Source organism: Lagenorhynchus albirostris, chromosome 4, assembly GCF_949774975.1.
Source record: "Lagenorhynchus albirostris chromosome 4, mLagAlb1.1, whole genome shotgun sequence".
NCBI lineage: Eukaryota > Metazoa > Chordata > Mammalia > Artiodactyla > Delphinidae > Lagenorhynchus > Lagenorhynchus albirostris.
Genome location: NC_083098.1, coordinates 35567131 through 35855488, shown reverse-complemented (window position 1 = coordinate 35855488; position 288358 = coordinate 35567131). Strand labels below are relative to the sequence as shown.

Genomic DNA, 288358 nt, shown 5'->3' with positions numbered 1-288358 from the left:
GCTACCTTAATAATCAAGGAAAAAGTCTCACAAGGATTGGTGAAATTTAAAGTTTTACATTCTTCTGTCCCTAATATGGGCAGGGCACAAGATAAAGATAAAACAAATAGCACTGGACCAAAAAGAAAGTCAAAGAAAAAATACCTACTTTAAAACAACTGAGAAATAAATTGTGGTTTTGATACCAAATAAAAGGAATTGAGGAAATGGGCATGGGGGAGTGGGGTGGACAGCTGAGGTGCTGGGACAGGAGGAAGAGGAGATGGAAGGGGGTGATGGGGTATAGTGGCTGTTTCTCAGAAATTTAAAAGGTAGGCATGAGCTCTTGCGAGAACAGTCAATAATCAAGAGGAAAGAATTATACCTGTGATAAAATTTGTTTAGTTAATATAGAGTATTCACATTTAAACATAGAACCACATTTATTACCAACTTAGTTGAATTTTCCGTTGTAAGTGGAAATATGAAGACTTTAATCAGAAAAAGAAAAAGCCTGTGTTCACCTTATGAAAACATGAATTTCTTCATTAGTGTGGCTCCAAGCACATCCATTGTCAACAAACATGTTGAGGATCTAATGAACTTGGTGCAATGCTAGCTGCTTCTGACAGTGGCACCAAGAAAAGTGTGTCATTACGTTTCCTGATCACTTCCAAACACTAATTTTCCATGAAACGCTCCATGAATCTGTCAATTAAAGATTTATCTAAAAATCTTTAAAGCTTTTCTTAAAATATAATCTATTAGGGTGACAGTCTTAAAAAACTTAGCATGTCAGATACCTCTTTGTCTTTTCTTTCTTTGAAGCTTTAATAGCTATACCATAAAACTGTTTGCCAAGGTTTGTCAGTAGCTAGATTCGTAACTCCATGATTTCAGAGAATTTGAATGTACTACCCCCACCCCCCGGCAGCCTTTGTCTCTCCAATTTGAAACATCTTGTTTTGTTTTGTTTAGGCTTATAAAAATGTTCCTGGCTTGTTCAGATTATTGTACAAAAAAGAGAGGTCAGAAGTCTTAGAAATCCTGCCAAGGGAACCACCAGGTGTGAGCAGAGTTCAAGGTTATATCCATGAAAATGCATTGTAAAGCAACTCTGCTGCTTGCTTTGCTTGGCTCTACACCTTCTTGACTGAAAGCAGTGATGACTGGGGTTGAGGTGAATGGTGTGTATACTTTCAGTTCCCCTCCCATCCCTTATGGACTCTGGCATATGATTCCTGGTTTTTATTATCATCCCTTATAGACAGCATGAGGACCCATGTATTTATAATGTCAGCTATTGATGAGTTATGAGACAGGGTAGCATAATATTACATAGTGATGTAATGGGTTAGCCCAGCGGTCCCCAACCTTTTTGGCACCAGGGACCGGTTTCGTGGAAGAAAATTTTTCCACAGAATGGTGGTGGTGGTCGGGGGATGGTTTCAGGATGATTGAAGCTCATTACATTTATTGTGCACTTTATTTCTATTATTATTACATTGTAAATATATAATGAAATAATTATACAACTTAAAATAATGCAGAATCAGTGGGAGCCCTGAGCTTGTTTTCACTTGCCACTCACTGATAAGGTTTTGATATGAGTCTGCAAGCAATTGATTTATTATGGTCTCTGTGCAGTCAAACCTCTCTGCTAATGATAATCTGTATTTGCAGCTGCTCCCCAGTGCTGGCATCACTGCCTCAGCTCCACCTCAGATCATCAGGCATTGGATTCTCGTAGGGAGCACACAACCTAGATCCCTTGCATGCACAGTTCACAGTAGGGTTCGCGCTTCTATGACAATCTGATGCCAATGCTGATCTGACAGGAGGAGGAGCTCAGGAGGTAATGTGAGCGATGGGGAGTGGCTGTAAATACAGATGAAGATTTGTACGCTGGCTGCTGGGCTGCTCACCTCCTGCTGTGCAGCCCGGTTCCTAACAGGCCACGGACCAGTACTGGCCCGGGGGTTGGGGACCCCTGGATTAGCCTGCCTCTTGTTCCAGTTTGGTCTTGAGCAAATTGTGTCCTACTGGCTTTTACGGCCGCCGTGTCTCATTTTGGAGAGGAGGCTACATGGGAAAGTTGAATCACACTTTGAATCAAGTTTCTTTAACCCTGGCTTCACGACTCTAAGGAAAAAAGCAGTGTGTGATGTATTGCAGAGCCCATGGTCATAGGAATCAGATGGCTCTCAGTTTGCATGCCCCTCTGTCAGTTGCTAGCTGTCACCACTTTAAACACATTTCTTAACCTCTGACATTTTGTCTTCTCTAAAATGGCAACAGTAGTGTCTATGTCACTTACAAGGTTGTTGTGGAGTTTGAAAGAAATGGTGTATATTAGTGGGTTTGACATACAGAAGACCCTCAATAAATTATCCCTACTGTTGCAGCTCTCTGAACCTCCCATTTCTTCATTGTAGGGAAATAAGTGAGTTGAGCTTATTTCTGTAATTTTGGAGCCATCTCTGTATTTCCTTTCAGCTCTGAATCTCCAAGATTTAAAATAATAATTTGACCCCTTCACATACATACATCTGCTCCGATATAAAAAATATATATCGCTACTGTGGTAGGATTTTAAGTCAGATAATAACAAACAGTATTACTGAGCACTTCCTGTATTTCAGATACTGTGCAAAGGGCTTTGCATACATAATCACATTTATTGTCATAACAAACATTATTATAATACCCATTTTACAGAAGTACTAGATAAAATTTTGAGAAATAAGTTATCTAAGAGCACACTGCTAATGAGTGACAACTTGGTAGGTCTGACCCCATAGCGCATGCTCTTAACACTCCTTGACAGAAGGCGGCACGTTTGGGCAAAGGGAAACTTGGGCTGCGGTGCAGTCACACCCACAACCTCTAGGGGGGCGCTTAGAGCTAGGCCGGCCAAAGGAATCCTAAATTGGGGTGAGGGGCTGGGATGCACTCCTGCATCAACCAGTCACTGGACTCAGGCTGCCCCCTGGAAAGGGACTTATGCCATGGGAAAGTGGCTCTTTTTGCCAACATTCAGTAGCTGAAGACCTGCTTTAGTCCTGAAGGGGGGACCTAGGTGGTGCAGCACAGCATCCACCCCAGGACACCATAGACCTCCTAAAGACAGGGCTCTGAACACTCAAGGGACAGATCCCGTTTCTTTTCATTTGATGTGATTTTTCTGTCATGATACTTTACAAAGAACGTGGGTGTCAAACACATGGGACAGTTAGATGAATGGGTAGAGGTCACTGGACCTAACAAGAGACACATCCCTCAAGAAGGGGCTTCCTAAAGCAGATGGTACCTGACCCCTTATTTCAGGCAGGAGAGCCAGTCCGATCACAGCCATGAGAAGCGACATTATCCCGTTTGTACAAAGTTCTGCATAGAAAGTGCCTTCAACTCAACTAGACCGCGTGTTGCCCTTGTGCAAGTTTTAAAAGGCTCTCTTAAGCGAAAGCTTAAATTCGTGGATGACCCCCATCCGTGCACACTCCTGCACCCCTGCAGGGTCGGAAGGCGGTCAAGCCTGGCTGCAAGTGTGAGCCCCATGCGGGTCCGCGGCGGCGGTCACCCCGCGGGCAGGGCCAACTGCCGCGTCCAGTCTCTCCTAAACCTCCCGGACCCTCGGCTTCCCGTCCGCAAACAGGAATGGCGCTGCATTTGAAGTTCCCCATCTCGCACGTAAACGTAAACGTAAACGTAAACGTGGGAGTTATCAAGGGGCGCTGGGGAAGAGAAAGAGGTGGTCTAAACTAGGGGTGCACCAGCGAAAGCTGCGACCTGTGAACCCAGCGCGGCGAAAACACTTCACAGCCCGCAGAATCGCTGCCCCCCGACCGCTCAGGCGCCTGGGAGCGGGTCCGAGGTTGATTCGCGACCCCTCACTGTCTCACCTCCGCCCCACCTACCTGGCTTTGCGCTCCCGCCCCCAGGCTCCGCGGCGCCGCTACTGGTCTGACGCCCAGCTCTCACGATCCTCACTCCATCCGCTCAGCCAATGGCCGCGGCACCAGTGCTCCATTCGCGCGAGTCACACGATGCCGGCAGCTGCGCAGACCAATCACAGCACCTGGAAGGCGGGGCGGGGGCCCTCGCAAGCCAATAACGGCGGGAGGAACCGCCTGAGCGGCTGAGCCTAACGAAGCTCGGGAGGCGACGGAAGCAGGTACAGCGGAGCGCAGGTGAGTGGCCGGGATGGAAGAGGGTACGGCCGCGGCTGGAGGGTACAGGCCGCGGATGGAGGCCTGGTTGGAGGGCGTGGCGGCGGGTACGGATGGAAAAGGGTGAAATCCCTCAGTCAGTGTCGGAACCGGGCACGGCCCTCAGCCGTCCGGGACAGTGGTCACAGCCCAGGGTGCCAGTGTGACCAGAGTTGTACAAAAGGAGGGGGGCAAGATCAGTTTGTGTGCTTGGCGGGGCGTGCGGTTGGGAAGAGCGTCCGAGGAGGGTACTGAAGGATGAATGGGAGTTGGGCAGAGGACGTACCGGCAAGGGACGCTGTTTCGTGGGCAGAGAGGCCCAAGCGGAGGACGGTCAGAGGCCTTCTTGTAGGAATACCGAGGGTGGGGGCGAGAAGGTGAGAGAGGAGGAGAGCAGAGGCCTATGTCTTTATCAGTGGGGAGGCGCTCGCTGGAACTCTAAGGGTCTGGAGAAGGGGTGGTGAAGCTTGTCTGCTGTTTAGATGGATGCTGGCATCGTGTTCTGGAGGGAGGGTTTAAGAAAGGCACGCTTGGAGGCGCGATCCGGGCACGGCGAAGGGCAGGCACTGCTGACAGCACTCCGACAGCTAAACTTGAAGGTTACTAAGGGAATCCACAAATGACTACATTTCTTTTGTCTGAGCCTGTAGCAGGCCTCCGGTCAATCCAGTTGTGCAAGGGTGAAAAAAGGAAAAGAAAATCTACTCTTTATTTCCCTTCCCCTTTCCTCTTTAATTCCTATTTTTTGCTTCAGTTGTCAACAGTGTGTCCATTTCCCTCCCTTGAGTCTGGAGAGTAAACTCCTGAATGTTAATTAAAGCAGTTATCTCTAAATAGGGTAAGTGTGTGAAGACTTAACCCGGGCAGCAGAGATAGAGGTCTGGAACATTCTGTCCCAGATGGCTAAGTAGGTGGTGGCACCAGTTCACTGCGTGGTACAGGAGGTAGGGAGTGTGTGGGTAGGGTTGCAAGAGGCAGTGGCGGAACGCGTTGGACATGTTGACTGTGACGTGCCTCTGAAGTGTCTAAATTGGAGATGGCCAGTAGATTTTTGGATAATCAGAACCTGGGGTTTAGGAGAGAGGCCTAGAGAGAGAGAGAGAGAGATTGTGGATATCAGCATATTCTCGCAACAGGAGCAGATTAGCTCACTCCAGATAATCTAGAATAGTTGGAAGGAGTAAAGAAAGCATCTCTGGGAAACTATTCAGCCTCAATTCTTGAGCCTTCCTTCTCAAAAGCTGTACCACAGACTTAATTAAATCAGAAAGTGCTGTATCCTTTCTCATCTCCTGGTTGAGTCTTTGGAACTGATGTTTCCTCTATTCAAAACTATCCCCCCCCAACCCCATCGCACCCGACTTTACTCTCTTTTAATCTAGTCACTCCCCTCCATGCTCCAGGCTTGAGTTTAGATGCCTCTTTCTCTAGGATGCCTCTTTCCCTGGGCCTCTCTGTTCTATATTTCCAACCCTTTATTGTTCTTGTCACAGATTCTGTGACAATTTGGTTACTTCTTTGTATTCCTCACTAGATTTTATGTTTTGAAGTCAGGGGTGAGGGCAGCAGGGAGCACAGTGACTACACATAGTACCACCCATTAAATCAGAGTGAATACATAAGAATCCCAAGAAAGGCGGGCATTTCAAAGTGAGAAGTATCAAATCTTCCAGACTGGCCAGATAAAATAAACTCAAAAAAATGTTTGTTGGATCTGGAAGCTTGGAGACTTAGTGATTTTACTTAGAGTAAATTCAGTGCATTGATTAGAATAGGAAACAGATTGTAATTGCTGGAGAATGGATGGGAAATGTGAAAATCATTTTCACATATATGTGAAATATTCCAGCCTATGTGGAATGCTCTTTCAAGGGGCTTGGGTAAACTGTGGGAATTATTTCTCTCTTACTATAATATTTATGTGCTTTATTATTTCGGATCACAGTATAGCATAATGAATGTGAGCACAGGCTCCCCCACGTAGCTTTCTTGTAATTTGGGAAAGTTACTTAATCTTTCTAAACCTCAGTTTTTCATTTGTAAAATGGGGATAATAAAAGTGCCTACCTTGAAGGTGTGGTAAAGATTAAAGTCTTTAATATAGAGAAAGCATGTAACACTCTTAGAAGTTAGTGGCCTATAGAAAGTCCTTAATAATTGTTAGCTTCTTGTAGCTACCAGGTGTCAGGTCCTATGTTAAGTACTTCACGTGCATTATTTCTTGGACTCATGAGAAGAACTATATTTATATTCCCTATTTTTTCAGCTTTTTTGAGGTACAGTTGACAAAACTGTAAGATATTTCAAGTGTATGTTGTGGTGATTTGATATACATGTATATCATGAAAAGATTCCCATCATCTAGTTACTATTGTTATTCTTTACATTCTGCAGATAATAAAACTGAGGCTTAGAGAAGTGACTTAACTTGCTCAAGGTTACACAGCTAGTAACTGGTGTTGGTTTAGCATCATTAGATTTGGTAACGACCTCATGAAAAATGAGGATTGGAACAACTTTTATTTTGTAATTTAGAATATTGAAGACATTTTGGTGTGGATGGGGACCTAGACTGCAAGCACAGTGGGCCCTCGAACAACTCGGGAATTGGGGCGCCAAACCCCTGGGCTGTTGAAAATCCACACATAACTTTTGGCTCCTCCAGAACTGAACTACTGATAGCCTACTGTTGACCGAAGCCTTACCAATAACATAAACAGCTGAGAAAAGAAAACGTTAAAAAATTAGGAAGAGAAAATACATTTACAGTACTGTGCTGTATTTATTGATACCGTAAGTTTATGTCTTTTTGCAAGATGAATGGTCTGTCAGCACCTACATCAACATTGTCTTATATGATACAAAACACTGTGGATGTTATGAATATTACTAACACCAGACATCAAAAATGAAAAGATAATGTGAAAAAGAAATTCATATTTATTTACATGTATAAGGATTCATGCATTGATAATGAAGAAGCAGCAATATGATTGCTTTGTGGTCACCTCGTGTAGTCGATAGTATTGCTTTACAGTAGCTCAGCCTATACACTAATAAATGAATCATTATAAAGTTTTATAGCATAGTATTAGTCATATCCATAATACAGTATTGGAAACATTGTTACTTTTTTAAAAAAACACTTCACTGATAATAGGCTGGTTTGCAGTAACACATTAATTTTATATTAAATATCACTTTATGCCTGTGTAAGAATAGTATTTACATATATTTTATGCATTCATGACATACCTAACTTTTTCTTAATTTTTTTTGATATTTCTAGGCTATGTGGTTTATCTGTGAATTTTTTCAAATTGTTGCAAATCTCCCCAAATTTTTCCAATATATTTATTTTAAAAAATCTGAGTCTAAGGGGACCTGCACAGTTCAAACCTGTGTTATTGAAGGGTCAGCTGTAGTTGAGTGAGTTGTGTGTGTGAGAATTAACCAGTCAGAGGCTGTATGTTGATCTCTCCCTTGAGACAGAAGTTGGTTGGTCCAAAGAAAAAGAGAAAGGGAACAGTGGCTTGGGGGAGAGGTGATGGAGGTTAGGAAAACTTTTCTCAAGAAAGGAGGACTTGAGTATGTTGGGTATTTTGGGTTTTTTTTTGTGGTACGTGGGCCTCTCACTGTTGTGGCCTCTCCCATTGCGGAGCACAGGCTCCGGATGCGCAGGCTCAGCGGCCATGGCTCACGGGCCCAGCTGCTCTGCGGCATGTGGGATCCTCCTGGACCAGGGCGCGAACCCGTGTCCCCTGCATCGGCAGGCGGACTCTCAACCACTGCGCCACCAGGGAAGCCCTTGAGTATGTTTTTAAACTTGATGGGATGAACTCAGTGAAGAGGGAAAGATGAGAAAGAGTAAGTGATGGACAAGTTCTTGATGAGGTAGGATAAGAACACAAGACCAGACAGTCTTAGAGGAGAGGGTGAGTGAGCACAGGCTGTGGCACAATAGTCCCCATGCTGTAAGTCACTTGAGAATGAGTAGGACAGAGGAATAGGGATGCAAAGTGAATTCAGAGTCCTGAGGAAGCTGGCTAAGCTTCCCAGGATCCTCTATGATAAGAGGTCTATGGGGGAAGGGGGCATTAAATACTATTAAGAGTTTCCGAGGCTTAATATATTTGTTTTTAGAGTGGGCCATCATAATTCATAAATTAGGGACATCAGTAAACATTTTTAGGAAAGTGACATTCTTCATAAGTTTTTCTGTTTTTTGATTTGGTGACCTATTAAGCTTATTTATTAAATAAGTAAAACATGCTCATGAAAAAAATTAAAATTGTAAGAAGGTATAAAATGGAAAGTAAAATCTTTCTCCTCTTCATAATCCCCCCAACCGTGTATACATACGCATTTTCTGTACATTTTCTATGTTTGTGTGTGTGTCTGTCATATGTACATATGCACGAAACTGCATAAAGTATATAACCTTTTCACAAAAATGTAAGTGGGGTTCTTGCTATACATTCTGCAACTTGCTGTTTCACAACACTGTATCTTAGACATCTTTCTATGTAGAACGTGTAGATCTTCCTCCTTTTATGTGGCTGTGTGTCTTTGGAAGGACCTGATAGAATTTATTTAATTCATTTCTTGTTGATGGACTTAACATTTTGTTTTACTTTTTTCTCTTTCTTTTTGCTATTATTATTTTGCTATTTTTGCAATGCTTCTTTCAGTCTTAGTGTGCTCATCTTGGTACACTTGAGTGAGAAAATTGCTGGGTCAAAAGGTGTATTCATTTTGAGTTGTAATAAATACTGTGAATTTTATAGACTAATCCTCCCATCAACAATGTACAATGGTGCCTATTTCCCCAAATTGTTACTGGGTACTGGGCATTATGAAACTTAGATTTTGTTTTAGGATGCATTTCCTATTTGAGTCAAATTGAACTGCTTATTTGCTTAGTAAGCATTTGTATTTATTTTTCTGTGAACCTTCCATGAATGGTCTTTGTCATTTTTCTGTTGGGTTTTTAGGCTTTTTCTAAAGCACTCATTGTAGCCCTTTGTCATAATTTTTGGAAATATTTTTCCCAGTTTGTCATTTGATCTTTGACTTTATTTATGATTGTCTTTTTATTCACCATTATAAGTATTTAATTTTTATGAAGTCATGTTTGGCAGACTTTTTCTTTATAGATTCTTTTAGTTTTAAGTGACCCAACTATTATTGCTCATTGAAATTACAAGTTTTTCCTGGAGACCACACTGAAAAGTCTCTAAAGATGGCTTGAAATTTCTTATCCACTATTGTTCTTTAGATCCTGCTCTTGAAAGTTAACAGGTGACTTTGAAATCATACACCACATCCTGTAGACTGGGATTTTTAATCATGTTTAGGACCTGAGCGATTGGCACTCCTATAGTAATTTAAAAATTAATCAGAAGCATTTTAAAAACTGTTTTCTTAGAATTTCATTGTTTAGCTTGCTTATTTATATATTTATTTATTTACTTATTTTTGCAGAATTATAAGGCTGTCTGCAGAGATTTGAAAAATGGCAACAAATGAAAGTATCAGCATCTTTAGTTCAGCATCCTTGGCTGTGGAATATGTAGATTCACTTTTACCTGAGAATCCTCTGCAGGAACCATTTAAAAATGCTTGGAACTATATGTTGAATAATTATACAAAGTTCCAGATTGCAACATGGGGATCACTCATAGTTCATGAGGTCCTTTATTTCTTGTTCTGTTTACCTGGATTCTTGTTTCAATTTATACCTTACATGAAAAAGTACAAAATTCAAAAGGTGAGTATGATGGACTTGCAATGGAGTATTGTCATTAGTCTTGTTGAATATTTTTAAGGTAAATATAACTTTATAACTCAAAATAGACTAGATCAGCGCTGTCCAATAGACATACAATGAAGCCACATGTGTAATTTTCTAGTAGAATACATTAAAAAGTAAAAAGAAATAGGGAAAATAATGTTAGCAATATATTTTATTTAATCCAATAAATCTCAACTGTTGCATTTCAGTAAGTAATCAAAATTTAAAAGTTTTAATGGGATATGTTATGTTCTTATTCTTATAATAAGTCTTTGAAATCCAGTGTATATTTTACACTAATTTCAGCCCATCTCAGTTAAGACTAGCTGTATTTAAAATGTTCAATAGCCACATTTCTAGTTGCTACCATATTGGACAGCACAACCCTAGAGCATTTATTGTTAAGGTTTCAAGAATAATTTGTTAAATTGTGCCTTAAGTAGATGTGATGTTTATCTAATTTGGGTTTATAAGTTTTAATTAAAAAAATTTTTTTTACTGAGATATAGTTGATATACAGTATATTAGTTTCAGATGTACAACATTGTGATTCAAAATTTTTATACATTATACTCCATTTAAAGTTATTATAAAATATTGAGTATATTCCCTATGCTATACAATATATCCTTGTTACTTATCTATTGTATACATAGTAGCTTGTACTTCTTAATCCCCTACCTCTCACTCCTTCCCCCTTTCCTCTCCCTGCTGGTAACCACTAATTTGTTCTCTATATCTGTGAGTCTGTTTTGTTATATTTGTTCATTTATTTTGGGGTTTTTTCCCCACATGTAAGTGATAACATACATATTTGTCTTTCTCTGACTTATTTCACTTTGCATAATACCTTCCAGGTCCATCCATGTTGTTGCATATGGCAAAATTTCATTCTTTTCTATGGCCGAGTAGTATTCCATTGTGTATATATGCCACATCTTCTTCATCCATTCATCTGTTAATGGACACTTAGGTTGCTTCCATATCTTGGCCATTGTAAAGAATGGTGCTATGAACGTTGTGGGTGTTTTCAGATTAGTGTTTTTATTTTTTTCAGATATATACCCAGGAGTGGAATTGCTGGATCATATGGTAGTTCTATTTTTAGTTTTTTGAGGAACCTCCATACTGTTTTCCACAGTGGCTGTACCAATTTAGATTTCACCAACTGTGTACTAAGTTTCCCTTTTCTTCACAACCTCGCCAGCATTTGTTATTTGTAGTCTTTTTGATTATAGCCATTCTGACAGGTGTGAGGTGAAATCTCATCGTGGGTTTTTTTGTTTGTTTGTTTTGTTTTTTTGCGGTACGCAGGCCTCTCACTGTTGTGGCCTCTCCCGTTGCGGAGCACAGGCTCCGGACACAAAGGCTCAGCGGCCATGGCTCACAGGCCCAGCCGCTCCGCGGCATGGGGGATCTTCCCGGACTGGGGCACAAACCCGTGTCCCCTGCATCGGCAGGCAGACTCTCAACCACTGCGCCACCAGGGAAGCCCTCGTTGTGGTTTTGATTTACATTTCCTTGATGATTAGTGGTGTTGAGCATCTTTTCATGTGCCTTTTGGCCATCTGTATGTCTTCTTTGGAAAAATGTCTGTTCAGTTCTTATGCCCATTTTTTAATCAGTTTTTTTTTGATGTTGAATTGTATGAGCTGTTTGTATATTTTGGATATTAACCCCTAATCAGTCATATCATGTGCAAATATTTTCTCCCATTCAGCAGATTGTCTGTTTTGTCAAAGGTTTCCTTTGCTGTCCAGAAAAGCTTTTAAGTTTAATGAGGTCCCATTTGTTTATTTTTGCTTTTGTTTCCTTTGCTTTAGGAGGCAGATCCAAACAAATATTGTTACGATTTATGTCAGAGTATTCTGCCTATGTTTTCTTCTAGGAGGTTTATGGTGGTTACATACAAATTTTAAAATTATTTGTCCTAGTTCTGTGAAAAATGCCACTGGTGTTTTGATAGGGATTGCATTGAATCTGTAGATTGCCTTAGGTAGTGTGGTCATTTTAACAATATTGATTCTTCCAGTCCGTGAACACAGTATATCTTTACATCTATTTGTGTTGTTTTCAGTGTCTTTGATCTGTGTCTCACAGTTTTCTGTTCTGTGTATTAATTTTGTATCCAGCAACTTTACCAAATTCATTGATGAGCTCCAGTAGTTTTCTGGTGACATCTTTAGGATTTTCTATGTATAGTGTAGTATCATGTCATCTGCAAACAGTAGCAGTTTTACTTCTTCCTTTCCAATTTGGATTCCTTTTATTTCTTTTTCTTGTCTGATTGCTGTGGCTAGGACTTCCAATACTATATTGAATAAAGTGGCAAAAGTGGTCATCCTTGTCTTGTTCCTATCTTAGAGGAAATGTTTTCAGCTTTTCACCATTGAGTATGTTGTTAGCTGTGGGCTTATCATCTGTGGCCTGTATTATGTTGAGATATGTTCCTTCTGTACCCACTTTATGGAGAGGTTTTATCATACATAAATTTTAATTTTAAAATTAGCTGGAAGGGAAGGTTATGGGGATTCATGAGTATTATTTTGCAGTTCACTCCAGCCCTTGATATCTCAACTCTTAAATGTATGTTAATATGCTGAGACTTTGATCAAGACTGTTAAGGTTTTGTTTTTACCCTAAATATATCATGATAATTCTGCAGCATTCATGTCATCCCCCCCAAAATGATGATGTTCCTAGCTTCTAGGTATTCACTTCAGTGTACTAAATGTTTCTTGAGAGCTTGCTATGCATGACAAAGTGTTGAGATATACGCAGTGCCTCTTCTCAGTTTTAAACATAGGGAAAATAGTGAACTCTAGTAATGTGTAGACTAATGAGTTTGACACAGTTCCCAGGAAGGAATCTGCACCACCTTGTTAGAAAAAGAAATGATTTGTTGACACTTGGTAAACCCACGATAGTTTCTAATGCTTACTGTTAACTTTTTTCAACAAGTCATGCCAAACTCAAACTCAAGGGCACACAGTCTTGGTGGAAAGCAGGCATCTTGGGAGTGTTCACCTAAGGAGTCTGGTTTGTACTCATTGAGTCCATGGCAGGTGGCAGTCAGTGCACACATCCTCTCCGACCAGTCTCTTCTCTTTGTAGCCTCTCCCAGTGAGTCTCACTTTAAGCAAGTACTAACATTGATTCTCTCTGGGGATAGTGCAGAGGGTCAGCTGCCTGTGGACTCCAAGCCAAAGGAGGGAAGAACAAAGGGTAAAAGGAGAAGGAATTAAAAGGGCTGTGGCCTAAAGGAGAGTATCCTGTTACCGTAAATAAAGGGCACAACATTTCCAGAATACTTCTTATAAAAAGGCCTACTTTGAAAGGCAGAATTGAGTTTGGATGTCTAAGTTCTCATGCATGTTTGGAATTCTGGCTGCCACGGGTCACCCATTGGTTTATTTATGGGGCTGATTTGTTGTATGGCTGTCCAGGCCAAAGTATCCCTGTCTGTCTTCTGCCCTCTACAGTTGACTCACTGGTCAGAGGTGGTAACTTTTTCAGAGAGAGAAAGGCCTGTTTCATTCAAGGTTTTATGAAGACTTTAGAATAAAATGTGGCAAAAGAAAGGACGAAGTAATCTAGTTTACAACTAGTTACTGATAAACAGAGATCGAAAGCCTTCAAGTCTGTACTTAGCATGTCTTCCTTGACTTTCACAACCATTAAGATCCCTGCTTTGAGATTTTTTGATACTAAAATTAGTTGTGAAGATAATCAGTACAAGTTTTCACAATATAAGGGGGTTTAAAAACAAGCTTAAAAATCAGTGTACACAGGTTTACACATTTTAAAGGCAGATACCCTGAAACAGTGAGGGTACAAGGAAAAAGTTGCTGGTGGAGCTAACACTGAAAACTCTGCTTTGAAACAGAATAGACAGCTAATGCACATGCTTGCTACTGGGGAGAATATTCACAGGAATGAGAGAGTAATGAAGTAGACCTTGCAGGATTTTTTTAAGTCTTACGTCTTGATAATTCTCTAAGGATTTTCCTCAAGGATTTATACACTAAAAACATTCTGTCTGAAGTCTGTGGGCCTGGTAAACAGTAAAACATGTGATTTTTTAGTTACAGTTGATTCATTTTTGTGTTAATTTCTGCAGCTACATCAGTATTAGAGTCTAGCCAGGGTATCACAAGTCAGTTAAACATAGTTCTATGGGAAAAAGAGTGCCTTTGCCGGCCCAAGCCAGAATCTTCCGTTTATTTTGTCCCCAATCACAGACTGGAAGTTTGGAGGAGCGGGGTCAGATCATGCTCAGAGTAGAAATAGACAATTATAAATTATCTCGCCTAATTTCCTCATTTTATTGTTGAGCAGACTGAGATGTGAGCTTCACAGAGCCCCAGAGGTTAGAGCCAGCTCTCCAGACTGATTACCAGTTGAATGCTGTTTCTTTTTTGTCGGGGAAGGTAACTCTCCCAAAGAATTTCAAGAACAACGCTGGAACCCTAGACTTTAGTTAGTCCAAGTTCCGCTAATAACTGCCTGTGTGATCCTGGGCAGGGAGGTTGACCTCTGGGCCTCTGCTGAGGTCAGTGGTTTCATCCTTGGGATATTATGGTTCAGTTAAAACACTTGCATTGGTAAGTTTCTGAATTTTTAGGTAAGGACATTTAAAACAAAGCAGTAACTATTTATTATCACCATCTTTTTGTAAAACCAAAAGCACTTTTTAACTAATTGCACCCCTTTAAATTGAATAAATTTTAGACTTTTATATATGGCTTGTTAAGCAAGTCAATAATCCTGATGAGGTTTTGTGAACATTTCACTACAGTAATCTCACTTCCTCATTTTGACTTTAATCTGTGAACTTCATCTGTGGGCAGTAGCTCTCCGTTCTTTGGGAACCACTGGACACATTTGTTTTCTAAGTTCTTCCAGCTCAGAGAGTTTCTAATTCTGTCAATGTATAAGAACAAAAATGCACTTATTTCTGGGAATGAAAACCGCTGAATGGCTGGCAGTGTTGATTTACCTGTGTAATAAGGCTTCCAATGCTATGTGTGCAGCTGCCTCAGCAATTGGGAGAACCCAACTGTGATCTTAGCGTAACACGTTTCTTCCTCTGGCATTCCTGATAAAAGAAGTAAATGATCTGTGAGCAGCAAAGACAAGAGTTATTCGTTCTGTAGTGCTCCTTTGGTTTGTAGAGATCATTGGGACCATTATGCCTGGGTTTGTCTATTGACAATTTCTTCACCTATTTAAAGTAGTGATAATATCGATAGTTGTCAAGGTTTTAGCAGTGTGTGTGTGTGTGTGTGTGTGTGTGTGTTGTGGTTCCTGGACCTTAGTTACTGTAACACAGCAATTATAATATAGAATTCACATAACATAGGATTAATTAAATAACATAAACTTAAGTCCCCATATAAACGTTAGAGAAAAAGCTAGGAATTTACTTCTAGTTTTCAGGTGAAACTCCTGATAGCAGAGGCTAATACGAAATATTTTGATTTTTTTCTCCATAGGATAAACCAGAAACGTGGGAAAATCAATGGAAATGTTTTAAAGTACTTCTCTTTAATCACTTTTGTATCCAGCTTCCTTTGATTTGTGGAACCTATTATTTTACAGAGTATTTCAATATTCCTTATGATTGGGAAACAATGCCAAGATGGTATGTAGATGAAGATTTGCTTTTTATACTCAGTCATGGTTTATCATTCAATTAAAATATCCTTAATGTTATTTTCTTTCTACATTGGGTCAATGTTTGTTTCTTCTAAACTTTGGAAATAAATAAAATGTAGAAAAGTAAACCGTAACAGAAACTTAAAATGTCCCCATTTTTATATGTTTCTATATTTTAGTGTAATATTTTTATTGGAAGGTGAGTTTCTTGCATCAGAAGTTTCCATAGCATCCATTGTATGATTGTATACAGATACACATGCTTATGCCAAGAAAAAATATATTGCATTTTAAGTCTAAAATGAAAGGAAAAATGAGAGAATAGTTTGTGAAGTTTATAAAAATTATGTCCATACAGACAGAAACATATATTATCTGAGCATAAATATTTGTGTTCAAATACTATTTGTATTCAACTGTCTGTTCTGACTTAACCTGAATACAGATGTACAGTATATAGATATGTGCTTTTCCTATTACTGTATATTCAACATATAAAAGAATTTCTGTGTATGTGTTCATATGTATATAAAATATATTTTGCCCATTGCACTTATATGCTTCTCTTTGTCAGGAAAAAAACGATGATTTTACTCTTATTAATCTTAATTCAAGTCCTTTATCAATGTTACTCTTTTCCTAGAAATTTTGAGTTTTGTTTCTTAACTCTGACTTTATACCTGTGACTTTTTTTTAAGCGAATTAGAATTGGTATGGTGGTCAGCTTCTTTAACCCTTCTTCAGGTGGTATCATATAGCTAGCTTGCATCTATATGTATTGTTTTGAGAATTTGTTGATCAATAAAACCAGTTAGGTCAAGCTGGTATTTGCTTTTATGCAGTGTCTCCAGCAGTGATCCCAGGTAAAAGTCTAGATTGTTTAAGTAAAAGTTATTTAATCCTCATTACAGTATTTTCATCTTAAAGGTACATGCTTTTGGCAAGATGCTTTGGCTGTGCAGTGATTGAGGATACCTGGCACTATTTCCTGCATAGGCTCTTACACCACAAAAGAATATATAAGCATATTCATAAAATTCATCATGAGTTTCAGGTATGTTAGAACTATATTTAATCCATTTTTTTCTATTAGCGGCAAAAATGTCATTTTAAAAAAAATCTCCTGGACTTTAAAAAAAATTGTCAGTGATGTTTTTATTTCTTTTTCCTTTGGCATGATTGTTAAGAATATAATACACACACACCTAAACACAAAGGGAGTTCTACAGATTTTCTTTAATATCTTAATTTCATGGTAAATTGAGACCTGAAAGAAAAATGTTACATGAAATCGTTCATTTTTGTCTTGGGTCCAGAGCACTATCCTCACACAGTTGGGTCCCTGGCAGTTTGATAGAGGCCTCTAGTGCTGTTAAGGTCATTTAAGTGGGAACCCAAAACAACAAACCTTGAATCGTTAAATTCCTAAAACAATTTCCAAGTTAGTTTTAACACATTTCCACATAATTGCTAACTCCTTCCCACAAAACAGTGATTTTTATCAGAACTGCTTTGATGTTAGCTTTGTCAAATTTGTTATTTTGGTATGTTCTGCATTGATCCTAATTACATGATATGATAAACCAAACATCCCTTTCTTGGCAGAACAAATTCAGGTGCATAAACCAAAATTAGAATTCAAGTCAATTGTTTAATGCCTTTATCTCAAACCATCAAAGACAGCTATTAAAATAGATTGTTTTAAGGACATCCCTAGACCTTTTAATGTTTGGTAAGAACAAAAAAAATTTTATTGAGAATTACTGTTAATGTTTATATATGTATGGCTAGATATATAGTTGATCTTCAGTATCCATGGGTTCTGAATTCATGAATTCAACCAACCGAGGATTGAAAATATTTGGGGAAAAAATTCCAGAAAGTTCCGAAAGGCAAAACTTGAATTTGCCTCGAGTGGACAACTATTTACATAACGTTTAAATTGTATTTACAACAATTACACAGCATTTACATTGTATTAGATATTATAAATAATCTATAGATGACTTAAAGTATATGGGAGGATGTGCATAGGTTATATGCAAATACTGCTCCATTTTATATAAGGGACTTGAGCATCCTTGGAGTTTGGTATCCATGGGGGTCCTGGAACCAATCCCCCTGGGATACCTAGGGATGACTGTACTATCATAACATATAGAAGAGATATAATTTTATAAAACGATATACATAAATAAATTACAATATATATATTAGGGTTCTCCAAAGAAACAAAATCAATAGGAGACACACACACACACACACACACACACACACACACACACAGATTTATTTTAAGGAACTGGTTCATGCACTTGTGGGGGCTGGTGAATCAAATCTGTAGGGCAACTCACAGGTTGGAAACGCAGGTGAGAGTTGATGTTGCAGGCGTGGATCTCAATTCCTTAGGGCAGCAGGCTGGAAACCAGGCAGGGTTTCTGTATTGTAGTCTTGAGAATTCCATCTTTCTTGGGAAGCGTCAGTCTTTGCTTTTAAGGCCTTCATCTGATTGGATGAAGCTCACCTGGGTTATGGAGGGTCCTCTTCTTTACTCATGGTCTACTGACTTAACTGTTAATCACATCTAAAAAAGACCTTCACACCAGCATCTAGACTGGTGTTTGACCAAGCAGCTGGGCACCATGGCCTAGATAAGTTGACACATAAAATTAACCATCACTGAATTCTTACTTATTTTAGGCTCCATTTGGAATGGAAGCTGAATATGCACATCCTCTAGAAACCTTAATTCTTGGAACTGGATTTTTCATTGGAATCATGCTTTTATGTGATCATGTTATTCTTCTTTGGGCCTGGGTAACCATTCGTTTGATAGAAACTGTTGATGTCCATAGGTAAGCTATGGTTTCTATTCAGGTAAAAGTATCATAAAATATCCTTTTTTCATGGTCATGGATTATCTTTATTTCTGTTTTTTTTTTAATTGAAATGTAACTGACATGTAACATTGTGTTTTAGGTGTGCAACATAATGGTTTGATATATGTATATATTGCAAAATGCTCACCACACTGTTCATCTCTACACAGAGTTACAAATTCGAGAACTCTTAAGATCTACTCTCTTAGCAACTTTCAGATTCACAGGATTGTTGATTTCAGCCTCCATGCTGTACATTACATGTCCAAGACTTATTCATCTTATAACTGGAAGTTCATACCTTTTGACCACCTTCACCCATTTCATGCACCGTAATCATTGTCATAGGTTATCTTTTTTCCTAAGTAGAGTAATAGGAGAAGTTAACCTTGTTAATGTTACTATTTTTAATAAACAGGAGAACATAATCATTGGATAAAAGTTCAAATAATAATTTTTGGGTTTTTTTACATTCCTATCTATAGCTGTTGTCATTTTTATGGTGAGAGTATATTCATGTATCATTTGAGAAAATGAAATAAAATTCTGATAAGTGCTGCAGAACTGCCCTCCAAAAGGGCCCCTCTCTACACGCCCAGCAGGAACCTGTAAGAATGCTTTCCCTGCACCCAACACCCTTTGCAAACTGAACATTACAGTCTTGTTAATCTTGGTCAGTAGGAGGGCAGAGAGCCTTCAGGGTTATGCACTGCATTCCCCAGGGGCTGGTGAGGCTGCATGGCTGTCTTTGTTCTGGGTTTTTTCTTTTTTATTCCCAGTCTCCCGATTCATCCCACCACCACCACCTCACCCCGCCCGCTTAGTGTCTACGTTTGTTCTCTACATCTGTGTCTCTATTTCTGCCTTGCAAACCTGGTTCATCTGTACCATTTTTCTAGATTCCACATACATGCGTTAATATACGATGTTTGTTTTTCTCTTTCTGACTTACTTCACTCTGTATGACAGTCTCTAAGTCCATCCACGTATCTGCAAAGGACCCAATTTCATTCCTTTTTATGGCTGAGTAATATTTCATTGTATATATGTACCACATCTTCTTTATCCATTCCTCTGTCGATGGACATTTAGGTTGTTTCCATGTCCTGGCTATTGTAAACAGTGCTGCACTGAACATTGGGGTGCATGTGTCTTTTTGGATTATGGTTTTCTCTGGGTATATGCCCAGTAGTGGGATTGCTGGGTCATATGGTAATTCTATTTTTAGTTTCTTAAGGAACCTCCATACTGTTCTCCTTAGTGGCTATATCAGTTTACATTCCCACCAACAGTGCAAGAGGGTTCCCTTTTTTCCACACCCTCTCCAGCATTTGTTGTTTGTAGATTTTCTGATGATGTCCATTCTAACTGGTGTGAGGTGATACCTCATTGTAGTTTTGATTTGCATTTCTCTAATAATTAATAATGTTGAGCAGCTTTTCATGTGCTTCTTGGCCATCTGTATGTCTTCTTTGGAGAAATGTCTATTTAGGTCTTCTGCCCATTTTTGGATTGGGTTGTTTGTTTTTTTAATAGTGAGCTGCATGAGCTGTTTATATATTTTGGAGATTAATCCTTTGTCTGTTGATTTGTTTGCAAATATTTTCTCCCATTCTGAGGGTTGTCTTTTCATCTTGTTTATAGTTTCCTTTGCTGTGCAAAAGCTTTTAAGTTTCATTAGGCCCCATTTGTTTATTTTTTTAAATTTTCCATTACTCTAGGAGGTGGGTCAAAGAAGATCGTGCTGTGATTTATGTCAAAGAGTGTTCTTCCTATGTTTTCCTCTAAGAGTTTTATAGTGTCCTGTCTTAACATTAGGTCTTTAATCCATATTGAGTTTATTTTTGTGTATTGTTGCTGGGGAGTGTTCTAATTTCATTCTTTTACATGTAGCTGTCCAGTTTTCCCAGCACCACTTATTGAAGAGACTGTCTTTTCTCCATTGTATATCCTTGCCTCCTTTGTCAGAGATTAGTTGACCATAGGTGCGTGGGTTTATCTCTGAGCTTTCTATCCTGTTCCATTGATCTATATTTCTGTTTTTGTGCCAGTACCATATTTTCTTGATTACTGTAGCTTTGTAGTATGGACTGAAGTCAGGGAGTCTGATTCCCCCAGCTCTGTTTTCTCCCTTCAGGATGCTTTGGCAATTCAGGGTCTTTTGTGTCTCCATACAAATTGTAAGATTTTTTGTTCTAGTTCTATAAAAAATGCCATTGGTAATTTGATAAGGATTTCATTGAATCTGTAGATTGCTTTGGGTAGTATAGTCATTTTCTCAATATTGATTCTTCCAATCCAAGAACATGGTGTATCTCTCCATCTGTTTGTGTCATCATTGATTTCTTTCATCAGTGTCTTATAGTTGTCTGAGTACAGGTCTTTTACCTCCTTAGGTAGGTTTATTCCTAGGTATTTTATCCTTTTTGGTGCAATGGTGAATGGGAGATTGTTTCCTTAATTTCTCTTTCTGATCTTTCATTGTTAGTGTATAGGAATGTAAGAGATTTCTGTGCATTAATTTTGTATCCTGGGACTTTACCAAAGTCATTGATTAGCTCTAGTAGTTTTCTGGTGGCATCTTTAGGATTATCTGTGTATAGTATCATGTCATCTGCAAACAGTGACAGTTTTACTTCTATTTTGCAATTTGTATTCCTTTTATTTCTTTTTCATCTCTGATTGCTGTGGCTAAAACTTCCAAAACAATGTTGACTAATAGTGGTGAAAGTGGGCAACCTTGTCTTGTTCCTGATCTTAGTGGAAATGGTTTCAGTTTTTCACCACTGAGGACGATGTTGGCTGTGGGTTTGTCATATATGGCCTTTATTATGTTGAGGTAGGTTCCCTCTGTGCCCACTTTCTTGAGAGTTTTTATCATAAATGGGTGTTGAATTTTGTTAAAAGCTTTTTCTGCATCTCTTGAGATGATCATATGGTATTTATTCTTCAATTTGTTAATATGGTGTATCACATTGATTGATTTGTGTATATTGAAGAATCCTTGCATCCCTGGGCTAAATCCTTTTAGCCCAGGATAAAAGGATTTTATCCTTTGATCTGTCCATTGGTGTAAATGAGGTGTTAAAGTCCCCCACTATTATTGCATTACTGTCGATTTCCTCTTTTATAGCTGTTAACATTTGCCTTATGTATGATCCTTTTACTGTGTTGTTGGATTCTGTTTGCTAGTAATTTGTTGAGGATTTTTGCATCTATATTCATCAGTGATATTGGTCTGTAATTTTCTTTTTTTGTAGTATCTTTGTCTGGTGTTGGTATCACGGTGATGGTGGCCTTATAGCGTGAGTTTGGGAGTGTTCCTTCCTCTGCAGTGTTTTGGAAGAGTTTGAGAAGGATGGGTGTTAGCTCTTCTCTGAAAGTTTGATAGAATTTACCTGTGAAGCTGTCTGGTCCTGGACTTTTGTTTGTTGGAAAATTTTTAATCACAGTTCCAATTTCATTACTTGTGACTGGCCTGTTCATATTTTCTATTTCTTCCTGGTTCATTCTTGGAAGGTTTTACCTTTCAAAGAATTTGTCCATTTCTGGCAGGTTGTCCATTTTATTGGCATAGAGTTGCTTATAATAGTCTCTTATGATGCTTTGTACTTCTGCAGTGTCTGTTGTAACTTCTCCTTTTTCATTTCTAATTTTGGTTTGAGTCCTCTCCCTCTTTTTCTTGATGAGTCTGGCTAAAGGTTTATCAATTTTGTTTATGTTCTCAAAGGACCAGCTTTTAGTTTTATTGATCTTTGCTATTGTTTTCTTTGTTTCTATTACATTTATTTCTGCTGTGATCTTTATGATTTCTTTCCGTCTACTAACTTTGGGTTTTGTTGGTTCCTCTTTCTCTAGTTCCTTTAGGTGTAAGGTTAGATTGTTTATTTGGGATTTTTCTTGTTTCTTGAGGTAGGATTGTATAGCTATAAACTTCCCTCTTAGAACAGCTTTTGCTGCATCCCATAGGTTTTGGGCCGTCATGTTTTTATTGTCACTTGTTTCTAGGTATTTTTTGATTTTCTCTTTGATTTCCTCAGTGATCTCTTGGTTATTTAATAACGTATTGTTTAGCCTCCATGTGTTTGTGTTTTTTACATTTTTTTCCTTTTAATTGATATCTAATCTCATAGCGTTGTTGTCAGAAAACATGCTTGATATGATTTTGGTTTTCTTAAATTTACTGAGGCTTGATTTTTGACCCAAGATATGATCTATCCTGGAGAATGTTCCATGTGCACTTGAAGAAAGTATAATCTGCTCTTTTCAGGTGGAATGTCCTATAAATATCAATTAAATCTATCTGGTCTATTGTGTCATTTAAAGCTTCTGTTTCCTTATTAATTTTCGGTCTGGATGATCTGTCCATTGGTGTAAGTGAGGTGTTAAAGTCCCCCACCATTATTGCGTTACTGTCGATTTCCTCTTTTATAGCTGTTAGTATTTGCCTTATGTATTGAGGTGCTCCTATGTGGGATGCTTATATATTTATAATTGTTATATCTTCTTCTTGGATTGATCCCTTGATATTGTGTAGTGTCCTTCCTTGTCTCTCATAACATTCTTTATTTTAAAGTCTACTTTATCTGATATGAGTATTGCTGCTCCAGCTTTCTTATGATTTCCATTTGCATGGAATATCTTTTTCCATCCCCTCACTTTCAGTCTGTATGTGTCCCTAGGTCTGAATTGGATGTCTTGTAGACAGCATATGTACGGGTTTTGTTTTTGTATCCATTCAGGGAGCCTGTGTCTTTTGGTTGGAGCATTTAATCCATTCACATTTAAGGTAATTCTTGATATTTATGTTCCTATTACGATTTTCTTAATTGTTTGGGCATTGTTTTTGTAGGTCCTTTTCTTCTCTTGTGTTTCCCACTTAGAGAAGTTCCTTTAGTGTTTCCTGTAGAGCTGGTTTGGTGGTGCTGAATTCTCTTAGCTTTTGCTTATCTGTAAAGCTTTTGATTTCTCTGTTGAATCTGAATGAGATCCTTGCCAGGTAGAGTAACCTTGGATGTAGGTTCTTCCCCTTCATCATTTTAACTATATCATGCCACTCCCTTCTGGCTTGTAGAGTTTCTGCAGAGAAATCAGCTGTTAACCTTATGGGGTGACCTTGTATGTTATTTGTCGTTTTTCCCTTGTTGCTTTTTTTTTTTTTTTAATGTTGAGTCTTCTTTTAATTTATTTATTTTTGGCTATGTTGGGTCTACGTTTCGGTGCGAGGGCTTTCTCTAGTTATGGCAAGTGGGGGCCACTCTTCATCGCGGTGCACGGGCCTCTCACTGTCGTGGCCTCTCTTGTTGTGGAGCACAGGCTCCAGATGCGCAGGCTCAGTAGTTGTGGCTCATGGGCCTAGTTGCTCCGCGGCATGTGGGATCTTCCGAGACCAGGGCTCGAACCCATGTCCCCTGCATTAGCAGGCAGATAATCAACCACTGCGCCACCAGGGAAGCCCTCCCTTGTTGCTTTTTTTTTTTTTTTTTTTCGGTACACGGGCCTCTCACTGCTGTGGCCTCTCCCGTTGTGGAGCACAGGCTCCGGACGCGCAGGCTCAGCGGCCATGGCTCATGGGCCCAGCCACTCCGCGGCATGTGGGATCTTCCCAGACCAGGTCACGAACCCATGTCCCCTGCATCGGCAGGCGGACTCTCAACCACTGCGCCACCAGGGAAGCCCCCTTCTTGCTTTTTATAATTTTTCTTTGTCTTTAATTTTTGTCAATTTGATTACTATGTGTCTTGGCATGTTTCTCCTTGGGTTTATCCTGCCTGGGGCTCTCTCTGCGCTTCCTGGACTTGGGTGGCTCTTTCCTTTCCCATGTTAGGGAAGTTTTCGACTGTAATCTGTTCAGATATCTTCTTGGGTCCTTTCTCTCTTCTCCTTCTGGGACCCCTATAATTCAAATGTTGGTGCATTTAAGGTTGTCCCAGAGGTCTCTTAGGCTGTCTTCATTTCTTTCTGGTCTTTATTCTGTTTCGTGGCAATGAATTCCACCATTCTACCTTCCAGATCACTTATCCATTCTTCTGCCTCAGTTATTCTGCTGTTTATTCCTTCTAGTGTATTTTTCATTTCAGTTATTGTATTATTCATCTCTGTTTGTTTGTTCTTTTATTCTTCTAGGTCTTTGTTAAACATTTCTTGTCTCTTCTCGATCTTTGCCTCCATTCTTTTTCCGAGGTCCTGGATCATCTTCACTATCATTATTCTTAATTCTTTTTCTGGAAGGTTGCCTATCTCCACTTCATTTAGTTGTTTTTCTGGGGTTTTATCTTGTTCCCTTCATCTGGTACATAGTCCTCTGCCTTTTCATTTTGTCTGTCTTTCTTTGAATGTGGTTTTCATCCCACAGGCTGCAGGATTGTAGTTCTTCTTGCTTCTGCTGTCTGCCCTCTGGTGGATGAGGCTGTCTAAGAGGCTTGTGCAAGCTTCCTGATGGGAGGGACTGGTGGTGGGTAGAGGTGGGTGTTGCTCTGTGGGCAGAGCTCACTAAAACTTTAATCCATTTGTCTGTTGAAGGGTGGGGCCGAGTTCCCTGCCTGTTGGTTGTTTGGCCTGAGGCAGCACTGGAGCCTAGAGGCTCTTTGGTGGGGCTGATGGCAGACTCTGGGAGGGCTCACACCAAGGAGTGCTTCCTGGAACTTCTGCTGCCAATGTCCTTGTCCCCACAGTGAGCCACAGCCACCCTCCGCCTCTGCAGGAGACCCTCTAACACTAGCAGGTACATCTAGTTCAGTCTCCTATGGGGTCAGTGCTCCTTCCCCTGGGTCCTGATGCACACACTACTTTGTGTGTGTCTTCCACAAGTCGAGTCTCTGTTTCCCACAGTCCAGTCGAAGTCCCACAGTCAAATCTTGCTAGCCTTCAAAGTCTGAATCTGGGACTTCCTCCTCCCATTGCTAGACCCCCAGGTTGGGAAGCCTGATGTGGGGCTCAGAACCTTCACTCCAGTGGGTGGACTTCTGTGGTATAAGTGTTCTCTGGTTTGTGAGTCACCCACCCAGTGGTTATGGGTTTTGATTTTATTGTGATGGTGCCCCTCCTACCATCTCATTACAGCTTCTCCTTTGTCTTTGGATGTGGGGTATCTTGTTTGGTGAGTTCCAGTGTCTTCCTGTCGATGATTGTTCAGCAGTTAGTTGTGATTCCAGTGCTCTCACAAGAGGGAGTGAGAGCATGTCCTTCTGCTCAACCTGTCTTTGTGCTTGTTGACCAACAGTAATTTTTTCTTTGAATAACCATTTTATATCATTTGCCAGTTTTTCTGTTAAGGCTATACGTTTTATAACCTATTGGTTCATGTGTAAGCTTTGTTACCTATGTTGTAAATATTTTCTCTCCATCTGTCATTTGAATTTTAACTCTTGATGGTTCTTTTGCAGTTGTGAAGTTTTAAATTTTTATGTAGTAAAATCTGTCAGTTTTTTTTTTTTTACATCTTTATTGGAGTATAATTGCTTTACAATGGTGTGTTAGTTTGTGCTTTATAACAAAGTGAATCAGTTATACATATACGTATGTTCCCATATCTCTTCCCTCTTGCGTTTTGGATTTCGTGCCTTGCAGAGTCTTCCTGAAACATTGTTCAAATGAAAATATTCTTGTTGTTTTCTTAAAAATTTGGTTAAATACTGTAATTCAGGAGCAGCAATTACTTTATCCTTCTGTAATGAACCTAAACCTAACTCTTACTTGAAAAAAATATTGAAACATCCACCGAATGGATTCACTGAATAAAACATTTGTGTACTCCACTGCCCAGCACTGATGAAAACTGCTTGTGATATGTTCATATTTCACATGCTTCCTTTCTGTTGATTGGAAGGCATTTTTTGGTAAATTATTTCTATTAAATGCCTTTTCAAATTCCTAATATCCTAATTTTTCATCATTTAAAAACTGATTATATATTTATTGCATTTTTATTTGAGAATCTTCATCTGTGAAAGCAGAATATGAAATTCTAGGAATTGTTTCTGAGTCACTAAAGTAGCAAAATTAATGCTTCTAGTCTTAGGCAGAAAAGTGGTAGATGGTGTTTCCTTCAATCTTTCCTTCCATTGCTCTTTTCTCCTTCCTTCCCCCTTCATACTCCTTAAGGGCGGGAAGGATTGGGGTGATTCAGACTGGTATAATTGTAGATATCAGATTTTAGACTTGTAGTTAGAAATAAAGGTGGGTACTCTAAAAGAAGTTGCAAAACAGTAATCCTCAGGTTTAACCTTTGTAATGCTTGGTACTAATTTCATATAACTTTAACTAAAAAAAATATGTAGTATTATGGGTGTTACAAACTATGGTGAGAAAGTCCTCTAAAACAGAAAAAAAAAAGTCATGAAAATCTATGTCTAAAGATTCATTACTATAACCCCTCTTTCATCCCCTGATGTGTAATATTAATGTCTATTAATTGTTGAAGTTTTTTTTTAATTTCTTAAAGTGGTTTCTAGAATATGTACCATTTGCTGTGAGTTTTTGTCTTTTGTAAACATGTCAGAAATAAGTGACTTAGGTAAAGTGGAATGTTATTTGAATGGTTAACAAGCATATTACTATCAATGAAAATGTCGATTAAGGTGTATTTACTTTCTTAATACTCTTTATCATTTTTATTTCAGTGGTTATGACATTCCTCTCAACCCTTTAAATCTCATTCCTTTCTATGCTGGTTCTCGGCATCACGATTTCCACCACATGAACTTCATTGGAAACTATGCTTCGACATTTACATGGTGGGATAGACTTTTTGGAACAGACTCTCAATTTATTGCCTACATTGAGAAAACGAAGAAGGTTGAGAAAAAGACTGAATAAGCATCTCACATAAACCTTCCTGCAGATACACATTTCCTGAATTGAAGCTAGTAGCTAACATTGCTTCTGGGGAGTGGAAATAAACATGTGTCTTGGTTGCTAAGTGATAAAAAGAACATTAACAACTTTTAATTATCTTCCTAGTGGGAACTTTTATATGTTTAAGTACAGTTTCCCTGAGGAAGCTTTAAAGGCCATGTTGCTAACTTTACAAAAAGGATTTAAGTAATGGAAGGAATATTAATGTATGTCTTTTTCCCAAGTTGTACCATAGGCCTGAAGCTGAAATTGGTCTTCAAACCTTTTAAATATATAGTGACCATTTCAAGAACTCTTAGTAGTACTGAACTTTAAATACTATTTTGGAATTTGCTTAAAGATCAGATGCCATGGGTTGAACCACACCAATCTGTATAGTGTGAGTGAGTGCTAACTCTGAAATAGCCAGCACCGGGAATTTCTGCTCGTATCTGGAGCTGACCAGTTTGGGGTGATTCTCTTTCTGAGAAGTCCTTTTTGACTGTAATGTACTACTCTTATCTATAAATTAAGGCATTTCTGAAAGACTATTTTAGTCTAAAGGTTTTCAGGTTACTTGAATTTTTTAAACATTGAGCTTTATTTCTGCTATTTACCCTTTCTTTTTTGTATATCAAGTTTTCATCATACTTAAAGCTGTATCTTGAAACTTTGTGTACTGACTTGCTGTATTTGCACTTGGAGCTATTGAAATAAATGTGATTTTGTTTGATTATTTGGTTTCCAATTTTTAACATCATTTGTCACCTTTTATTCTTATCAGGAAAAGTATAGAAATCACTAAACTATTAAATTTTGTCATAAAAGGAATAGTTTTTATCTTTTTAAGTGCTTCATTTGCTAAACTTTTGGCAGTCTCAACATGTATTTATCAGGCTACCTATTGTGGGAAATTCTATTGACCTAATAAAATGGAGGATATCGAAGCAGGTCTTTTCTCCACTTAGAAAATGTAAAGAAGAATGGAGCTAAACTTATTAGGGCTGGTTTAATTTCAAGTATCTAGAGTCTAATTTAAAGCAAGAGGTGATAATTCTAACTTTGTATACGGTAGTACCAAATTATAATTTTTAAAAAATATGGAGCCATCTTCCGGTAAGTTTCTTTTTTCTTTTTTTTTTTTGTTTTGTTTTTGTTTTTTTTTTTTTTTGCTGTACGCGGGCCTCTCACTGTTGTGGCCTCTCCCGTTGCGGAGCACAGGCTCCGGACGTGCAGGCCCAGCGGCCATGGCCCACGGGCCCAGCCGCTCCGCGGCATGTGGGATCCTCCCGGACCGGGGCACGAACCCGTGTCCCCTGCATCGGCAGGCGGACTCTCAACCACTGCGCCACCAGGGAAGCCCTCTTTTTTTTTTTTTTTAACACTTATACAGTAAAGAGGTTCAAATAAGAGTTGAGAAAGTTACAGCTGAGACTCTTGCTAGACCATGTTTTCTAACTAGTACCTGGTTCTATGGCCTTTTTCATTCTCCTTTTCCAACCCTTACTGCTGTGTGTGTGTGTTGTGTGTGTGTGTGTGTGTGTGTGTGTGTGTGTGTGTGTGTGTGTGTGTGTGTCTATTTAATCAATCTCTTAAATCTCAAACAGCAAGTTGGGGGCTGTACCTAAAACTGTGCTGTTTAGTTGTAAGGTATATAAGGGAATTCTTTTATCATCTGCTTTCATTCCCTAATACTTCTGGAACACACAGGTGTCTGAACTAACAGAAGCAACGCCTTCTAGCACTTAGGAAGAGAGCGACACCTACTGTTGAAAATGGTGCTAAACATTTTTAAACAACTTGGTACATTCTAATTTTCTTTCATACTTAGTTACGTTTTACTGAGCACTGACAGTACACCCTGAATTGTGCATGGTCTCACTTATCGATCTGACGTAGATGCCATTTTTTTCCATTTATATTTGTGGGAATTGTCTGAGAGGTGAAGTTACCTCAGACCCACGGGACCAGACTTGACTTCAGAAGCCATGGTTGTGGCCACTACATTGACCGTTCATGCACTGCAGACTTGCATCTGCGAAAATCTCAGGGGATACTTCCCAAATACCCCCTCATTCTTATGCACAGTCTTTAAGAAGACACTTGAAAAGAAAGAAAGTTCTAAGCCAGTAGCCATCCAGAAAGTAGTAAGACTCATTCACAAGCACTTTAGTACGAATGGATTTTGATATGATTCACTGGCCAGACTTAAAGTTACCTGAATTAAGCGTTCTGTCTTTTAGCACTTGACGGTGAGACAGAAATAAATACGAAGACTAGTGTACAAAAACAATACATAGATCTGAGTCTATTCTAGAAAACAAGAGATTCTTTGTTTCTTGGATTATCTATTTTGGATTTTGCTAATGTAATTTGAAAGCTTAAAGTTAATATTGTAATTAAAATGGATAGGATATGCTTAGAGTTAGTATCTACAAAGTCATAATTAACTAGAATTTTATTTTTTTCTATATAATCTAGCTAAAGACATGTAGACCTTTGGAAAAGCTTGGGTCTGCAATACTTAAATTCTCATCCCAACTTCCGATTCATAAACTCTCGCATAAAGCCTAGGGCTATTAAATTCCCCTAGCTGGAGAAAGACGCTGTTCAAGATCTTCATGCATGAGTGCACAGAGGGCTGTATGTTTGTCTCTGAGGATTTAGCTTCTAATCCATTCTTCGAAAAGATCAGAATCTTTCAGCTAATGTTCAGAAGAGTGACGTGCCCTTCGTCAAATGGTGGCTGTCAAATGTTGACATTCTTCCATAAAATCACCAGAGGACCATGGTAAAATGTCTTTACGACACACTTAGGAGTACTGTTGTGTTTCGAACATTGAAAGGAAGGATGTGAGAGGGTAGAACCCACTATATGAAATACTACCTTCAAACGAGAAAATAAGCAAAAGTCAGGATGGGTGGAGGCTCACTGCATACTCGGAGGCTCGGAGCCCAAGGTACCTTCCCAGGAGACCTGCTCACAGGAGACTGAACCCATCACCAGGCAGGACAAGGAACTGAGCTGCAGCTGCTGGGACAGCAGGCCTTGCCCCTTGGCTCCAGGTAACTGGTCCACTTCCTAGAAAGCCCTTCCCCCTCCTGCTACTCTACACTGATTTCCTCATCCGTGAAATGAGGGTGATAACATTTCATAGGGAGTTTGTGAGGATTAGTAAGACGCTCCATGTGAAGTATGTGTTGCTGTGCACAATAAACGTTAGCTATTGTGTTATAAATTCCTTCCCCTTCTCTAATGAACCAGCTCCAGCCTCCCCACCCCAGCCCCACCTTCCTTACCGAGGTCCTATCCCTGCTTCAGGTGATAGCAACCTCTCGCCACTCTCCCTCACTCCTCGTTCTGCATCACTCACCTCTATCACACCTCAGCACGTGCTGCCTTGTATTGCTACTTCTTTTAATCCAAAGATTTCTATTTTGCACTATGTAATTTCATTCTCCTGTACCTTTGCTCATGCTAATCTCTTAGCCTGAAACAGGCTCAGTGAGGGTTATTAATAAGGTCAAAGTCATGCAGGTCATGAGTGGCTGCACTGACTGCAGAGCTGGGACTTTGCTATTCTCCATCTTTCCTTCCGTATCCTCTGTTCACCTGGCGCGACGCCTTGTACATGGTAGGAGTTCAAGAAATGTCTTACTGATTTTTTTTTTTTTGCGGTACGCGGGCCTCTCACTGTTGTGGTCCCTCCCGTTGCGGAGCACAGGCTCTGGACGCGCAGGCTCTGGACGCGCAGGCCCAGTGGCCATGGCTCACAGGCCCAGCCGCTCCGCGGCATGTGGGATCCTCCCGGACCGGGGCACGAACCCGTGTCCCCTGCATCAGCAGGTGGACTCTCAACCACTGCGCCACCAGGGAAGCCCCTTACTGATTTTTAAAAGGGGAGAATATTGTAACAGCAACTTAATGTAGGATTTGGCAATTACATTGCCATTTAAACAATCAATTCAGAAAGTTTTAAATAATAACAGCATATAGTGGGGGTGCCAGAAGAGAGAGAGAGGGGTGTTTGATGTGCACTCCAAAGCCAGAGCCAGATGTGGGGCTGCCAGGGCCAGTTGAAGTCTGACTGCATGCTGATACTTCGGGATCCTAAGGTTTGACTTAATAAGTGCAGATTCTCATGGGATATGCAGCTTGATGTGTTCTTTTAGGGAACAAATTACAGGTTAGAGGGCGTGTGTGTATTTAACTTGAACAAAGACTGTATCTACCTGATAAGGAAAATGTAAAACTTTGTTTAGTCTTTTGGAAGATTTGAGCCAGACTTCTTGTATTCCATGAAGAGTCTCTGAGGGCTTCCCTTGTGGCACAGTGGTTAAGAATCCACCTGCCAATGCAGGGGACACGGGTTCGATCCCTGGTCCGGGAAGATCCTGCATGCCACGGAGCAACTAAGCCCGTGCGCCACAACTACTGAGCCTGCGCTCTAGAGCCCACGAGCCACAACTACTGAGCCTGCACACCTAGAGCCCATGCTCTGCAACAAGAGAAGCCTGCAATGAGAAGCCCGAGCACCGCAACGAAGAGTAGCCCCCGCTCACTGCAACTAGAAAAAGCCCGCATGCAGCAACAAAGACCCAACGCAGTCAAAAATAAATTAAAAAAAAAAAGAGTCTCTGAGATTTCTTTTGCTAGAAAATAATTCATCTGCTAGTGCTAGAAGAAGGTAAAAAGGAAGCCGTGAGAATAAAGCAGGGGCCACTCCTCAAGGGTAGGTGGCACACCATTAACATGCTAGGGGGCTTCAGAACAACTCAATTCTTGCACTCCTTTATCAAGGGAAAGCCATGTTCAAGGTGGAAAAGGAAGCAAAATAGCCCTGTTGAGAGGGAACTGAATCCCAATATAGCGGAGGAGATATTTCATCAAGCACCTAATAGATTTAAATTAAATTTGAAGTTTCCAGCTTCAAATGAGTTACATTTTTGAGGAGGGAAAGGATTTGAAATGTGATTCTGAAACCATTTTAGACGATCAGGCAGCACTCCATCTTTTCAGACTTTGTGTTTTTCTGTAGGTTGGTTTCAGTTTCTCCAGAGAAGAATTTCCTAATTTGTCTGGGGAAGAATATGCCCAGATGCCATCACTCTGGGGATCAGGTATGGAAAGGGGACCTAGGACCCCAAGTTCAGCAGGTGCCCTTTCACAAAATCCTTCTGTTCTCAGCCTCATGCTCACCTCACACGAGGCCTCCCCAGTATCTAGAGAGTCCTGAGCCTCTCTTGTTCAATTTCTATTCAACTTCTCCAGAGAATAAACCTGCTCCCTAGGAGGGGTGGCCATGCAGAGCTGGGGAAGAGGCCTGTGACCTAAAGCCTTTGTGAACAGAGTTCTGAATAGAGATTGCAATGCTGGATGTCAGTATTTTTCAATACTCTGTTAGAAAGTTTTAATTGAAGTACATCATACAAACAAAAGCCCACAGCTTGATGAATGATCACATCCATGAGTCACTATCCAGATCAAGAACTTGACTACCTCCTTGATCACTTTTGACCAGGAATATAGTTATAGTTATAGTTATAATATAATATAATATAATATAATATAGTTATAATATTCTTACCTGGTTGAACAACTGAATACAAATTATCTTGATTAATGAGAGTTTCTAGTGTTGTGACAGGGGACTTTGCTGTGGCCTTGTCCTGTTAAACACATGTATCTTCCTTGCATAATGCCATTGAAGGTGAGCTTATCAAATTTATGATCAAGGCAAAGGAAAAACAGAAAGCTAACGCTCTGTCCTACATGACAGTGTCAAGAACCAATAAATTTTTGCCTTCATTTAAGGATCAGCTGTTCAAATGGAGGTTGAGAGTTACAGACTTGGATTAATAGCAACACATATCCAAAAAACTTAAGAATTTTAGTAGACTACAGGCACTAACTTACCCCAATGTTAAGACAATCTTAAACTGAATTATTGGCAAGCCCAAACTGCAGAGAAGGTAATCAATCATCTTATTTGACTGCTTGGTTGGCTGCACACGGAAAAGCATATCATGTTTATTGTGGTGCATTTTGATTCAAAACAGTAACTAAGAATGGCTTAAGGCCTAGCAATAACGACACAAAAATAGTGTAAGTGAATGTAGAGACCTAGTCTAGAGCAGTGCTATCGAGTATGGGAGTGACTGGCTACATGTAGCTACTGACACACTTGACAGAGTAGATTATAGAACATTTTCGTCATTACAGAAGGTCTTTTGGAAAGCACTGGTTGGTGACGATAGGACTAAATAGAAATATCAAAGTTGTCTTCAAATATCTGAGATGGTTTTCTGTAAAAGAGGGTGAGGCATTCTTTATTGCCCCAGATGGAAGAACTTTACTAGGAAATAAAGTTATAGAAAATTTTTTTAATAACTCAAACTTTGAAAGAACTTTCTAACCATCAGAGCTTGTTGCCTGCTCCTTCCTTGATGGTTTAGGCAGCAGCTATAGGATCCTTAATCAGTATGTCACAGAGAGATTCTTGAAATGAGGGAGAGTTTGAACAGAGTTGTTTCCAATGATACTTCCAGCTCTGTCCTTTGTTCTAGTGGAGATATTTTACTTTATTGTTATAACAATTTTTCATATGGTTACAAGGTTTTGTCCCAATGGATCCTACTTGCACCGCTCCAGCTGGGTCCATACAGAGCTGCTCAGCCCTGCACACAGCCTTGTTCTCTCCTTCCTCTTGGCATTTTTATTTTCTCCTCCTGATGCCTAGAACAATCTTTCTTCTCTAAGAACTTTTGTCCTCTTCACCTAACTAATTAATTCCCACATGTTCTCCTGTCTCAGATCAGACATTTCTGGCGATCATTTTCTGATCTCTTCTCTCCAAGTCTGACATGGGCACTTCTCTGATGTACTCTCTTAACACTGTTCTTCCCCTATCATGGCTCTCAGCACACTGCATTGCAAAGGCCACTTTACTTGTCTGGGTCCCCCAGTAGACTGGAAAATCCTCAAGGACTGTCGTAGCGGTTATCTCACTCATAGTAGCCTCCCCAGTTCCTACACAGTGTCTGGGGTTACTAGGAAAGCCAAATAAAATGAAAACGTGACTATTTGGGACTGAAACCAGAATGCGTTGACAAAAAAATGCCTAAAAGTTATTTCAGTGTAAATATTAAGTGGGTGAATATTCAATCAATTGTTGACCAAAATCAGAATACCTGGGCTTCCCTGGTGGCGCAGTGGTTGAGAGTCCGCCTGCCGATGCAGGGGACACGGGTTCGTGCCCCGGTCCAGGAGAATCCCACATGCTACGTGCCGGGAGCCATATAGGAAGTGCCTTTGAGTCTCAGCACGGACGAGACCCATAGTGCCAAGCAAAGCTGGTACTGTCAGGTACAAATAAGGAGAAGCAAAGCTCTCCTCTGTGTGGTTCCCTTGTTCTCCTCTACTCTTGCTTAAGGTGATTTTTATGGGATTGCTATTAGTATTGGGATATATTATTTATAATTTTGGTGGAGGGTTTAGGAAAAGACCCTGAATTAGGGTAAAACTAAAAAAGATTGTGATCACCCCGGCTCCCTTAAAGACTACACCTGAAATCCCCATTCCCAGGCTAGGGCATTGGGTTCAGGGAAATATATAGGAACATTTGTGTGGTAAAAGCTTACTTTAGAAGACGAGTTATGGCCCTCCGGGGGAGCTAGAGATATGTTAAAAAACACTTGGGTATGGTGGTGGGAAAGTTTTATGCTATAATGGGGTATAGCAAATTAGATAGAGTAGGCTATTTGGCAACCTTTAATAAGTTTAATTGTTTTTTGTATAGAAATAGATATAAAGCACAGATTATATTTTGTAAGTATTTTACAAAGGAACTTGGTGATCAAAGGTACAACGCCCTCCCTTGAGAGTTGTTAAAAGAATAATGTGCTTGAGTTTGTGCTTTGAATAACTGGCTGATTGAATAGAACATACAGGTACAAGAACATCTAATTTTGAAACCGCAGACTGCGTTCCTGACCTTTTTATGTGACCAAGAGATGTGTGACCAACATGTACCTAACCACAGGGGACGAAAAAGACTATAAGCGATAAAAAGATTACTTAACCTGTTTAACCTGCTGATGTAATCTGCTAATGTAAATTACTTTTGTTTTATGGCTCATGTAAGGGATTTTTTTGGTATGGGAATAAGGTTACTAAGATTGAAAATGAGATTACTTTATAGTATAAGTACTACAGAATCAAGAAAATAAATTTGTCAGATCCTTGCATCCTTTGAGGTGTCTTGTGGTCTGTCCACGCCGACTCCGTCTCCCCTTTGGGTAAAACCTGTCCAGCTGGGGCTGGTCCCCGGCAAGTGGCGCCCGAACAGGGACCTGAAGGGGTAAGTATTATTTTATTTTATTTTATTTTTTTTTCTTTCTCAGACGGATAGGAGTCTCACCGTAGGGTGCTGCAGACCCCCAGTCAAGAATACTGGTTAGGAAGGTGAGTAAGGCGGTGTCAAGATGGGACACGCTGAGTCCAAAGAGAGGCTCTTATTTATTGATATAGTTAAACATATGATAAATGGAAGAGGAATTAAAGTAACTAATAAGCAACTAACTCAATTTTTTCAGTTTGTACAGGAACAATGCCCATGGTTTCCAGAACAGGGAACTGTTAATATAGATACCTGGCAAAAGGTGGGGCAAACTTTGCAAGTATATTACAGTCATTTTGGACCTGAGAAGGTTCCGGTAGATACTTTTACTTTATGGAACCTTATTAGAGAGAGCATTGCTCCCTTGCCTGAAGGTCAAAAGAACCCATATAAATCTCCTGCAGAAGTAATAGATGAATGTACTTCGTTACCTTCCCCAAAAACATCTAAAGAAATTGAGGTTTTGGCTGCAGCCTTAAAAGACTGTAACTTTAATGACAATGACTCAGAGGAGGAAAATGAGTCACCTAATAATGCTAAGTCTAATTTGTTAAAAAACCCTCCTTTTGACGATGAATTGCCTCCTACAGATCAGGATGATATAGATGCTGCTGCATATGACTATGAAAGAAGGAAATATGAACCCCATGGTGCTTTTTCATTACAAGAAACTAAGAAAAAGAGGCCTAATTTACAGGATATGTGCCCTTTGGGTCGTCTGCCGACCGCCCCACCAGCACCTTTAAGTTCTTTACCTTCCCCTTTAAAAAGGTCAGGACATTCAACTTTACATAGGGGCCCACCACCTCCACCACCTTTTAATAAAGGTCAAGGCGAATATAAAAGATATAGGAGAATAAATGGTGATGATGATGATTATGCTTTTGCAGCCTGCTTTCCAGTCATTTTTGAGGATGGTTTTGATGATGATGATGTTGTATATTGGGATCCCTTGCCTCTAAAACTTTTAAAAGAACTTAAAAAGGCTTTGCCTGAATGCTGAAAATGCTGTGAATGCTCAAGGATTGCCTTTGACAACTGCTAATCTTTTTGTGGCTATGCTTAGCTTGCTTTCAGTTCAGGTAAGTGCCAACGGTACGTATTGGGCTTACTTTCCAGATCCTCCTATTCTACATGCATGTACTTGGACAGATTCCATTATTCCAGTAACCTCCTCATTTCCTGAATTGACCGATGGCATTCGAGGAGTACAAGGCTATAAACAATTTGTAATTAATTTTAACTACTCATTTACAGGTCAGACCGACTTTCCTCCAATATGTTTTTTTCTTGGTTCAGGGTTAATAGAAAATAGTCATACAAAGAATGGGTGTTTGTCAGTAGTTGATGCAGGATTCTTGACAGACTCCCCTAAAAAACCAGTAGGAAAAGATAAGACCACAAGATATCTATGGTCATTGTTAGGGAAAGTTGTAGGACAAAATCAAGTTTATGTTAATAAACATCCAGCTAAAAATGTTCATCCTCCTAGATATGATGATTGTGATGAGGCTGCAGGGGAAGCTACAGATAAATGGGTTTGGATAGATATTAAAACTGGATATCCTTCATGGATATATTGTATGTACAATAAAGAGAATAAAATAACCATTCCTGGAACCAAATATTATATTTCAGATTGGAGTATTAATTTTCCTGAGGGAGATTATAGAACATATTTAGGTAAAGGCTTGCTATACCCATGGAATGATTCCTATATTCCCCGTCCATTGAAGGTGAACAGATGGAATAGTCATGGATGGGTGGCTCCTATTTATACCTTTGTTCATGAAAATAAAACTTATTATCAATCTCAGTTATGGAGATTGCCCTTAACCACTCATAAAATAACGTTAGTTAGAGCTACTACCCATGTGGAACAGTACTATGTTCAAACCTGTGTGTCTTCTCCGTATTCCTTATTGCTTTCTAATGATAGTGAAAAATTGCAAATTGTACAAAATAATATGAGGTTTTATATTACCTGCCAGCAATGTATACTGACCACATGCATTGTTCCTGAAATGAATGTGTCAACCATAATAGTGTTAAAAAGACCAGCTTATATTATGCTGCCAGTAGCGCTTAATGAATCTTGGTATACAGATATAGGGGCAGAAATTGTAAGACAGGTTGGAGAGCTCATGCGACCAAAAAGATTTGTGGCTACTTTGATTTTGGGAATTTCTGCCTTGATAGGAATACTGAGTTCTTTTTCTGTTGCAACATATGCTTTAGTAAAAGAAGTACAAACAGCACAATATGCTAATGATTTATCAAAAAATATATCCTTGGCTTTAGCAACTCAGGAAGCAATAGATAGAAAGTTAGAAGCTAAAGTTGATGCCCTTGAAGAAGCAATTTTACATATTGGACAAGAACTTACTGCTTTAAAAATTCGCCTATCTTTAACATGCCATAAAAAATATTCTTGGATATGTGTTACTCCCTTAAAAGTAAATCATTCTGAATACTCCTGGGAAAAAATTCAAATGCACATTTTGAATGTATGGAATTCTAGTGATTTAGGAATTGATTTGGAACATTTACATAAACAAATTCATGATATTGCAGCCTCTCAATATGATATGAATCCCTCTAAGGCTGCTGCAGAATTTTTACAAAACTTACAAAGCTATTTTAAGGGTAATTCCTTTATGCATATTTTAATAAATTATGGGGCTGCCGGAGTGGTTATAATTTTGCTCCTTATTTCTTTTCCAGTCATCATCCGATTAATTCAAGCTGCCCTCCAGAGTGTATATAAAACCAAAGTGGAATTGCATACTGCCTTTTTAAAAAATAAAAAAGGGGGAGATGCCGGGAGCCATATAGGAAGTGCCTTTGAGTCTCAGCACGGACGAGACCCATAGTGCCAAGCAAAGCTGGTACTGTCAGGTACAAATAAGGAGAAGCAAAGCTCTCCTCTGTGTGGTTCCCTTGTTCTCCTCTACTCTTGCTTAAGGTGATTTTTATGGGATTGCTATTAGTATTGGGATATATTATTTATAATTTTGGTGGAGGGTTTAGGAAAAGACCCTGAATTAGGGTAAAACTAAAAAAGATTGTGATCACCCCGGCTCCCTTAAAGACTACACCTGAAATCCCCATTCCCAGGCTAGGGCATTGGGTTCAGGGAAATATATAGGAACATTTGTGTGGTAAAAGCTTACTTTAGAAGACGAGTTATGGCCCTCCGGGGGAGCTAGAGATATGTTAAAAAACACTTGGGTATGGTGGTGGGAAAGTTTTATGCTATAATGGGGTATAGCAAATTAGATAGAGTAGGCTATTTGGCAACCTTTAATAAGTTTAATTGTTTTTTGTATAGAAATAGATATAAAGCACAGATTATATTTTGTAAGTATTTTACAAAGGAACTTGGTGATCAAAGGTACAACGCCCTCCCTTGAGAGTTGTTAAAAGAATAATGTGCTTGAGTTTGTGCTTTGAATAACTGGCTGATTGAATAGAACATACAGGTACAAGAACATCTAATTTTGAAACCGCAGACTGCGTTCCTGACCTTTTTATGTGACCAAGAGATGTGTGACCAACATGTACCTAACCACAGGGGACGAAAAAGACTATAAGCGATAAAAAGATTACTTAACCTGTTTAACCTGCTGATGTAATCTGCTAATGTAAATTACTTTTGTTTTATGGCTCATGTAAGGGATTTTTTTGGTATGGGAATAAGGTTACTAAGATTGAAAATGAGATTACTTTATAGTATAAGTACTACAGAATCAAGAAAATAAATTTGTCAGATCCTTGCATCCTTTGAGGTGTCTTGTGGTCTGTCCACGCCGACTCCGTCTCCCCTTTGGGTAAAACCTGTCCAGCTGGGGCTGGTCCCCGGCAGCTACGGAGCGGCTGGGCCCGTGAGCCGTGGCTGCTGAGCCTGCGCGTCCAGGGCCTGTGCTCCGCGCCGGGAGGGGCCGTGGCAGTGAGAGGCCTGCATACCGCAAAAAAAAAAAAAAAAAAAAAAATCAGAATACCTATAGGTACACACACTTTTCAAGAAAGTGAAAATACTTGGCAGTGACTTGAGAGAGAGAGAGAAAAAAAAAAATAGTAACTGTTTATCATTCAGTTAACACACATTCTATGAGACCAGTATTATGCTGATACCAAAACCAGGCAATAATATCACAAGAAAGGAAAACTACTGACCAATATCCCTTATGACTATAGATGCAAATATCCACAAGAATATACTAGCAAACCAAATCCAGTAACATATAAAAAGGTTTATATACCAACATCAGTGAGATTTATCCCAGAAATGTAAGGTTAGTTTAACATCCCCAAACCAACAAACATCATGTTAGTAGAATAAAAACCATGTGATCATCTCAATGAAAAAAGAGAAAAAAGCATTCAACAAAAATCCAACACTATTGTGATGAAAACACTCAACAAACTAGCACTAGAAGGGAACTACCTCAACCTGATAAAGGGCATCTACCATAAACTCACAGCTAATATATTTAATGGTGAAATACTAATGGCTTTTCCTGTAAGATTAGGAACAGAACAAGGATGTCTGTTCTTGCCACTTCTATTTATCATAGTAATGGAGGTTCTAGGCAGGCTAATTGAGCAAGAAAAAGAAATAAAACATACCCAGATTGGAAAATAAGAAGTAAAATTACCCCATTTGCAGATGGCATAATCTTTTATATTAAAAAATCCTAAAGAATCTACTAAAACTAATTAGAATAACTAAATGGGTTTATCCAGGTTGCAGAATACAAGACCAATATACAAAAATAAATTGTGTTTCTATACATTAATGAAACCAAGCAGGACACTGTGGGAAACTCCCAGGTACAAAAGCCCTTCCATGTCCCCTGTTTCTTGTTTGCAGAAAAAGGCTTTAGTCACTAGGGGCATCCCCTGAGTCACAAAAGCATCGCTCAAGAATTAATGATTGAAAAGATATAGACTTGTATGACAAAAATAGCTGTTAGGCCAAGAGAACTGGTAACAGTTTAAACAGTAAATTGGCCATATAGCAGTCACAGAATCTTTAGTTCCTCCCTGAAGGACATAGATAACACTGTCAGATGCACATTCCTGAGTTGTTTTGCAGATACTAAAACTGCCACCAGAGGGAAAAAGCTAACTGCATGATGACCAGGCTGTAGCCATGACATAAGCTACTCAATCTTGAGTAGTACTAAATCTATGGCTAGGACAATTCCAGGAACTGGCCTCAAGGGAATGGGAAAAAAAACAACCTGGAGCTGAAAATTAGCTGCTTAAAACAATCAAGATGACCTTGACCAGAACATTGCATGACCAATTTTAAGATGATTCTCGGAACTGACTGTGCTGTTCTGCACATAACCCCCACCTGCATGTCCTTGAAGATTTACTTTAAAAGCTCTTGCACTCTGATTGGCAACTTGGAGCTGGTTTGGGGGATGCCAGTCCACCATCTTCCCAGGTTGCCAGCTTCCTGAATCTTTCTTTTCCCACCAACCCTTGTCTCTCAAACATTGACTTTTGAGTGACAAGCAGCCGAACCTGAGTTCAGTTCTGGTTCTGGCCCGTAACACTAAGAATGAACATTCTAAAAAATAAAATTAACAAAAAAATTACATTTCCAATAGCATCAAAAAGAATAAAATACTTGGGTATAAATTTAACAAAAGAAATACAAGACATACACGGAAAACTACAAAACGTTATTGAAAGAAATTAAAGATCAAAATAAAGACATCCTATATTTTCAGGGATCACCAGACGATATTGTTAAGGTACTTCCCCAATTTATCTATAGATTCAGTGCAATCCCTGTCAAAATCCCAGCTGTCTTTTTTGTAGAAGATGGTAAGCAGGATCCTATAATTTATATGCAAATGCAAGAGACCCAGAATAGTCAAAATAATCTTGAAAAAGCACAAAGTTGAAGGACTCGCATTTTCCAATTTCACAACTTACTATGAAGTTACAATAATCAAGACAATGTGGCACTGGCTTAGGAAAGACATAAGTAAAGGGAACAGAATTGAAAATTCAAAAATAAATCCTTAATTGATAATCAATTGATTTTGACAACAGTACCAAGACAATTAAATGGGTATAAAATAGTCTTTTTAACAAATGGTGCTAGAACAGCTGGATATCCACATGCAAAAGAAAGATGTTAGATCCCTACCCAGTCCATACATAAAAAAATAACCCAAAATGGATTCTAGCACTAAACGTAAAAGATTTAAATATAAAATTCTTAAAAGAAAACATAGGAATTGGGTCAATTGTTCCTTAGAAATGACCCTAAAACACAAGCAACAAAAGAAAATAATAGATAAATTGGACTGTATCAAGGTTAAAAACTCTTGTGTGGCACACAATACTACCAAGAAACTAAATCCAATCCAAAGAATGGGAAAAAAACATTTGCATATTCTATATCTTATAAAGGACTTGTATCTTCTATATATAAAGAACTCAAATTTAATAATAATAAATAACTCAATTTAAACTGGGCAGCAGACAATATTTATCTAGCACACTGAGTTAAACAGATGAGGCTGCTTGCCATCAGGGACATCTGTACCTCATTAATAGTACACAGGCTGCAGCACACTGATTGGGAAGCTCTGGGGTAGTAAACGCAGTTTTCCAAAGTGTGGACAAGTAGTTTTTCATAATTACATATTTACCTTAACATATTAGAAAACAACTAGCCAGTACATCCTACACATCATTTCCTGGACATTACTGCTTAAGATAAAATTGAGTTAAAAAAAAATGGGCAGAAGTTTTGAAAAGACACTTCTCCACAGAAGATATACAAATGTCTAATAAGCACAGGAAAAGATGCTCAATATCATTGGTCATTAGGAAAATGTAAACCTAAGCCGCAGTGAGGTATCACTTCACACCCATGGAGATGGCTATATCAAAAAGACAAACAATAGCAAGTGTTGGCAAGAATGTGGAGAAATTGGAAGCTTCACACAATGCTGGTGGGTGCAGGTGCTTTGAAAAGAGTTTGGATTATTGTCACACTGGCCCTGGCGATGGCTGCCTTTAATACATCACAAATACATCTACACGTGGAACAACTCCTACAGAACACCTACTGAACGCTGGCAGAAGACCTCAGACCTCCCAAAAGGCAAGAAACTCCCCACGTACCTGGGTAGGGCAAAAGAAAAAAGAATAAACAGAGACAAAAGAATAGGGACGGGACCTGCCCCAGTGGGAGGGAGCTGTGAAGGATAAAAGGTTTCCACACACTAGAAGCCCCTTTGCGGGTGGAGACTGCGGGGGGTGGAGGGGGGAAGCTTCGGAGGCGCGGAGGAGAGCACAGCAACAGTGGTGCGGAGGGTAAAGCGGTAAGATTCCCGCCCAGAGGATCGGTGCCAACCGTCACTCACCAGCCCGAGAGGCTTGTCTGCTCACCCGCCGGGGCGGGCGGGGCTGGGAGCTGAGGCTTGGGCTTCGGTCGGAGCGCAGGGAGAGGACTGGGGTTGGCGGCGTGAACACAGCCTGAAGGGGGCTAGTGCGCCACGGCTAGCCGGGAGGGAGTCCGGGGAAAAGTCTGGACTTGCCGAAGAGGCAAGAGACTTTTTCTTCCCTCATTGTTTCCTGGTGCACGAGGAGAGGAGATTAAGAGCTCTGCTTAAAGGAGCTCCAGAGACGGGCGCGAGCCACAGCTAACAGCGCGGACCCCAGAGACGGGCATGAGACGCTAAGGCTGCTGCAGCCGCCACCAAGAAGCCTGTGTGTGAGCACAGGTCACTATCCACACCTCCCTTCCGGGGAGCCTGTGAAGCCAGCCACTGCCAGGGTCCCGGGATCCAGGGACAACTTCCCCGGGGGAACACACGGCGCGCCTCAGGCTGGTGCAACGTCACGCGGCCTCTGTTGCCGCAGGCTCACCCCGCATCCACACCCCTCCCTCCCCCCCGCCCGGCCTGAGTGAGCCAGAGTCCCTGAAGCAGCTGCTCCTTTAACCCCGTCCTCTGTGAGCGAAGAACAGATGCCCTCTGGTGATCTACACGCAGAGGCGGGGCCAAATCCAAACCTGAGCCCCGGGAGCTGTGCGAACAAAGAAGAGAAAGGCAAATCTCTCCCAGCAGCCTCAGGAGCAGCGAATTAAAGCTCCACAATCAACTTGATGTACCCCGCATCTATGGAATACATGAATAGACAATGAATCATCCCAAGTTGAAGAGGTGGACTTTGAGAGCAAGATTTATTATTTTTTCCCCTTTTCCTCTTTTTGCGAGTGTTTATGTGTATGCTTCTGTGTGAGATTTTGTCTGTATAGCTTTGCTTTCACCAATTGTCCTAGGGTTCTCTCTGTCCGTTTTTGTTTTTGTTGTTGTTTCTCTTAAAAAAAAGGTTTTTTCCTAATAATTACTTTTTATTTTAATAACGTTATTTTATCTTACCTTACATTATTTTATTTTATCCTTTCTTTCCTTCCTTCCTTCCTTCCTTCCTTCCTTCCTTCCTTCCTTCCTTCTACTTTTACTCCCTTTTATTCTGAGCCGTGTGGATGAAAGGATCTTCGTGCTGCAGCCAGGAGTCAGTGCTGTGCCTCTGAGGTGGGAGAGCCAACTTCAGGACACTGGTCAACAAGAGACCTCCCAGCTCCACAAAATATCAAATGGCGAAAATCTCCCAGAGATCTCCATCTCAACACCAGCACCCAGCTTCATTCAACGACCAGCAAGCTACAGTGCTGGACACCCTATGCCAAACAACTAGCAAAACAGGAACACAACCCCACCCATTAGCATAGAGGCTGCCTAAAATCATAATAAGTCCACAGACACCCCAAAACACACCACCAGACGTGGAGCTGCCCACCAGAAAGACAAGATCCAGCCTCATCCAACAGAACACAAGCACTAGTCCCCTCCACCAGGAAGCCTACACAACCCAATGAACCAACTTTAGCCACTGGGGACAGAAACCAAAAACAACAGGAACTACGAACCTGCAGCCTGCAATAAGGAGACCCCAAACACAGTAAGATAAGCAAAATGAGAAGACAGAAAAACACACAGCAGATGAAGGAGCAAGATAAAAACCCACCAGACCTAACAAATGAAGAGGAAATAGGCAGTCTACCTGAAAAAGAATTCATAATAATGATAGTAAAGATGATCCAGAATCTTGGCGATAGAATAAACAAAATGCAAGAAACATTTAACAAGAACCTAGAAGAACTAAAGATGAAACAAGCAATGATGAACAACACAATAAATGAAATTAAAAATACTCTAGATGGGGTCAATAGCAGAATAACTGAGGCAGAAGAACGGATAAATGATCTGGAAGATAAAATAGTGGAAATAACTACTAGAGCAGAATAAAGAAAAAAGAATGAAAAGAACTGAGGACAGTCTCAGAGACCTCTGGGACAACATTAAACGCACCAACATTCGAATTATAGGGGTTCCAGAAGAAGAAGAGAAAAAGAAAGGGACTGAGAAAATATTTGAAGAGATTATAGTTGAAAACTTCCCTAATATGGGAAAGGAAATAGTTAATCAACTTCAGGAAGCACAGAGAGTATCATACAGGATAAATCCAAGGAGAAACACGCCAAAAAACATATTAATCAAACTGTCAAAAATTAAATACAAAGAAAACATATTAAAAGCAGCAAGGGAAAAACAACAAAGAACACACAAGGGAATCCCCATAAGGTTAACAGCTGATCTTTCAGCAGAAACTCTGCAAGCCAGAAGGGACTGCTGGGACATATTTAAAGTGAAAAGAGAAAAACCTACAACCAAGATTACTCTACCCAGCAAGGATCTCATTCAGACTTGATGGAGAAATTAAAAGCTTTACAGACAAGCAAAAGCTGAGAGAGTTCAGCACCACCAAACCACCTTTACAACAAATGCTAAAGGAACTTCCCTAGGCAAGGAACACAAGAGAAGGGAAAGACCTACAGTAACAAACCCCAAACAATTAAGAAAATGGGAATAGGAACATACATATCGATAATTACCTTAAATGTAAATGGATTAAATGCTCCCACCAAAAGAAACAGACTGGCTGAATGGATACAAAAACAAGACCCATATATATGATGTCTACAAGTGACCCACTTCAGACCTAGAGACACATACAGACTGAAAGTAAGGGGATGGAAAAAGATATTCCATGCAAATGGAAACCAAAAGAAAGCTGGAGTAGCAATTCTCATATCAGACAAAATAGATTTTAAAATAAAGACTATTAGAAGAGACAAAGAAGGACGCTACCTAATGATCAAGGGATCGATCCAAGAAGAAGATATAACAATTGTAAATATTTATGCACCCAACATAGGAGCACCTCAATACATAAGGCAAATACTAACAACCATAACAGAGGAAATCGACAGTAACACATTCATAGTAGGGGACTTTAACACCCCACTTTCACCAATGAACAGAACATCCAAAATGAAAATAAATAAGGAAACACAAGCTTTAAATGATACATTAAACAAGATGGACTTAATGGATATTTATAGGACATTCCATCCAAAAACAACAGAATACACATTTTTTCAAGTGCTTATGGAACATTCTCCAGGATAGATCATATCTTGGCTAACAAATCAAGCCTTGGTAAATTTAAGAAACTTGAAATTGTATCAAGTATCTTTTCCGACCACAATGCTATGAGACTAGGTATCAATTACAGGAAAAGATCTGTAAAAAATACAAACACATGGAGGCTAAACAATACACTACTTAATAATGAAGTGATCACTGAAGAAATCAAAGAGGAAATCAAAAAATACCTAGAAACAAATGACAATGGCAACATGACGACTCAAAACCTATGAGATGCAGCAAAAACAGTTCTAAGAGGGAAGTTTATAGCAATACAATCCTATCTTAAGAAACAGGAAACATCTCGAATAAACAACCTATCCTTGCACCTAAAGTATTTAGAGTAAGAAGAACAAAAAACCTCCCAAAGTTAGCAGAAGGAAAGAAATCATAAAGATGAGATCAGAAATAAATGAAAAAGAAATGAAGGAAATGATAGCAAAAATCAATAAAACTAAAAGCTGGTTCTTCAAGATGATAAACAAAATTGATAAACCATTAGCCAGACTCATCAAGAAAAAAAGGGAGAAGACTCAAATCAATAGAATTAGAAATGAAAAAGGAGAAGTAACAGCTGACACTGCAGAAATACAAAAGATCATGAGAGATTATTACAAGCAACTCTATGCCAATAAAATGGACGACCTGGAAGAAATGGACAAATTCTTAGAAATGCACAGACTGTCAAGACTGAATCAGGAAGACATAGAAAATATGAACAGACCAATCACAAGCACTGAAATTGAAACTGTCTTTAAAAATCTTCCAACAAACAAAAGCCCAGGACCAAATGGCTTCACAGGCGAATTCTATCAAATATTTAGAGAAGAGCTAACACCTATCCTTCTCAAACTCTTCCAAAATATAGTAGAGGGAGGAACACTCCCAAACTCATTCTACGAGGCCACCATCATCCTGATACCAAAACCAGACAAGGATGTCACAAAGAAAGAAAACTACAGGCCAATATCACTGATGAACATAGATGCAAAAATCCTCAACAAAACACTAGCAAACAGAATCCAACAGCACATTAGAAGGATCATACACCATGATTAAGTGGAGTTTATTCCAGAAATGCAAGGATTCTTCAATATACGCAAATCAATCAACGTGATACACCATATTAAAAAACTGAAGGAGAAAATCATACGATCATGTCAATAGATGCAGAGAAAGCTTTCAACAAAATTCAACACCCATTTATGATAAAAACCCTGCAGAAAGTAGGCATAGAGGGAACTTTCCTCAACATAATAAAGGCCATATATGACAAACCCACAGCTGACATCGTCCTATATGGTGAAAACCTGAAAGCATTTCCACTAAGATCAGGAACAAGACAAGGTTGCCCACTCTCACCACTCTTATTCAACATAGTTTTGGAAGTTTAGGCCATAGCAATCAGAGAAGAAAAGGAAATAAAAAGAATCCAAATCAGAAAAGAAGAAGTTACGCTGTCACTGTTTGCAGATGACATGATAGTATACATGGAGAATCCTAAAGATACTACCAGAAAACTACTAGAGCTAATCAATGAATTTGGTAAAGTAGCAGGATACAAAATTAATGCACAGGAATCTCTGGCATTCCTATACACTAATGATGAAACATCAGAAAGTGAAATCAAGAAAACACTCCCATTTACCATTGCAACAAAAAGAATAAAATAGTTAGGAATAAACCTACCTAAGGAGACAAAAGACCTGTATGCAGAAAATTATAAGACACTGATGAAAGAAATTAAAGACGATACAAATAGATGGAGAGATATACCATGTTCTTGGATGGGAAGAATCAACATTGTGAAAATGATTCTACTACCCAAAGCAATCTACAGATTCAATGCAATCCTTATCAAACTACCACTGGCATTTTTCACAGAACTAGAACAAAAACTTTTACAATTTGTATGGAAACACAAAAGACCCCGAATAGCCAAAACAATCTTGAGAACGAAAAAAGGAGCCGGAGGAATCAGGCTCCCTGACTTCAGACTATACTACAAAGCTACAGTAATCAAGACAGTATGGTACTGGCACAAAAACAGAAAGATAGATCAATGGAACAGGATAGAAAGCCCAGAGATAAACCCATGCACATATGGTCACCTTATCTTTGATAAAGGTGGCAGGAATGTACAGTGGAAAAAGGACAGCCTCTTCAATAATTGGTGCTGGGAAAACTGGACAGGTACATGTAAAAGTATGAGATTAGATCACTCCCTAACACCATACAAAAATAAGCTCAAAATGGATTAAAGACCTAAATGTAAGGCCAGAAACTATCAAACTCTTAGAGGAAAACATAGGCAGAACACTCTATGACATAAATCACAGCAAGATCCTTTTTGACCCACTTCCTAGAGAAATGGAAATAAAAACAAAAATATACTAATGGGACCTAATGAAACTTCAAACCTTTTGCACAGCAAAGGAAACCATAAACAAGACCAAAAGACAACGCTCAGAATGGGAGAAAATATTTGCAAGTGAAGCAACTGACAAAGGATTAATCTCCAAAATTTACAAGCAGCTCATGCAGCTCAATAACAAAAAAACAAACAACCCAATCCAAAAATGGGCAGAAGACCTAAATAGACATTTCTCCAAAGAAGATATACACACTGGCAATAAACACATGAAAGAGTGCTCAACATCATTAATCATTAGAGAAATGCAAATCAAAACTACAATGGGGTATCATCTCACACCAGTCAGAATGGCCATCATCAAAAAGTCTAGAAACAATAAATGCTGGAGAGGGTGTGGAGAAAAGGAACACTCTTGCACTGGTAGTGGGAATGTGAATTGGTACAGCCATCATGGAGAACGGTATGGAGGTTCCTTAAAGAACTACAAATAGAACTACCATATGACCCAGCAATCCCACTACTGGGCATATACCCTGAGAAAACCAAAATTCAAAAAGAGTCATGTACCAAACTGTTCATTGCAGCTCTATTTACAATAGCCAGGAGATGGAAGCAAGCTAAGTGTCTATCATCAGATGAATGGATAAAGAAGATGTGGCACATATATACAATGGAATATTACTCAGCCATAAAAAGAAACGAAATTGAGCTATTTGTAATGAGGTGGATGGACCTACAGTCTGTCATACAGAGTGAAGTAAGTCAGAAAGAGAAAGACAAATACCATATGCTAACACATATATATGGAATTTAAGAAAAAAAAATGTCATGAAGAACTTAGGGGTAAGACAGGAATAAAGACACAGACCTACTAGAGAATGGACTTGAGGATATGGGGAAGGGGACGGGGAAGCTGTGACAAAGTGAGACAGTGGCATGGACATATATACACTAGCAAACGTAAAATAGATAGCTAGTGGGAAGCAGCCGCATAGCACAGGGAGATCAGCTCAGTGCTTTGTGACCACCTAGAGGGGTGGGATAGGGAGGGTGGGAGGGAGGGAGATGCAAGAGGGAAGAGATATGGGAACATATGTATATGTATAACTGATTTATTTTGTTATAAAGCAGAAACTAACACACCATTGTAAAGCAATTATACTCCAATAAAGATGTTAAAAAAAAAAAAAACCAATGAAACAACTACTGCAGGGCATGGATATACTCCCCCACCCCAACTCCAAGCAGTTTAGCCTGTGTTTGCTGATTTTTTTCTTTATTTCGCTTTTTGGCACATCAATAAACACTAAGAAATTCAAGAAAAAAAAAAGAGAGAAGAGTTTGCAACATACTGAACATAGTTACCATATGACCCAGCAATTCCCCTCGGTGCATATCAAAGAGAAATGAAAATGTATGTGAGCACAAACACTTGTAAGTGAATGTTTATAGCAGCATGGTTCACAATAGCCAAAAGGTGGAAACAACCCAAATGTTTATCCACCAGTAAATAGGTAAATAAAATATGCAATATCTGTAGCACAGAAACCGTTGTCATAAAAATGAATGAAGTACTGATTCGTACTACAACATGAATTGTTGAACCTTGAAAACGTGCTGAGCAAAGGAAGCCTGTCACAAAAGATCACGTATTGTATGATTCCATTTGTATGAAATGTCCAGAAGAGGCAGTTTATAGAGACAGGAAGTAGAGTACTGGTTGCTTAGGTCTGGAGGTGGGTGAAGGATGGGAGTAGCTGAAGAATGGGAATTGACTGTTAATGGGTATGTAGTTTCTTCCACGGGAAATGAAAATACTCTAAAATTAGACTGGTGATGTGGCACAACCCTGTCAATACACTAAAAGACATTGAATAGTATACTCTCAAAATGGTGAATTGTATGGTATGTGAATTATATCTCAACAAAGCTGTTAAAAACAAACGAACCTTAGTTAACAATGTGTTAGTTTATCATAACAAAAGTACCACAAATTGGGTGGGGGTTAAAGTAGAGAAATTTTTGTCTCACAGTTCTGGAGGCTAGAAGTTGAGATCAAGGTTTTGCCAAGGTTGGTTTCTTCCGTAGCCTATTCCATGAGGAACAGTCTGAGGGAAAGTCCGCTCCATGCCGCTCTCCTAGCTTCTGGTGGACTACTGGCAATCTCTGGTGTTCTGTGGCTTATAGATGCATTCCCCAGACCTATGCTTTCACGTTCACATGATGTTTTGTGTGTGTGTGTGTGTATCTCTGTGTCACATTTCCCCCTTTTTTATAAGGACACCAGCCCTATTGGATTAGGGCCTCACCCTAATGACCTCATCTTAACCTGATCTTCTGCAAAGACCCTATTTCCAAGTAAGTTCACATTCACGAGTCCCGCGGGTTAGAACTCCAAATTCTTTTGGGGGAACACATTTCAACTCGTAAGCAACAGTAAGGACATTATTATTTTCTTTGATTCTAAATAGAAGGCCAGGATGCTAGAATCTTGCTTCCTTCTAAAGAACACATCCCATTCTCTTTTTAAGACTGTAAGACTGTAATACAGAGAGAAGATATTTTTCTACCTCCTGTTAGCTTGAATACTTACCTGGAGGAAGTGGAGCTTTTCCAGAGTTGGTGATGAAATTTCAGAATGTTTCTGTATCCTTCAATGACCTTAAAAGTCATTTAATTTAATCACATACCTAGACTTGAATCTCCTTTCTATAATGGATAGACATGAAACCAGGCTTGGAAACGGGACCACTGGCAAGCAATTCACCATCCAGCAGTAGCTCCCTTGCCGATAGGTGACAGTATCTAGCTTGAAGCCCTGAGGTCTGAGGAAAGGGCACAGGAACTACAATGGACCCTGGTTTGGAGTCAGTTTATTGTGCGGCCTGTCTGTGTGACCTGGGTGGGTTGCTTAACTGAGTCTCTGTTTCTTTGTCTATAAAATGGGACTAGTAATGCTTACCTTGCACAGTTAGCTATAAAAAACTTTTTTATAGCAAAATGCCCAACACAAAATAGAAACAATAGCAACAAAAAGCTGAAAATTAAACAAAGCAACCAAGGTTTGATTTTCTAAATTAATTGACTAATGTTTTTCAAATGCACTGTCAAGGAAATGAAAAATTTTGAACCAATATTGATCGTTTTCATTGGAAAGTCCTATTTTCCCATATGCACGCTAATTGATAATATACAGCCTTTACAAACATTTTTCTGTAAAATGTGGTGGATAGATATACTCAATAAATTAAATTGATATAAGTACCAAATGCACATTTAAACTTATAATAGTTATTAGTTCACAATATTATAACTTAGCATATTTATTAAAAATAACAACTTGAAAAATTTGTCTTCAATTTTTTTGACTTTTTTTGTGGGGGAGGGTGGCATGCTGCGAGGCATGTGGGATCTTAGTTTCCTGACCAGGGATTGAACCCGTGCCCCCTGCAGGGGAAGCATGGATTCCTAACCACTGGACCACTAGGGAATTCCTGATTTGTCTTCAATTTGATTGGAAAGTTTATGCTGGAATGATGTTTATCAGCCATTTTACCAGGTTTTCTTAGTCTAGACAAATCATGTTTTATTTTTCAGCATCTCTTATAACACTTCAAAAATGAAAGTGATTTTCCTGCTGGGAGGAGGACTGTTCTGGACTGAAAGCATAAAATAACTCTGGAACTAGATGGTCCAGGTGGCTATTCCCCCTGACAATTTAGTTGACCAAAGTTAATGGTCTTCTTAAATTGTGTTCATTCTATTCCACTTTATTTTTACATTCCCTTCCCTCCCTTCCTCCCTCTCTCCCTCCTTCCTCCCTCCATCCCTCTCTTCCTTCCTATTTACTTATGCAGTTTTGAATTCAGTTTATTTTAGTTGCAACAAAGCGAGTACTGATCAGTTCACCTACTCAGGACCTCACAGTCACTGGACTATATTCCAGGTTCTGTCTGGCTCCAGGTGTATTTCCACATAAACTGGCTGAAGTAGGCAGTGAGGAGGGGGTCCTTCCTCAAGCTCAGAACGCCACTCCTCTCAGATCTGCATTCATCCATAACTATGAGCTGCTTCCTGTGGTGACGGAAGTGGTTGCAGCTTAGTGAACATAGATTTTAACCAAGTTATTTTTGAATTGTTGAGGCATAACTGGTGGTGTATCAGATGTCAACTGAGAGCAGAGCTTGATGTCTAAGAATTTATATATTCTTTCAGTCAAATTTTTTTTTTTTTTTTTTTTTTTGCAGTATGCGGGCCTCTCGCTGTTGTGGCCTCTCCCATTGCAGAGTACAGGCTCCGGATGCGCAGGCTCAGCTGCCATGGCTCACGGGCCCAGCCGCTCCGCGGCATGGGGGATCTTCCCGGACTGGGGCACGAACCCGTGTCCGCTGCATCGGCCGGCAGATTCTCAACCACTGCGCCACCAGGGAAGCCCTTTTCAGTCAAATATTTACTTAGTTTCAATTATGTATCAAACTCTGCTAGGCACTGGGATACACTAGTAGGCGTGAGAGAGGTGATTCCTGCCTTCACAAAATGTAAAGTATAAGGGAGATAAAAGTTGATTAAACAAGTAATTATGAAAGAGCTCTGAGAAGGGAGAGAGGCACAAGGAACTTTGGGGTCACAGAGCAGCAGGATCTTTCTTGCCTGATGGAGGCTGTTAGAGAAGGTTCACATAGGAAGTCATGTTTATCTGAGACCTGAATGACAGCAAGTTACCCAGGAAGTGGGGGGGGAGGGAGGGCAGAAGGGGATGATTCATCCAAGTCAGGGGACTTCATGCTAAGATCTGGTGATGAGAGAGTATGGAATACAGTGCCATACACTGAAAGAAGGATGGAAACAATAGGGGTGAAGGTGAGAGAAGCTGTGCTTGTGCTTGGAGTTGTTTGGGAGACACTTTAGACAAGAGAGATTGCCCTGCCCTGTGGCCAGCAACTAGAGGCCAGCTGGATGGAAGAATGGCCGAGGGTCATGTGGCTCATTTTCCATCAGAGCACCCGTGACTCTCACTGGCTCACTCTTTCCTCTCCTACGTAATCCCATCAGTTCAAGGTACCATTTCTGTGCTGCTGTTGCTCAGCCCCTGTCAGCTGCCCTGCTGAGCCTGAGTCACTCGTAGACATCCAGGGGTGGATGAGTTAAATGGCTAACGAAATAGCAGAGGTTGGTAGGCAGCCTGAACAAGATAAGGAGATAAAAACTAGCTCCTAGGAAGAGGTGAAACTAGACTAAAGATGGGACAGTAGTTGGGCTATCAGGGTTTCGCAAGTGTAAAATAAAATATAAGCAAAGTCAAGAAGTCAAAAGGTTAATTTCCTGAGGCCAGGAATCAGACAGAAGTAAGACACTGAAGTTTGGAAGAATCTTTCATAAAACAATTTGAGCAATGTGGTGGCTGAACCTAATTTCTTTACCCAGCTAGGAAGACTTAATGACTCAGTGTGTTTGGTGACACTTCCTGCCACAGGTGGGTTACCAAACAGCTAGAGTGTAGTGCATTCTGAATCTGTGAATTAATTACTTGACCAATCTAGTTATTGGATATTTATTGTATATCGCTTTCCAGGTGTTTAAAACACTCAACAAGTCACTTCTTAATAGTATGTGTTTTTCCCAGACTTTAATTCTGCTAAATCCCAATTAAAACAAACTCTCCCATTCACAGTGAACACACTCATCATGGACAAGACTATCTTGGGTTTCCACACTGGAGAGTGAGCTCTGAGCTCCTCTCTGGCAGGAGCTACGTGTTAATCAATTTTGTATTCCTCACTGACCACATTCCACCAAGTAACTACCAAGTACCTGGTTCTAAATAAAAGTTTGTTGGATGAACAGGTGAATTTAAAGCCCTACAGTACTCCATGGAAATAAAGCCGTGTTTCTCTACCATCTTGCTCTCATCACTTCTTATTCATATAAACTTGTACTAATTATTTAACCTCTCTAAACCTTAGTCTTCTTATCTGTAAAATGTGGTAAGTTGCTGGAGGATTAAAGCCAATAATTAGTACAGTGCTTAGTTCAAAGATTTTAGATATTGGGACTATTAGAAATGATACTCTTCTTTTAGAGGTAAATTGGTTATTTCCATGATATCTTTAAAGTTTAAAAGGCACAAAGTTCTTGTGGACTTAAATTAACATGTTAGGACATGTCTCATTTTCCAACAAATATTTATTATCTTTTTTATGGGCTAGACTCTGGTGGTAGGGGCCTACCATTAAGTTGCTCACCTTCTCAAGGGAAAAGAGACAACACAAGTAAAGAAACATTACCTTGTGATGAGTGTGAAGATGGAAATGAGCCTGAAGACTTGACAGGTGGTAACAGGGGTGCCTGGGAGACCTAGGAGCGGAGATGGGAGAGAGGAGATGGGAGAGGGAGGGGGAGGGGAGGGGTGATGGGGGAGAGGAGATGAGGGAGGGATGTGCCATGCACACCTGGGCAATGTTTAGAGTTACCACTGTAGATTCCTGAGCAACTTAACTCACACCATAAATAAAGATCTTATTTATTTACAAGACTGGTTAATTTATAATACTTAAAAATTTGTAAGATGGTCAACATAAACATCATAGCTAAAGAGTGTATTTGTGACGTGGTAGACATAAACTGACAATATAGACAATAATAATGAAGACAGAAATAGGAACTACATTATATAAACTGAGAACATTAGCAAACGACTTGTTACATGCAAGCAACTTGGTAAATATGGTTGATGAGTGCAGAGGGAACTGAACTGGCTGTGTCACACCTAGGAAGGGATCCTGCAGGAGAATGTAAGAGCCCAGGAGTTTGCAGAGTGAGCAAAGCATTAAAAACACAGGCATAAGTCTGAGTGCCAAAGGTAGAAGGTAGATGGTGGCAGTAGTAGTTCATCCACTCATGGCAAGCATATTGAGCCCCAGTGGCCGTGGCTCTCACTGTGCTGGGCTGTGGAGGCAAACACACAAGCAGGCCAGTCTCTCTCTCTCAGTGGGAGGGAGTGGATATAGGACTCAATCTTAGGAGCTACAAAGAGGGCAACAGAGAGGTGATACTTGACACCATGAGAACGGATAAGTTCACCCAGACAGATCACGTGAAGAGAGAGCAGAACAATAGGCTGAGTGTGGGCTTGAGTAAGCCCAGGCAAGGCCAGAGGACATTAAGTCTGGTTGGGTGGGTAGAACCCACAGAGTAGAAGTCGAGTGGGAGGGGAATGAGCTGTGAGAAAGTTGAGGTGTTTGGATGATAACTAATGGGGAAAGGAAACTCAAATGAGAATTTCAGTTTTTTTTTCCAGAGGAGAGAAGAGGGTTGACCAAAGGGAAGTGCAAGGAGAGCAAAGAGGTACAGTTTCAGGAGAGAGGAAGCCTGCCTAGTGGGGACGTGGGGCAGGAGTTGGGTGGGGATTAAGGCTGGCCTGGGGAGGGGGAAGGACGGCACAGCGTAAGGATGGGGTAGGTGTAACTACGTTGTGGCTTGGGGGATGACGGTGCAGGAATTTGAGAGAGAAAGTGTGGTAGTGAAAGAAGCAGGAGGGGGCGCAGGAAGGAAGTGAGCTTTCCTAAGGCTCTCTAAGGAATTCTCCGAGGAAGAGGACCACGGCTTTGGCTTTGATCCCTGAGTGATGGACAGGACAGGATGGTGGATGGCATAATCAAGGTGAATGATGGAGAAGGTGGTTTTGGCAGCAAGATTAGAAACTGAGATTAACTGGTGATGAGAGGAATAATCTCCAGGGGAGGATGTTGCCATAGTCCAGGCAAGAAATAACCAGAGCCTGGACTAAGGCATTAACTGGGAAGATAAAACAGGAGGAATAATTTTAGAAGATAGGAATATAAGAACAGCAATATATCTCAACTGTCCAATACGGCTGTCACCATCCACTTGTGGCCAGTGAGCTCTGGAAATATGGCTAGTCTGAATTGTGCTGATGTGCTGTGATGTGAATTACACAACAGGTTTTGAAGACTTAGTATGAAAAAAGTATTTCATTAATATATTTCTATTGTTTACAAGTTGAAATGATAATAGTTGGAATATACTGGGTTAAAAATTTTACTATTAAAATTAATTTCCCCTCTTCCTTTTTACTTTTTTTTTTTTTAACAACGTGGCTACTAGAAAGTTCCAAATTACATATACGGCTCAAAATATATTTTTGTTGGGCAGTGCTGCTGGGAGGTCAGTAATACTGGGGTGGCCACTGGGATACAGAGGAATTGGTACAAGGCAGAGCTGTAGTGATAAACCATATTTAATTTGAGTTGGTAATTAGGTTTCAGGCTGTGATACCTATACATGGAGTTTTGTCCTGCTGATTCATTCAGGGGGTTCAGAGTACCTTTGGCTGTTACCTGTCTGCTATGGTACATCCACCCTCTCGGCTGATAGAACTGGATATGCAGTGGGTGGTTAATGGAAAAAAATCAACTAAAGGAGAGAATCATAAAAAAAGAAGCACAGGGCTTCCCTGGTGGCACAGCGGTTGAGAGTCCGCCTACCAATGCAGGGGACACGGGTTCGTGCCCCGGTATGGGAAGATCCCACATGCCACGGAGCGGCTGGGCGCGTGAGCCATGGCCGCTGAGCCTGCACATCCGGAGCCTGTGCTCTGCAACGGGAGAGGCCACAACAGTGAGGGGCCCGCATACCGCAAAAATAAAAATAAAAAAAAGAAGCACAAAGCACACTTTAGTTTATTTAAACTTAAAACATGTGTCCACTCATCCATCAGTTGGTTGTTGGTTGTTGGAACGAGGCCTTCTCCCCACAATGTGTTTTCTACTGTTACGGTTTCTTTAAAGTGACAGGTTTTGAACAAATCTAAGAGCAGAATCCTTAAAGATTTTTATCTTTTCCTCAGTCCTTCACTGTTTTTTCATTCATACCTAATTCCATTTTTAAAATTCAAGTGTTTCCTGGACTTTCCTGGTGGTGCAGTGATTAAGAATCTGCCTGCCGATGCAGGGGATACGGGTTTGAGCCCTGGTCCGGGAAGATCCCACAACCCGCAGAGCAACTAAGCCTGTGCGCCACAACTACTGAGCCTGCGCTGTAGAGCCTGCAAGCCACAACTACTGAGCCTGTGTGCCACAACTACTGAAGCCCACGTGCCTAGAGCCCATGCTCCATAACAAGAGAAGCTACCACAATGAGAAGCCCACGCACCGCAACGAAGAGTAGCCCCCGCTCGACGCAACTAGAGAAAGCCCGAGCACAGCAACGAAGGCCCAACGCAGCGAAAAATAAATTTATAAAAAAATTTTAAAAATTCAAGTGTTTCCAAAGCATCCAACTTTTTTCTACTCTTGTATTTATCAGTTTACCCAGTTTTTTAACTTAATTACACAATGACAAGTAAAAGTGGCATGAACATTTTGGTGACACCTGCCTGACGCTTGGTTTGCACACAACCCAGTGATGAAGGAAATGGGAAACGGGAGAAATGAGAGACCGGTGAGACCAGCTGCAGCCCCGGTCAGGTTGGGGACACAGGCTCCCGACAGTGGCTTCATGGTGTGGACGGGAGAAGGTCAAGCAGAGTTTGGTCAGAGAATTTCTTCAGGTCTTCCCAGGAACGCCCGGCACTGGTGCTGGGAGTTCACGGGGGAGGGAGGATTCTGAAGCAGGATGTCTGGATGGGGCTGCAGTGCCAGTGAGACGTACCACGCCTGAAGTCTGTCCCAGCAGGGAGTGAAGGGGCTCAGAAGGCTTTGTTTAGCCAGCACTCCTCTTGTGAGCGCCCGCCTTGCCGGCGTGGGAGGACGGGTATGACGTCGAGCTCAGCCCTGTGGACCAGGGCTCACTGAGTCTCCGCTGGCCCAGAGCCCCTTCTTCGAGGCGCTGTCTGGGCTGGGAGCCAACGAGCTGTACAGGAATGCGGGGACGACCACCTGCCGCCCTCGTGACCCGCGCCCGCCTGCGGGGCATCCATGCGGCCTCTGTGTCAGAAACAGAACAGTGTGGTCGTTGAGCTCTTTTACAGAAAATGAAGTGCGTTTGTATGTAGATAAATTCTTATTTATTCAGCACGTAAGCTGGGGAAAAAAAAAACAAAAAAAGGCCTTAGTTCGTTTTCCATCTTCTTTCCCCGGCCTTCCTTGGCTTGGCGGCTCTTTCCTCCATCTTCCAAGCCAGGAGCATAGCATCTTCTCTCTTTAACTCTGCTTCCCTCTGCTTCCATTATCACGAGTTCATGGGATGCTCATCGTGCCCCTCATTTTGGGGTGAAGTCACTGAGCAGCTTCCAGAAACAAGCAGACCTGGGATTAGAATGCTGTCTGTCAAACCTCAACACCAGTCTCCTGAACCAGTGTCCCTCCAATCCTACTGTGCATCAGAGTCACCCTGAGGGGATGGGGGTGGGGGGAACTTATTCAAGTGCAGACTTCCAAGCCCCACACCCAGCTGAAAATTGGATTTAACCGGTCTGGCATGTGGCCATGCTCACCAGGTGATTCTGATGCAGCAGGTTCATGAACCCTGAAGTTCAACGCTCCAGGCCTCTCCGGGGGGCCAGAGAGGAGGGCCAGCCGGAAAGGGATACTGCTGAGTGAGGAATAGGGCCTGGAGAGGGAAGAAGAGAGATTTGCTGGAGCCGGTCATACCAGCTTGTGTGGAAGGAAAATCAAATGCAGGCGGGACTGCTAAGAGAGCTCTGAAATGAAGCCTCAAGGCCACTGAGGAAGTGATTCCGGATGAAATCTGACCTTTTGACCACTTACTCTCTTAACGCGGGCATGCAGAACACCTGCCCAATGTTCCAGAAACTCGAGACGCTTATTGGACCTTTACCCCAAATATCTGCTTGCACCAGGGTCAATCATGATTCTTGCCAGACAACTTTAACAACCTTGTGGGTTTTGCCTTTATAAGCCCCTGACTCTTTCTCTTTCTTGGAACACTGGGTTTTATCTGAATCTGTGTCTCTGGTATTGTAATTCCTAAGACCCCCCAATAAACTCTTTTCTTATTTGCAGCCTTGTGTATTTCTTGGTTGACACTTGCAAGAGCCAATTGTTAAAATTAAAGGAATCTTATGAGTCACTTGTTAAACACAGCCATTATTTATAAAAAATAAATTATATAAACTTGCAATTAAATAAATTATATGAAGAAAAAGGGAATAAACACTCAAAACCCACCACTTGTTCATTATGCTGCTATATTTTATTATCCTCTGTGCTCTCGAGGTTTTTGTGTCTATTGTATCTGTACAGGAGAGATGCTGTATGTAGTAGTTATCCTCAGCATATGGAGCTTGAAACAACACACATTTATTCTCTAACAGTTTCTGTAGGTTGGGAACCTTTTGCTGCCTAGCTGGTGGTTCTGGCTCAGGGTCTGTAAGGAGGCTAGAGTCAAGCTGTCAGTCAAGCAGCCCTCCCAGACTTGACTGGGGCTGAAGGATCTGCTCCGTGGCTGTTGACAGCCCTCAGTAACTCACAGCTGCTGGGCTACAGACATAGGTCCCTCTCAGGCTTCCACAGAGGCCTTCCCAGTCCTTGCTGTGTGCATCTCCACAACATGGCAGACAACTTGCCCAGGACAAGTGATATGAGAAAGAGGGGGAGAGAGAGTTTTGTCATAACCTAATTTTAGTAGATATATCCCATCAGTTCTGCCATATTATGTTCATTAGAAGCGAGTCACTAAGTCCTGCCTAAACTCAAGTAGAAGGGAATTAAGCTCCCCCTCTTGAAAGGAAGGAGTGTAAAGAATTTGTATAAAAGTGTGCTGTGTGCCTCTCCTCAACGCTGTGCTCAGTGATATCACATCGGCAATTTGGAATCAGCCACGGTGGGAATATTAATACCACAGAAATCAGCAAACACTCTAAATCAGATTTTACCACGTATGGAGAGCTGAGTGTCAAACATTTACCAGCACACCACTAAAAGGATATAAAGCTATGTGTTTACAGAACCTTTGTGGACTAGATGAGTTTTAGACATGGCTTCGGAAGGAGGGAATACAGGGTTTGGGATATAGGAAGAGACGGTTTCTGGGTTTGAAAATAGTGGAGGTGATGCAGGAAGTGAAGGTTTGGGGAGCTTAAATATGCTCATACAGATGTTCAGAAATAACACAAAAAACAGATCTCTTCCTTGCATGCGTGTGCATGCGTGTGCATGATTTAAAGTGTGGGTGCACACTAGATTTAACTATGGGTACACAGGGTCAAACACATTAGACAGTTAGCATGCAAGATTTTCTATGTAGCAATCGGGATGGGTATATAACCTTTTACATAATTGCTTATGAAACCACAAAAGTAATTATGCTCCGGTGAAGCTGTCCTACACATAAAATTGCCCAGAAATTTAAAGACAAAGTTTTAATTCCTTTGAACTGATTCCTTGGTGTATGTGGTGTGTCCCAGAGCTTTGGTGAGCAGGAACTTTTCTCAAAAAGAAAACTTCCAGGATCACAGCATTTGAGATTTGAAAAGACTTCAGAAAACCCATAGAACAAACACTTTGTTGAAGTATGTTTGTCAATCAAACATCAAAATCAGAAATACCTGGTATTCTTGTTAAAACCTGGAACATTGTTAACACCTGAAACCCATCGCAGACTTTCTGCATTGGTGGGGGATTGGGAATCTGCATACTTTACAAATTCTCTAGATGATCCGGCTGCACACAAATGAATCCAAATCTTTCATTTTATAGATAAAGAAAACAAACTTCTAAGATTCACAAAAATCTCACTCAAGTGAGGCCACAGAGCTGGTGGGATTCCATCCATTTTCAAAAAAAGTTTAAAAAGAAATCCATAAAACTGAGATTTGGGAGAAAATAGAAAACACCCTTTGTTCGAAGAGAAGCTTAAGGGCAACAAGATTTCACTGAATCATATGTTGTTTATGTGTGTCATTACCAGTATATGGCCCACCTTGCCTCAAATTAGTGTGGTTACCTTAAATTGCTAACATGAAAATCCTAACCTTCTACTTCTGAAGTTATTGGCTTTGGCTACACTGTTTTCTTTTTCTAGATTTCCAAGATTGCTCTTTTGGGCATGATTTTAGAAATCTAAGTATAACTCTGGTTTCAACTTCTGGACCATGTAATCAAACTCAGACTGGTCATAGAGAAAAATATATGGTTCTTAGCTCTGCCTACATTGACAAGGATCATGGTGGCGTCCAAATTCAACTGAGTGGCATGTCTTTATAGTGGCAGCTTTTCCCAAAAAAATCCAAAAAAGAAGATCCATGCTGCTGTGGAAACGTAGACAGTCAGAGGGTTTTGAAACCAACCTCTCCAGCAGCATTTTTTTTTTTGATCCAATAAAGTCATTTAAATATCTGGATTCTTTTCCAGGAGAAAGTTTTTATTCAGTGCACTGCACTGTTAGACAGGTGGAGAAAGAGTAAGTTAAGAAAAAAATGGCTAACATGAAAAATCACCCACATGATGTCCAGTTTTACTGTTTGGTTGAAATATCCAATGGGTTATTTATTTATTTAGATTTGTGCTATTTTTTAATCCAAATGGCAACCTCTTCAGAATAACCTCTGCTCCAGAGTTGTTCCAGGACTACAAATCCTGTGTAAAGGCTGGGTATTTAAAGCTGTAAATGATTTTATATTTTTGCAACAATTATGGGAATGGAGATCTTATCTTTCACCATCAGAGTTTTCTTTCTATAACAGGATTTGATCTTTTATTTTTTTCTTGGATGAAGACTCTCCAGCCCCATGCAAGCCTTTTAGATGACTGCACTCCTGGCCAACATCTTAGTTTCAACCAGGTAGGAGACCCTGAGCCTGAACCACCCAGATAAGCTGTTCTGGAAAGATTTAACCTTAATATCAAACGAAATCCCTTGTCCAGCACTCCCCAGCGGCACTCTGTTTTCCCCACAGGAGTTAGAGAAGGGGGTAGGCACTGGCAGATGACATTATCTCATTTGTGCGTCCCCCCACCAAGAATCCAGGAATGTGCATAAATACAATTAAAGACAGTATCTACAAATTGATAGAATGCATTTTTAGTCTCTTAAACCTCTGAATCACAGTGCATTGTGTTCTGTTTCCAGCCAGACCTTGCAATCAATGAACATCCAACCCGTGGGTTTGTGTTTGGACTATCAATACAGTTATTAAACACACATCACGGGGAGAAGGCAAGCGGCTGCCAATACTTCTTTTGTGCTTCTTTTTTTCTACAATATTCTCTAGTTTTTGGAGCATCAGGATAGAAACCTGGTCGGCTTGGGATTGATGGCACATTAAAAGGCTGCACTAACAATCCCAGAGTGTTTTTTCCACAGGCAGTAATCACGGGTCTCTCAATGACAGCAACATATCCAGACCCAACCTTAGCTGTCATCCCACATGGGTCGTTCCGGCGCCATTTGGCTCTGACGTAGCTCCGAGCCCGCAAATCGTGCAGCTGCCCCCGGTTATCCGCAAATCCGGCCCGCGGCGCCGCCCCGCCCCGCCCCGCCCGCGCGCCCGCGCGCCCCGCCCGGCTCCGCGCCACCTCGCCTTCGTCCCGCGCTCGGCGGCGGTGCGTCCTGCGGTCCGCTCAGGCTCCGCGCTCGCTGCTTGGGTCTTCCCTCCGCTGCCTGCTCCAGGCCGCCGGGAGGCGAGGCAAGGGGACCCGCGGGCTGTGCGCACCGAGGCGTCGGGCATACAGGAGGCCGCACGGGAGACGCGTGGCGCGATGGCCGGGCGAGGGGGCCGCGCGCTGCTGGCGCTGTGCGGGGCGCTGGCGGCCTGTGCGTGGCTGCTGGGCGCCGAGGCCCGGGGGCCCCGAGGGCCCCCGGCGGGCGCGAGGCGGCGCCGGCGGCCTCAGGAGGACGGCATCCCCTTCGAGTACCACCGCTACCCCGAGCTGCGCGAGGCGTTGGTGTCCGTGTGGCTGCAGTGCGCCGCGGTCAGCAGGATCTACACGGTGGGGCGCAGCTTCGAGGGCCGCGAGCTGCTGGTGCTCGAGCTGTCCGACAGCCCCGGCGTCCACGAGCCGGGTAAGGGCGCCGCGCTGGGTGGGCTGGCGGCGGGGGAGGAGGGAAAGGGGCACCCGGGGTGGAAGATGGGACGTGGAGGGAGGGATGGCGATGGGGATTGCCGTCACCTAGTCTCGGCCAGCCGCCCTCCCCAGCCTCGAGGCCCCCCCTTGGGTGAGCACAGGCCCGAGGGGCTGCGGCGGATGGAGGTAGGAGCGCAGCGAGCAAATCTGCGCGCCTGCAAACCCGCTGTCACCCCCACTTCGCTGTACCGAAGACCGCAGGGAATAACTTCGAGGCCTCTGCAAGGAGGTCGCCCTTCCTTGCAGACAGGAGTAGAACGATAAGGTGCAGAAGGCAGGAGCTTGGAGGAAATGAGGAAAAGTCAATTATCATTTGTTTCCTAATTTCCAGTTTATTGGTGCTGATGACTCTACGTACCCGCCTCTACCTGTATGTGCGCATTAGGTACACGCGCTGCTGGGATACTCAGAGAATGTTAAGGACCTTGGCAACACTGGGTGGTAGAGGGTGAGAAAGTGGCCTCTGGCAGGCATTCGGATCTTGAAACTGCACACAGTTTTTCTAAGGAAAAAGGAATATTCCATTTTCTCTGCTCTAGCCCTTGGAGATGAGTAGTTTGTGACCAGGATTTTATTCCAACAGATGTTTCCATATGGCCATCTTATGCATCTTCCTCCTGAGTGTGTTAGGGCACGTTTTAACTTATGTTAAATGTTATGCATTTGGTATTAATAAAGAGGTATTTTAAAAAATGTTCTTGGTGCTTCTTTTTCATTGCTTTTTGGAAATGATATAACTCTTAAGGCCTGGTCTTATGTCTTATGATCATAAAGGTACTGTTGAAGTTATCTGGGCTAATGACATTAGCATGGGATGCTTGGATTTTTGTTTTTAATGACAAAGAAAGCAAGAAAACAGGTAAAAATTCTCAATGTAGCGCCAGGATAGTTTTATAATGATATTTATAAACTGAGAAGGGATGAAAATAGGTGATCGATGGAGACACTTTGATCCTGAAATGGAAATAGTATGGGTTGATAAATAATAAATCGTCAAATGGGAAATATCTCTTATCTTCAAATAATGTATACAAAAATGTGTGATTTTGCAGTCAAAACCCTAAAATCAGATCCTAGAAAACATTTTCAGTAATGCTCTCTAGCAGGATTCAGCATGTAGAATTGGAAATTTGGAAAATTAGTTTCGTGTTTGTATCTAAAGATAAAGAAAAATTTTAAATGTGACAACTCATTTTCAGTTATTTCAGATAATCAAAGTCAAGACATCCTAGGCTTAGATGAAGATAATCTAAATATTTGTGATTCTCCTGCCTACTTAATTAGAACCTTTGGTTATTCTGTTGTAGATTGCTCCTCACATTTTGTTAATTGTTTCTTCAAAGAGATTATATGAAAGCGAATGTTAACTTTTTGTTGTCTTGCTTCAAGTTTAGAAACAAAATTGTAAAGCGATATTACTGTTAGAATGCGATATGCTTTTGAAAATGAAAACCGTAATTTTTTTGCTTAAATATCCGGAATGTATAGTCTGTCAAGATCTGCAGATCCCTCTCAGACTAGGCTCCATGAGGTAGGGCTGTATCTCCAGCACCCAGGCCGGGTCTGGCACATAGCAGACACTCAGGTCACATTAGGGAAAAAATGAATCAGTCATTTGCTGAATAACACAATGCCTTCAATGTTTTATTCCTTTTAAACACAAAATACACCAATTAAATTCATCTTAAGAAGGTGGACAAAGAAGCGTTTACATGTTAAATGAGGGAAACTAAGTTCATGGTATTACTTAATAAATAGAATACAAAATGTCCACCCATTGTATTTTTAAAGGTTGAAGTAAACTATTATGAGCAAACACTAAAAAACCACAGGGTGATTTCCCCCTCCACCACCTTTTTAGAGGAGATGAGCAGGTTGGAAATCTTCAGGGAACTAGTGTTAAAAAAAAATTCAACTGGGTAAATTTTAAAGATCTTATTGACTTTATTCAGTGATTCATGAATTAAATGTCATTCAGTCTAGCAGATAGAAAGGTGTTCTAAGATCTGTACAAAATGAAAGACTTTTATAGGCAGAAGGGAGCAGGAACAAGGAGGTTACACTAGGCAAAAGATGGGTTGGTTATCACAAGGTTACTTTCTTTTAGGGGTTGGCAGGGGTCCTTGATTACCTCACTTGTGCTGATCACAGGGTTCCTGATTGACTGGTTTAAGATTCCATTTCTGGGAGAACCAAAACTGTAATTAAGTTTCAGTTTGGTGATGTGGGACTTAGCATAAGGGACTCCATTTGGGGCCTATTGTCTGGTTTTTAACATTAGTGAATGCAGAGATCTGATCAGTATATGAGTTTGATAGCACTTGTGGGGATTAACTTTTTAGGAAGTTTTGAATGAAGGAAAGTATTCACCATTCTTAAATGGCCTTCATATTCGTTTTTAGATTAAAATATTTTAAGAAATGAGAAGGGAATTTCCATACTTATTTTGAGATAGAAATGGATGCAATCAGTGTGTTTTGAACCATCCACACACTGTAGATGGGGCAAGTTGTATGGGCTGTGCAGCGATACACAGGATGGTCCTTGCCCTGTCGGGGATTGAGAATTGGGAGGTTGGAGGACAGTGTAAAGGTGGTCAGTGCTGCAAGAAGGGAGTGGGGGGCCCAGAGAAAGGAGACTGCGAACGTTAGGTCAGGGCATTTGGTTATTGAAGAATAGATGACAAGAAGCCAGGAAATGTACAGATTAGTGAAATTTACCAATTCCAGTGTAGCTCATACAGATGTATGTTTTAACAGAGCCCCTGCTTTTGAAAGAGGGCAACTGTCTTCACTGTTTTCACATTATAAGTGTTTTGGGGAAGGTTAAAATAATGTTTCTGATGATACTATTCAGAAATAATATTTAGCTTAACAAATTCATTTACTTGACTAAAACTTTGATCAAGTTGCCCATATTCATTTTATCCTCCAACAAGAGAGAAGTGTCAGGTTTGTTAGTCCTCTTAGTCTAAATTCTTTTTCTGAACTTTAAAAAAATAGAGCTAATGTCTAAGTATTTATCATAATAGAAAAACTCTCCCAAAACAAAACAACATATATACATCAAGTCTTTCCCTGTGGTAGACGTTGATGTGGTTAGATTTGCAGATTATGGACAGAGGGAGTTCCTGGATCCCACCAGCTCCCTTCCTGAGTGGGAAAAAGTGATCATTGGACTTGTTTGGTACCAGGCCATGGGCTGAATTTGAACTGATCTCCTGAAAGTGATCAATTCTCTCAGATATTCCACATTTGAATTCATCAAAAGGGAAAGAAAATTCTATTTGGAATTGGTCAGGGAGGAATATCCATACCTATTCTGTCTGCTTGATTCCTGACCAGCTGGACGTTGGGTCTCAGTTTTCATTTTGATCACTTTGGAGGCCTGCACAAATCTACTGGAGGAGGGTGGTGGGTCTCAGCCATTCTCAGAAGAACTGCGCGTGGTCTTGGCCCCAGTCTCATCTCCTCACACATCATGAATCTGGACGCCAGACGTGGGGCTGGGATGGAGCATTGGCTAAGATTGAGTCTCTGCTCTTGGGTATGTTCCCATGAGGTGTGATAACTGCCAAGCCTGATCATGTTTCCCATTTTTCTTTCTGCTTGCTTATATTTTATACATTTAAAATGTTTCTACACATAGGGACTCATGTTCTCAAACCCAAATATATGCGCTCCTAGGCATGCATAGCAATTATCGCAGTACTCATAAAAGAAGCCTTTCTTAATTTATGACTAAGCAATGGAATCTGTATTCCCAGACCAATCCTCCTAGGGTTAAACGTGAGTTAAGATTAGTTTGTTTAAAACACTAATTCTTTCACGTGTAGCTTAAGATTGCTCTTGGGGAGAAAATCTGATTTATAGCTAAAATGTTATCTTAGAAACATTCTTTAGGGCATAGATTTTCCTCTCTCAAAGGCTGGAATGATTATTTTGGACTTGTTCCTCCCCAAATATGTTCACATTTAAAGTGTATGAATGCCAGTGTGCATTTGCCAAATATCGTGAGCAACATTAAATGCTGGCAAAATTTCTATACAACTCAAAAAAAAAAAGTGGGGTTTTGGTTATTTCGTATGGCCTCTTTTAATACCAGATTAGTGTGAACTAGTGGGCAATGATTACAGCTGAGTAGCACCTTATAACTGGTGAATATTGACATTAGATTGTGGAGAAGGATCTAGATATACCACATGTGGTCAAGAGTTATTTTTAGACCCAAGTGAGTCAATGTAGCTCTTGCCAGAAATAATGTACTTGATTGACTTGTGATTGGCTAAAGGAAGAGAGGAAATTGAGCTGGCCCCTAACATTATATCCTGTACTCAGACAAAGTAAGTGTCTTTCTATGGAAACTGATTTGAGAGGTGGCAAAGGAATCATCTGCCCGCATCTCCCTCATTGTGTAGCACAGAGGATATTCCAATACCCACCTTTACCGTTCTTTGGGAAAGATATTTTTGACAAATACAAAAACAGCTCCAGTAAGAAGCGGTGATACATAAACCAGCTTTCCCCAAAGTGTATTCGATGGAACGTTAGTTCAGCTTGGTTTGAGAAGGATTAAGTAAACAAAGATAAACAGGTTTATATATTGCAAGACTTATCAGAGCCTTTAATATACTAATGTATGTTTCAAACCTCCAACTTAGATGTTTGCTGTACAGTATTTTCCAATCTTTTTCAGCATGGAACTCCCTTTTATCCCCCAAGGAGCTTATTTTGTACCTGGTATTGCACTAGTTAGAGAAGCACAGCACTAGCTCATTATTATTCATTATCATATTTTGAAGGATTGATTTGGTAATTCTGTAGCAGAGACTCAAATAGGGAGTTCCTTAGGGGTGGGGAGCATATGTTTTCCATTTTTTTGCCCATAAACAGCTGACTTATTGATTTATGTAGAGTAAGCTCTTAAGTTATGCTTATTGAATTGAGAGCATGATTTTTGAGGCAACGAGGCATAGGACAGATGCTTTCGATTGGAAAGATTAAAGTGACAAGTGCATTACCATTGTTTTATTGTTACGTAGCTTCATGCTTTTAACTTCTGTGTACCTCCTTTTCTTGTCTATAAAATAGGAATACTTTAAAAACTCAAACCTCACAGGGCTGCTGTGAGGCCAAAGTAGTATAGAAAAGAATTTAATGCAGTTGCTTTCATCTGGTTATTAAGAACATGGGGTAATTTGTTGAAATGTTTCTTCCCAACTGGAAGTTGGTCTGGAGTGTGCTCCATCAGCTTTCATCATTGGGAGGGGGCCTCCTTGGTGTGTCCTCACAGGAGACCTTGGATGCTTCCCTGTTCCAGTGGAAGCCCATCTGCACAAGCCTGGCAGGCAGCCCTGATGGACTTCTACCCTCTCATCGTCAGTGTTTCCTTGTTCACAAACGTTTGTCTTCTATCGATTTTTAAAATGTAGGACATTCCTGCTTTGCTTCAGCTTGACATCTTATTTTGCTTCATTCAATGGAAACAGTGTAAGTGTTCATAGTTATTTGATGAACTATATCTTCAGGTAGCTAAACAAATCTAGGGCAATTCCAGCATTTACTTTGGCAAACTAACTTATTTTTCTGAAGAATTTATAATAAAACTGCTCAGGTCCTGACTACTTTATTCTTTTACTGACTCAGTGTAAGTGAAAGATCTTCGAAACCTCCTTTCTCACCCCTCCCTAATTTTCTTACCCCTATTGGGGTCTTTTCTTTGTGTTTCCACAGTTCTTCGAAGAGAGGTGAGGTAGCATCAAGGTTTACAGTATATGCTTCAATGTCAGGGGACCTGAGTTTAGATCAGGGCTTCCTATTTTAAACTAAATGTTCTTGGGCAAGTCACTTAACTTCTCTCAAAGCCCCAGATTCGTCACCTACAAAATGACAATAATGTGATGATTAAATGAAGTAGTAAATGTAAAGCTCTTAAGTAAGTATGTCAACAATTATTATTATCTCTATTATGGCATTTTCTGTTGTTGGTATACGTGTTCCCCCAGTAAGCTGTGAGATCCTTGTGGTCAGGAGTTGTATTTTGCACATTTCTTTATCCCAAATGTCTAGTTCTATGCTTAGGACATAGCAGCCACTCAGTGAATGTTTGTGGAATAATTGAAATTTCTCAAACAGGCAAGAATGGGCATCACAAAACAAAGCTGTGTTGAAGTTCGGTGTTGAGTTAATACATGTTAGCAAGCCAGAAGCATGATATCAAGAAAGGATAGAAATGGTATTTTCCTTATGTGAACACTTGTATTTTGTTGTGATGCATCCGGTTTTGCATAATGGAGAAATCCATCTACTGCATGTCTTTTCGAGTGTGTTTATTGTAAGTGAAGTAGTTTGAGGCTCGTTTCCTCTTGGCCTCTTTCCTCTTGAGACATTTTATTGATAGAAAGTTAAGCTGCTTTTTAAGCGTTAAATAAAAGTTCTGAAGATAATTAGTAAAAATTCACTTAGTAAAATTTTTGGCTTTTAAGATATCTATTCTGATTCCTTAGTATGGCTGTTTTACACATAGAAGCCATACATCTCCAGGTTTTAACTTTCCTTCCCTCATGAAAATGGCATTCAAATCATGCACTTGAAAATGCTGAAGAGGAGGAGATTTATCTGAAAGTTAGCTGATGGGTCAAATGCGCTCAAATTTGAGACATGTTTAAATTTGCTCTTTCCTTCCCATCTCATTAATTACAGGAATTGCTGCCAGTCCATTGCTCTGCAAATGTTTCTTTTGAAATTCAGGATGTGGTGTTTTGTAGGCCTTCCAGCAGCCAGCTCTTTCTAATACAGTGTGGCCTCAGAGAAGAGACTGTGTTGCCAGTACCTCTTACTATGTTCCAATGCTTTACCTACAACTTTAACTGTCCCTACGTAGTAACTTTTAGGGTGGCTCGTGTAGAGAATTACAAAGTTGATTCTTAAACAAAAATAAATAAGTTAATTATGATAATAAACCCTGAAACAACTTTCTACTACGGGTAAATATTTTGTTATTTTAATAGAAATCTGTTTACTATGAAATCACTCTGAGCATCATAGTTCAATAATAATAATGCCATTCACTTTAAAGCTGTTTGAGTTCAAACAGAAGCTGTTTATTTAAAAAGTGGATACAGATTACTTATTTTTTAAATGGGACCTTTAACTTAAATCCAGGTTCTAAAAAAATCCCTTGCTGTGGTGATTCATGTCAAGGTAATTGGGAAAAGCAACAATTATCTCATGTATTTGCACATGCAGGCAGCTACTCAGATGTTCAGATCCCAAAGTGATGCCACCAGAATGGGCCTACACAATTTCCCTTCCTGCGTAGCCTAAAGTATTCAAAACCAGAAAATCTTCCTTCACTGCCATTCTGTAATTTTTCCCCAAGAAATATCTTGTTTCTAGAGCTCAGTTCAGCAACTTGTACAAATCATAAGCTTTGACCATGAGTTCAGGGTAGGAAAACTTGAATATACAGGTTGGACCATCACATCCCTGACCAATGTCCTCAGTACTGTTATTTTTATTTTCCTAGCCAAGGGGTAATTTTTAAAACAACCTTTTCTCATAACCTTTATAAAAATTGCTGTGTATCATTCTAAGCTAAAATTGACTTTCCAAGAGGAAAAGAAGCTGTAGGCTTTTGTCTATATAGCTAGTACTGTCAATTTAATTTAGGGAATAGTTAATAAATGCCCACTCTGTATATGCTATTTTACTCTATCTGCCGGTCACCCTTTTAAGCAGTTCCTTTGCATATTGAAATATGTATTTGGGTACTGGTCTTGGATTCACTCTTTCGCATGTTGAGCTTAACTGACGTGTTTTATAACCAGTGGACATATCCCTTGATTCTACAAAATATATGCTGCATATAGATGCAAGGGTCAAATAGTTCCCTATACTATTCTTGATGTAGCAGATATAAAGACAGTATCTGTAGGTGAAACTACTGGGAATGTTAGACATTTGCAAAATAAAATGTTTTTTTGCCCTTTTGTGTTTTAGGTGTGCTGTCGGACATCTGATTTTAAAGTACAACAGATCTATTGAAATAGTTCTATTTGTCTTAAGTTGTGACATTGTTCAGCATAATTTTTAAAAATTTTATTGGAGAAAACCAGTGTTATTCATTGTGGGAACTCAGTAAATGTCAGGCCAGATTCTGCACATAATCAGCATCATGGGAATTAAGTTAATGTACTTTTGGAAACAGCACTAACTCTACGTAATCAGCAGAACCTATACAGCAAAATATATAGAGAGAAATTGCTTGTTAAATGTATTTTCTGGAGTCAAATTCAGTTTTTGGAAGATGTTAAAGCAATACAAAATATAGGTAGATATTTCTCATGTGAATATTTTATAGATGTATAGTGACTAATGCTATATTGACACATGGACTGAAATACTGTATAGACATGTAGGTTTTGTCTAAGTCTTGATGACAGCAGGATAATCATGAGTGGAGCCGTCATTTTACAGTATTTTAAATTTCACTTGCATCTATAAAATACCCTTCAATTTAATTGTTTTTACTTCTTTCTATAGCTTTTATCAGGAATTGAAGAATTTTCTCTTTTATAAGTGGCTTATATGGAAAAAATCATTTCTCAAAAGTTTTTTTCTTTCAGAAAGTTTTCTTGGGCTCTTGTTGCCTTCTTTAAGTATGGTCAGATATTCCACCAGGATTTTAAATATTTGGCCAAATTTGCCTTTACTTTCACAAGGATTCTGACTGGGTACCCACTGAGGCGGGTTTGGAGACCCTAACAGATGGATGTGGCCCTGCCTGTTCTGCTCCCCCGTACCCCTCTGCCTCCCCCTCTTCTGTGGGTATTAGAATAAGAAAGGGTCATTGTCTGGGTGTCAGCTGGGAGGCTTTCATCTGATAAATGTGGGTCATGAACCCACTGGGACATGTGTTGGCTCATTTGTCAGCCATTTACTCGATGGTTCCCCATAAACAACCTCGTTTAGTCCTAAATGAACAGCTTTTTCATACCTATCACAGGTGAGGAATTAGATAATATTTACCTTTATGGGGACTTAAAGATGCAGGAAGAGTCTGCCTATTGTTGAAAAGTATTTAAAAGAAAAATTAGAAATGTGGATTTTCTTGTTTTTTAAAGATCTTGTCACAATGATCTTAATTCCCTCTGAAAAGGTACATAAATTGCTGATATTTATGGTGTTATTATGCTGTTATTTATGTTTTGGAAAATCTTGTGAGTCTTAAAATATGCACATTTTGGTTAAGTCTGTGTAGTCATCCCTCATTATCTACAGGGGATTGGTTCATATGTGTGAGTTATACACAATCTTACTGTATCTCTCAAACCCACATTAGTGCCTCATTTGCTCTTCACTGGTACCTGTGGACTGGCCTGGAGAAACTTCGTTGACAGAGTATATTAATTTCACTTCAGTGTCTACATGGGGGGCTGTATGTTGAGGACAATGCTAAGCCTTGCACGAGTGGTAAAAGCCATGAACTATGTGATAAGTGTTTTTAATATTTTTGAGACCTCTTTTCCATTATTTCTAGATTTTTTGGTGTGCTTTTCATAGTTGATTCAAATTCCTGGATAGATGGGAGTTGGGGGCACCTGGTATTCTAATAAACCATTTCCCCTTCTCTTTGGACTCTACTTCAGTTTGCACAAACTGTATTTTAAAAAGTGACATGTAACTTTTAGGAACATCAAGCATTTTTCCTGAATAGTTTTAAAACTTGTATTGTTGCTGTTGTTATTTTAACATTGAAGCTGAATCGCTGGCAGCGGTAATTCTATGACCTGTGTGCACAGGGAGAGGGAATGAATGAGAATGTGTTTCTGAAATGAACGTACAGAGGGTGAGACTGGCTGGTATTTTCCCCAAACTTATAGAATAAAGGTAAAATGTTTTATAGCCTCTGTAAAGACAGTAGCATAAGCAAAACATTCATACACCTACCAGCATTTCCAAGAGGCCAAGAAGGCTCTCCTTTATAGCCCATACCACATTTTCCATGATGTCCTCAGTTCCCAGACCAAGGTAGTAACACTTTATTATTTTTAGACCCTACTAACAACTTGCAGGTATAAATCACCCTAATTGGACAAATCACCAAGAAAACTAAAGTCATTCATTCACTAGACATTTGGAAACACCAGATAGAAATGCTTTTAAATCAGTTCATGTTTAGAAATCAAACTCTTTTGAGTACTGCAGGTCAGAATGAAGTACATCTTTCATTACTGTGTGTGTTATTATATTTGTAGTTCGAATGTACTTCACAAGAGTTGCCAAGTACCTGCTATATTAGTGACATTTTGCAAATTGAAGAGATACTTACAAAAGGAGCAACAAACAACAGTATTTTACAGAGTACTTAAGATGAAGATATTAATTCAATTTCCACAGGAAGTTGAGAGAGATCATCAAAGGAGGGCTTTCAGAAGGAGGCGGGGACTTGAGCAGGTCTTAAAGGATGAACCACATCTGGAAAGTAGAAGAGAGGACTTCATTCTATGCCAGTGTAAGATCATTCACGCTTCTTGAGTCCTTTTCTCCACTATCCCCCATAGCGGTGACATACCAATATTCAGTAAGTATTGTGACAGATAATTACATTCCATTAACATGTGAAATTTCCACCTTGTTAGAGAGAATATAGTTTTTAGGGTGTTGTCCTTTAGGGTTGATTTCCCTCATCATGAGAGTAAAACTATTTGGGATGGAGATTATGATATATATATATATATATAATGATATGGCTATATATAATATAAATATAATGATATGAAGCATATAATATATATTATATTGTAATAGGCAATAATTGATTACAATTCCTTTTCCCCTCTAGGTAGCTGTTATTGAACACTCTCTTGAAGGCATGGAGTAAAAAGATGTCAAGTAATTTTGATTTTATTAGGCCAATTTCCAGCAGTTATATACTGCTCAATTCGTGTTCTGTTTTGATTATGCATTTCAAAAACTGTATTTAACAAAAATAAGAACCACAGTAAGAAAGTGCTATAGTCTGAGTTATTGAAGGAGGATGCAGCCCATAGCTGCATCCATGCCCTGCAGCCACTCCAGAGCATTCATCTTGCTGCTCTTATCTAACACTTATATATGACCATGTAGTTTGTTGGATGCTTTTGGGAGAAAAATTCACTATGTAGAAATGTTTATTATTTAAAATTTCCAACTATACATTTTTGATTAGGGTAAATTTATTTTGCATCACTCCTTGTGTTAAGCCCAGTTTTCATTAATGTTACATAGAACTGTGAACATTGAATTATAGTTTTTTTTCCTAGCTGGAAGGAACACTTTTATAGATGAATAAATTGAGATTCAGAGAGATTTTAAACAACCTGCTTGAGCTTGTGTAGCCTCGGAGGAGGCTAGAACCCATTCCCTGATACAGGAAGTTGGGCATTCTTTTCAGAATATTCCTTTCAGAATGTTCCTCACAGCAATGTATACAGATGGGGGATAAACATAACTTCTGTGGCCCTTGAGGGTCATGAATTATTTACGTGGACTGAAGTCTGTGAGGGAGTGTACAGGAATGTAACTTATCAGTGTGTTTTCAATTTCTTAGAGCAGTTTCCTGACCTATGTGCTGTAATGGGTATGGGTGTTTCCAGGTGGAGGGACCGGGCCTGGGTGGCGGGAGACTATGTTGAGTGGCAAAAAAATCCAGAAAGGATTGAAGTAAATCACTTTAGTATACTGTAAATATATACAGGAAATATTATTTTTCTTGGCAGTAGAATCCTCTCTCAAGGAAGAAACAAGCTTTTGTTGAAAGGCTGTTCTGATGAACTCTTTTGAGGTCTGGGCCTTCAGGGCTCAGGAATGGGCTAAACTTACTCAGTTTAAATACATAAAAATATTGAATAAAAAGAAGAGGCATATTTTCAGAGACTGGGTGGAGAGTCAGAGAGGGAGAAAAAGACTTAATGGCTGGTGGCTTACAAGAACTTTGGGGATAACAGACATGTTGAATGGTGACGTCACAGAATCTTCTATGCTCTGTGATGCTTTGTGTGGTAGATTGCTTTGGGAGATGGGATGAAGTACTTAATCTTGCTTCAAGATTGGCAAAACCAGAGGTTGTCCAAGGAAGGACAGTTACACAGAAGTTATAAAGCAAGAACTTATTAACCTTATTAATAAAGATCAGATATATACTATACTATAGTGCTTTCTAGAAGACATAAAGGCAATTTTTTTGGAATGTCAGCCAGACATCCCCCATCTCACTGACCATTTACAGTGAAATCCCACATTCCTGAGTTGTGTATTCCAAATTGGAATCCTGATCCCAGGAGAATGTAAACACTGGGAGAGAGCCTTTAGGTTATGGTTTGTAAGCCAATTCGAGGTTCGTGTGCGCCAAGCAGAATGAATTATATGTTGGAGATTAGGGGCATGGAGTATAAATAACTTAAATTGGGTGAGGTTTCCTTTCAGGAAAATAGTGCTCATGTTGACCTGTTCATGTGTCTGCATTAAATATTAATGTTAAAAAAGTTATTTGTGCTAAAGAGGATTACGTATTTGTTCCGAATTTTTCCACACCAACGGTCAGCATCCAGTTTCTTAAAGAACTTTCTTTCCATATTTGTGAATCCTTTATAAAACATTACTATGGTATAAGAATTATTGATACATTACATATCTAACAAACAGCCTATATTAAAAGAATAAATATGTATAGGAACTATACCTGGAATAAAGTGCCTCCTTAAATTATTGTTCAGGGGCTTCCCTGGTGGCTCAGTGGTTGAGAATCTGCCTGCCAATGCAGGGGACACGGATTCGAGTCCTGGTCTGGGAAGATCCCACATGCTGCGGAGCTACTAGGCCCGTGAGCCACAACTACTGAGCCTGCGCATCTGGAGCCTGTGCTCTGCAACAAGAGAGGCCGCGATAGTGAGAGGCCCGCACACCGCGATGAAGAGAGGCCCCCGCTCGCCGCAACTAGAGAAAGCCCTCGTACAGAGACGAAGACCCAACACACACACACATACACACACACACACACACACACACACAAAAGTATAAGTAAGGTAGAAAATAAAGTTTAACGATGAAATAGAAAGGCTAAAAACAAGCGTATTTAAATGTTGTGAAAATAAAACGCGTATACTTTTTCTCCCTCATACTTAAATAATGCTTAGTATATGTCAAGTACTGTTTAAAGGTTTAACTCATCTAATCCTCAACCCCTATGGAGTTGATACTATTATTAACCCCATTCTATAAATTAGGAAGCTGAAGCACAGAGAGATAAGTGATTTGTTCCCTTACCTGAGAGATCATGGGCTTATAAGTGGCAAAACCAAGATACGAAAAATATATTTATATATAGCTACATTGTTAAATAAATACAAAAAATCAGTGCATTAGATACCATTTGCTTCATCCCCTTTCCTTCTTCTGAACTGTCTCCTTTCTTCTTGCCTTTCTCCCTTTCCTTTTTGGAGAATTCTTCTTACCATGTGATTTGAGTGGAAGCTGCTCCCATGTTCTAAGATACCCTGTCTCCTTGCTTCCAAAGTAAGCCTCCTTTCCACACACCCCCCATCATATCTTGATTCTACAATATATTTCCAAACATTATTTCAGATACCCTGCATTTTCATGAGGTAAAACAAGGTCATCTCCCTTGGGGAAAATTATCATTTCAACTTAAAAATGAGGCTGTATTAAAAGTAAGATTTAATTGTTACTTTGAACATTCATATTAGGTATCTTAGGTAACAATAGGAATGTCATTCTGGTCTTTCCACATTATTTATTTTTTTGATTATTCTCTTGAATCAGATATAATAACAGACTGATAAGAGTATGTACCGGTGAAAAATTTCTAAGACAGTAACATTTGTCATTATATTTAGAACTGTTAGCCTGCAAGTATATGCACATACACACACCCCTTTAAATGGAGTGTGTTTATCTAGGAAGTCAATAAAGTTAGAAACTGAATGTACATAAATATTTTTAAATGGAAAGGCAAATGGCTTTTCATAGGTAGACCTGATTTGAGATGAGTGAGAAGATCTAGGCAGTTCTTTTAGCTGAAGTATCTGATCATAAGCTTGGAGGATACTGGAGTTTTAAGGCGGGTGGCCCATTTATCTTGAAAATCCAATATTTTTTCTGAACTAGGTGTTGCCATGGTGACAGAAAGGCTTAGCAACTGAAGACTAATTTCATTGGTTGAGTGTCTGCAGACTTGCTTGTTGAGTAGCATTAATATGTTGCCTCCTGCTGTTTTGTTATTGAGGAGACCATCTGGCATTAGCCGTATTTAAAGGTACAGTTCTGTTGGACAAAGAATACCGGGTGACACACACTGAAGTGTTAAAAATAGGTTTTGCTGGCGTTCATTGTTTTAACTAGTCAGTGACTAAGAAGTTCTACTTCAAATCACTGCCTATTATAGCCAATTAGTAATTCATAATTCTAGGCTATGACACTAGGAATTAAAGGGCTTTACTTTTGAGCTTGCTTATGTTATACAAATTTAATTGTTTAAATATACACCTTTACGTGGTCACATTATTTTTGATGTACCTAAAAATGGACCCATTCAATAAAATGTTCTCTCACATTGCATGTCCATAAACTATATCGTTAGAGATATATTTTTCAAAATAATGATTACTAAGGATGCTTAATATGTCAGAGCATGAATAGTCAGTTTTTCTTTTGTATTTGAGGGTGATAAACATAATGGATTTTCAAGTAAGGAATGAAAAGATGTCAGGTGCATCTGTTACACAAATGACAACTATCCATTCTAAATAATAAAGAGCTGTTGTGTATCTATTAAGAGACATACCCTAATTTTAAGGAGCTTCCAATATAGTAGGGAGGATAATGTACATGTTATGTACATGTTATGATAATCAAGACAGAATATGTCTTAAGGACTTGCAGTGCCATAGAAATACAAAGTTGAGTTTGAGATTAAAGAATGGCGTGGGACATTTAGTAAGGATACCAAGAAGTCCCTGTGGAAGAAGTGGGGCCTGATTGGCCAGAATCTTAGCCAGCGTAAGATGAAGGGAGAATTCTAGAAGAAGCAGTAGCATTCATTAAAGTTATAACCCCCACCTCTCTAAGAGTGGGTTCCCACATAATGTGCAGTGAATACTGACAGAACACTTTGTGTCTAGAGCTTACTGCATGTGTAGTAGAAGCAAAATCTTAACAGGTAGGCTCTAACCATACCTTGACTACCGGGCTGAGGGTTTAGATGTCATCTGTGTGGCAATTTGTAGAAAAGAAAACGTACAGATAGCTGGTTTACAAAGAAGGTAATGTGCAGTTTTGACAGGTTTGGTGATGTGTTGTGGACCAACTACTGGAGAGAGATGTATGGTCCTTCATTTGAAATGAGGATCTTCATTTTAGGAGAAAGTTTTGAGGACAGAGGAAAAGATTTCAGACTCATTTGTGTGACTGGTGAAGGTGAAAGTGGTGATAGTGGATGAGACCACGAGGGAGAGAGAATAAACAAAAGAGAGAAGGTGTCTCAGGGCAGAAACTTAAGATATATTGATGATTTTAAGGTTAGGAGAGGTAGATGAGAGCAGAGAGTAGTCAGAGAGATAGGGACAATTGATAAAATTCAGTGCCTCAAAGTCACGGCAAGAGAGAGTTTCAAGGGCTAGCGGCGTAGGACAATGCAGATGCTGTGGAAGTGGCTGAAGCAGAGGACACTTATTCTCTGCCTGAGCTGGTTGGAAATCACTGGTGCCATTTGGGGAAGCAGTTTCAGTAGAGTTGAGAGGAAGGAGCCAGACAAAGGAAGAAGGAGGAAGTGGGGGGTGGATTCCCCTCCAACAGTAACCTTTTTGTTACCCATCAATCAAACCAAAGTTCTTGAAAGACTAGTCTCTCTCTCTCTACCTCTTCATCGCACATTTCATTCTGAACGCACAGCAGTGTGTCTTGCACTGCATCTCTCTATTGAAACTGTTTGTATGAAGGGCACAGGTGACCTCTTTACAGGGTGTCCATGTGTCCTGGTTTGCACGGGACAATTTTCCATGGTCCTGGGATATTTGCTAATAGAGCCCTCTTTCACTTTGAAAACTGTTCAGGTTTGGATGATAAGTTCTGAGTCACCCTAGCTCTTAACCAACAATTCCAGTGAGCGGTTTTCAATCTTGACCTTACTTGACCTTACTTAATTTTTTTTGCTTTGTGGGTTGATCGTGCTCCTTAACTGTGACTTGAAATTCCTTTTCTCTGACTTGTGCTGGGTAAGTCTCCTGGTTCTCCTCACATCTTCTCAGTATTTTCCGAGCTCCCCTTTTGCTCAGAATTCTGTTCCTGTTCTTTCTCTTTTTATTATACTCCCTCTCTGTGGACAAGCTCATTCTTAGAGATAGGTACAGCTAACCATAAGACAATAACTGCAAAATATCACTCTAGTTTCTTTTCTTGAATTTCAGATTTGCATATTCATCTGCCCAGTGGACAGTTTCGCTGTAAGTGAAATTCAACACGTGGGCAAGAATTTGAGTGTTGGAGTAAGACAGACATAGGTTGCCAGCTGTGCCATTTAGTTGCTTAGAAACCTTGAAGAAGATATTTAATCTCTATGTGGCTCAACGTTCATTCTGTAAAATCAGGAAACCTCTCACACACACGTTTATGTAGGGAGAGAATGAGATAGCACATGTAATGAGCTTTATGTCGTTCATGGCACATGATAATCCTTAGTAAATAATGGGGACTGTTATTATTCCCCAAACCTTATTGTCTTACCATATATCCCACCTTGATGAAATGTAGAACACCTACCTATCTGAGTGGAGGAGGGTCCATGGTTGCGGGAACACAAAATATTTTTGAAAAGACTGAGTGTTACCACAGTATGTGAGACCCTGAAAGCTGGACAAAGAAGCTTAGAGACGATGGTGGATAATAGGGGCATCCGTAAGCTTTTAAGTATAGGGGTGGCTCTATGAAAAGTGGTGTTTTACTAAACTTAGTTATTTTATTATCAAGCCAGATGTATTAAAAGTTGGGACAGGGAAGAGGGCCAGGAGGCTGTTGAAATAATAGTGGCATAATTTGATGAGGACTTAGAAGAGGGTGGTGACAGTGGGATAAAGAGGAAAAGATAGGGGAAGGTGATAAATCTGTAGATTACTTTTTTTCATATCAGTTTTTCAGAAGACGATAACTTCATTGATATATTTATTAAATATTTAGTAAAACTTCATTATAGATCAAGATATCATGACTTTTTTGAGCCACTATATGTGTGAGAGAGAAGGAGAATGTGTAATAATGATGGAAAATGTCTTCAGCCGGATTCACCCACTGTTTACTTAGGTGTTAATTTGCCTCTTCATATCTTGCATGACTTTTGTAAATGACTGTTTCCAGTTGTGATGTCTTTATTATTATTACAGTTACAGAGACTTCTCCTGATACATAATTCACTTTTGGAGGCTATTTGTACCTCAAGTGTTTCTGGTCTGTTACATGTTGCCATGTGAGTTAAGATATAGACTTTGAAATATATCACAGAAAGATTTATCTCTACTGAAGAGGAGGAATGATTCAATATGGAAATCTAATAAATTTGGCAAGTTGAAGAATGGAAAGGAGAAAACTACCGATGTCTTTAAAGTACTTGTAAAAGTTTTTCTTTTTCTTTGGAATAATTATTGCTTTGAAATCTGGAATGTAAATTGCCAGACTTCCTCCTCTTTTCAAGATTTGAAACAAATACTGGGAGATAGTCTTGAACTGAAGTGTAGACACACCAAATTTGAGCTCAGATTTAAGAAGTCCAGCACGGGGAAAGAACTAAAAATGAATGGTGATTATGAAGAGTTTTTAGGTTGCTACTTGATTCTTTTGTAGTTCTGTATAACTATCTAGACAAGATATTAAAAGGAAAAAGCTGAAGGGTGAATGATTATGATGTATGTATATCACAAAGAAAACCATCACCACCTACCAAAACAACAAAGGTTCAAATGAGCAAAGCTTGAAAAGAAGACAGTGTGAGAAAATTAAGATAAAAATAAATCTGCATACTTGAGGCCATAAAACACATGTTCCAGAAGACAACTTATTAGACTTGCATTAAGTAAAAACTAATGTTTGCATACTAGAGGGGAAGTAATGTGGAATGGTATGAAAAATGGTAGAGAAGTTTATTTTTGTAGAAACTGGGAGTTGAAATAGACAATCACTAGGGCCCCAGCTCCAAAATCTTGCCATTACTATTAATGTGACAATGGTTTAATTTTTGAACAAGATTTAAATGACAGTATATGCCTTGGGAGATGTATTTTCTGGTTGCTAATGACATAAAAAGATGAAGTCACTAGCCCCTTGTAATTCACATTTTTAATCTCATTTTCATCTTTTAAAAAAATTTCCTTTGACACACTGTAATCAAGAAGAATATAATTGAACTGACGTCACAGTTTTTTCCCTGAGATTTCAGTCATACTGTTATCAAGCTGTATCCTAAACCTTGCTTCTTTTATTTTAATGGCCAAAAAGCCTTGCTGTTTTATTATTATTTTATTACAGTATATTTATTACAATAAATTTTATTTATTGAGATAGATATCACACACCAAACAATTCACACATTAAATGATGAAATTCATTGGTTTCAGTGTATTCACAGTGCTGTGCAGCCATCACCACAGTCAATTTGAGAGCATTTTCATCTCCCTAACGAGGATCCTTGTATCCATTAGCAATCATTCTCCATTTCCCCATTTCTTCCAGCCCTCGGCAATTACTAATCTACTTTTTGTCTCTATAGATTTGCCTGTTCTAGGTATTTCACATACATGGAATCATACAATATGTGGTCTTTTGTTAACTGGCTTCTTTAATTTAGCATAATGTTTTCAAGATTCATCCATGTTGTAGCATGTATCAGTACTTAATTCATTTTTATTGACAAATAATATTTCTTTATATGAATATTCCACAATTTATCCGTTCACCTTGATAGACATTTGGATTGTTTTCCACTTCTTGATGATTATGAACAATGCCACTATGAACATTCATGTACAAGTTTTTGTGTGGACATATGTTTTCATTTCTTTTAGGTATATTCCTAGCAGTGAAATTGCTAGGTCATATTGTGACATTTAGGTTAACATGTTTAGGAAATGCCTGACTGTTTTCCAAAGTGGCTGCACCATTTTACATTCTTACCATCAATATATGAAGGTTCCAATTTTTCCACATCCTATTGACCTTGTTATTTTCTGTCATTTTGATATGGCCATTCTACTAGGTGTGAAGTGGTATCTCATTGTTATTTGATTTGCATTTCTGTAGTGGCTAATGATGTTGAGCATCTTTTCATGTACTTATAGGCCATAGTTATATCTTCTTTGGAGAAATACCTTTTCAAATCTTTTGCCCATTTTTGATTAGGCTATTTGTCTTTTTAGTGTTAAGTAGTAAGAGTTCTTTATATATTTTGGAATCAAGTCTGTTCTCAGACATGTGATTTGGAAACTTTAACTCCTGTGGATTCTCTGTTCTTGATGGTGTTTGAAGCACAAATGTTTTTAATTTTGATGTAGTTCAATTTATCTATTTTATCTTTTGTTCCTTGTATTCTTGGTGTTACATCTAAGAAACTGTTGCCTAATCCAAGGTCACAAAGATTTACACCTATGTTTTCTTCTAAGAATTTTATAGTTTTCACTCTTTTACTTAGGTCTTTGATTCATTTTGAGGTAACTTATATATGGTATAAGATAGGGGTCCAGCTTTCTTCTTCTGCATGTGGATATCCAGTTATCTCAGCACCAGTTACTGAAAATTATTCTCTTAAAATAACCTTCCCCCACAGTATTTTCAGCTGTCATGAATGGGTTTTATTGGTTTCCCCAGATATCAGGGATAATTCTGTGAGGTCAAACTTTTCTAAATCCTGGACTACAATATGGGAGGAAAGTTAGCTATTTCCAACTGAAAGGAGTTATTTAGCAAATAACTGCTATAGTATAAAGTTTATGTGGGTACCATAACTTATTCCCAGTGAGTATTACAGAATTTGGGAGATTGATGGGATATTTATCTCTAACAGAGAATGGAATTCTTATTGTGGCAAAGATATGGCAGGAATTTGAGATTGCAGGAGGGTCATTTTGAGACAAAGCAGTCAAGATTACTGACCTGGCATATTACCTCATTGGTGTTTTATGTGACTTTCCTCCTTATCCATTACCTGTATCTTTCAGTGGTGTTGCTTGCAGGTACACTACCGTTTGGTTCCCAGGGGTTGTGTCTATTCTTCTCATTCCATTCAGTTCATTTCATTCAATTAAGTAAGTAAGTATGGAGGGCAAAGTATTTTCACAGTGTTGACTAGACACCAGTTTTGAAGATACAAAATATAAAGGCAGTAGTATTTACTGAGGTCTTATTAAATGTCAGGCATTGTTTAATATTCTCTCCATTTCACAGATGAGGAGAGGCAACTCAGAGATGTCAAATGACTTGCTTAATGTCGTCATCAGTGGTACAGTAGGAATTAGGTTGTCTGCTTCCAAAACCCAGACTTGTTCAAATATACCAGAGGTTCTCAAACTTGACCCTGCATCAGAAGCACTTAGAGAACTTGTTGAAACATAGGTTGCTGGGCCCTACCTCTAGAGTTTCTGATTCAGTAGGTCTGATTTGGGACATGAAATTTTGCATTTGTAACAAGTATCCAGGGATGCTGATGCTGCTGGTACAGGGACCACACTTTGCGAGCCATTGTAAGACACTGTCATGCTTCCACTATGTATGATTCCTGATACTCAAAGAACTTTCAGTTGGGATGGAAGGAGACTTGAGAGAAAATAATATAAAGTCAATATAGATAAAAGGGGCCTAGAGGGCACAGAGGAGGGAAACATTAATTCTGGTTAGACAGTTGGAAAAAGTTTCTGTAGGAGGCATTATGGGAATGGATTAATTTATGGGTAAACTCAAGAGTGGGGAGAACAGGATCATATGGTAGCTCTATTTTTAGTTTAACGAACCTCTATACTGTTCTCCATAGTGGCTGTACCAATTTACATTCCCATCAAGAGTGTAGAAGAGTTCCTTTTTCTTCACACCCTCTCCAGCACTTATTATTTGTAGACTTTTCAATCATGGCCATTGTGACCAGAGTGAGGTGATACCTCACTGTAGTATTGATTTGCATTTCTCTAATAATTAGTGTTGAGCATCTTTTCATGTGTCTTTTGGCCATCTGTATGTCTTCTTTGGAGAAATGTCTTTTTAGATCTTCTGCCCATTTTTTCGTTGGGTTATTTTTATTTTTTTGATACAGAGCTATATGAGCTGTTTGTATATTTTGGAGATTAATCCCTTGTCAGTCGTATCATTTGCAAATATTTTCTCCCATTCTATAGGTTGTCTTTTTGTTTTGTTTATGGTTTCCTTTGTTGGGCAAAAGCTTTTAAGTTTAATTAGGTCCCATTTGTTTATTTTTGATTTTATTTTCATTACCCTAGGAGACAGATCCAAAAAGATAATTGCTGCGATTTACGTCAGAGTGTTCTGCCTATGTTTTCCTCTAGGAGTTTTATAGTATCCAGTCTTACATTTAGGTCTTTAATCCATTCTGAGTTTATTTTTGTGTATGGTGTTAGAGAATGTTCTAATTTCATTCTTTTACATGTAGCTGTCCAGTTTTCCCAGAACCACTTATTGAAAAGACTGTCTTTCTTCCATTGTATTTTCTTGCCTCCTTGGTCCTGCAATCTCACTCTTAGGCATATATCCAGAGACAACCGTAATTTGAAAATATACATGCACCTCAATGTTCATTGCAGCATTGTTTTCAATAGCCAAGGCATGGAAGCAATCTAAATGTCCACCAACAGATGAATAGATAAAAAGATGTGGTATATATGTACAATGGAATATTACCCAGCCATAGAAAAGAATGAAATAATGTCATTTGCAGCAACATGGATGGACCTAGAGTTCATCATACTAAGTGAGGTAAGCCAAACAAAGACAAATATCATGTGATATCGCTTATATGTGGAATCTAAAAAAAGGATACAAATGAACTTATTTATAAAACAGAAACAGACTCACAGACATAGAAAGCAAAGTTATAGTTACCAAAGGGAAGGGGGGACAGGATAAATTAGGAGTTTGGGATTAAAATATGCACACTACTATATATAAATTAGGTAACCAACAAGGACCTACTGTATAGCATAAGGAACTATACTAAATATCTTGTAATAACCTATAATGGAAGGGAATGTAAAAAAAGAATGCATGTATTTACATATATATGTATAACTGAATCACTTTACACCTGAAACTAACGCAACATTGTCAATCAACTATATTGCAATACAAATTTAAAAAGTTAAAAAAGAAACCACCTCAAGCCTTTGCCTCCAGCTGGTGAAATCACGGAGCAGAACTATCATGTTTGTTTTGTCACAAATATGCCTAGAGCAGCTGAGCTGTTGAGTGCATGGGCAAGCTTATTGTGGAGGGGGTGGTGGTTGGGGAGTGGTTGATGGGAGAAGTACAGAGGGAGCAGCTGGACTGTGAATCTGAATCAGGAAAGTAATGTGAGTGAGGCTGGTTATAATCTTCTATCCCACAGTCGGGTTCAGTGAATTGACGCCATTTGTATGAGAGACTAAAAATAAGTAATGGACTTAATTTGATGATTCTTTTTGGCTTTAAGTCTTTCAAAGTACAAATGAAATCTCGATAAAGAAAATATAAAAATAGCAGTGTATCAGTGCTTTTCTAAGAAGCTATGAAATACTGTGGTGATCTCGCTCATCCTGCAGCAGACATGAATGGGCCAGTCTTTATTGTTTTACACTATAGTTTATTTAGACTTTATGCTCACCTAGTAACCTTCATATTGCTGAGTTCTGTAAATTCATTGCAGAAGCAGTATTAATGGGATTTACAGAATCTCAGGATTGGACTGGTTGCCCCTCTATCAACCATACAAGGCTTTTAAATTAATAAATTAAAAAAAATCAGAGATCTTAATGGATCAGTCTTGAACTGTATGAGCAATCCATTTCAGAAGAACAATTCAATTTATAAGGATCAAAAAATAATCATTGACGCCCAGAGCTATGAACTGATCCCTTTTTGATGCAGCCTGACTATTAATGGTCCTGTTCACAGCTGTGCCCAAAGTAGAACTCACACCCTTGCTGGGTGAGTAAATGAAAGAGACCAGTAACTCTCTCAGCTGCCAAAGACCCAGCTATTAATGGAGATTTATTTTCATTATACATTTGGATGGATTCTTGTCATCCCAGAATGTGCTGAAATAGAATCTCAGTACTACTTGAGTTGAGACAGAGGTTTTATAAGTTTGCCGCTATTAAAAAAAAAAAAAGAAAAGATAACTAAGGGGAGTGGACCAAATTTGTCTTCACTTTTGTTCCTTTCCCCAAATGGAAGGTGGAATAATTTACTAACAGATATTTTAAAGGCTTAACTGAAAGCCTGGGGGATTAGTTTAGATAATGAGAAAATCTTGCTCTAAATTTCTTTTCTTTTCGCTTATGGTGCTACCTTTTGCCCCTTAGGTACATGGTTTCTGTGTGTTTGTTGGGGTTCCCTTTCTGTGGATGCTACCAGATTGAGGCTAAATGACAACAGTTCAGCAGGAAACCTGGTTTGGGGGATGTCAAAGGTGATTGACGGACTACATGGGGAGATGAAACCAGGACCAGAGAGAGTATGAATGGAGGGCATTACTGTCTTTCAGACCTGAAGGAAATAGGGAAGTGATTATTTCAGCATTACCATAGGGGATCTTGACCACACTGTTACTTAAGATAATAATCTAGCTCATTGTTTCTGAGAGTTGGCCTTTTTCTTCTCTGGAGGAAATATTTCTGCCCTTTTTCTCCTCTGTGAAGAGAAATTATTAAAACAAAGAAGTATTATCAGGGAGTTTTTTTAGTCACATAAGAGAGGTGCCATCAGTACTTGTTTATTTAAGAATGGCCTTTCTTTGTCAACTTTTTTCCTCCATCTTTCCCATTTTCTCTTCCTTTTCCTCTTTCTCCCTCCCTTTCCTCCTTTCCCTCTCTCCCCTCCTCCTAACTCCTTCCTGCTCTTTCCCCTCAACTTCCTATAATCCCTTGTTTCATTGAGTTTATCTCATTCTGGGGCTCACAGTCAACCATCTGGTAGAATCCACTTGACATTGAACACAGTTGGTCAGTCAGTGCCATAGAAATTGCTAAATGGCTAACAACAGCCTTGATCACTGAATGTACCTTCCCCTCCTTATTCTCCATTGAATGAAGAGGGAAACCAGGGTTTCCTCTTTTTTAGGTATGGCCGCTTGAATTCTAATTCTTTATGGTACACAGTGGAAACCTTGTGATGTGATTGAAGCTGCTTTCTCATGGGCATCTAGCTGCCTGTCAGGGGGTAGGGGTACATGGCAAACACATTTTGTTTATGATCAAGTGATTAATTCAATTTTATTCAGAGTGAAGACTTTGCTCTTATTACAGTATATGGTGAATTGTTCAGTGGATTCTGGCCCTGCTGGATGAAGCACTACACCTGTTGCTGGTGATTCGAGGAGAAAACCCTTCTTTACCCGAAAGAGTGGGGAGAGGGGTATGTGGAACAGTAGGGTCTTAGTATCTCTAAATTCCTCCACGAGAATGATCCCTCTCTTCAGATATGAAAGCCCTTTCTTTCTATAGCAGAACCATCTTTTTTGTAATCATTCATAACTTTTGGCACAGCAAGTGGCTGCCATCACCCAAGAAACAGCTCTTCTGGTGGAACAGCGTCTGTCCATGTGCAGAGCAGTTTTAGGTGATGTTAGACGGCATTTGGGCCCCAGCCAGCCTGAAACTTACGGTTAACAAATGCATTCAACAGAAGGGGTTTTGTTTGAAAGAATAAAGCACATTATGGAAAAGTTAAGGAAGAAGCAAAGGAGAAGGATGTAAACTTACATTTTATGTTTAAAAGAACAGATGTGCTGTTAACAAAGATTGTGGATTTTTTTAGTACAGTTTGTTGGTGGGGAAAATTGGAGATGTTAAATACATTTTATAGTTATGGTGACTCTTTACAATTACATAATCCTTTATAATTTTCAACTTAATATTAACATTAATAAGCACTTACTACATACCAGGCACAATTCTAGATGCTGGAGATAAGGCAATAAATAAAACAGGCATTATTCCATTAAATCCTGTCAACAAACACAATTTATTAGGTACCAGTACTATCTCTATTTCACATATTAGGAAACCGAGACACAGAAAGGTGACATAACTTGCCCAAAGTTTCATAGAGAAGGCAGAGCAGACAGGATTGGAACCCAGACTTTCTCACTCCCGAGTCTGTGCTCCTACGCACCGTATGGCCCCGTCCAATGCAGTCAGCACCCCGACTGTGTGGTGTCTTAGCCTTAATGATGGCCCATGAAGCAGGCAGGGCAAGTATTTTTCTTCACATTTAAAAAATATGAAAAAATAAAAAATTTAGAAAGTGCCCTATTTGAAGAGGTACATCAGGGAAGTTCTGGAGACTGCTCCTCCATCTGTAGCTTGGTTAATGCCCCAGGCTGCTCACTGGCTTCCCAGCCTCCAATCAGCACATCCCTCCATCCCCATTCACCCCTCTGTAGCAGAGTGGTTTCCCCCAAACACAAATCTATACTGCTTCTCTGCTCAAAACCCTCCAATGATCCGCTTGTACTCAGGTCGAACTCAAACTTCTTAGCATATTCTCTCTCTCTCTCTTTTTAAATTGAAATTTAATTGCCATACAACTTATAATGGAGAGTCTGAGGGACTTCATAATCAGATAGCTCTTAATTGAATTATGGCTTTATCACTTACTACTTTTGAGACTTTAAGCCAGTTACTTAACCTTTCAGAGCTTGTTTTCTCAAATAAAAAAGGGATGACTAAAATGGCTTGGGAACTTTTGTGTGGGAAACTGACTTAACATAATTATGGCGCATGATGCATATTATGGGATAATGCTGTGGGAACACAGAGGATGGCAGCTAGGGCAGCCCAGGGGTCCGGGAAGCCGACATTGAAGCTTGTCTTCGTCCTCCTTAGAGCTTCTGGCATAGACGTGCCCAGAGATACTGAACATTGGCCAGCTGTTTAACTCTCTGGAAAAGTGTAGTCCAGGGTCTTTCTGAGTATTGGGATAGAGCAAGTGATCTTCCATTCATGCATATTTATGATTCTATTCTAGGTTAAATTATTAATAGCACTTGGAGACTACTGTTTTTAATATGGACAAGAAGAGTGTTCAGTTTGAAACATTTTCTGAGCTTTCTTATAGCTTACTGGGAAAAAAAAAGTCTTAGCTTTATTATTTTCTCAAAAGATTTGTTTATTTTTCCTGGAATAGAATAGCAAAATAAAATCCATGAAGGATTTAGAATTTTTAAAGCTATGTAATTCACATTTTAAGTTTTTACTCTTTCATCAGTTTTCCTAAAATAACTTGAGGAATTACTCCTTGAAGAGGCTTCATGTATCAAATTGGTCAGATGAACATATTTTGAAAATAGTTCTGCCTCTTTGGATAAAATTTATTTTATGCCAAAGGAAGCTTTTTCATGACAGATGCAAGCAAAGCTATAAATTTTAAAGAATCTTGTAATGAATAGGATGACCTGCTTTAAAGAAGGGTGAATTTAAATAATGAGTGTATTTGTATACAACTTAAAGCCAGATGTTCTTATTGAAAAACAAAATTTGTTATGCTTCTAAGAATAGTTTTTATGTAAGAAAAATAAAAAGTGATGCAGTCAGGAAGCTAAGAATATTTTTCTTGCATAAATTGTATGTATTAACAGGCTGAACAGTGATCCCTTGAAGGCTGCCTGGCTCCATCGTTATAGTAGTTTGACAAAAATCAACTGGTTTATACTATTTGTCCAAAGAAATGTTTGACAAAAATAACCTGGATGACATATATGTATATATACATATGTGTGTGTGTGTGTGTGTGTGTGTGTGTGTGTGTGTGTGTGTATATCTATGGAGTAAAGTAATTCAGACAAATGCATCCAGAAATAAAATTGAGCTTAAAAAGTACCACCTCACATGACCGCAGTGACAGCTGGTCATTTGCTTAGAATAATATTTGCATTTTGAAGTGAATTTTAGTGACTTTACAAAGTGCCAGATTGGGAGGGCAGGAAGACAGTTTTTTTGTTTGTAGCAAAATTAACACTAAGAATGAGTTTTCCAGTAATTACTTCATTATTATAAATTAATTCCAAATTAATATGTTTGAGGGCTTCTCTGGTGGCGCAGTGGTTGGGGGTCCGCCTGCCGATGCAGGGGACGCGGGTTCGTGCCCCAGTCCGGGAGGATCCCACATGCCGCGGAGCGGCTGGGCCCATGGGCCATGGCCACTGGGCCTGCGCGTCTGGAGCCTGTGCTCCGCGACAGGAGAGGCCACGGCGGTGGGAGGCCCGTGTACCGCAAAAAAATATATATATATATGTGTGTGTGTGTATGTGTGTGTGTGTGTGTGTGTGTTTGAAAGAAACATTGGTCTAGAATCTTTATTTCATCCTTAGCCTTGCTGATCACAAATCTTAAACAGGTAAAATTAGTGAAAATGTTAATAATGCCAAACCTGAAAGTTTCTCTGCATCACTAACCTTCTGGTTGGGAAAACCTTCACAGAAAGGTTTTTACAGGTTTCTGTGGCAGTGAGCTAATCTGCTTCTAAACACACAGGAGTGTGTTTCTTCCCATGTCACTTGTAGAATCAGTTGTTCTCTAGGGAGCGATTGTGTAAGAACAGACTTGGATTTTCTTTTAAAGCTACTACTACCTGGAGGGTAATTTTAATAAATTATTTTACCATTTGGATTAAATACAGCAAAATGAAAGCGTCATTATTTAGGATAGCTGTCACCACAATCTTTAATACTTTAATACTTTCTCAGTATTATTTTCCCTGAAGGTATGTTTTGGGATAATTAACAATGACTAATACTTAAATTTTCACCACAAGTATAGCCTTTTTGGTGATCATTTATATTCTGTGTCTGTCTCTGTTTCCCTAGCATCACCTAATTATTTCATAACTTGAAAGTATATAATCTTGATTATGTAGAAATGTATAGATCAAAATTAATTCAAGTATATCTTTGTCACGCATAAGTCCTTTGTCTGCTTTGTAAGTAATATGGGAGAACTGGACTAAACTTCATTGTCCTATTATATATAGCTCTCAAAAGGAGACAGCCTTTTTGGTTGTTTGTTTAGTTTTTTTTTTTTAGGATCTAGATCCACTAGATTTAAACAGTAAATGTAAAATAGAGAATTCGAACTTGGCTTGGGTTCTCCAGTTCTAGGCATGGCACTTATGCTGTTTTGGAGACTTAGGTGCTGGTCCAGGTGAGGCACGTTCCCACTTGTGCTCCCTGCCAGCTCAGTCACCATCCACACTCCTGTGCCAACTCAACCATAACTTTAACTGAGACCAAATCAGTGCCTTCTGGTTCAGTGCCAGGAGACTCTGGCCTCTTTAGTCAGCCTGATCTTCCATGCTGGGTGATGGAGGGAGAAGATGTTCCCACGGAGGGTGTAACCAAGCCTGGCCCTGACTCTGCCCACTCTCCTCCACTCACCTGCCCCTCTGTGCTCTCAGCAGTTACGCTGTCACCACTGGGCTGGTTCCGAGGGGCTGCTCTCCTAATGCTCTCCCCCACGTGGGGACACAAAATACCGTTTCAAATTTCCAGTAGCACAGCTCATAGCAGGGTGAAGCACTTACACATGGGGGAGGTAGGGTTAACAGATTGGAAACCAGAAAGGGGAGAAAATGCAATAGACGATTTGAGCCCTTCCATGTAACTTGCTTCATTTCCACTGCTCCAAAACACTGTTCCATTCCAGGCTTTGCACATGCTGTTTCTTTTGCCTAGACTACTCTTCCCACCATTGTCTGACTAGCTTCTTCTCATTCTTCAGATTTCACAGTCAGTAAGATGCCCCCAATTCCCAAGGCCTGGCTTAGACTGACCCCATAAGCTCTAGTAAACCCACAGCTGCCTGCTTATCACTCTCTTTTGCAGTCACACATCCCATTAGGCCTTCCATTTGGAGAGGTGGGCACTTTGTCTTTTCCAGCACTGTATCCTCAGCACCCAGAACAGTGCCTGATGCACAGTGGGCATTTAATAAATAGGACGAGAAAAGTCAGAATCATAAATCATTTTCTGTTCAGTATTAGCAAAGTCTGACTTTTTTCCCCCCGTGATTCTGTGTAAGGGGCATTTCACTGAATGTAAATTATGAAGGACTTCAAGGATCAAATTCAAGTGCTACTGTTACACTCACTGTTGGAATGAAATTCTGAGAAGAACTGAGTTTCTTGTCCTCTACACCTTTACTCTAAGATGGAGGATTCCAGGACTTCACTGGTGGTCCAGTGGCTAAGACTCCATTCTCCCAATGCAGGGGACCTAGGTTCGATCCCTGGTCAGGGAACTGGATCCCACATGCCGCAACTAAGGGTTCACATGCTGCAACTAAAAATCCTGCATGCCACAACTAAGCGTCCGAATGCTGCAACTAAAAGACCCTGCATGGATCAACTAAAGATCCCACCTGCCTCAATGAAGATCTTGCACATGACAACAAACATCCTGCATGCCTCAACTAAGACCCAACTCAGCCAAATAAATAAATAAATATAAAAAAGATAACAAGACAGCATACCAATGCAGCAGTCGTTCAGAATAATAGATACAGGAATTTAATAAATGTGTTGGCTTAAAACGCAAGCATCATCAGCTGGCAGCAAGGCAAACACATTTTGTGTGAATGAGAGCTTAGCCCATTGATTGACATTCAAAACCCACTGGAAAAACCAGGAACACATGAGTACGAAGAGCTGAGACTTGATCAGACTGCAGCAGCTCTCCAAAAATACAGAAGGCCAGGAGGTGGTGAGAAAAATGCCAGACAACAGACTGTGCAGGAAAGGAAGCAAGCCAAGAAATGTTCTATTTGGCCTTAAAAGAGGCAGAGGGTGACAGGAAGTATTCAGTGAGCAGTGATTGTGCTAAAAATCACAGACTATAAAATTATCCATCGGTATTTTGAAGTTTTGGGGAAAAGTTAAAACTCTTGGCTAGTATTTATTACAAGAAAGGGTGATAGTACAGAAACAGAATATTAAGTGTGTATTTGTGTCAGGATGCATTATTCCATTAGAAGTTTTGTTTACTTAGAGATTGTGACGAAAATTATTTTAAAAGTTTTGTTTTTCATAAAAGGAAGGACTGATTTGTATTAAATCTGTCCCTTTCACATTTTTGATGTAAGAAACAATTCTCCTAAGAATGGTAATAAGTTGCTAGGATGGCAATAATAATTTTCCAACTGAAAGAATATACAAAATATTTTTTGATTTTTTTTCCCGTAGAAAGGTCTTTGGTGTGGGATATAGAAAAGGAGAAATAAAAATGTTGAGACTTAAGGTACAGAATTTTAATTAGAAAGTTGAGGAAAAAATATAACAGTGGGAACCGATCATTTTGCATTATTGGGAGAATTTGAAAAAAAATTCATTGTCAATATTTTAAGGCAGATGCAGTCAAAAAACATTTAGAATTAGGATTTGTTTTTAAGTAAATTAGGACCTAATTCTCTATGCTTCAATTTTTTATTTATTTATTTATATTTATATTGCTTTATTGTATTTTTGATTTTTCTGTGGACTTTCCCCCTCTTTTCTTGACTTCTTTTTGTTTTGACTTTTATTTATTTTATACAGCAGGTTATTACTTATCTGTTTTCTACATATTAGTGTATAAATGTCAATCCCAATTTCCCAATTCGTCCCCCCCCACTCCATTTCCCCCCCTTGGTGTCCATATGTTTGTTCTCTACATCTGTGTCTCTATTTCTGTCTTGCAAACTGGTTCATCTGTACCATTTTTCTAGATTCCACATACATGCGTTAATATACAATATTTGTTTTTCTCTTTCTGACTTACTTCACTCTGTACGACAGTCTCTAGGTCCATCCACATCTCTGCAAAGGACCCAGTTTCATTCCTTTTTATGGCTGAGTAATATTCCATTGTGTATGTATGCCACATCTTCTTCATCAGTTCATCTGTCGATGGGCATTTAGGTTGCTTCCATGACCTGGCTATTGTAAATAGTGCTGCAGTGAACACTGGGGTGCATGTGTCTTTTTGAATTATGGTTTTCTCAGGGTAATGCCCAGTAGTGGGATTACTGAGCCATATGGTAATTCTGTTTTTAGTTTTTTAAGGAACCTCCATACTGTTCTCCATAGAGGCTGTATCAATTTACATTCCCACCAATAGTGCAAGAGGATTTCCTTTTCTCCACACCCTCTCCAGCATTTGTTGTTTGTAGATTTTCTGATGATGCCCATTCTGACTGGTGTGAGGTGATACCTCATTGTAGTTTTGATTTGCATTTCTCTAATAATTAATGATGTTGAGCAGCTTTTCATGTGCCTGTTACCCATTTTTTAATTGGGTTGTTTGTTTTTTTAACATTGAGCTGCTTGAGCTGTTTATATATTTTGGAGACTAGTCCTTTGTCCGTTGATTTGTTTGCAAATATTTTCTCCCATTCTGAGGGTTGTTTTTTCATCATGTTTATAGATTCCTTTGTTGTGCAAAAGGTTTTAAGTTTCATTTGGTCCCATTTGTTTTGTTTTTATTTCCATTACTCTAGGAGATGAGTCAAAAAGATCTTGCTGTGATTTATGCCAAAGAGTGTTCTGTGTATGTTTTCCTTTAAGAGTTTTATAGTGTCTGGTCTTACATTTAGGTTTTTAATCCATTTTGAGTTTATTTTTGTGTATGGTGTTAGTGAGTGTTTTAATTTCATTCTCTTACATGTAGCTGTCCAGTTTTCCCAACACCACTTATTGAATGGGCTGTCTTTTCTCCATTGTATATCCTTGCCTCCTTTGTCATAGATTATTTGACCATTTGACCATATGTGGGTTTATCTCTGGTCTTTCCATCCTGTTCCATTGATCTATATTTCTGTTTTTGTGCCAGTACCATATTGTCTTGATTACTGTAGCTTTGTAGTATAGTCTGAAGTCAGGGAGTCTTGTTCCTCCACCTCTGTTGTTTTCCCTCTAGGTTGCTTTGGCTATTCGGGGTCTTTTGTGTGTCCATACAAATTGTAAGATTCTTTTGTTCTAGTTCTATAAAAAATGCCATTGGTAATTTGATAAGGATTTCATTGAATGTGTAGATTGCTTTGGGTAGTATAGTCATTTTCACAATATTGATTCTTCCAATCCAAGAATATGGTATATCTCTCCATCTGTTTGTGTCATCTTTGATTTCTTTCTTCAGTGTCTTATAGTTTTCTGAGTACAGGCTTTTTACCTCCTTAGGTAGGTTTATTCCTAGGTATTTTATTCTTTTTGTTGCAATGGTGAATGGGATTGTTTCCTTAATTTCTCTTTCTGATCTTTTGTTGTTAGTGTATAGGAATGCAAGAGATTTCTGGGTATTAATTTTGTATCCTGCAACTTTACCAAATTCACTGATTGGCTCTAGTAGTTTCCTGGTAGCATCTTTAGGATTCTCTATGTATAGTATCATGTCATCTGCAAACAGTGATAGTTTTACTTTTTCTTTTCCAATTTGGATTCCTTTTATTTTTTTTTTCTTCTCTGATTGTGGTGGCTAGAACTTCCAAAACTATGTTGAATAATAGTGGTAAGAGTGGACATCCTTGTCTTGTTCGTGATCTTAGAGGAAATGCTTTCAGTTTTTCACCATTGAGAATGATGTTTGCTGTGAGTTTTTCATATATGGCCTTTATTATGTTGAGGTAGTTACCCTCTGTGCCCACCCTCTGGAGAGTTTTTATCATAAATGGATGTTGAATTTTGTCAAAAGCTTTTTCTGCATCTATTGAGATGATCATATGGTTTTTATTCTTCAATTTGTTAATATGGTATATCACATTGATTTATTTGCATATATTGAAGAATCCTTGCATCCCTGGGATAAATCCCACTTGATCATGGTGTATGATCCTTTTAATGTGTTGTTGGATTCTGTTTGCTAGTATTTTGTTGAGGATTTTTGCATCTATATTCATCAGTGATATTGGTCTGTAATTTTATTTTTTTGGTATCTTTGTCTGGTTTTGCTGTCAGGGTGATGGTGGCCTCGTAGAATGAGTTTGGGAGTGTTCCTTCCTCTGAAATTTTTTGGAAGAGTTTGAGAAGGATTGGTGTTAGCCCTTCTCTAAATGTTTGACAGAATTCACCTGTGAAGCCGTCTGGTCCTGGACTTTTGTTTGTTGGAAGATTTTTAATCTCAGTTTCAGTTTCATTACCTGTGATTGCCCTGTTCGTATTTTCTGTTTCTTCCTGGTTCAGTCTTAGAAGATTATATCTTTCTAAGAATTTGTCCATTTCTTGCAGGTTGTCCATTTTATTGGCATAGAGTTGCTTGTAGTAGTCTCTAATGACGCTTTGTATTTCTGCGGTGTCCATTGTAACTTCTCCTTTTTCATTTCTAATTTTATTGATTTGAGTCCTCTTCCTCTTTTTCTTGATGAGTCTGCCTAAAGATTTATCAATTTTGTTTATGTTCTCAAAGAACCAGCTTTTAGTTTTATTGATCTTTGCTATTGTTTTCTTTGTTTCTATTTCATTTATTTCTGCTCTGATCTTTATGATTTCGTTCCTTCTACTAACTTTGGGTTTTTTTTGTTCTTCTTTCTCTAGTTCCTTTAGGTGTAAGGTTAGATTGTTTATTTGAGTTTTTTCTTGTTTCTTGATGTAGGATTGTATTGATATAAACTTCCCTCTTAGAACTGCTCTTGCTGCATCCCCTAGGTTTTGGATCATTGTGTTTTTGTTGTAAATTGTCTCTAGATATTTTTTGATTTCCTCTTTGATTCCTTCAGTGTTCTCTTGATTATTTAGTAATGTATTGTTTAGCCTCCATGTGTCTGTGTTTTTTTTTCATTTTTTTCCCTGTAATTGATTTCTAATCTCATAACGTTGTGGTTGGAAAACATGCTTGATATGATTTCAATTTTCTTAAATTTACTGAGAGTTGATTTGTGATTCAAGATGTCGTCTATCCTGGAGAATGTTCATGTGCACTTGAGAAGAAAGTGTAATCTGCTGTTTTCGGATGGAATGTCATAAATATCAATTAAATCTATCTGATCTGGTCTATTGTGTCATTTAAATCTTTTGTTTCCTTATAAATTTTCTCTCTGGATGATCTGTCCATTGGTGTAAGTGAGGTATTAAAGTCCCCCACTATTACTGTGTTAACTGTTGATTTCCTCTTTTATAGCTGTTAGCATTTGCCATATGTATTGAGATGTTCCTACGTTGGGTGCATATGTATTTATAATTGTTATGTCTTCTCCTTGGATTGATACCTTGATCATTATGTAGTGTCCTTCCTTGCCTCTCATAACATTATTTTAAAGTCTACTTTATCTGATATCAGTATTGCTACTCCAGCTTTCTTTTGATTTCCATTTGCATGGAATATCTTTTTCCCTCCCCTCACTTTCAGTCTGTATGTGTCCCTAGCTCTGAAGTGGGTCTCTTGTAGACAGCATATATATGGGTCTTGTTTTTGTATCCATTCGGCGAGCTTGTATCTTTTGGTTGGAGCATTTAATCCATTCATGTTTAAGGTAATTATCCATATGTATGTTCCTATGACCATTTTCTTAATTTTTTCGTGTTTGTTTTTGTAGGTCCTTTTCTTCCCTTATGTTTCCCACCTAGAGAAGTTACTTTAGCATTCGCCGTAGAGCTGGTTTGGCAGTGCTGAATTCATTTAGCTTTTGCTTGTCTGTAAAGCTTTTGATTTCTCTGTCAAATCTGAATGAGATCCTTGCCGGGTTGAGTAATCTTGGATGTAGGTTCTTCCCCTTCATCATTTTAACTATATTGTGTCACTCCCTTCTGGCTTGTAGAGTTTCTGCAGAAAAGTCTGCTGTTAACCTTATGGGAGTTTCTTTGTATGTTATTTGTCATTTTTCCCTTGTTGCTTTTAATAATTTTTCTTTGTCTTTAATTTTTGTCAGTTAGATTACTGTGTGTCTTGGCATGTTTCTCCTTGGGTTTATCCTGCTTGGGACTCTCTGTGCTTCCTGGACTTGGGTGGTTATTTCCTTTCCCATGTAAGGGAAGTTTTCGACTATAATCTCTTCAAATATTTTCTTGGGCCCTTTCTCTCTCTCTTCTCCTTCTGGGACCCTTCTAATACGAATGTTGATGCGTTTAATGTTATCCCAGAGGTCTCTTAGGCTGTCTTCTTTTCATTCTTTTTTCTTTATTGTGTTCTGTGGCAGTGAATTCCACCATTCTGTCTTCGAGGTCACTTATCCGTTCTTCTGCCTCAGTTATTCTGCTATTGATTCCTTCTAGTGTAGTTTTCATTTCAGTTATTGTATTGTTCATCTCTATTTGTTTGTTCTTTAATTCTTCTAGGTGTTTGTTCTTTAATTCTTTCCATGTTTGTTAAACATTTCTTGCCTCTTCTCGATCTTTGCTTCCATTCTTTTTCCGAGGTCCTGGATCATCTTCTCTATTGTTATTCTGAATTCTTTTTCTAGAAGGTTGCCTATCTGTACTTCATTTCGTTGTTTTTCTGTGTTTTTCTCTTGTTCCTTCATCTGTTACATAGTCCTCTGCCTTTTCATTTTGTCTTTCTGTGAATGTCGTTTTTATTCTACAGGCTGCAGGATAGTAATTCTTCTTGCTTCTGCTGTCTGCCGTCTGGTGCCTATCTAAGAGGCTTGTGCAAGCTTCCTGATGGGAGGGACTTGTGGTTGGTAGAGCTGGGTGTTGCTCTGGTGGGCAGAGCTCAGTAAAACTTTAATTCACTTGTCTGCTCTTCAGTGGGGTTGAGTTCCCTCCCTGTTGTTTGTTTGGCCTGAGGCAACCCAGCACTGGAGCCTAGAGGCTCTTTGGTGGGGCTAATGGCGGACTCTGGGAGGGCTCACACCAAGGAGTACTTCACAGAACTTCTGTTGCCAGTGTCCTTGTCCCAGTGGTGAGCCACAGCTGCCCCCCACCTCTGCAGGAGACCCTCCAACATTAGCAGGTAGGTCTGGTTCAGTCTCTTACAGGGTCCCTGCTCCTTCCCCTGGGGCCCTCACGATGAGCACACTACTTTGCGTGTGCCCTCCAAGAGTGGAGTCTCTGTTTTCCCCAGTCCTGTTGAAGTCCTGCAGTAAAATCCCACTGGTCTTCAAAGTCTGATTCTCCGGGAATTCCTCCTCCCGTTGCCAGACCGCCATATTGGGAAGCCTGACATGGGGCTCAGAACCTTCAATCCAGTGGGTGGACTTCTGTGGTATAATTTTTCTCCAGTTTGTGAGTCACCCACCCAGTGGTTATGGGATTTGATTTTATTGTGATTGTGCCCTTCCTACTGTCTCATTGTGGGTTCTCTTTTGTCTTTGGATGTGGGGTATCATTTTCGGTGAGTTCCAGTGTCTTTCTTTCAATGGTTATTTGGCAATTAGTTGTGATTCCGGTGCTCTCACCAGAGGGAGTGAATGCACGTCCTTCTACTCCACCCTATGCTTAAATTTTTTAAATTGAAATATTGTTGACATACAGTATTATGTTAGTTTCAGGTATACTACATAATGATTTGACATCTCAGTACCTTATGAAATGATCACCATGATAAGTCTATTTACCACCTGTCCCCATACAACATTATTACAATATTATTGACTATATTCATTATAGTGTATTTTACATCTTAGGATTTATTTATTATATAACTGGAGGTTTATACTCTTAATCCCCTTCACCAGTTTCCTCCACCCATTCCCACTGCCCTCACTTTTGGCAACCACATTTGTTCTCCAGATCTATGAACCTGTTTTCATTTTTTTTGTTTGTTTGTTTTGCTTTTTAGATTTCACATATAAGTGAGATCACGCAGTATTTGTCTTTCTCTGTCTGACTCATTTCCCTTAGCATAATACTCTCTAGATCCATCCATGTTGTTACAAATGGCAAGATTTCATTTTGTATGAGCGATTAATATTCCATTGTATATATACACCATATCTTCTTTATCTATTTATCAATTGATGACCACTTAGGTTGCTTCCATATCTTCGCCAATGTAAATAATACTGCAGTGTACATAGGGGTGCATATATCTTTTTGAATGAATATATTTTTTTTCTTTATATAAATACCTAGAAGTGCAACTGCTGGATTGTGTGGTAGTTCTATTTTTAATTCTTTGAGGAACCTCAATACCGTTTTCCATAGTGGCTGCAGCAGTTTACATTCCCACGAAGAGTGTATCAGGGTTCACTTTTCTTCACATCTTCACTAGCACTTGTTATTTGTTTTCTTTGTTGATAGGTGTCAGGTGACATCCTGATAGGTGTGAGGTGGTATTCCGTGGTTTTGATTTGCATTTCGTTTTTGGTTAGTGATGTTGAGCATCTTTTCATGTGCCTGTTGGCCATCTGTATGTCTTTCCTTGAAAAAATGTCTATTCAGATCCTCTGCCCATTTTAAAATAGGGTTGGTTGTCTGTTTGATGTTGAGTTGTGAGTTCTTTGTGTATTTTGTATATTAACCCTTTATCAGGTATATAGTTTGCAAGTATCTTCTTCCATTCACTAGGCTGACTTTTCATTTTGTGGTAGTTTCCTTTGCTGTGCAGAAACTTTTTAGTTTGTTGTAGTCCCATTGTTTATTTTTGCTTTTGTTTCCCTTGCCTGAGGAGAAAGATCCAAAAAAATATTGGTAAGACTGACATCAAAGGGTGTACTATCTATGTTTCCTTCTAGGATATTTATGGTTTCAGGTCTTACATTTAAGTCTTTAATCTATATTGAGTTTAATTTTGTGTATGGTGTGAGGAAGTAGTCCAGTTTGATTCTTTTACACTTAGCTGTCCAGTTTTCCCAATGCTGTTTATTGAAGAAGGTTTCTTTTCCACATTGTACATTCTTGCTTGCTTTGTTGTAGATTACTTGACCATATACATATGGCTTCATTTCTGGGCTCTCTATTCTGTTCCATTGATCTATGTGTCTGTTTTTGTGCCAGTACCATACTAGCTTGATTAAAGTACCATTGAAGTAGAATTTAAAATCAGAAGTTTGATACCTTCAATGTATTTTTATTTCTCAAGTTTGCTTTGGCTATTCAGGGTCTTTTGTATTTTCATACAAATTTTAGAATTATTTGTTCTAGTTCTGTGAAAAATGACTTTGGTATTTAGATAGGGATTGCATTGAATCTGTAGATTGTATTGGTTAGTATGGTCATTTTAATAGTATTAATTCTTCTAATCTACAAGCACAGTATATCTTTCAATTTGTTTTATTGTCTTCAGTTTCTTTCATCATCTTATAGTTTTCTGAGCACAAGTCTTTTACCTCCTTGGTTAGATTTATTCCTAGGTATTTTATTCTTTTTGATGTAATTGTAAATGAAATTGTTTTCTTGATTTCTCTTTCTGATAGTTTGTTGTTAGTGTGTAAAAATTGAACAGACTTCTGTATACTAATTTTGTATCCTGCAACTTTACTGAACTTATTGATGAGTTCTAAGTTTTTTGGTGATATCTTTAGGACTTCTTATATGTAGTATCAGTTGTGTGCGAACAGTGACAGTTTTACTTCTTTCCAATTTGGATTGCTTTTGTTCCTTTTTCTTGTCTGATTGCTGTGGCTAGGACTTCCAATAATATACTAAATAGAAATGCCAAGAGTGGGCATCCATATCTTGTTTTGTGATCTTAGAGGAGATGCTTTCAGCTTTTTTCCATCGACTATGATATGGCCTTTATTATATTGAAGTATGTTCCTTTAGGTGTAAGCTTAGAATGTTTATTTGAGATTTTTTTTTTTTTGCGGTATGCGGGCCTTTCACTGTTGTGGCCTCTCCAGTTGCAGAGCACAGTCATCCAGACGCGCAGGCTCAGCGGCCATGGCTCACGGGCCCAGCCGCTCCGCGGCACGTGGGATCTTCCCGGACCGGGGCACGAACCCGCGTCCCCTGCATCGGCAGGCGGAATCCCAACCACTGCGCCACCAGGGAAGCCCTATTTGAGATTTTTATTGTTTCGTGAGGTAAGCTTGTATTGCTATAAATTTCCTCTTAGAACTGCTTTTGCTGCATTCCATAGATTTTGTATCATTATGCTTTCATTTTCCTTTGTCTTCAGGCATTTTTTATTTCCTCTTTGATTTCTTCAGTGACCCATTGGTTGTTTAGTAACATATTATTTAGCATCCACATGTTCATGTTTCTAGAATTTTTTTTTGTAGTTAATTTCTATTCTCATTCTGTTTTGGTAAGAAAATATGTTTGATATGATGTCAGTTTTCTTAAATTTGTTGAGCCTTGTTTTGTGTCCTAGCATGTGATCTGTCCTGGAGAATGTTCCATGAAAACTTGAGAAGAATGTGTATTCTGCTGCTTTTGGATGGAATGTTATATATATACTTATTAAGTTTATCTGGTCTAATGTGTCATTTTTTAAAATTTATTTTTATTTATTTATTTTTTTGTGATACGCGGGCCTCTCACTGTTGTGGCCTCTCCCATTGCGGAGCACAGGCTCCGGATGCGCAGGCTCAGCGGCCATGGCTCATGGGCCCAGCCGCTCCGTGGCATGTGGGATCTTCCCGGATCGGTACACGAACCCGTGTCCCCTGCATTGGCAGGTGGACTCTCAACCACTGTGCCACCAGGAAAGCCCTAATGTGTCATTTAAAGCCAGTGTTTCCTTACTGATTTTCTGTCTGAAGTATCTGTCTATTGATGTAAGTGGGGTGTTAAAGTCTCCTAGTGTTCTGGTACTTCTATCAATGTATCCCTTTATGTTTGTTAATATTTGCCTTATGTATTTAGGTGCTCCTATGTTAGGTGCATATAGTTTACAATTTTATATCTTCTTGTTGGATGGATCCCTTTATCATTATATAATGTCCTTCTTTGTCTCTTATTACAGTCTTGTTTTAAAGTCTGTTTTGTCTGACATTAAGTGTTGCTTCCCCAGCTTTCTTTTCATTTCCATTTGCATGGAATACCTTTTTCCATCCTCTTACTCTGTCTGTGCTTGTCTTTAGATATGAACTGTGTCTCTTGTAGGAAGTATAAAAATGGGTCTTGTTTTTTTAATCCATTTACCCACTCTGTCTTTTATTGGAGTCCTGTTACCTTTAAAGTAATTATTGAAGTTATGTACTTATTGCCATTTTGTTAACTGTTTTCTGGTTGTTGTTGTAGTTTTCTATTTCTTTTTCTTCTTTTGTTCCCTTCACATGTGATTTGATGAGTGTCTTTAGTGTTATGTTTGGTTTCCTTTCTCTTTTGTGTGTGTGTGTGTGTCTATTATGGGTTTTTGTTTTGTGATTACCATGAAGTTCATACATGTATGAGATTATTTTAAATTGATCTTCTCTTAAGTTTGAACACATTTTAACAACTGCATTTTTACTCCCTCATTTTCATTTAATATTTTTGATGTTATATTTTACATCTTTGTGTTTTTTGTATTCTTTGACTACTTATGTAGATATAGATGATTTTACTATATTTACTTTTTTACTATATTTACTTTTTACTATATTTACTTTTGTCTTTTTAACCTTCCTACTAGCTTTACATGTGGTTGATTTACTAGCTTTATTATATTTGCCTTTACCAATGAGATTTTTCATTTTGTAATTTTCATGTATCTAGTTATGGTCTCAGAGAAGTCCCTTGAACATTTCTTATAAAGCTGGTTTGGTGGTGCTGCACACTTTTAGCTTTTGCTTGTCTGTAAAACTTTTGATCTGTCCATCAAATCTGAATGAAATCTAAATGAAAGCTTTGCCAGGTAGAGTGTTCTTGGTTGTAGGTTTTGTCCTTTCATCATTTGGAATATATAAAGCCATTCCTTCTGGCCCACAAAATTTCTGCTGAAAGGTCATCTGAAAGCCTTATGGCAGTTCATAAGGTTTTCTCTTGCTACTTTTAAGATTCTCTCTTTATCTTTAATTTTTGCTGTTTTAATTATAATGTGTCTTGTGGTGGACTTCTTTCAGATCCTCTCATTTGTGACTCTCTGTGCTTCCTGGACCTGGATGTCTGTTTCCTTTCCCAGGTTTGGGAAGTTTTCTGCTATTATTATTCAAACAAGTTCTCTGCCCCTTTCTCTCTCTCCTCTCCTCTGGTACCCCTGTAATGGCAAATGTTAGTACACTGATAGTGTCCTAGAGGTCTCTTAAACTATCCTCATTTTTAAAAATTCTCTTTTCTTTTCAGCTTGGGTGATTTCCACTACTTTATCTTCAAGTTCACTGATCCATTCCTATGTATCATCTAATCTACTGTTGATTCCTTCTAGTTTATTTTTTATTTCAGTTATTATATTCTTCAGCTGTTTGGTTATTCTTTATATTTTCTAACTCATTTTAAAATTCTCACTTCCTTTCTTCTCCTGAGTTTATTGAGCATCTTTATGATCATTACTTTGAAATCTTTATTGGGTAGATTGCTTACCTCCACTTGATTTGGTTTTTTTTTCTGAGGTTTTGTCTTGTTCCTTCATTTGAAACATATTCCTCTGTCTCCTCATTTTAATTCTCTGTGTTTATTTTTATGTGTTAGGTAGGTTGGTTATGTTTCCTGATTCTTGGAGTTGTGGCCTTATATAGGAGCCATCCTTTGGAGCCCAGCATCACTCTCCCCTCTGGTCACCAGAGCTGTATGATCTAGGCATGCCCCCTATGTGTGCTGAGTGGACCCTTCTGTTGTGGCAGGGTTAACTACTATGGGCATGCTAGTAAGCAGAGCTGGCCACTGGCATACTTAGCTGCCAGGATCTGGTTCATGCAGTGGCTGCTGGCCCACTGGTGGATGCTGCTGGGTCCAGGGACAGCTGGCTGTGGGGCTGGGTGCCGAGTGGTGGGCAGGGCCAGGTCCTGGGGTGGCTGCCTGCCGGGCTGGGGGTCCCATGCTGGTTTTGGCTCACTGGTGGGTGGGCCCCAGTCTTGGAGTGATTGGATGCATGGGCTTGGGGGTCCATCCTTGCCTCCTTGTGGGTAGGTAAGCCTCCAGTGCTGATAGGCTACAGGGATGATTCTGAAATGGCACTTGCCAGTGCCATTGTCCTCATGGTAGAATGAGATCCTTAAAATGGCTGCTGCCAGCATCTGTATCCCCAGGGAAAGTCCCAGTTGCCTCCCACTTCTGTGAGAGGTTCTCCAAGATCAGCAAGTGGGTCTGACCCTGGCTCCTTTCAAAATGCTACTTCTGCCCCGAGTCTCAGCACATGTGAGATTTTGCACACGCACTTGAAAAGCTGAGTCTCTGTTTCCTACAGCCCTCTGGCTGTCCTGTACGGAAGCCCTGCTGCCCTTCAAAGCCAGACATTCTGGTGTCTCATCTTCCTGGTGCAGGACCTCTGGGATGGGGAGCCTTATGTGGGGCTCAGATGCCTCACTTCTTGGGGAGAAACTCTGCAATTGTGATTATCCTCCTGTCTGTGGGTCACCTACCCAGGGGTGTAGGTCTTGAGTATACCATGTCTCTGCCCTTCTTTTCCTTCTTGTTGAGGTTCCTTCTTTATGTCTCTAATTATGGAAAATCTTTTCTGCTAGTCTTCAGGTCATTTCATAGGTAGTTGCTCTGTAAATAGTTGAAATTTTGCTGTGTCCACGGGAGGAAGTGAGACCAGGTCTTCCTACTCTGCCATCTTGGCCATGCCTCCTTCTATGCTTAAATTTTAATTCAAACCTACTTATTTCATTTTTTTAGGGCAGTATCCAATTTAAGGAATCAAAGAAGTCTGAGTTTTTATATCCTTCTTCTAGACCACCTAAGCATTTCTGCTGTGTGCTTGAACATGTCTTTGATTTCATATGTAAGAAATATTAGATGCTTCACTCTCCTTTTTTAGAAGAAATTATTAATAATTTAATATATTGGATTCTTATCTATTTTTGTTGAGTTGCTCTTGGATTTTTAACCATACTGACCAGTAAGTTTTGTGTTTTAAGTTTAAATGGCTACAGTGAAAGGCTGGGGGGTAGATTGTATAGTGGTGCTTCTGCCTTTTACCTTGAGAACTGAAGGCAAAAAAGCATATATAAAGTTGACCCTTGAACAACATGGATTTGGACTGCATGGATTCACTGATAGGCAGTTATTTTCTCAACAGTAAGTACTACAATACCTCTTGGTCCTCGGTTGAATCTGCAGATACAGAACTGCAGACAAGAGGAACTATGAATATGGAGGAACTTCGCATACGGAGGGCCGACTATAAGTTGTACATGTATTTTTGACTGTGTGGAGGATTAGTGCCCCTAACCCCTGCATGGTTCAAGGGTCAACTGTATCATGAAAATTTATTTTACTTTTTAAATACACGGTTTTCCAGACAGAGAAACAAGCTTGTGTATTGGTATATTTTTAAATGAACCAGAATCATGATATCTAGACACTTTACGTAAGTTATTTAATCCTCAAAATAACATTTTAACAGTTATTATCTTCCCTACTTTATAATTGAGGAAACAAAGGATCATAAAAACCAAGTCAATGTCTTCACCTAATAAGCGAGGGAGTCAGGATTTGAATTCAGTTTTGTTTGTCTCCCAGCTCTTTCCATTGGTAGTGAATCTTAATGGGGGAGGGGTTTTGCAAATAAATCCCATTGTCCCCTAGACTGCTTGTCCTTTACACTTGTCCAGGGTAGAGCCTAAGCATATGTATATGGAAAAAGTTTCAGAGGAGGTTCTGATTCCAGCCTTCAGTTGGGAAATGCTAAAGTTCAAAGTTTCCAAACCAACCAACCGACCAACCGACCCATCCACCCACTAAGTCTTTATTGTATGGTGGTAGGTGCAGACCTAAACATTATTTTCTACAAGTTGCTAGCCAATTGATCCAACCTCCTTTATTGAATACTATCTTTAAACCACAGATTTAGAATGTCTTTTTATCAGGTATTAAGAAATGTACTAGGTTATTTCTGAGAGATATATGTACATATACACATAATTGTTTCTCTCTTGTGCCCATATTTTTTCACTTTTATGGCTTATATGTGTGGGTATCTCATAATATCTTTCAGGACTAGTGCTTTCCTCACCCTCATTCTCAGATCTCATCTCTTTAATTATTTTCTTTGTTTTGTTATTCTCACCATTTCTGTTCTATAAGAGAACTTCAGAATCATTTTATCATGTAACAAAAATATCCTCTTTTATACCGACTGAAAATGCATCAAAGAATGAATCTGGAAAAAATGAAAGTATTTTATACCTTTTGTTTCTCAGAAAATTCTAGCAGTTTATTAATATTGGTAATATACTTTTCATTATAGTCATTCCTATATAAACAATATTTTTATTACTACTGTGGATGAATTGTCTTTCAATTATATTTTAACGTTATTGCTGGAGTATAAGAATTATTGATTTTTTGTATATGTATCTTATTTTGGGCCATTTTGCTGAACTCTCAAGTCTAATAGTAGTCCAGTTGATTCCTTTCAGTTTTCCTGAATATATGATATAATTTGTATACAATGTTTGCATTTTATTTGTCAAAGTTTATATATCTTAATTTCTTCACGTGTGTATATTAAAAGTTAAGAATTTCTAGTGCATTGTTACGTAATAATACCATTAGGTGTCTCTTTCCTCTGGCTTTTGAGACAATCTCTCTTCTGTGTCACTGCATGATGGTCCACATGCCTACACTTCTGTACTTGCAGATTCAATATGTTAAGCCTTTACAATAATTAATTAGTTTTATCAAATGTTGTTTTGACTTGAAATGAGTTTTTATTTAAAACATATTAAAAACTCTGATTGGGGCAGATTGTTTTTCTAATATATTCCATTTAGATTTTTATATCTATTTTCATAAAGGAGATTGGCCTTGTCAATGAAAAAATGTTGCCTGCCATATCAGTAAACAAAGGGTGTTGCAGCCTTCAAGCCATCACATAACAGCCACCCTGACAGTGTGCACTGAGGGGACTCAGGATAGAAACAGGGTGCCCTGCCATCTGACAGTCAGACACTGCAGCCAACCCCCACCTGTGCACCTGAGGGGATTCAGGATGGAGAAAAGCAGGATATGGCCCTAGATAGCTAAGATGTGTATCAAAGGAATGATTTCAATGAGCCCAGACTCTTGAATCTTCCCATACAAAGAAAAGTGCTAAACTCATTAACTTGAGATGTCTGGTTGTCTTTAATTAACAGTAATCTTTTGATGTTCCGACTGCCTGGTCTTTGTTGCAAAAACTCCTGTGTAACCTGGCTCCTCCCTGACCCCTTCAGAGCCATCTTCAGAGCTGCTGAGACCTGTTTCCCCAGCTTAAGTCCTCAGTTTTGTCTGCCAAATAAAACATGATTCTCAACTTTAAGGTTGTGCTTTTTTTTTTTTTTTCAGTTGACAGCCTATACTTTTCTATTTTATATAGTTTTTGTCAGATTTGGAATTAGAGTTGTAATTTATTTTCAGAAAATTATTTAATGGAGATCTACATATTTATTAATGTAATGGGAAATGTACTTAGGTCTGTATCATACAGGAAAATTACATAAGTATTACAGTTCTTAATACTCTGCTTTAATTGCCTAAGACTGGTCAAATTAAGCATGATCTTAAGGCAGACATTTAAGTGCAGTAGTAAAGTAAAAAATATTTTATCATCTAAATCTGTTTTTTTCTACTCTCCCTGTAGTAGGATTTGGAGACTTTTCATTGCTGTGCTCTGTAGGCTGATGGTTTCTTCAGGGCAGAAAACAACAGGTATATTGAAAGATTTACTTTCAGGATGTGCATGCCTGGCTCCTTTTCCTCCAGTGGGCAGAGAAGGGATTGAATCTTAATTTTTATGTCCCTTGTGTGGCTGGTCAGCAAATAACCTCTGCCCCTATTCCATTCCCTGAACTTGGCAGTTTAAAGCTCCCGTCCTGGTGTCTCACTGTCTGAGGTAGGGCTTATTCCCAATGGGCGAATTCCCTTTTCTTCTCCAAGTTTGACCAAAGTACGCCTAACATTTGCCTAACAAATCCCCTATCCTTGCTTTTAAAAGAGGAACACTTGAAGCTTCTTTGTCTCCCTTCAAATAGCCTATCTTTTCACTTGGGAAAGGACAATTTGAACTGTAGTTATAGAATGCTCACTTAAAATTGGATTTAGGCTAAATATTTTGTGCTCACGTTTTCTTCCATCTTATAATCCTAATTAATATCATGTCCTGATTTAAAACAAAAGTTAAAATGAGAAGGCAATGCTTTCTTAGTGTGTTCTCCCATTTTAATTAATGTGTGTGCATAGTACCCCATTTTAACACATTTTCTCTATATATTATTTCCATTTTATTGTTTCTAATCTAATCATTTCTGCTTTTTTCATTAATAGTTTTGCTAGGGGTTTGTCTAGTTCAGCATTTTGCAAGCTATTCTCAGAATACTAAAAAAGAGGGCAAATAAGCTTGGGAAATTGTAGTAAATACCCTTCTTAAGGATTCAAAGTACATATTAACATAAGAAAAGATCTGAGAAGTTTCAAAGTAAAAGGGAAAACTTGTGAAGTCTATTTAATGTTTTAAAGAACTTAAAAATAAAGAACTTATTTGTGTAGAGGAAGACTTTTTCTTGGCACAGTATTGACTTTTTCCTTAACACCAATTTGGCAAGTGTTAGTCTATTTCATCAACATCATTATTTCTTCAAGTAAGGAGTTTTGGAATTTGTTTATTCAAGTCATAGTTTTTCTCTCTATTTTTTTTTTACTTTTAATTATTTTTAAAGGAATTTTTCTGTCTTTTTATAATTTAAAAATAGTTTTGTCCATTTATTTTAATATTTAAATATGAAAAAAATAATGGCCGTGTCTCTGAGTACATATACTTTTGACCAATCCTAAAGGTTTTGATAAAACAAACTCATTATTGCTATTTGATTTTAATTTTTTCTTTAATCTCATTTTTTAGGAAAACGTTTTAAAATTTCTAATTATATGCCTCTTTTCAAACTTTTATTAATTTCCACTTTTATTGTATGGTTATTAGAGAATGTGATCTATAGTCTTATTTATACAATTTTGCCGTTTGAAATTTCTCAAAAATGTCTTTATGACCAATTATGTAATTAGTCATTATGTTTCATTTGTAAGTTAGAAGGTGAATTTCCCATTTCTAGATTATCAAATTGGATATGTTTTGATTAATTTTCATCTTTCTTTTTAAAATCTCCCCATCCTTTTTGTCTGCTTGACCTACTGAAAACCGGTGGAGGACAGTTGGTCTCTTATGTAAGTGTACTTTGACCATTTTCTACTTATATCTCCAAAGGTTTTTGTGTATGTACTTTTCTTGATGCCTTATTCAGAGTTATATGTACTCAGTAGATATTGTAACTTCAAAATATTACTTACTTCTTAGAAAAAGGTAAAGTCAACCTTGCATAATTAGTTCACTTTTTTATTTTTGGGTTTGCTTTATATGCATTATACATATTCTTTTTTAAAAAAAATATTTCCATGTTATTTTATTTTAGGTATATTTACCAGAAGTTGGAGAATTAGGCTTAGGCCTTTATCATTTTGATAGTAAAATATAAAAGATTTATAAAAGTAAAATATAAAAGATTTATATTGATTGCCATAATTATTATGTTTGATTTTATTATTATTATGGTTTTATTTTTCATTACTATTTACTTTCTATTTTGCATTTTACAACAAAGGCCATCATCTATATTTTTAGCTTATATAATGATTTTAAAAGTAGAAGCCTCTTTTTAATTTCACTGTTGCTTACCATAAAGATAATATAGATTTATAATCTTTTTATTCTTATAAAAATATAAATCTTTCAACATTGGTTGGTTCTGTATATTTGTTAGGAGTTTTTACTCTGATTTTTTAGCTTCTATACTTTTATCTTGTTAAAAAACTGCTACAGGTCTTTTTTTACTGCATCTTCTGGTTCTTGAATTAATCTCCTGAGTATAAGGAATTTGTAGAACTCTGCTCAAGAAATATTTTGGATTAATATTCCCTTTATGTGCCTACAGATAGAAGATAGGGTGAAAGCTTTGCCTGATTCTTGCTTAGGAAAATAGAAAATTCAACCTGCCTGTTTCTTAGTTGGATAAAGATGAGCCAGAAACGAAAGATAATCTGTCAGAGTTGCTAAGATATTAATAATGCACTCAAAATCCTACAAAGATTGCTCAAAGTCAGATATGTTTACAAGCAAAATATTCCTCTAAAAACTACTTAATACCAGTAAGTTCAAGTAGATGTTTTAGATTAGTGATTTTCAAGGGGCGATTTTGCTCCCCAGGGAACATTTAACAATGTCTGGAGACATTTTTCATTGTTACAGCTCATGGAGAGGTGTTACTGGCATTTATTGGGTCGAGACCTTAGGTGCTGCTAAACATCCTACAGTGCATAGGACAGCCCCACAGTGAATAATCTGATCCCAAAGGGCAATAATGCCGCAGTTATACCTCCTTTAGCTTAGGTGATACCTTAGATTAAGTGGTTATGTACGGTAGTAGATGTTGTTTTTTTTTATAATGTTGATGTGCATTGTATAACTTTTCTAAGACAGAAGCAAATATCCAAATACCTATCCATGCCTGAATGAATTGCATGAAGACGTCAGCAATAAACTTTTCTGTATTCTCTGTATTTTGGATTTCAGGACTCTTACTGGCTATGATCTAGAGTTTTCAGCTAAGTCAAAATAACTGGTAATTTTACCACACTGAAAAAAATTGTCTTGGAGAATGCCTTTCAAGAGTAGAAATTTAAGGCTCTATTTTAGTGGCTCAACAAAAGCCTATGTAAATCTATAAATACTGTTTCTTCAAGAAGGATGTGAAGCAAACTTCTGTATTTTTAAATTTTTTTTATTTTTTTATTTTTTTGTGGTACGCGGGCCTCTCACTGTTGTGGCCTCTCCCCTTGCGGAGCACAGGCTCCGGACGCGCAGGCTCAGCGGCCATGGCTCACGGGCCCAGCTGCTCCGCGGCATGTGGGATCTTCCCGGACCGGGGCACGAACCCGTGTCCCCCGCATTGGCAGGCGGACTCTCAACCACTGCGCCACCAGGGAAGCCCAAACTTCTGTATTTTAAAAAAGTAAAATTGAAGGCTAGGTTATTGGAAAATTTCTTTTTACTGAGTGAGTTTCCAAGGTTAGCCTTTGTTACGTATGGTGATTCATTCTGTTTAAACAGGTAGGAAAAGTGCTAAATCCCACATCCAGTTATAGCGAGTAAGTCATCTCAGGTGCTCCACGCCACCTGCTCCCTGTTTCTTTCCTTGCTGCCTAAAGTGTGGTGCCCACCCCGCCCCCTCTACCAGCAGCACTGACAACACCTGCCTTAGAAGTGCAGGCTCTCAGGCCTTAGACAGACTCACTGGATCAAAGTCTCCATGTTAACAAGGTCCCAGGTGATTCCTATGCACAGTAAAGTTTGAGACACCTTTTGTTGGTCTTGGTTTTACTTTTCAATTTCAGTGTCTAGTTTATGTAATGTTAAATTATGTAAGCTGCCTCAAATTCTTTTAGAAGTAGGAAGAAGTAAAAATCTCCTGTGTCTATCTGAGGTGAACCATTTCTGGTTTATAAAAGAAAGACATGCACACACATTTGGGAAAATTAAAAATATAAACAACCACAGTAGTGCTTTGGCATTACTCCTTTTTTTGTCCTCTTTCCATGCATATGTGTATGTAGATATTATAGTTTTGTGTATGTAGGTGTTATAGTTTTGTCTTGCCTTTTTAAAGCATTTTATCAGAAACATCTCCTCAACCATTTCTTACAGGGATTTGGAAGACATATTAATGGTTGCATAATACTCCATTTTATGGATGTAGCATAGTTTACTTGTTTTGTGGAGAATACTTTCTGAATTAAAAAGAAAAAATTATATGGACATTGGGTAAGAACCTACAAAATTTTTTGATTCTTTCTTTCTGAATATTAGATCCTCTAAAGGAGACCCTGTCTTCTACAGAATGGACAGAACTCCCTGCTGCTGATGCTTTACATCTCTAAGACTCTGTCAGCAGTATCCATTATCCTTGTTACATGAATACAAGTGGATATAACTCATCTCAGTAGTTTTCATCGAATTTCCTCTAGCAATAGGGGATAGTGATTTAGAATCTCCAACAGTCTCAGAGTGTATTCCTAAGCACTCATACCTTGTACATTTGATATTTATTTTAGGTGTAATTTTCTTCTTGAAAAAAATCATATGAATTTGTATTGCATTCTATAACATAAAAATAATGTGTTTTAAAAAATTTGTTTATTTTTATTTTTGGCAGTGTTGGGTCTTTGTTGCTGTGCATGGCCTTTCTCTAGTTGCAGCGAGCGAGGGCTACTCTTCATTGTGGTGCGCGGGCTTCTCATTGAGGTGGCTTCCCTTGTTGCGGAGCACAGGCTCTAGGCATGCGGGCTTCAGTAGTTGTGGCACGCGGGCTCAGTAGTTGTGGCGCTTAGTTGCTCCGTGGCATGTGGGATCTTCCCGGACCAGGGCTCGAGCCCATGTCCCCTGCATTGGCAGGCAGATTCTTAACTGCTGCACCACCAGGGAAGCCCCCCAAATAATGTTTTTATTACTTATTAGTGAAGTGGACTCTTTCCTTAAGATTATGTACTTTATGCTCTACTTTCTTACTCCTTGGCAAGTTTTAAGTATTCCAAAGTGAAAACACTCAAAGAATGACCTGCTGCTCAAAGAAAAAAGATTTATCTGTAATGGGAGATAATTTTTCCTTTGACGTCATACATAAAGACAGCCTGTCTCCCATATACATGCATTACCCATTGTATTAGTTTCCTGTGGGTTCTGTAGCAAATTACTTGGTGGTTTAAAACAACAGAAATTTATTCTCTACAGTTTTGGAGTCCAGAATTTCAAAATTAGCATCACTGGGCTGAAGTAAAGGTGTTGGCAGGGCCATTGCTCCCTCCAGAGGCTCTAGGGGAGAGCCCCTTCCTTTCCTGTTCCAGGTTGTGGTTGCTGCCAGCATTCCTTGGCTTGTGGCCATCTCACTCCAGTCTCTGCCTTTGTAGTCACACTGCTTTCTCCTCTTCTGTATGTGAAATCTCCTCATAACATATGGAGTCACTTTTGCTGAGCCCCACATCACCAAACCAAGACTTAATTACAGTTTCAGCTCTCCCAGAAGTGGAATCTTAACCCAGTCAATTAGGAATCACCTGATCAGCACTAGTAGCACTAGTAACCTGCCTGATAGACCCCTGTCATCCACTGAAGGAAAGTAACCTTGCAATAAGCAACCTGCTTCTTTTGCCTATTATAACTTCCTCATTTGTGCCCCCTTCTGCCTGTAAAAATTTTCCATTTTGTACAGCTTCTTGGAGCTCCTTTCTATCTGCTAGATTGGATGCTGCCTGACTTGAATCGATTTTTGCTCAAATAAACTCCAAAAAATTTTAATATGCTTCAGTTTATCTTTTAACAACATCAGTCTTTACTGTTTCTCTTAACCAGTGTTGTCACTCTTCTCTCCTGTATTAGTTTGTTATCTATTGCTGCATAACAAACCACCCTCAAAACTCAGTGACTTAAAAACAATCATTTGATTTTTTTCATAAATCTGTAGGTCAGCAGTTTGGGCTGGGCTCAGCTGGGCAGTTCTTCTGGGTTTGCCTGAGTTCGCATAGAAGCTGGTGGGTTCATGGCTGCACTTATATCTGCCTGCGCAGGCTGTGGGTTACCAGCAGGCCAGAGGGGATGGCACAGGATGTGGACTCAGGCAGCTGTGATTCTTTGAGAGCCATTAATTTAACAGTTTCTAACAATTCCCTGCATCTCCCATATTTAATACTTTTGGAAATCCAAGTTTGTACAAAAGCATTACCAGAGTAAGTATATTCGGAAGATTCTTTGTTCTTTTACACACACTTTAAAAATTATTAAGCTTCTGTCATGTTACCAACACTTTAAATTTATAAGAAAGATTAAATATACGTACATATAATGTAAAAACAATAAACCACCATGACAAACCATAAGGGATTACAAATTCTTGTTTATGCTGTGCTTGTGTTCTGGATTATTTTTTATGCTGTATATATGACTAATGGTTAGGTAAAAAAGGTTTTATGCTTCTAATCCCTGGGGAAGTCATAACCTCAACTGGCATGAGTCCAGCCAGGATTGTGTTGGGACTCATTATAAAGCTGAGTGTAAATATCAAAGAAAAATAGAAATAATGTTATTATTGCTACCATACTCTTTACAATGGATTGATTTTAGTCTTTTTATCTTTGTATCAGTTTTTAATAGATATAGAAATCACTTAGCCTAGAGGTAGTTTTCATTTAAAAAATTTAACTTATTTAATATAAGTAACCATATGTGGCCACGTTGATTGCATGTGCTGACTCAACTTTGGGAAGAAGTAATCTTAGTCATACTTGCTACGAGACTTCTTGTTCCTGAAGAAAATGTCACTTTGGGAAGTTTGCACATTTTTTTTTAAAGCAGTGCAAAACAACATGTGACAAATTAACAAAAATATTTTTTGGGGGCCTGATTCCAAACCTAAGTGCTTGTGTGGGATTTCAGAATGATGTTTATAGATATATTCTGCAAGATCTCATTTCAGTGACATTTTGAATGATGTTTATACATATATTCTGCAAGATCCCATTTCAGTGACATTTTGAACAGACTAGAACTGTTGTCGATTAATATTAAGCTTCATCATTTCTAGCACAGATCCCAAAAGGAAGATGATAAGAGCTGTCTGAAATTCACAGTATGATTGATGGTTGAAACTGTGTGCTGGTAAAATGTATAGTTTTCATTCCATGTTGGAGTTTGAAAAAAATATAGATCTGTACGAAAGTGATTTTTATTTATATCTACTATATATGCCTTACAAAAGAAATGTAAACAGAAAGTTATTTAAGGATATATACTTTTCAGGCTTACTAAGGGAGAATGAAATTTAGAGTGAGGAAGTTGTATTTCAGAAAAAGCAAAAGGAACAATCAGAAAATGATTTCAGTTAAATATTTGGATTTAGGTTGAAGGATGCTGACACAGTCCAGAGGAAACTAAGGACTGAATGGGACTCTGGGCAAGTCCAATGCAGCACCTGCATCCTGTTACTGATGCAGCACCTTCCCTACTAGAGGAAACTCTGGCTTTGGTGGTTGCTCCTGACCAGCCCTGCGCTCTGGCCTTTTCCAGTAAACTTGCCTCCAAAGATAGCCCTTCAGCACGTGGCCTCAGCCCCCTGCTGCACCTGCTCACTCTGGAAAGATGGAGCCCCAGCCCCATTTCCTAGTGAGTTTCCCACATGTCCCCTGCCTTTTCCCAGCCTCCTGGCTTTTTCCCCTTAGATCTCCTTATATTGATCTATGAGCCATATTTCCTCTGAGCTCAGGAGCTGTAGTGTTGAGTGACATCCATACCTGTCAGATCCTGCTCTGGTACGACTCCCTCATCCTGAGGGGACACCTCTGTTGCCCACTGTCCATGCCTACATTACGCCACCCAGGTTAGCATCAGCGTTTGTTTTTGCATCTGCTCCCTACCTGTCTGGCTGTGCTTTAGGTGTGTTAAAGCTACAAAATCACCCTTACACAAAGGGTAAAGGGCTAGCAGAACTGATTGTCTTTCTGTATAAGAGAGAGGAGGGGAAGGGAAGAAGATAACTTGGGGGCACTTTCCATATGTAATCTCTGTATTTAATTCCCTCAGCTCTCTATGAAGCCGGTGTTCATAGCCCCATTACGTCAGGACACACAGTTAATAATAGGAGGAATTTTTCTGACAAAAATCATTCTTTTTCCACCACAACATGCTGCTGCCTTACAAGTTTGAAACATTTGAAATGGAAAGTTTCTGCTTTTTCTGTATAACATACAATGGTGATACCTGAAATTAAGTACTTGAAGAACTTGGAATTTGGGGTAGAGACTTGTGAAAGCTGATTAGGCTTCTGTTTGAACATGAAGGCATTAAAATATGGTAAAGGATGATAAAGATCCCAGAGTCATAAGAACAGTTAAATATATGAGAAAAGATCTGAAGGGAAGGGCTTATATTTAGGGCTTCACAGAATAAAGTAGATATTCCCATCCATGGCAGAGGCTAATAGAGAACATAGGTAACAAAGGCAAGAGAGAAGAATGTGGTAGATAGAAACACAGAACAAAACACATCCACAGGGTTTGGTGTCCTAGCCATGGTTTGCTGAGGATCCTGCTTTACACTGTGGCTAGTGATGCTTAAATGCAGAGTGAATGGTGTCAGGCCCCTGCTTAACGCTGTTGTTTAATTGCTTCTCGCAGCTCATGGGAGTAAATTGGAAATGCCCGCATCTTTGTTCTGCTTATGACTCCCTTCCTTCTTGATCATTTTGAGCCAGTCCTTTTGGCCTTATTTCACTGAGGTCCTTGAAAGCTCCAAGTTCCTTCCTGACTTGGGGTCTTTATACAAGTTGTTTTCCTTTCCCTGGAAACCTTCGCTTTCCTAACTCTCACTCAGCTCTCAGCTTACATGTCACTTTCCCAGGGAAATCGTCCCTACCCCCTTCCAGACTAATTTAGTTTCTTTCTGCTATATCCATACCTTTTTTTCATAGTTTTAAACTCAATTTAATTAAATAAATACTTGTGTCATTGTTTTTTTGTTTTTATTTTTTGGTTGCACTGTGTGGTATGTGGGATCTTAGTTCCATGACCAGGGATCGAACCAGCACCCCCTGCATGGGAAGAGCAGAGTCTTAACCACCGGACTGCAAGGAAGTCCCAATTGTGTCATTGTTTGTCTAACATTTACCCCCTTACTAGACAGTAAAGCCTGAGGGTCAGGAAACATGTCTGGAGTTTCACCTATGAATTCTCAACATCAAATCCTGTGCCTTTATAGTAGGCACTTAGCAAATATTTGCTTAGTGAATAAATCTATAATTGCTATCTGTAATGTGAAAATTGTTATTAGAGAAACTGTTTCTAGTTTCTATTATCAAGGTGAAATGGAGATTGTTGTAGTGTTTGGCTAGCAGCTATGGAGTTCATACAGATTTTGCAAGAAAAACTTTTTCTGCAGAGGCTGAACCATATGAAACTGCTTACATTTGACTATCCTTGACCTACAGAAAAGGCAATTTCATGTGCCTCAATCTAATACTAAATATTGTGTGCCCTCTTTCTTATAGCTTCTTACTTCCAGCACCTAAAGGACTCATTGGAACCAACAAACACCAACATAGGGATCACAGTGCCTACCTGGACCATATTGCCTTGAACACTGGGTTTAATGAGCTATTGATGGAGATGAAATCCTGGAAGTAAGAGTGAGGGAAACTGCCTGTGAGCAGGTACAAGAGCTGTAGCAACACCTGGTGATTGATGTGTGATAACAAAAGATCCTTGGAGCTAGTTGGTCAAACCTATAGGAAAAAAGATGGAAAAGTTATAGCCTCAGATACTGTATACAGCCTCCATGAAATGAAAAGAGACCATGATTTTGCACATCATGACTTTCTGGGAGAATTGAAATGCTAATGCTTTTTGGGCTATAGGAGAAAACATACCTTGAAAAATAATTCAGAGATGCAAAGGAAGAAAGGATGAAAGCTTGAGTTTGTGTTTTTATAAAGAGTAGATATATAATTAACTCATTAGTGGAATATGTTATGGGTTGTTTAATTATAGGAAATAATTATAACTATGATGTGAAATATTAACAATTCCTGAAAGTTTTGGAAATATGAGGACTATGACCTCTTGTGTGCCCTCTTAGCTTTATGATTCATAAAAGGTATAGAAAGGGAGCAAAAAATAATATGACATATACATTTGAACATATTTTATATACCATGATTGATACCATGTGTACTGACATTTACTCACTTCATTGGTGTCATGTCCCTCACACATTTTAAATATCAATCTGTGCCATTTTACTGCAAAACCTTTGTGTTGGAATCTTGGCTTTCCTTCCTGTTGAATAAATTCCAGTTAAGCTTTTGCTCCCTCAACCCCAGTGAAAGTTACCATCTCCATCACTGTCAAGACTGTCATTGCCCACGTTGCTGATACGGTAGTAATTGAATTAGCAGTTGACCTTGCTGGTCATTTCTTACTTCTTCAAACAAACACTTTTTAAAAAAAATTAATTAATTAATTTTTGGCTGCATTGGGTCTTCGTTGCTACGTGCGAGCTTTCTCTGGTTGCAGCGAGTGGGAGCTACTCTTCATTGTGCATGGGCTTCTCATTGCGGTGGCTTCTGTTGTTGAAGAGCATGGGCTCTAGGCGCACGGGCTTCAGTAGTTGTGGCATGTGGGCTCAGTAGTTGTGGCTCGTGGGCTCTAGAGCACAGGCTCAGTAGTTGTGGCACACGGGCTTAGTTGTTCTGTGGCATGTGGGATCTTCCCGGGCCAGGGCTCGAACCCATGTCCCCTGTACTGGCCGGCAGATTCTTAACCACTGTGTCACCAGGAAGCCCAAACAAACACTTTTTGACTTGGCTTCCAGGACTTGGTTTCTTAGTTCTCCTCTTTCCTTATTGGCTGATTCTTCTCTATCTGCTTTATAGTTCCCTTCAACTCCCCAGACTCAAATACGTAGGGTATCTGGGACTTTGTTCTTGAGCCTTTTCTCTGTCTGTATACATTTCCTAGTTCAGTGACTTTCAAACTTATTTCGATTCCTAGGTAGTTAAAAAAAATACATTTTATGACATTCCTGAGTACACACACGCACACACACATACACACTGAGTCAAAGTCCTCACAAAACAATGCACTTTGATTTACTCTTTTTTCTATTTCATTAAAAATTCTCTTCACATCCACTAAATTGATTGCACTACCCACTTATGAGTCACAACTAGCGGTTGAAAAAACATTTTTCTGAGTAGGTCTCACACAGTCTCATAGCTTTAGATGCCACTTTTGTGCTGATGATATGTAAATATATAGGCAGTTTTCACTTTGTGTGGCAGTATAGGATCATAAAAATGACTGGTCATGCAGAGCAGTCTTCATGATCAATGGGAAAACTTACAATCATTAAAACTTTTTTGTTAAAACATTAAAAACTCTTACTCCTGAAATATATAGGGAAATGAAAAAATAGTATGCTTGCTATTTTAGCATGAAGACTGGGAAGAGGCAGAGATGCTTGGACTGACTCCAGTGCTAAGACTGACCCCTTTCACACTGAGCAATCTGGCATAAGACACTCCTGTCTAATATGTGTCCTGGTGTTTTAAAGAGTAAGTGTATTTTTCAGAGGTGACTGATTTGCAGTCAGGAAGAGACTTAAACCTTCAGAGAATCTGGCTCATATAATTGACACAGAAAAAAAGGAATAATGAGAAACCCTTCATTTGCCTGGTTTACTAAAGATGTTTTTGGATAAATAGTCCAGCTTCATGTTTGAGAAAAAGCAACCCAACCAACTCAGTTAACAACCACCACCAAACAACCCCACCCCCAAATAGCAAAAACATAAAAACCAGTTGTCTGGTAATTGCCAAAAGTGGCCTTGGGTTAAGCCAACTTTAAAATTTGGCAAGGCAACAAAAAGATCATCTGAAAAGGGAAATAGATAAGGTAGAAGAGGGGGAAAAACATAGAATTAACTGGGGAGGGTTAGGGTTAGGGAGGACAGTAGACCGTGACTTTGTTGTTTATTTTATTTATTTTTTATTTTTTTTTTAAAAATTTATTTATTTGTTTTTGGCTGCATTGGGTCTTTGTTGCTGCGCGTGGGCTTTCTCTAGTTGCGGCGAGCAGGGGCTACTTTTCGTTGCAGTGCGCGGGCTTCTCATTGCGGTGGCTTCCCTTGTTGCGGAGCACAGACTCAAGGCATGCGGGATTCATTAGTTGTGGCACGTGGGCTCAGTAGTTGTGGCACGCGGGCTCAGTAGTTGTGGCTCACAGGTTCTAGAGCACAGGCTCAGTAGTTGTGGCTCATGGGCTTAGTTGCTCCGCGGCATGTGGGATCTTCCCGGACCAGGGCTCGAACCTGTGTCCCCTGCATTGGTAGGCTGATTCTTAACCACTGCGCCACCAGGGAAGCCCTATTTATCATTTTGATTTATAAGTCAAGAGGTGGGTCATAAAGGATCTTGCTGTGATTTATGTCAAGGAGTGTTTTTCCTATGTTTTCCTCTTAAGAGTTTTATAGTGTCTGGTCTTACATTTAGGTCGTTAATCCATTTTGAGTTTATTTTTGTGTATGGTGTTAGGTAGTGTTCTAATTTCATTCTTTTACATGTAGTTGTCCAGTTTTCCCAGCACCATTTATTGAAGAGGCTGTCTTGTCTCCATTGTATCTTCTTGCCTCCTTTGTCATAGATTAGGTAACCATAGATGCGTGGGTTTATCTCTGGGGCTTTCTATCCTGACCCACCTCCTAGAGTAATGAAAATAAAAACAAAAATAAGCGAATGGGACCCAATTAAACTTAAAAGCTTTTGCACAGCAAAGGAAACCATAAACAAGATGAAAAGAGCACCCATAGAATGGGAGAAAATATTTGCAAATGAAGCAATGGACAAAGGATTAATCTCAAAAATATATGAACAGCTCATGCAGCTCAATATCAAAAAAACAAACAACCCAATCAAAAAGTGGTGGAAGACCTAAATAGATGTTTCTCCAAAGAAGACATACAGCTGGCCAAGAGGTACGTGAAAAGATGCTCAACATCACTAATCATTAGATAAATGCAAATCAAAACTACAATGAGCTCTCACCTCACACCAGTCAGAATGGCCATCATCAAAAAATCTACAAACAATAAATGCTGGAGAGGGTACAGAGAAAAGGGAACCTTCTTGCACTGTTGGTGGGAATGTAAGTTGATACAGCCACTGTGGAGAATAGTATGGTGGTTCCTTAAAAAAGTAAAAATAGAACTACCATATGACCCAGCAGTTCCACTACTGCATATACCCTGAGAAAACCATAATTCAAAAAGATACATGTACCCCAGTATTTATTGCAGCACTGCATGGAAACAACCTAAGTGTCCATCGACAGACGAATGGATAAAGAAGATGTGGTACATATATGTAATGGAATATTACTCAGCCATAAAAAGAAATGAAATTGGGTCATTTGTAATGATGTGGATGGACCTAGAGTCTGTCATACAGAGTGAAGTAAGTCATAAAGAGAAAAACAAATATCTTGTATTAACGCATATATGTGGAATCTAGAAAAATGATACACATGAACCTATTTGCAGGGCAGGAATAGAAAGGCAGGTGTAGGGAACGGATGTGTGGACACGGGGAGAAGGGGAGGGTGGGATGAATTGGGAGATTATGTTTGACATAAATACACTACCATGTGTAAAATAGATAGCTAGTGGGAACCTGCTGTTTAGCACAGGGCGTTCAGCTCAGTGCTCTGTGATGACCTAGATGGATGGGATGGGGTGGGGGGAAGTCCAAGAGGGAGGGGATATATGTATACATATGGCTGATTTGCTTCACTGTACAGCAGAAAGTAACACAGCATTGTAAAGCAATTATACTTCAATTAGAAAAAAAAAAAAAGCCTGTGCTGGAAACCCTCACTCCAGAGGAGTGGTTAAGAGCAGAGTTTGGAGCCAGATTGCTTAGGTTTGAACATTGGTGCAGCTCTGACTAGCTGTGTTTCCTTGAGCAAGTCACTTAACCTCTCTGTGTCTACTTCAAAGGGTTGTTATGGAGATTAAATAAAGCATATATGTGAAGCATTCAGAAAAAATAAGGCAAGAGGAATTCATTTTGTAGTTAAATTGTTAGAAGTAAATTATTCATCTGTGTTCTCTATTGCTAATTTACCACATAGGAAAAACAAAGTATTGTGACAGAAGTCTGCTGAAGCAATTTTTTATGTGACTTTGAAGATTCACTTCAGTTTTAAACTTATTTCTCATGTAACAGAAAATTCATGCTGCATTTCCTACTCATAAAAAATTCAGAGAGACTAACAATAAAAGGATACTATTACTAATAATATAAATCTGCAGTTGCTGCTAGAACTTTCCAGAAGATTGGGGCAGCCATCTGGTTAGAAAAGGGGAGCAGATTTCTTAAATTGAGAGAATGTCAGTGTAATAGGTAAAAGAATGTTGAGGTGATGGGGAACTGATGGAGTTATGAGTGAGCTAAACCATTCCCAAGATCAGCTCATTAACCCGATGAATGAACAAAATGCAATTTGCTTGTTTGAAGATTTACTTCTCTGCTTTCTAGAAATTTTTAGATTTTTTTTAGATTTTTTAGATTTTTTAAGATATTTTTTCTAGAAATTTTTAGATACCTTAGCTCAAAGACTATCATTTGCATAATATAATTAGGCTGTTATGTAGCTTCACATAAGACTTCCACATCAGCCTTTCTTGCTTTGTTTAGTTTTTCCTACTAAAAACACTGTGTGTATATGTGTGTTTTCTGTTTTTATTTTCTGTGTATCCTCTCCAAGTTTTCAACATGCTTCTCATGCTGTGATGTCTTTAACCAGAAAGGCTCCTAGTTTTTTTGTCAGTGCTGAATCACTGGGCAGCAGGAATATTGTTGGTTTTAGGGTTAATCTTCACCATCACAGAAAAGAACTTTGTCTCTTTAATTATTCAGAAGTCAGATCAGCTAAGCCCCTCTTATAACATACATGTTGGCAAATGGAAATATTACCAAGGTATTCATTTGCAGCAGAAATGAACAAAACATAAGTTTCAGAATTCCCCCAGCTACTGCCATACCCCTTCCCAAGCTGTGGCTTCTGGAGCAGTGGCATGACTTTCAGGGTTTTGGGAAATGTCACTGATTTTATGATTCATGTAAATACCATGCGAATGAACAAGAGTAAATTTTTATAATAATTTATATACTTTAAGCCTTATCCACTTTACAGGATATCCTCTTCATACCCTCCCAATTGAGCTCCTTTATAGTGTCACTATGACCTATATTCCTTGGTAAATATAAGCATCAATGCTGGGGGAATTCCAAGGAGTGTGCAAGAAAGTATGGCCACCTGTGTCTCTGTATTTCCAATGGGGAAATGCTTGCCTTGAGGGGCTTGCCTCAGGGACCTGTGAATTTTTGATAAGCACTGGCTACTGAATGTCTGACATCCCTCTCTGAGGTAGGGGCTTCTTGGTTCCCAGTGAGACTCCCATGCTCCTTATCGCATGGACAGCATTAGCAAATGTCAGTATGAGGTAAATCTTAGAAGTCCAGCCCCTACAATCTAATCTCATCAGTAAAAGAAGAATGTAAAATGCTGTTACCTTAAAGGAACTGCAGGATGTCACTGGATGGAAAATTTCATCAGTACAAAGGCGACAAAGTGAGGGAGATACAGGTGCTGAAACATCTCCTGACCGCAAACTGAGGCCTTTGCACCAGATGCCCAGCATTGCTAGCATAACCACCTATCCTGGTTTGCTCAGGATGGGCTGGTTTATGACTGTTTCCCTGGAGTAATTAGTCATTGAGAACTCTTGTACTCTCAGGAGTCCCAGTTTGGTTGGTTGTCTGCTGAATGTTGAAGTGTTTTTAATTGCTCAAATGCATAAGTATTGTTTATCCAGAGAACTGAAGCAACTTGGAGAAGAGGTGGCTCGTGTATATCCTGAACTCATAGAGAAGGCTGATCAGCACTTGGTGGATCTCAGCTTTCCTGTGACAGAGGACATCACAGTAACTCAGCTCCATTTTGCGAAAGAATGATGCCATCATTTGAATGTCCTGTCAAGGCCTGCCTCTGGAGTAGGCCACTGTGGTCCTTTGAGTCTTCAGGGCACTCACTTGCAAGCCAGCTCCACACACGCACTAACTCTGTTTTCCAGGTAGCAGTCTAGAACCAATAATAGTAACTTTCAGGGTGGGCATTTTCCATAAGGTCCTGGTTTCAGTTACGCTCAATTATTTAACACATCATATTTGGGCTTTCTTTACAGATCCTTTTTATTTTCCTTTGGCTTCACTCAGAATCTTGGGTTTGACTTTCATCACGAGCTGGAGGGTGTGGGTTATGGTTGAGGACCTATGGATGTTTTGACCACACCAAAATGACCTCTATTGCTTCCATTCTCTCGCTGCTGCCCTAGGTTGTGGATGCAGATGTGTTCAAGGTGACTTTTGTAAATGGTTCTAATCATTGGTCATCTCTGCTGCTAAAAAAAGGGAATAAATTCTTATTATTCAGATAGAATTTCTGGTTTGGCAGAACCTTTTAAAATTTCCCCACTAAGGACAGTTTCTTTCTACAGCAAAACAATGAGTTTTTTATTCCAAAATATAACTGCAGCTTTTGCTTGTTTGTCCACAGTAGTGCTTCTGAGTTTCCTTCCAGTACTCCTCAAACCTTTCTTTTTGTAATGTAAATAAACTCAGCATACAGGGAATTCATACAAAAGTGCCAAATTCGGTTTCCAGATTTTAACAAACAAACAAAAAAGCTGTAAGGAGTTTAGTCTTGTGTTCTTCAGTATGGTAGCCACATCTATTTAAATTAAAATTAAGTATAATTAAAAATCCAGTTCTCAGTTGCACTAGCCACATTTTGGGTGCCCTCGTGTTACTATACTGGACAGCACAGATGTAGAAGATTGTCACCAGTACAGAAAGTTCTCCTGGATGGCGATGACAAAGAGGAATAGGCAGAGCTTGTATAAACAGTCCTTTTATTCTCTGGTGAAAATATAGTTGATCAACCTGCAGTGTGTCTTCAGTTCCGAGTCTGTGCCAGTGAGTCAGAGCTCTAGGAGACGCCCTTGTGTTAGTTTGAGGAAGAGCAATGAAACCTAAAAGTGGTCCCAGAACTCAGAACCCAAGGTCCAGGAGACTTGAAATTTCATGAACGTAAGGTCTACGTCTGCTTTGTTTTCCATTGTAATTCCAGGGCCTGGCTCATAGCAGACACTCAATAAACACTTCTGTGAGTGAATAAATGAAATAACTCAGCAAAGACCAATTAAAGGGTCCTTAAGTACAAAGATGTGAGCATCTCTTGGGGTTTGGATCATTTTGAAGGTTCTCTAGGAATTATGAGAAGGAGCAGGTAAGAGTCATTGGAAGTGTCTTCCATGTAGAAGTCAGAACAAAGAATTTAGCAGACAGTTTTCTGAGTGCTTCCTCCTTTTTCCTCTCTTCCTTCTTCTCCCGTCTATCCTCCCTCCTCTTCGTCATCATCATCATCATTATCAAATAGTTAACCTTTTGGGCATTTATTACATGTGAGCCATTATGCTAAGTGCTTTTAATAGATTTTCTAATTTAATCCTCCCAGTAGCCCTATGAAGTAGTAGTATTGTTATTCCTGCATCCGAGTTGAGGAAACTGAGGTACAGAGGATAAATACCTTGCCCAAAGAGTCTCCCAGCTGGTAAATGATGGAATGCAGATAAAAATCTAGCCTGTATGCCTCCAGAGCTTGCATTTTTAACCCCTTGGAGAGGTACTGCATTTTCTTAAGCTGGCAACCCATTTGGATTTGAAATGTATTAGAAAGAGAAATAACTGTTGATTGAGGTGGAGCTTTGGGGGTGATGATGACCAAGTGGGGAAAACAGGTCACAGGTTAGATGTAGTCCCACTTGTTTATTTATCTTTTGTTGCTTTGGTTTTTTACTACTAATAAAAGTTATTTTAACTTTGTCTACATTTATAGTTCTTTTTCCTTTTGTCTAATAGTATGTAAATTTCTTTTATCTTTTTTTTCATTTCAGACTCAACAGAATTTATATTTTATTAATATTTCCTATCTTAGTGGTTAATTTTTGCTTGTAGCTTTGAAAATTCCCTACCTTCTTTTGTTGATTTTGACATTTTCTTTGCATTTGAAAAAATAAAAGAAACAGCAAAAAAGTTAACAGTTTTTTAAAAATAGTAGCAATAATAAGTTACATATCGTATTGGAAAAATATTCCTTTCACAGTTATATATCCATGAATAGATTTAACAAGAAAGGCGCAACTTCTATGTGAAGAAGGATGTACAGTTTTATTGAGAGGAGTTGAATAAATGGAAACTGAATTCACAGAAATACTTAAAATCATGAAATAGTAATTCTGAAACTAGTAATCATGAATATAGTAATTCTTCCAAAATGAATGTGCATTTTTAATGAAATTCCAGCCAGAGTCTTATGTTCCTTATGAAGGAAATTATTTCCACTTTTACGTAAAAGAATGAATGTATCAGAATTCTAGAGAAAATCTTGGAAAAGGAAAATTATATTGTCTTACCAACTGTTAAAATATACTTTTAAGATTATCTAATCAAAACAGCATGGTGTAAAGTCCAGAAAGAAATAACTAGTAGTATAGAAAGACATCCAGAAATAGACTAAAGTATATATGGAAATCTAATTTGTGATAAATGTATAATTTAAATTCAGGGGGAAAATGATGTTGGTGTAATTGGCCTCCATCTGGAATAAGATAAACACTACCTCACATCATATTCATATATGGAAGTGGAATAAAGATCTAAATGCAAAAATTAAAATGATACAGTAATAGAAGAAAATTTAGGATTACATTTGTTTAATTTTTCTTAAAAGAGAAGAAAAATCTAGATGCCATTTAAGAAAAGAGTTGGATAGTTTTTGACTAGCAAAATTAGGAATTTTTATGTGGGAAAATATATGACAAAAAGTAAAAAATTAAAATTATAGACTGAAAATATTTACAAGACTGCATGATAAACTAGAAACTTGTACTTAATGTACTATGAGCTTCTATAAAAAATAAGAGAAACAGAAACGTGATAGAAAATAGGCAAAGCTTGCAATTAAGCAAGATACATATGATGGAATGCAGATGGCCAATACAAATGAATGAAATATAGGAAAAAGGTTCAACTTCTTTAATAAAAGAAATACAAGTTAAAATGAAATTGAAATTATTATTAAAATTAAAAACAGACAATAAGCTCCATTGCTGGCCATGGTATGGGTAAACAGATACTGTCTTACATTGCTTATGGGCGTGTGAATTGCTATAACCTTTTTGGGAGAAGCTATTGAAATATACTTATCTATCTGTGTAGATAGAACTGTATACATTTTTGTTTGTTTTGATTTCATGCAATTTCATTTGCAATTTTTCTGTTTTTTTTTTTGTTGTTGTTATTTAATTATGTTCCCAGAAAAGAAATTCTTTCTCTTGTTGGGCTTGGGATACAGTTATTTTTCTTTTTCTGAGCTGTTAAGCAATTAGAAAATCTTTTTAAATGGAAAATTTTGATACACATGATGATTTGTATCATTAAACTTGAAAGCAGATAACTTTATTTTGTTCACCAAGAAATGTTTCAGTAAGACTGTTTTTGACAAGATATCTCAAACCATCCAAATACAAAATCTTAAATAGCTTTAAAAGAATTGTGAATAAAAACAATGATAGCAAAAACAATAATAAGGTTCAATATAAAACTTTTTGTTGACATTTTGGGATTCTAGATATGGTTTATTTGTGATCACATGAAATTAAAGATGATTAGTTAATATTTAGGACATTATTTCTTCATTGTCTTTATTTCTTCATTGAAGCCATGTGGCTTATATTTTATTTAGCAGAACATTTCAATATTATTTTTACTTTTGAATGCTTGTAGAACATTTATTTAAATTAACATAAAAGAATCCCTAAGGGAAGGAAAAGTTAAAATACTAATATCGATACAAACTAATATAAAATATTATAAGATCAGAAATCTCTAGTCTTTTGGGGGCCACGTGTATCTGTTTAGTTGTCTACTTGACCTCGTATGAGATTTTGTCCCTTATTTTACCTCTTCTCTTCATTGCAAAAAAACCCCCACAAATTCTCTATAGGGTTTATCTTAGTCTCCGAAGAAATAAAAAGGGTAGCAGAAAATGGGTGAGATGGAGTGGGAGGTAAAATTAGAATAGTTTCAATCAGTGAAAATCTTGAAAGTACTTTAGTGAGAGAACTATAAACAAAATAAAAATATGATAGTGCATAATCCTATATGACTCTAATTACTCAATTTATTCATAACTATAATAAAAATTTAACCCTGTGTATAATTATTTAATGTATATTTAAAGTATAAACATTGATATTAAAATCAAGAAGAGCAGTGTACTTTCCTATGATCTGAATAGTTCCGGAGCACTATAGGGTTATTTCAGTAAGCCCTGTAATAGTCTGCCATCTTCCCACATCTAACATTGGGTTCAGTGTACACCAGCAGATACTTTTTTGGTCATGCAGTTTAGCATTTATTGTGAATCTTAGACCTAAGGCCATGTCATGGCTTCCAGAATTATGTTGTGTCCCTTTGGGGAGGTAGGGACTCAGGTTGGTTGGAGTAACCCAACAATAAGAAGCACTCAAGTTTCTAAAGGGTTTTTTTGTTATTTAAAAGTCAGTCTCTCTTGCTCTTTCTCTCCACTATTCTTGATTTTAGAGGTTTCAAATAGTCTTTCTACACTGAAAGAGTGGTCCATAGACCAGCAGCAGTATCTCTGAGGAGATTATTAGAGCTTCAGCCTCTCAGGTCCCACTGCAGACCTACTGAATCGGAACCTGCATTTTAACAGGATCTCCACGTGATTCACATGCACGTCCAAGCTCGAGGAGCCTGCCATATGGGATAGGTTGACACTAGGCTGAAATTATTATCTACACTCCTGGAAGGACTGGTTAGTTTTCCAAACCCATTTACATTCCATAGCTCTTTGAAAGATCCCAACGCACCTCATATTCCTGTTGGAAGCTTCTAGCTTCTGTATGCCTTGAGTAGAGAAGATTGTTCATATTATAACAGCGTGGGTCATGGGCAATATTATTTCCATTTATTGGTTACCTACTATTTGTTGGGCATGGTGCAGAATGTCTTGTCTATATTTTCTCATTTAATCCTCAACAACTCGACAAAAGAGGTTTTAGTAAGCCAATTTATAGAAGAGAATACTAGGGCTCAGGGAAGGGGTTGCTTGCAGAAGTTTAGATATGTTAGAGCTGAAATTCAAACCCAAGTTGGTCTCACCAAAGTCCATGCTCTGCACCTCCCCAACGTTTTAAAACAGTGCCAAGTTGCTTCTGTGCTGCCATGTTCCACGTGCAGGAAGGAAGTGCATGCAATAGTCTCCTATTTGTCTGGAACAGAAAAGAAACCTGTGTAAGAGATTGATATTTATGGTGGCTATGATTTCCCCTCTTTCTTGACACATAACTGTTTAGTATAATATTCCTTAAGTTTGTAAGATCTTCGCATAATTTTGTGGATTTTTTTTCCTTGCAAATGTGAGGGAAGAGAATTCATAGTTTTGTTTAAATCAACTTCTCAAAAAAAGTCCACGACCCGCAAATTGTTAAGAACGATCACCCTACTCAGGCCGTATCCTGACAGAATTGGCTGTTGGAATTCCCACCTGTCTGCTGGCATTATCGACCTCCTCTCTACCTTTAGACTTTCCCTGCACCTACCTCCTTAACCACTCCTTCTCAATCCTGGAAGGGCATCAGAATCACCTCTAGATCCTTTAAAAAATACATGTGTTCAGGCCCCTTCTCAGACCTTTTGAAGTATGATCTTTGGTAACGGAGCTCAGAAATCTGTATGTATAGGAAGTCCACAAATGATTCTGACCTACAGAGCTGTTAAGTCAGTACACTTTTCTTTAAAATCTTTGAAAAAAGAGGATACTTCATGCATGCCCTGCTATGGAGTAATCTCCTGGAGGGAGACCTGGAGTAGACTCAGTCCTCCCACAGGTGAGTCATCACCAGCTAGGTATTGAGGCAGCACAGAGACCAGACTCCATTTGGCCCTTTACTCATCTTTGAAGATTCTACTATGTTGCCCACTTCTGCTGAGACTGGTATATATTTAGCACTGCAAGTCTTTAGTTATGATATTGCAAAAAATAACATCTTGAAGATGTTTTGACAAATAAATTTGACTTTTCAGTTATTCCTGAGAGAGTTAAAAAGAAAGTTCCAAGGAGTTTCTGGGGAGAGATTGTTCAGCTAAGCTTTTACATTGCTGATTTTGCTTTAGGTAGTTACTTGTGCTACTACTTTATCTGCTTATTAGCAAATTGAAGTTTTTCTTCTTCATTCATCCTTGTCTGCTAGAAATGCTTGTCATATTCCACCCATACAGGTTCTGATGACTTCACTTTACTCATCCTCTCAAATATTCATCTTTGAAGTAAGATGAGCTCTTTATTCATGGGCATAAAGAGAGATGATTGGTAGAAATGGACTCGTGCTTTTCCATTATATTTCATAATCATGTCTTAGTTCACTATGATGATCCACCATTTTCTCTGTTTCAGAGAACTATCAAAATTGTCAACTATCATGTATTGAGGGCTATGATTTGTATAGGACAAGTTTAGAAGCTTGAGTATCAATAGTTTGTCAAAGGTCCTGTTTCAGTGGAATCATAGGATGTTTTAAGAGACCATCCAGTCCAACCTCTATACCGTATCTCTGAGATAGCTTTGTGCCTTCCAGGGGAATTAATGACTTCATTGCAACCATTCTGTCTTCCGAGAGCTCTAGCTGAAAGAAGGCTTGCTCTTCAGCTGTATTAAATGCTCTCTCTCTGAACCTTCTAGTTTCAATTCTAGTTTTGTCCTTGGACTTTTGCAGAGTCAAATCCTTCCCCACATAACAACCTTAGGAAACTTAAACTTCAACCTTCAGAAACTTGACGCTGCACCTAAATTTCTCTTCTCAAGCTACAAAAAGAGTTCCTCATAAGCATTGTTTTCCAGAATAAACATACCAGTCACAACCAAATACGTTAGTGAGAGTTGGCAAAGACCTGAATCATAATCACTTGTCTGAAACTGGGTCCTTTCCTGTTTCCTCTCTTCTAGTGCCAGTTCATTTAATTCTGTTCCTGGCCTCTTAGATAAATTTAACTTTACATTTTATTTTATTTGATAAGAATACTGGTGAAAGACAGCAGAATCTTTTAAGAGAGTTATCTAAAATAACTAGAAATTAATATTTCTGAAGGATGCTTTAAGGTCCAAAAGCCACCTTTAGTAAATGAGTGTACAAAGGCATCCTGCCAAGCATTTGGGGAGATCCATAACTGTTGCAGTGCTTTAAAGCAATTCTGTGATTAGTATTACAGAAAGATAATCTATCATGAAACTACATCATTAAAATAATCTCTGCCATATCTCATTTCTGTATTAAAAGTTCTCTGTGTTCACTTCAAGATGCTCTTAAAGATTTTTCTGAATCTAAAGGCTTTTGTAGGCAGTCTCTCCTCAGTAATTATAAAGTGTTTCATGTTACTAATTTTAATTAAAAAATTTTTTTAAAATTTATTTTATCTATCATTTTTGGCTGCATTGGGTCTTCGTTGCTGTGTGCGGGCTTTCTCTAGTTGCGGCGAGCGGGGGCTACTCTTTGTTGTGGTGCGTGGGCTTCTCACTGCAGTGGCTTGTCTTGTTGTGGAGCATGGGCTCTAGGTGCGTGGGCTGCAGTAGTTGTGGCACATGGGCTCAGCAGTTGTGGCTCGTGGGCTCAGTAGTTGTGGTGCATGAGCTTAGCTGCTCTGCGGCATGTGGGATCTTCCCCAACCAGGGCTCAAACCCGTGTCCCCTGAATTTGCCACAACTGTGCCACGAGGGAAGCCCCATGTTACTAATTTTAAATAACTGATTTCTGTGAGTGGGCACAGAAATTATATTGACTTTTCCACTGTAAAGATAGCCTTATAGGTCAAGACTGTAGGAAGAATAGAGGAACTTTGAAAATGTGAAACTGCTGATAAATATTTTAGAAAAACTATTGACTAGGTTAAATTTTTTTCATTGATTTATTATGGGCAGATTTAGAGCAAAGGGTGATATAATCCAGTGCATTAGTCCCTTCTGGGATAATTAACTCAACCAAAAAAATTCCCCACTTCTCTCTATCTTCCCTTCCTCCTAGAATGAATGGATGATGGTGCAGTGCTTAGGAAAACAGCTCTATATCAATACAAGAAAAAACCCAAACAAACCTCTTTTAATTCTTCCTGTATAAAATTAAACATAAAGAAAGACAGTAGAGTAGAGACTAATCTGATTATATTTCTTATCATGTGTTTGAAAAGTCTTCAAATATCCTAGACTTCAGATTCCCCTTCTGGAGAACTTATGAGGAAACTGGGAGCCATACATCCCAAATAATTGCTGTCCAGTGGTGTGCTAGAGTAGGCTTGTACTGGCTTAGGAGACCTATTTTTACTATTAAGTAAATTTGTGAGCTAATTGACCTCATATAGATAGCTTCAAATTGGCCATGGTAGGAGTATTTACACCATGGAAATTGGCATATGCTACAGATCAGAGCTGGTTGTTAAACATTTACCAGCTTCTCACTGTATCTGACATACTCATGTGAAAACAAACATTTTAATTAAAAAAATTGAACGTATTCATTAATATTAGAACTCTTATATTGTTTTATGGACATGTATGGCTAGAAATATCTTCTGGTCTTTTGTTTACCCTCTTCAAGTAGAATATTACTAGAAACATTCTGGATGTCATATGTAAGAAAACTTTAAAATTATGTATAATGGCTAATACATAATATTTTCAAAAACAATTCTGTAATGCATCTCTACAGAATAATTCTGTAATGTATTCTGTATTGACTGCCCATTAAAAATCAGGTTTCCCTTTCAAGATGTCATTTAATTTAATTATTTAAAAATATTACTCTGATATGCTAACTCACATGTATGGAATATAAAAAAAAATGGTTATGAAGAACCTAGGGGCAGGATAGGAATAAAGATGCAGACCTACTAGAGAATGGACTTGAGGACATGGGGAGGGGGAAGGGTAAGCTGTGACCAAGTGAGAGAGTGGCATGGACATATATACACTACCAAATGTAAAATCGGTAGCTAGTGGGAAGCAGCCGCATAGCACAGGGAGATCAGCTTGGTGCTTTGTGACCACCTAGAGGGGTGGGATAGAGAGGGTGGGAGAGAGGGAGACGCAAGAGGGAAGAGATATGGTGATATATGTATATGTATAGCTGATTTAAAGATGTTAAAATTTTTTTAAAAAAATCAGTTGACCATAGTTGTATAAATTTATTCTGGACTCTCAGTTATGTTCCATTGATTTATATGTCTAGTATCATACTTATTCTAGTATCATACTGTCTTGATTACTGTTGCTTGCAGTAATTTTTAAAACTGGGAAGTGTGAATCCTTTAACTTTGCTATTCTTTTTCAGGATTGTTTTTATTATTCTGGGTCCTTTGCATTTCTATATAAATTATAGGATAAGCTTGCAATTTCTACCAAAAAAAAAAAAAAAAGCCAGCTGGGATTTGATAGGGATTGCAGTGAATATGTAGTTCAGTTTGTGGATTATTGTCATCTTAACCCTATTAAATCTTCTGATCCAGGAAAAAAAAAATATTACTCTGAAGGAGGGAGTGAGGGGAGATAATATAATCTTCTAATTCTGTAATTTCTTCTGCAGCTGTTTTTTATACTTTTGCCTTTCCTTGGTTTCTCTTTCTCCCTTCCTTCTTTATTTGCTCCTCATCTCTTCTGTAGAAGAGGAATCATTTTTTATAAGCGTACCCATCCTCTTCCATTGTTTCTTTGGACCCTGAAGATTTGCATTTCTTTTAGGAATTTGCTCAGCATTTTAGGTTGCTAAGATGTGCTAAAACAGGAACCAGTTTATGACGTATTTGTCCACGAGTTCTAGGAAACTTGCAGGGTTCATTCTGCAAGAATGATTTACAGGCTATAATATGTTAGAATGTCAAACAAGTGGAAACCATTACCAGCACTAATGTCTTAACCCCAGTTTCACAACTGAGGGAGGAACATCATCGATTAAAAGGTCCATCTGTTCCAAAGGTGTGTTTGACTTGCTTGCCCAGTGTTTTGTGAATCAAGTCAGTTCAGTGATTGTGCTGCTTGCGTAACTGCTTATCAGTTTCTCAAAATCATTGGTTATGAGAGCATTTTACCATGATATCTTTGAGAAATGGGGTTTTGTTTTTAGATGCTATAGTTGTTCAGCAAGGTGTTTAGTATATTACATGTGCCAGGAACATATATTTTGAAATTGTCCCTAGCTCTAAGAATTATGTAATCAGTGAGTTAAGTATATACACTTCGAATGAGTTAGTGAACTTATATTTTGGCAATAATTTGATGTTGGAGGATTCATCTCAGTGTGAGTTTCATCTCTATTTACAGGATGAAAGATGAAGGGTTCTGTTACTATGATCAAGTTCTTTCTTAAAATACCCTTAATCTACTTACATTTTCTAAATAATGATGCTATACCTCTTAGATAGAACTTCACAATTTACCACCCACTTTCACATTTATCTCATTTTCCATTAGATATTTTCCCTCTGCAGTTTTCTTCCCATATAAAGTCATTGAATAATTGACTCTGAGATGTGAAAGGGACCTTAAATTTATCTGATCAATTACTCTACCCAATAGTCAGCCTGTCTGTTAGCTATTTCGAGGAGGAGAAAATATTAGAGAGACTAATTGGGTCAAATAAGGAGGTGAAAGTAAATTTTGCTTTTTGTGGGAAAGGCAGACAGTATTATTTTTTTACTTTTGTCCCTTTATTTGATCATTTTTTTCAGGATCAACCTATTGAGTATGGATTCTGCTTCAGAGTCTCTGGTCACTTTGAGACCATTAATTCTCCCATTTGGGGGCTTTGCCAGTCTGCTGTCAGCTGCAGACTTGCCTCAAATGCTGAGCCTAAGGGTGTGGGGTTCTGGGGTGTAAAATACTTATATTTTATTTTTAAAGCAATAGAAATTAATTCCTCCCTCCCTCCCTCCCTCCCTCCCTTCCTTCTTTCCTTCCTTCCTTCCTTCCTCCCTTCCTCCCTCCCTCCCTCCCTCCCTCCCTCCCTCCCTTCTTCCCCTCCCCATCTCCCTCCTTAGTGATTTAGTTATTTCAAATTACATCAATACAAAACGGGCAAATTAAGAGTTACAACAAGTATGGAATTTAAAATTATTTGCTTGCTCCAGGTGGGGATTTATTATTTCTGACTTCAATAAAAGTTTGGATCTTATGTTTAAAAAGTCTTCTAAGTTATTCTTATCTTGTTCTGATGAAGAAAATACAGATCCACTCAGGTACATTGATTGTTCTACGGCACAGATGAGGAAGATAGAAACGCAGCCCAGCTAGGCTGAATGTGGTTTGTGAGTTGATTGTCTTTTAATGCTAGCTTGACTGATGACCGTGTGCCATGTGAAGTGACTGGAAAACTGATAGTTACACAAAACTGTGGAAAAATTGGTGCAATAGGGAAACTGTACTTCCTGAGCCAATGTGATGCAGGCTATGCAAGTGTGATTCCTCAGGAACAGGGTAACTACTTCGTAAAAAGATAGTGAGGAAAGTAAGATGAAGGTAAAAACAACTGTCCCCCAGTGTACTAGGAAGAGTGCCTGCTGCCTTTTCCTCCCGTTGCCAGGAGAGAGATGAGCCAGTGCCTGGGTACATGTGCGTCACCAGTTATAAACACAAGGAATGCCGTCTTGGTTAAACCTGGCATCTGGCCCACGCAGACACTATAAACAGGAATGCATATGTCATGCTGTTGTAAACTCCATCTTTATAGCCACAGAAAAGAAAATTAAGTGCTGAGGAAAAGCTGTCACCCCTTTGTTAAACAAATTGAAAGTAAATTGACAGCGAGAGGCTTATTCCAAAATCTTCCATTTTATCTCTATTTCTAGACTAAACATTATGAAGGCAAAGTCTTTTCAGAACCCTTTGTTTAGACCTTACAACAAAAATAGCCTTAGGGAAGTGTATGCCTGGAGAGCTTTATGGTTCTCTGTGACCATGGAGATTAATCTTTTTGGGAAATCAGCTGTCCACAACACTGCTGCCTTCCTCCCCAAAGAATTTCCATTCCTGTCTGAGAATGCGGGATGGGGCAACAAGCACTGGGACTCGGGGCGCAGCCTCCCTGACACTGCCTCAGGCCCCCTTCAGTTATTCCCTTCACTGTTCCAGAAAGGAACATCTCAAGGGGAAGCTCTACTCTCAGCTATGCTGCTGGGAGCATGGGATTTAGGAAAAGACCATTCCTCTACTCATTTAGTCATGAATTTATTTAACTGATGTATCTGTGCTCTCACTGCATAGATGCCAGGCACAGGTGATACACACATGAGCTGACATAGACACCATCCCACTACATACAGTGTGGGATGGGGATTAAGCACATAATCACACTGATTAATGTACATTTTCCAACTGAGGTATTAAAAATAACAGAGGAACTGGACTTGGATGAAAGATACTCTAAGGAAACCATAGTTATCTGTGATCAGAGGGATGAGAGGGCAAAATATATGTGAGGAGTAGACAGCATCACAGAAGAGCCCTGTGCTGAAGGAGGTGTGGCTGGAAGACTGGAGAGGAGATGGTGCCTCAGGAGATGAGAGGTCCTCAGGCCAGGCCCCTTGGGGGTTAGAGATCCTGTTGTTCTTGTGAAAGTAAGGTTCTTGTCTCCTCACAGAAAGAATTCAGAAAGGAGACAGGGAGGTTAAGAAAGTAAAGTGAGAATTTATATAAGCAAGAATACGCTCTCAGAGGGAGAGTGGGCAGACAGGTAAGGAGCTGCCCTGGGTTTCTTTGGCAAGCCAGTTATGAGGGCCATACAAATGAAGGGGTGGAATTTCACTGGGGAAGGAGAGGTTTGGGGGTCATCTTCCCTGATTTTCATCCCAGCTCCACCTTCCCAAGGGGAGGAGGGATTTCTGTCCTTATTTAGCTTTGATTGGAAGTGTCATAGCTTTGGTGCGTGATGGGAATTTCTTATCTGCAAGGCTAATTTTATTGTAATGAGAGCATAATGAGCAACAGGTTACATTCAGACACTGGAGATTCCTGCCTTTTCCCACCTTTCTTTGTCTGTTTCCAGGACACTTATAACCCCAAAATGTGTGGTTTCCTTTCAGTCTGGAAGTTCCTGCTTTTCTTTATCTGCCCGTGAACCCGCACTGTTTACAAGAGGCGTGGTTTCCTGCCACCTGGCCCCTGCCCCCCTTTCTCTGCTCACACCTAGTTACCTGCCTGCTCTAACACTATGGAGAACTTTGGTGTTTATGGTGAAGGCCAGTGGGAAGTTAACTGATGGATTTTCAGGTAGAGGGAACTATCTTTTGAAAAGATAGCTCTGGCTTTGGGAGGATAAAGGGCCAGAGAGAGGCCAGAGAGGTGGTGGTAACATTTCATTTTGGAGCCTTGAAGCTGGTTGGTTGTGGATCCAAAGTTCCTGCATGGTTGCCTCCCTCATAAACACTGTTCGCATGTCAGCGCCCTCCTCCAGACCCTGTGTTCCCTGAGTTCAGGAATGCTGCTTTACTTGCTTTCGGGGTCCCTGTAGTGTCTGACACTGGGCTTTGCATACATTCAACAAAGGCTGTATTTAAACTGTGGCTCTTCCTCAACTCACAAGACGTGTCAGTCACCTTAAAAGATCACAGCCCTTCTGTATTCTGGTGACAGTATTATCTAGCGATCTAATTTGTTCCTTAAGACAGAGGAAGTGTATAAAAATACACTTTCCTTTTCTTTTGCTAACTCATATATGCCTTGTACTTTATTTCCACACGTTAATATCTTCTATAAAATGACCTTTAGTGTCTATCTTTATGTCAGCCTAAAGCATTGCTAGTGTCATTACTACCTCCTTACAAATATAATAGACATATTGGGGAGATTGGTTCCTGAGACTTCCTATAGAGCAGGAAGCAAAACCACATTGGAAATTTTCTGACTCTGGAAACATAAATAAATAAAGCAGTGATATGGAGTGGTACGGCCTGTGGCAGACTGGAAAAAGCACGCTCTATCCCAAGCATTCAAATTCAAACACAAGATAGTCTCTGATAGCCAAACAAAACACTGGGATGCTAAGTTTAGCTGCGTGACTATGAGTTTGCTATTCCTCCTTCAAGTGATTAAAGAATTTTAGTTTTTCAATCCAGAGGAATAATAGGAAATTTCAATGTGCTCACGTACTCATTATGAGTTGTGGGCCAAGCTCTTTTGAGTGACGAAAGCTCCAAAGTTGTGTTGGGGTAAAGCAGCAGGACCAGAAAGCCTCCAACACTGCAATCTTCTCTAATAACTTTGGGAGGCAGGCTTCTGAGACCCCACTGGCTTCCTGGTCTCTTGCTTTCTTCCATAGTGGACTGGTGCAGTGTCCCCTGTGCCTCAATCCCACTAACACACACACACTGAAGGGGTGAGTTTGACAGAAAGGAGGAAGATTATTATGACTTGAAATCAGAAGCAAAGAAAACATCTCTTCCCACGTGCATACCTTTGGTGTGTGTCTCTGGAGGTGATTTAAGTGAGGCTTTCTTTCCCTCTAAGTGAAAAATGAGGGACATATAAATACAGCCCTGACCCTGCTCCCACCTGATCCTTAGATTAAGATTAGCTTCAGCTCAGGCTGAAGCTGAGGCAGCTCAGCTTCAGCTCACACAGGACATGGTTTCTGCAGCTGGCGGTCACTCAAATCACACACCCAGAAATCTCATGCAAAGAATATTTAGGTAACATATTTCTAAGAGAAGGATAATTCCAACTTCTTTTTTTTAACCAGGGGTGGGCAGTCCTAGTGATTTTGTAAATGGGAGGATCTTGTTCACTGCAGAAATTGGGTCTTTTGGATGGATGAAGCAGAAAGGAGCAGAACAATAGGATTAATTAAGATTATTTTGGATTTTGGGGGCCGGGTGCGGAGGTGATTGCACACTCAGGAGAGCGCGGCGGCAGGGGTGGTGTTGGCAGCGTTCGTGTGCTCGGGTGTGAATCGCCGAGGGAGGAGGCGGTGGAGGAAGAGGTGGCGGCGGTCGTAGTGGTGGCGGAGGAGGCGGGCACGAATCAGCTGCGGGCGGAGACATGGCCAACATCGCGGTGCAGCGAATCAAGCCGGAGTTCAAGGAGGTGCTGAAGAGCGAGGAGACGAGCAAAAATCAAACTAAAGTAGATCTAGTAGATGAGAATTTTACAGAATTAAGAGGAGAAATAGCAGGACCTCCAGACACACCATATGAAGGAGGAAGATATCAACTAGAGATTAAAATACTAGAAACATATTTATTTAATCCCCCTAAGGTCCGGTTTATCACTAAAATATGGCATCCTAATATTAGTTCCATCACAGGGGCTATTTGTTTGGATATCCTGAAAGATCAATGGGCAGCAGCAATGACTCCCCACGGTATTATTGTCATTAGAAGCACTACTGGCAGCTGCAGAACCAGAAGATCCACAAGATGCAGTAGTAGCAAATCAGTACAAACAAAATCCCGAAATGTTCAAACAGACAGCTCGACTTGGGGCACATGTGTATGCTGGAGCACCAGTTTCTAGTCCAAAATACACCAAAAAAATAGAAAACCTATGTGCTATGGGCTTTGATAGGAATGCAGTAATAGTGGCCTTGTCTTCAAAATCTTGGGATGTAGAGACTGCAGCAGAATTGCTTCTGAGTAACTGAGACATAGAGCTGCTGATATAGTCAAGCTTGACCCTTCTTGAGGAGTGTCAACGTCTGCTATTTTTAGGATTCTGCATAGATTTCTTTTAAACTGGCATTCTTGCCTAATGATGTTATCTAGGCACCATTGAAGACAAAATAATCTCTGCTCTGTAAATAAAGCTAATTAAACATCTCTGTAAATTAAAAAAAAAGATTATTTTTCTGCCATGCTCTGCAATTTTATTACTCCTCCTAAAATGCAATGGGATAGGCAGCATGATTTATGTTTGAATTCTGGGGCCTTCAGCAAAATTTATCCTCTTTGGCTGCATTTCTACAATAATGATAATAAAACTATCTGTCTCCTGTATTTTAGTGGGCTGTTATAAAGAGAAAACTAGATTATGTATGGTAAAGCACCTTACAATGACAAGACAATGTGATGTAATAATAATAATATTTTAAACAAAAGCAAACACATAGCACTGTTTTTTGCCAGGCACTGTTCTAAGCACTGACACTCATTATTTAACTTTATAATAACCTTATGAGGTAGAATCTAGGATCTCATTTATAAATGGGGAAACAGAGCCACAGAAAGCTGAAGTAACTACTTGAGGCCAGCCAGTAAGAATTGGTGCCAGGATTTGAAACTACCCAGACTGGCTCTAGAAGTTAATGCTTTTAGTCACTATGGTTTAAAAAAGAATGAAAAAAAAGTAGATTTTTAACTAAATGAGAAGACCAGCGTTTGAATCCTGGGTTCATTGGCTGTGTAACTGAAGTCAGGCCTCTCAAGCAGTCTGAACTTTAGTTTGCTCACCTTAAAATACAGATGGGTAATAATACCTATTTTTAGCTGTTTGGTGGGGACTAAATAAGAAAACATGAAAGTTCACTGTTTAATGGTAGGATGCCCACGATGTACTATTATTAGTTATTGGGGGGGGGGTGTATATTTGTCTGCTTGGGCTGCCATAACAAAATACCACAACAGACACTTATTCTCTCACAGTTCTGGAAGATGGAAGTCCAAGGTCAAGGCACCTGCAGTGTTAGTTTCTGATGAGGCCTCTCTTCCTGACTTGCAGGCAGCTGCCTGCCTGAGGCGTCCTCATATGGCCTTTTATTCATGCATGTGGAGAGAGAGACAGAATCTTTGGTGTCTCTTCCTCTTCTTATAAGGACAACAATCCTTCTGGATTATGACCTCATTTAACCTTAATTACCTCCTTAAAGGTCTTATCTCCAAATACAGTCACATTGGTACTTAGGGCTTCAACCTATGATTTTGGGGGGCATAATTCACTGCATAACAAGTGGGAAGCTGGGGAGAGAGAACTAGAAGGACAGAGGGGCATTTGGAGTATTTTATTTTTAGCGCAGATTTCTTAGGCATCAGCTGTGGCGGGCAAAGAAGTTATCAGCTGTGTGTAATAAATTGGTAACTATACAATACTTTTTACACTATATGTCATTTGCCTTCTCTTTGGTGCGATAGAAAAAGTCTCCATACTATCTATTTTTGCGCTTTTAGGTGAGCCTGAATTTAAATACATTGGGAATATGCATGGCAATGAGGCTGTTGGACGGGAACTGCTGGTTTTCCTGGCCCAGTACCTGTGCAACGAATACCAAAAGGGGAATGAGACAATCGTCCAGCTGATCCACAACACCCGGATCCACATCATGCCCTCCCTCAACCCTGATGGCTTTGAGAAGGCAGCATCTCAGGTGGGTGTGGGCCAGCTCACAACAGGGCATGCTTGCTTTTTTTTTATGGTTTGTACATATATGCTCACATATAAGGAATATATGCTCACATGAAGCTTACAGATAGTGCAGGGGCGGGTATAAGTGATATGGTGTTTAATTTGCTGGTAAGGAAAAAGTGCAGAAGGTAAGGGATGGTGGGCGAGGGTTTCTTCAGCAGAGATTGTGAATGAGAGATTTTGTTAGTCAATATTAAATTAATGTTTTGTTTTCGTTGTTAAATGAATCATATTTATTCATTCATGTGTGTGACTAGGTAAATTTCTTCCTAAAAATCTAGAAGTTTGAAAACTATCTACTGCCATGTATTGAAGAGTGAGGCCATTGCTGTCTCTGAATGAGGCGATATCATAGCGCCCTCTACTGAAATCAAGGAATGAGGATTTTTTGCCAATGTTTCACTGATGTTTAATCCTTATCTATATGTGATGTGTAAAGTAAAAACAAACAAACAAATCAAAACAAAACCCTCCTATCTACAAATCAAAATTAATTTAATACATTTTAACTGTTAGAAAAGCTGGGAAGTAATTATGTTTTCACAGTTAAGTGTGCTCCCTTTTTGTTGAGACAGGGATGGAGGACATTTTATTTTCTACAGTTTGAAATAATTTTCTTATTTTACGGGAACATATTAAAGCATATATTTAGTATGTTAATCTATAGTTAAGAAGTTGTTTTGTACCTTAAAAATAAAAGATCAAGTGACCAGACAGTGAATTTCTGTAAGTATAATATTGATATAATTTCTAAAGTTATGAGAGAAAAATTCTAGTAACATAGAGAATTAAATTATTGACTATTTTAAGGTGATATTCAGAACTGTAAGACAGGATAGACAAAAAACTGTCATTGCTATTTTCTGTCTTATAGGTTTTGATTCCTCACAGTCTAAGGTATCTGAGTTTACATGACTTTAAGAATATGGGCATTATCTCTATATTAGAGATCTAGTAAAATTTAACAGTAAAACAGGAAAATCTACATTATGGAATATAACTGAATATTCTGGAAATTTATTAAATTTCCAGATTATATCATTAGTGAAATGAAAGGTTTCAAATTGAACAAAAAATTTTCAACTTACAAAGTTGAAACAAAAGTTCTAGAGCTCATATATTTTCATGAAGACGGTAAGAGAGAGGTATATTATTAATATGTAAACAATTCATGTTAAACTCATTTTAAGCATCTAACCTTCTTTAGTAATTTATTCTTTTGAATATTTAGAAGTAGTTGCTGTGGTTTTCAGAGGCAGTGAGTATTTTACTTAAACCAAGTACAGAGTGGCATGCTGTGAGATGGCATGCCATCTACTACTAACACACATGGACTTTTTTTGCAGTTTGATGTTGAATATCTTTTAAATAAAATTATTATTGACATTTAAAATATTGTTCGTTGAGAATATTTTCAAAATATCCATAATATATACTTTAAACCTGATACTTTCATGTGTATATCAGTAAGATAGTGAAAATGCCATTGTAGGAGGATTTTGTTGAAATGAATAATCTTAATAAATTATTTTAAAAACCATTAATGAAGACCTTAAATAGATGGTAACAATAATAATAAATAACTGATGATTTTCCTCTGATTTTTTTTTTTTTTAGCCTGGTGAGCTGAAGGACTGGTTCGTGGGTCGAAGCAATGCCCAGGGAATAGATCTGAACCGGAACTTTCCTGACCTGGACAGAATAGTTTATGTTAATGAGAAAGAAGGTGGTCCAAATAATCATCTGTTGAAAAATCTGAAGAAAATTGTGGATCAAAACACAAAGGTAAAGAACATGTATGGTTTTCCTGGGTTCTGTCCTCCAGCCTAAGGAAAGATGTCTGTTATCTTCATCACAATGAAGGACACAGGAGTGTTGTGAAAGCTTGTATGGGATAGTTCACTATGGCTGTGAAAGTCAAGGCTGGGACGCCTGGGGCCTGGAAACTAGTCCTACCCCTAGAAGTGGTCAGGGGTTTAGGGAGTGGGAGGCAGGGACAGGGGTAGGAGGGAGAACCCAGTTGTCTAGAAAGTCTTTTTGGCCTCTTTAGAGGCCCTTTATCAGCACATCTGATTAGCAACTCCTACAGCATTCCACTTTGTTGAACTTTTTCTTATTTTCCAGAACTTTCTCCTCTTCTGCCTTGCACAACTGCACTTCCTCCTACCTCTTCTAGTACCTTTCAAACCACTCCTCAGTTTCTTTCCCTGCTTCTTCTGCCTTGGCCTAAATGCTGGCCTTCAGGGTCCCATCTGCTACCCTCCTGTCTCTCCTTGGGTTTCCATCCTCTCCTGGACCTTCAGTGTTGTCCATTATACAAATTCTCCCAGATCTCTTTTGCCTGCTCACTGAGTCCCTTTATCTGGTGACACCTGGGGCCTCAAGCTCAGCATGACCAGAAATAAATCATTCCCTAAGAAAACACTATTCTCTCATTTACTTGACTGTCAAAGCCTTGATTTTTCCGTCTCTGTCACCACTCACCACACATGTAACCAGATCTTGGCGATTTGGCCTCCTGACACCTTTCAGCCTCTCCTTCCTCTGCCAACTCAGGCCCTGTGGTTTGCTCTGACGAGGAAGGGAGCCCCCATTCCTGTTTGGGGTTCAGCCTCTCCCAGCTCCATTCAGTCTTCTCAAATTCCTCCAGAGTGATCTTCATACACAAATTATTGCTCTATTGCTGAAAAACCCTAACCTTGCCGGGTCTCCACCGCCCAGAGGATAAAGGAAAAGACTCAAAATGTCAGAATAGTTTGATGGTTTAGTGTGGAGGCTCTGGAGGCAGCCACTTTGCTTCAAATTCTGGTTCTGTCCTTGCTGTGTGAGTTTTGCAAAGTTCTGTAACCACTGTGTGCTTCCTCCCCTTCATCCGAAGTGTGGACGTGACAATAGCATCCAGCCCATAGTGAGGTTATGAGGATTGGATGAGCCAGTACATGTGAAGTGCTGGAGGCCAGGACCTGGATTGTTACTGCTGTGTCAGCGTCATTGCTCAGTGCTCTGTTACGGACCACAAGGTCAGATGGATGCACACACCCACTAAACACTGGGTTTGAACACTATTTTCAGTTCCACAGAGGGGAGGCGAGCCCATCACAGAGGAACGGCAAGGACTGCTGGGGGCAGCCCCCACTGCGTCTTGTGTCTTTCTAGGCAATTCAACTCTGGCTTATCAGCTTCTTCTAGTATTTTTCCTAAGTGAGAGCTTGGAAAAGACGGTGTCTCCATTTTATTACAGTTCCAGGGCCATTCAAGTTTCCCTTGGCTGCTGGCAGCTGCCAGCTCAGCCACTCTTTAATCTGGCTTTGATATGCCATGTACTCCGTAAGCATACTGTCTTCTACTAACTTTATGTTCACAGTGCTCTTCCCTTTCCTTCCATGTTACCTCCTCTGTGAAGCCTTCCTCTCCTCCTCCAGACAGATCCTGTTGAGCCTGCCTTTATGTTCTTTATATATATTTCCAGTCTGGTGCTTATAGTTGTATAGAACTTTATAGATGTTATATTATTATTTGTTTACACAGCTGTTTTTCTTTGTGATTCTAGATTTCAGTCCCTTGATTACAGGAATTAGAATTCCTATTTGAGTCTGACTCATAGTAGGCTTGAAGCCTATTATGAACGAGTGCAGTCCAGCCTGGCAAGCAGATCACAACACCAGCTGCTGGAGTTCCAGACACGCACTCAGCACGTGGCTGGGACACTGTGTAGAGGATCCAGGAGAGAGGGAGTCTCAGCTTATTGGTCTAAAATTCTTCAAATTCTCCTGCCTGTATTTAAATAAGTTCATCCCAGAAACCTGGACTGAGCCTATAAGTGGGGACTGGTCTGTGAAAAGGGCTGCCAGGGGCTGAGGATTTTGGCAGAACTTGATAAGTGACTCACTTAAACACTTCTGTTTCTTATTTTTTTTTAATTAATTAATTTATTTATTTATTTTTGGCTGTGTTGGGTCTTCGTTTCTGTGCAAGGGCTTTCTCTAGTTGCGGCGAGCGGGGGCCACTCTTCATCGCAGTGTGCGGGCCTGTCACTGTCATGGCCTCTCTTGTTGCAGAGCACAGGCTCCAGACGCGCAGGCTCAGTAGTTGTGGCTCACAGGCCTAGTTGCTCCACGGCACGTGGGATCTTCCCAGACCAGGGCTCGAATCTGTGTCCCCTGCGTTGGCAGGCAGATTCTCAACCACTGTGCCACCAGGGAAGCCCCAACACTCCTGTTTCTGAGTCACAGATTTGCAGTTTCTCAGCCCCTAAACCATCTTTCCCTGGAGAGGGGAGAGCTGGAAAAGCAAAGGGCAGGGGTAATTAGAGGGGAAAAGAGGGTAGTCTTGTGTGATGACCTGTGAGGCCTAAGACTGAAATGAAAAACTGTTCTGGAAGCCCAGTGTGGGTATCAGCCCAAACTTTCCCCCTTGCCCATGCTGTCTGTTAAAACTAAGAAATGAGAGAAAGAATTCCTGTCACCTATCATAGAAGAATTGTGAAATAAACTCACGTTGACAGGATATGAGATTAGCAGCCTTCATGTAAGTGCCTTCATTTTCAGCCAGCACTGCCTTCCTCTTCCTCAATGGGACTTGTATAATATTTATATTAGATGTTTTCATATTTCTAGTTTAAGTAATACTTTTTAAAAATGATGTTTGTTCAAGGCACTTTAAAAAAATTAGAGCTTTTATTTTAAATAGTCTCAATGTCAATACTTTTTCTGGGTAAAGGTAAAATTAAAAAAATGCATAAAAATTAAATTTTAGTCTCTTTTCTGGAACAGAAGTAAAATTTGTTTACATTTTACTAAATCTTCAGTAAACCTGTTTAAGTCACGGGATGATATTGCCCATGTCTGGCTCATTTCCTTTTTCCATCTTTGTCAATTAGACACAGATAGTGTTTGGACCCAGCCCAGTACAAGATACATAGTAGATATTTCATTAATGTTATTACACATTACCCCTTTCTCACTTCGCCTTCTTGGCCTTGTAGTGGTGTGTGTGTATGTAGGTATGTGTGTGTGTGTGTGTGTGTGTGTGTGTGTGTGTGTGTGTGTGTGTGTGTATGTATTTACTGAGATATAATTTATAGCATTATTTAATTTGAGGTGTACAACGTAATGATTTGATATTTTATATATTGTGAAATGATCACCATAATAAGTCTAGTTAACATCCATCACCATACACAGTTACACATTTTTTTTCTTGTGGGGAGAACTTGTAAGATCTTCTCTCTTAGCAACTTTCAAATATACAGTACGGTATTATTAACTATGTACTCTATGCTGTACATGGCATGCCTAGGACTTATTTATTGTTTAACTGGAAGTCTGTACTTTTGACTCCCTTCATGTATTTCATCCACCCCCAGCCTCCTGCCTCTGGCACCCACCAATCTGTTCCCTGTTTCCTTAGAGTGGTTTTAAAATCTCTATGGTTGTAGGAATCAGGGGTTAAATATACAGATTCCTTATTTACAACAGCCAAGATATGGAAGCAACCTAAGTGTCCATCAATGGAGGAATGAATAAAGAATATGTGGTACATATATACAATGGAATATTACTCAGCCATAAAAGAGAATGAAATTTTGCCATTTGCAACAACATGGATAGACTTGGAGGGCATTAGGCTAAGTGAAATAAGTCAGACAAGAGAAAGATAAATACTGTATGATATCACTTATAGGTGAAATATAAAAAAAGAACAGGCTAGTGAATATTACAAAAAAGAAGCAGACTCACAGATATAGAGAACAAACTGGTGGTTACAGGGAAGGGGGAGGGGCAAGATAAGGGTCGTGGATTAAGAGGTAAACTACTATGTATAAATAAGTAAACTACAAGGATATATTGTACAGCACAGGCAATATAGCCAATATTTTATAATAGCTACAAATGGAGTATAACCTTTAAAAATTGTGAATCACTATGTTGTACACTGAAACTTATATAATATTGCACATCAACTATACGTCAATTTTAAAAACTGTAGATTCCTGTGATTGCTGAATCAAGAAGCCTGGGGTGTATATGCTATGGGAATGAGTGATAGAGAGGAACTTACACTTTACTAAGTCCTCCAGAGGCTCTCCTTGCTCTTCCGAACCTCTCTGAATACAAGGTCTCTCGTGCTCCCCGGAGTTCTTCCTGCTAAGTCATTTCTCATCTCTCAAGCTCTTCAGCCTGGTCACTTCCACTATTATCTGGGCTCGGCACATGAGCCTTGGCTTGGACTGCATGGAAACAGAGTGATTAAATCAAATAATTATATTAAATACTTGTCTTTAATGGCTAGAGTGGTGAAGAAAATGGAATAAATATAGCTTTGATATATTTTAAGAGCCAAAGCCATCTACTTATAGAGCATAACATTTGAGTTATATTTACAGTCTTTATGTAGTTTTTTTTTTTTGCTGTACGCGGGCCTCTCACTGTTGTGGCCTCTCCCGTTGCGGAGCACAGGCTCCGGATGCGCAAGCTCAGCGGCCATGGTTCACGGGCCCAGCCACTCCGCGGCATGTGGGATCTTCTTGGACCGGGGCACGAACCCGTGTCCCCTGCATCGGCAGGCGGACTCTCAACCACTGCGCCACCAGGGAAGCCCATATTTATAGTCTTTAAATGGAAGTTTAAAGATAGGTCATAATTGGCTCTGGATTCTGTTAAGGGCTCCATCTAAGAGGTGCTCCAAAGCCTTCTCTATGGATTAGTTAAATATGTGATTACAATACCCAGGAGATTTCAGCATTTAGTCAGCCTAAAAGACTCTATTAATAGTCAAAGAGAAATGAGTTCAACTTATCAAATTGTGGAGTTTGCTTGCTTGCTTTTGAACATCTAGTAACATGAATGTTAGCAATAGTGTATGTATAGGAACTAACAATAGGCTAAACCTAATAACCACATACGACTTTGTGTTTTCAGGACTGTATCTTTTTTTTTCTTTTTCTCTTTTAAAAAAACAGCTTTGTTGAGATATGATTTACATACCATAGAACCCACCCATGTGAAGTGTACAATTCAGTGGTTTTTAGTACATTCACAGGTAATGAGCAACCAATACCACACAGTTTCGGAATATTTTTATCATCTCAGAAAGAAACCCCATACCCTTTAGCTATCACCCCACTATCCCTCCACCGCCACTCCAGCCTTAAACCACTAATCTGCTTTCTGTTTCTGTGGACTTCCTTGTTCTGGCCACTTCATGTGAGTGGAATCATATAATATGTGGTCTTTTGTGCCTGGCTTGTTTCACTGAGCATGTTTTCAAGGATCATTTATGTTGTGGCATGTGATATTTCAGGACTGTATCTTTAAATTTGCTTCAAAAAACATTTTCTTTAAAAACTTTTTTATTAAAAAATTAATATTTTATTATAAACAAAAAGATAAAGCAAATATAAATAAGCAGAAAAATAACCCATTACCCAGCATTCTTAAATGACCACCATTCACATTTTGGTATGTGTCCTTCAAAATTATTTCTTACACATGAATCAACATATAAATATATGGAAACATGCCATTTTGAACCTTTTCAGGTGAATAATAAATACAAGAATACAGTCTGCCGCAGAATGGTGTTGCCTCCTGAGCTCACATTCAAACCTATCCTTCGCTCCAGGGAGTATTTGCTTGCTTCGCTATCCAAATCTACCTTATTTTTCCCCCGAGACATTGTGAAGTTCCACCTCCTTCCTGAAATCCTTAGTGATTTTCCAAACCACAGAGATTTCTGTCTCGTCTGAACTCAGTGAAATATTTGTCAGAGCCAATCACTGGGTTTTGAATAAATAGGAAAGATGGGGCAGATGTACAAACAAGAGGACTGACAAGAAATTCAGCAGTAAAAGAAAAACTTCTGAACAGAATATTATAGAAGAATGTGTGACAAACCCATATCATATAATATTAATGCCATTCTTGAGCAATTGAGCCTAATAAACAGTAAATTTGTTGCAAAAAAGCATAAACGTTATAGATTTTTTGATTAAATTGTCCTATATTAGTTATTTTAAAGTTGATTTAAATTAAAATTTAAACTGGATTTGATTTAAATTAATTTAAACTTCAGAAACAAATTTAAGTGTATATAAGAATTTAGTTTATGAAAAGGGAGTGTTTCAGATTATTATGGAAAGAATAGATTATTCAATAAATGGAATTGAGACAAATCCATCTCACAAATATTAGCATAGATCAAAATAAAATCTAGATGTATTATGACTTAAATATAAAAAGTATGAACCTAGTAAAAGAAAACTTTGGTAAATTTGTCATTTTTGGAGTGGGATAGAACTTTCTAAATCCCAGTATAGAAAACTGGCATATGGTGGCCGCTTAATAGTTTTTGAATAAAGGAATGAAATATAAACCCAAGGACAAGACCATAAAAAAAGATCAGTAGATTTGACAACATAAATATCTTAATGTTTTATATTTTAATTATTATTATTCTTAAATTTGAAAGGCAAATAAGAAACTTGGAAAATATCTATAATATGTAGTAGATAGAGGGTTAATGTTTTTAATAAATAAACAACTCTTGCAAATTAATAAGAAAATATGCATTTCAATAGAAAAATCAGTTAAACCATGTATAAACATGTCACCAAAGAATAAACCTAAATGGTCACTAAACATATAAAAAACTGCTCTAGTTTTATTAATCAAAGAATGAAAATTAAAGAAATTCTATTTGTCATGTATCAAAGTGACAGACTTGAAAAACACGTATCCCATGTTGGTAAGAGTAATTACAAATGACAGGTTTATTATAGTGTTGCTGGGTATATTGTTGTATCTTTCAGGGGTGCAGTCTGGAATACATTTAAAATTTTTTTTCTAAATGTGCTTAGTTTTTGGTCAATTCTTTCCATTTCTAGGGAAATTTCCCTTAAAAAAATGTGGATCTGCACAAAGAGTGCAGCTACAAGTGTGTTCACAGCATTTTTTTTTCAAAAAACAAGTCAATACCCAGCAATTGGCGATCCACCCCCCACAGCTTTATTGAAGTATAATTGACACATAAAAATTGTATAGATTTAAGATGTATAGTGTGATGATTTGATATACGTATATGCTGTGAAATGGTCACCACAATCAAGCTAATTAACACATCCATCACCTCCCATAGTTATCTTTTTTTTTCTTTTGTGTTGAGAACACTTGTGACCTACTCTCTTAGAAAATTTCAAGTACACAATACAGTATTATTAAGTCATCTGGGGATACATTAGATTCCCAGAGCTAATTCATTCTGTAACTGAAAGTTTGTACCCTTTGACCAACATCTTCCTATTTTCTCCTCCTCTTCCACCAAGTGGAGGTCCCTAGTGCTCGTGTAGTAGCTCTGAGCCATACTGCTGGGTTTGAGTCCAGTCCTACTACTCCCAATGAGGTGGCCTCACGCTATTCCCCGACTTCTCTATGTCTCACTTTACACATCAGTAAAATGGGGGTATGTGCAGTCCCTATCTCATAGGGTGGATGTGAAAATTCAGTGTGTCACACAGAAAGTGTTTAATAAGTATTAGCTGTTATTTTTTCCATGTTTAAGAATATGTCCATACTACTCAGCCATTGAAATAATAATTCAGTGACATGAAAAAGTATTATCTGTTGAGCAAAATAGGTGGCATACAAAATGGTATATAAATGATATTAATTTCCTTTGTGTTTATCTCCTCTACATTTTTTACAATGAACATATTTTTTTATAGTGAGAATAAGATAAACCAAACAAATAATAAAGACAATGTCCTATTCTAAATCACAATCACACTTTTCCACAATTAGAAGTAGCCTACATGAAAAATAGGATAGTTTTGATACATTAAAGCTGACATACTGAAAATAATGTGGGATTTATAGTTTATATACTGGATTTGAATCTTAAATGTCTGAACTTGGACACGTCATTAACACTCCCAACTCTCAGATTCTCCCCTGCAAAATGGGGATGTATATCCCCTATCAAATGGGGATGTTGTGAAGCTCAATAAAATAGTGTATGTGAGAGCTATTCATAAACTGAACAGAGACATACAAATACAAGATCTAATTATAACCATCAAAACCTACTGAAGCTTTTAGTTATTCTGTCCCAAAGAACAATATGAATCACATCTCCAGTAAAAGGCTTTCTATTTTTTTAAATCAGAGAGGTACTTGGTAGTTTGAGAGTCTTCCTAGTTGCTATTAAAAACTCATCACATAAAGTATCAAGCTTTTGGCTCAGTTTAATTCTTTGGTATACATTTTGTTCCTCCTTTGTTTTGCTTCCAAGGTATGAGGGGCTGTGAATCATTCAAAAGACAACATGAATTCCTGAAACTTTTGCCTTTGTTTTAAAATTTAAGATGATCATCCCAAAGTAAACTATTTGATGATGAAATCTGGAAGAGACCCAATTTAATTTTTTTCTTAGGAAAAATGTTTAAAGTAGTTGAAGGGAATTGGAAAAATAGTAAGCAAAAATTGGAAGGAAAATCAACCATGTTTCTTCAGTTGCACCACCACAGAGAAAGAACCCTGTTCTGCGGCTCAGCTATTTTCTTTTCTCCTTGTCTTATCCTTAATTATTATTAACAAAGATCAGATGGAGTTGTGCCCAAATTTGTAAGTGATTTGTATGCTGTTTTTCATGTTACAAAGAAAGAAAAGCTGGCAGCTTTTAAGTAGAACTTTCAAGGAAATCGAAATATTTTTTATAAGTCTGAGAAAGATAGAGATGGGGAATGCTCCTCCTTTCTTTCTACGAAAACAATCACAGAGTTCTTGGAATATGACCAGCTTTCAGTTGTTGTTTTTGGTTTTTGTTGTTGTTTTTACCTTTTCTATGTCTTTTCTGTCAAGTGATCCCACCAATGACTGCCACATTTAGAATCCTTTTAATCTCTAATCTTTAATACAGCTTGCTCCTGAGACCAAGGCTGTCATTCATTGGATTATGGATATTCCTTTTGTGCTTTCGGCCAATCTTCATGGAGGAGACCTTGTGGCTAATTACCCATATGACGAGACACGGAGCGGTAGGTGTCCTTCCTGCTTCTCTAATTGGTTCAAGGTTTACAATTCGTTTACAAGAGTTTATTGGATGATTTCTGTAATATTCTTTTAAGGGACTGGTCATTCAGTGATTTTGCCTGTAGAAATACATCTACTGAACTGGAATATCCCCTATTTCATGTGGTATTGGCATATATATCTGGCAGAAAAAGACTATAAATTAAAAAAAAAGTTTAGGTGAAGAGAAACATGATCTTGACTGAACACTTAGAGAAGGGAGAGGGAGAAAACAGACGTCATGAACTTGGGTCACTCTTGGACTCTGGTAAAATGGAGGAGTAATGGAATTTATGTAGGTTTATGTACAAGATAGCTTAAAAATGGAGGCAGCCTTTTGCCGCTCCATCAGGGCCCATATACATCTCTGCATGTGTCTTTTTGTGCACTCACACTTATGTATTTGTTTTTTTTTTTTTTGCGGTACGTGGTCCTCTCGCTGTTGTGGCCTCTCCCGTTGCGGAGCACAGGCTCCGGTCGCGCAGGCTCAGCGGCCATGGCTCACGGGCCCAGCCGCTCCACGGCATGTGGGATCTTCCCAGACCGGGGCACAAACCCGTGTCCCCTGCATCAGCAGGCGGACTCTCAACCACTGCGCCACCAGGGAAGCCCCCACTTCTGCATTTGGAACTGTTTCTTGATGGTGTCAGGGAGGGGAAGTGATGCTTTTGTTTCCTTTAACTAGTTTTAGTTAAGCTTTAACTAGTTTTAGTTAAGCACAGCAAACTTTAGCCAGATAGATATTATCAGCTTAATTTTTGTTGTTCCAGGAAATTTCCTGCTTTGAATGGATTCTTAGGAGCCTTTGAAAAGTTAGGTCTTTGTAAACACAGGGTAACTGTAGGTATTGGAAACTGAGTTTTGAAGAGTCTTTGGTAAAACATCCTTAAAATTTGGAGATTTTTGTGGTTTGTCAATAGCTGGAAATTTAAAGGACTGGCATAGTTGATAATACAGAATAAGAATACCGTGTACTAAAATATTTATTTATTTCAGTAATACACATAGGAAATTTTTTAAAACTGTAAATTTAGATACTGAAAAATATGTGTGAGAGTGGTTCATAGTGCCTGTGGAGTTAACAATGGAAATCTCCTTGCTGTCTTCCCAAGTCCAATTTACTATGAACTTGTCACCTTTTCTTGTGAAGCTTTCAATTCATAAGCAGAATGTACATTCTACCCAGTTTCTGCTTTGTGGTATTAGGAGTGGACGTTATACAACCTAAAAACAAAGGTGTAATTGTTGAGTACGTAAACCTTCACTCCTTTCCCATAGTGATGTAGCTAAAAAATACGTCAGCAAGAGATCAACACCAAATCACTCTTCAGAAAACACGCAGTGCTCCTCAGACTGTGTCAGTTTCTTTAGTCTTGTGGATTTATTTTCCAGGTAGTGCTCATGAATACAGCTCCTGCCCAGATGATGACATCTTCCAAAGTTTGGCTCGGGCGTACTCGTCCTTCAACCCCCCCATGTCGGACCCGGATCGGCCCCCGTGTCGCAAGAATGATGACGACAGCAGCTTCGTAGAAGGAACGACCAACGGCGCAGCATGGTACAGCGTGCCTGGAGGCGAGTTTCCCTTTTGCTCTTTATGTGATTAGTGGCTTTTAAAAAATAATTACCGTTTACATTTAGGGAAACTTCAATCTTCAATCATTAAGAAATAGACTGAACCTATAGATCATCCATTAAAATTAGTCTACTTTATGCATGGATGATTGCTATTATAGTTTTTTGTTGATTTTTAAGAATCAAGATGCTAATTGAAGAGCTGTAGTAAACGAACTGAAGACATCCGCTGGGAAAATATAGATTGAATATTGTTAATTACCCTACTTTTCAAATTCTGGCCTTAGGGAATAAGATACCATCCCGGTTATATGTTAGTCATGCTTCGATTGTAGGTAAATGTATATTTTAGAGGGCTGGCTTTGGCCTTTAGTATATCTTGGTCCACATACCATTTGTTTTTATTTCAAAAATTTCACTTCATGTGGAATGTTTATTTTGTATTCACTGCTGCAGTAAACACTATTATTATCAGGAAGCACTGCACCTTTTATTGGGTCTGAAAAGGGAAAAGCCCACCTCAGCACAGCTGGAGGAAGCATCTCTAGACACCAAGGCAGCTCATGTGGCAATCTAGCATGGACTTTGAAGAGCTCTCATTTTTTGAAGAGCTCTCATTTTTCGGGCTGGATCACTCATAGTTGTGTAATATTGCCTCTACCAAGGATGAAGAGTGAAATGTAAAGATACTGATTTTTTTTTCCTCTGCCTAAGAACAATTTTCTGTGGCCTACCTGGAAGTGAAAACAGAATTTAGGACAGTAGCAGCAGTGGCTAATTATAGGATTTGGGTTTGTTTAATATGTTTTTATTTTGGTTGAATTATGCCCTGAGAAAAATATTCTTCCAGATTTTTTCTTTCTGATATATGTTTATTCTGTTTTTTTAAAAAATTGAGGTATAGCTGATGTACAATATTATATAAGTTACAGGTGTACAACATAGTGATTCACAATTTTTAAAGGTTGTACTCTATTTATAGTTATTATAAAGTATTGGCTGTATTCCCTGTGCTATACAATATATCCTTGTAGCTTATTTTATATATAGTAATTGTACCTCTTAATCACCTACCCCTATCTTGCCCCCCACTTCCCTCTCCCCACTGGTAACAGCTAGTTTGTTCTCTATGTCTGTGAGTCTGTTTTGTTGTTGTTATAGTCACAGCTTTATTTTTTAGATTCCACATATAAGTGATACCATACAGTATTTACCTTTCTCTGTGTGACTTATTTCACTGGGCATCATACCCTCCAACTCCATCCATGTTGCTGTAAATGGCAAAATTTCATTCTGTTTTATGGCTAAGTAGTATTCCATTGTGTAAATATACCACATCTTCATCCATTGATCTGTTGATGGACACTTAGGTTGCTTCCATATCTTGCCAATTGTAAATAATGATGCTATGAACATTGGGGTGCATGTAACTTTTTGAATTAGTGTTTTTGTTTTTTTCGGATATATACTCAGTAGTGGAATTGCTGGGCTGTATGGTAGTTCTATTTTTGGTTTTTTCAGAAACCTTCAAAATGTTTTTCACACTGGCTGCACCAATTTAAATTCCCAACAACAGTGTTGGAGGGTTCCTTTTTCTCTGCATCGTTGTCAACATTTGTTATTTGTGTTATTTTTGATGATAGCCATTCTGACAGGTGTGAGGTTTTTTTTTTTTTTGCGGTACGCGGCCCTGTCACTGCCGTAGCCTCTCCCATTGTGGAGCACAGGCTCCGGACGTGCAGGCCCAGCAGACATGGCTCATGGGCCCAGCCGCTCCGTAGCATGCGGGATCTTCCCAGACCGGGACACGAATCCATGTCCCCCACATCGTCAGGCGGACTCTCAACCACTGTGCCACCAGGGAAGCCCTCAGTTTGGTTTTGATTTGCAATTCTCTGATGACTAACGATGTTGAGCATCTTTTCACATGCCTTTAGGCCACCTGTGTGTCTTCTTTGGAAAAATGTCTATTCAGGTCTTCTGCCCATTATTTAATCAGGTTGTTTGGGTTTTTTTTGATGTTGAGTTGTATTAAGTTCCTTATGTATTTTGGATATTAACTCCTTATGCAATATATGATTTAAAAATACTTTCTCCCATTCCTTAAGTTGCCTTTTCATTTTGTTGACCATATCGTTTGCTGTGCAGAAGCTTTCAGTTTGATGCAGTCCCACTTATTAATTTTTGTTTTTGTTGCTTGTGCTTTTGGCGTCATACCCAAAAAACTTTACTAAGACCAGTATTGGGAGCCTTGTCTCTGTTTTCTCCTAGGAGCTTTACAGTTCAGGTCTTGCATTTAAGCCTTTAATCCATTTGGAATTAATATTGGTGTATAGCATAAGATAAAAGTCCAATTTCATTCTTTTGCACATGTGTATCCAGTTTTCCCAAAACTTTTTTTTAAAGAGACTGTGTCTTATTCCCATTTAGTATTCTTGGCTCTATTGTCAAGTATTAGTTGAGTGTATATATCAGGGTTTATTTCTGGGCTCTTGATTCTATTACAGTGGTCTGTGTGTCTGTTTTTATACCAGTACCATTACTGTTTTCATTATTTTAGCTTTGTAGTATAGTTTGAAATCAGGAAGTGTGATGCCTCCAGCTTTGTTCTTCTTTTTCAAGATTGCTTTGGCTAGTCATTGTCTTTTGTAGGTCTATATGAATCTTAGGATTGTTTTTTTTCCCCCATCTCTGTGAAAAATTCCATTGGAATTTTGATAGGGATTGTATTGAATCTATAGATAGCTTTGAGTGGTATGGATGTTTTAACAATATTAAATTTATGAACATTGGATATTTTTCCATTATCTTTGTATCTTCTTCAATTTCTTTTATCAATGTCTTATAGTTTTCAGTGTACAGCTCTTTCATCTCCTTGGTTAAATTTATTCCTAAGTATTTTATTGTTTTTGGTGCTATTGTAAATGAGATTGATTTCTTTATATGTTTTTTGGATAGTTTGTTATTAACATATAGAAATGCAACTTATCTTTGTATGATGATTTGGTATCCTGCAACTTTTATGAAATATTTTATTAGTCCCAACAGTTTTTTTTTCTTTGTGTGTGTGTGTTTGTGGAGTCTCTAGGGTTTTCTATACATAAGGTCATATCATTACAGACAGAGATAATTTTACTTCTTCCTTTCCAACTTGGATGTCTTTTATTTATTTTTCTTGCCTCATTTCTCTGGCTAGAACTTCTAGCACTATGTTGAATAGGAATGGTGAGAGTAGGCACCCTTGTCTTGTTCTTGATCTTAGAGAAAAAGCTTTAAATCTTTCACCATTGAGTATGATGTTAGCTGTGGTGTTGTCATATATGGACTTTATTATGTTAAGATATGTTCTTTTTATACCCAATCTATTGAGAGTTTTTATCATGAAAAAATGCTGAATGTTTTCAAATGCTTTTTCTGCATATTTTGAGATGATGATATCATTTTTATCTTTCATTCTATTAATGCAGTATATTACATTTGTTGATTTGTGTATGTTGAACCATCCTTGCATCCTAGGGATAAATTTCACTTGATCATGGTATATGACTTTTTTTTTTATGTACTGTTGAATTCAGTTTGCTAGTGTCTTGTTGAGAAATTTTGCATCTGTATTCATCATGATAATTAGCCTTTAATTTCTTTTTCCGTAGTGTCCTTATCTGGCTTTGGAATCAGCATAATGCTGGACTTGTAAAAAAGAGTTTGGGAGTGTTCCCTCCTCCTCAGTTTTTTGGAAGAGTTTGATAAGGATTGGTGTTAATTCTTCTTTAAGTGTTTGGTAGAATTCACCAGTGAAACCGTCTGACCCTGGGCTTTTCTTTTTAGGAAGTTTTTGATTACTGATCCAATCTCCTTACCAATAATTGGTCTGTTTTGATTTTCTATTTCTTCATGGTTCAGTCTGGGTAGGTTGTATGTTTCTGTGAATTTATCCATTTCTTCTAGGTTATCCAGTTGTTGGCTTATAATTGTTCACAGTAGTCTTTTATGATCCTTTGTATTTCTATGGTATTAGTTGCAATGTCTCCTCTTTATTTTCGGATTTTTTTGAGTCCCCTCTCTTTTTTTTCTTGTTAAGTCTAACTAAAGGTTTGTCTATTTTGTTTATCTTTTCAAAAACCAGCCCTTAGATTTGTTTATCTTTTCTATTGTTTTCCTGGCCTCTATTTCATTTATTTCTGCTTTGATCCTTATTATTTCCTTCCTTCTGCCAATTTTGCCCTGGGTTTGTTCATTTTCTAGTTTTTTGAAGTGTAGGAATAAATTGTTTATTTTACATATTTCTTTTTTCTTTTAAATGTAGGCATTTATCATAATAAACTTCTTTCTTAGGACTGCTTTTGCTGCATCTCATAAGTTTTGGCAGGTTGTGTTTCTGTTTTCATTTGTTCAAGATATTTTGGCTTCCCTTTGACCCACTGCTGTTCAAGAGTGTGTTGTTTACTTTTCTACATGTTTGTGAATTTTTCAGTTTTACTCTTGTTATGATTTCTAGTTTTGTACTACTATGGTTGGAAAAGATACTTGGTATGATTTCAGTCTACTTAAGTCTGCTGAGATTTGTTTTGTGACCTATCATATGATCTACCCTGGAGAATGTTTCATGTATGCTTGAGAAGAATGTTTATTCTGCAGCTGTTGGATGGTATGTTCTGTATGTCTGTTAGGTTCATATGGTATAAACTATAGTTCAAGGCCAGTGTTTCCTTACTGATACTCTGTCTGGATGATCTATTTATCCATTATTGGAAGTGGGGTACTGAAGTCCCCTACTATTATTGTACTATTGTCATTTCTCCCTTCAGACCTGTTAGTATTTGCCTAATATATTTAGATGCTCCAATGTTGAGTGTTTATATATTTTTGATAGTTATATCCTTTGACGAATTGACCACTTTATCAAAATATAATGACCTCCTTTGTCTCTTGTTTCAGTTTTTGGCTTAAACTGTATTTTGTCTGAGATAAGTATCACTACCTCTCCTCTCTTTTGGTTTCCATAAGCATGGAGTATTTTTTTGTCATCCCTTCAGTTTGAGCCTACATGTGTTCTTAAAGCTGAAGTGAGTTTCTTGTAGGTGCCATATAGTTGGGTCTTATTTTTTTATTTATTCAGCTACTCTATGCCTTTTTTTTGTGTGTGTGTGTGGTACTTGGGCCTCTCACTGCTGTGGCCTCTCCTGTTGTGGAGCACAGGCTCCGGATGCGCAGGCTCAGCGGCCATGGCTCACGGGCCCAGCCGCTCCACGACATGTGGGATCTTCCAGGACTGGGGCATGAACCCATGTCCCCTGCATCGGCAGGCAGACTCTCAACTGCTGCGCCACCAGGGAAGCCCCACTCTATGCCTTTTGATTGGAGAATTTAATCTGTTTATATTTAAAATATTGATAAGGACTTCCCATTTTATTGTTTTCTGTTTTGCAGTTCCCTTGTTCCTTTCTTCCCCTCTTGCTGTCTTTCTTTGTGAACTGATGATTTTCTGCAATGGTAGGCTCTGATTCCTTTCTGTTTTGTTCTTTTTGTATCTACCATAGGATTTTGCTTTATGGTTACCATGAGGCTTATATAAAACATCTTATAGCATAACAGTCCATTTTAAGCTGTCAACAACCTAACTTTGATTGCAAACAAAAACTTTACCCTTTTACCTCCTTCCCCCCACATTTTATGTTTTGATGTCACAATTTACATCCTACCATTTTGTGTATCTATGAACAAATTATTGTAGCTATTGTTATTTTTAATATTTTTTAACCTTTATACTAGAGTTAAGTGATTAATACACTACCATATTAAAGTATCAGAATATTCTGAATCTGACTATATACTTACCTTTACCAGTGTGTTGTATATTTTTATATGTTTGCATATCACTAAATTAGGTCTCTTTGGCACTGAGCTGTGCCACCTTAGAGAAGGGGGTGATGCACACTCCCTTCAATGTGTCCAAGCTTGGATTTTTTTTTCTCCAATGATGTGCTTTAACTTTTCCATTAGATTCCTGAACTTCCACAAAGGCACTCTATTCATGGGTAATTGTCAAAATTGGTGTTCTTTGGGGAGGGAAGACAGTAGAAAACTCCTATTTCACCATTTTAATGACGTCACTCTCAGTCTTCAAAGCTGATTCCAGCATTGTGGAATGTGGCTGATACTTGCTTTAGCACTGTAAAACAGCAATGTGTTACACTAAATGACTGCTTAAGAACCTGAGAGAGTTTGTGCTTGTGAGGTGGTAACTATTTCCCAAGTATGTTGTTCCATCGCTTATGGAAGGTGATTTCACTTGCGATTTCCCACAGTCTCCCCAAGATGCACTGGTTGATACATATTTTACTTGGCCCTCAGCAGAGCAGTCTGTGTAGGGTTTTAGTCACCACATGCATATTTTGACTTTTCATTTCTTTTTTTTTGGCAGGAATGCAAGATTTCAATTACCTCAGCAGCAACTGTTTTGAGATTACCGTGGAGCTTAGCTGTGAAAAGTTTCCACCTGAAGAGACTTTGAAGAGCTACTGGGAAGATAACAAAAACTCCCTCATTAGCTACATTCAGCAGGTAAACACAGTCTCTAGCATAAAATGGGAGATTTAAGAACATTTAAACCTGGAGTACAATAGTTTCCTAAGAGGATCCCAGCCTACAGGACTCCATCTCACCCAGAATGAGGATGCTGCGTTTGGAAAATGTGTCAGTAGTGATTCAAATAGGCTTTCATTTGTCATAGGTTTTGTGGTTCATGAATATTCACTGAGAACTGACTAAACTGGAGAGTTGTGGAGAAGTGAGGTGACACCCTACTTTCTTTCATATTGCACTAAGCAAGGGCAATCCTAGGATCCTCCTCCACCCTTATCACCTTGTCTCTCAGGCATCTGAGGCAGGACCAGAACTAGAATGAGGTAAGTGAGGCACCTGGGATGCAAATTTAAGGAGACTTTCACTCTCAGGGTCATGCAGGTATAGGATGTGAGTATCTCCTTAAATTCTGTGCCCCACATGCCTAACTTGTCTCACCCTAGACTCAGCTGGATCCATTATCATCTTCTACTCCCTCATCATCATCATCCCCGAATTAAAAATGAGGAATCAGAGGCACAGAGAAGTTAAACAGCCAGAATGTCTAGTTCCAGAATCACCATGCCATGTTGCCTATCATGACATAAACTTAGATCTTTACCAGAGAGTCACTGTACAGAATTTGGGGGAATCTCACAATGTGTCAGAATAAAATACCTACCTACTCAGACTTAACCCAGGCCAGTGCCCTGATAGCCCTAGCCCTCTGTACCAGGTAGACACTGGCACCAGGGGCAGTGCTGGTGGGAAAGACCTAAGGACTCTTTTCTTTGCCTGCAGTGCCTTGACAATTTCACATTCCATTCTGTATGCGGCCATTTACACCCAAAGTCAGGGAGAGTGATGTTAGTTTCACATGCTGGCAGGTAGTCCAGACTAATGTTTAAGCTAATTTAACATAAACAAATGCTGTTTGCATATATAGGTACATATAAACATATACACATGAACCCAGTGCATTAAAAAATGTAAAATCAGGGCTTCCCTGGTGGCGCAGTGGTTGAGAGTCCGCCTGCCGATGCAGGGGACACGGGTTCGTGCCCCGGTCTGGGAAGAAACCACATGCCACGGAGCGCCTGGGCCCGTGAGCCATGGCCGCTGAGCCTGTGCGTCCGGAGCCTGTGCTCTGCAACAGGAGAGGCCACAACAGTGAGAGGCCCGTGTACCGCAAAAAAAAAAAAAAAAAAGTAAAATTAGCTTAAGAATTCTTTTACACATGTCACGTATACATATAATACCTTACCAAAAGGGATTATCATGGAATAGATCCAATGATGACAGACAGTGATTAAAAAACACATATTACACAGGATTTTTTTAATCAGTGGGATCCTGCTGCATGTTAACATAAAAAGGCATTTTTCAACAACAAAACTAAGGATAATTAGCCATGTTGACCCTGGAACAAATGTAGTGGGTACCCCTGTAGAATGTCCTTTGAGGAGAGCTATATTTGGATGGACCTTTATTTATTTATTTTTTTTGCGGTACACGGGCCTCTCACTGTATTGGCGTCTCCTGGTGGACACTGCGCCACCAGGGAAGCCCTGGATGGGCCTTTTAAGAGCAAAATTTAAACATATAGTTTTAGGCAGAGGAAGTAAGATGGGCCAATTTGGTGTGTTCTTTGCCTAGGTATCAAAGAATGCCTCCTTAATACAATGCTTTTCATTTTATGTACATATTTTTTCAACAAAAATTAAGCTATTGTCATGTCCTAGGTACCCTGTGAGGTACTGGGGAGAGTGCCCTCAAGAAGGCTTTGTATTAGTGAGGTTCAGATATCAATACCTAATTACAAGAGAGGATGATAAATGCTAAAATAAAGAGCAGTGGCAGTACACAGAAGGGTCCCTAACCCAGTCCTGCCAGTTCAGAAAAGGCTTATTGGAGCTATGCTATAGGATTCCCTATAGTCCATGTCAGTAAGATTATTACCCTGTCAACAATTAAAAAACTAATTCAGCTGCTACTTAAGTTCTCTCTTAGTTCTTGAGAAAAAAATGCAATATAAAACAAAACCCAAATGTGTGCCATTGGAAAGAGGAGAATGCTTGTCATATTTATGGTGGCAGGTGTATTAATTCATCTAAAAGCTGTTACAATTTATGTAAGAATAATCTGAAAAGAAGAGGGACCAGGTCATACAGTCCTGTTTTATGCCACTTGGAATGAGAATTTGATCTGTCCACAGATACCTGTGACCCACCCTGGCATGACATCAGTGTTATGGTGCAGACTATATAGAAGCAGTAAGAGTGGTATTTGCAGTGAGCTCAGCTTGCCTCGGAGGACACTCTAGTTTAGGGAATCAAAGGCTGGCGGAAGATCAGTGAAGACTGCCAGAAGTTCTGTGTTGAAATTTTCTTGACAATGGAACAATATGGTGGTGATTAATGATTGAACACCTGGGCCTAAAATCTAAGTGTGGACTAATTTTACAACTCGTGGAAAGTAGGTGATTAGGGGATCCAATTCAGTAATTAGTTGAGAGGAAATCTCTTGCAGAGTTTTAAAGGAATGTTTGCAGGAACTGGAACTGTAAAGTTAATTAGGGTAAATAGTTTGCTAAGAAGAGCTCCCACACAATAGCTTTGGAACCATCTAGTTCTCAAAATTTCCAAAGAATTTTTCAAGAATGGTTCATGAGCACCTGCATCAGAATCATCTAGATTCTTGTTAAAAACGAGTTTCCTGTCCCAACACTGAATCACACTCCTAGCAGGGCAGGACCCCAGAGTCTCCATTTCAGCAAGCTCTCTGGGGGGCATTTAAGTATTCGAGGATTTAAGGACTATTGACATAAACAGTTCTAGTAACAATGAAGAATATTCTGGATTTTTTTTTAAAGCCTTGGTTGATTGAAATGTCCTGGAATCTGGGGAGAGAGAATTATAGGAAGGACAAGTGTAGTAAAATAGGTTCCCCAGGTATGAGTGAAATTTGAATTTCTGGGATTTCTTTTGCAAAAGTCATAAACTGACAGTATTTTCTAGTCTGCATTCCTGTGGAGTCATGACAGCCTATAACACTTCAGTTGAGATTTATTCCTACAGTGGAAAATTTCAGACAGAAATATTGTGCTTCACAATTGGCATAGCAGAGATAGACATTTACTTATTTAACTATTTGTTAATCACATACTGTAATTTAAGTCTTGGGTTGCAAAGGCAGAAAAAAGTAAAGTTATGAATATTAACTGGGTATATTTGTGCCTAATGTAGGTACATTATATGTTTTTGAAATGATTGATTTATTTTCCAAAGATGAGGAAGTTTAGAATTTTCATTTCTTTAAGGTTTATAATATATCAGGATTATAGTGCCTCAAGATGAATAAATTCATCGCCACAATTTTTCTGATCCCAGTGACTTTTACCATGTGAATTTCATTCAGAAAGCTAACTTTTCTTGTTTCCAGTGGCTAAATTTCAGCCTCTTACAATTTTGGTTAGCTAATCCATAGGTAAGTCTTGGGGAAAAGTCTAAGAATGTCTTTTTGTTTTAAAAAAGTGTTTACTCTCTTCTCACTCTACTGGTTGCCATTAAAATATTGTTTATTATTACTGACAACATGTATAGCTTTTTACCATTGGTAAATTGCCTTTAGAGAAAAGAATTGTGTGTTACTTTTATAGAGTTTCAGAGGTTTTGCTTTTTTAAAAAATAGCAAATGGGGGCTTCGTTGGTGGCGCAGTGGTTGAGAGTCCGCCTGCCGATGCCGGGGACACGGGTTCGTGCCCCGGTCCTGGAAGATCCCACATGCCGCAGAGCGGCTGGGCCCGTGAGCCATGGCTGCTGAGCCTGCACATGAGCCTGTGCTCTGCAACGGGAGAGGCCACAACAGTGAGAGGCCCGCGTACCACAAAAAAAAAAATAAAAAGCAAATGAAAAAAGAATTTGCTGATATCCAGGGCTATCTCTTTGATAAAACATTGTACCACTGCCAAATTTATTCTCCAGTGACAAAGGGATACATGAGACTTATTCTACTTTCTGTAGGGAAATATTCAAATATCATCAGTAGCAAAAGAAAATTCATTTTCTGGGGCCAGATGAGTGAGGAGCAACTGGAGCATTGGGGAGGGGGATGTTTTGTTAGGTAATCAAGCTTAATAGATTATCATTTGATATTTCAGAAGCAGTACCTTCTCAGAGACCTTAAGTGGCTCTCCGTCACTTCAAATACATATTGACTTAGTTGAATTATCATTTAAAAATAAAGCTGTTTCTGGGGCTTCCCTGGTGGCACAGTGGTTGGGAGTCCACCTGCCAATGTAGGGGACATGGGTTCGTGCCCCAGTCCGGGAAGATCCCACATGCCGCGGAGCGGCTGCGCCCGTGAGCCATGGCTGCTGAGCCTGCGCGTCCGGAGCCTGTGCTCCGCAATGGGAGAGGCCACAGCAGTGAGAGGCCCGCGTACCGCAAAAAAAAATAATAAAAAGAAAAAGAAAATAAAGCTGTTTCTGTAGTTTGCATTGCAGTAGTTAGTTGATGACAGCAACTTAATTCACGGGCTTGTCTCAATAAAAACTCTTCCATTTTATTTCTAAACCCAGTTTTCAGTTAGTAAGTTCACTGACCTTTCATGCACTGATTATCAACCAAAATGATATTATTAATTGGTTTAATGCAAAAGTATTCACAGTGTATATCCTTTTATCTAGAAGTAAAAAGTATTGAAGGGCTGTAATGTGGTTATCTTTTTAACTGACAGCTGCCATATAAAGTATACGCAAGTGACCAAATTTAAAATAGAGAGAAAACAATGAAATGTGCTAAGACCAGAACTGTTTTACACATTGACAGACCTTTTTGTTTTGTTTTGGTGGTTTGGAAGGTACTTCAAAGTCTTCTTTGACTCAGAACAAGATATCAGTTTTCAGGGGATTACTTCTCATTTGTCTGCTTGCAGAAAAGCAGAGTAAAGAGTACACAGAAAAAAAAAAAAAAAGAGTACACAGAAAATTCAGTGACTTTTTTTTAGCTTGTTTTGATTCTTAAACAGTGGGGATCTGCAGTATTTTGCTAGAAAATAAGATGTTTGATTGAAGCATGTTTTTAGGTCGTTTCTAATACAGATTTTTTGGTTGTTCTTGACCATCACAGATACACCGAGGGGTTAAAGGATTTGTCCGAGACCTTCAGGGTAACCCAATTGCCAATGTAACCATCTCCGTGGAAGGAATAGACCATGATGTCACATCTGGTGGGTGTTCTCTGCCGTGATCGGAGGCTCTAGTATTGCACACAAGAGCATGGTTACTTCTTAGCATAGTTATACTTCTTACACTGTTCTAAGCAAAGCAATTAAATGCGTCATGTCTCTTTACCCCCTCTCTCCCCCCAGCTTTGATCTAGTTAAATTTTTTCTGGGGAACAGGTCAAGCAATTACTTAGGATGGCTGCTGCGCTTAGAAATTGGGGTGCAGCAGGTGGCGCCCTTTCCTCAGCTGTCTCACCCCAGAGCTGTGAGGTGGGGCCATCTTCGGGAGTCTCTGCAGTTGTCGAGGCAAAGGAAGATGAACCAGCTGGAATTAAAATACTGATCTCTTCTAAGAAGAAGTACTAATGAGCTGTTAATTGGTGAACCTCAGGAGGGAGCAGAAGAGTAGGAAGGACGGTAACTGCCAGTGTATTGTGTGTCTAGGATTTCCCATCCATTTCTTCATTTAATCTGTATCATAAATCCAGATGTATTCAAGGCTGAACAGGATGTTACAGGATTGAGGTTGATGTTAGTTATTTCTAAGTTTAAAGCCTCATTTCCATTTTCCTACTTTGGGGAAAATGATGTATTTTCCTGGCAAACCTACCTACTCCTGTTAATAAATATCTATCCAGCTCGTTTTAGTGTAACTCTCATTTGTTGGGATCTTTTCAACAACAACAATATCTTTTTAGCTATAAACTCTACATGTTTGTAGACCTTAGCATTAATTAACCTTTAGTGCCCAAACATCCTATACCATTACCTATTTCTTAACCTCCACATTTATAACGTGTATTTTTAAAATTCTGAATATTTGTTCTCTAAAACTCCATTTATTTATTCATTAAACAATACTTATCAACACCCCATGAAGTGCCAGCCCAGCTTCCAGACCAATATGCCAGAACCTGTGCCAAGTTATTGCTCCCTTCGCCCCCAGGGAGGGGCTCCTGAAGGACCCAGGCCATGTCCCCTGTGGCCACAAGTAACTGCTTCTGTTAACTCTAGCATAACATACAAACATTATTTTCTCTGCATTCCAGCTGTGAAAAATTTAGAAAAATCTGGACGTTGGGAATAATTATAGGTAGAAAGGAATGAAATCTGAGGAGTGGGCTCTGGGACACTGCAGCTTTTCTAGGGCAGGGTGAGGTAGTAGGGAGGGATGAACAACGGGGTCTAAGGTGGAGAGAAAACACAGTGCCTTGTTCAGGAAGGCTGGAATGTTTCAGGAGGGAGAGAGTGTGAAAAGTGTCAGGAATGAGGCAGAGTGGAGAATCTTGTGGATAAGGCAGAGTGGAGAGTCTTGATGAGTCTATTTCAATGGACCAGCAGAGCCCGATTGGGGAGGGTCTAAGGAGAGAGGAGGAGACACATTTGAAATGAAGAGTAGACAAGTCTTTCCAGAGATTTTGCTGTAAAGCAAAGAAGATAAATGAGGCACTAGCTGAAAGGAGATGTAGAGTCCAGAGGTAGAATGGAAAAGATGGTGATGGGGGTTTATTTTTTTCTGATGGTTTCCATATTCACAATGAAATACAATGTGAAGCATCAACAGAGAGTGAGGATGAAGAGGATGCTTTACAGGTGTTAGGAAAAGGGAGACTGTCCACTAGGTCCTTGGTATTCAGAGTATGACCCCTACCAGCAGCTGAATTCAGCATCACCTGGAGCTGGTCAGAAATGCAGAAGCTCAGGTCTCATCCCAGAGCTAGTGAATTAGAATTTGTACTTTACTGTTTCCCAGGTGATTGATGCACACTAATCTAGGAAATGGGAGAGTGAAAGGGCTTGGGAGGAAGACAGGGCAGGACCAGGGCCTGTGGAAGGCTGGTGTTTGTGGACAGGAGACAGCCCAGCTTGGGTATGTGTTTTCCCCAGCCCCTCACAGCCACAGGGGCAGGCAGACAGTAGAGGAGGTGGGTGTTACTCAGCGCTGGTGGTTTGCCAGGCCTATAAGCAGGTGGGGAACAGCACATAGGTTGAAGGATATGTGTATCGTTGACTGGGGTGCCCAGGAACCTAAGCTGCTCACGGAGAAGACGGGGGGGTGTGAGGGGAGGAATGGGAACAGAAGTCCTCTGGAGGGCTGATTGTAAATGCAGTTCCTAGAAGGCAGCCAGACCAACTATTCTGAGTCTTTAGAAATTTGAATTTCTAACAAGTCCCTGAGGGTTTCTGACGAGGTGCCTTCAGCCACACTTTCTGAGACTGACCTAGACTCAGACCTCCCGGTCTTCACAGCCAGATGCTCGGCAAGAATCAAAACATGGTGCCAGATGGTGGGATCCCACTGCTTGGGGACTTGATATAGCTGTTAACCTGTGTTACTCCTGACATGATTATGATGATTCATCATATTAGAAGATTTATTAGATAACTTAACATTAATGTCTGTAAAATTGCTGTAAGTAACGATGCCCTCTAGAGAGTGTCATGCTCTTTTCAATGGAATTTCATTAAATTCAGTAAACATCTACTTTTAAAACAGGGAATCAAAATTGAACTTAGATGGCATAACTATGCATTTCATATATGTGCCTGTGACTTGAAATTTTGTTGCCCTGCAGCAAAGGATGGTGATTACTGGAGATTGCTTGTTCCTGGAAACTATAAAGTTACAGCCTCGGCACCAGGCTATCTGGCAATAACAAAGAAAGTGGCAGTTCCTTATAGCCCCGCTGTCAGGGTAAGTGATCGTGATAATAGCTAAAATGTATTAAGCACTTACCATGGGTCAGGCATGTTTAAGTGATTATATTTAGCTCTCATAATAATTCTGTGAGATAGAAGCCATTATTATCCTGTTATCCATCTGTTAAAAGATGAGAAAACTGAGGCCTAGCAAAGTTAAGTGACTTGCCCAAGGGCTCAGTGATTGATTTAACACCACTCAGTGTGAAGCTCTATTACCATTTCTCAGTTTTTGAAGAGATCCACCAGAAAATCAAATAAAACCTTAAAAAAATAAAGCTTTTATTTGCTGACCTTGATTTCAATCTCAATAATATTCTGTTCAATTTATCTTTTTATCCCTAGCACCTAGTATAATACCTTACTCAATAAGTATTTGGAAAAATAAATTAGGCCTGCAAGGTAAATTTAGGCATTAACTAAACATTTATTAAGCACACACTATGAGCAAGGCCCTCTATGCTAAGAACTATCAAGAATGATACCTATTTAAGTAAATACCATTTATTTTACTAGGAAGGTGGTGGTGATAAGACCAAAACTCCTTTAGAGAAGGATTTTACTATTGTCCTTGTATTACGTTTACTATGGAATGGCCTACAGAGTTTCCAATTAAAAAGCTTGAAAAGAATTTATTGTGTTTTTGTTTATGTCCCCAAAGTTTGGAGTATAAATGCTTGGTTTTGCAAACTAAATATCCTGAGTTTTTAACTGTTGCTTTGGTTTCGATTGTGTGTATGTATATATTAGGCTGGATATGTATTAAAATCAGGAGGTAAATTTGGGCAAATAAAACCTGGGCAAAAGTAGCTCCAGAGCCAGGTTGAAAAGGTTCAACTATTTTGACCCTTAGCCTTTCTAGCCCGTGTGAGTTCAAGGAGGTATTGAGTAGTCACTTTCTTAAATAACCACAGGCTCAAGTGGCCAGATCAAAGAACTCTTAGATCCATGTGTAATGGGGCATGGCTATCTCCTGGGCCCGGGGAGGACTGGGGTTTGGAGCTGCGTATTTTGAACAGTCCTTTGTGCAGAAGTGTATGAATTCTCCATAGACCTGATGAGGATGCCCAGTTCATAGGAGAGTTGAGTTCCTGGACTACTGGCCTTCGTGGTGGTTTGGAGATGTGTGTATTTCCATCAGTTTTTTTAGCAGAATCAAGGTTCTAGAAAGCAGAACCTTGTGGTTTGGAACACCAGGACACTGAACTGCATTCTTCCGTATTTCCCCAGCTTTTAGGAGAAAATTCAGGGCTGGCAGGAGAAGCTCACTGAATAGTCAAAGGCAGAAAACTAATTATAAGTTACAACTTTTTATGGGGGAAAAACTGCCTTTAAACAATCTGCCTCTAAATAATCTGCTTTCCAATAATTCTAGAAAGCTATTAGATCAAAGCACATTTGAAACATAATGGCTTTTGATATTTTTTTCCCTAAAAGTGTCTTGTTGCTTATCATGAGAGGTTTTTTAGGATATACTTTAATTCAGGTGGCTGGATTGAGCTTATTTTAATAAACTCTAAACCTGCTGTTCTTTTCTCAGTTTTTAAAAGTACGTAATCAGTTTGATAACAATATACCCTTATTTTCTCCTTTAGGTTGATTTTGAACTGGAGTCATTTTCTGAAAGGAAAGAAGAAGAGAAGGAAGAATTAATGGAATGGTGGAAGATGATGTCAGAAACTTTAAATTTTTAAAAAGCCTTCTAATTAACTGCTTTTAATCTATATAATGTAGTATGATGTAATATGGCCATTTTCTTTTAGATTTTGTGCAGTTAATATTTAACATTGATTTATTTTTTAATCATTTAAATATTAATAGGCATTACTTAAAATAGACTCAAGTAAAAATATAAGAACTTGGTCTATAATGTTCATTTTCCTACATATAAGACACAGAGGACCATAGAAGAGATTTAAGTGATTTTGCCATTTTAGGTGTAGATGCAATAGTCCATGTATTATTTGCAATACAGAACTTTTTGAGTAATTCTAGATTTTAAAAGTTAGTGAGTCCTTTTAATGTAATTGGTGACAATGTCACATAATGAATGCCATCAGAAAGGTCAACAGCTATAGCTTGAGTTGTGAGCACTCTACTGCAAGACTTAAACCAGACCTGTGTAAATTGTCATTGTCTCTTGTGCTGACTAGCTATATAAGCATGATCTCGTTAATGCATTCTCGATGGGAAGAAAATGTAAATGTTTAGCAAGAGGTTTTATGAAAGGAATGGAAATTGACTTCTTGGTTGTACATATCGGGGCAATACTGTTATATTATTCAGCTGGCTAACACTGCTTCACAGTGTAGGGTTTCTCTTGGTTGTCGATTGTCCCAGAATTGCATTCTGAATGATTAAATATTAAAAAATCCCTATGATATATATTTTAATTCTCTATGATTTTTGGTCTAGAGTTGTGGTCTTGTGATAAAAAACATATGTATTCCCTTGAGAGTGGCCTCTCATTGGTTCATCCTGTATATTTTTAAATTTATTAAGTGACTGTTATATGCCAAGCACAGTGCAAGCTCTGTGTATATTATTTTGGTGGACAAAAGGTTCTGATTCCATGGATCTTATGGACCAGCTGTGGACATAGACTTTAAATAAATATACACACAAATGAATATGTAATTAAGCATTGTGATGAGTAAAGTGACAGGAAGGACTAGTGTGTGGAGAAAGAGAATGTCAGCACAACTTAATTTAGAGTGGATGAGGGGATTCAGGGATGGCCTCCCAATGCGTGTAAGCCCAGACCTAGGCTATGAGTAGGTGTGAGTAATGCAGAGTTACTGAGTGTAGGGGTGCGTGTGTGTGTGCATAGTGGTGGTGGTATGGTTGAGCAATGCTCCAGGTACAGGTTTTTGATTAAATAGTGCTAACCATTGTAATAATAGACTCCCAAATATATACTGGCTTAAACACAATAGAAGTGTATTTCTTACTCAGGTACCTGTACTGGGCAGAAGACAGAAAGATGAGATAGCTTTTCTCCACGCAGTCATTCTGAGTCTCTTTCTGACAGATGATCTTCCATCTTCTACATGTGGCTGCGAGAGTTGCCTGGTGGTCATCTCCATTGCAGCCAATGGGAAAGGGGAAAGAGCACGGAGGAGCATGTAGGGGATGTCTGTATGGGCCAGGCCTGGAAGAGGTATACGTGACTTATGATCACATCATATTGTCTAGAATTGTATCCTCTAGCTATATTGACTGCAAAGGAGTCTGGGAAATATAGTCTAGCAGCACACCTAGGTAGGTGAAGAGAATATGATCTTTGGTGAGCATGTAACAGCCTCTGCCAGATAGAAGGAAGAGTAGGTGAAGATGCATTAGGGTAGGAAAGAACATGGCTTGCTGGAGGACTAGAAAAAGGACAGAATGACTGGAGCAGAGATGTGGGAGGTGGGAAGTAAAGGCCAGGAAAGTTGACAGGTACAAAATCATGCAGGACCTTATGGACCAGAATTGAGGATTCTGTTTTTAGAATCACTGAATGGTCTGAAGCTAGGAAAGGACATGATCTAATTTAAGTTTTAAAGGTCATTCTTGCCACTGTGTCCAGAGTAGAAGCAAGAGTAGAGACTAGTCAGGAAGCTATTGCAGGGCCCAGAATAGTGGCGACTTGGATCAGGTTGTGGCAGTAGAGATGAGAAGATGTGCGTGGTTTGTGATGTATTTCAGAGGTGGAATTGACAGGCCTTGGTGAGACATTGGATGTGGGCGATGAGGAGGCAGGTGTCACAGATGACATCATGTTTCTAACTTGACCAAATGGGTACATGGCATGTGGCATATTGGAGAAGCAGCAGATTGCAAAGGTGAGAAGAAAAAATTTCAGTATAGGAAATGTTAAGCTTGAGATGCCTATGCTTGTGATATATACAAATGGAGGTGTTGCTTGTATGGCTGCATAGTCTATGTGTGAAGCTCTAAAAGAGGCCTGGGATTGGAAATAGAGATTTGACAGTAGTTGACATATAAATAAGGTGCTATATTATTTAATTATCCGAACCAGGGCATATTTGAGAATGAAAGGGGCACAACTAATTTTGCCAGGATGGCAAGTACAATTCAGAGCTGCCAGGGGCAACTTGGGAGTAGGCTTACCTACCTATAGATGGTATTTAAAGTCATGAGAATGTATAAGATCCTCTAGGAAGAGCCCATAGAGTTAGAAGGAAAATAGGATCCGGACTGATCTCTGAGGAACTTAAGAATTCTGCTCCCTGTGTTTCATCTCAGACAGGATAAGCTAGGCTATGCTGCAGTAAGAAGCAAAACCCTAAATCTTAGTGGTTTAACTTAGTAATTTTAATGAAATGCCTATAGGTCCCTGTAACTTTCCAGGAAAGTTGTCCTGCAGCGTGTAGTGACGCACCAGGAATGTTTCAGGCTCTGCTGTGGCTCTGCTGTCTCAACATAAAGTTTCCTTAGTCTCTTGTCTTAGATACAGGGACAGATACCTGGAGTCACTTCCGTCCACAGCTTATTGACAAGACCTCGGCGCTTAGCCTCGTTGAACCAGAGCATTTGGTGAGCAACACTGTCACCACCTTAGTCTTTCCTTCTGGCCACCAACATACCTTTGCTCTTCTTTTTCCAAATATAGATTTCACCTAGCTCCTCCACAGGGGAGGCAGCTTAAAGTCACAGCAAATCAAGGCTTTGAGCTTCAGGTTGGGATTTTTGAGGAGTCCCATGATAGCCTCTGTATGAGGTCTGCATATGGTCACTCTTGCTCCAGAAACTTGTAAACTAAAAAGAGAGGTTCTTTGCATCCCTCACACCCAACATACAGTGACAGAACAGAGTCAACACTCCATTCAGAATGATAAGGAGTAAGAGGTGCCCAGCATTCACTGATCTGCAGCAATTCTGAAATCTTGCTGAACAGATATTTTATAGGCCTCCTCTTCAGGGGATGAAGAATGTACCTGGATTCAGAATTGATTCTACGCTCTGGGAAGCACTTCCTTCCTCATTATTCCCCGTGGCCATGGCCTTGCCTTCTTGAACGTCTCTCTCATTCACTCAAGACTTAGGTTGACAGAGGCCCCAGGTCACTGCAGCAGTGGGTAAGAGAGACCCAAGAACCAAGAACAGACTTGCCTTAGGCTGCAGGTGACACGTCAGCCCTGCTCACAATTCACTGGGCAGGACTAGACACATGGCCTTGCCTAACTGAACAGGATGCAGGAAATACTGGGGGACAAGTAGAATTTTGGCCTCTGCCACAGGGCCATGCAGACAAATCCACCACTCATTTAGCAGTTGGAAGGAAGGTGTTAATTTCACATAGTTCTACCCTTACAGCAATTTGTGATTATGATACAGGGTTTCAAAGGTCCGAACTATCCTGGTCATGGTGTCAACATGCTCAGATTTTATCTGATGAGTCTAGAATTGAGTGTTGTTGAGAAGGACTCTCCTTTCATTTGGTTAACGTTTCTATGTTGAAGGACCCCTACTGGAATGAGACTCTTGGCCTCTAGTCCATCCCTCACTCACTCTTTCCTACAGAGAAGCCAGCCACTCACTTGTTAGGTGATGACTGGTGAGCTAATTGGGTGGAACAAATCTATTAATATAAAAGGACAGTAATCTTCCCTTACCCTCCCTTCCCTGCCCCAGGCAGAGGCAGCTCCAGACTCTTCCCCCAGTCACTGAGGGAGGCTTTGTGTGTGTGGGCCGTGCTGGGATGCAGGAAGGGCTTGTAGGGTACAGTAGTAATAGGCTCTTTTGTCCACAGATCTCTTTCTCCAATCAATTTATCAGTAATAAAGCTGACAGTTTAACCTGTTGGTCTCCTGTGTCTTATTTTTTGGCTGGTTCTGAACTCAGGAATGGAAGAATCCCTAAAACCTTTAAGAGATATAAATAATATGTTAGGTGTAGTGCTTTTTTTTTTTTTTTTCCAAAAGTGAAATGGGACCAGCACCTCTTGCATTCTGAATATTGTACTTCTCTTATCTCTAGGATGATACTTACCTTTTTTGGAGGTTATGTTGCATTGTTGCCTCACATAAATTTGGCATAAATGTAAACTCTGAACTAAGGGTTTTGATTTGGTTTGAAACTACAGGTTAGAGCAGACAAGAACATGGGGGATATGAGAGCTGAGCGTTAAGCAGATCGGACTGTGAACAACAAGACCAGATTTTTTTAGGTAACAAAAATCAGAAAGGGAGAAGACTGGGCAGTTGATTTTAATGAGATAATGAACATATTTGAACTTTTTTTCCCTCATTGACAAAATCAGACATTACTATGGAAGGAATAGCTAATGTCAACTCACATTTTGATTTTCAATTCTTCACATAAACAAAGATAAACTTGTGGAAGGGGAACTATGAACTTCGATATTCATATTTTATTTATACACCCTCTGAAATCTTTCAACAATTTGGTGTTGTGGGAGAGTAAAAACCCATCATTTGTTCCAACATACGACTCAACTTGTCTTTTCAAAATTCTCATGAGGATTGTCTTCTGTGGCGGGATTGGATGGCATTTGGGGTGTCTGCCTCAGGAAAGTCTGACAGAATAATGCTGACTTTCAGGTCTCACTTTATGTCTGCACTACTTCCTGCTTTTGCTGTTCTTAGGTAAATATCATTCTAGGTACTTATGAATGTTCTGATTCTTTATTTCTACTAGACAGCCAACTCAGTTATAACTTGAGTTTGTAGCATAGTGTAGTACATACCTTTAGTTTCATGTGATTAATTTAAATCATTGCAAATTCCCTGAGAATCAGTGTTTTTAAAAACAGAGCAAAACTTAGTTGGGTTAAGGGTCCTCAGTGCAACCCAGGCAGATATTGAAATATTCTGCAATGGCTGAGAAAAGAAAAATCAACTTATGAAGCTTCTAGGAAATGTTTATGATGCCAGGGGCCACAAGGCTGGTTTTGTATTGCTCTACTTTTTTCTGCCTCTTCTAGTTTTTAAACTATCTTAGCTCTTTTTCCCCTTTCCCTTCCTTTTCCTTTTTCCATTCTTCTCTTTTGATGTTTCATTCATCAGTTACCAAATGCTCATCCTATGGTCTCTCCCAGAGAGCCAAATAGCATATCTCCATGGTCCATGGCCATGGCCATGGTCATCATCATTACATCACTAGCATCCTAACCACTACTGAGCATGTATTTGTGCCACACTCTGTGCCAGGCACTTTGAAATGCCATATTTTGAAACCCCACTGCAGCACTGAAAGAAGTGTCGCAGCATTTCTATTTAACAGATGAAGAAACAGATGCAGAACTTAAATTCCTTACCTCATGCAGCTGGTAAATGGCAGACCAACATTAAAACTCCTAATTGCTTGACCCTGAGCCTGTCCTGTTACCTCATTTCTCTAGCATGACCCAGAAAGAGTTGTATTCTTCTTGATTAAACATATTGTTTTACTCTTTTGATTACTTCACATATGCTGATTGCTATGCTTAGGGTTTCTGGGGAGTATTTATTACCTACTCTGAAAGAAACCCTTTAAAGGTAATTTTAAAACATTTTGCAAATAAATACAATAAGGTCCTGTTTTATAGTTTCTTGCTACATGGAATTAGTATGAATCAGTTCATTCCATCAAGTACCCTGTGGACATGGTGATGTTTGGCCCTGACATGAATGCCGTAGAGAGGTGCATTTCAGGATTTACTAGGACATGTCAGTAACTGACAGCAAAGCAGGGCCGGTGAGGAAAGGAGAGCTTGGCACCACTACTGCCCCCTATTGCCCCCTTCCTCTGAGGAGGCAGGGATTCCTGGGCAGCTGACCAACTGCAGGCTCTGGTTGCAGAAGTTGTCTGTCTTGAGGTTGTAGTCAGGACAAGCTACAGCAGAAGTGGATGGGAGGGTATAAAATGAAATGCTAAGGGCCCTAAAATCCAGTAGAAATTGATGTAGACAACACTTCAATAATGGGATGAAGGGATCAAGACCCTTAGTGTTAAGGCTGCTCTCCATGCAGAGAGAGGCTTCTGCTCGTGGACAAAGTTCCCAGTCGGTTTACAATTCTAGGAGGAAAGCTGGCGAAATCGGGGCACCTCCGATGCACATATTAAATGAATTAATGTGTGTAATGCATTTTGAAAACTGCCTGGCATGTAGCAAGTGCTCAAGAATGTAATTATTGCTATTATTATTCAACGATGTGTTATTATTACTCAAAGATATTATTTTTATTACTACTGCTGTTATTGCAAGGTAGGTTATGAGATTTGGTACTGAAAAACTGGGACCATGGAAGAAACCCGGGTAAAAGACCCACAGGTGGGACCAGTGCTTGGAAATGAGGTGAAAACCTAGTTATCAGAACTGCAATGGTGTAATATCAAGATGGAGATAAGACTCTTGGAGCTGTTTAAATATCCCTCTGTTAGATCAGCATCAGTCCAGGCAGCTGAAGTTGACTTGAGTCTGACGGTGGTACCAGTGGGCAGAAAAGGGAAAAAGATGGGGGCCTCATGCAAAAGGGTCTTCTTCCTTTTGTTTTATTTTATTGTAGAGTGTCTAGTTTATTATGAAAGGGTTCTCCCAGTATGTACACAGGAACCCAACTATAAGTTTATCCTGCCCACCCCACCCCCACCGGCATACCAGCAGCAGCAGGGTTCCTTCGTGGTACCTAGAAGAACCGCAGAACTGCTGGGGTGAAAACATCATCGATGTTTTAAAGTACCTGTGAAACAGATGCAATGTTTAAAGTGTTTTTAAAGTACCCTGTGTTGTGTACTTTACACACTCTGAGGCAGTGTGATACGGCTCTCAACACAGCGGCCTATCCAGGTAAGGTCATCCACCAGATGCCTTCTTCCAGGGCTAAGAGAGACTCTCACTACACGCGAGGATACTGAGACCCAAACTCCAAAAGCCAGAGCTAGGGTCCAGGGCACTGGTTCTTCTACAGCACCAGAGAGACACATCAGAATGACTGGGAAGCTTTCAACACTACACCTACAGGGCCCCACTCGGAGTCAGAGGGTTTGGAGACACCGTGACCAGGTGCAGAGGAGTGAATGCTCAGAGTGCAGGGATGCAGGGCGTCATCATTCCTTGCCCTCCTTTTTTCACAGTTGTATATAACCAGATACATACAAAAACATACAGTTCACTTTTATTTATAATCAAATGGGCACTATGCTTTCAAGTGCCTAATTCCCACTTTAAAACTTCATGCTGTGGCACAGGGATATTGGCTCGGTGCTTTGTGACCGCCTGGAGGGGTGGATTAGGGAGGGTGGGAGGGAGGGAGACACAAGAGGGAAGACATATGGGAACATATGTTTATGTATGACTGATTCACTTTGTTATAAAGCAGAAACTAACACACCATTGTAAAGCAATTATACCCCAATAAAGATGTTAAAAAAAAAAAGAGGGAAGAGATATGGGAACATATGTATATGTATAACTGATTCACTTTGTTATAAAGCAGAAACTAACACACCATTGTAAAGCAATTATACCCCAATAAAGATGTTAAAAAAAATAAATAAAATCAACTATATTTCAATAAAAAATAAAAATAAAATTCTAAAAAAAAAAAAACTTCATGCTGGATGCTGGTGGCAAGCCAAGATACTACTTTTTTATGCATTAAATCCCACACTGGGCTTCAGGAGGTAGACTATAAGAGAAAATAATTCACCGTCATCCCCCTTTGCCATGAGACCGGTAGCTCTCTTCTGCCAGGTATTGATAAGAGAAGGCAGCAAATTGGTGGACAGAACTCTTGTGGGAGAGACGCCTGGCTGGCTGAAATGCCAGACCCCACCCCAGAGGGAAACTGGCCCCTCTTAATCTAGAGTTATTCTCGGACCAGCATGGACAGCACCTAACCAACCATCTGCTACAATGAAAAGCATTAACTGACACCCATCCCTAGAAGCAAAATCAGGTGGGGGTGAAAGTTTTCTTTGCAAAACAAACATGGCTGTGTATACAGCTTATCCTCCAGCAAGGCTAAGTTGAGGGGACTTGAGTATCAAGGATAAGGAATTTAAGCCATTGATCAGGGTGCCACTGGGACTAGAGAAAGAGGTGTTACTATAAATTCCCTACAACAAAAAGAGGTCTAGAGCTTGATAAGGTTACGACAAAGGTCTCCTTTTTCTTGACATCTCAGCCAGTTCTTCCCTGATGTGCTGCAGAGAAACCTCATCTCTTTTCAGCTTTGCTCGCTTCAGTGCTTCCTGGTAGATCTCTTCTGCTTGTGCATGTTCTCTGTGCATCAGGATCGCAGTTAGATTCCTGAGCAGCACGTGGAGCTCAGGGTGCCCCACCTGTCTTGCCAGGTCTGATGCCCTCTGCACGTGAACACAGGCCTCATCGGAGCGGCCCTGTGCATCCAGGGTGGTGGCCAGGTCACTCAGCAGCACGATGGTCTGTGGGTGTCTTTCTCCTAGTATTTCTTCAGAAATCTGCAAAGCTTTTTCATTCATCCTTTGTGCCTGTGATGGCTGCTTGGAGAACAGAAGGTAGCGGGCATGGGTGTCTAGGCACGTGCCCAAGGGGAGATGGGTGTTGGCTTTCTCTTCCACTGACAAAGTGTCTTCTGATAATTCCTTTTCTCTTTCAATTTTTTCCTCTAGAGTTGAAATGCAGAATTCATAACCAACAAGAGCCAATTCCTGTCTATTCTGAGCAGCATAAATAGTGGCCAGCTTTAGAGAGATTTCTATTATTGCATTGTCTTCCTGTTCCATGGCCCTTCCAAGCAGGTAACTCATTGTTGGCTTAAAAAGTTTTCCCACCCAATCGTAAGTGTAAGTGATGGCCTTCTTGTTATCACTCTTACAGGCAAGATGAAGAGCATCACGCAAAATTAGCTCTGCCTCTGCTGGGTCATCTTTCATGATGCACAACTGCCAGCAGTGGCAGCAGGCCCGGACCCCGGCCACGCGGCGCCCCTCGGCACGGTAGCACATACACCGTGGGCGCCGGGCCTCCTGCTGGCCCCGGCCCTGCCGCCCCGCCGCAGCCGGTAACAAAAGGGTCTTCTTTAGTAATATTTTTAGTGTCAACTATAGCAGTATTTGAATAACTTAAAATGATCTAAAATAATTATTCGTATTTTTTCTACTCATTTCTGTGTTTAATCAGCAACGATTTAATATTAAGGCCAGAATGATACAATGAAAAAGAGCAATAAAACCATAATGAATTTATACTTCAAGATTTGTGAGGTTAGTGTCCAATCTCCACTGTGAAAACTTGGTGTTTCTGAAATGTCATCAGCTAAACATCCATGTGGCGAGTACAGTGGTGGAAGATGGTGGGACACGGGGTTACTGGGCATGGGTGTCTGTCCTCAGGTATCTGTTGGAAGGATGATGATGTGAGAGAGGAAGGTGCATGATGTCAGGTGAGCAGCCTCCCCTTGAACAAAGGTGTCCCAACATCGACCCACAAATACAATCAGAGCCTGATCAACAACAAGCAATCCATCTGACACATTTAGAAAACTTACGGGGAAGAAAACACTGATGAAATAATAGACACAGGGCTTCCCTGGTGGCGCAGTGGTTGAGAGTCTGCCTGCTGATGCAGGGGACACGGGTTCGTGCTCCGGTCCGGGAAGATCCCACATGCCGCGGAGCGGCGAGGCCCGTGAGCCATGGCCGCTAAGCCTGCACGTCCGGAGGCTGTGCTCCGCAGTGGGAGAGACCACAACAGTGAGAGGCCCGCGTACCGCAAAAAAAAAAAAAAAAAAAAGACACAAATAAACCTGCCCTTTTTACTATATAAACACTTGAAATGTACCTACTGCAATTGCTATAAAACTGGAAGAAATACAGTCTTTTTCTCATATTTCTTTCCTATATGATTTTTCAGAATTAAACTGTAACTGGCTCTGTGTCTTAATATTGATCTGGCTGAAAACCTATTCATGGACTTAAAAAAACTGACTAGTGAATAATGAATTTCTAAGAAATCACTAATTGATTACAATAAAGCAAAGCATAACACATGTACAAAATATGTAAACAATGATACAATGACTTTTTGAATAGCTTAATCAGTGGATGAGTTAGTCAAATTTCATGAGTTTGAACATCCTAAAAATGCATTCTCTTTGTCTTGATTAGATGACTTATGATTTTCCAGTGAATGAACATTCTGGCTAAAACTGCTGTTTCTTCTCACATTTTACACTAATATTTATTCTAGAAATTCCTGAAAAATCAGCCCTGACACCACCACGCCCACTTCCATCCCTCCCCTTGCAATGAAACAGTCTACAAGCAGCTGGCCACAGTCATTTGCCCACTGCTACCCTCCAGAAACTTCCCTGCAGATTTTCCTTTGTGTTTATTTTAAACCTTAAATTTGAAGAGCAAAATGGTGAGGAAAACATATTGAGCCTGACCAGGGCTCTGTGCAGTTGTTGGAGTCCTGGCTCGTCTGGTCACGTGAAACATGGCTGTGGGATTTGGAGTCTGGTCAGAGAAGATTAAAGCGGCGGTGGCGCAGCATTCTTCACTTTAAACCTCAATATACTTCCCTGTGCACTAAATACACAGAGGTATTTCAAAGCCAAGTGTGTGTGTGATTAACGGAAGAAAGCGCCAGCTATGTGTGTCCACCTCAAGGTCCGGCCACATGTGCTCTTTCAGTCTGCAGGAGGCACCGACAGACAGGCAGAGCTGACAGGCAGATGTGGAAAAGGGATTAGGTGCTGGAGTTTTGGTCGAGTCCTTCGCCAAGTGAATGGTCCTGCAGGCTCCTGCCCGCACAAACTTGGTCATGGTATCTCTTCTTCCTTTTATTCCCCCACACAGAAATGAGAATGCGACCCCCTGGCAATCACAGCACGAGACAACATAAACTCTAGCTTCGTATCTGGGGCAGCTGTGAGCCTCCATAGACTGTATGTGGCCTACGTGGACAGATTCTTTGGGATTATACGTAAACAAAGAAATGGAAAAGCAGAAAGTTATTTTTTCCCCACTTAGGAGTCACTTTCAAACCTGATATCATTATTTTTGAGTTTTTGCAACATAAAACATGCACCCATTTCTTTCGCATTTCTTCTTTTCTGTTTTCCTGATCACGTGTGTCTCAGGCACATTTTATCTGTCATGAGTCTCCATGACTTCCCTTCGCCCGTGTCTTTCTGTCTCTTCTGCCGCCTCTATCCTTACCCCCCGGCACTCTCTCCCTCTGCCCCTCTGGTCCTCTCTGGGTCACGACTGCATTTAGCCAAGATAGGGCTGAGGTCAAGCAGCCTAGGTGTCTCCTTCCTCCTCCTTCCCACAGGCCCTCCCTCTGGGAGGGGCCATCCTCAGTCTCAGTCTTTATCTGGCAGCTCGCCCTCTAGAGGACCCCATGGATCTTCTCACAACCTCTAACCCCAGTAACCCCAGCCCTGACCCTGGGAGCCCAGATCCTAATTCTGGAATGTGTCTGGCTTATCTGCAATCAGGTCCCTGAGTGAAACAGAAATTTAGTAGAGAATTAAGTTGCTTCCTTCGCTATTGACAAATGAGAGACTGCAACCTGACTAACTTAACACTGGGAAAAATGAGCTCGAAAGAGAAAGCCCTGGGCTCTGCTCAGGAGACCTCACTGAATGATAGGTCGGGTGGGCTTGACACCTTCCGGAAGCGCAGTCTCCTCATATTAACTAGAAGACAGTATAGTTGTTATTAAGATATTTATTAAAGTTCTTTTCCTGATAATCCCATAAGCCTACAAATAGGAAATTCTCTATAGAATGTAAGGGAAGGTAAAAATGGAAGGCACACTAAAATCTTCAGGTTGTGGTATTATGTTTTGGTTGAAATGTACCACGGCTCAGACATAGCTTTGTAAGGGCCAATAAAATCTGGCCATAAAAAAGTTATGGCTCCTAAGTGTCAGTAACATGACTTCCTGAGCAAGACAAGCACTCAAGTCCTTAGACACACTCCCTCCACCACACACCCCTCACAGAGGGGATCTCAGGAAAGTAAAGAAGCCCAGAGTCTGGTGTAGCAGCTTTAGGGGGAGAGGAATCGGTGAAAACTGGTGCCATAATGAAGGCAAAGGGCAAGGCGGGGAGGTGGCAGACTGCGTACTGCAGCTGGTGTCAAACTGGGAGATGGTGCTCTGGGTACAGCTCCGTGCTCCTGACACAGGAAGTATCTCTCTCTCCATCTCCATCTCCATCACTGTGTCAGCTATGCCCAGGAGCTGTTAGCACAGAGCCCTGAGAGGATCCTGTCCTGGAACCAGAGATGTGAGAGAAGAGGACAGGTAGGCAGATGGTGGTGCCATTTCTATCTTTGTCTACTCTCTATTATTAAATAGACCTGTTTCTTTTTCATTATTTAGGATCTTGCATTAAGAATGCCCAATTCTTAGACAGAGCTGAAATGAGCTGTCTTTAAACTTCTCACCATAGCTTAGAGTGCATTTAAAAATAGTTTTCCTGTTACTTATCAGAATAGTGTTGAAGAACAAATGAGATTATGAGATTAATGAGATTATAGCTACTGTGCTATTATATTGATACATGTGAGATCCTGATGACATATATTTCCACATATGCATGTGTGCCAAGTAAGAGCGAAACAGTTAAGATGCTGTGGGTGGAAATTGTGCATAACTGTTTGGGAAAAAAATATTTCTGAATTTTAAAAGGGATATTATTGATTTTTTTCTTGCAGTAGGTTGTTTTGCTAAAAGAAAAGCAAGTATGTAACAGCAGCCAAGTGATAAAAAAGACACTCTGGCTTCAGCTGCTTTTGGTAATCTGCAGCCACAAATATTCTTCATGGTATAAATGCTCTTAGTAGAGTTCAGACAGATCATGCAAATTTTTAGTTTTAAAATATTGCCATTTATGTGAACTTGTGATGTTTTTTGAATGTCAGACTTTGTCATGGTCTTGCAACTCTTTTTTTCCCTTTCCTTTAAAGACCATCATTTTGGAGACAAGAAGGAGGCTAGAGGATGAGGGTCAGCCAGTGACTAATGTTGCAGGATGCGATATAACCCTAAACAACAGTAGCCCCCACTGCTATTCTGCGGCATTTGGTGCCTCGTGTTCGCTGGAAGTCAAATGTCAGAGGAGGTTCCTCACACTCATTCTTTTCGTTTTTCTCAATATAATTCCATACTGCTGATGGTCAGTGAAAAGTTCTTGACACAGGGCCTGGGTAAGTGCTCAACAAATGCTACATGTTAAGTCTGCTTCTGGTTTATTCTGCACCCTTTGAACGGTGAATTACAGGATGTGAGAGAGAGAGCATCACAGTCTGTCAGGAAAACAAGCCCCGCTGGGTGCCCAAGATCTAGAATAAATTAAGATGGGAGAGAACGAACTCAGGTTGCATGAGGGAATGAGGGCAAAGGACAAACATCCCTGTCCTATTGCGCAATCCTGTTGGGTTTCTTTGGAATCCCCTTTGAGATAACCCCAGGCATTCCTGCCCTCTGAGCTCAAAGACCATCAGGGCCTGGATGGCAGGGTGGGTGGATGATGCAAATCACATGTGAAATAAGGGGCCGCAAAGTGGTGGACTTGGTACCAGGATGAGGCCTGGGATGTTTCACAGGTGTTTTAAAAGCTGTTGGAGAGAGTCTTTGGTAAGAGAAGTGACTGCTCTTCATCAGGTTTTTGCTGCAGATGAATTAGGTAGAAACTCTGTAGCCCAGTGGGGACACTCACTGCAATCACCTCCTCAGGTGTCCACCCCTGTGAAGACCCAGAGCACGGTGAGTCCGGGCAAGGGCACTGGCTCTGGGGAAGGACAGCTCTGGGTTCCAGTCCAGGCTCAGCCACTTAGAAACTGTGATGTTTGGCAAGTTATTTAATCTCTCAGGGACTTAGTTTCATAATCCAAAACCAAATAAAAATACCTCCTTTGCCTGGTTTTTATGAGGATTACTTGAGATAAAGTATACAAAACCTCTGCTTATAGAGACTGAGCCATATCTTTTTCCATGATTTAGGGAAAGCAGCCTTCCACCTTTTTAAAAGACTTATGATAAGTTAAAACAAACTTAAATAAGGTTACCAAACCATGTAACCAGCTTAATTTGCATAGAAACAATAGAAATGTTTCTTAGACACACTACTGAGCAGTGAAAAATCCAAGATTGTTCTGGCCAAATTAAGAAAAAAACAAATAGAGTCTAGGGATGTTTTTCATTTTATGTATGAAATAAGGAAATGGCAAAGGAAGACTGAGGCTGTCTTAGCAACGATCGTTCAAGGAAAGCAAGACTTCCATTAGCATTTAGCTGCAGGTTAATATGTTTTGGTGAGAGGATTTGGGGTTAGTTTTAGAATTTTTGTCTGAAATCAGCAATTCATTTTTCCAGAGATCGCATGGAGTCAGGTAATGTCAAAACAGTGAAAACACAGAAGTGAGATGAGAGGGTTATTCTGGACCAAAATATTGGTGGGGTGTATGTTCCCCAAGACTCAGGTAGTAGCAGTTGTAATAATACTCATGTTGATAATAATAATGATGATAATAATAGTTGTAGTTGGCATTATAGGGGAAGTTACTGTGCAACAGGGAACAGGTCAAACACATTTCCTGCCTTTGCTCCTTTACTCACCCTAACAACACTCGGTACTATTTTTGATCCCCATTTCACAGATGGGAGAATCAAAGCACGGTTAGAAACGCTGTCAGTGCACTAGTGAGATGGGGACTGGGGAGCCTGCATTTGCAGCTCCTGGTGAGAAGCGTCATCTGGCATCTCTGAGATTACGGCTTCTGATAAACTTCATAGGGTTAAAACGGATTTGTTCACTGTTAATGCACTGACAAATTATTTTCCCACCTCACATTCCTGCAATATTCCTGTGGCTCAGGGCTTCTCAGCCTCAACACTGTTGACGCTTTGCAACAGATAATTCTCTGTGATGGGGGCTGGCCTGGCAGCTGTGGGGTGCTTAACTGCCTCTGTGCACTAGATATGAGCAACGCCTCTAATTGTGACTACCAAAAACGTCCCCAGACATTGCTAAATGGCTCAAGGTGTGTGTGTGTGTGTGTGTGTGTGTGTGTGTGTGTGTGTGTGTGTGTGTGTGTGTGGTTGGGAGGGGGGTGCTAATAGCCCTTGGCTGAGGACCACTGCTTTAGAGTATATAGAAACGCTTCTAACATAATCCCACAAATGTCATATATAGGTTAGTTATAGGAAAAGTTGCCTTGCCCAGGAACTGGTTATCTAGAATGGTCAGCACTACAGAATTCATGAACACTAGTAAGCCCACTGCCCTTTTCTTTTAAAACCACAACTCGTCTTCCTTTGCAGGAGCATTGCTGCTGGAATAATCTTTCATGTGTCATATTTTGTCTGAAACACAGGAACATTTGGTGCTAATACAGGATCTCTATATCATCTATTGTATATGAGGTCTATTAGTTTTCTGTGGCTGCTGTGATAAATTACCTCAAATTTGGGTGGCTTAAATAAATTGATTGTTTCACAGCTCTGGGGACTGGAAGTCCAAAATCAAGGGAGAAGCAGGGCCTTGGACTCTTCAAAGCCTCTAGGGGAGGACCTTGTCTTGCCTCTTCCACCTTCTGGTGGTGGCTGGCCATCCTTGGCATGTTTTGGTTTGTAGGTGCATCTCTCCAGTCTGTTCTGTAGGCACATAGCATAATCCCTGGTCTGGTTCCAATTTTTCCTTCTAAGAACACCAGACATTGGATTAGGGCCACCCTATCCGGTATGACCTCAATCTGCAAAGACCCTATTTCCAAATAAGGTCACATTTATGGGTACCAGGAGTTAGAGCTTGCATGGATCTTTTTTGGGGACAAAATTCCACCCACAGCACATGGTGTATTCCCACATAGTATAGAGCACGTATTGACTAGTTGTGTTTCTCCTTCCAGACCCACTTGCAATTTTTCATGCTCTGTTCTGGGCTGCATCCGCCAGCTCCTTGGTCTTCAGACTTGTGACTGGGTGACGCCAGGGGAAGGCCTCAGCAAACGATGGGTGGTCAGGAGGAATGCATTAATTCCCTGGGCTACGTCCCTGCCCTGACACTGTGGGCTGGCTGTGCTGCTCTGTCAAAGCCCACAGCTACTGTCAGAAGGCCCTCTCGGTACATCTGCTGTCTCCAGGGCCTCTTGCCTTGCCCTGGTCCCAGCGTGGTAGTGAGTCGCTTGGCCATTGGCCCTAGTGAGGCACCATCCCTGTTTGTTTCCCTCAAGCCTATCTCCCTGGGCCAGCAGGAGTGTGCCCTCCGAGCTCTGCCAGACCCTGACATTGCAACACTGAACACAGCAATAGTTTGTCTAGAAATGATGGCTGTGCCTGCCTCTTTAAATTACAGCCCCAAACCTCATTTGAAATTCCTATTTCTTCTACCTCTTACATGAGCAGACAAAGTTCCTGACAGGTTGGCTCTGCACCACGTCAGATGAAGACACGCAGTCTCCTTCTGTTTGGTCTTTGGGACGGATTGTGGTAAAGTCGCACCGGCCTTCGCAGGAAACGGGCTTCCATTTCAGGAACAATGCATGTTGCTTTTTGGCTTCTGAAATCTCATCTGCCCTCAGCAGCAGCAGAGCACAGGTGAGGAAAATTGGTCTCTTCAGCACTGAACCATTCAGAGCTTATCAATCATTCATCAAAATGGGAAGAAATTGCATTTCTGGGCTGGCCCACAGCATCTAGAGCCGAGTTAGGTGCCATTAAGCAGCTCTCCTTGGGGGGTAATGAGTGTCAAGGCTGGAGCTCTGTGGCTCCCTCCTTCCTTCCTGCTTCCCTCCCCGCCCACCTCTGTGAATGAACAGACCTCCCAGGTACCAGGTCTGGGCTACATCTGACCCTACTCACTGAGCTTTGCAAGAGAAATACTAGTGATCATGAAAGGACGCCAATCCTGCTGATGGAAAAGGCAGTGCATGATAACTAGTCACTTTCTTTCTTCCTTCTCTCTTCATTCTCCCTAAGTTCAAAGGAAGCGGGGAGGGGGTCTGGGGCAGGAATGGGGGAGGGGAACTTTGGAAGGAAGAGAGAAGACATTATAGGTCCTGGAGAATAGAAGGTAGAGTGATGGGGTTGTGGAGTTTTTGCAGCTCTGGTGGCTTACGGAGTGTTTGGTTTGAGTGCACCGTCCCTGTCCTCTTATGTCTACTTGGCTCTGTGGAGGTATGAGGTGCTGAACTGAACTAGGCCTGGTGGAAAAGAAGCAGGAACTGCCTTTTAAGACTTAAGGGAAATCCTTCCTTCCTAGTTATCCAGCCAGCTCACTGGGGCAGGAAAAGAAGAGGGCTTAGAGCTCTGCCCACTGGCTGGAGCGGGACGTTTCTCCCAGAACTCCAGGGAGTGAGGGAGGGTGACCCAGCCCAGCATCAGGTTTCATAAACAAAGAGGTCTCAGAGTTTCTGAAAGGACAAAAACTTACATGGGACAGTATATCACCCTTATCTGTCAAAGTACTGTATATTCTAAACAAATTTTTGAAGCTCTTATCTTCCAATTAAGTATTTATGATTGAGTAAGTGCTAAGGAGAGAGTACAGGAGTAGAATATCCCAAATGCTACTTAATCAAGAAATGGAGAACACATAAAAGTACTGAGGGGAGTTGGAGAAGGAAATTCAGTGATCCGCGTACAAATTGTTCCGTTGATTTGGATGTGACCTAAAGGACACTTCCTGTGGCACATCGATCACTTTCTTCAGCACTTTCCAGGGCTCCAGTCTCCTGGGGATAGAAGTTCCAACACCTGAGGGCTTGACTTCACCATTACCTTTGATAAACTTTGCTTAACAAGCATTTTCACATATATATGAAATCCATTTTATTTTACAACCCTGTGAGGCAGACCTGGCAGGTGTGATATCTCCATGTTTAGATGAGGGACTTGAAGATTAGAGAAGTTAAATGGCTTGCCCTAGATCAGAGATCTGATGAGGGCTGGAACCAGCTTTTCTACCAGTGCTTGACCCAGTGGACTCTCCACTGTGATGGGCTAGTTCTCCTGATAACAGAGAGTGTCTGCTCTTGAGGATATTGTGCAATGAGAATTATCGAAGAACTCTTTGGAATGTGGGGTTTGGAAGCAAGAGTTATTTACAATATTTGAGCCAGACACAGAAACTACTCTAGTTTAGCAGAAATCTCAAAGGATTCTCTAAAGTGGGATTTTTAAAATCTAGAAAATTGTTTCACCTTTTATGAATTAAGGCCTAAAATTCATAAGGTTGACATGATTATTCTCATTTTATAGATGAGAAAACTGAGTCTCAGAGTTGTTAAGTAATGTGTAGTAAAGATTTTGGACTTGTCCAAAGAGAGTGCTGGCCTTTGCCCTTGACTTCTGGGAGGTAATCTATATCACACCCGGTAGAATGCGTTTGTTTATGGTGGGGGCTGAACACACCTGAGAGTCTTAAGGTGGGAGCTGGCCATACCAAAGAGACCAACCGTGTGATTTAGGGTGGGGGCAAAGTATTATTTGACCTGGATGCTGAGTTCAACCATGAGGGTAATCATTCAATCCTGTCTAAGTAATGGAGCCTCAATAAAAACTCTTAAACTGGAAACTTGCAGGAGCCTCCCTGATTGGCAATACTCTATGTACATGATCACACATGGATGCTGAGAGGGTAGCAATGTCCTGAGGACCATAGAAACTTCACATTTGGAATCCTTCCAGACTCTGCCCTTTGCCTCAATTCACTTTCTGATTTTAATATGCACCCTTGCCTTTTAATAAACCATAACCATAAATACAACAGCTTTCAGTTCTGTGAGTCCTTCTCATGACTGTCATACTCGAGGGTGGTTTTGGGAATCCCCCAAACTTGCAGTTGGTGTCAAAAGTAAGGGTGGTCTTGTGTGGACTTTCCCCTCTGACTTTGCAGATGGTGTCAGAGGTTTTGAGCAGACTTGGCAGCCTGCAGGACTATGACCTTGAACTTTGCAGTTTGACTAACTCCAGGTAAGTGACCTATCCAGAGTCACCAGAGCCAGAAATGGATCTCACTTATAACACAAATACATAAAGCTGCATATGTAATCCAAAATGCTGCTAATCCTTTACTACAATGTACCCTACCGGGAATATCCCAAATAGTGCAGAAATTGCAAAAGCATCTTGCAGTAAAAACAATGGCAATCAGAGCATCTAGAATGTGGGAGGAATATGGAGAAGTCAGTCCACCAGGGCATGAAGCAGAGGCTTTGAAAGGGAGTAGTTGGGTGATCTTGGAATTGGTTCAGTTGGCATGTGGCAGCAGGTACAGTGATGACTTACATATCCTACCCTTCGTAGATCTTCAGGCAAACTCTTAGCTGCACTTAGCTGTGCTTCCATCCATCAAAAGCAGAGGTGGCTAAGCCTCTCTAGCATTTCATCCAAGAGCTAGCTGATGGGCCAAGATACAGTCATCAGAGACTCCAGCTTTCTAAGTCCCATTTCTACAGGCTCGTGGGCTACGCTAAGCCAGTGGAATGAGTTATGATTTGAAAGCATCACACATAATGTTATAACTATGGTTCATCCCAGGGGACTAAGTAAGGAATTCTGAGGTATGAACTAAACTTTCTTTCTGATTCATAGGATACGTGTGTGTGTGTGTGTGTGTGCGTCTGTGTGTCTGTGTGTCTGTGTATCTCCCTGCCCCCTCAAGTCAAACAGTCATTGTCCAAATGTATAGAATTCAAATGAGTTCAACACATACTCACTAAACATTAATTTGTCCAACCACTTTTTCTCCTTTTCATAGGAAAGACTGGTTTCAATTTATGAACAGCAATGAAAGGTTAGTTCACTTATGTTGTCTTTCTTATATAGTTTATACCCAGAATTGTGTTGACACTATCTCTTGAATATATACATACTATAATATGCTCCGTGTTTCACTTTGAAATGATTTCTGCCTTATGATGTCTGTGTCATGTATTAATAATAGGCAGCCTGCGGAGGCATGGTAGATTTGGCGCTGAGTAATTCTACCAGCTACACCTTACATAGAGTGCCCCCTTCAGGCTCTATTTTTGAACCTTTTCATTCACCTAATAATTTCTTAATGTACCTCATTCAATCCTTTGACTATAAAAGGATGTCCTTACCTTTAGTGATTGAGGCTTCAGTCACACAAATATTTATTATATGTCCCAGGAGCTGAGCCAGGCATTGAGGATAAAAACACTGAACCTAACAGACCTGAATCCTGCCCTTGGGGAGCTTCTGTTCTCGTGGGACACCTCCACCAGAACTCCTACTGTTGAGTGTCTAAGCTGGGTGTGTGGCAATTTGATTAGCAGATTATAGTGTGTCAAAGTAGGATGTGAGGGACTTACAGGGAGTCTTTGCTTAAAAAAACAAGTATTAATTTAAATATCCTTCTGATTGATGGAAGACAGGTAAGAGATATATAGCCACTCTTTCCTCCTTTCCCCTCCTGTGAGATGGATTTTTTAACTCATAAATAATGATTTATAGAAAAAACTGTTTTACAGGGATATTTAAAATTAAACTATAACATTGTAAACTCTAAAATTAAAGGCTATTCTCAGGAATTAAAAAAATTTTCCCTTTGTATATGTACGTTATATGTTTCATGTGGATACCACTGGGATAAAGATACTTTCTCAAGTTCACACAGCCAGCAATTGAGAGAGTAAAACCTCAAACCCAAACTAATTTCATTATAAGACCAGTGTTCAGTTCTCTAAACTCTGGCTGACTTTCTACATCGCTACACATAGTTTTAACACAGTGATTACTATTGATATAAAACCCTGAAACTTAGTGCTATCTTGTTTTGAAACTTGCAGTGGCAAACAAGGAAAATACAAAAGATAGATTTCAATGTCACTGTAAGTCTAAAATGGAGACAACCTTTTAGGGGTTGTGGGTCACATTAAGACCCTTTCTACTTGTTAGCTATATATCAGCTGTTTTCAAGTCAAAGAGCAGTTCAGATAGGCCTAACACTGCTGCTTAGAATACAGTTTGTTTTGGAGACAACTCTTTTCTTGTTATGATAGCATTTGGCATGAAAACAATTTCTGCTGCTTTAACTTTTTACTGAATTACATATCCAGAGGTAGTTTGACATGCAGATCCTATGATGCCAAATACAAATCTTTGCATAGCTGTAAGATTTCAAAGAACAATTTGAGAAATTACTATCAATTTGTTTTTTAATGTATCTGCTCTCTTATAATCTTATGAAGAAATAAAACAATCTCTTTAACACTGCTTTTGGAAAATTTTAAAGTTATCAAAAGAACAGATCTGAGAATAGAGAATAGGTATCTGCTATTGAAATGGTATTAGAACATCTCATTATCCTTTTATTGAGTTTGGATGTTGTTAGCAGATTGTTATCAACGTTATCATAAAATCTATTTGTAAAGTTTTAATTGAAGGAACACTCTGTCTTGACTTGCCAAAAAAATTAGAAATTGGAAAAGAAATTGAGCAACATAACCCACTTTTCTCAGGTGGGAATTACCCACACAGGTGTTCGGAAAAGGGGAATTTGGCATGACTATCAAATGGCCATGGGTGAAACAAACCAGAATTTCAAGTGTAGCCTGGAATTTGTAAACTACATTACTGTTGACAACACGCTTCTCTGCTTTTTGCTAGCATTATAAGAGAATAGTTTTATTGGATAAACCCAGACTATGAGGTGTGAACATACTTGTTCGGTTTTATATTCTAGTGAAATATAACTCGTAATAAAAATATGTTTATGATATATTATAACTAAGCTGTGTAATAATTAAGCACAACTAGTAAACAGTTTCCATAAATGATAAAATGTGTATTCATTTACTGAGAGAAATTCCATTTCTACTTTTTCTACTTATTTTTTTAAAATTTACTGTACTAATAATTAGTTTCGTATTTCCTATTTGGTCTAATATATGTAGGTTTTAGCATCATTATATTCATCATAATGTTCATCATCATCAAAAAAAAAAAGAACACAAAAAGAGAGATATTCTAGATTTTACCTGGAAAGGCAGGGGAAATTGGTTGATGTTATATAACATGGACAGTGAGGATGCTCTTTGGAACTCAGAGGATCCTCTGGGGAGCCTCTTAGCATTTCCATATCCATTCATAAAAGTTAGTGGAAAATGACAGCAACAAAAGCCAGAGACTGAGGATTCAGACTCTTCTGGCATGAAGATTTGGTCATCCCGTTGGTTAAGAACCCTGACTAACTGAGGTCCTAGTTGAGGGTGTAAAATCTTGGAATTAGAAATGGAAGAAGGAAATTGTAAACATCAACCACAGGGCTCCCAAACCTCCCAGGTTTCTAAGTTTTAATAATTTCAACCTATTCCCTTTATTCCCTCAGTTCTGCTTCCTGCAGTGACTACACTTATGATACTTCTTTTTATCCTTTAAAAGAAGTTTTTTTTACTGGAGTATAGTTGCTACAATGTTGTGTTAGTTTCTACTGTACAGCAAAGTGAATCAGCTATACATGTCCATACGTCCCTTCTTTTTGGATTTCCTTCCTGTTTAGGTCACCACAGAGCATTGAGTAGAGTTCCCTGTGCTATACAGTAGGTTCTTATTAGTTATCTATTTTATACATAGTATCAATAGTATATATATGTCAATCCCAATCTCCCAATTCATCCCATCCCCCCCTTTCCCCCTTGGTATTCATACATTTGTCCTCCACGTCTGTGCCTCTATTTCTCCTTTGCAAGTAAGATCATCTATATGGGGATATATATATGCATATGGCTGATTCACTTTGTTGTACAACAGAAACTAACACAGCATTGTGAAGCAATTATACTCCAATAAAGATGTGTAAAAAATATCCTGTAGTGCTTCCCTGGTGGTGCAGTGGTTGAGAGTCTGCCTGCCGATGCAGGGGACACGGGTTCGTGGCCCGGTCCAGGAAGATCCCACATGCCGCGGAGCGGCTGGGCCCGTGAGCCATGGTCACTGAGCCTGTGCGTCTGGAGCCCGTGCTCCACAACAGGAGAGGCCACAAGAGTGAGAGGCCCGCGTACCACAAAAAAAAAAAAAAAAAAATCATGTATACAGTTTTTCTAGATTCCACATATATGCGTTAATATATGAATTTGATTTTCTCTTTCTCATTTACTTCACTCTGTATGACAGTCTTTAGGTCCAACCACATCTCTACAAATGACCCAATTTCACTTTTTTATGGCTGAGTAATATTCCATTATATATAGGTACCACAATTTTTATCCATTCCTCTGCATGATGGACATTTAGGTTGCTTCCATGACCTGGCTACTGTAAATAGCGCTGCAATGAACATTGTGGTACATGACTGTTTTTGAATTATGGTTTTCTCAGAGTATATACCTAGCAGTGGGATTGTTGAGTCATATGGTAGTTCTATTTTTAGTTTTTTAAGGAACCTCCATACTGTTCTCCAGAGTGGCGGTATCAATTAACATTCCTACCAACAGTGAGAGTGGGTTCCCTTTTCTCCACACCCTCTCCAGCATTTATTGTCTGTAGATTTTTTGATGATGGCTATTCTGACTGGCGTGAGGTGTAGTTTTGATTTGCATTTCATTGTAGTTTTGATTTGCATTTCTCTAATAATTAGTGATGTTGAGAATCTTTTTATGTGTTTGTTGGCCATCTGTATGTGTTCTTTGGAGAAATATCTATTTAGGTCTTCCACCCATTTTTTGATTGAGTTGTTTGGTTTTTTGATATTGAGTTGCACAAGCTGTTTGTATATTTTGGAGATTAATCTTTTGTCAGTTTCTTCATTTGCAACTATTTTCTCCCATTCTGAGGGTTGACTTTTCACCTTGTTTATGGTTTCCTTTGCTGTGCAAAAGCTTTTAAGTTTCATTAGGTCCCATTTGTTTATTTTTGGTTTTATTTTCATGACTCTAGGAGGTGAGTCAAAAAAGATCTTGCTGTGATTTATGACAAAGAGTGTTCAGCCTATGTTTTCTTCTAAGAGTGTCTAGCCTTACATTTAGGTCTTTAATCCATTTTGAATTTATTTTTGTGTATGGTGTTGGGGAGTGCTCTAATTTCATACTTTTACATGTAGCTGTCCAGTTTTCCCAGCACCACTTACTGAAGAGGCTGTCTTTTCTCCATTGCATATTCTTGCCTCCTTTGTTGTAGATTAATTGACCATAGGTGTGTGGGTTTATCTCTGGGACTTCTATCCTGTTCCATTGATCTATATTTCTGTTTTTGTGCCAGTACTGTACTCTCTTGATTGCTGTAGCTTTGTAGTATTGTCTGAAGTCAGGGAGCCTGATTCCTCCAGCTCCGATTTTTTCACAAGATTGCTTTGGCTATTCGGGATTTTTGTGTTTCCATACAAATTGTAAAATGTTTTTTTCTAGTTCTGTGAAAAATGCCATTGGTAATTGATATGAATTGTATTGAATCTATAGATTGCTTTGGGCAGTATAGACATTTTCACAATATTGATTCTTCCAATCCAAGAACATGGAATATCTCTCCACCTGTTCGTGTTGTCTTTGATTTCTTTCATCGGTATCTTATAGTTTTCTGAGTACAGGTCTTTGCCTCCTTAGGTAGGTTTATTCCTAGGTATTTTATGCTTTTTGTTGCAGTGGTAAATGAGATTTTCTCCTTAATTCTCTTTCTGATCTTTCGTTGTTAGTGTATAGGAGTGCGAGAGGTTTTGGTGTATTAATTTTGTATCCCGTGACTTTACTAAGTTCACTGATTAGCTCTAGTAGTTTTCTGGCAACATCTTTAGGATTTTCTATGTGTAATATCATGTCATCTCCAAACAGTGACAGTTTTACTTCTTTTCCAATTTGGATTCCTTTTATTTCTTTTTCTTCTCTGATTGTGTGGCTACAACTTCCAAAACTATGTTGAATAAGAGTGGTGACAGTGGACACCCTTGTCTTGTTCCTGATCTTAGAGGGAATGCTTTCAGCTTTTCACCATTGAGTATGATGTTAGCTGTGGGTTTGTCATACTTGGCCTTTATTATGTTGGGGTATGTTCATTCACTCTATGTCCACTTTCTGGAGAGTTTTTACCATAAATGGATACTGAACTTTATCAAAAGCTTTTTTTTTTTTTTGGTATCTATTGAGATGATCATATGGTTTTTATTATTCAATTTGTTAATGTGGTGTATGACACTGACTCATTTGTGGATACTGAAAATTCCTTGCATCCCTGAGACAAATCCCATTTGATCATGGTGTATGATCCTTTAGTGTATTGTTGGATTCGGTTGGCTAGTATTTTGTTGAGGATTTTTGCATCTGTGTTCATCAGTGATATTGGTCTGTAATTTTCTTTTTTGTGTTATATCTTTGTTTGGTTTTGATATCAGGCTGATGGTGGCCTTGTAGAATGAGTTTGGGAGTGATCCTCCCTCTGCAATTTTTTGGAAGAGTTTGAGAAGAATATGTGTTAGCTCTTCTCTAAATGTTTGATAGAATTCACCTGTGAAGCCATCTGGTCCTGGGCTTTTTTTTGTTGGAAGATTTTAAATCACAGTTTCAATTTCATTACTTGTGATTTGTCTGTTCATATTTTCTATTGCTTCCTGGTTTAGTTTTGGAAGGTTGTATGTTTCTAAGAATTTGTCCATTTCTTCCAGGTTGTCCATTTTATTGGCATGTAGTTGCTTGTAGCAGTCTTTTATGATTCTTTGTATTTCTGCAGTGTCAATTGTAACTTTTCCTTTTCATTTCTAATTTTATTGAGTTGAGTCCTCTCACTTTTTTTCTTGATGAGTCTGGCTAGTGGTTTATCAATTTTATCTTCTTAAAGAACCAGCTTTTAGTTTTATTGATCTTTGCTGTTGTTTTCTCTGTTTCTATTCATTTATTTCTGCTCTGTTCTTTATGATTTCTTTCCTTCTGCTAACTTTTTTTTTCTTTTGCTCTTCTTTCTCTAGTTGCTTTAGGTTTAAGGTTAGGTTGTTTATTTGAGAGTTTTCTTATTTCTTGAGGTAGGATTTTATTGCTATAAACTTCCTTCTTAGAATGGTTTTTGCTGCATCCCATAGGTTTTGGGTCATCATGCTTTCATTGTCATTTGTTTCTAGGTATATTTTGGTTTCCTCTTTTATTTCTTCAGTGATATCTTGGTTATTTAGTAACATACTGTTTAGCCTCCATGTGTTTGTAGTTTTTACAGTTTTATTTTTCCAATAATTGATTTCTAATCTCATAGCTTTGTTTTCAGAAAAGAAGCTTGGTACAATTTCAATTTTCTTAAATTTATTGAGGCTTGATTTGTGACCCAGAAGATGTGATCTATCCTGGAGAATGTTCTGTGTGCACTTGAGAAGAAAGTGTATTCTGCTGTTTTCGGATGGAATGTCCTATAAGTATCAATTAATTCCATCTGGTCTACTGTGTCATTTAAGGCTCGTGTTTCCTTGTTGATTTTCTCTCTGGATGATCTATCCATTGGTGTAAGTGGAGCGTTGAAGTCCCCCACTATATTGCATTACTGTTGATTTCACTTTTTATAGGTGTTAGCATTTGCCTTGTGTATTGAGTTGCTCCTATGTTGGGTGCATAGATATTTACAATTGTTATATCTTCTTCTTGGATTGATCCCTTGATCATTATGTAGTGTCTTTCCTTGTCTCTTATAACAGTATTTATTTTAAAGTCTATTTTCTCTGATATGCGTAATGCTACTCCAGCTTTCTTTTGATTTCCATTTGCATGGAATATCTTTTTCCATCCCCTCACTTTCAGTCTGTATGTGTTCCTAGGTCTGAAGTGGGTCTCCTGTAGACAGCATATATATGGGTCTTGTTTTTGTATCCATTCAACCAGTCTATGTCTTTTGGTTGGAGCATTTAATCCATTTACATTTAAGGTAATTATCAATATGTATGTTCCTATTACCATTTTCTTAATTGTTTTTGTTTTTGTTTTTGTAGGCCTTTTTCTCCTCTTGTGTTTCCCACCTAGAGAAGTTCTTTTAGCATTTGTTTTAAAGCTGGTTTGGTGGTGCTTAACTCTCTTAGCTTTTGGTTGTCTGTAAAGCTTTTGATTTCTTCATCCTTGGTGGGTAGTGTAATCTTGGTTGTAGGTTTTTCCCTTTCATCACTTTAAATATGTCCTACTACTCCTTTCTGGCCTTTAGGCTTTCTGCTGAAAAGTCAGCTGATAACCTTATGGGGATTTCCTTGTATATTATTTGTTGATTTTCCTTTGCAGCTTTTAATATTTTCCCTTTGTATTTAATTTCTGTTAGTTTGATTAATATGTGTCTAGGCATGTTTTTCCTTGAATTTATCCCGTATGAGGCTCTCTGCACTTCCTGGACTTGAATGACTATTTCCTTTACCATGTTAGGGACGTTTTTGACCATAATTTGTTCAAGTATTTTCTCAGGCCCCTTCCCCTTCTCTTCTTCCTCTGGAACCCCTATAATTTGAATGTTGGTGCATTTAATATTTTCCTATAGATCTCTGAGGCTGTCCTCATCATTTCTTTTCATTCTGTTTTCTTTATTCTGCTCCACAGCAGTCATTTCCACCATTCTATCTTCCAGTTCACTTATCCTTTGCCTCAGTTATTCTGCTATTGATTCCTTCTAGTGTATTTTTATTTCAGTTTTGTGTTGATCATCACGGATTGTTTGTTCTTTAGTTCTTCTAGGTCCTTGTTAAATATTTCTTGTATCTTCTCGATGTGTGCCTCCATTCTGTTTCTAAGATCTTGGATCATCTTAACTATCATTACTCTGAACTGTTTTTCAGGTAGGTTGTCTATTTCCTCTTCATTTTTTTGGTCTTGTGGGTTTTTACCTTGCTTCTTCATCTGCAACATATTTCTCTGTTGCCTCATTTTGTCTAACTTACTGTGTTTATGGTCTCTTTTCCACAGGCTGCAGGGTCATAGTTCCTCTTGCTTCTGTTGTCTGCCCCCTGGTGGGTGAGGTTGGTCCAGGGGCTTGTGTAGGCTTCTTGTTGGGAGGGACTGGTACCTACACTCTGGTGGATAGAGCTGAGTCTTTGCCTCTGATGGGTAGGGCCTCATCAGGTGGTGTGTTTTGGGGTGTCTGTGATCTTAGTACGACTTTAGGCAGCCTGTCTGCTGGTGGGTGGGGCTGTGTTCCTGTCTTGCTGCTTTTTGGGCATGAGGTGTCTAGCACTGGAGCCTGCAGTCAGTTTGGTGGGGCTGGGTTTGGTGTTGAGATGGATACCTCTGGGAGAGCTCATGCTGATTAATATTACCTGGGCCTGGGAATTTTCTGGTTGTCCAGCATATGGGATTTGGCACTTCCACCCTGGAGGCCCAGGCCCGACCCCTTGCTGGGAAACTAAGAGCCTTCATGCCATGCTGCCACAGGAAAAAGAAAGAAAAGAAAAAAATAAAAGGAAAAGAAAACAAACAAAACTCAAGACAAATAACAAAAACAAACAAACAGCAACAACAACACAACACATGCACACAAACAGAAACACCAAATCCAAGACAAATGATAACAACAAAACCAAACTAACAGAATAAAAGAGGCAGATAGAAAAGAAAAAGAAAAAGACAAAAAGCAAAAAACTAAGAGAATAAGCAATCAAAAAGAATTTAAAAAATGAGAACAATCAATAAGGAGTTAAGTAATAAAAACAAAAAATGAAAAATAAAATAAAAACAGAAAGCAAACAAAAAAAGCAAAGAGAATATAAAATAAACATATAGAAACAATCAAAAAAAAGAAAAACTAAAATAAAATTAAGGGCTTCCCTTGTGGTGCAGTGGTTGAGAGTCCGCCTGCCAATGCAGGGGACGCGGGTTCGTGCCCTGGTCCGGGAGGGTCCCACGTGCTGTGGAGCAGCTGGGCCTGTGGGCCATGGCTGCTGGGCCTGTGCATCTGGAGCCTGTGCTCCGCAGTGGGACAGGCCATGGCGGTGAGAGGCCCGCATACTGCAAAAAGACATAAAATAAAATAAAATAAAGTTAAAAACAAAGAACAAAAATAAAAAGGCACAAAAAGACAAAAAAGTAAAGTAAAATAGAAAAATATATATTAAAAAAATAAAAAATAAAAATAAAGGATAAGAAATAATAAAAACAACACCACCATCAACTGAACAAAATGAAACAAAGAAAAAAAAAGAATAATAGTAATAAGTATATTTTCCTGGGGCCTCCTCTGTCAGTGTCCTTGCTCCCTCAGTGAGCCAGAGCCAATCCCCACCTCCACTGGAGGCCCTCCAATACCTCTAGGTCAGTCTCTGGACCTGCTGTGGGCACTGTGGGGCCAGCTCAGACTCTGACCTGGCCCACATCCTGTGTGTACTTGCCCCCAGAGGCCACTGCTGCTAAGACTAGACCCGTCTCCGTTGTGGGAACACTCATTGTCTATTCAGATATTCCACAGACACAGGATTTACCAAACCAATCATGGGGATTTAATCTGTGACTTATGCAGGTGCATAAAAGATTTCCATTCCTCTTCCTTAGTCACACCGTCCCTGGGGCTAACTTTTGGTTTTGCCCCACCTCTGCATATGCGCCACCCACAGGCATCTGTTCCCTGCCCAGGTGAGAGGGAGTGAAAGCAGCAGCTGATTGGGGCACACTTACTCCCTCAGGCCAGCGAGAGGTACGGCAGCCACAATTGGGATGTGCGCAAATTGCCATGGCGATGGGGACCGGCAGGCAATTGCAACAGACTGGGGTGCGCTCACTCTGGTGGGAGTCCCTCCCAGTGTCCACAGAGGCAGAGGTTGGCATGTGGGGGTGGTGGTGGCCCCACCCCTTGCACACCACTCAACAATGGTGCCTCATTTCCTAGGCAGACCACACTTCCTCTAGGGGAGTTCCTGGCCACAGAGCCTCTTACTCCCATCCCCTCTGTTGTATCCGGGCAGCCAACAGTGGTCCTCTCCCCCAATGCACTCTTTTAACCCCACTCTTTAGCACTCAGTCCCCACCAGCATTGCCGGATTCCTGTCTCAGGCTGGGGTGCCCAGGGCTGATTCCTGAGGGGACTTTGGGATGGGCAGCGCTCAGGACCCCCAGGGCCTATGCATGTGGAGGCCTTGGCTTGAGGGGTTGGTAAGCCTGCTCAGATGGTTGCCCCTCCCAGTGCCTGCAGAGGCTGAAGGAGCCAGTGGGTGGGGAAAGGGATAGTAATGGCAGCCCTACCCCTTGCACACTACTCAGCAATGATACCTTGCTTCTATGGTGGAGCACCTTACTCCTGTCCCTTCAGGTTGTCTTTTCACAGCAAACAGCTGTCTCCTGCCTGGGTCCATGCTCCAAACCCCACTTTCCAGCAGCAAGCCCCCTCTCTGCAACAGGAGACTCATGCCTCAGGCTGGGGTGCGCAGAGCTGCGGTGCAGACCATGCATGCAGTTTTTACTTTGTCCTGCCTTCCACAGACCATCTGCTGCATTCACCTTTGATCTCCCAAAGGTCCCTTTCTGTCCCAGCTGATTTCCTCACTGTGAGGGGTTTTTTCTGAGTGTGGGGACCTCCCCTCACCTTCAGCTTCCCACCAAATTTGCTGGTCTCTTTTTTGATTCCTCCTTTCCTTTTTTCTTTCTTTTAACCTACGTGGTTGTAAGGGGATTTTTCTTGTCCTTTTAGGCATCTGAAATCTTCTGCTAATGTTCAGCAGGTGCTCTGAGAGAACTGTTCCATTTGTAGATGATTCTTCATGTACTTATGAGGAGTGACAAATTCCTTGTCCTCCTATTCTGCCACCTTCACTCCTCCTCCTCAGAGCAGGACTTTGAACCTAGGTTTAAAGGATTCTAGCACCAGTACTCTTCACCCATTTCACCCTGGGCCCTCATTTCCCTTAAGGATCAGACAGTTTAAATAAAGACCAGTTTTCCTCTCCCTTAGTCCACAAAATTCTGCCAGATCACTGTGAGCAGGACACAGCAGGTACATTTGGTAACCCTGAGACGTGAGTGGAGGAAGCTTCTCGGCACCCCTCCCCAGTGTGACCCAAAGACGCAAAAGTCCCAGTCTGCCCTCTTGCAGGAGAGAGAGGTGCCTGCCTACCAGGCTGAACTAAAGCCTGTCCACAGTTGACTAGGTCTTTCCTGCACCCAGAGGACCCTAAGGCTTCAGCCCACTCCCAGCCTGGGTACCCTGGACCCGCACTCTAGGAAGCTGCAGACTGGGATCGACTGCACGGAGGTCGTGGATGGGAAGATGCAGGCAGCGGAAGAGGCCTGTCCCCAAAGTCACTTTCAGGCCTCTCGTGGAATCCTGGATGTTTCCACAGGTCGTGGTTGGTCAGCTTTTCAAGAATGCCCCCGCTGCTGTAGCTGTGTCTGAAATGGCTGCAGGACAGTGCATTCTCGGGTCCCCCCAAACGACTCTCCTCTTCCTCCTCCTGGGGACCCTGTGCTTCTTTCCAGGCGGGAACCTCAGTGTTTCTGCTCTTTTTATCCTTTTAGTTACCTATTTAACAGCTTTATATCTAATTATTATTTATATTAAATTATCTCTATTCAAACATCCAGTGTAGTTTCTGCCTTCTGACTGGACCTTAATGTATATAGTTCTCTTATTCAATACTTCAATTTTATAATCCCTTCCTGTTTCTTAAAACTCTAGAGGCCTTAAGCATGACTTCCCATCTTCCTAGTTGTCTTACTAGGCCTACAGCACTGTTCATAGATCAGCCTGTCTTCAGCTGTGCTGTGAATATCAGAATGTAGAACTCGGGGAGCTATTGAGGATTCTTGCACCGAGGGTGGTGTGAGAGAAGCTGAGAAAGGGGAGCAGGTGGGGAGATCCCACAACAGGCAGACTCGCTGGGAGTCTGTTGCAAGTCCTGTGCACTGTGAGGACCATTTGTTTTGGGGCTGTAGCAGTGGGAATCACACTGCAGACCCCGAATGCAGAGTGAAGGGAGCGCTGTGACAGAGGGCTTTAGGAAAGAAAGTTTTATGCCTTTTCTCCTAGAAAGCCATTAGCTTGGATGTAGGGGGAAGAAGGCAAGTCAGTCTAGATTGTAGTGGAGCTGGGTGTGGGCTTTATTGGTGCTTTAGTGAATCAAAGTCTTTACATTCCTTAGTGGGTTACTGCCCTGTGCTTAGGATGAGACCTGGAGCATGAACCTTTCTCTCAGCATCTTTGTTCCACTCTCAGATTTCAGCTGCTTTTGCATGACTGTGCCATGGAGGGGTGTATCTCCATGCCATCTACTGATGGTAGATGACTGTTCTTTGGTATTTGCTGTAAGACTTATCATGGGGAGAAAATGTTTCTTGGTTTTCCTGCTCCAGCCTCAGTCTCAGGAAGGCCTATGTGCTTGAATCTCAGGGATACGATTTTTTAGAAATTCCTAATCCTCCCCAACAGGAAATGCCCTCTGCCTCTGACTTGGTATAAAGTCTGGAGTACAGGCAAGTTTCCTGTGTCTCCACAGAGGCAGGGGAGCACTGCCTTATGCCAGTGGAGTGTCTTGGATGGTGGATTTCTTACCTATATTCCTTCCTCAACAGCAGAAAATGACAGTGAAGGATGTGGGAACAGAAGGTATGTTCCTGCTCTTCCTTCATTGGCTGACAGCTTTTGCTTGTCATATTAAGGATACTTTGTAGTTTCAAATTGTTCCTTTTTTCAGAAATTTGTGTGGACTACCTCAAGAGTTCCTCAAAGTAAATACCAAGATTTGGGGGCTGTCTTTGAACTTTTGGAAAAGCAAATTCTTCTAAATCATCCCCATCGTTCTTCTTGACCATGAGATTCTCCTTGTAGATTACTTATAGTTTATTTGTCTTTAGTTCTCACAGTTCAGGTAGTTCCTCATTTCACCCCCTGCTGCTTTGTAGATGAGAAAAGGAATCTTAAGCAACTTTTCAATTTAAAAGGGTGAAAATTACTCAAGGTTAAAAGAGTTAATTGCATTATTCTTCATTGTAGATATCTGAAAGTTATATATTGTGAACATTCAAGTTACTTTAAAATAAAAAAAATAATTGATTTAATGTTTTTCTGTTTTTAAGTTAGATTTGTGGGCTAGGATGAAGTCGGGAAGAAGGGAGTTTTTCTAAGTACAGTGCTCAGTTATTCTGAGGAAGTAAGGTGCATGAGGATAAAAAATTCTTCTGTGCATCTTAGAAGGGCAGTGGCAGTTCTTCATGACTAGGATGATATATGGAAACTGCTTTTACCATATGGTCAATTGCATTTGATGCAGAAAAATTCACAACTGCATGTTTCTGGGTCATCCAAGGTTAAGATTTTAAGATCACTTAAGATTTTTGAACTGATCTCTTAGAAGATTGACTTCTGGTCTGCCCTTTTTCTCCCGTGGGATATACTTTTTTTTTTTTTGCATTAATGATGTTCAGGTATGTGCTCTGTCTTTCCTTTTAGGTACTGTTTCTACAACTTGGATCACACTCTTAGGTCATAGACTTCTGAAAGAATTAAATAACTTTGTGTATCTTTTCAAGTACATCTCATTATGTACAAATTTTGTAATAAGAAAAATAACACTATTTTTTCTGTGAGAAATAAGGATATATCAGTCTGAAGAAATAATAGTGAGTCCCTTGCACCTGTTTATAAAGTGGAGATATCTTCATAATTCATCATCCTGGCTTCTGTAAGTGTCATGCCTACTTTGTTTAAGGGAGTCCCTTGTCCTGCACAAGGTGTAAGTTCATAGGCAAAATTTTCAAAGTAATTATCTTCACCATATTTTACACTGTATTTACCTTTTTCTTATTTCACTTAACAGAATGTCCTATAAATGATAAAGAAAAGAGAGAGCATGCTTTTTAAAAGTAAAATGAATGTGTTCTAAGAACTTTTGAGGTTCACTTTCAAGGAAGTTATGGTTACTTGATTCTTACTGCCTTGGGCTTTGCTCTGGTGCCCCCTTGGCTTCTAAAAGAATTGCAGTCCAAACTGGCCTTGCAAGTTGGTACCAAGAGGTCTCTGAAAGGCAGACAACACATTTGCATTTAGCTGTTCTTTCTTTCTCTTAAACACTTGTGTTTCTGAGGACATGTGTTCTCCCTGTGTGCTAACATGTGTTAGTGTCCACAGCCATGCCATTCTGTGATGCCAGCCAGCCCTACTCTCCTCCTTTTTCCTGAATTACTCAACATTTTTGTGCTCTCAGAACCTTGTAACTCTCTCATTGAATGTATCACACATCATTAAATTTTTGTTTATATTCTTATTCCCAGTGTAAGCTTGATGGCAGAGAACATGCCCTATTTTTTTATTGACAAAATCTAGCGTAATAGTTTCTCAAGAAATATTTGATTAACTGACGTGCATGGAGTGTATTATTTATTGGAGGCAGTAGTGCAGTATTTAGAAATCACAGGTCTTGGGGACTCCAATATCAGTTCTGGATCTTTATTCACTAGCTTCTCTTACTTTTCTAAACCTGATACATAAAATACAAATTTGCTATCTGTGGAGACAGAGTTAGAGCAACTGGCATATGATCCATTTCTACTCCTGATACTCCTGATTAATACCCAGGGGAAACAAGAGAAGGCAGGCCACGAGTCCAGTCTCTTTATAAACAAGGCATCTAGGCCTCCAGGCCAACAGATTAGTGATGCTCACTAAAAGGAAGAATCCTTATCTCTGGTATGTTTTCAGCAGGATGTCTCTGGTTTAAGGCTGCTTGTAAGACCTACAATCTATGTATTTATGAGGCATGGCTCCCTGAAGAATGTCATACAAGCTGCACAAAACTGCAGATTAAAATGCACATGTTTCATAGTTTAACTGCTCCTTGCTGTGTGTGAGGTAAACTACAAATCTCCTTAGAGAGCTCACCCATTACTCTGGGCCACAGAGTGTGTGCCACTATGAAAAGGAAAGACCTGGACATCTGGGACATCCAGAGTGCTCCCTGCTTTGCTTGTGCCCCTTGATTGCTTGTATCTTTGAAATTATTAGTAAAGCTTGACCTTGGGTAAGTTCTGTGAGGTTGCGAAACTGATTCAATAATACCAACTTAGCTTAGCTCACTACCTCATGGAGTTCTTGTGAGGTTTAAATGATTGAACACTTGTCAAGTACCTAGCATAATACCTGGCATATATTAAGTACTTAAAAGTTTCACTATTGTTATTATTGGTAATAATTAGTAATAGTATAGTACAGGTAGTAGAAGGAGCAGCAGTAGTTTGGTGGTACCAGGTGTGGGCTGAAATGACCAGTGGTTCTTTACACTGTATGTACCTATGTAATAAGTCTGTTCTATTATATACAATAGCTGCTGGTTGTAACTTTGTCTCCAACAGCTCAAGTGTATAATTCAACTTCGATTAGTGAGTCAACTATTATTTATTAAATGCTTACCGTATATCAGACACTTTTCTAAGCTTTATTTAAAATTTTTGCTATCAAGACAAGGCAAAATAAAATAAGTTAATTACTTATTATTCACAAATGAGCTATTTCTTTAAGTAGAGGAGACTCAGTCTCTGCTTTTGGAGTTTCTATGAACACCTTACCTTACTCACTGTCCCTTCTTATAAAAATATATTGGTCACATGACCTATAGACTGAATGTTTGTGTCCCCCCCACCCCCCCATATTCATATGTTAAATCCTAATGCCTAACGTAGTGGTATTTGGAGGTGGGGCCTTTGGGGAGTGATGAGGTTGTGAGGATGGAGCCCTCATGAATGGATTGGTGCCCTTATAAAAGAGACCACAGAGAGCTCCCTTGCCCCTTCTGCCATGTGAGGACATAGTAAGAAAATAGCTATCTATGAACCAGAAAGTGGGCGAGGGTCCAGACACTGAAACTGCTGGTGTCTTGATCTTTGACTTCCAGCCTCCAGAACTGTAAGAAATAAATATCTGTTGTTTATATAGCACCCAGTTTATGGTATTTTGTTATAGCAGCCTGAGTGGACTGAGACAGCATACAGTATCCATAACTGTAATGATCTTTCCCATGAGGAACATTTAATTCCCTTGAATAAAAATAAGGGATGTCCTTGCTTTTCCAGTGGCAATGGATTGCTAGATTACAAGGCCTGTAGCACCATCTCTGCTTCATTTTGTAAACATGCTTCCATCCCTCTGGAGAAGTTCCCTGGAGACCTCCTTATTCCCTAGATATATCCACGCCAGATGTTAACCAGACAAGATGAACTTACAAGTGTACACCAGTCCCTTTTTGTTCATATGGGAGCAAATAAGTGAATGTATTCTAATTTCTGCATCACATTTTTTCTTTATATGTTATCTTTAGAAATGTGGAAGTTATTGAGAAAGAGATAAAGACAATTAAAGTATTTATTATAGAAATTATTATTGCTCGTATTTATTATATAAAGTAAGTGTGGTGAGAGATGAAAGGCAAATAAGCTAGCAGCTTGGGCTTATTAGGCAGAAAAATAGCTCTCTATAAATTTTATGGTCTTGTTGGATATGCTACAGTATACCGTAATCTTGAAGACGTTTTTTAAAAATTATTCACAAAAACTAGTAATTTCCAGGGACTTAAGTGTCAGTGGAGTGCAATAGTATAAATTTATTAGAAAATAAATAAATTTATATAACGTGAGTATTTTGTGATTATAGCTGATGCCAAAAAATATGCAGAAATGTTTGTGTTCACATACATCTAAATGGAAAGAGGCTTCCATTTGCCTGTCTTTTACTACACTGGTCTCAACAGTTTCTCTGTTTTGAAGTAGATGGAAAAGTGTATCAAGTCCCTGACTGAAGCATCCCCTGATTGCCATGAAGCCAGAAGAGACATTAATGAATTACATCCTCCAAATAGGGTGTTTCCTTCATGAGTACAATGGAAGTGATTTATAAAATTTGTAAAAGTTGCCTATTTGGTACAGGGAAGGTATCAAATATAGAAATCGTTTTTCATGTTGGGATATGTCAGGGGCAACTATTAGTCAGGAGGGGGCTCTAACACAGCAGATTGTCCGGAAGGGATGTCCAAGGCAAAGCCTGACAAGCTGGATCAGCTATGTGGAGTTTTTAAAAATTAATTTTTATTGGAGTATAGTTGATTTACAATATTGTATTAGTTTCTTCTGTACAGCAAAATGAATCAGTTACACATATACATATATCCACTCTTTTTTAGGTTCCTTTCCCATATAGGTCAGTACAGAGTATTGAGTAGAGTTCCCTGTGCCATACAGTAGGTTCTTATTAGTTATCTATCTTATATAGAGTAGTGTGTATATGTCAACCCCAAAGTCCCAATTTATCCCCCCCGATTCCCCCTTGGTAACCATAGGTTTGTTTTCTACATCTGTGACTCTATTTCTGTTTTGTAAATAAGTTCATTTGTACCATTTTTTCAGATTCCACATGTAAGTGATGTCATATATTTGTCTTTCTCTGTCTGACTTCCTTCACTCAGTATGACAATCTCTAGGTCCACCCATGTCACTGCAAATGGCATTATTTTGTACTTTTTTTTAATGGCTGAGAAATATTCCATTGTATATATGTACCACATCTTCTTTATCCATTCCTCTGTTGATGGACATTTAGCTTGCTTTTATGTCCTGGCTATTGTAAATAGTGCTGCAATGAACATTGGGGTGCATGTACCTTTTTGAATTACGGTTTTCTCCAGATATATGCCCAGGAGTGGGATTGCTGGATCACATGGTAGCTCTAAAACAAAAATAAACAAATGGGACCTAATTAAACTTAAAAGCTTTTGCACAACAAAGGAAACTGTAAACAAAATGAAAAGACAACCCACAGAATGGAAGAAAATATTTGCAAATGAAGAGACTGATAAGGGATTAATCACCAAAATATACAAACAGCTCATGTAGCTCAATATCAAAAAAACATACAACCCAATTAAAAAATGGGTGGAATATCTAAATAGCTATTTCTCCAAAGAAGACATACCGATGGCCAAAAAGCACATGAAAAGATGCTCAACATCACTAATTATTAGAGTAATGCAAGTCAAAACTACAATGGGGTATTACCTCACACTGGTCAGAATGGCCATCATCAAAAAGTCTACAAACAATAAATGTTGGAGAGAGTGTGAAGAAAAGGGAACTCTCCTACAGTGTTAGTGGGAATGTTAATTGGTATAGCCACTATGGAGAACAGTATGGAGGTTCCTTAAAAAGCTATGTGGAATCTAAAAAAAAGGGAACAAATGAACTTAGAAGTAGTCACAGATGTAGAAAACAAACGTATGGTTACCAGGGGATAAGGTGGGGGAGGGATAAATTGGGAGATTGGGATTGACATATACACATTACCTTATATAAAATAGATAACAAATAGATAACTAAGAACCTACTGTATAGCACAGGGAACTTTACTCTCTGTAATGGCCTATATGGGAATAGAATCTAAATAAAGAGTGGATATATGTATAACTGATTCACTTTGCTGTACACGTGAAACTAACACAACATTTTAAATTAACTAGACTCCAATAAAATTTTTTTTAAAAAGCTATGTGGAGATTTTGCCTCTGGCTGCTGTTACTCACCTTTTAGTTGCGCATGAGTCATTTTTGTGGTCACTAGATGGCAGTGTAACACCAATGAAAAAGCTAGGAGCATCCATTTTCCCAACTCCAGAGCAAGTATAATGTAGGCTATGACAGTTTAAAGAAAACTGTCTTGAGTGGGGTAATTGTGTACTGCAAGTAAAAAAAAAAAAAAAAAAAAAAAAATCAAAAGTACACCTAATTAAAAAAAAAAAAGTGCAAACCCAGCTTACGCTCAAGAGTGAAAAATTGTCTAACCACTCTTCTTTCAGCCTTCAGACAATTCAGGCTTGTAACTTGGTTTTTCTGTTTGGAATACACTGAAATAATCCTGTAACATTCTCCTTTCTTATTCTCTGAAGAATTTTTGATACCTCCCAGATGCAAGCAAAGCCTTTGAAGAAGCATGTTCATATGGAATTCTTTTAGTGTGTTTGTTTAGGGACAAACAAAATAATCTAATTTGGTAGTATATTGGAAGGTAAATGTAATGAAGAAATATAAAGTCATGAAAGGAGAGAAGCAGCACTGAGGAGGAATTTGTGATTTTTAATGGTGCAGCACAGAGGGCCTTATTGAGAGGGCAACACGTGCCTGAAAACTTGAAAGAAATGAGGGAAAGAGCTGTGGGCAGAGAGGAGTAAGTACAAAGCCTTGGAGCAGGAAGACGTGTGGTGAGTTCCAGGAGTTGCATGGAGGCCAGCGTGGCTGGAGGGAATAGAGAAATTCAGGGGACTCATCACAGAAGTAGTGAATGTCAGACCACATAGGGCTTGTAGGCCCTTGAAATGTCAACTTGGTTTGAGCCAGGACGCCATGAGCATTCTGAGTAGAGACATCGCTCTGTCTGTTGTGATAAAAGTTTTAGAGGATCAGAGAGAGAAGCTAGGAGACCAAAAATTCAGGGGAATATTGTGGACTTGGCAGTATTGAGAAGTAAAATTCAGGCTGGATTTTGAAGGTAGAGCCAACAGAATTTCCTGATGGATTGGATGGGACTTTTTTAAAGAGAAGAGGAGGTAAAGAGAGGAGGCGAATGACTGACAGACATTTGGTCTTACCAGCTGCAGGGCAGAGGAGCCACTAATTGAGATGAACAAGACTGAGGGTGGAGTAGGTTTTTGGGGCAAGGAACGGGAGTTCAGTTTAGAACACGTCAAGATTGAAGTGTCTGTTGGTCATCCAGAGGTCAATACCTTATTTTACTTGGTCTGTGTTGGAGGTATAAATTTAGGAACTGACATCATTACCATTTCATGTTATCAAAAGCGGCAAGCTGGATGAACAAGTGGCTTAAGGGTCTATGAGGGGGAATGGAAGTCTTCTCTGAAAAAGTGACATTCCAGGAGGGATCTGGAGGATGAAGAAGTTAGCTGGGTGGAGACTAGTGGGAAGAAATCTCTCCCCTCAATTGCATCACTAATCTACTTATCCACTGACACAATGAAAAATGGAGGAAGAGTCTAATGATGGACATTCTTTATTAGATACCAGACAAGATTCTTGGAGCGAGAAGGCAGTTTTCCTTTAATAGATTTATGTACTTTCAATGTAATATGAAAGTAGGTGGAATCCTAGAACATTTCCTGATAGTTCCTAAAGAATCTCATATAAAAATGAGGTGTGATCTTTATCGCTGAAAATGACTTTGTACATGTACATGTGGTAGCAGTAGAGGTCTGAGGGCAGTTGTTACCACGTGGTGGAAGCACACGTTGTCTCTCTCACTGGGAAGAAAAGCATTCTGGGAGCTTCGTGTGTGCTCATCATCATAGCTAATCAGGGAAGCAATAGTTTCTGAGAGCATGGGCCCTTAAGTCAGACTGCGTGGGGCTGAGTTCCAGGGCTGCCACTTATAAGTTGTGTAACTTTAAGCATGTTGTTTAAGCTTTTTGTGCTTTAGTGTCTTCCTTAGCAAAATAGACCTAAAGCTGGTTTTGCCATGAGGATCAGATAAGAATCTGATAAATTACTCAAAGTGCTTGGATGATAGTAAGGATTCAGTAGTAGTAAAGTAATTACACTTTTTATTGCTGTGAATCACCATGGAATTCATTCTTAAGATGAAGTATACAGAAGTAGTCAGACATATTTCTGGTTGAGAAAAATAGACTATATGGGATAATAAAATACCTATTTACCATCTATCATGGAGTCTTACTTAGACTCAAATAGCAAGACTGAAAAATAATGGCAGACATTTGTTGAGCACTTACTACAAGTCAAGTACTATACATGCATTATCTTATTTTATCTTTACAATCCTGTATGGTAGGTAGAATTTATCCTATTTTATAGATCAGGAAACTGAGACTTGGAGTCTTAACTAAAGGTATTGTACAAACCTAGTGAGTGGCAGGTCCATGATTTGAAAGAAGTTGTCATCTTTCAAGTTCTTCAAACCACTATTCCAGCTTTTTCCTTCTACAGAAACAATTTTGTTTCATCAGATCACGTTTGAAGTATACTGCTCACAACTGAAGGCTTTAACATAGCAATTCACCTTTGAGGAGTAGGAAACAGAAAACCACATGAGAACATACCCGTTATTTCAAATGATAATATAGACAAATGCACTTTCCCCCCTTTTTTTGCAGGAAGCAGGGTAATTATGTTTTAAAATTTGCTTCTGTGAAGATTTTGAAACCTGGGCAATTCTTTCATATCCACCTAACATTTCTAAACACAGCCAAACCTCTAAGACGTGGTTAGCCCAACGATGTCTGGAAGAGCTGAAGAGCCAGATTCTTCCTTTTCTTCTTCACTTACAGTCAGTCCAGTTGTTTGAATACCATAATAGCATTGAACAGCAGCGATATGACCCCCTTCACTGTCTTTATGTTTCCAGATATATTGGCTTGTAATCCAGTCTATATAGGTCCATTGAACTTGTATGTTATTATTTTCTACAGATGCCTTTAACTCCCTTCTGAAACTAGCCAAAATCTACATCTCTAAGCCCTCCTAGGCCTGGCTTAAAGTAGGCTCTGCTGATATCACTACTGCATGGGAGTGAAATGTTGTCTGTATACTATTTAACTGTTTTCCTTTGTTTTGGAAGCACTCCCAGTGCTTAAAGCTTACAGAACTTACAGCACTAATCTCATTTCTAATGTAAAGGTTCTAATGTAAAATATCAAATTGCTTATTGCCTGTGAGATTAGAAATTCTAGGTAGATACTTATTGGTTAACTCTATGAATTATCCAGACAGGTTTCCAAGAAACAGCTCTAGGGCAAAGGGGAACATTGCTCACATTTTTCTCCTAGAATTACATGATTTGGGGTCCAAAAAGGCCACATTTTGGACTATATCCAAATCACCATGCACATGTTCCTTTTTTGACCAAAATTGCTCCAACACAAATCAAACTTAGAAGCTTCATATAGTTCCAGATGATCAGAATCTGAACATATCAAATTACCACTTCCCACTGGAATTCATGCCAACTAGGGCCTGAACTTCTGCCCAAATAATATTTACTTTCTCCTAGTAAGTTCTGATTTCTGCACCTTGCCTATTGCCATTACTAAAGTGAAATAAAAGTGTTCAGTTTATTTACAGAGTTCGTGTCTTCATTTATTTTGTAGCATTCAAAGGGAGAAACAGAAAATGTTCTTTTTTTAAAAAAAAATTGAAGTACAGTTAATTTACAATATTGTGTTAGTTTCAGGTGTACAGCAAAGTGATTTATATATATATACATATATATATACATATATATATTTCAGATTATTGTCTGTTGTAGGTTATTATGAGATATTGAATATAGTTCCCTGTGTTATACAGTTAATCCTTGTGGCTTATTATTTTATGTATAGTAGTTTGTATCTGTTTATCCCATACTCCTAATTTATTTCTCCCCCCACTCCCTTTCCTCGCTGGTAACCACAAGTTTCTCTATGTCTGTGAGTCTGTTTCTGTTTTGTATATAGATTCATTTGTATTATTTTTTAGATTCCACATATAAGTGATAACGTATAATGTTTGTCTTTCCCTGTCTGACTTACTTCACTTATTCTCTAGGTCCATCCATGTTGCTGCAAATGGCAATATTTCATTCTTTTTTATGGTTGAGTAATAGTCCATTATATATATATGTGTGTGTGTGTATATATATATATATATATATATATATATATATATATATATATATATAATGTCTTCTTAAATCAATTGTCTGTCGATGGGCACTTAGGTTGTTTCCATGTCTTGGCTATTGTAAATAGTGATGCTATGAACACTGGGGTGCATGTATCTTTTCAAATTAGAGTTTCATCTTTTCTGGATATATGCCCAGAAGTGGAATTGCTGGACCATATGGTAGCTCTACTTTTAGTTTTTTAAGGCACCTCCATATTGTTTTCCATAGTGGCTGCACCAATTTACATGCCCACCAACAGTATCTGAGGGTTCCTTTTTCTCTACACACTCTCCAGAATTTATTATTCATAGACTTTTTGATGATAGCCATTCTGACTGGTGTGAGCTGATACCTCATTGTGGTTTTGATTTGCATTTCTCTAATAATTAGCAATGTTGAGCATTTTTTTTTAATGTGCCTGTTGGTCATCTGTATGTTTTCTTTGAAGAAATGTCTATTTAGGTCTTCTGCTCATATTTTGATTGGATTGTTTGTTTTTTTGATATTGAGTTGTATGAGCTGTTTGCATATTTACAAATATTTTCTCCCATTCCACAGAGTGCCATTTCATTTTGCTGATGGTTTTTTTTGCTGTGCAAAAGCTTTTAAGTTTGATTTGGTCCCATTTGTTTATTTTCGCTTTTATTTCAATTACCTTGGGAGACTGATCTAAGAAAATATTGTTATGATTTATGTCTGAGAATGTTTTGCCTATGTCCTCTTCTAGGAGTTTTAAGGTGTCATGTCTTATATTTAGGTCTTTAAAATTTTTTGAATTTGTTTTGTATAAGGTGTGAGAGAGTGTTCTGTTTTCAGAACATGAATTACATGTAGGTGTTCAGTTTTCCCAGTGCAACTTACTGAAGAAACTGTTTTTCTCCATTGTCTATTCTTGCCTCATTTGTCATAAAGATGGTTCAACATATGCAAATCAATCAATGGGATCGACCACATTAACAAAAGACAAAAACTATATGATCGTCTTGATAGATACAGGAAAAGCATTTGATAAAAATCAACACCTGTTCATGATAAAAGTTCTCACCAAAGTGGGTATAGAGGGAACATATCTCAACATAATAAAAGCTATTTATGACAAACCCACAGCCAACATAATACTCAACGGTGAAAAGCCGAAAACCTTTCGGCTAAATTCAGGAAGAAGAAAAGGATGCCCACTCTCACCACTTCTATTCAACATAGTATTGGAAGTCCTAGCCACAGCAATTAGACAAGGAAAAGAAATAAAATGTAAACAGATTGGAAGGGAATAGGTAAAATTGTCATTATTTGAAGATGACATGATATTCTATATAGAGAACCCTAAAGACTCCACATAAAAACTATTAGAACTAATAAATAAATTCAGCAAGTTTTCAGAATACAAGATTAACATACAGAAATCTGTTGCATTTCTTTACACTAACAATGAAATATCAGAAATAGAAAGTAAAAAAAAAAGTCCCATTTAAAATCATATCAAATAATACCTAGGAATAAACTTAACCATGGAGGTGAAAGACCTATACGCTGAAAACTATAAAACATTGATAAAGGAAACTGAAGATCATTCAAAAAATGGAAAGATATCCCATGCTCTTGGATTAGGAAGAACTAATATTGTTAAAATGGCCGTACTACCCAAAGCAATCTACAGATTTAATACAATATCTATCAAAATACCCATGACATTTTTCATAGAACTAGAACAAATAATTCTAAAATTTATACAGAACCACAAAATATCCAGAATTGCCAAGGCAATCTCGAGGAAAGTTTTTAGTTTGATGTAGCCCCATTTGTTTATTTTTGCTTTTGTTGCACTTGCATGAGGAGACAGTTTGAAAAAAACATTGCTAAGACAGATGTCAAAAGTGTGCTACCTATGTTTCCATTTAGGAGTTTTATGGTTTTAAGATCTGACATTTAAGTCTTTAATCAATTTTGAGGGGTTTTTTTGTATGGTATGAGAAAGTAGTCCAGTTGGATTCTACTGCACATAGCTGTCTAGTTTTCCCAACAGCATTTATTGAAGAAGCTGTCTTTTCCCCATTGTATATTCTTGCCTCCACTGTTGCAGATTAATTGACCATACATGTTTCTTTCTGGGCTGTCTATTCTGTTCTATTGATCTATATACTTGTCTCTGTTCTAGTACCATTCTGTTTTGATTACTATATATTTGCACATTTCAAACTGTAGTTTGAAATCAGAGAACATGATACTGCTACCTTTGTTCTTCTTTCTCAATATTATTTTAGTTATTCAGGGTCTTTGTGTTTCCATACAAATTTTAGCATTATTTGTCCTAGCTCTGTGATAAATGCCTTTGGAATTTTGATAGGGATTGCATTGAATATAGAGATTGTCTTATCATCTAATCTACTTTTGACTCTTCCCAGTGTATTTTTTTTATAGATCTTTATTGGAGTATAATTGCTTCACAATACTGTGTTAGTTTCTGTTGTACAACAAAGTGAATCAGCCATATGCATACATATATCACCATATCCCCTCCCTCTTGAGCCTCCCTCCCACCCTCACTATCCCACCCCTCAAGCCATCGCAAAGCACCGAGATGATCTCTCTGTGTTATGCTGCTGTTTCCCACTAGCTAACTATCTTACATTTGGTAGTGTATATATGTCACTACTACTTTCACTTTGCCCCAGGTTCCTCCTCCCCCTCCCGTGTCCTAAAGTCCACTCTCTATGTCTACATCTTTATTCCTGCACTGTCACACTGCACACAGGTCAGAATGGCCATTATCAAAAAATCTAGAAGCAATAAATGCTGGAAAGGGTGTGATGAAAAGGGAACCCTCCTGCACTGTTGGTGGGAATGTAAATTGATACAGCACTATGGAGAACAGTATGGAGGTTCCTTAAAAAACTAAAAATAGAACTACCATATGACCCAGCAATCCCACTACTGGGCATATACGCTGAGAAAACCATAATTCTAAAAGAGACATGTACCACCATGTTTATTGCAGCTCTATTTACAATAGCCAGGACACGGAAGCAATCTAAATGTCCATTGACAGATGAATGGATAAAGAAGATGTGGTACATATATACAATGGAATATTACTCAGCCATAAAAAGAAATGAAATTGAGTTATTTGTAGTGAGGTGGATGGACCTAGAGTCTGTCATACAGAGTGAAGTAAGTCAGAAAGAGAAAAACAAATACCATATGCTAATGCACATATATCGAATCTAAAAAAAAAAATCATACTGATGAACCTAGTGGCAGGGCAGGAATAACGATGTAGACATTACTTTTCAGTTATTGTATTCTTCAACTCTGTTTGATTCTTCTTTGTGTTTTCTAATACTTTGTTCTCTCTTTGTTCATCCACTTTTCTCCCGAGTTCATTGAGTGTCTTTATGATCATTACCTTGAACTCTTTATTGGGTAGATTGCTTATCTCCACTTTGTTTAATTCTTCCTGTAAGGTTTTGTTTTGTTCCTTCATTTAGAGCATATTTCTTTGTCTCCCCGTTTTGCCTAATCCTCTGTGTTTATTTCTATGTGTTAGGTAGGGCAGGTAAATTTTCTGATCTTGGAGAAGTGGTCTTATGTAGAAGATGTCCTATGGGGCCCAGCAGCACTCTCTCCTCTTGTCACCAGAACTATATTCTCAAAGTGCATCCATGTGGGCTGCGTGCACCCTTCTGTTTTCTTGGGGCTACTATGAGAGTGCTGGTGGAGGGGCTGGCCCTTGGCCTGGTAAGCCTGGTTGGCTGCTGGCCCACTGGTGGTGGGGCTGGGGCTTGGGGCAGCTGGCTGTGGGGGCAGGGAGACTGGGGCTGGTGCCAGCCCACTGGTGTGTGGGACTGGGTCCCTGCATGGCTGGCAGCTTGGCCCAGGGTGTCGCAGCACTAGTGTCGACTTGCCTGCGTGTGATTAAGCCCCTGGTGCTAATAAGTTAGAAGAAGGACGCCAAAATGGTGCTTGCCATCACTAGTGACTTTGTGGTAGAGTGAGCTCCCCAAATGGCTGCCACCAGTGTCTCTGTCACCAGAAGGAGTCTCAGTTGTCTCTCCGGGAAGCTCTTGAAGATCAGCAAGTGGGTCTGACCCAGGCTCCTTTCTAATTACTGGCTCCTTTCTAATTACAGGCTCCTTTCTAATTACCCAGGCTCCTTTCTAATTACTGCCTCTGCACTGGAACTTGGAGTGTGTGAGATTTTGAGTGTGCCCTTTAAGAGCAGAGTCTCTGCTTACTATAACCCTCCACTGGCCCCTATAACCCTCCACAAGCCCCACTGACCTTCCAACCAGATGTTCTGGGGGCTTGTTTTTCTGGTGCACAATCCCGGGGCTGTGGTCCTGATGTGGGTCTTGGATCCATCACTCCTTGGTGAGAACCTCTGCAATTGTGATTATCTTCCTTTTTGTGAGTCGTGGACCAGGGATATGGGTCTTGACTAGACTGGGTCTCTGCCACTCCTACCCATCTCATTGTGGGTCCTTCTTCATATCTTTTGTTGTGGAAAATCTTTTCTGCTAGTCTTCAGGCCATTCTCATTGATAGCTGCTCTGTAAATAGTTGCATTTCTGGTGTGGCAGTGGGAGGATGTGAAGTCAGGGTCGTCCTACCCTTCCATTTTTGCCTCCTCTCCAAAACAGCTATTACGTTTGAAGTTACTCTTTCTCTTCTTTTTTCTGTTCTGAATCAAAGGTGTGTGAGCACAGATTTTGTATAGTTAATAACATCCCACATATTTATGTAGCATATACTATGTTTATTGAACTCTGTTAGCTATTATGAGAGATGTAAAAATTGACAAGATTCAGTTCTACCCTCTAGGAATATATAGTTTTGTATGGAAGCAGACATGTTCAATTCAGAATATAATACTACCAGTGTGTGTCACAAGGAATTAAAAAATTCTTTGAGGGAAGAGATTAAGATCAGTGGTGGACAAAGGTTTTCCTTTCTATCTTGAATGTGCTTTCCTTCTTACATAGTTACAAATAATTCCAATACATTATTTCAGAAAAATAAAAGTAAAAACCCATAACGTATGACAAAATGTCATTTATTTTCATAGAATTTTATAGTATTTTAAACAAAATATTCAGCAGGAGTAAGAATAGAAAATTAATTTTACCTGGGAGCTTCTGGGTAGTCTTTGTAAAGGCAGTACTACCTGAGCTGGTTTTGATGGGCAGAGATGGGAAGGAAACTTCTGTAGGCAGAGAGCAAAGCACTCGTGGGGAAATTAAGGGCATACTGGGGGTGTAGCAGGGATTGAAGTTTGGCTAAATAGCAGGATAAGTGAAAGCAGGAGACTGAGAGGCTGACCAGTGGGTAGAACTTTGTCCTGGAAGCCCTTCAAAATCAAGGGAAGGAACTGAGATTTTATTTTCTACTTTAGCAGTTCCTTAAGTCACATCTGCAATGTACTGGTCCCAGGAGACAAACTGAGTATGAGATTTACGTATTTGAAGATTCATTATCGACATTACAATATTTAATATTGTAATGAGAATTCATACAGTGAAGATTCTTACTTTGCTTAATTTAACCTGGTATTTTCTAAAGGCTTTTGACCACAGAATCCTTTAAATAATAATAATATGAAAGGAAGTCCTTAAACCTACACGGAGCTACTACCACTGATACCGCATAACTATGTGCTAGGCACAGTTTTATGTGTGTTACATGTTTTTGCCCATTTAATCCTTATGGCACTTTGTGAGGTAGGTACTGTTTGTTATTATTATTATTATTATTATTTTGCGGTACGCGGGCCTCTCACTGTTGTGGCCTCTCCCGCTGCGGAGCACAGGCTCTGGACACGCAAGCTCAGCGGCCATGGCTCACGGGCCCAGCCGCTCTGTGGCATGTGGGATCTTACCGGACCGGGGCACGAACCCGTGTCCTCTGCATCGGCAGGTGGACTCTCAACCACTGCGCCACCAGGGAAGCCCGGTACTGTTATTATTATTGTCATTTTACATGTGTGGAAGTTGAGGCACAGGGAGGTTAAGAAACGTGTCCAGGTTCGCAACTAATAAGTAGTAACTCTGGGACTTGAGCCCAAGTGGCCTGACTGCAGGGTCCACGTTTTTCATCAGTGTTATTAATACAGTGTCTCCAATGCTGTGAGGTGATTTGGGGAGCCCTTAAAGGTTTTTGAGCAGGAGAATGACATGATTATCATTAAGTTTAAGGAAGACAGTGATGGTTGCTTTGCAAAGACTTAGAGGAAGAATAGGATAAATCCGTTAGGGAGTTATTTTTCCTTATTTTACTGTAAAAAATTTCAAACACACAGAAAAGTTGAAAGAATTGTACAATGAAAACCTGTATACCTAGCCTCTAGATTCAACTGTTAACATTTTGCCATATTTGCTTTATGCATTTTTTCCTCCTGAACCATTTGAGGGTATGTTTCATGCCTCCTCACTGCCAAATAATTCAACATGTGAGTTCTAAAAATAAGGACTTCCTAGGACGTTATGTTAAAGTCTAAGTACTGAGCACCTAAGCCAGGGCAGTAACAAGACAAAGAAGGGCTGAAGTAAGAGAAGTGTGAATTACTCATTTGAAAATTACCTTCAGAAGACAGTTCACTTAAGGTGGTTTTTCTTATATCTTCATAAGGTTCTTCATAAGGTACACTTTGTCTCATGTTTGTCAGTGTAAACTCCAAGAAGGCAAGTTAATTTCTTAACGAGTTTAAGCAAAATATAACTTGGACAATAAAGTTATTGTCAAAATATAATCCACATAATCTGTGTCAATATCTGATAAAACTTCACTGATTCATGTTATTATTATTTTTTAAGGCATAATTGACATAACATTATATTAGCTTTGAGTCGATAACACAATGATTCAACCCTTGTATATACTGTGAAATGATCACCACAGTAAATCCAGTCAACATCTGCCACCACACATAGTCAAAAAAATTTTTTTCTTGTGATGAGAACTTTTAAGATCTCTCTCAGCTGATTCATATTATTAATATATCTTTTTATTAACAATAATAAGGTATAGTTTTCAAAGTTTGGGCACATACAGTGTCCTGAGCATTGTTGTGGACATTTATACATGTTAGGTGTGAAAATAAAGGGAATTCATTGTTAATTTTATTTCTTTAGAAATTTGGGCCAGAATCATCACTTTACTTTGAATTTTGACATTGTTTGATATCCTTGTGAGGTTCTATCTTTTGTACTTTCAGTTCAAGCTAGATACCTCTTCACTGTGAGCACATATAGTGCCTGTCACCCACTGAAATGAATTAAGGTTCCTTGGAGAAATGGATGATTCCAGACCTGAGGCAGGAAAAGTCCAGTTTAACCTGGAATATTTTATTGCCCAGAAAACAAGAAAATGCTCAAAGAATGATGTAAACATGTCAGAAAACTCAAGAGCTGACTGGAAAGAGATCTTATTAACCAAATTTGGCACAATTTGAGTTTCAAAAACAAAAATAATGATAATGAAACATAACAAATATAAATATTCCTTGATCCCATAATGATATTAGAAAGAAAGAGAGAAAAACAACAAGAAAGAGAGAATGAAAATAAAAACCCTTCTTTAAAGCAATATGCCAGGTAATGAATGCAGAATGAATGATAGAATTAGAAATTTTCTGTTGTAAACTTCCCAGTGTAATAATTAATTTAAGCGAGGTACATCTCTAAATGCCAAAACTATTGGATGCCAGGTTATTGAGGGACAGAGTATTGACATGGTTTCAAAGTATCACACCACATATTACTTGTTAATTTCAATGGGACAAAATATGCCTTTACAGTGGAAAGACCTGGCAGCGACCACTGTACAAAATGGTGGAGCTCGGCCCTGCAACAATGGCCCAGCCTGACATTAGGTGCCTTCAGGTGTGATGCAGCAGGGGGTTACCCAGCATCATCTAAGTGGGTTTTTTTTTTTTTTTGCGGTACGCGGGCCTCTCACTGTTGCGGCCTCTCCCGCTGTGGAGCACAGGATCCGGACGCGCAGGCTCAGCGGCCATGGCCCACGGGTCCAGCCGCTCCACAGCATTTGGGATCCTCCCGGACCGGGGCACGAACCCGTGTGCCCTGCATTGGTAGGTGGACTCTCAACCGCTGTGCCACCAGGGAAGCCCCCAAGCCCCCAAGATCCTGAATTTTTAAAAAAGCTATGATGAATGTATTAGGGACAAGTGGGGCCATTTGAGTATGGCTTAAATGTTGAATGCTGTTATTAAATTCAGGTAATGCTGTAATAGTGTTGGGTTGAGTGGGAGAATGTCCTTGTTTGTGGGAGATATGCACTAAAGTATTTAGAGGTGAGGTGTCTTATTCACAACTTACTTTTCGATGGGTCGGCAGAAGGTAGTATCTATAGGTCCTTACATAGAGAGACGAAGCAGGTGCAACAAGCTTATTAAGAGTTGGCATATATAGATAAGGGATATACCAATGTTCATTGTACTGTTCTTTCATTTTTGTGTGGACTTGAACTTTTTCAAAGTAGAAAAGATACTATCTATGGGAATCATTGGGAGAAAATATTTTTTCCATCCACTTTTCATGCCTCTTGTCTTCCTACACTTAGTCATCATTCCAGGAAGTAAAAGTTCTGCTTTGACTTGTTAGCTTTGTCTCTTGTGTGGAGTTTAGCTCTAAGGGCTTCAACTCTCTCTATTTCCCAGCAGTGATAAGGATATTTCAGAAACAGCAAGTTTGGACTTCTAGAGTACACCTTCTTTTGGGACTCTTCTTTGACTGATGTGTGAAGTGGTAGCAATGGACTTTGAGAAGATCTTGACTCTTGTTATTCTCAGCAGTTGCAAGAGTGGGTTCCAGAAGGCTAGTGGAGAAATGTGATGAAATACACAGCACATTCCTTATGGCTCAGGGGAAGACTGGAAAAATCCTTAGAATGGGTAGGAGGGAAACACCCTATGACTTTTTACATGCACGTCTGTTAGTGTCATCATGTCAGTGCATTTTACAGCATTTTGCCTGCTTCCTTTCGTTGACAGATTTTGGCAACCCTGACAAGGTAGTCATGCATTATGAACTACAACTTGCAAGGGTAGTTCTTGGGTGCCTCTGCACGAGAAAAGATGGTAGAGAGGAAAGAAAGTGGGATTTATTTTCTCCCAAATTTTATTCTCCAAAGATAAGATAGAACTCAAGTCAGAACTCTGTAGTTGTCATAGATCTTTTGAAAAAGTAACTGGTTGGTAAGTAACAAAATTTCATTAAATAATTGTTGGATGAAGGAGATGAAGGAGGAGAAGATGTGGCATGATGAGATTCTTTGCTAAGCAGTGTTTTTGTACTAAAATGACAGATACAAATAATGGGTGACCTTAACTGAATACCGTCTATATTCTTCCTTTTGATACAATAATTTGGCATTACTTTACTACTTTTTCTTCAGAAACTCAAGAATACTTTAAAGACTCTACCTTAACCTTCTTAATGTTTATATAAATGGAGAATGTCTGACTTTTATATTTTCACTGAGTTTAAGAAGTATTTGTAGGATTGCAATTCTGATAAGTTGTTGACTTTTTGTTTTCCTTCTCCCTAAGAGCAATGACATAGCAGATTGAAGATAAATGATGGTTTGGAGGGTACTGGGATATACAGATTTTATTTGATGTCACTGAATGAATATGCATTGAGTACCCACCATATACCAAGCACTGTGCCAGTGCAGGTAAAAATGCAATAAATGACATTGCACAGAGTCTATTTGGTGACTGTCAGTGACACAAGAACACATGTTTGGAGGAGCTTGGCTGTTTCCTGCTCTCATGGTCCTCATGGACTGACACTACTACACTCTTTTTATAATATATTAAATCCATAAACAAAAGAGCTCTAATCAATCCCTTCTTGGATTATTCCAGTTTTTTCTCATACAATTTATTGGGGGAAATGAGTTCCATATGTTTAGTAAAGTTGTTCCAGAACCACCTCCTTTCTGGCTCATTTTTAGTATTTTGGGATTTGGTGGTTGGTGTTTATGGTCAACAAATGCATGCTCTTTGTGACTCTATCATTTTCTTTAATACATATACTTTTTCAACCACTTTGTCTTACAGAGGTGAAAATTTTTGCCTTCTTTGTCCATAATAATTTTTTCTTATACATGTGTGAGATGGGTTGACAATCCTGAATACCATTAGCTTACCATTCCAACCCTGTTTTCTAGGGAAAAGAATGTGTAAATCTCCTTTAGGAAGTAGGTGAGAGAAAGTTTTCTTTCCCTTGAATAAAAATACAAAAACAATTAGAATTACCCTTGAAAAGTTCTAGATCAATCATACAGGACTAATACATCACTTATGGAGATAAGTTAGTGGCATTCTCATGAATAATCATCTGTGATTACAGAGCTGTGGCCATCCCAACATTTTGTTCTCCCTGTGAGATTCAACATCATTGATTATTTTAGTTTCTTTACATCAGCTATGATCAGAAAGTCTTGATGGGACAGTATACAAATTGCATAATCATTAAAATTTTCTCTTTACGTTAACAATAAGCCAAGGTTATTTAAATATTTGTAATCATTTCTTTTTCAATAGTATGTAATTTATAGGAACATGGCTCATCATTTTATTTATGTATTTATTTATTTATTTTTAACATCTTTATTGGAGTATAATTGCTTTACATTGTTGTGTTAGTTACTGCTGTATAACAAAGTGAATCAGCTATAGGTATACATATATCCCCATATCCCTCCCTCTTGCATCTCCCTTGCACCCTCCCTATCTCACCCATCTAGGTTGTCACAAAGCACCAAGCTGATCTCCCTGTGCTATGTGGCTGCTTCCCACTAACTATCTACTCTACATTTGGTAGTATATATATGTCAATGCCAATCTCTCACTTTGTCCCAGCTTACCCTTCCCCCTCTCCATGTCATCAAGTCCATTCTCTACATCTGCATCTTTATTTCTGACCTGCCCCTAGGTTCTTCAGAACCATTATTTTTTTTTTTTAGATTCCACATGTATGTGTTAGCATACAGTATTTGTTTTCCTCTTTCTGGCTTACTTCATTCTGTATGACAGACTCTAGCTCCACCCAACTCACAACAAATAATTCAATTTCATTTCTTTTTATGGCTGAGTAATATTCCATTGTATATATGTGCCACATCTTCTTTATCCATTCATCTGTCGATAGGCATTTAGGTTGCTTCCACATGTCCTGGCTATTGTAAATACTGCTACAGTGAACATTGTGGTACGTGACTCTTTTTGAATTATGTTTTTCTCAGAGTATAGGCCCAGGAGTGGGATTGCTGGGTCACATGGTAGTTCTAGTTTTAGTTTTTTAAGGAACCTCCATACTGTTCTCCATAGTGGCTGTATCAACTTACATTCCCACCAACAGTGCAAGAGAGTTCCCTTTTCTCCACACCCTCTCCAGCATTTACTGTTTGTAGATTTTTTATGATGACCATTCTGACTGGTGTGAGGTGATACCTCATTGTAGGTTTGATTTGTATTTCTCTAATGATTAGTGATGTTGAGAATCCTTTCATTTATTTGTTGGCAATCTGTATATCTTCTTTGGAGAAATGTCTATTTAGGTCTTGTGCCCATTTTTGGATTGGGTTGTTTGTTTTTTATGATATTGAGCTGCATGAGCTGTTTGTATACTTTGGAGATTAATCCTTTGTCAGTTGCTTCATTGGCAAATATTTTCTCCCATTCTGAGGGTTGTATTTTCGTCTTGCTTCTTGTTTCCTTTGCTGTGCAAAAGCTTTAAGTTTCATTAGGTCTCATTTGTTTATTTTTGTTTTTATTTCCATTTCTGTAGGAGGTGGGTCAAAAAGGATCTTGCTGTGATTTATGTCATAGAGTGTTCCGCCTATGTTTTCCTCCAAGAGTCTTCTATTGTCTGGCCTTACATTTAGGTCTTTAATCCATTTTGAGTTTATTTTTGTGTATGTTGTTAGGGAGTGTTCTAACTTCATTTTTTTACATGTAGCTGTCCAGTTTTCCCAGCACCACTTATTGAAGAGCCTGTATTTTCTCCATTTTATATTCTTTCCTTCTTTATCAAAGGTAAGGTGACCATATGTGCATGGGTTTATCTCTGGGCTTTCTATTCTGATCCATTGATCTATATTTCTGTTTCTGGGCCAGTACCATATTGTCTTGATTACTGTAGCTTTGTTGTATAGTCTGAAGTCCAGGACCCTGATTCCTCCAGCTCTGTTTTTCTTTCTAAAGGTTGCCTTGGCTATTCAGGGTCTTTTGTGATTCCATAGAAACTGTGAAATTTTTTGTTCTAGTTCTGTGAAAAATGCCATCAGTATTTTGATAGGGATTGCATTGAATCAGTAGATTGCTTTGGGCAGTATAGTCATTTTCACAATGTTGATTCTTCCAATCCAAGAACATGGTATATCTTTCCATCTATTTGTATCATCTTTAATTTCTTTCATTAGTGTAATAGTTTTCTGCATACAGGTCTTTGTCTCCTTAGGTAGGTTTATTCCTAGGTATTTTATTCTTTTTCTTTCAGTGGTAAATGGGAATGTTTCCTTAATTTCTGTTTCAAATTTTTCATCATTAGTGTATAGGAATGCAAGAGATTTCTGTGCATTAATTTTGTATCCTGTTACTTTACCAAATTCATTGATTAGCTCTAGTAGTGTTTAGTAGAGTCTTTAGGATTCTCTATGTATAGTATCATGACATCTGCAAACAGTGATACTTTTATTTTTTCTTTTCCAATTTGTATTCCTTTTATTTCTTTTTCATCTCTGATTGCTGTGGCTAAAACTTCCAGAACTATGTTGAAAAATAGTAGTGAGAGTGGGCAACCTTCTCTTGTTCCTGATCTTAGAGGAAATAGTTTCAGTTTTTCACCATTGAGAATTATGTTTGCTGTGGGTTTGTCATATATGGCCTTTATTACATTGAGGTAAGTTCCCTCTATGTCTACTTTCTGCAGGGTTTTTATCATAAATCGGTGTTGAATATTGTCAAAAGCTTTCAATGCATCTATTGAGATGATCATATGGTTTTTCTCCTTCAATTTGTTAATATGGTGTATCACACTGATTGATTTGAGTATATTGAAGAATCCTTGCATTCCTGGAATAAACCCCACTTGATCATGGTGTATGATCCTTTTAATGTGCTGCTGGATTCTGTTTGATAGTATTTTGTTGAAGACTTTGCATTTTGATTATGCAAAAATTAGGGTGATTATGGCCTTGTAGAATGAGTTTGGGAGTGTTCCTCCCTCTGCTATATTTTGGAAGAGTTTGAGAAGGATAGTTGTTATCTGTTCTCTAAATGTTTGATAGAATTCACCTGTGAAGCCGTCTGGTCCTGGGCTTTTGTTTGTTGGAAGATTTTTAATCACCATTTCAATTTCAGTGCTTGTTATTAGTCTGTTTATATTCTCTATTTCTTCCTCACTCAGTCTCAGAATGTTGTGCATTTCTAATAATTTGTCCATTTCTTGCAGGTTGTCCATTTTATTGGCATATAGTTGCTTGTAGTAATCTCTCATGATCCTTTATATTTCTGCAGTGGTAGTTGTTACTTCTCCTTTTTCATTTCTAATTCTATTGTTTTGAGTCTTCTCCCTTTTTTCTTGATGAGTCTGGCAATTTTGTTTATCTTCTCAAAGAACCAGCTTTTAGGTTTATTGATCTTGCTATCATTTCCTTCATTTCTTTTTAATTTATTTCTGATATGATTTATGATATCTTCTGCTAACTTTCAGGTTTTTGTGTTCTTCTTTCTCTAATCGCTTTAGGTGTAAGGTAGGTTGTTTATTTGAGATTTTTCTTGTTTCTTGAGGTAGGATTGTATTGCTATATACTTCCCTCTTAGAAATGCTTTTGCTACATCCCATAGGTTTGGGTTGTTGTGTTTTCATTGTCATTTGTTTCTAAGTACTTTTTTTATTTCCTCTTTGATTTCTTCAGTGATCTGTCAGTTATTTAGTAGTGTATTGTTTAGCCTCCATGTGTTTGGATTTTTTTAGTTTTTTTCCTGTAATTGATATGTAGTCTCATAGCATTGTTGTTGGAAAGCATATTTGATATGATTTCAATTTTCTTAACTTTACCAAGGCTTGATTTTTGACCTAAGATATGATCTATCCTGGAGAATGCTCCATGAGCACTTGAGAACAAGGTGCATTGGACTGTTTTTGGATAGAATGTCCTATAAATATCAATTAAGTCCATCTTTTTTAATGTGTCATTTAAAGCTTGTGTTTCATTATTTATTTTCAGTTTGGATGATCTGTCCATTGGTGAAAGTGGGGTTTTAAAGTCCCCTACTATGGTTGTGTTACTGGTGATTTCCCCTTTTATGGCTGTTAGCATTTGCCTTGTGTGTTGACGTTCTCCTATATTTGGTGCATAAATAATTACAATTGTTATATCTTCTTCTTGGATTCATCCCTTGATCATTATGTAGTGTCCTTCTTTGTCTCTTGTAACAGTCTTTATTTTAAAATCTATTTTGTCTGATATGAGAATTGCTACTCCAGCTTTCTTTTGATTTCCATTTGCATGGAATATCTTTTTCCATCCCCTCACTTTCAGTCTGTGTGTGTTCCTAGGTCTGAAGTGGGTCTCTTGTAGACAGCATAAATATTTGTCTTGTTTTGTAATCATTCAGCCAGTCTATGTCTTTTGGTTGGAGCATTTAATCCATTTACATTTAAGGTAGTTATCGATATGTATGTTCCTATTACCATTTTCTTAATTGTTTTGGCTTTGTTATTGTAGGTATTTTCCCTCTCTTGAGTTTCCTGCCTAGAGAAGTTCCTTTAGCATTTGTTGTAATGCTGATTTGTTGGTGCTGAATTCTCTTAGCTTTTGCTTGTCTGTAAATATTTTGATTTCTCTGTTGAATCTGAATGAGATCCTTGCTGGGTAGAGTAATCCTTGTTGTAGGTTTTTCCCTTTCATCACTTTAAATATGTCCTGCCACTCCCTTCTGGCTTGCAGAGTTTCTGCTGAAAGATGAGCTCTTAACCTTAAGGGGATTCCCTTATATGTTATTTGTTGTTTTTCCCTTGCTGCTTTTAATGTTTTTCTTTGTATTTAATTTTTGATAGATTGATTAATATGTGTCTTGGAGTGTTTCTCCTTGGATTTATCCTGTTTGGGACTCTCTGTGATTCCTGGACTATTTCCTTTCCCATATTAGGGAAGTTTTCAACTAGAATCTCTTCAAATATTTTCTCAGTCCCTTTCTTTATCTCTTCTTCTTCTGGGACCCCTATAATTCAAATGTTGGTGCATTTAATGTTGTCCCAGACGTCTCTGAGCCCGTCCTCAATTCTTCTCATTCTTTTTTCCTTATTCTGCTCTTTGGTAATTATTTCCACGATTTTATCTTCCAGGTCATTTATCCAGTCTTCTGCCTCAGTTATTCTGCTATTGATTCCTTCTAGAGGATTTTTAATTTCATTTATTGTGTTGTTCATCATTGTTCATTTGCTTTTTAGTTCTTGTGTGTCCTTGTTAAACATTTCTTGTATTTTCTCCATTCTATTTCCAAGATTCTGGAACATCCTTACTGTCATTATGCTGAATTCTTTTTCAGGGAGACTGCCTATTTCCTCTTTATTTGTTTGATCTCGTGGGCTTTTACCTTGCTCCTTCATCTGCTGTGTATTTCTCTGTCTTCCTAGTTTGCTTAACTTACTGTGTTTGGGGTCTCCTTTAAACAGGTTGCAGGTTCATAGTTCCTGTTGTTTTTGGTGTCTGCCCCCAGTGGCACAGGTTGGTTCAGTGTGTTGTGTAGGCTTCCTGGTGGAGTGGACTTGTGCCTGTGTTCTGGTTTTTGAGGCTGGGTCTTGTATTTCTGGTGGGCAGGACTGCATCTGTTGATGTGTTTTGGGATGTCTGTGAACTTATTATGATTTTAGGCAACCTCTCTGCAGATGGGTGGGGTTGTGTTCCTGTCTTGCTAGTTGTTTGTCATGGGGTGTCCAGCAATGGAGCTTTCTGGTCATTGAGTTGACCTGGGTCTTAGTATTGAGATGAAGATCTCTGGGAGAGCTCTCACCAGCTGATATTAGGTGGGGCCGGGAGGCCTCTGGTGGCCAATGTTCTGAATTTGGCTCTCCTACCTCAGACGCTCAGGCCTGCCACCTGGCTGGAGCACCAAGACCCTGTCAGCCGAGCAGCTTTTGGGAAGTCTCAGGTCTTCTGCCAGCATTCAGTAGGTGTTTTGTAGGAGTTGTTCCACATGTTGATGTGTTTTTAACGTATCTGTGGGGAGAAAGGTGATTTCCATGTCTTACTCCTCCATCATCTTGAAAGTCTGCCCTATCATTTATTTTAGAAGAAGAAGTGAGGCTTTATTTTGAGCCATTCAACCAATATTAGACTTAGGCAACTGGTGAGACTTTCACTCTTCCTTGCCAGCCATGTTTCATATCTGCATTCCTTCTCACTTCCTTCCTTCAAATATTTAATTTAAACCAACCACCTGACATAAGAGTTGTATGTATGGATTTTGAAAAGAAGTTTTCACTTAACATATTTTAATTTTTGACAATGTTTTCCATTCTCCAATATAATTTAAAATAGTATTAGTCCATTCAATAAATATGCCACTATTTAATCTTAAGTAGTTGGACATTTCCCCCATTGTTCACTGCTATAATAGCATTGAAATAGATATTCCTGTAGCTAAAATATTGAACATATTCATGATAATTTCCTTAGGTGAAATTCTTGGATATGTAATTATCATATCAAAAGTAGGTACATCTTAAATCTACTTATACATGTTGCCAAATATTATTATGTGAGGATGCACATTTCCTCTTACCCCCTACAAAACTGGGTGTTATAAAAATTCTCTGCTTTAATAAGATTTTTTTTTTGATATTGTTACCTCTTTTTTTAACATCTTTACTAAAGTATAATTGCTTTACAATGGTGTGTTAGTTTCTGCTTTATAACAAAGTGAATCAGTTATACATGTACATATCTTCCCATATCTCTTCCCTCTTGTGTCTCCCTCCATCCCACACTCCCTATCCCACCCCTCTAGGTGGTCAAAATCCACCGAGCTGATCTCCCTGTGCTATGTGGCTGCTTCCCACTAGCTTTCTATTTTACGTTTGGTAGTATATATATGTCCATGCCACTCTCTCAGTTTGTCACAGCTTCCCCTTGCCCTTCCCCATATCCTCAAGTCTTTTATCTAGTAGGTCTGTGTCTTTATTTCCATCTTACCCCTAGGTTCTTCATGAACTTTTTTTTTTCTTAGATTCCATATATATATGTGTTAGCATATGGTATTTGTTTTTCTCTTTCTGACTTACTTCACTCTGTATGACAGACTGTAGGTCCATCCACCTCATTACAAATAACTCAATTTCGTTTCTTTTCATGGCTGAGTAATATTCCATTATATATATGTGCCACATCTTCTTTATCCATTCATACGATGATGGACACTTAGGTTGCTTCCATGTCCTGGCTATTGTAAATAGAGCTGAAATGAACATTTTGGTACATGACTCTTTTTGAATTATGGTTTTCTCAGGGTATAGGCCCAGTAGTGGGATTGCTGGGTCATATGGTAGTTTTATTTGTAGTTTTTTAAGGAACCTCCATACTGTTCTCCATAGTGGTTGTATCAATTTACATTCCCACCAGCAGTGCAAGAGTGTTCCCTTTTCTCCATACCCTCTCCAGCATTTATTTTTTCTAGATTTTTGATGATGGCCATTCTGACTGGTGTGAGATGATATCTCATTATAGTTTTGATTTTCATTTCTCCAATGATTAATTATGTTGAGCATTCTTTCATGTGTTTGTTGGCAGTCTGTATATATTCTTTGGAGAAATGTCTATTTAGGTCTTCTGCCCATTTTTGGATTGGGTTGTTTTTTTTTTATTATTGAGCTGCATGTGCTGCTTGTAAATTTTGGAGATTAATCCTTTGTCGGTTGCTTCATTTGCAAATATTTTCTCCCATTCTGAGCGTTGTCTTTTGGTCTTGTTTATGGTTTCCTTTGCTGTGCAAAAGCTTTGAATTTTCATTAGGTCCCATTTGTTTATTTTTGTTTTTATTTCCATTACTCTAGGAGGTGGGTCAGAAAGGATCTTGCTGTGATTTATGTCATAGAGTGTTCTGCCTATGTTTTCCTCTAAGAGTTTGATAGTTTCTGGCCTTACATTTAGGTATTTAATCCATTTTGAGCTTATTTTTGTGTATGGTGTTAGGGAGTGATCTAATCTCATACGTTTACATGTATGTGTCAAGTTTTCCGAGCACCACTTATTGAAGAGGCTGTCCTTTCTCCACTGTACATTCCTGCCACCTTTATCAAAGATAAGGTGTTCATATGTGCGTAGATTTATTTCTGGGCTTTCTATCCTGTTCCATTGATCTATCTTTCTGTTTTTGTGCCAGTACCATACTGTCTTGATTACTGTAGCTTTGTAGTATAGTCTGAAGTCAGGAAGCCTGATTCCTCTAGCTCCATTTTTCGTTCTCAAGATTTCTTTGGCTATTCGGGGTGTTTTGTGTTTCCATACAAATTGTGAAATTTTTTGTTCTAGTTCTGGGAAAATGCCAGTGGTAGTTTGATAAGGATTGCATTAAATCTATAGATTGCTTTGGGTAGTAGAGTCATTTTCACATTGTTGGTTTTCCAGTCTAAGAACATGGTATAACTCTCCATCTATTTGTATCATCTTTAATTTCTTTCATCAGTGTCTTATAATTTTCTGCATTCAGGTCTTTTGTCTCCTTAGGTAGGTTTATGCCTAGATATTTTATTCTTTTTGTTGCAATGGTAAATGGGAGTGTTTTCTTGATTTCACTTTCAGATTTTTCATCATTAGTATATAGGAATGCCAGAGATTTCTGTGCATTAATTTTGTATCCTGATACTTTGTCAGATTCACTGATTAGCTCTAGTAGTTTTCTGGTTGCATCTTTGGGATTCTCTATGTGTAGTATCATGTCATCTGCAAACAGTGACAGCTTTACTTCTTCTTTATTCATTCGGATTCCCTTTATTTCTTTTTCTTCTCTGATTGCTGTGACTAAAACTTCCAAAACTATGTTGAATAAGAGTGGTGAGAGTGGGCAACCTTCTCTTGTTCCTGGTCCTAGTGGAAAAGGTTTCAATTTTTCACTATTGAGGATGATGTTGGCTGTGGTTTAGTCATATATGGCCTTTATTATGTTTAGGAAGTTTCCCTCTATGCCTAAGTTCTGCAGGGTTTTTATCATAAATGGGTGTTGAATTTTGTCGAAAACTTTCTCTGCATCTATTGAGATGATGATATGGTTTTTCTCCTTCAATTTGTTAATATGGTGTATCACATTGATTGATTTGCGTATATTGAAGAATCTTTGCATTCCTGGAATAAACCCCACTTGATCATGGTGTATGATCCTTTTAATGTGTTGTTGGATTCTGTTTGCTAGTATTTTGTTGAGGATTTTTGCATCTATGTTCATCAGTGATATTGGCTTGTAGTTTTCTTTCTTTGTGACATCTTTGTCTGGCTTTGGTATCAGGGTGATGGTGGCCTTGTAGAATGAGTTTGGGAGTGTTCCTACCTCTGCTGTATTTTGGAAGAGTTTGAGAAGGATAGGTGTTAGCTCTTCTCTAAATGTTTGATAGAATTTACCTGTGAAGCCATCTGGTCCTGGGCTCTTGTTTGTTGGAAGATTTTTAATCACAGTCTCCATTTCAATTCTTGTGATTGGTCTGTTCATACTTTCTATTTCTTCCTGGCTCAGTCTTGGCAGGTTGTAGATTTCTAAGAATTTGTCCATTTCTTCCAGGTTGTCCATTTTACTGGCATAGAGTTGCTTGTAGTAATCTCTCGTGATGTTCTGTATTTCTGCAGTGTCAGTTGTTACTTCTCGTTTTTCATTTCTAATTCTATTGATTTGAGTCTTCTCCCTTTTTTTCTTGATGAGTTTGGCTAATGGTTTATCAATTTTGTTTATCTTCTCAATGAACCAGCTTTCCGTTTTATTGATCTTTGCTATCATTTCCTTCATTTCTTTTTCATTTATTTCTGGTCTGATCTTTATGCTTTCTTTCCGTCTGCTAACTTTGGGGTTTTTTGTTCTTCTTTCTCTAATTGCTTTAGGTGCAAGGTTAGGTTGTTTATTTGAGACGTTTCCGCTTTCTTAAGGTAGGATTGTATTGCTATAAACTTCCCTCTTAGAACTGCTTTTGCTGCATCCCATAGGTTTTGGGTCGTTGTGTCTCCATTGTCATTTGTTTCTAGGTATTTTTTGATTTCCTCTTTGATTTCTTCAGTGATCTCTTCGTTATTAAGTAGTGTATTGTTTAGCCTCCATGTGTTTGTAGTTTTTACAGATCTTTTCCTGTAATCGATATCTAGTGTCATTGCCTTGTGGTCAGAAAAGATACTTGATACAATTTCAATTTTCTTAAATTTACCAAGGCTTGATTTGTGACCCAAGGTATGATTTATCCTGGAGAATGTTTAATGAGCACTTGAGAAAAATTCTGTTGTTTTTGAATGGAATGTCCTATACATATTAATTAAGTCCATCTTTTTTAATGTATCATTTAAAGCTTGTGTTTCCTTATTTATTTTCATTTTGGATGATCTGTCCTTTGGTGAAAGTGGGGTGTTAAAGTCCCCTACTATGAATGTGTTACTGTTGATTTCCCCTTTTATGGCTGTTAGTATTTGCCTTATGTATTGAAGTGTTTCTGTTTTGGGTGCATAAAGATTTACAATTGTTATATCTTCTTCTTGGATTGATCCCTTGATCATTATGTAGTGTTCTTCTTTGTCTCTTCTAATAGTCTTTATTTTAAAGTCTATTTTGTCTGCTTTGAGAATTGCTACTCCAGCTTTCTTTTGATTTCCATTTGCATGGAATATCTTTTTCCATCCCCTCACTTTCAGTCTGTATGTGTCCCTAGGTCTGAAGTGGGTCTCTTGTAGACAGCATATATATGGGTCTTGTTTTTTTATCCATTCAGCCAGTCTGTGCCTTTTGCTGGGAGCACTTAATCCATTTACATTTAAGGTAATTATCGATATGTATGTTCCTATGACCATTTCCTGAATCTTTTTGGGTTTGTTTTTGTAGGTCTTTTCCTTCTCTTGTGTTTCTTGCCTAGAGAAGTTCCTTTAGCATTTGTTGTATTGCTGGTTTGGTGGTGCTGAACTCTCTCAGTTTTTGCTTGTCTGTAAAGGTTTTAATTTCTCCATCAAATCTGAATGAGATCCTTGCTAGGTAGAGTAATGTTGGTTGTAGGTTTTTCTCCTTCATCACTTTAAATATGTCCTGCCACTCCCTTCTGGCTTGCAGAGTTTCTGCTGAAAGATCAGCTGTTAACCTTATGGGGATTCCCTTGTGTGTTCTTTTTCCCTTGCTGCTTTTAATATGTTTTCTTTGTATTTAATTTTTGATAGTTTGATTAATATGTGTCTTGGTGTGTTTCTCCGTGGATTTATTTTGTATGGGACTCTCTGTGCTTCCTGGACTTGTTTAACTATTTCCTTTCCCACATTAAGGAAGTTTTCAATTATAATCTCTTCAAATATTTTCTAAGTCCCTTTGTTTTACTCTTCTTCTTCTGGGACCCCTATAATTTGAATGTTGGTGTGTTTAATGTTGTCCCACAGGTCTCTGAGACTGTCCTTAGTTCTTTTTATTCTTTTTTCTTTATTCTGCTCTGCAGTAGTTATTTCCACTATTTTATCTTCCAGGTCACTTATCCATTCTTCTGCCTCAGTTATTCTGCTATTGATCCCTTCTAGACTATTTTTAGTTTCATTTACTGTGTTGTTTATTGTTGCTTGTTTCCTCTGTAGTTCTTCTAGGTCCTTGATAAATGTTTCTTGCATTTTCTGTATTCTATTTCCAAGATTTTGGATCATCTTTACTATCATTATTCTGAATTGTTTTTCAGGTAGACTGCCTATTTTCTCTTCATTTGTTAGGTCTGGTGGGTTTTTACCTTGCTCCTTCATCTGCCATGTGTTTTTCTGTCTTCTCATTTTGCTTATCTTACTGTGTTTGGGGTCTTCTTTTTGCATGCTGCAGGTTCATAGTTCCTGTTGTTTTTTCGTGTCTGTCCCCAGTGGCTAAAGTTGGTTCAGTGGATTGTGTAGGCTTCCTGGTGGAGGGGACTTGTGCCTGTGTTCTGGTGTATGAGGTTGGATCTTTTCTTTCTGCTGGGCAGGTCCACGTCTGTTGGTGTGTTTTGGGGTGTCTGTGGCCTTATTGTAATTTTAGGCAGCATCCCTGCTAATGGGTGGTGTTGTGCTCCTGTCTTGCCAGTTGTTTGGCATAGGGTGTCCAGCACTGTAGCTTGCTGGTCATTGAGTGAAGCTGGGTCTTGCTGTTGAGATGGAGATCTCTGTGAGATTTTTGCCATTTGATATTTTGTGGAGCTGGGAGGTCTCTTGTGGACCAGTGTCCTGAAGTTGGCTTTCCCACCTCAGAGGCACAGCACTGACTCCTGGCTGGAGCACCAAGAGACTTTCATCCACAGAGCTTTCATGCTGCCCTAGTCTTGAAGCTCCCACCCCTGCTCCTCAAGCCATGTCCCCCTTAATAAGATTTATGAAAATGAAATCTCTTAGGTGTTTATATTTTTTATTATTAGAAGTTCAGAAATTTTCCTAAATTTTGTTTCCTACTGTGTTATATTGGAAAAACACACAATGCAGTGATAAATCAGATCCTAAAATTTCATAATTTATGAGCTTTGCTGTTGGTTTCCAAGGAATATCTCTTCTTAGTGCATAGAGTTTTAAGGAAATAAGGTGTTCAAACACATGCTTTCTAGGATCACACTAATTGCTGTCTCCCTTCCAGAGTGATGTTGATTGATTTGATTGGTTTACATTGATATCAATGTAAACATCTATTTACACCATTCTTTTTTATTTATTATTTTTAAATTTTATTTATTTTTTAAAAATTTATTTATTTTATTTATTTTTGGCTGCGTTGGGTCTTTATTGTTGCATGCGAGCTTTCTCTAGTTGCGGTGAGCAGGGGCTGCTCTTTGTTGCAGTGCGTGGGCTTCTCATTATGGTGGCTTCTCTTATTGCAGAGCACGGGCTCTAGGTGCACGGGCTTCAGTAGTTGTGGCTCGAGGGCTCATTAGTTGTGGCTCGTGGGCTCAGTAGTTGTGGCTCATGGGCTCTAGAGCTCAGGTTCAGTAGTTGTGGTTGCAGGGGTTTAGTTACTCTGCAGCATGTGGGATCTTCCCAGACCGGGGCTCAAACCTGTGCCCCCTGCATTGTCAGGCATATTCTTAACCACCGTGCCACTAGGGAAGCCCCATAAACCATTCTTTAATTTCTTTGAACTTTCTTTTTACAGTTGATGTCAAATAAATATATTCTTTAAGTATCAAGGAATGGTGACTATGATAGCTAATGAAAGTTAAGGTAGACATTGATCATTGGGTGTTAGATCTCTGGATCACTGGAGGTACACGAGACCATTCCTGTCAGATAATGACAGTTGGCCTTTTACAAGGGTCTAGTGGCACAGGGTCCTTTCAGCATCTCACAGGTTAGCCATGTGATCCACTCAGAGGAACACTGGCTGATCTTCCTTTTCTCCTTATTCTTTTCATTTTCCTTCTTCTATATTACTTTATCTTCACCTCTTTCACTTCTACTTTTCCCCTTCTACCTTACCTTTTATTTCCTCTTCTTTCACATTTCCTTCTTCTGCAATGGTATAATGTATTTTGAAATATTAACTAATTTTTCGTCCATATTCTTTTCTCCTTTTGTTTTTCTCTATCCCCATTTATGGACAAGGTCATTTAGACTTACTTCAGTAGGAAAGGAAAGGGCTGTGCTAAGGTAGGGATCTCCTACTTGCTTTGAGTTTCAAAAAGAGGTGCCAAGGAGAAATCTTGCTTAAATCTGAGATCAAAGTAAATGAGTGAGAGGAAAACATACCCAACCACAGCATGGAGTGTGCACACATGTGCACAAACACACAAACACATACCACATATATATAAGTATATATACATGTATATGTACTTACATGTATAAGTATATATTTGTAAGTATTTACAAACTATATATATATATATATATATATATGTATAGATTAAAGAATTATAATAGAGGGAAAAACTATATACATATCACTCACTTTAGAAATAAAATAATTCTAGTAAGATTGAAATGATCAAAATGCCTCTCTTTTAATTGTACCCAGAGGAAAAACATTATGTGTGAATCATCCCACATATTTTCTCTTAACCTAATAAGCATGTATATGTGTATTCTAAAATGCAGTGCATAGTTATGCGAATTTTTTAACATACCTAACTTTACACAGTAGACTGCCCTCATATTCTCAGGGCTTGAAATTCTGCTTCAGAACTTCACTAGGTAGCTGGGTCAGTTAGGACAAATTATTTCATCCCTCTTATTGCAATTTCCTCATCTATAAAATGAGAACCATGATTGTACATATTATTACTATTCTTCAGTGACTCAGTGCCCCATATAATGTTGGTGCATGTAGCTATAGTTTATTTATTGTCATTGCCATATAGTGTTCCATTATATATACATGATTGATGTCTCAATTTTTTTTTAAAAAAATTATTTTATATTGAAGTCTCAATTTTAATGCTGATGAACATTTGGGCTGTTTCCAGATTTTGGTTGTTATGAACATTACTGGTAAGAATAGTTCTGTACAGGGCTTGTTGCACAAGGGCAAGAGTTGCTCTGATTTTAGGATACATTCCTAAGAAAATTGCTGGGTCATAGGATTTGTGCACATTGAACTCTATTAGGTAATGTAAAATAATTTTCTAAAATGATTATTATGATCATTTACCCTCCCAATAGAGTGTATAGGACTTGCTTCATAGCCTATACGTATCAACATATACATATATACATATACATATACATATATAGCCTATACATATGCATATCAATTGTTTTACCAATCAATTGTACATATCATTTGTTGATTGTACATATCAATTGTTTTACCAATTGATATGTTTTACCAATTGATAATACTGTTTTACCAATATTGTTATTGTTTTACCAATCCTGTGTGTATAAAATGTTGCCTCTTTTTGGTTTTCATTTTATTTATTTGATTATAAGTGAGATTGATTCATAGGAGTTGTTTAAATAGTCTAGATATTAATTTTTATGTGGTCACTTATGTTGCAATTGTCCTTTCCAAATTTGTGCCTTGTTTTTCAAGTTGTTTATGGTATCTTTTGATGAACAGAAGTTCTTAAATTTGATGTGGTTAAATTTATCAGACTTTTCCTTTATGATTAGTGTGATGGCTAATTTTACGTCAACTTGACTGGGCCAATGGTTACCTTGACTGATACAGATTTTGGTACCAATAATGGTTTTAGAGGACCAAAACTTTAAGGATGAGTTTTTTGATTGGTTCTGGTAAAAATTCAAGTTTTCTTGAATTGGTTTTTGGAATTGGCTCTCTAATATGATTACACTTAAAGATGCTAATGGCTCTATTTCTATAAGTAAAGAGAACACTGATAATCCATGGCATAATCTGGCAGTGGAGATATCACCATTGGACACTCTGAATCCATCAAAAATTAAGGAGATAGGTGGCTGTTCATATAATGCTTTCAAACATTTATGTCAAACCAATGAACATAACGAGTGGGTTGGTTGTCCTAATGTCACTGGCCAAAGTAGAGAAAGAAAAGGATGAGCTTAGAAGTTTGAATTCAAATGCCCTGAAGGAGATTTTTATTTCCTGTAGCGACGGGGCTGAGACTGCTGAAAATCAAATGAAGAATCTCATCCTGCAACTGGCTGCATTACAATGGAAGATTAAATCCCAGCTTCATAGGGTGTTTGCTACTAAAGTGGGGTTCTCCCAAAGGCTGTATATGCTCTGAATCAGCATCAAATATATGGTGCTGTTTCTCTCATAGCCAGGATTCACAAGTCTAGGAATGATGAAAATGGGAATGACGCTTCTCATAATTACCTCTAGTGACCCAATAACAAAATCTTTGCTTCCTGTTCCCATGGTGTTATGCTCTGCTGACCTAGAGGAAGAGTATGTCTGGAATACAAGAGATTACTTAGGGCATCTCTTAGTGTTACGTTGCCATGTGATTAAGGTCAATGGAAAGCTACAAACAACCCAATCAGGAAAGACTGCTAACCGAACGAAGGTTTGAGTCATCTGACCAGATAAAGAACAATAACCAGCTGAGATGCTTGCCTAGGGTGAAGGGCCTATGGGATGGATAGTGGAAAAAGTGGTTATAAATACCAACTATGACTGCATTTCCAGTTACTGAAACAAGACCTATAACTGTCATGAGTATTTCTTCCTTATTTTCTTATGAAAGTGTGTATGTAAATATATAATATTATATATATATATACTTATATATGACTATATATATAGTCTTATTTTTCTTCTCTCTCTTATTCCCTTATAATGTAACATAAGGTGTATGGACTCTATATCATAGTATTTAAGCATTGTTAATTTTAGATCATAGTGTTTATGTTATAGGACATCAAGGAAAAGAGTAAACATAACACAAGGACTTTATCTCCTCTTCTGGGGAAGGGATTAGTACATTTTTCATTGTAGGTAGGATAGTTATATTGTGTTAGAGTGAATTATGACCTTGTTATTGTCTTTCTTTGGAGATTAAGTATGGTTTAAGGAGATGTGTATGGGTATAAAGTTGACAAGGGATGAACCTGTAATGATTAAGTTTATGTATCGACTTGACTGGCAACAGGGTGCCCAGACATTTGGTCAAGAATTATTCTGGGCGTGTCTGTGGGATGTTCCTGAATGAGATGAATAGTTGAATCAGTAGACTGAGTAAAGTGGATTGCCCTCCTTAATGTGAGTGGGTCTCATCCAATTAGTTGAAGCCCTGAATAGAACGATAATGATGACTCTCCTTCAAGTAAGAGGGAACTCCTTCCTGATTGCCTTGACCTGGCACATCTATTCTTTTTTGCCTACAAACATGAACTGAAACATTGCCTTTTTCTGGGTCTTGTCTTTTTCTTGTATTTTCCTGCTGACATTCAAACTAAAACTACAGTGTCAGCTCTCCTGGTTCTCAGGCCTTCAGACACAGACTGGAACTTATAATCAGCTCTCCTAGGTCTCCATGTTCTGACTTCAGATCTTGGGACTTCTTGGCCTCCTTAATTGAGTGAGCCTATTCCTTATAATAAATCTATTTCTCTCTATCTCTATTTTTATATTTATATCTATATATCTATATTTATATCTCCTATTGGTTCTGTTTCTCTGGAGAAAAACTAACACAGCTAGCTTTTGTTTTGTCTTAAGAAACTGTTCTCCTAAGGTCCTATAGAAAGTTTCCTATACTGCCTTCTAAAAGTCTTATAGTTTTCCTTTCCAAGCAAAAGATTTTAATCTACCTTGAAAAAATTATATTCACTTCTATTTTTGGAACTGTTTCTGCACTCTGTAATTCTTCAATTTGGTCAGCCTGCTTATCTTTGTACTATCTCAGTTATTACAGTTTTACAGTAGAACTGGGCAAGTCCCTTTTGACAGAATATCTACATATATTATTTGTATAGACAGTATATTTTGAGTCTTGCTTTTTAAAATCTAATGTGAAAATCTCTGCCTTTTTATTGTATTGTTAAATACTACTAACAACATTTCATGTAGTTATTATTTTTTCTATTTTATTACTTATTATTTTTATATTATTATTATTTTTCATTTGTGTCCTCTGTTTTCTATTTCTGCTTCCTTTTGGCTTTTTAGGTATATGCTTTTTTATTTAAAAGTCATTGTTCTAGGAATAAAAATATACATCTTTAACTTTTCACATTCTACTTAGAGTTAACATTAATACATCACTTCATGTAAAATGTAGAAAATTTCCAACCATATAGGTCCATTGATCAGCCCTCTGTTTTTATGCTGTAGTTGTCATATGTATTACACTTATGTACATTATAAAATACACAAGATACTATAGTTTCCACATTAAACAGTCATGTTTTTTAAAGAAATTAAGAGCAAAAGAGGTTATTACTCATATATTTACTAATTTCTCAGATACTATTTTACTAATTGACTTGGATATTTCTAATGTTCTTCATTTCTTTGTGAAGGTTTTTTCTCTCTAATATTAGTTTCTTCTAGCCTGAAGAACACTGCTTAGCGTTTCTTGTTATGTATGGTGGCAATGGATTCTCTTTAGTTTAATATCACCTGAAAGTTAATTTTTTCACCTTTATTTTTGAAGAATATTTTTACTGGACATAGAATTCTGGGTTGATGGATGCTTTTTCCTACTTTAAAAATGTAGTCCCACTGTCTTCTGGCCCCCGTAATTTTTGATGATGTCAGTCATTGAAACTATTAATCCCCTGTATTTCCTATGTTGTTTCTCTCTACATATGTTTGAGATTTACTCTTGTTTTTGGTTTTCAGAAGTTAAACTATTAGATACATAGTGTGTTATTCTTTACAATTACTTTGATTGGAGGTTTCTGATCTTCTTGGTTCTATAAATTTATATCTTTCACCAAATTGGGAAAAATTTCAACCATTTTATCTTCAAATATTTTTTTTATGTTCCTTTTTTTCCTCCTGTCTCCTTTTGGGACTCCAATTACATGTGTTCTAGATTTTGAATAATCTCCCATAGGTCCATGTGGCACTATTTTTATATATAAAATCTTCCTTTATTTCTATTTATCAGAGTAGATATATTTTATTGACTTACCACTGACTCTATTTCCATCTTTTTCATTTTTCTGTTCAGATTATCCTGTGAATAATTTAATATAGATGTTTTAATTTACTTCTATAACTTTCATTTCTCTTTTCTTATATTTTTAATTTTGCTGCTGAGATTTCTATATTTTCTCTCATTGTGAGTACATTTTCCTTTATCTCATTGAACATAGTTGTAGGACTTCCTATAAAGCTCTTGTTTACAAATTCCTATATTTGGATCTTATGTCTTGTGATTGGTCTACATTTATTGTGTTTTCCCTTGATAATGTGTCACATTTTTCCGGTTTTTCATATGTTGAGTAATTTTGGACTATATTCTAGAAATTGTGTATGTTAATGATATGGAGATTGTAGATTTTTTTATATTCCACTGAAGAGTGCTGATATTTTGCTTTCAGTAGGCCATTAATTTTGTCAGACTAAAATTGCATACTGTGCCTTTTAATAGTCATTGAAATATCATTTCAGTTTTTTCCTCCTTAGCTGGAATGTTCAGTCTACCCAGAAAATGCATGGTTCGTGGGTTAGCCAGGTAATTGGAAAGAGTTTATGTCCAGAATTAGGGCCTCCTCTTCTCTGGCTTTCTAAATCTCTGCTTTTCTGCCTCATTTTCCAGTGGCTTTTTTTGTTCACAATTATTTCTTCTGGTTCTTCATATTGAATATTATGTAGGTTTTCATAGTTGTAGCTGCCCTATGACTTCAGCCTATCTTCAGGCTAAAAGCTAAAAGAAAAAAAAGCTTGTTATGTTCACTTCATTCTGGTCCCTTCTGCTAAGTTTCAATGCTCCTTCTGAATGTTTTTGCTTCCGTTTACTCTCCAGATTATTCATATCATATTTTTTAAATTTTTGTATAAGCTATATAGGTATTATATGCAGGAGGATCCATTGATTAACAGCATTTTCTCTTATACTGAAATCAGAAATTCCTAGAATATATATGTATTTAGCTGTGGCTATTATGCTGGTTAATCGATGTAGCTGTCAATTTTAATTTCAATTACTTTTTATTCCAAGAAATTCTATAATTTCATCTATTTAAACTGAAATATAGTTGACTTGCATTATATTAATTTCAAGTATACAGCATAGTGATTCAGTATTTTTACAGATTATATTCCATTAAAAGTTATTACAGAAGAACCACAATCACAGAAAGATAGACAAGATGAAAAGGCAGAAGGCTATGTACCAGATGAAGGAAAAAGATAACCCCCCAGAAAAACAACTAAATGAAGTGCAGATAGGCAACTTTCCAGAAAAAGAATTCAGAATAATGATAGTGAAGATGATCCAGGACCTCGGAAAAACAATGGAGGCAAAGATCGAGAAGATGAAAGAAATATTTAACAAAGACCTAGAAGAATTAAAGAACAAACAGAGATGAACAATACAATAACTGAAATAAAAACTATACTAGAAGTAATCAATAGCAGAATAACTGAGGCAGAAGAATGGATAAGTGATCTGGAAGACAGAATGGTGGAATTCATTGCTGTGGAACAGAATAAAGAAAAAAAGAAAGAAAAGAAATGAAGACAGCCTAAGAGACCTCTGGGACAACATTAAACGTAACAACTTTTGCATTATAGGGGTCCCAGAAGGAGAAGAGAGAGAGGAAGGACCTGAGAAAATATTTGAAGAGATTATAGTCAAAAATTTCCCTAACATGGGAAAGGAAATAGCCACCCAAGTCCAGGAAATGCAGAGAGTCCCATACAGGATAAACCCAAGGAGAAACACACCAAGGCACATAGTAATCAAATTGGAAAAAATTAAAGACAAAGAAAAATTATTGAAAGCAGCAAGGGAAAAATGGCAAATAACATACAAGGGAACTCCCATAAGGTTAACAGCTGATTTCTCAACAGAAACTCTACAAGCCAGAAGGGAGTGGCATGATATACTTAAAGTGATGAAATGGAAGAACCTACAACCAAGATTACCCAGCATAGATCTCATTCATATTTGATGGAGAAATCAAAAGCTTTACAGACAACCAAAAGCTAAGAGAATTCAGCACCACCAAACCAGCTCTACAACAAATGCTAAAGGAACTTCTCTAAGTGGGAAACACAAGAGAAGAAAAGGACCTACAAAAACAAACTCAAAACAATTAAGAAAATGGTCATAGGAACATACATATTGATAATTACCTTAAATGTGAATGGATTAAATGCTCCAACCAAAAGACACAGGCTCGCTGAATGGATACAAAAACAAGACCCATATATATGCTGTCTACAAGAGACCCACTTCAGACCTAGGGACACATGCAGACTGAAAGTGAGGGGACAGAGAAAGATATTCCATGCAAATGGAAATCAAAAGAAAGCTGGAGGGCTTCCCTGGTGGCACAGTGATTGAGAGTCTGCCTGCTGATGCAGGGGACATGGGTTCATGCCCTGGTCTGGGAGGATCCCACGTGCCACGGAGTGGCTGGGCCTGTGAGCCGTGGCCAGTAGGCCTGCATGCCTGGAGGCTGTGCTCTGCAACGAGAGAGGCCACAGCAGTGAGAGGCCCACATACCACACACACACACACAAAAACAAGAAAGCTGGAATAGCTATAAACATATGAGCTAAAATAGACTTTAAAATAAAGAATGTTAAAAGAGACAAGGAAGAACACTACATAAATATCAAGGGATCAATCCAAGAAGAAGATATAACAATTATAAATATATATGCACCCAACATAGGAGCACCTCAATACATAAGGCAACTGCTAATAGCTACAAAAGAGGAAATTGACAGTAACACAATAATAGTGGGGAACTTTAACATCTCACTTACACCAATGGACAGATCATCCAAAATGAAAATAAATAAGGAAACAGAGCTTTAAATGACACAATAGACCAGATAGATTTAATTGATATTTATAGGACATTCCATCCCCAAAGAGCAGATTACACTTTCTTCTCGAGTGCGCACAGAACATTCTCCAGGATAAATCACATCTTAGTTCACAAATCAAGCCTCAGTAAATTTAAGAAAATTGAAGTCATATCAAGCATCTTTTCTGACCACAACACTATGAGATTAGAAATGAATTACAGGGAAAAAAACCGTAGAAAAACAGAAACACATGGAGGCTAAACAATACATTACTAAATAACCAAGAGATCACTGAAGAAATAAAAGAGGAAATCAAAAAATACCTAGAGACAAATGACAATGAAAGCACGATAATCCAAAACCTATGGGATGCAGCAAAAGCAGTTCTAAGAGGGAAGTTTATAGCTATACAAGCCTACCGCAAGAAACAAGAAAAATCTCAAGTTAACAATCTAACCTAACACCTAAAGGAACTTGAGAAAGAAGAACAAACAAAACCCAAAGTTAGCAGAAGGAAAGAAATCATAAAGATCAGAGCAGAAATAAATGAAATAGAAACAAAGAAAACAATAGCAAAGATCAATAAAACTAAAAGCTGGTTCTTTTAACTGTTTTTTTTTTAATTTTTTTACATCTTTATTGGGGTATAATTGCTTTACAATGGTGTGTTAGTTTCTGCTTTATAACAAAGTGAATCAGTCATACATAAACATATGTTCCCATATGTCTTCCCTGTTGCGTCTCCCTCCCTCCCACCCTCCCCATCCCACCCCTCCAGGCTGTCACAAAGCACCGAGCCAATATCCCTGTGCCATGCAGCTGCTTCCCACTAGCTATCTACCTTACTGCGTTTGTTAGTGTGTATATGCCCATGACTCTCTCTCGCCCTGTCACAGCTCACCCTTCCCCCTCCCCATAACCTCAAGTCCGTTCTCTAAGAGGTCTGCGTCTTTATTCCTGCTTTACCCCTAGGTTTTTCATGACATTTTTTTCCCCTTAACTTCCATATATATGTGTTAGCATACGGTATTTGTCTCTCTCTTTCTGACTTACTTCACTCTGTATGACAGACTCTAGGTCTATCCACCTCATTACAAATAGCTCAATTTCGTTTATTTTTATGGCTGAGTAATATTCCATTGTATATATGTGCCACATCTTCTTTATCCATTCATCCGATGACGGGCACTTAGGTTGTTTCCATCTCCAGGCTATTGTAAATAGAGCTGCAATGAACATTTTGGTACATGACTCTTTTTGAATTATGTTTTTCTCAGGGTATATGCCCAGTAGTGGGATTGCTGGGTCATATGGTAGTTCTATTTGTAGCTTTTTAAGGAACCTCCATACTGTTCTCCACAGTGGCTGTATCAATTTACATTCCCACCAACAGTGTAAGAGGGTTCCCTTTTCTCCACACCCTCTCCAGCATTTATTGTTTCTAGATTTTTTGATGATGGCCATTCTGACTGGTGTGAGATGATATCTCATTGTAGTTTTGATTTGCATTTCTCTAATGATTAGTGATGTTGAGCATTCTTTCATGTGTTTGTTGGCAGTCTGTATATCTTCTTTGGAGAAATGTCTATTTAGGTCTTCTGCCCATTTTTGGATTGGGTTGTTTGTTTTCTTGTTATTGAGCTGCATGAGCTGCTTGTAAATTTTGGAGATTAATCCTTTGTCAGTTGCTTCATTTGCAAATATTTTCTCCCATTCTGAGGGGTGTCTTTTGGTCTTGTTTATGGTTTCCTTTGCTGTGCAAAAGCTTTGAAGTTTCATTAGGTCCCATTTGTTTATTTTTGTTTTTATTCCCATTACTCTAGGAGGTGGGTCAGAAAGGATCTTGCTGTGATTTATGTCATAGAGTGTTCTGCCTATGTTTTCCTCTAAGAGTTTGATAGTTTCAGGCCTTACATTTAGGTATTTAATCCATTTTGAGCTTATTTTTGTGTATAGTGTTGGGGAGTGATCTAATCTCATACTTTTACATGTACCTGTCCAGTTTTCCCAGCACCACTTATTGAAGAGGCTGTCCTTTCTCCATTGTACATTACTGCCACCTTTATCAAAGATAAGGTGTCCATATGTGCATGGGTTTATCTCTGGGCTTTCTATCCTGTTCCATTTATCTATCTTTCTGTTTTTGTGCCAGTACCATACCGTCTTGATGACTGTAGCTTTGTAGTATAGTCTGAAGTCAGGGAGCCTGATTCCTCCAGCTCCTTTTTTCATTCTCAAGATTGCTTTGGCTATTCGGGGTCTTTTGTGTTTCCATACAAATTGTGAAATTTTTTGTTCTAGTTCTGTGAAAAATGCCAGTGGTAGTTTGATAGGGATTGCATTGAATCTATAGATTGCTTTGGGTAGTAGAGTCATTTTCACAATGTTGATTCTTCCAATCCAAGAACATGGTATATCTCTCCATCTATTTATATCATCTTTAATTTCTTTCATCAGTGTCTTATAATTTTCTGCATACAGGTCGTTTGTCTCCTTAGGTAGGTTTATTCCTAAATATTTTATTCTTTTTCTTGCAATGGTAAATGGGAGTGTTTTCTTGATTTCCATTTCAGATTTTTCATCATTAGTATATAGGAATGTGAGAGATTTCTGTGCATTAATTTTGTATCCTGCGACTTTACCAAATTCATTGATTAGCTCTAGTAGTTTTCTGGTAGCATCTTTAGGGTTCTCTATGTATAGGATCATGTCATCTGCAAACAGTGACAGCTTTACTTCTTCTTTTCCAATTTGGATTCCTTTTATTTCCTTTTCTTCTCTGATTGCTGTGGCTAAAACTTCCAAAACAATGTTGAATAATAGTGGTGAGAGTGGGCAACCTTGTCTTGTTCCTGATCTTAGTGGAAATGCTTTCAGTTTTTCACCATTGAGGATGATGTTTGCTGTGGGCTTGTCATATATGGCCTTTATTATGTTGAGGAAAGTTCCCTCTATGCCTACTTTCTGCAGGGTTTTTATCATAAATGGGTGTTGAATTTTGTCAAAAGCTTTCTCTGCATCTATTGAGATGATCATATGGTTTTTCTCCTTCAATTTGTTAATATGGTTTATCACATTGATAGATTTGCGTATATTGAAGAATCCTTGCATTCCTGGAATAAACCCCACTTGATCATGGTGTATGATCCTTTTAATGTGCTGTTGGATTCTGTTTGCTAGTATTTTGTTGAGGATTTTTGCATCTATGTTCATCAGTGATATTGGCCTGTAGTTTTCTTTCTTTGTGACATCCTTGTCTGGTTTTGGTATCAAGGTGATGGTGGCCTCGTAGAAGGAGTTAGGGAGTGGTCCTCCCTCTGCTATATTTTGGAAGAGTTTGAGAAGGATAGGTCTTAGCTCTTCTCTAAATGTTTGATAGAATTTACCTGTGAAGCCATCTGGTCCTGGGCTTTTCTTTGTTGGAAGATTTTTAATCACAGTTTCAATTTCAGTGCTTGTGATTGGTCTGTTCATATTTTCTATTTCTTCCTGATTCAGTCTTGGCAGGTTGTGCATTTCTAAGAATTTGTCCATTTCTTCCAGATTGTCCATTTTATTGGCATAGAGTTGCTTGTAGTAATCTCTCATGATCTCTTTTATCTCTGCAGTGTCAGTTGTTACCTCTCCTTTTTCATTTCTAATTCTATTGATTTGAGTCTTCTCCCTTTTTTTCTTGATGAGTCTGGCTAGTGGTTTATCTATTTTGTTTATCTTCTCAAAGAACCAGCTTTTAGTTTTATTGATCTTTGCTATTGTTTCCTTCATTTCTTTTTCATTTATTTCTGATCTGATTTTTATGATTTCTTTCCTTCTGCTAGCTTTGGGTTTTTTTTGTTCTTCTTTCTCTAATTGCTTGAGGTGCAAGGTTAGGTTGTTTATTCGAGATGTTTCCTGCTTCTTAAGGTGGGCTTGTATTGCTATAAACTTCCCCCTTAGAACTGCTTTTGCTGCATCCCACAGGTTTTGGGTCGTTGTATCTCCATTGTCATTTGTTTCTAGGTATTTTTTGATTTCCTCTTTGATTTCTTCAGTGATCTCTTCATTATTAAGTAGTGTATTGTTTAGCCTCCATGTGTTTGTATTTTTTACAGATCTTTTCCTGTAATTGATATCTAGTCTCATGGCGTTGTGGTCAGAAAAGATACTTGATACAATTTCAATTTTCTTAAATTTACCAAGGCTTGATTTGTGACCTAAGATATGATCTATCCTGGAGAATGTTCCATGAGCACTTGAGAAAAATGTGTATTCTGTTGTTTTTGGATGGAGTGTCCTATAAATATCAATTAAGTCCATCTTGTTTAATGTATCATTTAAAGCTTGTGTTTCCTTATTTATTTTCATTTTGGATGTTCTGTCCATGGGTGAAAGTGGGGTGTTTAAGCCCCCTACTATGAATGTGTTACTGTCGATTTCCCCTTTTATGGCTGTTAGTATTTGCCTAATGTATTGAGGTGCTCCTATGTTGGGTGCATAAATATTTACAATTGTTATATCTTCTTCTTGGATCGATCCCTTGATCATTATGTAGTGTCCTTCTTTGTCTCTTTTAATAGTCCTTATTTTAAAGTCTATTTTGTCTGATATGAGAATTGCTACTCCAGCTTTCTTTTGGCTTCCATTTGCATGGAATATCTTTTTCCATCCCCTTACTTTCAGTCTGTATGTGTCTCTAGGTCTGAAGTGGGTCTCTTGTAGACAGCATATATAAGGGTCTTGTTTTTGTATCCATTCAGCTAATCTGTGTCTTTTGGTGGGAGCATTTAGTCCATTTACATTTAAGGTAATTATCGATATGTATGTTCCTATGACCATTTTCTAAATTGTTTTGGGTTCGTTATTATAGGTCTTTTCCTTCTCTTGTGTTTCTTGCCTAGAGAAGATCCTTTAGCATTTGTTGTAAAGCTGGTTTGGTGGTGCTGAACTCTCTCAGCTTTTGCTTGTCTGTAAAGGTTTTAATTTCTCCATCAAATCTGAATGAGATCCTTGCTGGGTAGAGTAGTCTTGGCTGCATGTTTTTCTCCTTCATCACTTTCAGTATGTCCTGCCACTCCCTTCTGGCTTGTAGGGTTTCTGCTGAGAGATCAGCTGTTAACCTTATGGGGATTCCCTTATGTGTTATTTGTTGTTTTTCCCTTGCTGCTTTTAATATGCTTTCTTTGTATTTAATTTTTGACAGTTTGATTAATATGTGTCTTGGCGTATTTCTCCTTGTATTTATCTTGTATGGGACTCTCTGTGCTTCCTGGACTTGATTAACTATTTCCTTTCCCATATTAGGGAAGTTTTCAACTATAATCTCTTCAAATATTTTCTCAGTCCCTTTCTTTTTCTCTTCTTCTTCTGGAACCCCTATAATTCGAATGTTGGTGCATTTAATGTTGTCCCAGAGGTCTCTGAGACTGTCCTCAGTTCTTTTCATTCTTTTTTCTTTATTCTGCTCTGCAGTAGTTATTTCCACTATTTTATCTTCCAGGTCACTTATCCGTTCTTCTGCCTCAGTTATTCTGCTATTGATCCCATCTAGAGTACTTTTAATTTCATTTATTGTGTTGTTCATCGTTGCTTGTTTCATCTTTAGTTCTTCTAGGTCCTTGTTAACTGATTCTTGCATTTTGTCCAATCTATTGTCCATTCTATCTCCAAGATTTCAGATCAACCTTACTATCATTATTCTGAATTCTCTTTCAGGTAGACTGCCTATTTCCTCTTCATTTGTTAGGTCTGGTGCATTTTATCTTGCTCCTTTATCTGCTGTGTGTTTTTCTGTCTTCTCATTTTGCTTATCTTACTGTGTTTGGGGTCTCCTTTTTGCAGGCTGCAGGTTTGTAGTTCCTCCTGTTTTTGATGTCTGTCTCCAGTGGCTAAGGTTGGTTCAGTGGGTTGTGTAGGCTTCCTGGTGGAGGGGGCTAGTGCCTGTGTTGTGGTGGATGAGGCTGGATCTTGTCTTTCTAGTGGGCAGGTTCACGTCTGGTGGTGTGTTTGGGGGCGTCTGTGGCCTTATTATGATTTTAGGCAGCCTCTCTGCTAATGGGTGGGGTTGTGTTCCTGTTTTGCTAGTTGTTTGGCATAGGTTTTCCAGCACTGTGGCTTGCTGGTCATTGAGTGAAGCTGGGTGCTGGTGTTAAGATGAAGGTCTCTGGGAGATTTTCGCCGTTTGATATTATGTGGAGCTGGGAGGTCTCTTGTTGATCAGTGTCCTGAAGTTGGCTGTCCTACCTCAGAGGCAGAGCCCTGCCTCCTGGCTGGAGCACCAAAAGCTTTTCATCCACAGGCTCAGGATAAAAGGGAGAAAAAGTAGAGGGAATTAGTAGAAGTATGAGGAAAGAAAGAAGGAAAGGAGGGTAGGAAGGAAGGAAGAAAGAAAGAAAGAAGCAAAGAAGGCAAGAAGGCAAGAAGGAAAGAAAGGAGGGAGGGAGGGAGGGAGGAAGGAAGGAAGGAGGGAAAGAAGGAAAAAAGACAGAAAGAAAGATACAGTAAAAATAAAATAAAGTATAATAAAGTTATTGAATTAAAAACTTCTTATTTAGGAAAAAAAAAAAAAAGGGACGGAAAGAACCTTAGGACAAATGTTGGAAGCAAAGCTATACAGACAAAATCTTACACAGAAGCATACACATACACCCTCACTAAAAGAGGTAAATGGGGAAAAATCCTAAATCTTGCTGTCAGAGACCACCTCCTCAATTTGGGATGATTCGTTGTCTAAAGGAGGGAAGGAAGGACGGAAAGAAAGAACGAAGGTAAAGTATAATAAGGTTATTAAAATTAATTATTAAGAAAAAAAAATTAAAAAAAACACATGGACGGATAGAACCCTAGGACAAATGGTGGAAGCAAGACTATACAGACAAGATCTCACACAGAAGCATACACATACACATTCACAAAAAGAGGAAAGGGGAAAAAATCATAGATCTTACTCCTAAAGTCCACTTCCTTAATTTGGGATGATTGGTTGTCTATTCAGGTATTCCACAGATGCAGGGTACATCAAGTTGATTGTGGAGCTTTAATCCGCTGCTTCTGAGGCTGCTGGGAGAGATTTCCCTTTCTCTTCTTTGTTCTCACAGCTCCCAGGGCTAAGCTTTGGATTTGGCCCTGCCACTGCGTGTAGATCGCTGGAGGGCGTCTGTTTTTTGCTCAGACAGGATGGGGTTAAAAGAGCCGCTGATTGGGGGCTCTGGCGCACTCAGGCCGGCGGGGATGGAGGGGCACAGAGTGCGGGGCGGGCCTGCGGTGGCAAAGGCCGGCGTGACTTTGCACCAGCCTGAGGCGCGCTGTGCGCTCTCCCGGGGAAGTTGTCCCTGGATCCCGGGAACCCGGCAGTGGCGGGCTGCACAGGCTCCGCGGAAGAGGGGTGTGGAGAGTGACCTGTGCTCGCACACAGGCCCCTCGGTGGCAGCAGCAGCAGCCTTAACGTCTCCCGCCCGCCTCTGGGGTCCGCGCTTTTAGCCGCGGCTTGCGCCCGTCTCTGAATTCCGCGCTTTCAGCTGCGGCTCGCGCCTGTCTCTGGATTCCACGCTTTCAGCCGCGGCTCGCGCCCGTCTCTGGATTCCGCGCTTTCAGCCGCGGCTCGCGCCCGTCTCTGGGGTTCGCGCTTTTAGCCGCGGCTCGCGCCCGTCTCTGGAGTTCCTTTAGGCAGCGTTCTTAAACCCCTCTCCTCACGCCCCAGGAAACAAAGAGGGAAGGAAAAGTCTCCTGCCTCTTCTGCAGGTGCAGGCTTTTCCCCGGACTCCCTCCCGGCTAGCTGTGGTGCACTAACCCCTTCAGGCTATGTTCAAGCCGCCAACCCCAGTCCTCTCCCTGCGCTCCGGCCTCAGCTCGCAGCCCCGCCCGCCCCGGCGGGTGAGCAGACAAGCCTCTCGGGCTGGTGAGTGCCGGTCGGCACCGATCCTCTGTGCGGGAATATCCCCGCTTTGCCCTCCGCACCCCTGTGGCTGTGCTCTCCTCCGCAGCTTCGAAGCTCCCCCCTCCGCCTCCCGCAGTCTCTGCCCGCGAAGGGGCTTCCTAGAGTGTGGAAACTTTTCCTCCTTCACCGCTCCCTCCCACTGGTGCAGGTGCCGTCCCTATTCTTTTGTCTCTGTTTTTTCTTTTGCCCTACCCAGGTACGTGGGGAGTTTCTTGCCTTTTGGGAGGTCTGAGGTCTTCTGCCAGCCTTCAGTAGGTGTTCTGTAGGAGTTGTTCCACTTGTAGATGTATTTCTGGTGTATCTGTGGGGAGGAAGGTGATCTCCGCGTCTTACTCTTCCGCCATCTTCCGCCTTCCCTTAAAAGCTGGTTCTTTGAGAAGATAAACAAAACTGATAAACCATTAGGCAGACTCATCAAGAAAAATAGGGAGAGGACTCAAATCAATAAAATTACAAATGAAAAAGGAGAAGTTACAATAGACACCACAGAAATACAAAGCATCCTAAGAGACTACTACAAGCAACTCTATACCAATAAAATGGACAACCTGCAAGAAATGGACAAATTCTTAGAAATGCACAACCTTCTGAGACTGAACCAGGATGAAACAGAAAATATGAACAGACCAATCACAAGCACTGAAATTGAAACTGTGATTAAAGATCTTCCAACAAAGAAAAGCCCAGGACCAGATGGCTTCACAGGTGAATTCTATCAAACATTTAGCGAAGAGCTAACATCTATTCTTCTCAAACTCTTCCAAAAATTTGCAGAGGAAAGAACACTCCCAAACTCATTCTATGAGGCCACCATCACCCTGATACCAAAACCAGACAAAGGTACTACAAAAAAGAATATTACAGACCAATATCACTGATGAACATAGATGCAAAAATCCTCAACAAAATACTAGCAAACAGAATCCAACAACACATTAAAAGGATCATACACCATGATCAAGTGGGATTTATCCCAGGGACGCAAGGATTCTTCAATATCCACAAATCAATCAATGTGATACACCATATTAACAAATTGAAGGAGAAAAACCATATGATCATCTCAATAGATGCAGAGAAAGCTTTTGACAAAATTCAACACCCATTTATGATAAAAACTCTCCAGAAAGTGGGCATAGAGGGGTCCTACCTCAACATAATAAAGGCCATATACGACAAACCCACAGCCAACATCATTCTCAATGGTGAAAAACTGAAAGCATTTCCTCTATGATCAGGAATGAGAAAAGGATGTCCACTCTCACCACTGTTATTCAACATAGCTTTGGAAGTCCTTGCCACGGCAATCAGAGAAGAAAAAGAAATAAATGGAATACAAATTGGAAAAGGAGAAGTAAAAATGTCACTATTTGAAGATGACATGATACTCTACATAGAGAATCCTAAAAATGCCACCAGAAAACTACTAGAGCTAATTAATGAATTTGGTAAAGTTGCAGGATACGAAATTAATGCACAGAAATCTCTTACATTCCTATACACTAATGATGAAAAATCTGAAAGAGAAATTATGGAAACACTCCCATTTACCACTGCAGCAAAAAGAGTAAAATACCTAGGAATAAACCTTTGTAGGGAAAAAATAGACCTGTATGCAGAAAACTATAAGACACTGATGAAAGAAATGAAAGATGACACAAATAGATGGAGAGATATACCATGTTTTTGGATTGGAAGAATCAATATTGTGAAAATGACTATACTACCCAAAGCAATCTACAGATTCAATGCAATCCCTATCAAATTACCAATGGCATTTTTTATGGAACTAGAACAAAAAATCTTAAAATTTGTATGGAGACACAAAAGACCCCGAATAGCTAAAGCAGTCTTGAGGGAAGAAAACGGAGCTGGAGGAATCAGACTCCCTGACTTCAGACTATACTACAAAGCTACAGTAATCAAGACAATATGGTACTGGCACAAAGAAAGAAACATAGATCAATGGAACAAGATAGATAGCCCAGAGATAAACCCATGCACCTATAGTCAACTAATCTATGACAATGGAGGCAAAGATATACAATGGAGATATGACAGTCTCTTCAATAAGTGGTGCTTGGAAAATTGGACAGCTACATGTAAAAGAATGAAATTAGAACACTCCCTAACACCATATACAGAAATAAATTCAAAATGGATTCGAGACCTAAATGTAAGACCAGACACTATAAAACTATTAGAAGAAAACATAGGAAGAACACTCTTTGACATAAATCACAGCAAGATCTTTTTTGATCCACCTCCTAGAGTAATGGAAATAAAAACAGAAATAAACAAATGGGACCTAATGAAACTTAAAAGGTTTTGCACAGCAATGGAAACCATAAACAAGACGAAAAGACAACCCTCAGAATGGGAGAAAACATTTGCAAACAAATCAATAAAGGATTAATCTCCAAAATATATAAACAGCTCATGCAGCTCAACATTAAAGAAACAAACAACCCAATCCAAAAATGGGCAGAAGACCTAAATAGACATTTCTCCAAAGAAGACATACAGATGGCCAAGAAGCACATGAAAAGCTGCTCAACATCACTAATTATTAGAGAAATGCAGATCAAAACTACAATGAGATATCATCTCACAACAGTTAGAATGGGCATCATCAGAAAATCTACAAACAACAAATGCTGGAGAGGGTGTGGAGAAAAGGGAACTGTCTTGCACTGTTGGTGGGAATGTAAATTGATAGAGCCACTATGGATTACAGTATGGAGGTTCCTTAAAAACCTAAAAATAGAATTACCATATGATCCAGCAATCCCACTACTGGGCATATAACCTGAGAAAACCATAATTCAAAAAAAACACATGCACCCCAATGTTCATTGCAGCACTATCTACAATAGCCAGATCATGGAAGCAACCTAAATGCCCATCGACAGACAAATGGATAAAGAAGTTGTGGTACATATATAGAATGGAATATTGCTCAGCCATAAAAAGGAAATAAATTGGGTCATTTGTTGAGACATGGATGGATCTAGAGAGTGTCATACAGAGTGAAGTAAGTCAGAAATAGAAAAACAAATATTGTATATTGACGCATGTATGTGGAACCTAGAAAAATGGTACAGATGAACTGGTTTGCAGGGCAGAAGTTGAGACACAGACGTGGAGCGTAAATATATGGACTCCAAGGGGGGAAAACCGCGGTGGGGTGGGGATGGTGGTGTGCTGAATTGGGCGATTAGGATTGACATGTATACACTGATGTGTATAAAATTGATGACTAATAAGAAACTGCAGTATAAACAAACAAACAAACAACTAATACTAAACTTTCTTTGGGTTATTTGTATGGAAATATGTTAATATAAATGTTTCAGACATACATGAAATTTCTAAAAATCTTATATGTTCTGGTTTAATGTTATATGTCGCAATTCTAGTTATTACTTTAAAATGTATATCTCAGAAGTAACTAAATTTCCTTGTCAATTTCATTATTATGAACTTTCATCAAATCTTTAACCGTGGTCATTTTTAAGTTTTCTGTCATTTACCGACAGTTTTGGGTGTACTCTGATGCTTTCACAAAAATGTTCCTATAAAAGAGTTTCATCTTCAAGGAATTCATGGAAAAGACTGACAAGTACAGGTTTCTGGTAACTGACTATACTGCTGAACTGAATGAATAAGCATTTTCAGAACTCTAATGAAAAACTGATGAATTCATAAAAGTGCTAACAAAAGATCAAGAGAAAAAAATTAATTACATGTGACTGAGTGAAATGATGAGGATGATTATAATTTTTGTGACTTTCTGTTTGAATAAAAAAAAATCCCACAAGGTCTCAGAGGCAAAAAATATACAAATCAATTTTCACTGCAAAGTAAAGGATCTGTTACAGTGGAGGATTACTGGACTGAATGTCAATATTATGATATAGTATGAGTATGTTTTGTGTTTGGTAATTGCAATCATTGTTGCTTTTGTTGTGGTCATCCATTTACAATGCTTGGTGTCAGTTTATTTATCTCTTGTAAAAATAAAATACAGTGTGTGCAAAAAAAAAATAATGCAACCCATTGAATGTAGAAGCAGATATGAAAATTCAACTATCATTTATAAAGCCAGACACTTTTAAAAAATGCAAAAATACAAAACAACACTACTCTTCACAGATTTTTGTTGTTGTTTTGGAAAATATATTTATTTTTCCAAAAAAATTTTTTTATTCTAATATGTTATGGATTTATGATGTTATTTTTATTATGTTATTCTTAAAGAAATTAAAATACTATAAAAAAGATGTATATAATATATACAATGGAATATTATTCAGCCATATAAAATGAAATCTTGCCATTTGTGGCAACATGGATGGACCTAGAAGGTATTATGCTAAATGAAATAAGTCAGACAGGGAAAGACAAATATCATATGTTTTCATTTATGTATGGAATCTAAAAAACAAAATAAATAAATAAATAGAAAAGGAATAGAGACATAGATACAGAGAACAACAGGTGGTTGCAAGAAAGGGGGATGAGTGAAATAGGTGAGGGGATTAAGAGGTATAAACTTCCAGTTACAAAATAAATGAGTCAGGGGATGAAAGGTACAGCATGGAAAATACAGTCAATATTATTGTATAAAAATTGTATTGTATCTTGTAAAATATCCTCTGAGGATAAGGGGGAATATTATTTGGAAGTGCTTACTTTGGATCTCATCAAATACCTGTTCTGCATTGTTATTTGGCAGTTAAATGTGTTGAATCTCTCCCCTAAGTGACATTGGGTGCTACAATGACTGAGTATCAGTTTTTAAAAAATCTTTGGGTGTATAAAGCCTTTGTTCATTCTTCTGAAGGTGACCATTCACTTATTCTGCAGTATTGTAATAACTTTGTGTTGTAACACATGAAAACTAGACTTATTGTGGTGATCATTTTGTAATGCATTGAAATATCAAATCACTATGTTGTGTACCTGGAACTTAAAAAAAAAGTTATTACAAAATAACGGCTACAATTCCTTGTGCTATACGATACGTCATTGTTGCTTATCTATTTTATACATAGTATTTACACTATTTACATAGTGTCTCTTAATCCCATACCCCTCATTTGCTCCTCACTCCCTCCTTCTCATTGGTAACCACTAGTTTGTTTTCTATATCTGTGAAACTGTTTCTGTTTTGCATATACATTTATTTGTATCATTAGTTTTAGATTCCACATGTAAGTGATATCATCGAGTACCTGTCTTTTTCTGTCTGACTTATTTCACTAAGCATAATATTCTCTAGGTCCATCCATGTTGCTGCAAGCAATAGAGTTTGATTCCTTTTTATGGTTGAATAATATTCCATTGTATATGTGTATCATATCTTCTTTATCCATTCATCATTCATCTGTTGATGGGCATTTGGGTTGCATCCATATCTTGGCTGTTGTAAATAGTGCTGCTGTGAATGTTGGGGTTGCATATATCTTTTTTGTTCTTTTTTAAAAAATGTTTTTTTAATTGAAGTATAGTTGATTTACAATGTTGTACCAATCTCTGCTCATATCTTTTTGAATTAGTGTTTTATTTTTCCAGACATATACCCTGGTGTGGAATTGCTGAATCATATGATAGTTCTATTTTTAGTTTTTTTGAGAAATGTCATATTGTTTTCCATATTGGCTGTACCAATTTATGTTCCCACCAACAGTGTACAAGGTTTCCCTTTTCTCTACATCCTCCTGGTTATTTGTGGTCTTTTTGATGATAGGCATTCTGGCAACCATTCTGTGTGAGGCGATATTTCATTGTTGTTTTGATTTACTTTTCTCTAATAATTAATGATGTTAAGCATCTTTTCATGTGCCTATTGGTCATCTGTATGTCTTCTTTGGAAAAATGTCTCTTCAGGTCTTCTGCCCATTTTTTAATCAGGTTTTTTTTGTTGATGTTGGGTTGTATGAGCTGTTTATATATTTTGAATATTAATCCCTTGTTAGTCATAGCATCCATAAGTATTTTCTCTTCTTAAGCAGATTGTCTTTTTGTTTTCTCAATTGTTTCCTTTGCTGTGCAAAATCTTTTAAGTTTAGTTAGGTCCCATTGGCCTATTTTTGCTTTTGTTTCCTTTGCTTGAGGAGACAGATCCAAAAAAATATGTCAAAGAGTGTTCTGCCTATGCTTTCTTCTAGAAGTTTTATGGTTTCCTGTATTACATTTAGGTCTTTAACCCATTTTGAATTTATTTTTACATGGTATTAGAGAGTATTCTAATTTCATTCTTTTACATGTAACTGTCCAGTTTTCCCAGCATCACTTATTGAAGAGATTGTCTTTTCCTCATTGTATATTTTTACCTCCTTTGTCATGGATTAATTGACAATACGTGCATGGGTTTATTTCTGGGCTCTCTATTCTGTTCCATGGATCAATGTGTCTGTTTTTGTGCCAGTACCATACTGTTTTGATTACTGTGGTTTCATAGTAAAATCTGAAGTCAGGGAGCATGATACCTCCAGCTATGTTAATTTTCTCAAGATTCCTTTGGCAATTTGGGGTCTTTCTTTTTCCATATAAATATTAGGATTATTTATTCCAGTTCTGTGAAAAATGTCATGTGTGTTTTGATAAGGATTGCATTAAATCAGTGGATTTCTTTGGGTAGTATGGCCATTTACCAATATAAATTCTTCCAATCTAAGAAGATAGTATATATTTCCATTTTTTGTTATCATCTTTAATTTCCTTCATCAATGTTTTGTAGATTTTAGAGTGTATATCTTTCACCTCCTTGGTTAAGTTTATTCCTAGGTATTTTATTCTTTTGATTTGATTTTAAATAGGATTTTTTCTTACTTTCTCTTTCTGATAGTTCATTATTAGTGTGCAGAAAACCAATAGATTTCTGTATATTAATCTTGTATCCTACAACTTTGCTGAACACATTTATTAACTCTAATAGTTTTTGGGTGGAGATTTTAGGGTTTTCTATGTATAATATCATATCATCTGCAAATAGTGACAGTGACTTCTTCCTTTCCAATTTAGATATGTTTTATTTCTTTTCTATTCTGATTGCTGTGGCTAGGACTTCCAATACTATGTTAAACAGAAGTTGTGAGAGTAGGCATCCTTGTCTTCTTCTTGATTTTAGAGGGAAATCTTTCAGCTTTTCACCATTGAGTATGATGCTGGCCATGGGTTTGTTATAAATGGCCTTTATTGTGTTGAGGTATATTTTCTCTATGCCAACTTTGATGAGAGTTTTTTTTTTATCATGAATGGATGTTATATTTTGTCAAATGCTTTTTCTGTGTCTATTGGGATAACCATGTGATTTTTATACTTCATTTTGTTAATGTGGTGTATCACATTGATTTGTGGATATTGAACCATTATGTATCCCTTGAATAAATCTCACTTGATCATGGTATATGATATTTTAAATGTATTGTTGAATTCAGTTTGCTAATATTGTGTTAGGATTTTTGCATCTATATTCATCAGAGATATGGCCTGTAATTTTCTCATTTTGTAGTGTCTTTGTCTGGTTTTGGTATCAGGGTAATTGCGGCCTCATAGAGTGAATTTGGGAGTGTTTCCTCTTCTTCAGATTTATGGAATAGTTTGAGAAGTAATAGGTATTAGTTCTTCCTTCCATGTTTGGTAGAATTTCCCTGTGAAACCATCTAATCCAGGACTTTTGTTTGCTAGGAGTTTTTTGATTACCAATTCAATTTCACTACTAGTAATTAGTCTGCTCAAATTATCTATTTCTTCCTGATTTAGTTATGGAAGAGTATATGCTTCTAGGAATTTATCCATTTCTTCTAGGTTGTCCAATTTGTTGTCATATAACTGTTTGTAGTATTCTCTTATTGTTTTTTTTGTATCTCTGTGATATTGATTGTAACTTCTCTTTCATTTCTTATTTCGTTTGTGTCCTCTATCTTTTTTTTAATGAGCCTTGTAAAAGACTTATCAATTTTGTTTATCTTTTCAAAAAAACCCAGCTCTTATTATTGATCTTTTCTATTTTTGTCTCTATTTTATCTGTTTCCTCTCTAATTTTTATTAGTTCCTTCCTTTTGCTGACTGTGGGCTTTGTTTGTTCTTTTTTGAATTCCTTTAGATGGTAGACTATGTTGTATATTTGAGATTTTTTTTGTTTCTTAAGGTAGACCTATATCATTATAAACTTCCCTGCCTTTGCTGTGTCCCATAGATTTAGAAAGTTGTGTTTTTATTTTCAGTTTTCTTGAGGTTTCTTCTGATTTCCTCTTTGATGTCTTCATTGATCCATTGGTTTTTAGTAGCATGTTATTTAGTCTCCATGTGTTTCTCATTTTTTCTTCCTGTAATTGATTTCTATGTTTGTACTCTTGTGGTTGGCAAAGATGCTTGGTATGTTTTCTATCCTCTTAAATTTTTTGAGACTTGTTTTATGACCTAGAATGAGATCTATCCTGGAGAATATTCCATGTGCACTTGAAAAGAATATGTATTCTTCTGTTTTGGGAAGTAGTGTTCTGTAAGTATCTATTAAGTTCAACTGATCTAATGTGTCCTTTAAGGCCACTGTTTGCTTATTGATTTTCTATCTGGATGATCTGTCCTTCGATATAAGTAGGGTGTTAAAGTCCCCTACTATTATTGTATTATTGTCAATTTCTTCCTTTAATATTTGCTTTATATATTTAGGGGCTCTTATATTAGATGCTGACAAATGTTACATCCTCTTTTTGTATGATCCTTTTATCATTATATAATGGCCTTCTCTGTCATTTTTTATAGATTTTATTTTAAATTCTTCTTTTTCTGACATGAATATAGTTACTGCAGCTTCCTGTTCATTTTCATTTGCATAAAGTATCTTTTTCCATCTCCTCACTTTTAGTTCATGTGTGTCTTTGGCTCTGAAGGAAGTCTCTTCCTGGGAGCATATAAATATGCTTTGTTTTTTTTATTTAAAATTTTTATTTTTTATTAAAGTATAGTTGATTTACAATGTTGTGTTAGTTTTGGGTTATACAAAAAATATTCAGTCATATATATATACATATCTTTCAGATTCTTTTCCATTATAGGTTACCACAAAAATGTGCCTTGTTTTCTAGCCAATCAGCCAACCTATGTCTTTTGATTACAGCCTTTAGTCTGTTGTCATTTAAAGTGATTATTGATAAGTGTGTACTTATTGCCATTTTGTTCCTTGTTTTCTGGTTGTTTTTGTATTTCTTCTCTGTTCTTTTCTTCTTAGTTTAGTCTCTTTCTTTGTGGTTTGATGATTTTCATTAGTAGTATGCTTTGTTTCTTTCTCTCTAATTTTCGTGTATCTATTGTATGTTTTTGATTTGTGGTTACCATGGTGTTCATATATGTTGACCTATAACTATATTTACTTGTTTTAAACTTACAGTCATTTAAGTTCAAACACATACTAAAACATTTACATTCCCCTCATGCACGTTTTTTGTTTTTGATGTCATATTTTACATCTTCATGTCTATCCCTTAACTGTTTATTGTAGTTATAGTTAATTTTACAATTTTTGTCTTCTGGGTTTTTTTCTTTCCTTGTAAACTTTTACTTCTCATTGTAGCCTTTTCTTTTCCACTTAAAGAAGACCCTTTATCATTTCTTGCAAGGTCAGTTTAGAATTGACAAACTCTTTCAGCTTTTGTTTGTCTGAGAAGTTCTTTATGCAAGTTGGAGTGTGTGTTGAGATGATCCTGGCAAGCCAGTCAAAGCCTTCAGGTAGTTTTCAGTCTGTTTCCTCTGCACAGTTCCTGGATGTAAGCAAGCATGTGTGTGCACTGTTCATGAGCAGAGTCTTGGTTTCTTACAGCTCTCAGTTAAATCCCACTTATTTTCAAACCAGCTAAGGGGACAGATCTTCCTGGTGTCAGACCCCAGAGCTGGGATGTACAATATGTGGCTCAAACTCCTCATTCCCCAGGAAGGATCTGTGCCCATGTAATCCATCTTCTGAGTCCCCTCCCAGGAGCACAGGTCTTGACCTGATTGTCTCTCCTTCTTTCTTACCCAATTCTGTGTGGATCTTTCTTTACAGCCTCGGTTGTAGAAGAGCCTTTCTACCAGTCTCCAGGTTGTTTTCAGTAAGACTTCCTCCACATGTAGGTGTATTTTTAGTGTGTTCATGGGGGGAGGTGAGCTCAGTGTCCTCCTCAGCCATCCCAATTTCCCTCCTGGTCATGTCTTTTTTTTTTTAAAAAGAATATTATAATGTACTGGTTAAGTTGGAACCTGGAGTCAGACTGGTGAGGTTAGCTTCTTACTCTGCCACATATTAGCTGTTCAACTTGGACAAGATACCCATCTCCTATACTTCTGATTCTTCATCTTATAGAGTGAAGATTTGAATGGTACCTAATTTATAGAGCTGTTTTATATTAAGTTTATATATGTAAAGGTTTAGAGTAGTACCCAGAGTGTAGTGCCTTCTCTATAAATACTAATTTTGATTACTACTAGACTACTCTTAAATTTAAGCTTAATAGCAATTTCAGTGTCCTTACAAAAATAGGCATACATTTAAAGCAGGAAGAGTAATCACCCACCCCCCCCCCCACACACATACACACACACACCATCCTGTGTGTATTAGGAGCATAATGTAGTTTTCTTGGCATAAACAAATCTCTGCTTGGGTAATATGAATGTCCAAAATTTCACTTTTATGATCTGATTTTAATAGTGTTTGTAACACAGGCAAGAGTCTTTGTGCTTCATTTCAGATCCTCTCAGTTTTGCTTTGAGATCTAATGTTAAAATATATGAAGTAGTTCCAGTTATCAGTTTGTTTTAAAAACTACTTTATTTTTCTCCTGAGATACAAAATGAAGGTGTAAAGACATTTGTTATTCTCAAAGCTTTCCTGTTCTTTCTGGTTGGAAAGCTTATTTTCAACTCTGGGCTCTGAATAAAACCCATTATAGTTATAATACATGTCTTTCCAATCAACAACATTCATTTGTTTCTTGTTGTTTTTAAGAAATTTTATTGTGTAAATGAGGAATACAAAAAACTTTAAGAAAAGTTCTTAACCTTTACTGAGTTGATGGTCAAAGAGAAGAAAGACAAATATATCAAAATTATAAGCAATTTAAAATATGCCACTAGAAAGAATATGCTTAATTTCTAGTTGTGAATTAAACAGTAAAGAGATAGTCATTTCATTTTGTAATGCCAATTTATGCCAAAGAAAAAAGCTCTCAGTGTAAAAGTTCATATCTTAAAATGGAGGATTTAAATAAAATTTTGGTATTTTGCTTAACTGTAGAATGGTTGGATTTTGGTTCTAGGTTAACAATTTTCTAAAAATCTGGAAATCCTATGTGTGTGAATGGGAGTGGGGGGAGGTTTGGACAAAAGAGAGAATATACTGAAGCTTGCTGCTAATACATTTCTTTAGAGATTGGATTTCAATTTAACCAAGGTCTCCTTCTTTGCTATTCAATGGATATAACAAATCAAAGAATCAAAAAGATACATTTCTCCAACAGAGTTCCAGTATGTGGGCATCAGGTTATTGCCCAAACTAGGCTCTAGTGAGTGTGTGTAATGGCTGTTGATTTTGGCAATAAGTATTTGAACTACATCCAAATTATAACAATTATACATTCTACCTGTCCCTCCCCTCCATATGTTTGGTCAGTATAGCTTGGGGACTTTTTCAGACCCTGTTTGAGAAACTTAGAGCTCAGCAGGCTCAAAACACAGTCTTTCAGGCCTCTATGATTGCATGGACTGTGTCCTTTTCTTGAAATTTTCACCTCAGTCCTCTTAACCTTCTGGTCTCCAGTTAGACACCACTTCCTTTAAAGAGCCTTTACTAACCTTTTCCATTTCCAATCATAATTCTCATAGCAACTGTTACTTGGCTCTATTAGGACATGTAATCAGTCTCTTTTAATTTCCTCTTTACCTAGTCTGTATGTTGCCTCCAGGCTCATCTAGTCAGGTTCCATGTCCAGTTGAGATATTTTGATACATTTGAGAAACATTGTTATATAAATAACAATAGAATGTCTTTCATACAATGGTTCATAATAGGCTCTATAATAATTTCCTCAAATTATTATCATTAGCTTTATATATGCATTTTAAATTTGTAGATTGTTTTAGTGTGATAAATATTCAGAATCTTCCCATTTTCTTCTTTATTTGCTATATCTTTATGCATAGCACAGAGGAGATTTTGAATTTGTGACCCATTAGTCATGTCTGTAAAAAAGATATATTGATTTGACTCAAACCTCTGAGAAGTTAAAAAATCAACTGGTAATCTCACAAGTTGGACACATGATTAGTAAGAAAAAAATTATTTGTCAGCAACATTTAGATGTTGTTAAGACTTTTACTCTCTGAGTTGGTTATGTTTAGTACTCTTAAAACCTAAACACTTATGTTGAACAAGCTGCATTAACTTAATGAGCTGGATGTGAATGCAGGCACAAACCTCAAGGGGCCACATGTATGGTAGGGCATGGAGGGTCTCCTCTCACAAACAGCACAATGCAATCATGCTGTCATTATGTGAACCGGCCTTACATCTGGTTTCCCCTAATTCATACAGCTTATTTAGAGACATCAGTAAAAAAAAAAAGTGTCCGTGGTCCTTGGTACATTGTCTGTGATGTGCCTCCAGGACGTCATGTCTAAGGACCCAGAAATGTCTGACTTTAGTGTTCATGCAGTAAGAAGCAAACTCAGTGATTTACCAGGGAGCTTTATTAGTTGGCTGACTACTATATTTCTTAGAACAGTCTGGCATGAATGTTGTAACAAGGCCCTGATTAAAAACGTGATTAATTTAGTTTTGGTTGAAAATGCTCATGATGTTCTGTTTAAAAAGTGAAATGACTCAAAGCTGACTTTTTAGTGTGATAAAATCAGTGACATTGCCCTAGTAGTACATACTAAACCAATGGTGGACTCACAGCCACGGCTTTATCAAGCTGTTAAGAATTAAAGCTTGGAATCAGTGACAACAGCATGATCTATGATTACCTTCACAATGACATGTTTCACAGGTTCATGTGCCAAGACAGTGACATTATTTATGGGTATTTGTAGTAGTGAGATTTTAAGAGCACAGGAAAAATTATCAACTGCTATTGTCCAAGTTCATGAAATATAAAGCCAATTCACGTAAAACTCGCATTGACAAGCATGTACTGCTCACAGGTAATAAAGGCAATGACAGTTATGGGTGCTGAGGAGGAAAACTTTCTTCCTGATTAGGAGTACTAAAGGCAATAAATGATCCTAATTACATGGTCAAATGCAATTACTGACTTGACTTTGCATTCTGTTATCTACTAATGTAATTCTTCAGAATATTTTTTCTGCATCAAAATGCATTTGAAAAATTATTATTGATATTTATTATTTGAAGAATAAGGGGAAAAAACATTGAAAGAGCTGGTCTGTATCACATAATTTGGTTCTCCAAAGTATATTTAAGTTTTTAAAGTCAATACTGTACCATTTACTATTTTTGATGCCCCTCTACTCTACCTCACTCTTCTGTCATTTGTATTTACCATAATGTGTGTTATGTTACTTTATACTTGCATTTTATCTGTTAATTTATTTAACAAGCAATCATTGAACACCTACTGTGTGCAAACATGATGATATGTGCTGGAGATTCACTAGTCAACACACAGGGTGCCTGACTTAAATGAGCTTGATGGGCATGAGGGCAAATAAAGAGGCAACCACAAATGGCGTGCACTAAGGGTTCAGGAGTGGGCACTGTGAGAATTAGGGTGGGAATGCAAGAGGTTAGGAAAGACTCTTTGAAGCAAATGATATCCAACTTGAGGTCATATGGTTATGAGGACAACAAAAGTGAAGAAGATTTCAGGGAAAGGGGACAGTATGAATGCCTAAAGGCCTGAGAGACTGTGTTTTGAGCCCAATGAGCTCTATGTTGAGGACAGTGTGACATGAGACTCGAGAGGTTATTTGTTGGATTTTTTCACTGACAACAGAGAAGTTAACATTGATGTGACATAAAGGAAAGCATCATTCAACATGCTCATTTGATTTGACCACTGTCATCTTTAAAATACCATAGTTTGAATGCATATTTGAAGTACTCAAAGATCTTTTTTTAAAAAAATTTATTTATTTATTTATTTATCTTTGGCTGTGTTGGGTCTCCGTTGCTGTGCGAGGGCTTTCTCCAGTTGCGGCGAGCAGGGTCCACTCTTCATCGCGGTGCGTGGGCCTCTCACTGTTGCAGCCTCTCTTGTGGAGCACAGGCTCCAGACGTACAGGCTCAGTAGTTGTGGCTCACGGGCCCAGTTGCTCCGTGGCATGTGGGATCTTGCCAGACCAGGGCTCAAACCCATGTCCCCTGCATTGGCAGGCAGATTCTCAACCGCTGCGCCACCAGGGAAGCCCTGAAGTACTCAAAGATCTTTATTCATATTTGGTAAGATGGAATTTTTGGTGATGGTAAAATTAAATTTTATCTTGATTACACACTTTATTTTTCTGCTTAAACTTACAAATAAGTCATGTGAATAAATCTCAGTATTCCCAAAAGGGTACAATATGTCCAAGGTATAGGGCATATCATAGAAGTGATTAATCATGAGGAATCAGGCTGGAGAGTTAGACAGGGGCCAAATAATGGAAGCCTTTACCCTGAGGGAGTTCAGACTTTATTCAGGAAGATTGTTACATTGATTTCTTTTGTAGCTGTTTTAGAGAGGTCACCCTAGTAGCAGTTGGAAAATGGAGAGGAGGGGGAAGATGGATGGTGGGCAAAGTGTAGGATATTGTTATGTATGAGACATGAGGAAAGTCCAAACAAAGGACATGTGGGGGTGGTAAATGAGGAGGAGAGGAAGAACATGAGATCTGTAAAGGAGATAGACTTGAACATGGGAGGTGAGCAAAAAGAGGGGTCAGTGAAAACTCTTGGGATTTTGACTTGGGAGACAAGGTGAATAACAAAGACATTAAGGTTGGAATAAGAAGGATCATGGCCAGAGCACAGATATGAACTCCATTTTGGACAGTGCTAGAGAAGAATTATCCCAGAAGTGGATCTGCATTTGTGTAATTAAAAGAGAGACAGAATTAGAAGGAGTGGATTGAGAATGCAGGAGAAAGCCTAGAATTTGGGTGTAGACTAATGCAGGGACCTTAGCAGATCAATAGGTTACATTCCTCTTCCCCTGCAGTTTGAAACAAATGCAGATCTAGACACAGGAGTAAGGCAGTTAATGATGGAAACACTACCTCTGTTACTGACAAAGTTGATTAAAGAATATTTCTGAGGTCAAAAACATTGCTAGGATTTCACTTAGTAGTCAGACATCTTTACTTACCCCTGGAGTTGGAGAGGAGAGCTAATCAGAACACAGGTGCCTGTATGCAGCAGACTAGAAAAAATGAGAGTCCCTCTCTGAAGCTCAGAAATCAGAGAAGCCACTTTTTCTTTGTTGAAGAGGACAGGAAAGAAAATGGAAATGTTGTTATAGGTGAAGTTCCGTCACATGACTTGAGGTCATAATAAATGGTCTCCCAGTAACCTTCATTTGAGAGGAGGGCAGAGGAACAGAATATAAAAGAGTAATATGATGATAATGATGATGACTAAAATGGCTAACATGGTACGTACTTACTGTGTGCCTGGTACCCTTCTAAGTTCTTTATGATCATTAACCTCTTTTTTTTAAAATAGAGTTATCTCACTTTATTGAACATTTCAAGTGTTTTTTAATTCAATGGGGGTAATTTAAAACTTCTTCCAGATTTAGTGAGATATAACTAATGTACAGCACTGTAATAAGTTTAAGGTGTATACTATAATGATTTGACTTACATACATGATGAAATAATTACCACAATAAGTTTAGTGAACATTCATCATCTCATGTAGACACAAAACTAAAAAAAGGAAAATATATTTAAAATTTCTCCCTTGTGATGAGAACCCTTAGGATTTGCTCTCTTAACAACTTTCATATATAACACACAGCTGTGTTCATTATACTAAACATGTTGTACATCACATCCCTAGTACTTGTTTATCTTATAACAAGAAATTTGTACTTTTGACCACCTTCATCCAATTCGCCTTCCCCCCACCCCTGCCTCTGGTAACCACAAATCTGATCTCTTTTTCTATGAGTTTTTTTGTTTTTTGGAGTATAATTCTCCTACAACATCATGTCAGTTCCTGGTGTATAACATGTTGATTTGGTATTTCTATACCTTACAAAATTATCACCACTATAAGTCTGTTATCATACAAAGATATTACATTATTTTTGACTATACTCCCCACATTGTACATTTCATACCCATGACTTGTTTGTACCTCACCTATTTCACTCACCCCCTATCTGTTCTCTTCTGGAAACCACCTGTTTGTTCTCTGTTCTGTGACTCTGTGTCGTTTTTTATGTTTGTTCATTTGTTTTATTTTAAAATTTCCACATAAAAGTCAAATCATATACTATTCATCTTTCTCTCTCTGACTTATTTCACTTAGCATAATACCCTCTATGCCCATCAATATTGTCAAAAATGACAAGATTTCATTCTTTTTTATGGTGGAGTAATATCCCATTATATATACACACACACACACACACACACACACACACACACACACACACACACACACATATATATGTGTATATATATATACATATATATATGTGTATATATATATATATATGTCACATCTTCTTTAGCCATTTATTTATTAATGGGCACTTAGCTTGCTTCCATATCTTGGCTATCGTGGATTATGTAAAAATAAACATAGAGGTGCAATATCTTTTCAAATTAGTATTTTTGTTTTCTTTGGAAAAATACCTAGAACTTGAATTGCTGGATCATATGATAGTTCTAATTATAATTTTTTGAGGAACCATAATTTTTTATGGAGATACTGTTCTACATAGTGGCTGCACCAGTCCACATTCCCACCAACACTGACCAAGGGGTCTCTTTTCTCCACATCCTAGTCAACACTTGTTATTTGTTCTCTTTTTTTTTTTAAAAAAAACATCTTTATTGGGGTATAATTGCTTTACAATGGTGTGTTAGTTTCTGCTTTATAACAAAGTGAATCAGTTATACATATACATATGTTCCCATATCTCTTCCCTCTTGCATCTCCCTCCCTCCCACCCTCCCTATCCCACCCCTCCAGGCTGTCACAAAGCACCGAGCCAATATCCCTGTGCCATGCGGCTGCTTCCCACTAGCTATCTACCTTACTACGTTTATTAGTGTGTATATGTCCATGACTCTCTCTCGCCCTGTCACAGCTCACCCTTACCCCTCCCCATAACCTCAAGTCTGTTCTCTAGTAGGTCTGAGTCTTTATTCCTGTCTTATCCCTAGGTTCTTCATGACATTTTTTTCCTTAAATTCCATATATATGTGTTAGCATATGGTATTTGTCTTTTTCTTTCTGACTTACTTCACTCTGTATGACAGACTCTAGGTCTATCCACCTCATTACAAATAGCTCAATTTCGTTTCTTTTTATGGCTGAGTAATATTCCATTGTATATATGTGCCACATCTTCTTTATCCATTCATCCGATGATGGGCACTTAGGTTGTTTCCATCTCCGGGCTATTTTAAATAGAGCTGCAATGAACATTTTGGTACATGACTCTTTTTGGATTTTGGTTTTCTCAGGGTATATGCTCAGTAGTGGTATTGCTGGGTCATCTGGTAGTTCTATTTGTAGTTTTTTAAGGAACCTCCATACTGTTCTCCATAGTGGCTGAACCAATTCACATTCCCACCAGCAGTGCAAGAGTGTTCCCTTTTCTCCACACCCTCTCCAGCATTTATTGTTTCTAGATTTTTTGATGATGGCCATTCTGACTGGTGTGAGACGATATCTCATTGTAGTTTTGATTTACATTTCTCTAATGATTAATGATGTTGAGCATTCTTTCATGTGTTTGTTGACAGTCTGTATATCTTCTTTGGAGAAATGTCTATTTAGGTCTTCTGCCCATTTTTGGATTGGGTTGTTTGTTTTTTTGTTATTGAGCTGCATGAGCTGCTTGTAAATTCTGGAGATTAATCCTTTGTCAGTTGCTTCATTTGTAAATATTTTCTGCCATTCTGAGGGTTGTCTTTTGGTCTTGTTTATGGTTTCCTTTGCTGTGCAAAAGCTTTGAAGTTTCATTAGGTCCCATTTGTTTATTTTTGTTTTTATTTCCATTACTCTAGGAGGTGGGTCTAAAAGGATCTTGCTGTGATTTATGTCATAGAGTGTTCTGCCTATGTTTTCCTCTAAGAGTTTGATAGTTTCTGGCCTTACATTTAGGTCTTTAATCCATTTTGAGCTTATTTTTGTGTATGATGTTAGGGAGTGGTCTAATTTCATTCTTTTACCTGTAGCTGTCCAGTTTTCCCAGCACCACTTATTGAAGAGGCTGTGCTTTTTCCACTGTACATTCCTTCCACCTTTATCAAAGATAAGGTGACCATATGTGTGTGGGTTTATCTTGGGCTTTCTATCCTGTTCCATTGATCTATCTTTCTGTTTTTGTGCCAGTACCATACTGTCTTGATTACTGTAGCTTTGTAGTATAGTCTGAAGTCAGGGAGCCTGATTCCTCCAGCTCCTTTTTTCATTCTCAAGATTGCTTTGGCTATTCGGGGTCTTTTGTGTTTCCATACAAATTGTGAAATTTTTTGTTCTAGTTCTGTGAAAAATGCCAGTGGTAGTTTGATAGGGATTGCATTGAATCTATAGATTGCTTTGGGTAGTAGAGTCATTTTCACAATGTTGATTCTTCCAATCCAAGAACATGGTATATCTCTCCATCTATTTGTATCATCTTTAATTTCTTTCATCAGTGTCTTATAATTTTCTGCATACAGGTCTTTTGTCTCCTTAGGTAGGTTTATTCCTAGATATTCTATTCTTTTTGTTGCAATGGTAAATGGGAGTGTTTTCTTGATTTCCATTTCAGATTTTTCATCATTAGTATATAGGAATGCCAGAGATTTCTGTGCATTAATTTTGTATCCTGCTACTTTACCAAATTCATTGATTAGCTCTAGTAGTTTTCTGGTAGCATCTTTAGGATTCTCTATGTATAGTATCATGTCATCTGCAAACAGTGACAACTTTACTTCTTCTTTTCTGATTTGGATCCCTTTTATTTCCTTTTCTTCTCTGATTGCTGTGGCTAAAACTTCCAAAACTGTGTTGAATAACAGTGGTGAGAGTGGGCAACCTTGTCTTGTTCCTGATCTTAGTGGAAATGTATTTGTTCCCTTTTTGATAATAGTCATTCTGACAGGTGTAAGGTGATATCTCATTGCAATTATAAATGGGATTGTTTTCTTAATTTCTCTTTCTGATAGTTCATTATTAGTGTAGAGAAACACAACAGATTTGTGTATATTAATTTTGTATCCTGCAACTTTACTGAATTCAGTTATTAGATCTAATAGTTTTTGGTGGTATCTTTAGGATTTCATATATATAGTATCATATCATCTGCAAACAGTGACAGTTTTACTTCATTCCAATTTGGATTCCTTTCATTTCTTTTTCTTTTCTGATTACTGTGGCAAGGGCTTCTAATAACATGTTGAATAAAAATCATGAGAGTGGGCATCCTTGTCTTATTCATGATCTTTAAGGGTAGAGTTAGGGTTAGCTTTTCACCACTGAGTATGATGTCGACTGTGGATTTGTCATATGTGGCCTTTATTATGTTGAAGATGTTTCCTCTATACCTACTTTGAGAATTTTTATCATAAACAGATGTAGAATTTTGTCAAATCTTTTTCTGCATCTATTGAGATGATTGTGTGATTTTTATTCTTTAACATGTTAATGTGGTATATCATGTTGATTGACTTGCTGATATTGAACCGTCCTTGTATCCCTGGAGTAAATTTCATTGATCATGGTATATGATCTTTTAAATGTATTGTTGAATTTGGCTTGTTATATTTTGTTGAAGATTTTTACATTTATGTTCATCAGTAATACTGGCCTGTAATTTTCTCTATTTTGTGGTGTCTTTGTCTGGCTTTGGTATCAGAGTGATGCTAGCCCCATAGAATGGGTTTGGAAATGTTCATTCCTCTTTAATTTTTTTTCAGTATTTTAAGAAGAATGTCTGTTAACTCTTCTTTAAATGTTTAGAAGAATTCACCTTTGAAACTGTCTGGTCCTGGACTTTTGTTTCTGGGAAGTTTTTTTACAAATTACTGATTCATTTTTTTTTCTAAAAACAGAAAGAAAGAAGACAGGCAGCAAAAAACAAAACAAAACAAAAGCCATATACACATCAAAGTCCTGTTGCACCCGATTTGACAGAATTTAGAAACTACCAGCATTTTCATCAAAGTGAAGAGATTCAGAAACAATAAACCTGAAGGGTCTCCTACTTCATGATGCATGCTACAAGTTTCCAAATTCTCTGGAGATTTCTGTTTCTTAGCTTTCTCTGACCTCAGTTAAGATTCTCACTCCTCCATTCCCCTTCTCAGCTCACATCCAGGACTTATGTGCCTCCTGGTCCCTTTTCTTAACATCTTTTACCATGGGGAAAAATAATACGACTTTGCCTGAATACTAGTGACTATGAAGGTCATTCCCTCTACTTCAGGCTGTAGGACTGGATGATAGCACCAGCATGTGTATTCAGGATACTTGGCCTGTTTTCAAATGTACCCCCCACCCAGCCCATTCAGCTCAAATGAAAGCTGCCATTCTGTGGTATAGCTGCTTAGGACTTCTACTACTATTTTTCATGTACCTCTGTCTGTCTGTACTTATGGTTTAAGTCTACTTTGTCTGATATATATATATTGTTACTCCAGCTTTCTTTTCATTTCCATTTGAATGTACTGTACTTTTTTACACTCCTTCACTCTCAGTCTATGTGTATCTTTACAAGTGAAGTGAGTCTCTTGTAGGTAGTGTGTCTGTATATATACATACACACACACACATACACACACACACACACACACACACACACATCTCGTTTTTAAAAAAAATAATTAAAAGGGGTAATTAGGAAACACAAGTACACAGAGAAAAGACCATGTGAGGACATAGCAGAAGGTAGCCATTTGCAAGTCAAGGAGAGGCCTCAGAAGAAGCCAAACATTCAACTACCTGAATTTGGACTTGTTGCTTGGGAGGTTCCCACATGAATTAGTCCTCCAAGATAGTCTGTGGGATTGTCTTCAGGCAGAAGGACTCCAAGAGCATTTAGCCTTGAAGGTTAGCAGGGCTTGAGTGCAAGAGCTCTACAGGGCTGGGGGAATCAGAGACGCTGCTCTTGGAGGATGCACACAAGGTCTCACATGCACTGGGACCAGGCATAAAGCAGTACCTCCATAGGACCCTGGACTACACCTACCTAGGGGTCTTAGAGGGTCTCCAAGAGAGGCAAAAGTTGAGGCAAAAGTTGAGGCAAAAGTTGACTATCACTCACTGTGAGGTCAAGGGCACTGGTGGCAGAAGTCTCAGGGAATATTGATCAGAGTGAGATCTCCCAGATGACCATATTTCAGCACCAAACCTGGCCCCACTCAACAACCTCCTGGCTTCAGAGCTGGAAAGCCTCAGGCCAAACAACCAGCAAGATAGAACATGTTCCTTAAAGTCATACTGAGGTCATGGCCACCTCAAAACACACCCCTTGACATAGGCCTGCCCATCAGAGGGACAAGACCCAGGTCAACCCAGGAGAGGATAGGCACCAGTTCCTCCCACCAGGAAGCCTACACAAGCCCCTGGACCAACCTCACTTATCACGGGGCAGACACAAGAAGCAAGAAGAACTACAATCCTGCAGCCTGTGGAAAGGAGACCACAAACACAGAAAGTTAGACAAAATGAGAAGACAGAGAAATATGTTGCAAATGAAGGAACAAGATAAAAAGCCACAAGACCAACTAAATGAAGAGGAGATAGACAGTCAACCTGAAAAAGAACTGAGTAAATATAGGAAAAGAGATCCAAAATCTTGGAAGAGAGTGGAGGCACAGATCAAGAAGATACAAGAGATGTTTAACAAAATGATATTCCATGCAAATGGAAATGAAAAGACAGCTGGAGTAGCAATACTCATATCAGGCAAAATAGATTTTAAACAAAGACAGTTACAAGAGACAAGGAAGGACACTACATAATGATCTAGGATCAATCCAAGAAGAAGATATAATGATTGTAAATATCTATGCATCCAACATAGGAGCACCTCAATACATAGGTAATGCTAACAGCCATAAAAGGGAAAATCGACAGTAACACAATAATAGTGGGAGATTTTAACAACCCATTTACACCAAAAGGACAGATCATCCAGACAGAAAATCAAAAAGGAAACACATACCTTAAATGACACATTAGAACAGATAGAATTAATTAATACTTATAGGATATTCCATCCAAACGCATCAGAATACACTTTCTTCTCAAGTGCACATGGAGCATTCTCCAGAATAGATCACATCTTAGGTCACAAATCAAGCCTTGGTAAATTTAAGAGAATTGAAATCTTATCAAGCATCTTTTCTGACCACAATGCTATGGAATTAGAAAGCAATTACAGGAAAAAAATGTAAAACAACTCAAACACACGGAGGCAAAAGAATATCCTGGTAAATAACCAATGGATCACACAAAAAATCAAAGAGGAAATAAAAAAAATACCTAGAAACAAGTGAAAATGAAAACACAACAACCCAAAACCTATGGGACGCAACAAAAGTGTGAAGAGGGAATTTTTAGCTATACAAACTTACCTCAAGAAACGAGAAAAATCTCAAATAAACCACCTAACTTTACACCTAAAGCAACTAGAGAAAGAAGAACAAACAAAACCCAAAGTTAGTAGAAGGAAAAAAAACCATAAAGATCAGAACAGAAATAAATGAAATAGAAACAAAGAGAAAAATAGCAAAGATCAATGAAACTAAAAGCTGATTCTTTGAGAAAATAAACAAAATTGATAACCTTTAGCCAGACTCACCAAGAAAAAGAGGGAAAGGACTCAAAGCAAAAAATTAGAAATGAAAAAGGAGAAGTTATAACTGATACTGCAGAAATACAAAGGATTATATGAGACTACTATAAGCAGCTATATGCTAGTAAAATGGACAACCTGGAAGAAATGGACAAATTCTTAGAAAGGTACAAACTTCCAAGAGTGACCAAGGAAGAAATAGACAATATGAGCAGACCAATCACAAGTACTGAAATATAAACTGTGATTTAAAAACTTCCAACAAACAAAAGTCCAGGAACAGATAGCTTCACAGGCAAATTCTATCAAACATTTAGAGAAAAGTTAACACCTATCCTTCTGAAACTATTCCCAAAAAATCTCAGAGAAAGGAACACTTCCAAACTCATTCTGTGAGGCCACCATCACCCTGATACCAAAACCAAAGATATCACAAAAAAAGAAAATCACAGGTCAATATCACTGATGAACATAGATGCAAAAATCCTCAACAAAATACTATCAAACAGAATCCAACAACACATTAAAAAGATCATACACCATGATCACGTGGGATTTATCCCAGGGATGCAAGGATTCTTCCACATATGGAAATCAATCAGTGTGATACACCACATTAACAAACTGAAGAATAAAAACCATATGACCATCTCAATAGGTGCATGGAAAACTTTTGACAAAATTCAACACCTATTTATGATAAAAACTCTCCAGAAAGTGGGCATAGAGGGAACATACCTAAACATAATAAAGGCCATATATGCTAAACCCACAGCAAACATCATTCTCAATGGTAAAAACCTGGAAGCATTTTCTCTAAGATCAGGAACACTACAAGAATGTCCATTCTCGCCACTGTTATTCAACATAGTTTTGGAAGTTGTAGCCATGTCAATCAGAGAAGAAATAGAAATAAAAGGAATCCAAATTGGAAAAGAAGAAGTAAAACCATCACTGTTTTCAGATGACATGATACTATACATAGAAAATCTTAAATGTTACTAGAAACTACTAGAGTTAATCAATGAATTTGGTAATGTTGAGGATACAAAATTAATACACAGAAATTTCTTGCATTCCTATACACTAACAACAAAAGGTCAGAAAGAGAAATTAAAGAAATAACCCCATTTACCATCACAACAAAAAGATTAAAATATCTGGGAATAAACCTTCCTAAGGAAGCGAAAGACGTGTATGCAGAAAACTATGATACTGATGAAAGAATTCGAAGATGACAAAAACAGATGGAGTGACATACCATGTTCTTGGATTGGAAGAATAAATATTGTGAAAATGACTATACTACCCAAAGCAATCTACAGATTCAATGAAATTCATATCAAATTACCAATGTCATTTTTCACAGAATTAGAACAAAATATTTTAACAATTTGTATGAAAACAAAAAAGACCCTGAATATCCAAGGCAATCTTGAGAAGGAAAAACGGAGCTGGAAGAATCAGGCTCCTTGACCTCAGAAGACTATACTTTAAAGCTACAGTAACCAAGACAGTATGGTACTGGCACAAAAACAGAAATATAGTTCATGGAATAGGATAGAAAGTCCAGAGATATACCCATGCACCTATGGTCACCTAATTTATGACAAAGGAGGCAAGAATACACAATGGAGAAAAGACAGTCTTTTTCATAAATGATGCTGGTAAAACTGGACAGCTACATGTAAAAGAATGAAATTAGAACATTCCCTAACACCATACACAAAAATAAACTGATAAGTGGATTAAAGACCTAAATGTAACGCTGGACACTATAAAACTCTTAGAGGAAATAATAGGCAGAACACACTTTGACATACATTGCAGTAAGATCTTCTTTGATCTACCTCCTAGAGTAATGAAAATAAAAACAAAAATAAACCAATGAGATCTAATTAAACTTAAAAGCTTTTGCACAGCAAAGGAAACCATAAACAAAACAGAAAGACAACACTCAGATTGGGAGAAAATATTTGCAAATGAATCAACCAACAAGGGATTAATCGCCAAAATATACAAACAGCTCATGCAGCTCAATATCAAAAAAACAAACAACCCAATCAAAAAATGGGTGGAATACCTAAATAGACATTTCTCCAAAGAAGACATACAGTTGGTCAACAAACACATGAAAAGATGCTCAACATCACTAATTATTAGAGAAATGTAATGAGGTATCACCTCACACCAGTCAGAATGGCCATCATCAAAAAAATCTACAAACGATAAATGCCGGAGAGGGTGTGGAGAAAAGAGAACCCTCCTACACTGTTGGTGGGAATGTAAATTGGTACAGTCACTATGGAGAACAGTATGGAGTATCCTTAGAAACCTAAAAATAGAACTACCGTTTGACCCAGCAATCTCCTTCCTGGGCGTACATCTGGAGAAAACCATAATTCAGAAAGATACACACACTCCAGTATTCACTGCAACACTATTTACAATAGCCAAGACATGGAAGCAACCAAAATGTCCATCAACAGATGAATGGATAAAGAAGATATGGCACACGTATACAATGGAATAGTACTCAGCAGTATAAATAAATAAATAAATAAATAATGCATTTACAGTGACAAGGATGGACCTAGAGATTTTCATACTAAGCAAAGTAAGTCAGAGAAAGACAAATATCATATGATATAGCTTATATGTGGAATTTTAAAAAATGGTACAAATGGACCTATTCACAAAATAGAAACAGTCACAGATGTGGAAAACAAACTTATGGTTACCAAAGGGGAAAAGGCTGGGGAGGGATAAATTGGGTGATTGGGAGTGACACATACACATTACTATATATCAGATAGTTAATTAATAGTAACCTACAGTATTGCATGGGAAACTCTATTCAATACTCTGAAATCCCTATATGGGAATAGAATCTAAAAAAGAGTGGAGATATATATATATATATATATATATATATATATATATATATATATATATATATAAAAAACTGACTCACTTTGCTGTATAGTAGATACTAACACAATATTGTAAAACAACTCTACTGCAATAAAAAAGAAATAAATTTAAAAAATAAAAATAAATAAATATTAAGCCACTCTGTCTTTTGATTGGAGGTTTTTAGTCTATTTATCCTTAATGTAATTATTTAGAGGTGTGTACTTATTACCATTTTGGTGACTGTTTTCTGATTGTTTTGTAGTTCTATTCTACAAAATATTCTACAAAATAGTACTACAAAATAGTTCTGTAGTTCTATTCGTTCTTCCTCTTTTGTTCTCTTCCCTTATGATTTAATGACTATCTTTAGTGTTATGTTTGGATTCCTTTCTCTTTTTTGTATGTGTATCTATTATGGATTTTCCCCCCACTTCTTGGGGAGAACCTCTGCAACTTTGATTATTCTCTCACTTGTGGGTGCCTACCTGGAGTGTGGCTGTTGTCTATACCGTGTCTCTGCCCCTTTTCCCTTTCTTGTTGAGGTTCCTTTTTTATATCTTCAGCAGTGGAAAATCTTTTCTGCTAGTCTTCAGGTCATTCTCATTGATAGCTGTTCTAAAAATAGTAATAATTTAGGTGTGCCTGTGGGAGGAGGTGAGTTCAGGGTCTTCCCACTCTGTTATCTTGGCCTCTATGGGCTATAGCCATTGACTTCTTTAATCCTTACAACAAGCATGAGGTGCGGGTAAGGAAATGGAGATACATGTAAGTTTCAGATCCAGGATTTGAATCCAGGCAGTGTGGTTCAGAAATCTCTTGAGGAACAATATTCAGAGATAGTGCATGAGGAGAATAACAAATAGAAGAGTATGGTGGCATGAGGTGGAGACAGGAGGGGGGTTCATGGTTAGCATAAAGTGCAGCAAGGATCTAACTACAGATCTTCAGCTCCATGATGTGATTTGTATATTGCTGACACTATGAGCTTTAAAATATAATGAAAAAAACAAAATCCAACAAAGCTGTTGTTCAGCCCAAGATTTCAACATGAAGAACAAGTTAACTGGAGCATTAAGGTAAACACCATAAGATCTTGAATCAATCAATTTCTTATATTTTAAGTTGTTTTCATTATTAAAGTCTAAGTACAGTGGATTCTTCTGTGTAGACATAATCTTTAACACTCAATTTTCCCTGGATGGTATTAAATAGATTTTTAAGTAAACAAATCTAATTTGGTTGCCCACAAAGATCAAATTAATTGTATAACCCTGAAATTTCCATTGCACTTTGTACAATCAATGTGAAAGTATCAGTTGAGACTTAGATTTCAAAAGATTGGGCTCTGTGTGCTGCCTTTGCCTTAAAGAATTAAATAACATTCCAAACCCTAGTTCTTCTATAATGGGGCAAATAATGTATACTTTTTACATGATGCCTACATTGATATGAGAAGGATGCTGTGAATCATGAACTTTGAACCACATTTAGAAGATCTCTGAATCTCATCCTTACTGGCATTGTCAACTGGGGATGCTAGTAAAAACACGATCTTGTGAACTAGATTTCTTGGATCCTTCTACAGTCAAAAATTGGGAAATCAATCAGATGTCTTATTCCTTATGTGAAATATCTGTTTTGAAGAACCTTACTTCTTAAATTACAGGCTTCAGTGCAAGATCCAGATATCCTCACATTTAACTGTGTGCCAGGGCAAACATGTTGAAATCTTTGACTTATTGAAAACACAGCTCCAAATTATACTCAGTGAGGTAATGATTCCCTTTATAGAGATGCAGTGTGTGCTGCTCTTTAGGGTACTGTACCTGGCCCAACTGACTGCAGTATCTTTTGCTAGTCTCACTTAGAAGTTTCAAGATGGTATGTATCTCCTTCATTTTTTGACAGGCAAGTTAAGAATATCATAGTAGGCTCTGGTCTCCCAGAGTAATCAAAAAGTCTTGCAGGCATCTGCAATTTACTGCATCCTGTGTCTCTGAAGCTCTTTGACACAAATATCTGTAAATTTTGAAATTTCTGTAATTTCTCTTGCCTGCCAGATTTTAATTCAAAAACAGTAGATGCTTTTGACTGTATAGAAAACTAGCAGCAGTATACAACCTAGGTTTTTAAGATAATGCTAGAAAAAGTGCTGATGGCTGTGGTAAGAAAATCAGAGGGAAAATTGCTTACTCACTTGTTTTATGTGGTCTCTACCACTCTGTGCTCCCAAGTAAGCACAACAGAGCACTCAGCTTCTATTTTCCATTTGGTTTGTCATTAAACATATAGTATCATTAAGCATTTATTCATTAGTCAATATAATCCAAATGCAACAGCTCTCATGCACAAGCAATGGTGCTCAACCACATGTGTGTTTACAAAAACAGGTTGTTTCTGAATATGAAGAATTCTTAAGAAAGAACAATGTCAAGTTTTAAATGACCCAATGTAAGAAAAATCATCGTGATATCATCGTGCTAATGATGGGCCTACTTCGGCTCCCAAGTCCAGGAGGATATTTATAAGTACATATAGATCCCTCACCTCTTGCCCCACACAGCTGTCTAAGTTGGCACAGAGGCAGACTCTCTGGATAGAAAGGCAAGAGGTCACAGAGGTTTTTTGTCCCTCTCCCAAGCTGAGCAATAAAATGTCGTGCTTCCTGCTGTGGGGAGGAGTGGCAGAGACTGGAGAGAAATTGGAAGTGTTGCTCTCAGTGAAGCTCTCTCACATGGAAACAAGTGTCCCCCACAACAACCAATACTTAAGAGCAGGGTGGAGGAAGCACAGGCAGAACAATGATATCATGACCATGTACTCTGTAGGTAGATTGTTAAAACTGAGGAACAACCAAGGTTTTTTCCTAGTTTCTCCATTCTCTCCTCTCTGAGCTTACCCTCTGCTTGGTGGAGTTGGCTGGCATCAGAATCACAAACATATCTTATTGTCTCCATCATCTTTTGGAAACTTCAATCCCAAGTTGGAGGAAGGGAGCATACCCTGTACTATTGTCTCAACCCATTCTAGCTCCTATCCAGCATCTTTCCCTGATCCAAGAAGGGTTTCTTCTCCTCCTGGGGTGTGGTAAAATGCAATTTTATAATACCCAACATCCTTCCGTGTGCTCTAGTTAACTTTTGTATATGTTCCGGTCCTTTACCTTGGCTCCTTGGGTTACACAAATTCTTTCTTTTTGGAACAAAGTTTAGCTCTCCCAAGTGAAGCTTTGTCTCCAAATTGGGCTTTTAGAACTTGTTTTGTAAGTGTAAAGATGAACATTTCTCCTTTGGTTCTGGGCTCTGTTTTCCTCAGATGATGGACACCACTGTCCTACTGAGGGGAGGGCTGTCTATTAGCAAGAATTGCCACATATGAAATCATCAGATGCTCTTTCACAGTGTATGCCTGAAGAACTATGTGGAAAACAACATTCTCTCCCTGCCACTCCTTATATAGGAAACATTAGCTCTCTTACTTCCTAGATCACATGTCTGCATCATTACTTCCTCCCAGCTCTAACTACCATTCTAGTCCCAACCAAGCAGTACTTGCTGATATGATAGATACATATCTCAGAACTAAGCAGTCCCAGGGAGAAAAGAGGTCCTTGTCCTACACATTAGAGGAAGCTCAGGAGCTTCATGCCCTGTGGTAATTTCAGTTCTGGATCCTCTGTCTCAACCATGTCATGTATCTAAGGCTCTTGACACATCTTCAGAAGAATAAAGGAACATTTTTCACTATTTAGGCCCATCTTCTCCAGTGCCTATAGGGACTGAATAGAATAGGCCCAAGACCAGGCCACTTAGCAAAACCCAAATGCTTACTTGTGAAATTATTGAAGATGAAACTCTCCAATTCAGGGAGGGCTTTAGAGAATCTCTGATTTTCAGAAGTTTCTGAGAGCACATCCTGGCTATGTGACCAGCATTTACAAGTATAATTAATTCTTCTGGCAAAGAGTTAGTGGAAATGTTGATTTATAGCCGAAATCTGCCTTAGGGAAAGAGTTTTAGGAGTGAAACACATAAAATATCACGTAGGACAGGCTTTTCTTTTGCCCTTCTGGACACACACCTGTCAGCTGTAAGCCTGGGCTCTGTGCCAGTTTAAAATGCTGGACCACAGATCTGCTGGGTCCAGACAGGGACGTTCCAAACCCAAAGGCCACTCTCTCTTCTTCTGTTCAGTCTTCTCTGAGGAGCCGGGGAGGCAAAAGTTATTTTTGTTTCATTGTGGGCAAAGCTTTGATCTTTATACACTGCATTTCTATTCTAATGTACCTATTTGTCTTTGGTCTACCCATTCCCTTATAATTGTCCCCCAGAGTCCCGGAATGGGTGCCCTAGCTGTATACTCTCTTATCATCATGTGTGTGTCTTCATAGCTTTTAGTTGTTTATAAGTGCTTGCCTTGTGCTTGTCCTCTCCCTCAGCTCATGAACTCTGGGCGGGGGGAGTCTCCTTAACATCCCCAGTCCTTAGCCCAGTGCCTGGCACCATGTGCATTTGTGGCTGAGAAGATAATGGGCTTTTCCTCCACTTAACACTCTTGGAAATGGCCCCTTATCACAATTCACTGGACTTGGATATTAAATTTTCATCTCTATCCAGCTAGATATGACCTTGGGCTGTCATTTAGCTTTGGTTTCTTAACCCATAAGAACATTTGAGATACTTTCTGGCTTTAAATGCCTAACAGTCTAAACATCTAACATGTCCTTCCATATATTCCAATATTAGCCATTGGAACTTGTACCCCAGTGAATTTAATAGGACAAAACACATTTATCTTTATAGTACTTTAGGAGGAAATAAATGAACATTCTCTGTAGTATTATGCCCTTAGGAAACAAAAGAAGTGACAATTTTACTCCACGGGCTCAGGAGTTTATAATTATCAATAATGTTAATGACTACAGCAAGGACACAAAAGTTCTTTAGTAAAGGATTTTCTTCTAGAATTCTCTCAATTGGCATCTCAAGAGAATTATCCATTCAATCCTAGAGCGTGGATCTCATTTTTCTGAATCTTTTCCTGGTTAGTTATTATCTGTTCTTGTCTTCATCTTCATCTCCTTCTCCTTTCCCTTCACTTTCTCTTTTTCCTTCTCCTTCTCATTTCCCATATTCATTAAGTCTGAAGGCCCTTTTCTCTTTCACTCTTGCAAAGTCACACTTTAGTTACTTTTTGGCACACCTGTGACAACACTCTGGGCTGCTTGCAGCCTTGCTAATGTTTCTGTCTTTTCATTTGTAAGCATATTATCCCTTGTCCTTCGCAGAGGGCTTCATTGCCTGCAGAAACCTCATCTCCGTAATTCTAGGAGTCTTTTACTTCCCTGGGTATTTCTGACCTGAATTTTAGCCAATTGTGTCTTACAAAGTCAGCAGGTTTCCTCCAAATATTATCGTTAAGTGTTTCCTGTGTGAAATCCTGTCCTTTCCAGTGTACTTGGAAGAAGGAAATAGAAAAAAACAACGTGGGTATTTATATAGGATCTTTTCTCCTTACAGCACACTGCTTGCGAATCCTTAGATAATTTCAGTGAGAGTAAAGTAAACTGCTGATTGGGGCTGGGCAAATAGAGGTTAAGATGGTTGAAGTCTTTTTTAATGTTCTGTAGGGAGTAATCAAGCTTGTTTAACTCCCTTGATGTCAGGGAATCCGAATACTTTTCTAGAATTCAAAGCATTGCTGTGCCCTTTGCAGAGTCGAGAAATACAAAGCATGCAGACTAACCCTAAATCTTTAGGCAAGGATCTGATAAGTTCTGTAGAGTAGCTTAGTCTTGGGAAGAATGGAAACTGACAGCTGATACCTAGTTTTTCAGGTCCTAGATATCTGAAATGGGAGGGTGGGGTAGTTCTGGAGATCGGGCAATAATTTTTAAGTTAGCATGATTGGTAAGGAAATGGTGAGAAAAATTTTGAATAGAAACTTTGGATTCAAGTTATTATTAGAGAAAAGAAATGTTGAATGTGGGATATAAAAGTAATGTTGAGTCTTGTTGAAACTTAACTCAGAAGACTTAAGAAAAAATATCTTTGGGTTCATTGTATTTCCATGAAAATATTACATAATTTTCTTTTGTTCCCTAAAACTTTTATATTAGTCAAGAAGATATGGGGTTTCCCTGGTGGTGCAGTGGTTAAGAGTCTGCCTGCCGATGCAGGGGAAACGGGTTCGTGCCCCGGTCCGGGAAGATCCCACATGCCGCGGAGCGGCTGGGCCCGTGAGCCATGGCCGCTGAGCCTGCGCATCCGGAGCCTGTGCTCCGCAATGGGAGAGGCCACAACAGTGAGAGGCCTGTGTACCACAAAAAAAAAAAAAAAAGAAGAAGAAGATATGAGAGACAAGAGGCAAAGAGCACTACCAAAGGGTCTATTAAAATTATTAGGCTGGACTAAGTTTATTGGATCTCCCTGTCTTCCTTCCTTCCCTCCCTCCTTCCTTTCCTTCCTTTCTTCCTTCCTTCCCTCTTTCCTCCAATCAACGACTGGTGGGGTCTTTGGAGAAGGGCCAGGTTTATGTTTTGCATTCCCGATTTCCCTTTTGTGGGCCAGCATTTCCAACTTTTTTTCAGTCATAAACCTAATGCTGCCTCTATGCCTTCTGTTCTATGAAAATGTCTGATAAACTAGTCAGCAGTAAAGTGATACTAACAATGTTTTACTTCTTTCAGAAATATTTACATTTAAAATAATTCCAGGAAAGGTCCAATGCTAAAATCTAAGAAAGGAAGGCACTAGAAAACTTTCAGCCTTCTTGAGTTGATTGAGCAAAGAATTTATGCACTGAATTTTTTCTCTCAAAGCTCAACATATATGAATTTACTGAGGTGGGCAATGAAGTATCTACGAAATGACTGTTACCTATTCCAGGCCACAGGAATCCCCATTATTTCAAAAGTTTTTTTTCCATAAAATGAAAGGTATTTGGCCAATTGTACTCAGGAGTAGCTCAGTGTTAGCCAGCTGTCCAGGAATAGGTGCCGAATGTGAAGCAAGGAAGGAAAAGATTTGCTCAGAAGACAGAACTGGCTCTGGTCTTCACCATGGGGGTCTGCAGTGCATCTCCCAGGAGGTGTGGCAAGACTGTCTATTGCTGCTGCCCTGTGGAGAAGCAGAAATCAATGTCATTAATCCAGGAGTGAGTGAAGGGAGGTGAATGAGTTGGAATAATTTGGGGATACATCTTTAGATATCTTTAGCTATTTCCCAAATAAAACCTGAAGAAATTTATGATGGTGCGAACCACATTTCATTTTCACAAAGTGCAAGTCTACGTCTGTTGTTTGGCCTTGGTTGACTGTGAAAAATGAATCTCAGCCTCAATTATGACAATTATGAAGGTAGTGAGCAGAATAGAAAGAGTAAAACAGGTTGATAAAGTAAATAAATGTTTGTGGTACTGAAGGTGTAAGCAGGTGTTCTGTCTAGAATGAATAGAATTTCCAGGTTATAATTACAAAGAATTAAAGGTTATGGAAAAAGGCCAAAGAGGTCATAACATGTATTACAACGTTCATAGGCAAAATAACTATTAAGCAACTAGTATATTGCAAAAGAAAGTATCATTTTCATGGAAGTTATATATTACATAATTAACACAGCTTTAGGACAGTGTGGCCTAGAAAAATGATTTTGTGTGTGAACTTTGGGGTCAGAAAGTCCTGGGTTTATATTCTGGCTCTTACTGGCTGAGTGATCTTAGGCAGTCACTTAAAGTCTCTGTGAGACATTGTCATCTGCAAAAATAGGGGTAACAATGATTATTATAAAGTATTGCTTAGATTCAGATTTTAATTTATGCCATTGACTGGGGAATCATGAGAGACCCAGAAGAAAATCTTTCACTGTCTTTTGTTTGCATTCAGATTAGAGGACTGGGTCTAGTATGGTCTGTTCCCTTATCACACACACACACACACACACACACACACACACACACACACACACATACACACACACACACACACTGCATGGATTAAAGGAGTTGAAGAAATTCCAGAGAAGTGAATTCAGAAATGAATAATGTTGATAAGTGGTACAGAGAAAAATAGTGCAGTAAAGAGAAGTAGGAAGTATTGTGGGGGAAGAGAGCTTATCATTTTA

General features: G+C 38.7%; 4 protein-coding genes and 1 pseudogene across 5 annotated transcripts; 4 read left to right on the top strand and 1 right to left on the bottom strand.

Annotated features, from left to right (window-relative positions):
- Positions 1–4101: 4101 nt before the first annotated feature.
- Positions 4102–28083, top strand: MSMO1 (methylsterol monooxygenase 1). Of its 2 annotated transcripts, none has more exons than XM_060147162.1 (6): positions 4102–4169; positions 9672–9957; positions 15477–15625; positions 16567–16693; positions 18340–18494; positions 27140–28083. In XM_060147162.1, exons 2-6 carry the CDS (start codon positions 9703–9705, stop codon positions 27333–27335), a joined length of 882 nt encoding a protein of 293 aa, XP_060003145.1. In that variant the 5' UTR covers positions 4102–4169; positions 9672–9702; the 3' UTR covers positions 27336–28083. The 2 variants fall into 2 exon arrangements, with proteins under 2 accessions (XP_060003145.1, XP_060003146.1); XM_060147163.1 differs by lacking the exon at positions 4102–4169 and adding an exon at positions 6869–6980.
- Positions 28084–36810: 8727 nt separating this feature from the next.
- On the top strand, positions 36811–38676 carry LOC132519062 (uncharacterized). Its single transcript, XM_060147029.1, has 2 exons — positions 36811–37488; positions 38477–38676. The coding sequence occupies exons 1-2, from the start codon at positions 36811–36813 to the stop codon at positions 38489–38491; spliced, it is 693 nt and encodes a 230-aa protein (XP_060003012.1). The 3' UTR covers positions 38492–38676.
- Positions 38677–63233: 24557 nt separating this feature from the next.
- CPE (carboxypeptidase E) lies at positions 63234–172644 on the top strand. The gene is made up of 9 exons (XM_060147825.1): positions 63234–63697; positions 142889–143085; positions 144741–144908; positions 154038–154159; positions 155586–155764; positions 162186–162325; positions 167455–167554; positions 170128–170246; positions 171847–172644. The coding sequence occupies exons 1-9, from the start codon at positions 63394–63396 to the stop codon at positions 171943–171945; spliced, it is 1428 nt and encodes a 475-aa protein (XP_060003808.1). The 5' UTR covers positions 63234–63393; the 3' UTR covers positions 171946–172644.
- LOC132519722 (ubiquitin-conjugating enzyme E2 K-like) lies at positions 140749–141486 on the top strand (annotated as a pseudogene).
- A 7573-nt stretch (positions 172645–180217) lies between the features above and the next one.
- On the bottom strand, positions 180218–181132 carry LOC132519238 (tetratricopeptide repeat protein 19, mitochondrial-like). The gene has a single exon (XM_060147161.1). It carries the CDS (start codon positions 181115–181117, stop codon positions 180353–180355), a length of 765 nt encoding a protein of 254 aa, XP_060003144.1. The 5' UTR covers positions 181118–181132; the 3' UTR covers positions 180218–180352.
- Between the last annotated feature and the right edge of the window lie 107226 nt (positions 181133–288358).

What these genes read in the sequence shown, in the direction of transcription:
- MSMO1 (XM_060147162.1), top strand. Translation starts at nt 9,703, where the DNA reads ATGGCAACAAATGAAAGTATCAGCATCTTTAGTTCAGCATCCTTGGCT. An exon ending in AAAAGTACAAAATTCAAAAG is followed by an intron (nt 9,958 to 15,476) that starts GTGAGTATGATG and finishes TTTTCTCCATAG; the next exon opens with GATAAACCAGAAACGTGGGA. An exon ending in AAATTCATCATGAGTTTCAG is followed by an intron (nt 16,694 to 18,339) that starts GTATGTTAGAAC and finishes TACTTATTTTAG; the next exon opens with GCTCCATTTGGAATGGAAGC.
- LOC132519062 (XM_060147029.1), top strand. Translation starts at nt 36,811, where the DNA reads ATGCTTAGCTTGCTTTCAGTTCAGGTAAGTGCCAACGGTACGTATTGG.
- CPE (XM_060147825.1), top strand. Translation starts at nt 63,394, where the DNA reads ATGGCCGGGCGAGGGGGCCGCGCGCTGCTGGCGCTGTGCGGGGCGCTG. An exon ending in TTGAGAAGGCAGCATCTCAG is followed by an intron (nt 143,086 to 144,740) that starts GTGGGTGTGGGC and finishes TTTTTTTTTTAG; the next exon opens with CCTGGTGAGCTGAAGGACTG. An exon ending in TTGTGGATCAAAACACAAAG is followed by an intron (nt 144,909 to 154,037) that starts GTAAAGAACATG and finishes TCTTTAATACAG; the next exon opens with CTTGCTCCTGAGACCAAGGC.
- LOC132519238 (XM_060147161.1), bottom strand. Translation starts at nt 181,117, where the DNA reads ATGAAAGATGACCCAGCAGAGGCAGAGCTAATTTTGCGTGATGCTCTT.